The sequence below is a fragment of the Struthio camelus genome, chromosome 3, assembly GCF_040807025.1.
Source record: "Struthio camelus isolate bStrCam1 chromosome 3, bStrCam1.hap1, whole genome shotgun sequence".
Classification (NCBI taxonomy): Eukaryota; Metazoa; Chordata; class Aves; order Struthioniformes; family Struthionidae; genus Struthio; species Struthio camelus.
Window position 1 is genome coordinate 134,143,277 of NC_090944.1, and position 288,358 is coordinate 134,431,634.

At 40.4% G+C, this 288,358-nt stretch overlaps 4 protein-coding genes and 3 long non-coding RNA genes across 31 annotated transcripts in view; 3 read left to right on the forward strand and 4 right to left on the reverse strand.

Annotated features, from left to right (window-relative positions):
• The window catches only part of OTOR (otoraplin), a 5,584-nt gene extending 482 nt beyond the window's left edge, over window positions 1-5,102 (reverse strand). Inside the window, exons 1-3 of the mRNA XM_009673924.2 lie at window positions 4,561-5,102; window positions 3,948-4,087; window positions 3,231-3,341 (exon numbers count right to left, since the gene is read on the reverse strand). Coding sequence (XP_009672219.1) covers window positions 3,231-3,341; window positions 3,948-4,087; window positions 4,561-4,768 — 459 coding nt within the window. The 5' untranslated portion in view covers window positions 4,769-5,102. The remainder of the gene's footprint in view (window positions 1-3,230; window positions 3,342-3,947; window positions 4,088-4,560) is intronic.
• A 2,728-nt stretch (window positions 5,103-7,830) lies between these two features.
• On the reverse strand, window positions 7,831-16,603 carry SNRPB2 (small nuclear ribonucleoprotein polypeptide B2). Its single transcript, XM_068940403.1, has 7 exons — window positions 16,040-16,603; window positions 15,578-15,665; window positions 13,442-13,614; window positions 11,596-11,736; window positions 10,456-10,509; window positions 8,722-8,810; window positions 7,831-8,203 (listed from the first exon to the last, which is right to left on the reverse strand). Exons 2-7 carry the CDS (start codon window positions 15,639-15,641, stop codon window positions 8,044-8,046), a joined length of 681 nt encoding a protein of 226 aa, XP_068796504.1. The 5' UTR covers window positions 15,642-15,665; window positions 16,040-16,603; the 3' UTR covers window positions 7,831-8,043.
• A 31,825-nt stretch (window positions 16,604-48,428) lies between these two features.
• Window positions 48,429-195,410, forward strand: KIF16B (kinesin family member 16B). Of its 12 annotated transcripts, none has more exons than XR_011140542.1 (27): window positions 48,432-48,570; window positions 64,651-64,720; window positions 65,740-65,853; window positions 72,378-72,494; window positions 76,511-76,608; window positions 77,101-77,210; window positions 77,738-77,880; window positions 79,238-79,406; window positions 79,583-79,714; window positions 82,551-82,726; window positions 84,544-84,609; window positions 88,014-88,073; window positions 116,475-116,594; window positions 117,124-117,175; window positions 118,475-118,612; window positions 124,514-124,596; window positions 124,753-124,841; window positions 131,942-131,974; window positions 132,333-132,386; window positions 134,123-135,481; window positions 138,938-139,096; window positions 139,980-140,085; window positions 140,747-140,797; window positions 147,209-147,379; window positions 154,617-154,706; window positions 178,057-178,140; window positions 194,013-195,281. XR_011140542.1 is itself a non-coding variant. In XM_068940409.1 (27 exons), exons 1-27 carry the CDS (start codon window positions 48,524-48,526, stop codon window positions 194,169-194,171), a joined length of 4,002 nt encoding a protein of 1,333 aa, XP_068796510.1. In that variant the 5' UTR covers window positions 48,432-48,523; the 3' UTR covers window positions 194,172-195,410. The 12 variants fall into 12 exon arrangements, 10 of the variants coding, with proteins under 10 accessions (XP_068796511.1, XP_068796506.1, XP_068796510.1 ...); XR_011140541.1 differs by lacking the exon at window positions 194,013-195,281 and adding an exon at window positions 157,863-157,963 and having other exon boundaries at window positions 147,257-147,379; XM_068940409.1 differs by having other exon boundaries at window positions 147,257-147,379; window positions 194,013-195,410.
• A 20,975-nt stretch (window positions 195,411-216,385) lies between these two features.
• LOC138066892 (uncharacterized) lies at window positions 216,386-229,603 on the forward strand. Its single transcript, XR_011140543.1, has 6 exons — window positions 216,386-216,852; window positions 218,228-218,493; window positions 221,738-221,940; window positions 222,409-222,618; window positions 222,750-222,869; window positions 228,431-229,603. It is a non-coding gene; the product is annotated as an uncharacterized lncRNA (long non-coding RNA).
• A 9,347-nt stretch (window positions 229,604-238,950) lies between these two features.
• On the forward strand, window positions 238,951-243,347 carry LOC138066627 (uncharacterized). 2 transcript variants are annotated; one of them, XR_011139913.1, is made up of 4 exons: window positions 238,951-239,235; window positions 239,365-239,413; window positions 240,247-240,389; window positions 242,542-243,347. It is a non-coding gene; the product is annotated as an uncharacterized lncRNA (long non-coding RNA). The 2 variants fall into 2 exon arrangements; XR_011139914.1 differs by having other exon boundaries at window positions 238,954-239,235; window positions 239,365-240,031.
• Window positions 243,348-263,483: 20,136 nt separating this feature from the next.
• LOC104143431 (uncharacterized) lies at window positions 263,484-275,966 on the reverse strand. The gene is made up of 7 exons (XR_693912.2): window positions 275,628-275,966; window positions 272,489-272,777; window positions 271,792-271,890; window positions 268,057-268,188; window positions 266,011-266,245; window positions 265,106-265,301; window positions 263,484-264,763 (listed from the first exon to the last, which is right to left on the reverse strand). It is a non-coding gene; the product is annotated as an uncharacterized lncRNA (long non-coding RNA).
• A 10,485-nt stretch (window positions 275,967-286,451) lies between these two features.
• The window catches only part of MACROD2 (mono-ADP ribosylhydrolase 2), a 1,003,459-nt gene continuing 1,001,552 nt past the window's right edge, over window positions 286,452-288,358 (reverse strand). For all 13 annotated transcript variants that reach the window (XM_068940428.1, XM_068940419.1, XM_068940427.1 and 10 more), the window contains one exon: window positions 286,452-288,358. This exon is cut by the window's right edge and continues 2,165 nt beyond it. The gene's annotated coding sequence lies outside the window, so the exon portion shown is untranslated.

Genomic DNA, 288,358 nt, shown 5'->3' on the forward strand with positions numbered 1-288,358 from the left:
ATGTTTCCAGATTACTGAAGAATTAATGTCCCTTTATCCCCCACCCCAAAGGTACATAAGTAGATGCAAACACTCAATATACTATAACATACTCAAAATATCTGCTACATAAATTTAAAAAACCCAACACTCAGAAAGAGGGCTTTTTTTCTTGTGTTTGACTCCTTCAGCATAGCTGATGTGATTTCTTACCACAAATTTTTAAATTAAAACAGGCAATACCTGGTTTCTCTTTCTCCCTCTCTCCAAAACGATTCCTTCAACTCTCCTTTTGTTTTGTATTCCCAAATCCATATTTTGACTTAGAATCATATGCTAACCCTTATCCTCACTGTTAAACAGTTGCTTATGCACACATGAAAAGGATACCTGAAGCCGACTAAGGTTGTGAGATACACTTCTTACAGATAACTGTGGCTAGAAAACAAATACCAGCATTTTGCTCAAAATCTTCCAGCATAGGATACACTTTCACAGCATATTGCTTTCATCTAACTTTCTGCCATTATTTTATATGCCTATGTAGATCTCATCTTGATTGTACTGCAGGGAGTTACGCTGTAGTACTCAAAGTGTACAACATTTACATTAGAACAGCTACGCATAAGTTAGTGACTGGAAGCAGAAGACAGGGAGCTCTTTCAGAGCAGATGCCTCCCGGTAACAGAAGTACTCTCATCTCAGCCAGCAAACGGCTGATTTTAAGTGACTTAGGAAAGGCAATCTAACACCACTTTAGTTTTATGCTCTTGTAGCACACATGGTCTATTCTATTGAGCAAATTCAGTGTATGATTCAATGGTTGAGAAGTTCCAACACTGGGGAAAAAATATCTCCTAAGATTTATCACTTGAACAGTATCTGACAGGCATCTGACAGGCCCTAGTGTTGCACAAAGGTTGCTGAGAGAGGTTCACAGGCACAAAGATTTACTAGCAGGTCTGTAGCCGATGGCATACATTGACTCCAACAGGGAAAGTTACTTTGGGGGGAAAAAAAAGACAGACAGAGGGCACAGGGCTGGTGTTCCACCCACACTCGGCTCCCCTCCAGTGCAGCAGGTCTTCCTCCCTCCCATAATACTTCCCCCCTCACATACCTACATCAGAGCACACTAAAACTACCTAGTGGTTCTTTCTGCTTATGCTGCTGCTAGCACTGATTGAAGCACACTTGGATCAGGGACTGTCGCTGCACACTAACTGGTTGTTAAGCTTTGGGAATACATACTATCAGGTGCTCTAATGTAAACCACATCTACAGCCAAGGGGTAGGAAAAGGGGTGATTCTTATACCAGTGGCAACTGCTTCCCAAGAGAAGCCACCATAACAGTATTGAGGCTTGCAGGTGGCAAGACCAGGAAAGCAAGGGAAAAGTACTGCCGTAACAGTTTGTTTCAAAGGTTTCAGAGCTCCGAGTGGAAGACAGGCCACAGACCTGCACATGGAAGCACTAAACAGCCTAAGGCATCTAGGGCACTGTGCAACACTAGCTCTTGTATAAAACTGTACCTATCTAAGGAACATTTCTTGAGCAAGCATTACACCCATACAGGCATTGATCAAGATGTGCTGTAGATCATTTTAGATCTGCCCTAAGAAAAGAGTTGGATCCTTAAGATCATGTTTGCAGCACGCAACTGACCACCAGTGCCATTTGGAGAGCAAGAAAAACAAAGTCAAGAATAGATGTGTCTCTTTTTGTTGCTAAGATGTGCATTACTTTTTGTTGCTAAGTTCCTGCATAGTGTGAATGTGGAAGAACAGTGAAATAACTGTGAAACTTTCATATCATTAGTTTTGCATAAGATTTGGATACAGAATTTTTACTTCTCAGTTAGGATTCTGCATTGCAGTCTGGCAAAAGACCATTCTAGACTCAGTCAGCTTGCAGGCTAAGACTTCACTTTAATCTACCTCTACTTCCAGCTCAGCTTGCTATTCAGCAGACTGGCTGTCATATTATTGAGGAAAAAAAAAAAAAGCTTAGAAATATATTTAGTCATTCTTTCATGTACTGTGACTAATGAATGGCTACAATGCTTCTGGGCCAAATTCAGAGTAACCTAGTGTCAGGAGAAGCAATCACTTATTTTAGATTTGCATTTGCTTCTTTAATTTTCTCAAATAAAACCTGTCTGACAAGATAATTCAAAGTGAAATGAAGAATTCTATTTCATCTTATTTCCTCTGTGCTAATGAAACCCACCTAATAATCTGCACCTAGGATTAAAGGCTCAATATACGATTTCAGGAGTGATGCACTAACAATACAGCTAAATAGTCAATAGTAATGAAGGCATTTATTGGAAACCTGCCACTCAAAAATTGGTTTTCAGTATAGAAATAAGCTACCAGTACACATTAGTTTTAAGCCAGACCGTACCAGCCCCTGAGAAAACCCCCTCCTCTTTCTTCTACTCTGAAATGTGTTTCAAGTCTTCAGTAAAATTAAAAATTCCATGTGGTATGTGGTGTATGAGATACTACTGTATGCGATCAGGAAGAACCACCCTTTTAGAAATACAGCCTACTTAAACACCAACTAATTCCCAGAAGTTTTTCAATCCTCCTTTCTGAGATATACTAGTAACTTGTTATGAGAAAGTCAGCATGCTTTTCTCATACGTTTATTATGTACACAAATTTTAATTTGCTAAGTTTTCTCCAATGTTTTAAAGTAGAAATGTTGGTTAAAACAAGAACTACAGAATGCTATGTCTGCTTTCTAACTGAATATTGCAAACATCTTTACATACACTTGCTAAGGACCTGCTTCTTGGAGTGGGAGAATACACTCAGGGGACTAAAAACAGAAGGTCTCTATGACAAAGTCCACATATACACACACAATAGAAAATGTGCTGGCACATTAAAATACACAGCACAGTACCCAAACTTTTTTTTTTTTTTTTAAAAAAAAGCTTCTTGCTATGCATTGCAAATGGTTTGTTAAGACTTGTGCAGCCATGAAGCAATACCATTCAAATCAATAGGAACTCTAATAGGATCAAGCCCTTAATGCAACATTTGGAATGTCTGCACTGCCAGAGCTTATGTTACAATTTTACTGAGGCTATTTGCATGTATAAAGGCCCAAAGACTGGATCCCAAGGCATCTGTGCTACGCTACAATCAACTGCCACAATTATGATTTGTTTTTACAGCAAATTAGCATTACACAGCCAAGTATAATTAGGCAGCCAGCTGGGCTTTTGCAAATTCCTTACCGTTGTAGGAACGGTCTTATTTGCTTCTTGATAGACATGTTGTTCCGAGACTAAACTGCTAGGGAAATAACCAACTGTCCCCATATGGTCTTCATACTGTTCTCCATAAACCTTCAACCAAGGAGATGTATAATTAGATACCTTAGCACAGTTCACATCCGGTTTAAGCTAGTTTGTAATTTAGTCAAAAGCAGTTACTAATAATGTTTCTTACTTTGGTTTTAGACTGCCTATCCAATTTAGACTGCCTATCCAATTAGCTGGCACTTAAACCATTAACACAAGTTCCAATACAGGCATACATTCTTAGGAGCAAATTAGGACCACCTGTAATCAATCTGGAAAGTTTACAAGTACAGCTACATTCATCTTCGCTTCCCTTAAATTCAAAGGGTTTTATGACAAAAGTTTCTGCTCCGTAGTGTCAACATGCAGTTGCAGGAGAGGGAAAACACAAACAAAAACACCCTGTCAAACCCTTCTTTTATGGGTCAGTTCATAATTAGTTTATAGTTACTTGAAGATTTTCATACTTAAAAAAAGTATGTAAAACCCTGAAGACTCCACAATGAATTTCTGAAGTTTAAACATGCACTTTTGAAAAACTAAGTTGCATTTTAAAAGTCCGCAGTAGCACAATGTTAGCCTCCGTTTATTGACAAAAATATATGTTCATCTACTTCTGGTTTGCTCAGATATACAAGAATATCATCTTACACTTCCAGCCCAGAATTCTCCAGATTCTTTTTCTTTCACTAGTTTTGAATAAACATAAATCAATTGCCCTTTTTTAATATTTATGAATCTGCAGTCTGGAGCATTATAATCCTCTTCTGCTCTGGCGAGGGAAATGGTGTCTAGAAAAAAAACCACAAGAATAAGGTAGATGAATTCAAAAGTCAAATATTCATATGCAGAGAGAAATATAAGTATGGGTGCACACACATGCAAAAAACTTTCTACAGACAAAACTAGGCAGTGCTGAAATTAATAAGTCTACAAAAATATCATGCACATATTTGTCCATCTCCAGTAAGCAAAGTAACAGCTTACGAACATGTCATTTCATCATTATGGAAGATGCAGTCCTCCTCACTGCACTTACCTCTCACTGAAGTGAAAAAGGTCCCTTACAAAAAACTGTATTGTATTGTAAGTATATGTGAAATTAAGATTGAATATAAGCTTTCCTGCTCTGCTTTTTAAGCCTACAAACCAACTCAAAAATAACAGAGCTAAATAAGGAACATAGTTTTTCTGATGCTACAGCTACAAACTCCACAGTTGTTTTTCAGAATATTTTGCCCAACATTAAAGCAAAATTACTTACAGACACAGTCATCATCGGCACACAGCTTCTTGCTGGCAAGTTTGTCCATAAAAATTCCAATTACAAGAGGGTACATTAATCCAAGGCACAGAAGTAAAACAACCAAACACAAACGTCTGGTCATTTTTTTCCTGCGTTCTTTGCTACAGCACCTCTCAACTGCACACCAGGTCCAGCAATGCCTATCTTTTATGGAAGAGCCAAACATCTGGACAAATATCCCTGGCCAATGGGAAGAGCTCAGGGCAACATTCCACGGCTTTCAGAGGAGCTGCAGGCAGCAGGGAAACCTCTGCTTCCATTTGCAAAACAGAATCCCTCCCCAAAGCCATTCTGCATTAACATTTCAATAAACCGCTCTGCTATTTAAACATTTTAAGCTTTCCTGTAGTCTTCCATACTCTTAACCTTACCTCCAGGAAAATCTGTTTGAGAACGGAAAATTAAGTCACACCCTGGTAAGCAGGGAAGGAAATTACATCCTTTCAAATCCTTAAGTCCTTTATTCTCACAAATACTTAGAGGCAGCCATAATCTGCCCTGGACTGTAAACCCTCAATGGCAGAGTTCCCTGTTATGGTTTACAGAAAGTCTGTACTAGTACCCTAAACACTGATGCAAATATAAACAAACTAACTAGGAACTGAAACCCAGTGAAAGACTGTATTTCAAATTTAAATTGCTGACTTGCGAACTTCAAGCACTGCATATTTGTGTAGACCGGATTTTAATTCCACAGGGAGATCCGGTCAGAGAGCGAACAATACACAGGTTATGCCAAGAGAGTTCCACTTAAATTTGCATAGCTGAACTCACTTGGGAATTAGCACATTTGAGGCACTGAACAACATTCACTGCTGCAGACTGACTTGTTTAAGTGCCTCTTTGCTCCTTGGAGAGGACATCTTAGAATTCAGCTACCTTCCTGAAATCGTGTCCTAGCATGTGAGGCAAGACTTGTAGGGAGTATTTTAATTATGTTTATTTTTATATATATATATATATATAAAATGTGTATACACACACACACGAACACCACACCCTCAGTTTTTGTGTTGCAACCACTCAAGTCACAGTTGTCAGGCTACAAAAAGCTGGTATGGGTCAGTCTTCCCAAGGTGGCCAAGAATGAGTGCCTGAATTCCCCAAATGGTACTGCAGTGAATCAGTGCTACCTGATTCATTAGAAGACCTGGAGAGGTGCTGGCTGTACCATCTCTCAGTTAACAAGCAGAACAGAGGAGAACATCAATCGTTTTTAAAAGATGCTATGAGATTTGTAAAAATATGAGTACTCTTGCCATTGGCAGCAGTATCCTCATACTACAGTTGACTTAACTACATTCTCCTTTAAACTTCCAGCCTATTACCCGCTTCCTCCAACCTCCTGTATGTAGCACCTAACCTCCTTTGCAGGCAATTCCACATAAAATCGTCTAAGTCAATCAGGGTAAGGAGCACTGCTTTGCAGTGGGGTCTCAAATACACACATGGTAGCAGGGAGCAAGTGCAGCATAATTAATACCTACAGAATTACAACTGTGAAAGTAAAAAAAGAAACAAAGCTCGCAACAACACAAAACATAGTCCCTCATAGGCTAGTCCCCATAGAACATAGTCCCTTTTGTTGCCTGACAGACACACGAAAAGAATTTTCACTCATATTCTAAAGTAAATCACTAAGAAAAAAAAAGGTGTATATATGGAGACACAGCAGTAATCAAGATGACTGAGGAAGGGGCATCATCTTGCCATGTACTCTGGGATAAGAAGATGAAAAACCTTTACAGCTCTATCCTCTGAAAAAAAGCTGGTTTATGTAGCTAGTTTCAGGTATACAGATGTGCTGAAACATAGCACTTGCTCAGAAATTTCATACTGAGTAGACATGCCAGGACTAAGCATACCATGCTATTTGAAAGTGCCATCACACTTTCCTGAAGGTGCAGTGCTTTGTTCCAAAGAACAGTTTTAAGTCAGATCTCAATCATCTCAGAACGCAAAATGGGGGGGGGGAAAAAGGTGCTCTGCAGCTATGGCCAAGCCACACAATACAGGAAGGGCCTGCACCAAGCAAGGTTAATAGGCTTCAGCCCTCAATAGCATCCTCCAAACCCACATTGTCCAAACTTCTCTGGACATTAAAACAACAAACAAAACAAACCACACACACACACCCCTTAACACTTGCAATGCAGCTTTCATACCAATTTGTATAATCTTCTGATCCAGACATTATCTGCTCTAATACTTGCATGAGCTTTTTATGAAGGAAATCATACTAACTCTATCCCGTTACTTCTTTATCTAAAAGGGCAAGTAGAGGCCTCATAGGCAAAAGTGTTCAGATTAAGGAACGGTGCAACAATGAACACACTGTGCCGCTACCTCCTCCTCCCAAACATGATCTTCAAGGGCCTGATTGTAATCCTCCTAGACAACACTGTGCAACTCCCACTGCAAGTTTCACCAAAAAAGTTATAGTTACCTTTCAAGTAAGCTCCATTGCTCTCTTAACCTAAAAGATCTTTGAAAGTCTTCCATCATCTAAACCAAACACTTGCTTTGAAGTTATTTTTGCACTCAAGCATCTAGAAATTACAACCCCCAACACTATAATGTATGATCACTTCACTGTTTTGTGTATTTTTTGTCATACAAGAAAAAAATCAAAACAAACACAGAAGCATCGAAGCATTATGATGTGTGCTTTGAAAAACCTGCCTGAAAACAAACCAAGGCTCAGCTGCAATATCTTCACAGACAGCCAGAAAGCTCTTCCTAAACCATTTATGAGAGTTACCAGTAATACCATAAGGTCAAGACAAGAAGAGTGAAAAATAAAGAAACTTGTATTTGTCTTCTTTGCACTTACTACTCCTACCAGCCACAACTATAAAGACAAAACAGAAGAGCTGAACAATAATGCTGTCAAATTCTAATCAATCTCTACCATTTTTTTTGGGGGGGGGGGGGAGGGGGGTAATTAATCATTATCTGCTTTTCTTCAGAAATGTCTCACTGAAAAGCAGCTATCCCCTTGATAATGAGATTGACTGTTAAGTCCCAGTATTGCATTTAATCTGAATACGCTAGCATTTAGCATTCCTACTCATGTATTTTGCTCTGAAGAGAAAGCCATTTTTTCCACCACTCACTTCTGAAAGAAAAGAAAAAAAAAACAACTTAAAAGTAGTTAAACCAATATACTGAATAAGCCCCATCAGCCTAATAGACCAATAATAAAGACAGAAAAAGAAAAAACATAGCTTGGATATAGCATAAGCTAAATTTATTTTATAAAAATTTGTATTTGAGCACAAATATGTACTATCTCCTAGATCCATGGAAATCCTACAATTGTCCCGGCAATTTTACACAACAGTCTTGACTTTTCTGCAGAAAACAACAAATGTTTTAGCTGATCAGAAGTCACATCATGTTAAATAGCCATCCACACAAGTCCTTTAGAAGAGTGTCCAATTATTTCTTAGCATAAGTGATTTTCATGGCATGAGATGGAGTAATCTTGAATCCTTGTAGAGCATCTCGAGCAGCTCCTGCCTGTCCCTCATTTTCAAACTCCACAAATGCAATGTCATGACGCCCAGGCACTAAACGTACTTCTTTGAATCCAGGAAACCTTTAAAAATACATTGAAGGAATCAGATAACATTCCCTGATTAAGTAATACATCTCTCTTCAGTAGCCATAAGACCTTTTCATAAGCATCTACTACTATTATAGTTACCGCTAATATAAAATGCCTCTGCTAAATCTTTATGTCTAGTCCTGGGAACTACTCCTCAGTTAAGGATCATTAAGTGGCAGTAATTTTATCAGTCTTTGCATATATGGAAGCAACTTAAAACTGTTACTGCTTTCATAAAATCTTTAATATTAAAGAGTCACCCGCTTAAACCTGGCCCAGACTGATAGCCGATAACCTATGCAATCAAAACCAGCTACGAAAAAATCGTATTTGCTTTTTGCACCAAGTAGTCATCAGAACCAACATCTGTAGTCTTGGCAGCAAGACAAAGAACTGAGTATCTTGAGAAGAAACTGTTATCCCTAAAAATCAACTAGTCAGCTGAGAAAAAAAGGCATATACATCACAAAAGGGTTCAAAGGCAAAGTCTTTTTTTATCCAAAACTTACTGATTGAATAACATGGACAGCATCATCTCATTTGTTTCCTCAGGCAAGTTATTAAGGAAGAGGATATAGTTTGGTGGGTTATCAGGCACCTGCAACAAAAGAACAAAGCTCAGAAGATTATACACAGCTATGGCTTCCTTTCTGTCTATCTGCAATATTATTTGAACTAAAATTCACATATTCTTAGTTTTGCTCATCATGTTGCTAGCTGGACTTATGTTTGTGCAAAACCCAGGCCTAGCTCCCTGGCTGTATTATAATCCATCTTCATTTGCAGAAATCTCTATTTCCACATCAATCATGGTAATATGTTGTCTCAAATGACTTATTTCTAAGCTTGACAGCTCAACAGCTGATACTGCAGTACTGCACTGCTCTGAATCCCAGCAGCACCAGTGCGGGGAGTCAGGTGCTTAAGCACTGGCTGTAGGACCATTTTAGATTCCACAGATTCTCCAAGACAGGGCAGCCAATAAAGAACCTACAGAAGACAGGTGCCTTCCCAGAAAGACATTTGGAAGCCAAGATAAATACTGTATTCATCTACAGCGGTACCGAAATAACCTATCTTCGGGCAACTGAAACCATACCACAGATCTGGCTTTGTTACAGTGCTCCTATCAAATCTACTGACTGGAATCCCATTACAATTTAAGCTTTGAAAATGTTTATCTCACAGATTTACCAGCTAGTACTGATTTGTGCCAACCCACCAGACATAAGGCTGCATAGCCAGTTTGCTGACACTGGACTGAAAGGCCAGTACCTTCCTAACTTCTAAAGGAGATGTAAATTAAAAAAAAAACAAACAAAAACAAAAACCAAAAACAGAAAACTGGACACAACTTCAAGCATCATCCTAATACTGAGGCCAAGTAACCTAATGCATCAGCAGAACAACTTCCTTTAACTGATGAAAATATTCCAGGCAGTGCCTTTAGAAAATGATCTTCCAATGGAATAGTTTGAACAAGTACCTAAATAATCAGTGCTGTGCTTTGATGGAAACTGACACACATATACTGTGCTATGTTACATGTGATATTTGGAAAAAAACGCAGATGGGGAACAAGCCATTTTCCCTGTGTTTTATGTACACAATTCTCAATCTCAAGGGTTAAGAAATACAGGCCAAAGATATCCTTTTAAGATATCTGCCCATCTACAAATCCTGGCTCTTTAGGAACTCCCCTTCTAACATAAACCAGTCATTTAGAAAGCCATTGAGCAGCCAAGATGAGGGGAGCGTAGCAAGTTGTGGACACATCTCCATACAATCTTTTAGAAAATAGAACATTTACAAGAAAAAGTGAACCAAGTTCCGCTGAACCTCCAGAAGAAAGCTTTTACACAAATGTTCCAGTACCTTGTTTATTCTTCCTTTCCCTTTTCTACTACTAGAACAAAAGAAATAAGTTAGAGGGACTTTAATAAAGTCTGAGAATCCTTCAGCTGATACTAAGTACAGACCAAATTTAAGAATCAAATAGGATCTGTTGACAGGATAGGGCTTTGTATAGCACAGAAATTACATATTCTAATTTCATGTCAGATAAAACAAATTCCTGTTTCTACTGTAAGCTTATTGTGCTTTACCTGTGAGACAAAGGCTTCAAAAAAAAAAAAAAAAAGCTGTAAAACATATCTTCTAGATTCCACACACAAAGTCATTCATGCAGAATAATTTTAAGAACTTGTGCTTTTGGTAACAAAGGGGTTAAAAAAAAGCATTACCTGCTGATTCTGTGATGAAGTCCCTTGGGCATTGGCCGAGTTTTGTGTTGCTCCCTAGTAAATAAGTATAGAGTAGTTTTACAAAAGTATTCAGTCAGAAATATAAAAACCCACATGAGCCTGTTTTTACACAACTGAAGCAGCAAATGGGAAGTTTAATTGTAGTTGAAGAAACATTTGTGGTTTATGAAATACTTCCTGTTGGGAAACAAAGCCTATGGATTTCGCTGAACTCCAAAGCCCAACAACAAAAGAAAAATACAAAAAACCCAAACCAACCCAACACACACCACCAATAGTATCGGATCTGACTAGCGGTGGAGTCAGCCAATGGAGCAAATCACTATTTCTCACAGTATGAATCTGGGTTCAGGAGATAGGAAGGAAGTAGCTTTTTAAAATGAAGGTCTAAACAGAACACATACAAGAAAAACAGATGTTTCCACTGAGGACTCCAGCTTAGCAGGAATAACTAAACCTACTGCCATTAAAACTCTTAGCAGTCCCTTCTTTCCTACCAGATTTGTATAGCCATTGACCACGAATAAGTCCTGAGAAAACTGAATACTCTGCCTAGAAAACATGACTCTCCCTTAAACTTAGATAACTACTATTTCTACCAAGACTCACATAACATTCAAACTCCTGTGCCTTGGTATGTTCTACTACACTTTAGCACATAAGTTATTAAGCTTTGTTAAATTAGGCCAGGCCAACGCCTAAACGAGATGTAGTTACTTGAAAAGGTGTTGAGCAAAAATAAATGGACTGTCTTGTTACCATTTACCATTCCACAGTGCTTATACATCAAATGGTGCATTTACACAATGAAGCTGGTTGAGCTCTTTAAGATGGCATTAAAGAGAGCAACTTCTCCCAACCTCGCCAAAGAGGTTGGCTTCTACTTCAGTTTATTGTTCCTCCACCAATCTTTATTTTCATCTGAATACAGCAAAAAAAGGACAAGCAATACGTGATCACCTCCTCTATTTCAACTTCTACTAAGCGCTCAAAATCACTAGCTGTCAAAAGACCACAATTCAGGAAACTAAGAAGTACTAAAAGACAACATTTAGTGCTACGTAAGATTAAAAATAGCTTTTGTAGGTTTTATTTTTCTTAACTACAGAAGCAGCTTACCTGTAGAATCTTTTTATTTGCTGCATTTGCTGCCTGCTCCAGAGATTTGGCCTTCTTCTTTTCTTTCCTTTTTTCCTTATCAGCAAATGTACCACGCATTTTAGAGATTATATCAGAGTCCGTTTTTGCATACTGAATACGCTTTTTAAAAAGAAAGAGGTACGTTTTGCAATTCATTGTACTAAACATTTTGCACGAACTTCACTGTGTTCTACTGCAGAATTACGCAAATATCTCCTCTAGGAATTTCTTTATATTAAGAATACTGTTGTGCTAAACTGCAGATACACTTAAAGAATATCTAATCCTCTTAATTAACTCTTAGCACAACTACAGAACTGTAAAAACAGCAGGATGGACCATTCATTAAAAGAAATTACTCATTTTAACTCACATTGAAACCTGAACTCTAATCAGTTAACAGCATCTTTTTATTATGCCTGTCAAGACAGCAGATGAACAAAGCTACATAACTAGGGTTTACCAAATTGGCACTAGCTTCTACTAAGAAGGAAAAAAAAAAAAAACACACACACAAAAACAAAAAACACCCCCACATCAACAAACACACAAATGTAAAGGCTTAACCATTCCTATGGGGGTTAAGATTTTACAGTGATTTCTCAGATCACTATAGAAAACTGAGCTCAGCAAAACCTGACCTTCTTGAATACAAAATTAAGCCAAGTACCTGCCTTAAATCCAAATGGGATTGCATAAACTGTCAACAGCACAACACTGCTTTTCCTGACAAAGGCTGACCAGTGCACCCATCAAGATGTGGATTCAGCAACAAGTACACAAACATATAACATTATATAGACATACACACACATGTACAATGCTATCACTTCTATCATCAGAGACCATCTCTCCAAATACAGAAAAACTTCACAGCAGAGAGAGTTTCCTGTGCGCGTGTTTGTCTAGTGGTAGATGGAGCAAGTATGCTGCAGGCAATATTCAGAGAGGGAAGAGGTACACTGGAAAGCTTATGAAGCCTTAATCTTTTTTATTTCCTTTTGAGTTTTACTGAGCACAAAATTCTTTAAGGGCAAGTGACAGAACAGAGATTGCAGAATTTCTTGTTAGGATTTCTGCTAGAGAATCTGAGGGTGTTAATGAAATAAGTTTGTGGGCTCAGCAACACAAGAACTGCTTGTGTTCTCCTTAACGCTCAAAGTCTTGACCTGAAAGCCAGTAATATATCCATTTATCACTGAAGCTGCATGGGCCATTTGCATGCATCATTATACTGAAATTCAGTCATTTGTGTTTACTAATTCAATGCATGAATGAGTAAGAATTATTTAATTTGAAGAAAATCACCACAATCATCTCTCTTGATTTACAGGGAGTAAACCATTAAGAGATCTTCATCCTTCTGACTGTTGCCTACAAAAGGAAGTACCGTATTTTAAATATTTACTATGAATACCTACAGTAACCTTATAGATTCAAGTGAAAGCACCTAATTTCAAGAACATCACAAAATCTGTGCAACAGAAGACATGATGGGTGAGGAGGAAGTACTTTAGAGCTTGAGGATTTTAATCCAGCAAAGAAAAAACCAATTTTTCTCATTTAGAGAACCTAAGAGCTAAATTCAACTCACTGTGTTCTTAACGAGAGTCTATCCGAACAGTATCCCTCAAGCTTGCATAAACGTATGCATTCATCAAGATAGGGCATCACTAAAACCAGACAATAGTTACAAGCATGTGACAGTTAACTTACAAGGTGCAAAAATACAAAGTATTGATGTGAATTCCAAGTACCAAAACCCTACATCATACCATGGCAAGTTTATTTTCAAGTCTAATAGCCTCCCCACACACACACTTACCATCGGTTTCCCATAAAATGGGAAGCCTTGCAGCTGTCTTAGAGCATTGGTGGATGATCCAAGCTCCTTGAATATAACAAAAGCCTGTCCTCTCATCTTCATGGTCTTTAAAGCCACAATGTCTACTACATGACCAAACTGTGAGAATAATGCATACAAGGACCTCTTCAGCTCTGTTGAGGGTATGGAAAAACACATTTATTATCATAGGTTATATGCAAATGCTCAGTTTTATGAAGTTTGTTGTTCTCTAGGGACAGTACTTTTTGCTACTTTTAGCTGAAGTAGTAATCTGTTACATTAGTTTAGCCAAAGTTGTTGCATGAGCCCAAGTTCATTTGCTCAGTTTTCATAATGCAAAACCAAGTGTTATATGCCAACTTACAAGTATTCAACTAGCAAAAAAGTCGTACCTCCATCCATTTTACCATTCTAAGGGAGTATAAATTATGCAAGGATTAATGTACACATGAAGTATTATGCATTACAGCCATCAAATACTGAGTAGTATACAATGCCATAACACATGGCAGTAAAGTAGTACGACGTAAAGAAAATACTGTAAATTAGTAATTAATCAAAATAAACATAAGGCAAGTTAAAGTTTGAAATCAGACTGTTGCAAACAAAATTTCATTCTTTCAAGCATATTGAAATATTTTTTTCATATTCTAGATTGGAATATGTTTTCACATAATCACACTATCCCTTACAGTTGCTACAGATTTATTTTCATGATAAAAAAAATCATCTGACTCCACATCAAGTTAAACCTTAATCTTATCCAGTTAACATAAATAAATCCCAAATCCTCTGTAGTGCATTCAAACTTAATATTTCTTATGTTATTCAATTCTTTTATTTGAAGTATTTCTGCTGACTTTTGTTTATTGCTGTTAAGACTCATTAGTACCAGCCCACTGTCACTTTTCCCAACTGTTCTTGATCAGCTACAGCTCTGTATAAGATCAGAATCAACAGGAAACCAATCAAGGGAACTTGTGAAGGAAGTTGCCTTACAAAGCAATGAATGCAGAAGAAGCTTCAGATGTGAATAAGGGAAAAATAAAAGTTTTCATATCAAACATTAAGAAAAATAACTTCAAAAGACGTACTAGAAATCTGGTTTGTAAGCCTGATATTATTGGCAACTTGCAATTCTACATTTTAAAAATAACCAGGCACTTATTAGTTCATAGTACATAACATGCTATAAGAGAACCACTAAGTTTAATTTACTGAGTGGAACAATCTTGACAAATCGATAGTGTACTGGCAAAGTTATTCCTACTTTCAGATCACTCTCTGAAATACCCAAAAGAAATGTTTAAGCAAGGCTAGTGTCTGATCCAGCAACCCACTGTTCACAAACAGTATTAAATTATCTTTATCCCTTTTAGATTAAGAATTATGCATAAACATTGAAAAGGAGAGCCAGATGGTCCCACACAGACATTGAGTACACAACCAGATAAGAACAAGTGATCTTATTAGCACATCGTGAGGAGCTAAAAACCCTCAACAAGAAATTATCACTCTCTAAAGAGGACCTCAGTAACCGCATACATACATCAAGTCTCCAGTACAATGAAGGGAAACAAGTTAGCTTATGCCACTTTCAGTGATTTTCTAAGGCATTAAATTGAAAAACAAGCATACAGATATTTCCACTTTCAGTGAATGGGACCACCTGAACATACACAAACATGCCTGTTAGGAGTAACCTATCAGAATATTAGATGACTACTATGATTACACTTATTTAAGGATAAACAAGCTTAATCTGTAAGATTAGCTGTACAACTACAGTATACAAGCAATCAGAAGCTTCCTTAAAAATAAATAAGAACTCCAGCTTGTGGAAAAACTTGCGCATGGTCCAAGGCTGGCTAACTTTACCTACTTCTTCATGAAAAAGATTTGACAGCTGAGAACTTGGTTCATGATCACCACTTGCAGTACATTACTAGACAGCTTAGAGGATCTTTGAGGGTGAGATGCTACCAAAACATAAGCTTTTGAGCTTAGGCTCCAGAGCAGTAAAAACTGCAGGCCAGTATAAGCTTGACCTTTTATATATGAGAATTTTATATGCGACGGCTTTCTACTAAACATAAGAGTCACAGACATTCATACCTTCTTTTTTAATCTTGTCATTTATATTGTTGATGTAAATCGTATGGTTTGGCCGGATATCCATCCTCCAACTCGCTTACACACCTGCCTGCAAACAGAGCACACGCATCGCAACGTTATAACGGATGAAGGCTCGCCCCGGCAAAGGAGGCGCCGCCAGCCCCGCGGACGCCCCACAACCCAGGAGCTGGTTAACTAGCGCGGAAAGCGCAGCGGCAGCGCGCCGGGCCCCACCGCCCGCCCCTCTCCCCGGCCGTTTAACAGCGCTCCCGCACCTACCGCAGCGCCGCGACGCCCCGGCCCGAGCACGTTACCCCCCCCGCCCCCCGCGCGCCAGCGGCCGCGGCCCCACGGCCGGGCCCCCCGGAGCGGCCCAGAACACGACGGGGACCCCAATGCCTCTCCCGGGAGCGGGGCCGGGACCCCGGGGCCAGGCAGGCCGCCGCCGCCGCCCTGGCTCACCTCTCCCCGCCGAGATGGAGGCCGCACCGCGCTGCGCCGGCCGCCTCTTCACGCAGCGCAAGCTGACGAGCCGATCCCGCCGCAATCGATGTGCCGAGCGCCGGCGGGTCGATGTCGCCCCGCCCGCGGCTGACGCGTGCGCAGTGGCAGGTTGGGCGGCGGTTGGGCGCGTTGCCGTCCTGTGTGGCTCCAAGTGCCGCCTCCTTGTTCGCGCCGCCTGCGCTCTGTGTGGAAACAGGCCCTCCTGGCACGAAGTACCTGGGAGTCTAGCTGAGAGAGGGTTTTTTTCCCCCTCTCAGCTCAGAGCTGAGCTCGTTGCTCGGAGCTGTGTTGACCCTGAAGCCGACCTGAGCAGCAGTGCTTTCCATCGCGCTCGAACAAGAGCCTGGCAGCACTGCAAAATTCAGTCGTCAGGCTCCTTGATGAGGACGTGGCCTGTAGGCAGTATTTAAGAAAGAAAGCACCCTACATCCCTGCAAAGCGAAGGGAGGAGAGTAATGCCTGTCGCTCCAGTGGTTCCCGGAGGAGAAAATAGTGTTTGTTTTTCTCATACTATGCTTATCTGGTTCCTCAAACGTTTCCATCGTTGTTGCTGTGCTAGTTTTCCAAAGGCAATGAGATAAAAGGGAAAATGCATCGTAAAACCGTTAGACAAATAGCTTGGTTTAAATAACAAAGATTAGCTGACTGCGTGTGAATCGTTTGTTCTGTGGCTGTTTCCACCTTCTCGGTAGAGATAATAAAAAATGTATGCACAGTGCAATTATTTTTTACATATCATTTAGCAATTATTAAACAAAAGCGTTATTGCCAGTTATCAAACTACATACAATAGAAATTGGTATAAAAGCCGTAATGCATTTTTTCTTGTGAGTCAATGACACCACATTATTAGTTTAGAACTCAAATTTCTTTCTGAAAACCGTCACTCGCAGTTAGTTCTTCGTGTCTTACTGCAGCCCCTCTGTCTTCCTCATTACAACACAATTAAAAGCTTGTGTGAAAATAATCCAAACTCTCTTCCCTGCTCTTTATGTGTGCTGCATCCAAGTCACAGTTAACCTTAGTAAGATAATTTGTATACCTCAGATGGAGAAGAGAGAATATTTTACAGATTTTTTTCTATCTTCTTTTCATATTTGGGGAGGTGGGATGGAAATCTCTAGAACCGGTTCCTATAGTGCAGGTGAAACAGCAGGATAAGGCAAACTGCAAGTCGGCAAAGCACACTCAGCAGCGGCCCTGCTTCCCCCCTCAGCGAGCCCCGAGAAGGTAGCTGGCGCGGGTGACGGCCTGGCTCTGGCTGCTGCGGTTGCGCCCGCACAGCCTGCCCTTGCACAGGGAGCCCCGGCTTGGCCTTGCCTGCAGAGCGACTGCGCAGAGCTGAGGAGCCACGCTGCTCCGGGGCATCCAGCCAGGCACGCACCTAAGAGAGAACCTGCCTGGTGTGAGGTCCACTGAAGCCCACAGAAACACCTCTGTGAACTCCATCTTCTTGCTTTGAATCAGTCCCAGGGTGAAAGAGGGAGTAGTAGGTTTGGCTTCACTGAAATCACAGCGACTCTTAAAACTGATTAAATTAGGGGTTTAGTACATGTATTTCACTATTTGTTTCCCCAATTCTTAGCTCTGATGCGTTCAAGTAGAGTACTGAGCAAACTTAACTATGATTTTTGCTTCTTTTGTCAACATATGAACTCATGGAGAGTAAAGAAAAGCAGAAATTTGAAAACACCTGCAGACAAATATTCATTAACTGACATTTGTTTTCAGTTTGGAGATTGAAAAGGCAATGTATCTAATTTCTTGAAGATACTTTTACAATCCCTGCAGTAACAGTACCTCAGGATAAATAAACAGAGCAGAGATTCTGAGGTTGCAACCTTTGAATTTTTGGAATAATTTTGCAGGCAGAATGCCTTTACTTTTATGAATGATCTTACAGACTTTTTCAGAAGCAATTTTATGTTGTGAAGATTTAACCTGGTCGCATGTGAAAAAGAAGCTCTTGGGGGAAAATATAATCCTTAAGATGGTTCTTGTTTAAACTGATTTGGACAGGTCCACAGTGAAACTTATCCCTTTGTAGTGAGACAGGAATATTAGGAAGGGTTGTCAGTTCAGTCACATTTTAAGAAAAAAAAATGACTTCCACGTTCTGGAGTTTTCCCCAGTAAAAGGAAAATATGTTATCACAGAATCACACAGAATCACAGAATGGTGGAGGTTGGAAGGGACCTCTGGAGATCATCTAGTCCAACCCCCCTGCTCAAGCAAGGTCCTCTAGAGCATATTTCTCAGGATCGTGTCCAGGCGGGTTTTGAATATCTCCAAGGATGGAGACTCCACTACCTCTCTGGGCAACCTGTTCCAATGCTCTGTCACCCTCACAGTCAAGAAGTTTCTCCTCAGGTTCAGATGGAACTTCCTGTGGTTGTTTCTGCCCATTGCCTCTTGTCCTGTTGCTGAGCACCACGGAGAAGAGGCTGGCCTCATCCTTTTGACGCTCCCCCTTCAGAAACTTGTACACATTGATCAGATCACCTCTCAGTCTTCTCTTCTCCAGGCTAAACAGGCCCAGCTCTCTCAGCCTTTCTTCACAGGAGAGATGCTGCAGTCCCCTCATCATCTTGGTAGCCCTCCGCTGGACTCTCTCCAGGAGTGCCATGTCTCTCTTGTACTGGGGAGCCCAGAACTGGACACAGTACTCCAGGTGAGGCCTCCCCAGGGCTGAGCAGAGGGGCAGGATCCCCTCCCTCGACCTGCTGGCAACACTCTTCTTAATGCACCCCAGGATCCCATTGGCCTTCTTGGCCACAAGGCCACACTGCTGGCTCATGCTTAACTTGTTGTTCACCAGCACTCCCAGGTCCTTCTCCAGAGCGCTGCTTTCCAGCAGGTCAACCCCCCAGCCTGTACTGGTGCATGGGGTTCTTCCTGCCTAGGGGCAGGACCTTGCACTTGCCTTTGTTGAACTTCAGGAGGTTCCTCTCCGCCCACCTCTCCAGCCTGTCCAGGTCCCTCTGAATGGCAGCACAGCCTTCTGGTGTGTCAGTGACTCCTCCCAGTTTAGTATCTTCAGCAAACTTGCTGAGGGTGCACTCTGTGCCTTCATCCAGGTCATGGATGAATACATTGAACAAGACTGGACCCAGTATAAGCCCCTGGGGAACACCACTAGCTATAGGCCTCCAACTTGACTCTGCGCCACTGACCACAACCCTCTGAGCTCTGCCATCCAGCCAGTTCTCAATTCACCTCACCATCCACTCATCTAGCCTGTGCTTCCTGAGCTTACCTCATAGCTTACATCTATGAAGATGTGATGGGAGACAGTGTCAAAAGCCTTGCTGAAGTCCAGGTAGACAACATCCACTGCTATCCTCTCATCTACCCGGCCAGTCATCCCATCACAGAAGCAAGATTTCCCTTGGGTGAAGCCATGCTGACTATTCCTGATCACCTTCTTGTCCACGTGCTTAGAGATGGCCTCCAGGATGAGCTGTTCCATCACCTTTCCAGGGACGGAGGTGAGGCTGACAGGCCTGTAGTTCCCTGGGTCCTGTTTCTTGCCCTTTTGGAAGACTGGAGTGACGCTGGCTTTCCTCCAGTCCTCCGGCACCTCTCCTGATTGCCAGGACCTTTCAAAGAGGATGGAGAGTGGCCTAGCAATGATGTCCCTCAGCGCTCGTGGGTGCATCCCATCAGGGCCCATGGATTTATGGATGTCAGGTTTGCCTACGTGATCTCTAACCTGATCCTCCTCGACCAAGGGAGAGTCTTCCTTTCTCCAGACTCTCTCCCTGGTCTCCAAGGTCTGGGATTCCTGAGGGCTGGCCTTAGCAGTGAAGGCTGAAGCAAAGAAGGGTGTTCAGCAACTCTGCCTTCTCTGTATTCTTCGTCATCAGGGCACCCACCACATTCAGTAGTGGGCCCACGTTTCCCATGGTCTTCCTTTTGCTACTGATGGATTTGAAGAAGCCCTTCTTGTTGTCCTTGACATCCCTTGGTAGATTTGATTCCAAATGGGCCTTAGCCTTCCTTGACGCATCCCTGCATACTCTGACATTGTCCCTGTAATCCTCCCGAGTAGCCTGTCTCCTTTTCCACATTCTGTAGACTTCCTTCTTCTGTCTGAGTTTTGTCAGGAGTTCCTTGCTCATCCATGCAGGTCTTCTGCCCACTTTGCTGGATTCCTTACTCAGAGGGATGCACTGATCTTGAGCCTGGAGGAGGTGATACTTGAATATTAACCAGCTTTCCTGGACCCCTCTTCCTCCTAGGGCCCTATCCCATGAGATTCCCCTAAGTAGGTCCCTGGAGAGGCCAAAGTTAGCTCTCCTGAAGTCCAGGGTTGCAGTCCTACTTATTGCCCTGCTTCCTCCTCGTAGGATCCTGAACTCCACCATCTCATGGTCACTGCAGCCAAGGCTGCCCCCAACCTTCACATCTCCAACTAGACCTTCTTTGTTTGTTAGTACAAGGTCTAGCGTTGCACCTGTCCTTGTTGGCGTCTCCACTACCTGGGTCAAGAAATTATCATTGATCCTCTGCAGGAACCTCTTTGACTGTTTGTGCCGAGCTGTGCTGTCTTCCCAACAGATGTTGGGGTGGTTGAAGTCTCCCATGAGAACCAGGGCCTGTGATCGTGAGGCTACTTCCAGTTGTCTGTAGAAGGCCTCATTAACTTCCTCTTCCTGTTCAAGTAGCCTGTAGTAAACCCCCACCAGCGTGTCACCCATGTTAGCCTGCCCTTTAATCCTTACCCATAAGCTCTCAGCCTGTTCTTTATCTACCCCTAGGCAGAGCTCCATACATTCTGGTTGCTCCCTCACATAAAGAGCAACTCCACCACCTCGCCTTCCTGGCCTGTCCTTCCTAAAAAGCACATAGCTGTCCATGACAGCATTCCAGTCATGTGAGCTATCCCACCGTGTCTCTGTAACTGCAACGAGATCATGGCCCTGCGACCACACACACAACTCTAATTCTTCCTGCTTATTCCCCATGCTGCGTGCATTGGTGAACAGGAAACTTGTATTTAGGAAACTTATAAAGAACAGCGTGGATTAAAGTGAGTTGAATGTAAAAGCAAAAAATAAGTTCTTGGTTGAGATGTTATTTACTGGTGGAAGAGAATAGTGTGATTTTCAATTGTTTATAGCATTGCATGGTATGGGAAATGATGTGCTAGTATTATACCATATGCAATGTACACATACCACAAATTGAAAAGAGGATAGACAGCAGTTCCAAGCAAGTTTTAGAGAAGTTTTTCTTTGCTTATTGTCCTAAAAAGTAGTTTTTAAGGGGAAACATAACTTTGAAATCCAAGCTTAAGCAATCTATTAAAACACTATTTGTCAGTAAGTCAGTGATTTCTGCAAAAGTAACACATTATATGTAAACCATATTAATTTAATCGTGCAGTAGGAATATAAAAATGTGTTGTTACTCCTTAAATGATTACTGAAACATCTTACAGACTCAGCATCAGGAAAAATTACTTTATGTACTTTATGTGCTGTTTTATGTGATCCGCAATGTAGTCCGTGTAGCTCATAAATAAGTAACAAAGTTTGAAACAACTTCTTTGTCATTGAATCAACATAGATAAAGGAATTTGATTGTTGGCAAGAAAAAAAACCCGATACATTATGAATGATCTTTAAAATAGTCTTTAGAGTTTCTTTCCCTAAATAGTTTAAAGAAAGCAAAGAAACAAAAATCTCCGTCAACCTGACACACAAAGTAAGGAGGAATTCATGGCTTCAGTAAATTCTTCCACTGCTGCGTGCCATGCTCATACTTGCTTAGAGTCACTTTAAGCACTGCTGATTTATTATTCCAGAATTTGAATGCAAGTAAAGCGGAAAAGCTGCATCTTTCTTACTCTTCAGACAGGATTTCACAACCTGTTCATTAGGAGCGCAATTCATTCCTCAGGCTGGATTTTTTTCTTCCCCCAAGATTTGTTTTGATTACTTTTTTTTCTTTAGCCCAAAACAGAAAGGTACAGTGCTCCTTTATTTAAAGGTTCCTGAAAGCTCTAAGTATTGTAAACTATTTTTTCAAACATTTTTCAATCTTTTTAGCAAGAATGCCTGTAGCAACTTAGTAAGTGATTACAATGCGTCACCTGCATAATGTGCTGTAAACATACTTCCAACTTTAACAGGTGGCTACCTTGTGAGAGATTGTCAAACTATGTTGGACAATCAGAAGCAGAGAGGACAAGGCTCTTGAAACTACGTGTGTAGCCACTACTCTGCCCCTTTCCTGTCCTTTACTCAAGGTCAAGGAAACCCAGCATTTCATTATTATTGTTGTTGTTAGTTATGAAAACTGTAATAAAAATTGGATCTGTTTTTTTTTTTTAAGTCCTCTTCTAAATTAAATTCAATTCTCTGAACTAAAACGGAACAGTAACCAAAAGCTATGTTTAGAGAAAATCTCACTCCTCATTTGCCGGCATCATCTGATCCTCAGAGCTATGACTGAGTCCACATACATGCAATGGTGCTTCATACTTTTTACCATTGTTTTCTTGCTGTGTTAAGATTCTGAAGTTGTTAAAGTAAGGTTACTCTTTTTTACCAGTATAGAAATATTTTCATCGAACCTGGGGAGAGAGAGGGAAGGAAAATCACATGCTGGAAAGAAGCATGCTTGTGAATACTTTGATGGTGATATGGCTGGGTTTGTCTTTAGTGTTTTGGTTCCATCGCTTGATTGATCTGTTCTGCTGTGTGAAGTAGTATGATAATGTAAGACTGTGCTAAACATTGGAAAATTAACAAGGACAACAGACAAAGCAAGTGCCAGGAAATACAGAAATTCCCTAGCAAGTAAAATGTGTATGTCAGTGGTGTCATGAGCACGTGCGTTTTCTGTCGTTTGAAGTCAATATGCATGAAACCTTGCATTGAAAACAGAAAAGATCCCTTGAGGCTGGACAACTTAATGATAGATATTCAACTGGAAGGTGCAAAAAAGAAGGTATTGTGTCCTATAAATCAGTGGTTGCTGAGCAGTTAGACTGACTGCAATCCACTCGTGTAAATTGCCAGAAGGAGCTGAAGAGACAACAGTGATTTACAGATTATTGTTCAAAGGCTCAGGATACGTGATCTCTGTAAACTAACAAAGTAAAGTGGATGGACAGTGTGATGGCAAAAGAAATTTAGTATTGACAAATGCATGGCAAGGCACTTTGAAAAGAATCATTTGAGCCACAAATAGCGGGGTTCTAAATTAACTGTAACCACTCAGGAAGAAGACCTAGATGACCCCTTTCAGAGGACAATAAACGACTAGCGATAGTGAAGAAGGCAAGCAAAAACACAGTATGGAATGAAAAATGTACTGCAGTGTCTTTAATAAGACTGTTACATAATTATTGAAAAGATGCTTGAATGTATTAGTAATTGATTTTTAAAAAGCCATACATACAGTCCTCTGACATTTATTGTTGACAGTTTATACTTATTTTTAATACAAATATAGTGCCTTTTCAGTTAAACTATGTAAATTAGCCAAGGGAGCTTCACCAACCAAGAGATGAGTATACCATAAAAACCAATTATTTATTAATACTGTTTCGGAGGAAAATGATTCTATCATGATTAGTGTAACTGTTTGTCTCTTCTCTTGGTTGAATCACATTTCCCTCTTACCAAATCTATAGCAAAACAGCACAGTGCTTTGCTTCTTTTGACACACTTCGAGTTTATGACAACAGAAAACAGACAGTTGCATTGTTAAAAAAAAAATCTAATTACCATAGTTAAATGAACCAGAATTAAATTGTAGATACTTGACATTTGTAGTTAATTAGTTATATCTAGCATAAGCTGTGAAATAAGTACTTTTCATCTTTGTGTTTTATCAACCATGCTGAAAATCAATAGAACTTAGAGGCAGAAACTCAACAGGGTCACGCAGAGAGCTTGTTCAACAGAACCCATTCGAATTCACTAACAAATTGCTGTTTCCCATCTCCACTTGTTTCTTCAATTTTAGTGCTCAACAGATGACAGCAACTACCACTGCTGTATTAATAGCAAAAAGGTCTCAATTAACATCAGGGCTTCTTGAAGCCAGTAACAGATAAAGAACCCCCCTCCCTCAAAAAAAAAAAAAGCGCCATACAGAGTGGAAGGGTCAGTACCACAGAGAACTTGCAAAACCTTTAGCAAAATCTTTGTCTAATTTCCTCTGTGGTCATACTCTTTTTTTTTCTTTAGGTCAGCCTTTTCTTTTATCAGAGAGCCTTTTCCATCTCAGATCAATGGCTATGAATTAACAGTTATATGGGCCTTGTGTCTTTTATGTTACACCACTAATTAAATCCCTTTAGGCAAAAGATCATCAGAAATTTTAAGTATGCTGAACACTGCCCTAAGCAAATATAAAGAATTCTCTGTACTGCTATGTTTATCATTATGGTAGTTCCCAATCATCTCTAGTAGTTTGGGTGTGTCAACATACTGAAAAAGCTATAACTGAAATGTGGGTAGTACTTTTAATTTCGTATAGGTGATTCAAAATCAGTTATGGGCGCTTGGATTTTCCTTTTATTTTTATTGATTGGTGGCAGTGCTATTTGTCCACACTGTAACTTTTCATTGAGAAGATTAGCACCACACTGGTTTGACTTATTGTTGTGGAAGAACACATGAATTCCTTTCCTTCATTCTCTATCCGTTAGAACTTTTTTGTTTATTTATTTTACTAGAATATTGTGTAGTACATTGTAAGTAATGTGACTTACATTACTTTGGTATTTGAAATTGAATACTTTTGAATTCTAATACATATGAAACATTGCGGCATAATAAAAAAAAAATCAAGACTTATCTGCTTAGTTATATAAAATTACTTGCTTGACTCTCTCCTTTTTTTAAGTGTGCCTCTTCATCATTTGTCATATTTCCGTCACACTCTCTTTTTAAACCTTGCCTCACAACCAGCCATTGTGAACTTCCTCACTCATGTTGACACATACCAGTTTTAGCTGCAACTCTTGCGGCAGTTCCCAGGTATATGCTTTCACAGCCCAGCAGGGACTTCCTAGCTGCAAAGCCAGGACAAGAAGTGGTGTCCTGCTCTGTGTAATACACTGAAGAGGAACACTGGACACGAGAGGGCATGAAGCTCTGCTGGGAGCAACAGACCTAGGACACTGGGAATGGGCTGCAGAGCATGACCTGCTGCAAGACCAAGCCTGGGTGCTCCTTGAAGCCAAGCGTTGTTGGTGAAACAGCTGGAGAGGGCAGTACTGCCTACTAGTAGGGAAACAGAGACTGAGGGCTGGGCTTAGACTGCCAAGAAGCAGAAAGGGCAGGCTGCTCCACAAGGGAAGGCAAGTCAGGAAATGAGCGTGGTAGCAAGGCAGGTAGACTTCACCTGCAAGGGCACAGTCCCACAGTACCTGAACAAGGGGAACTGATCCAGCGACAGTAACCAGGATTAGCCACTGTGCAGTGATCGCCAGGCAAGTCGGGAGTAACAAGGCAGGCCTGAGGTCAAGTTGTGGATCAGGATCAGGGGTTACCTGGCCAAGTATTTGCCACATAGTTCAGGCAAACACTAAAGGACATAGACTGGGCTTAAATGGAGCTCCCAAGCCAAGAGGGAAGCCCACAACAAAGCTGTTCACAGCTCTTTTCACAGCAGTCTGAACCGCAGTCACAGCTGCACCTTATCAGTGCTGGCACTGATAAGCCACTGGGGTGGCTTAAGAAAGAAGCCATGGAAATCTGAGAGCTTCTTTATAGGATCTTATTGGAGGGATGTTCTCAGGGCCCTGACACAGACAAGCTGAAGAACTACTGATAGTGCAGGCAGAAGCTTCTTACAGACGCTGATGCTGTGAGCATTACCTTTATCTCTTAGTTTGAAGCATCTGGGAAATAGAGGTGATGTCTGCAACAACCTGGCTAAACCATCACAAACAGGTAATGAGGAATCTCAGCCTGCTTTAAGCAGCATCCCTGAGCTGGAAGCCAGAGCAGTGGGTAGCAAGGGGGTTCCTCATCAGGTAAAGGGGCCTTAAACAGCTGGTGGCACCACTGAGGTGCTGAAGAACCCCCTCTCCAAAAGGGGAGGGAATAGAGTACGCTCTGGATGGATGGGCAAATCCCTGCTTGAAAGTATAAGAGCCTGACAGTGAAACAGAGGCAGGTTTGCTCAGAAGAAGGCAACATCAGCAGAGAGCTGGTTACACAGATTTTACCCACAGAAGGACATCTGCCCAGCTAGTGGTTTGTCACAAGTGCTTACTGGACCTTGCCGTCAGGATAAAGTGGGGCTCCATGAACAATAAGATGCTATAAAGAAGCTCTCAGATTTCCATAGCTCCTTTCTTAAGCCACCCCAGCCTTGAAATTGCTAAGATACACACCAGCATGAAGCTGTGAAGCCATAAGCTTGTTTATTGCAAGTCTTGCGTTTAATAATTACTGCAGGTTGGGCAAACAGGCATTAGTAAGTCCATCTAATAAGTTCTGAGCGGGCTTGTGTTGAAGCTCTGCCTGTTCCCTGTATGGATACTAACAAAGCTCATGAGTTATTTTGATTGTCTCATTCCTTCAAATATTTACTGTTTTAAATCATTAAGTGCTCTGGCACAGCAGACACTGGGGAGCTGATGGTAAATCACACCATCTCTGGTACTTGAGTTGGCTGTAAATTTACCATATCTGGTAGACTCAAGCTGGCCATAAATTCTTTCAGTGCTCCTAAAGCTTGGCTGGCTGTGGAATAGACTGCTTCTGTTTCGCTGCCTTATGTTTGCAGCCGTGCCAGGATTCAGACAACCTGTCAGTGCCTAATTCTCATTTAGCCTCAGTGTGGTGTAGCCTCCCTCAAGCGCTAGGGTTCTTGTGTACCATCCCCTAAGAAAAATCTACATCAAAAATTGCGTAGGCAAAAAGCCACATCAAAGGCAGTTTCCATCTTCTCTATATCAGAATTCCATTGCAGAGTAGGTCTCTATGTGTTAACTTTCTAAAATGTTTCATTCCAGCTGTGATTTACACCATCCTGCATCCAGTAACGTAAAGATAAATCTCAGCTCCAAGAGATGAGATGAGATCTTACCTCTGAAAAAATAAATTTCCCACCTCCAAACAGTGCAATGAGAACAGATGCTTGGATATATGAGCGTATGAATCTGCTGGCTTAAAATTCAATACATATGTGGATTAAGACAGTCCTTTCCATCGCACTTATGGTTACAGAGTAAGGCTATACAACATTCAGCAGTCAATGCCCTAAATCAAATAAAAATTTCCTGTTTTCAGTCTGGAAGGTGAGTGTTTCAAATACAGCTGGTTATAATTTTTCAAGAAAGAGTAGTAATGACAAAAAAGTCTTTTGTTTAAGAAAATTTTTACCAAGTACACTCAATTTTTAGTAAAGATTCTTCTTCATAAAATGGATAAAACACTTGAATATTTTCAAATACTCAGCAGCTTCACACAAAAAAAATGTGGGGGTGTTGTTCTTTTCTTGCAAGACACTGGAACCATAAAATCTACCCGTACTCACTCTTCTGCCTCCTTAATTCTGTGTGGGGTAAACCATTTAACCGATAAAGCTTCATTACATTGACGTTAGTCGTTTTTCAGATAAATGTGAAAATGTGATCTTATGTTTTCTATCTGAGGGTAAGTCCACATTGCTGCTGAAGGTGTGATCTCCAGCACAGAGAGACGTTTCTGCTCTAACAGTAATTTAGCTAGCTCAAGTAACAGTAGTATCAAGGTGACAAAAGGCACAGAAAGATGACTTCTGCAATGCTGCTGGGGATCCTGGGTACTTGGAGAGCAGCATTTCACTGCTTTTTTTTCATTCTTTCTTTTTTTCCCCCCATGCTCGATTCAAGTATATGTTGAAGCCATCCAAGAATGCAGGGAGAAATACATCCATAAAGCAGACAAAGAAAGTGATAACAGAGTCTTTTTCAGAGCTGAGCCTCACTTGAACAAACTGGCGATCTCCTCCCTCCTTGAATGCAGCTTTCTGCTTTGCTCTGCATCAGCACTGCAGCTGTTTTCCTCTTACCCTTTGCTTCCAACCAGATTTTGGGCTCTTATTGTTTCCTTTTTGCCCACTGCTTGACCTGGCTGACTGCCTAGGGCAGTGTGGGCACGTCCACGCGTGATCTCAGCACGCCTTTTAAGAGGAGAGGGCAGGACTGGCAGGGCAGAGCCCATTTAACTCGGTTTGTCAGTGAGGATGTACCTGTTGGGTAACCCTGTCTTAAAATACAGTGCCTTTTTCTTTACTCTAGGCTTTCTCAAACCTGGATAAACATGTTGGAAATATAATACTTCTCACCTTTTTCACTTTATGTAAAAACTTTCAGCTAAATCAGGTAGAACGGAAATAATATTCTATTTTGCTAATTGCAAATTATTTGGGGGTGAATTTTTACTGGTCTAGCTTTTAACCATCAGCCACTGTGAATATTTAGTTATTTCTAACACTACATTGTAAAACAGCGTGCATGAGTAACAACAAATCTATAATTTATTGTTGAATATGCATTTTCTGTGAAAGCAAGGAAATCTCTATAGTCTATCCTAAGCATTATTATGATTTTCAAATAAAGACCCAAATCCAGTTCTGATCTCATTGTCCTATAATGGGTTAAGGTACTTCATAAAAACTATGTCTAACACAGTCTCCGTCCAAACACCAGACGTTGCTGTACGAACAGCCCTGCGAAGGTCAGCTGGTACCTTCTCAGCTCTGGAGAAACCGCCTGTTATCTTCTGAAAAGGGGGCTTGTGAATGGGAACTGGTATCCCAAACAAGTCCGAGAAAGAGTAAACTGACCAGTTGCATTTGGACTTCATCATGCTGCATCCTTGTCTGCTCTTTACAGCTAAACAGCTAAGGAGGCTTGGACTGTCACGGCCCCTTCAGACCTGAGCAAACTCTGAAGTCCCAATTTCAAGTGATACTCGCAGCAGAGAAATCCATACCCTGGAGCGCGAGCGGCCTAACCTTTAGCCTAAGCAGGTATACCAATGGGGAGAGGGTGAATATTGTGCCTAGGTGCTTGGGGCTCACGTCTCTGCGCCCCGGCTGACTTCCGCCAGCGCGTGGTGGCTGTGAAGGTGCCGCCTCTTGCCCCCGTGTTCCTGGCGTACGGACGACCGCGCGGTGCGCGCGGAGGGTGACCGCGCCACGGCTCGCTGCTCAGAGGTCTTTGCAAAAAAATGGGTTCCTTGTGGGATGCCTGCTTACCAACAAGCGCTGTCCCCGCGCTAACTTTGCTCAGCAGCCACAGCCTTTGAGGAAGTCAGCGAGGGCTGCTGTCACCCTAAGAAATACTGCTTAGCAGCCAGATTATGTGCCATGAACCGTTTCTTCAGAGAATCCATCTTAAACTCATTTTAGGCTAACGCAGTCAGAGCCATATATTATGTAAAGAGGCCACTAACCCTTTATATCTGCTAAGTGTGATTGAAACACATTACTCACACACTTGCTCACTGCCTGGACACTTTTATCCAAGGAAACAATCATGAGGGGGAAAAAATCCCTATGCAGACAGCCGTAGAACAGTTTTAATGATCCCAAAGGTTTCTTTGTCCTATCTTCACGCTAAAGCGAGCTGCCAGAGAGATAAGCACAGATTATTTATTCCAGAGTAGGCTTGGGTTTTTCTCCAAGCTAAACAAATTTTACCTTAGGGCATTAAAGTAGTAACAATATTTGCAGCATCACTACAAACCGACGTGTTGATTCTTTGCCAATGACATGGTTTTCCTTGATAATGAAACCATGCAGTGTATCTTCCCCGTATCCACATGTTATAAAGCCACCAGCCTTTAGGCACGAGCAAGCCGTTGGAGAAAGCAGACACAGTGCATAACAGTATGTTAATTTCTTCAACGAGCCCTGCAACATTAACTAAAGCCTCATTAAGGCTAGGAAGGAAGAGCTATAAGGACTGGGGGACAAATGAGGCGTTCGTTTGCGGGCACAGCACTGCAGATACCCTACATGACTGCAGAACCTGATGCAACCAACATAACAGAAATGAAAGAAGCCTCATGGTGTCAAAATACTGGCAGAAGTTCTCTGTAGCCAGGAATGGGGATTAACTGTCTTTTCCTTTCTCTTACCCATATACTTCAAAAACCGTCAGAAAATCCTAATTCAGGAAAAGAAATGCTAATTCAGGAAAAGTAGTTTTGGTCATTTGGTTGGTTTTTTAATCAGTGCAGGTTTCCTCTAGACCGAAAAAGAGGCTTGCTACTGGGTCCTGTTGCAGATAACTAGTGCCGCTGAGGAAAGCTTGGGGTGCGCAGCAGAGTCCGTAGCACAGCACAGCGGCAGGAATGGGGCATGGATAATCCCCCATCACCATGGAAGGGTCCTGCTCCTTCCTCTTCTTCCCATCGTAACTGCCAAGATTTTGGCTCAGTTCAGAGCCTCCAAAGTAGAAGCTAACTATGGGGAGGAGCGAAAAAGGTCAAATCTTTTCTGTTTGGAAGCACAAACGTGTATTTGAAAACACTTGGGAGAGTCTCTCTCTTTTCCATTTGTTCCTGTTCTTTTCCTTTGCCTGCTTGGACTTCAAGGAGAATTTGCTCTTCAAGGGAGCGATCTTCTCCCGTTGTGCATTTGCCACGGTATAAAATACCAAAGCATCTCCATCTGCTTTTCTGCCTTTAGTTACTTCTGCCTTAGCGTAGTTCTAAGAAGGCTCAACAGTAATACAACTCAAACAGCAGAGAGCGTGACATCTTAATGACTTGGTTCTTTGTCTTTTAGTCTTGATATTAGTGAAACAGTACCCCTGCTTAAAAATGAAATGCTAATTATTTTCCTGCCTAAAAGAAAGATCAGTTATATCCCCAGTATTTGATAGTCACATTACCGCACGTTCACCCTGTATACTGGAAAAAAACCCTAAACATTAAACTACCCAACTGGTAAAGCCAACCCTGATAAAATCAGTCTTATTCTACACCATATGAGCAGAAATGGGATTGTTATATTTTGGCTGAAATAATATGGTAGGATTCCAAAAGTAAATGTCTACAAAGAAAAATAGAAGTGATTTTTAGATAAAATCTCATGAGTAATGCTTTCCTTCAGCAGAAAAAAAGTGATTTGTGTTTGAGTCTGATATTCCAGGAGAAGATAACGCTGATACACTCATTCATTTCTCTGAGACTCTAAGGAAATGTCTGAAAGCTATACGAATAAGCTTTGTTAGCATTCATGAAAGTGCCTTGCTGCTTTGTTGCCAGGAAACCATAATGAAAGCATAGCAATGCCAGCTTGATGGTGTGGATAAGGGGCTGAAGCATTAATCCTGTGTTTTGCAGACATGCGATCGCTATCATTTGCAAACGTGATGCCTGCACAGGCTGGCAGAAATTTTGGAAGGTCATTTCGCTAATAGTTTTGCAGAAGTGTGGAACATTAAAAAACCCCAAGCCAACAACAGAATCACATTAGAGCTCTGAAAAAAGTCCTCCACCTCTTAGAATGCAAAATTAGAAGATATTATACTTGGGTGTAAAGTATTTGTGCTGTTTGCTTTTAGATAAGGAGAGTGTAACTAAAGTGACTTGCCTCTGCAAGGATCAGGGACTATCAAACTACCATTAGTAAATAAGCAGAGAGATGCTCTTTATTTTTACTGTACAAGGCAAAGAAAGAACCTGGTAAATCAAGACAGGTTTTTTCTAGATAGGCTTTCATGTGAGCAGAATTAAGATGACACTTGTGCTAGGCCAGAGGGATGAGAAAGTAGCGTTGTTTAGGATTTTGCCTAAATTTGGGGGCTTTCATTTTTGTTTCTTTTGTGCAATATTCCCTAGCGTTTGCTCAGTGGGAAAGTTATAAGTTTCATGCTTGTGCATTCATAAAATGATAAGGTTTTTTAATCGTTTGTCCCGTACAGAACGCTTTATGTAGTCCTGCCGACTTTCAAAGGATTTGCATCAGTTCCTAATAATGCTAGTGGAATCTTATAAAGTTTTATGATTCTGCTGCTTGTTTTTTTACCACTCATTTAAAATAATTTGTTCAAGTGTATGCAATAGGAATAGATTGAACTATAGCAAAGACTTCAGAAAAAACTGAGAGGAATTTTTACTTCGTAAAGCAACATCTGTTTTTCACTCTCACTCCTCTCCGGATTGTGCCAGAATCCTCCTCTGGGATTCCCAAGGTGTGTCGGGGGGAACCCTGTGAAATAGAGGGAAAAATTTCAGCATCCTTTTCCTCTGCTGAAATCTCATAGAGGAGATTTCTGACCAGTCAGGGAGGCTGATTATAATGAAAGTCTGAGACTGCTTTTAGTCATTCTGTTCTTTAATCTTAAATGCTCTTTAAAATGAAGAGCAATCTTTATGAGTTCAAATGGCTCCTTACTGCGTATACTGTACTCCATACATATACGGCTCAGCTGCAGCAATGTTAAAGATTGCCTCAGTAACAAAGACATATGCCTCAGTAACAACATTATGAGTATCCTTAACATTAACAGTGCCAGGAAAAGCTGTCTCTTCTCTCGACATCTGGACTGCCATTTACATGTCTTTAGCTGCAGTCATTTCTAAAACAGCAAAACCTATATTCTATTCTTAATTATGCAAATAGATAGATAACACTTCTTAAGAAATGTCTGAATTCATAATAACACTTAAACATTTCCATGAAAGACGGTGATGCAGAATTCCAGCAGGCCGCAGTAAACGGGAGCTCGTGGGCAGTGTACAAAGAGGCTCTTTGTACCACCTCTTTCGAAATTAGGTACTGCGATATGGCACTTCTTTTTAGCAGTCTCGGGAAGCTCTTACAAGTGCTGATAGCAATCATCTCCAAAGAAAAACAGTGCACTAACCTCTGGTAAATATATCTCTTGAGAGAAGCAAAAACAATCTTGTGAAAGTTATTACCTGGCTTCTGAAGGAAGGAGCTTTCCTAAATGCGCCTGTCATTTTGACCTTTCCAGCCAGTGGCACATGAAAATGGGGAGGTTAAAGAGGCAGAGCTTGTTCCTCAGATGGGAACTTTGTAAACAGACACAAAACAAACAGAGCAGAACAAAAGAGAAACCCAAAACATTGTATTTGCCTTTTATTAGAGGCCTGATCTAAAGAGATCCTGGTTGAAAGTGAAAAGTGAGATGGTTTCCTGGAAAACCTATGACCCTGTCACAAAGATGTGATGCACGTGTCTTCTGTCTAATGGCAAATGCTTTCTTACCATATCTTGCTATTTCCTTACTTTTAGGAGAATGGCTTTCCTAAGAAGGGCTTTCTGACCTTGCACTGACTTTATGGGGGGTGGAAACTTGAGAGAGGCTCTTGATGGAACAACCAAGCACACTACCATTAGTCAAAGGGACATCTTTTGGGACTCTTGTTAGTTGACAGTTCATTTAGGGCTCCATCACAAATGTAATGGCTGGCAGTTGTAATCTGTATTTAGCTTTTAAGAACTTTCACTGTCCAAGGCTTCCCTGATATCTTCTTTTAGCCTCCTAAGAAGCCTCACCTTAGGTTCAAATTTCCTCCTTGTTTTAATTGGCTCTTTCAGCCATACTAAAACTTGTTGGCAGAAGATCCTACGCCCAGAAAGAATTAATCTACATTAAGTTCAAGAAGGCCATTCGCTGTGGTAAACACAACGGTACAAAGTACCTGCTAGGGAGATGCCCAGTCTCTCTTTTCCTGCATGTTGGTGTCTCTACTTCCAGCACTCCTTTTGAACCAGGCCCTTCAGCTGGCTCTTACTCTTCTTTGTTAACGGTTCTAACTGTGAAAAAATGACAGAAGCAAGTCGCAGTGGAAGCAGAGAAACGGTCCAATCTGGAATGCAGCAGCTTTCTTTTCCTTGGCTATTAGAGTGCACAAACGTACTGACTGCCACTGCTTTTTCAGATAGGATTAGCAATGTGTATGCTGACTATACATTGTTATAGGAAGCTTCATTTCAGCATCTGAACGGTAAATATACGTGAAATTGCACGGACTTAAATTTCAGAACTTTATTGATTCACTAGAATCAATTTCATACATGAGCAGGTTGGTTTTTGTTTAGAGGCAAGACACATTTCTCTATAATATGCCAGATTGGGCTGGTATATGAGATAAAAGGCCTGTATTAAGCCTTTAAGGCCATTAGAGGCCTAAAAGGCCGTTATATAGTTAGCCTTCCGCTCCTTTTTAAACAATCAAAGGATTAGATGGAGGAGACACAGGGAGCTGTTTCTTGGTTTTCTAACATAGCATACATTGAGCATTGGCTGTGGGACAGGTCTGTGGGAGCCGGGAGTTCGGCTGCTAGCATACGTGTTCTTACGTGCTCATTGACTTCTTGGGTTACTACATACAATTCCTTTCACTTCTTTCTTTCCGTTCTCTTTTACCCATCTTCCCTGTTCAGGCTGTAAACTCCTTGCACAGAAGGAGCTATGCTGCAGCAGTACAATGGACTTTCCGTCTTGACTGAGTGGATACTCTAGACGTTTTATATGGCAGTATAAATTGTTATTGCCAGTAATGATATTACTGCATTTATCCCAAGGCAAGGAGCAGAAACATACGTTCTCTATGGCAAAGCTCATCATCGGAAAGTATATGTGCATCAATATCCCATGTAAATCCCTTATATATCCATCATCATTATAGTAGCAATAGTGCTTCTCACATCCAACACAAATGCTATCACAGCTTTTTTAATGCAGCAAGGTGTCGGTGAAAGACTGTATTAGTGCTGTGTTTTTTTATACACACATCTTTCCGTCTCTGAAGGAAGGGTATTGCTTTAAATTATCGTTGTGCTGGTTATACCTTATCAAATATGGGAAAAGATATCAGTTGAAATACTTGGAAAAAAAATTGTTTGTATCTCAGTTTTTCTTCTGTTTTGAATTCTAGTCAAGAGTGGTTTTGATTCACAATTTAATAATGACTTTTTAAAGTAATCATTAAAGCAGATCAGGAATGTATTTTGCACTTTTTTGCTGGATCAGTAATTCAGCAGCTGAAATTCAGCTGGCCGCTCTCCAGCAAAACCATTTTGACCATGGTTTTGAAGTAGATTATTTTAGCTGTAGTTCATGCACTAGAATGCACAAGATCTCAATGTGCTGGCCTTTCACCAGCAATATTATATCTGTTAATGAGATATTGCCAAGCTGAGAAGTAGACACTCGAAATTAAAAGCAGTTTCAGGAGTTCCTCTGTCTCCCTTCTGACACGCCTTTTGTAGCCCTTTTGATTTTTTTTTCAGTGATATTATACTGTTGCTTGCAACAGCTCAGTAGTTCTGTATGAAAATCCTGTTGCAAGAAGGTGGTTTCTTCTATCATCCCACTCTGCAGAGAACGGCTGTTTCATTGCTGCAGCTTGGACACCATAAAGACGGGAGCTGCCTTTCCATGGAGAACTTCTGGGATGAGGGTTCAAAACAGTCCTAGTGACAAAGGACAAAGAGTAGTCGTGTGCACAGAGATGATGTGGATGGAATAAATGTTCGATTAAAAAAAACAGATTTATTGAGATATAAATTTATTGGTGCTATGCATTATACTGCGAAGAGAGAAGAAAGTAGTCTATTAAATTTTGCACTTGAACAAGGAAGCACGTTGGCTTTTTAGAGTAGTAAAATTGACTCCACAGACACTAAAAGAAGTGAAATTACATTTTGTTCCTTAACAACGCTCTTTCAGCTATATGCAGTGTTGTCTGCAGCAGCTTTGCGCTGCTAGAAGCACAATTCTAGCAGCGATGTTGCAGGGGACTCTGCAGCATTTTTGGAAGTGTCTGAGCAGCTGGAGCCCAAGCTGCAGTGACACTCGGGGAGCTCACACTTGCTACTCCAAAAATGCTGCCTTTTCTGGCTCTGTTGGATTTTAACAGGTCCCTGTGTGCTGCAGCCCGGCTCCAGCCCTGTGAAGCAGCCTGCAGCACTCACGTGAACAGGTTTTATTTTGCTGGAACCTGGAAAAATTATTTCCTGCTTTTCTTTTCCTGACTTTTTAATGTATCTTTCCCACAAATGTACAATTTACCTCCATGGCCGTTTTTTTAAAGAGAAATATTGGCCACTAGAGGGAGAATAGGTTATGCGTTTGCTTTGGACAGGTCTATTTTTTGTTCAAGTTAATGACATCCTCTATATACGATTACTGACACATAAAACCTGTTTTTCTTGTTCTGGCTTGTGTGATCCTAATCTCATTTTATCTCATTGAAGAAACACAATGAAGAAAGAATTACAAGCTGTAGTTTTATTAAAATACAGCATTTGGTTTGATTTGAGTGTAAATTACAGCAAACATTGCCTAATGCGTTGCCCTGCACAGATATTACTATTAAATTAAATTAAATAATGTTGCATGTCGAAAGATTACTTAATAATAAATCAGTATTTTCTTATTACTAAGGGTTATTTCTAAAAGGAATTAGGACTACGTAGCAGTGGCAACTTGGGAGAAAAAAATCTTTCTCACCGTGTTTAGTTTCTTGGTAAAGTCTCCCCCAAACACTTTTTTTTTTAATATTCACTCCTCCCCTAAATGTGTTTTTTTCTGGATAAGCTGTTTAATGAGCTTGTTTGAACATCTCCTTTTCCACTAATGGAAAGTATATGAAACCCTTTTTGCATCACTGAATGAAGAAGAAAGTCATCTCAAGCCATCTGCTTGGGGCCATACTTTGGGAGTGTGTTTCACTGGCTTGCCCCCTTGGCACATCCTAAAGGGATGCCCACTCTATGGAGGCTGATCTGCAGCTGAAGCAACACTGACAGCCTCTTTGGAGACCACACCAAACTCTACCTATCCGGCTGTCTTTCAAAAGAGGCCAGCTCCTGCAGTTCTTATTTCTTATTCAGGCAAAACTGGCCTTTGAAGCTAACAGTAGTTCTGCATGATGAAGTTTATTTATCTTGTGAGAAAAAGTTGAGTCAGTCCTATACATCCCCAGGGGAGCAGCAGGAATTGCAAGGATGGATGTAAGCAGTGGGCTTCTTGTGATGTTCCCCTGACGGGCTGAATCCTCCCTTGTCCACCCCACATAGAAACACAGCTTGTGTTCATCGGTCAACTATTCTTCTTGCACCGATGTTTCCCATATGTTCCTTTCTTCAGAAAACGACCACCTGCCTTCCTCAGCCCCAGGTGGCAATCTGTCATCACACACTTTCTTCTCTTTGCTATTTGTACTTTTGCCTTCTCTTTTGCCCCTTCAAAGTCGCTGCATGACACATATGCTATCATGCTGGGCAGTAGACTTGGCATACAAATATTTGTTCCTATCCTTCTTAGAAAGACATCTATGTTTATTTTCATGGGAAAGTATCAGTAAAACGGTTTTCCAGAGTGCCTAAATATTTAATTTCAATTGAATGAAGTCTGTAGATCCTTTGAAAATGTGAATGCCCTCTTTCAAGTACCTCCTAAAATAGTTTTCTTCTGGATATTACCATATTCAGCGGTTCAGACCTACACCGTATCTTTCCCTGTGAGAAAACTGACCCATACTCCAAGCTATTTTTCCTCTGATCCTAATCATAATGTTGAATACAAAAAGATTTAATGTAGAAGTAGTGTATTAGGAAATAAACGTGCACTACAATAACTCAGCATAATCTCTCTATTTCTCTCAAAATTTGGCCTATTCAAATGCTGTTTTTTTCAGAGAACTCTATTCTAAAAATTTGTGTTATACTTCTGTCTTTTTTTCCCTGTAGATATTGATACAATATCTACAGCATTTGGTTTGATTTGATACAATATCTACAGGGAAATTTTGCTGAAGTCAATACAAGATTTCTCAATGATTTCAGTGTTTTGCTTTAGGCTCTGCATCAATTTACATTTTCCAAGGTTCTTATTTTTTTGCGAGCTTGGCTGTCAGAAGAACTTTCATTTCCATTGGAATTATTCCAGTAGCTGCTAAAGATCAGGGAACAAACTCTTTGAGGGTAAAATACATGCAGCTATACTTTTTGGGTCCATGACTTACCTGTGTCCAAACTCCAGCTGCCATTCACTATCAGTTACCCTAAACCCACAATATAGAATTGCTCACCAATTCCCATCCCGAATCTTCCCGGGGAGAGGAAAGGGGACTTTCTGCCATGAGAAGGAATAGAGATAATATTGGAAGTGCTGAATGAAAGTTTACTTTTCTGTATGACATCAACCATGCCTTCTGTGCCTTCCATGAATGCTTCTTAGGCTCTCTAGTTTCTTTCACACAACTAATGGCCTCGATCTGCAGCCTGAGGTAATCCAAGGTTGATTCCTGAAGGACACCTTCCTACCTTAAACCTAGATCTCCATGACAGCAGCCATAGCTGAGTTCTTGGATTTAACATGCCAGACAGATGCCCTTCACTGCTTTTATCTCCTGCTGATAAGGTTGTCAGCCTCATCGTCTCTTTTGCTTCTCTGAATACACACTGAATAAACTGCGCTGCTACTAAACCCTTTGATCCCTCCAGCGCTGTAGCTTTTTTAGGCGCAGTGTTGCTTTGGATGTGAAATGGCAAATGGCAACAGGTAGGTGCTGCATCTCATGTCTCATTAAAAGGTCCTGAAGAAGCCCAGTGCAGCCCAATGTTTCCCCCATCTTTAATGTCATATCTGGAGAAGGCGGCAATGAAAGGTATCCCAGAATGAGGAGTAAGGGGGAATGTGCTGCCTGGGTAATGCTTATCATGTACTGGAAAAGGGGCATCTACTAAAAGCCCTGCCATCCAACCAGGCTATAATCGTTTTGAAAAGCCAGGACTAAATGGAAGTGCTATATGCAAGGGATTTCCTTGGCCTCCTGAACAAATCACTAAATTGGCTTATCAGAGAACTTGGCCCTGATATGCCCTTAACCATTTCTTAGCCATGTCCTGCTTGTTTGTCCTCTGTAAAATGGGGAGTATTTCTGCCGTGTAGAAATGTTTCTTGACTGTTGTTGTTTTTTAATCCACATAAGAAAAGCCTTTAAATATATAGCTATTTTTGATCCCAAGTAGTGACTTTTCCTAATCTCAATGGCATGAGCTGGACACAGTTTATGTGCTAATACATTGTATAAATCCCAGAGTGCCACCAAGAGAACATCTTAAAACACTGAATGGTGATAATTCATTAAATGTTATTAGATCTCTCTGCAACTTGCTTGCTTATCAAGTAATGTCATATTACCTTCTTGACATAACAGATTGCCTCCACATTAATTGAATGATACAACAAAAACACAGCAAACGAGAGAGCTCAGAGGCTGCCACCATATGTGAATTGTAAATAATAAGAAATCAGTAAGGAAAAATTATCAGAACATCTCCCTATTATATTCAATAAAGAAACAACAGATTGCTATATTCTTGGATGGCTGGGAAAAATAATGAATTGAACAACAGACAATCTCATTTCTCTTTCCAGCTGTGCAGAAATTAAATGTCAACTACAAGCACTTATTCTTCATTTCCACTTCTATGTACCATACTTTTTCTTGTCAGGCTCCTTAACTGAAAGTGAAGCAAGAGAAGGAACAAAAACAATGCCATTCCTAAGAAGCCAACAATACATTCAAAATGCTGGAATACATTCTGTGAAACTCATGAGTGCTCTTTATAATGAACAAAGTTTCTGTATAGGACAAACTTTTCTTACTGTGTAAAAACATCTCCCCTTAATATTTTAAAACAGAATTTGTAAATGGCTATTTTTTCATAGTTAGAATTTGAGGTGACAACCGTATTTCAAAGAGAATAGTCTCATATGTACACAAATACTAGCAATACATTTGTTCCTCTGCTATTATATACCTTGTGCGATTATTAATTCCCACATGAAGAGTGTTTAAAATGCTTTGAAACCAAAGGGAGGTGGAAGGTGCAACTAAATGAAAATCAAACCACAAAAGAATTAATTAAGCAATTAGCAGTAGATCAAAGAAGCAAAGAGTCAGATCAGTGGTTTTTTGTTTCAGTTCTGATTTAGCTTCAGCTATGACTGAAGCTGTTCTGGTTCAGTTTTGCACCAAATCTAACGAATCAACAAAACTTCAAAATGATGATGCGCATGCAGTGGTTTGAAACCTTCATACACAAATTATTTGTTCTATTGTATAGTTTAGAAGAGGATTTGATTTTGGTACTTCACACGGCAAGCAGAGGAAGTGATCTCAGCTCTGGGAACTGGACTTCATTCTTGGTTAGGTGAGCAAAACAAAGTTTCACTGTTGTTCCCACAAACCGGCTCATTGCCCCTAGTGCCTAATACATTCATAAATCTCCTGTGGAAGAACACCAACACCTTACGGTCTCTACTGCAGCACTAGCAGTAGCTGCAGAGATCCAACAGGAGTCTTACAAATCCCCTTCTGAAAAGCACTGTTCATCTGCTGTGTGTAGGGAGTTCAGCTGTATACCCTGCATGTGCAGATGCTCCAGGCACAATGAATCACCTCTCCCACGGCTCTCCTTCTCCTCAGTGCTGCACAGCTTTCGTGCAGTTGGCTACAGACCTTTCTCTGTCCTGCCACAGCTGCACCAGAAGGGCTTGTCCAGCTTGTCAGCTCTGGGGCAAGGAGCTGGATAAGCCCCTCGGTCGGCCTCCCCATCCCAGTGTGAAAGCCAGGGACACTGGCTGTGGCACTGCCTCATCCTGCTTGGGTTCTCAGCACAGGGTAGTTAGCACAGGATATGCACCCTGTCTCCACTCCTTCCCCACCAGATGGGGGGACTGCAGGAACCTGCAGGAAAGAGAGAGAAAGTGTCTAAGAACTGCTCTGCACTGCCCAGCAGGCAGCTTGGAGACACATTTGAGTTAAAAGGATGAAGGACAGGAGAAGGAGGGTGGACTGGGTGAAGAGGGGAAATTACATGCCTTCATACCTGCCACTTTTCCTGCCTTGCTGTTCTCGTCAGGTAAACCTGAGTTCCTGTGACTTTGCTCACAGACATTAGTCCACACTTTGCCTAGCTGCTAAACCTTTGCACCCTTCCTCATCACGCAAATGAAGTTCTGTATAGTGGGATGTCAGTAAGGACACCCTTCACCCCAACTATCCATCTCTGTTTATCCTCCAGCAAGGAATTCAAATCATTCCTGCAAATGTGCCCTCTCGCACTGGAAGCAGGCTCAAACAGCAGCTGCTGTATGTTCACCAGTCTCTTGTACAAATATATTCTGATCCAGCCTCCAAACATATGTGACAGGCACATGACTCTCTAGGAAGGGATGCATCTGGAAAGAAGGATAGCATACACCAGCCGTGACATCCAGATGCCAGATGAGCTACTAAAACCCTCTCTACAGATGTTTGCCAAGTGCAGGAGACATTGTTTTCACGGTCTGTTTTTTTTATTATCATTATGTTTTTAACTGTGAAGGTCAACGAGAGGGCTGGACACAAACAACAAAGATGTGAGGGAAATGGACCAGCTGACATTTAGCTTAAGCAATGGGCTGAACAGAGTTTCACAAACTGTGGCAAGCACAGCGCTCAGTCTGATACATAGCTGGACATAGCAACGGAAGCTGCTGCTGCCAGTGGTACTAAATACTGCTATTACTTTTGCAATTGGTGGTGGTGTTCCCTCCATGCCAAGGGTGCCAAGGGTGGTGCTGGCACTGAGAAGCTGCAGGCTACCATCCCAGCCACCCATATTCATTCCTCTTATTGTGGGCAGCACTCTCACAGATGGACTGGCTAGTTGGCCACAGCATTTCCACGTGCAACATTTCATTAAAAAGAAAAAGGCAAATGCAGGAAAGAGCAAGGGGGAAAATACCAAAATGCAGCACCCGTGGTAGCTCATTAAAACAGCACAGCTCCAAAGGAAAATTTCAAGCTGACAGCATGATACTTATTTACTTGGAACTGCATGCTGAGACCTGCTGGAAATTGTGTAATTCTCCTTGTTTAATGTGGATTCATGTAGCACTTGGTTTGATTCTTAATAGAGTGAAATGGTTTATTTTTCAGCCATCGGACAGCCCTGTTTGGACATTCCATCAGGAAGATGCAATTAAGCCTTGACGCTCCCTGAGGTTAGCAGAGGTGCAGTCATCGCATGCAGAAGTTAGCTACAGAAAGCGCGTATGCCTGAATAAAAGTGTCAGCTCAAAGATGGCTGCAGAAGAGTGATAGCAGGCAGGGCACAGCATGCCCACCGCATACCTAATTGCGGGACATATGTATGTGCTGTGTACATGCTGTTCACTTTTGTTTCTGCAAAGAAAGAGAGTTCAAAGCGGAGATGTACAGATGCATGTTCCTTGTGAAGTGGGTATTAATATACACCTGAAACTTAGCTTGAGAACGCTACTCAGAGAAGCAAATGGTGGATATGGATTAAAAAGACTGTGTTTACGTACCGCAGAGGATTGTGAATGGGCAATGCCGTTTACTCTTCATGATTTTGACAGAATGAATAATTGAGCCGGCCTACCAGGAGGACAATGCCAACAGCCTAGATAAAGAAGTTCACAAAACATCTCAGTGGGGAAAGCAGAAATGACATCTAATTCTGCATGGCAAGTTAGATTTTAAAAGCACCACACAGCTTGTAGCTAATAATGCTGAGGAAAAAAACAGGCCAGAGGATAAAGCTGAATTAGTTTTTTTCCCGGAAGAATTCAAAGGAATCAAGAGGAGGATAGCTTTTATGATGAATTGATCTATAGCTGTGACAAGATAATACCTTTTCCAAAATATTGGCCACAGAAGACCCTCTTGTTACTGTCTGGAATCAATCATCTAACAAGGATAGTGGTGCTTTCTAAATCAAATTAGCAAACGCAGACTCAGATTGCTCTGCTGAACTGGGGCTTACAGTGAGCTCATAACTGATAGGAAGTCTCACAAGGCAGGGAAACGCTCATCCTTCGGTCCCCCAACATTTATCAGCCAACTGAAAGGATATCTCAACATACTCAAGTGGAAGACTCTCCATCATGGCCTTCCTCAAGAACATATTTCAAAATGTGATCGAAAAAGAGGATTACAGCGGGTAAGGTCTGATCATTAGCTGAGTAGTTCCTGCCCTTCAAGGCTGTTTGCATATGAACGCAAATAAAGACAGCTGATAATAGGCATGGGGAAGCGTGCATCTGAAGTCTGTGAATGAAAGAACTCGCTTCACTCATTAATATTCAGATTGTCATCTCCTTGGCTTGGGACCTGTTTTACCATCCCAGGAAATGACGGTATGTGCCTGAAGGAGCTTTGGAATGAGCAGATGCATTGCAAGAGGTCAATTAGACAAACCAGGAGTAAGAATGAAGTGCAGGACATGATAGAACAACTTCCTGGTCAGGAGTGAATCAAGTGAAGCACAGTTTTTCTCCTTGTCACCACATTATAGACTCAAGCCCTGCCCCCGCAAGGATCCCATCTGTAAGTCCAAGACTAAGTTCTAAAGCAGGTGGAAATGTCCATCAAATTAACAGTGAAATGTAGGAAACAGATCCTTTATGACAGCACAAGGAGAAACCTTGTGAATACTTCATTAAAAGCTCCTGAATGATATGTTTACACACTCCCTAAGGAAGTATAGAAATATTTGGTAATACGTGTTCTTCGGATTTGGTTTGGATTTTGATTTACAAACATTGCCATATGTCCCTGAACGCAAAATATTTAGTACTTAGAAAATGACAGCTGCATTTTCAGCCATATTTTTAAGGAAAGGAGGTTGATACACTTGGGGTATATGCACGTGTGCCTTTACATTGGCAATATTTTTAAGCTATTTGCCGATTTCTACCAACTGTGACCTATGCATAGAAGTCTCAAAAATATCATATTCTGGCAACTTTTGTAAAAGTCAGGTTGAGAAGAGAGCAACTGAATTAATGCCTCAATGATTTCTTAGAGCATCCACCAAAAGACTTAATTATAGGACACATAATACAGCAAGCTTCCTGCTGGTTTCATCTTGTAACTAACTATTAGTTAGTTACTGAAATTGCAAAAGATTTTACATAGTATGTAGAGTAATTTAATATGTCCAACTGAAATAGTAAGAATTTCAAGAAAAATATTAACCAATTTGTCTGAACAAAGGGAATAGGACCATTAGAAAAGAAAGGTACATAGCTACAGACATGGATCAAAAGAACAAAACTGTGACAATCATGAAGATTTGCTAAAGCTGGGCAGATAGCGTAAATGCTGAATAGCTCTAGCTAGTGCAATATTCAACTGAGTCCTAGCGGACTAGTCTATCCCACACTGTTTACACTGCTTTTCTGGCTATAATTTCGCTGTATCGAACTACAATCTGAGTGAATCAGCGCTTTGGAAAGTGCTGATGTGCGCACTGTAGCTGCCTAACTATTCAATGGCAATTACAGCCCAGGTACAAGGGTTAATGAGTCCTGCTGGACAGAACGAAGCCTGACGTTGCTATCAATAGACTAGCTGTAGCATTGATAGCCTGGCCTAGGGAAAGAAACTTCTGAGATAACAAGGAGGAATAGAGAATTGCAGTAAGATATAAGAGCTCAGGGACATTTTGCGGCTTTATGCTGGGCACACAATAAATGCTGGTTAGATTTCCATCTGGACCTTGGACCTCCATCTCTGCCTTATTACAGAAATCGAAAAATGTCTTCCATTTCATAGGAGGATCTGTAAAGGTCGAAAAGCTTGTTGTACTCCCTTATGGCTGGCCATTAGGATGCCTAAAGCAGTGGTGGCTGGAGACACATAAAGCAGAAGATTGTACCGGATGTATTTCTTCATAGCTTTGCTGGGCAGGTAAAGCAGAAGCACGACTGTCTGAGAACAGTTAGTAGATGCTCTACAGATTAGGCTACGTATTGTTTGCCTTTTCTAGGAACTGGTGCTGAAAATAGTTATATTTTGCTATATTTTTACGGCTACTTTTTGTTCTTTTATCCTATTGTGCATGTATGTACACGTAGATCTTCTTTTTACACACTTCTTAGCTGCTTATTGTTTCTACTTTAATTGTGATGTTCACTGTTGTCTCACTGTACTTTTCCCACATCCTCTTTAAAGCTTTCAACATACATTTTACCATTTTGCATGGTTCCTTCATCAGTGGTCCCACAGTCTCTCCATTTGACTGATGTGTTCTGTGTCAGCTTCCACACTCACCAGTATGACCTTGGTTTTTTTCCTCCCTTCTTCCCTTTTAAGCTACTGCACCAGTGACTTTATGACCTCTTGCCTTGTAGCCACTATTGTTCTAGTTCCTGTTCTTTTTCTTCTTGAGCAAACCAAACACATAATAGTTTATCTTTTGTTATAAATTCACACTTTTGACATAACCTCTCTCTTCAACTATCACCCCTCTTTCCTTCATTTCTATATTGATTTAATGCACTGACAGATTTTTTCTTTGACTTCATTCTCGATCTCTTTCTTCCTTTCTTTATTCTTGTTCTTCTGCTCTGCTGAATCCAATTTTGCCAAGCTTTTCCAGAGTCTAACCATGTCCTGTGGGTCTTGCAGGCTTGCACTCCACTCCCTTTGACCCTCTCTGACAGTTTATCAGATCTTGTTCTAAATCTCTTCTGTCTTGTCTCTCTGCGTTCTGCTGATCCTCCTCCTAGTGCTCTGCCTATACCTCTGGTTTTAAACATGAGGTCCTTTTGTCTCTTACTTTCTCTTCTCAGTCCTCCTCCTTTTCCCAGTTCGTATCATTACCCTGCATGATTCCAGTTGCCACTGATGCTGCTCACTCATTAACTGTCCTTTTTTTTTTTACCTCGCAAAATTAAGTTTCTTATTCAGAACATCCCACTTCCTAGGTTCTGTTTTTTCACTGCCTCTCAAGTCACCTTCCTCACCCATCAGTCTTACCGTGCAGTCTCTACGGCGTGCCTCCGCACCATCCTCCCGCAACACTGCAGGCCTTTGGGAGCCTTCAAAACATAGATTGTTTCTATCTGCTCATGTACCTTATTTTGTTGTTACACATTGCAATAGCAATGTTGTCTACTGTCCTCAGCTGTCCATTTCCCCAGCAGTTATTTTACACTGTCTTTCAGGCTACTTCTTACGCACAGAATGGCTTCTTTGCTGGAGCCACCACCGCATCTGTCACGTATCTTCTAATGGTCCTTTCACTATGAGCTGCACAACAGCTGGTGGGGACTTCTAACGTTTATCTTATTTACTTAGCTTAACTAAAATACATATTTATAATCCTGTTACTGTCATCCTCTTTTTCGCATTCCTTCCAGTTTTTTGATACCATCAGTTGTTATGATGAGTCTTCATTAAAGACAAGCTATCTGGGTCTAAGACCTTCTTCTGTGTTTTGGCAACTTTTTTTTGGCTTGTCAAGCTAATAACATCTTGATGAATTTAATGTAATTGTGTTTGTACAATGTACAAAGTGGAGTCTCAGGCCTCGTAGTTTCTAGGCACTGTCAACTTTAAACAAATCTGAACAAACACATTTATTCAGTATTTATTATATTCTTACTTATTAATCTTGCGTTTTCCTATTTTCTTCTTCACAATCAGTAAATGGGAGTCAGAGATTCTGCCGCTTCTTTGTTCTCCTAATATCAGCTATAGAGAAACCTGGACAAAATCCAGCTGGCTTTTATTCAGTCCTAACAAAACCATGCTCCGGTCAACTGGAAGGCAAATACAGCTGGAAGAGCTGCAGTGTGTTGGCAGTATTATTTCTGGTAAGGAAGGAGCATGGCCTTGTGACAATAGTTTGTAGTCTTGCAGTGGAATATTTATTGCTCCCTGTTTTTTAAGGTGAGAACAGGCCTGCTTTTTGGCAATGTCACTGGAGATTTATTCTGGCGATCTGAAGATGAAAAGAGAACTGAATGGCACAGGTAAGAGTATGCTCTGCCTCGCCGAAATGCTCGATAACACTCCAAGCAAAGTTCTGAGGATACCTAGCACAACGATACACCCTCCAGGATAGAGAAACCGCCGGGTGATTTTTTTCATATTGTGTAAACATACCCATTAAAAGTCGTGGTGTTATCACTGGGTGATTTTGTCTTTCCAGGCTAGTGCATCATGACGCTTTCCAGTTTCCTGATAAGTCTCCCTGAGAGATGCTGCCCATAGGGCCTGCTTCCTGTGCGGGGGAAAACATCCTCCAGGTCTGCCCCTGGTTCGAGCTGCAGCCCCAAACGGGGAGAACTGGTCTCGCTGGCGCAGGTGGCGCGGTAAGCATCTCCGGCGGCAAACAGTGGAAAACGGCCTCACCGATTCATTTGCTCTCGCTCGAGTTTCTCACATAAACACGGCTGGGTCGGACCATCCGTCTGGTGAGGACCCTGGCCGTCTCCAAGCCGGCAGCTAGGTTTTCCCCTTCCTTCAGCAAGGCGTGAGGGATCCTGCCTCAGGCTGCTCCTTCCCTCTTCATGCTTTTTCACGGGCTGCTTGGGAGTCAATAAAGCCAGAGCGGTTTCCCGCGGGAGGTCTGTCACCAGCGGAGGTGGCCGCGGGCTTGGCGAGCCCTCTCCGGCGGGGTTTGCTGAGCGCCTGGGGCGAGCCCTCGCCTTGGTCGCCTGCGGCCCCGTCCCCCTCCTCTCCCAGGGAGGCGGCTGGCCGCCCAGGCGCTTTGCCCCCTACCTGGATCTTGCAGTACCCTCCCAAGCGAAGTAGGCTTCCACTTGCTCTCTTTTCCCCGCTTCTTTTTCTCTAAGCTGTACGTAACCTCGCTCTCTCTTGCTCCGTGCAGATGCTAGAGTCCTTGCTGATTTATTTTGCGCAGCTATGCAGAAAAAAACAAAGCAGTAAATGTTACCGCCAGAGTTATCATGTTATAGACATGAAGAGTATTATTATTTGTTGCCATACCCACTGCTTAACCTTTTCTGCCTCCTACCCGAGCTGGCAATTTTTCCCTTTCTTCTCTGAGACGACAACGTTTGCGGGAGTACTGTGTCAGCTTACATTTCGCCTGCAAGTCATTATATATCCGGTACGGAGAGAACCTCCTTTAAATGTGCGTTATCAGCGCTGCGTTAACCTGCAATTTAAATTAACTAAAACTTGGGCAGCGTTACAAGGTGCAAAAGGGATTATTCTCAGAAATTTAACATTTTCTTCAAAAAATATATATACATATGTGCATTATATGTGTTTCTTGGTGCGCTCGCTGTGCTGATTCAGACTGTAAGCTCAGCGGAGCGTCCTCCCCCTCGGCCAGCGCTCACCTCCCGCCTTCCTCCTCCCTCCTCCTCCTCCTCGCGCCGCACAGGCCGAAGGGCGGCGCCGCGCGCGGCCGGCAGCAGCAACGCCTTCTGCCGCTGTTTGTCCCCGCTGTGCCCCCGTAGCAGCCCCGCGGGGAAGGCCGTTGCGGGGGCTCGCGCGGTCGCCATAGCGACATGGCCTAGGCGGTGGTGGCGGCGGCGGGCGGGGCGCGGGGTCGCGGCGGCGGCGAGGGCCGGGGCGGGGCCAGGCCGAGCCGGGCCGGGCCGGGCCGGCGGCAGGAGCCGGTGCGGGGCGAGCGTCCCGGCAGGGATGAGCCATGGCGTCGGTGAAGGTGGCGGTGCGAGTGAGGCCTATGAACCGCAGGTGAGTGGCGCCCCGCGGCGGGGCCCGGCCGTGCCCTGCGCCCCCTCCCCTGGCCCGGCCTGGCCCGGCCCGGCCCGGCGGCTGTCCGTCTGCTCGCTCCTGCCCCACCGCCTCTGTGAACCCGCACACGTAGCCCCGCCGTCTGCCGGGCTGGAGCGCCAAGGAAGCGCGGCGAGGAGTCCTGTGCTGCTCTGAGCGCGCAGGGCGCAGCCCGCGGAGCCGTGGGTCACCGAGTGCCCGCTCCGTCCGGAAGCCGTGCAAGTTCGAGATGTGTGCGACTCAAAACTGACAAAGCACGTCGCACCTGCACCGGCTGTCACAGCCATTAAAGTGATGGAGTTCGGGCGAAAACTCTGCCTGAGACTTCCAAGGGTTTCTTGGCATGCAGCAGAATGATTCTGCGCTGCAAGAGCTTCTTTGGAAGTGATTGCTGGTGAATCCTTTACCTCTTTGGCAGGCTGAGAAATACCCTCCCCCCAAAAAAGAAAGCTGAGTCTGTCGTGGTCTTAAGTATTGGTTTGTATGATCTTTTTGTAATTAGAAAAAGGTTGCTTTGATGCAGATAAGAAACTACTGAGGGTCAAGGAGCTGTCAACAATATACAATCAAGCCTCTACAGTGTAAAATAAATTTACTTGTTCGTTTCATCTGAAACTGTCCAGCCTACTTACAAGAGGCATGTAGTTGCCTAGTTCAGTTGTAACACCAGCTTTGGTGGAAGAGCCCTTATGGTAAAGGTTCTTAGTAGGCTACATGAGCTTGATGTTAAATAGATGCTTAGATGCTGTCTGGCCCGTTTAGTGTGTTGACGAGAGTTTATCCTCTGCTTCTTGAAATGTGTCTAGGAAATAAATACCACTTTTTTCTGATAGAATAAATGTGTAATATGCACAGTAAAGTAGCTTAAATTACATCGTTAAAAATTAAAGAGCCACATACAGTAAATTCAGCAGACTCTACTGGCAATGCTTGTTTTTGTTTTCTTGGTCTGGAATGAGGTAGCCAATTAAAACACAAAGTTTAAAAGTTTTAAAAGCACAAACAATCAGACTCCTACTATTCTTTTAATTTAGTCTGATTCAAATAATTCTTAAAAAAATTAGTTCATGAAGTTTTGAAAAATCTGTACAGCTCTTTTCAATGGGGGAGGAAAAAAAGCATATAGATTGGAAGACGAAAATATTGCAGATTAGCAGTTTCAAATAGTTTTTCTTAGGCGGTCTGATGAAGCTGAGTGGTTAGAGTTCAGGGCTGGCAAGCAATCTTGTCACTCCCTCCCACCTCCCATCAATTTAATGTATGACTCTTACCAAGTTTTAAAATTATTCTATCTATTGACTTCACTTTCCCTTTAAGAAGCTCTGACAACAAGCAGCGTAGGACTTTAAAGTATTATTAAGACTTGTTATTTTTATTGTTTTGGTAGCAAGTGAGAGTTTCATTTGTGGTCTAGAACTGCAATGTGCTGAGAGACAGAAAAGATGGGGAAGTGAAAAGCATGTGGTAGAATGGAAAAGGGGTGGTGTTTGTGATAGACAGTGGAAACACCAGCTGATAGCGTGCATGGAAGTTTTCAAGTATTGTAGCAAAAGGCTATTACAGACAATGTCTCTGGACCCGGTATCTGGATTGCATGTGAGAGGATAGCTGGAAGGGGGCTGGCTCAGAGTACCTAGACAAATGAAGAAAATGATGTGTAATGCGATAGAAAAGGAAGAGCCTAAGAGCAGGGCAGACAGAGAGGTGAGGTGGTCAAAGTGGTGAGCCAAGAAAGTAATCCTTGACACAGTGTTCAGAGCAGTTGTGAGTGGGCTGTGAAAAATTTTATTCTGGAAATTACAAAGTTTCTAATTAGGAAATAAACTGCGAAGAGCCTTCCAGTTAAAGCTGTTAAAAGCTTGCTATCTGTAGGGTGGTGCTTGATGTTTATAAAATGTGTATCAGACAACTGAATTGAATGACATGGAGTGTTTCTTTTTAGTCTTTGTGTTTAGACACGCGGTTGCTGTTTGGTGTGGCTCTGAGTACCTCAGACCACTTTGGGAAATCAGTAGTGGTGCTGAAAGCTGTTGTTCAGTCAGTGGCGCTTTTCTTCTTTGGCCGGTACTGAACTGATGTGGTATTGTAGGTGCTATAGGTGCTGTCCTTAAGGATGCTGTAAAACAGAGATCCTAAACCTTAGGGGATCCAGTGGCTTTTTCCATTGCAATCGTGAAGGTATTATGAACCGCAAGCCAAGAACAGTAATCACAGCTTATATTAGTTTCCTTTGTGCATGTCTCCTCCTAAGTTATTCTGCCTTTCCCTTTACGGATTGTTGCAGTAAGCACTGCAGTATTTTATAGAAGAGGGGATTTTCTGTCAACTCAAAGGAACTTACAAATTGGGTGTTTATTCTGTAGCACTTATTTCCACAATCTTTAACATGGTGCTATGTGGAGTTAAGTTTAACTTCTTGTGTGTCAGTAAATTGGGTTTGTTTTAAGCCTAATCATACAATGCAGCTTATTTCATGAATCATTTTTAATTAGAGAAGACAGAGGTAATGAATGGTTGTTGGTAAGACTCATGCATTATGGAGCAGTTGCACTATGTGCTGTCATAACACTATTAACTGTGTAATAGGTCATGAACATAGGTGTCTTGGAATGAATCATGTGACAGGGAGGGAGGGAGGTGTTGTTGTAGGGCAGCGTGCTATTCCAGTGCTTAGATGACAAACTTCAATGTATATACATTTTTTTTCCCTGCTGTGATTTGCTTTCAGTAGTCTCTTTCTCTGCCTTGACCTGAAGGGAATTTGTTTGTTTCAAAGCCTTTGACCGTTTTCTAAAAATAGTTAGCATCTCAAATTGTGTCACTTACACCAGAGGTTTTTGAGTGTATTTCTAAATACTGTAATTCAGTCTATGTCTAATGACTTTACAGTTACTTCTTTGAAACCGGTTATAAGTGTGAGTTTAGAAAGTTTAGTTAATTGGTGAATCTCCCATTTACCCTTTGCTTTTCCTAATTCAGTACAGAATTGCAAAGACAGCCTTTCAGTTTGTGCGTACATTTCAGTGTTTCTGTAAAATCGCTACATATCTGTTAGTCAGCAGATTAGGTTTTCTTTCTGGAGTAGAAATCTAGAGGATGTTAAATTTGGCAAGTTAATGGTTTGGCCGTCACTCATTTATTTGTAAGGTTGATTTTCCAAAACAGCTGTTAGGCATGTTCATTTATTGTCTTATAATCTGGATGACTTGACTGGAGAATCCTATATCTGGTCTCACAAAATACGGAGTTTCTTGTCAAGATTCTGTCATTAGTCAGAATAGCTGTTTTCTGGACAAAAAGATGAGATTATAGAGAAGTGCTATAGACTTCAAGGCACTCCTGTGCATCTCGTGGGCAGACTTGTTTGGACTCTGGGTTCCTGGACACTGTCTTCTCAGGTGTTTGGGATCATGTTTAGTCTATGCTAGTTCGAGGTCTTTGTTTTGTGTTATGCACTTTATCTGCACAGTTCAAGTAAATAAATTGCTTTACATGCATCTGTTTAGAGTCTTTTAAGAAACAATGAGGGGATAATCCCTTTTTCCTTCCATTTTACATCAAGTTTTCTTTCCATGGAAGCCAGAAATCAATTAATACTCAGGAAAGTTACCTTTGCACTTTTTTTGTCAGTTAAATAAAACTATCTAGAACGTATTGACTAAGTAAGAGAATGTTTAGATGTTTAATAAAGGAAATATTATCTGAAAGAATCAAGTTGATATTACTAATTCTTATACTCTTCAGTTGCTTACACCTGATAGGTCTAACTGCTTGTTTTTTAATTCATGAAGTAATAGAGGAAAACTTACCTTCTCTGATTTTTAACCTTTTAAAATCTGTTAAAGACTAATTATTGAATTAAACTAGTTGAGTAAACTAAACGAAGATCATATGCTTTCTGTACCTGAGGAAGATGCAGGTGACATCAGAATGTGGTTTACACTGCAGTAAAATCTTGTGCCCTGTGCTTAACCGGTGGTCTCAACAGTTTTAAACGTTTATTTAAATGAGCTGTAAACACTTTCCCACAGCTATGTCCTTATTTTTAATCGAAAGAAGCAGAAATTCTAATTTGATTTTAAATGAGCAATTTTTAACATTGCACTCACACTCCTTGGATTTGCTATCTAAACTAAACTGACTGATAGGGATGGCAGAAATTCATGCCAGCAGCTATAGTGCTCTACATGGTTGTATAATCATTCACAATTACTATCCAAAGATGAACGGCTTTTATGTTTGATACTGGTAAAAAATAGAGAATATGTTTTACTGCTTAGACAAGGCTTTTATGTGACTCTGGGATTTGTTTGGATTAAAGCCATGCCAATACTGATAATTTAATCGTGTAGAATGTATTTGTGGATTATCCATTAGACATAAGGATGTCCTTGTTGATTTTACATTTTTATGTCTCTCAGTGATGCTTATAAGTCGAAGTAACTCCTCTGCTTTCAGGACTGGAGTCTGACAACCCTGGGAAGTTTAAGAGCAACATTATGTTATCTTTAAAAATAACTGCTTCTGCAATTCAAGCCATAGTATCAATAGCAGAGTTGTCTACAGCTCAATTTGATATAGCAGTGCAAGGGACAGATATGGAAAACAAGCTGTTTCATTTACAAGAAACATGTGACTAGAGTGTTTTTTGTACCGGCAGACAGAGACAAACGAGAATACAGTGAGAGGCAACTGAAATCTTAATTTCCACTCTTAATGTTTAGAAGTAGTTTAGTTAGGAGCTTACTGGTAGTATTAAAGTTATTCTTATCTTTGTGTACTTTTTTTGAATTGAGAAGGGAAGCAAAAGAAATATGTGGAGAGCTAACTTTATAGAATTCCTAATGCAGGCAAGAGAGGAATGAATTGGTGTCTCATGATAAATTGCTGTGTCTAAAATATATGGTAGTATGGTTATCTTTCATTTTCATGAAAGATGGAGTGTTTTGACAATATATGTGCGTACTTATTACATTGGTATAAAACAGGTAGAGTGAGAAAAGATGGAATGATTGCAAGCAAGGACACCAAAAGTTAAATATGTTTTTCTCTGAAGCACATGGTGAAATTTTTGATGCATCTATTTCCAAGCATTGATTGTCAGTTGTTGTTCTTAAGAGATATCAAGAGTGATAGGAGAAACATAACTCAAAGCTTGAATGTGGCTAAGCATTGCAATACTGATGTCACTCACTTTCTAAACTACAGTACCATTGAGTAAAGTCATTTATCAGCAAGTTCAGTTAGATATTTCTTATGTTAACTCTTTGAATTTTTGTTTTAAGGATGGTGCTTGTGATTTGATTTATAATCATATACAATTTCTCTCTTATAAAGAGAAGTTGAAAGATCCATAAGGATAGTTGAGGATCTGGTGTGCCAAAGGTAGATGTACCTCTGTCTTGCCTCTTTCCTTATATACAGGTGAGTCCGAGTCCAATAAAAAACTACTTTGATGTGGAGTTGGCAGGATAAACTAACTATTCTGAGTGAGGCTTTTTTTGCCTTGCCCTATTTATGTCCAAAATCTTGAACACATATAATGACCTCCAGCATTTTTTTTTTCCTTTGGGAAAATTTTCACATGGATACACCTTTTCCCTGAAAAGTAAGCCATGCATATAGGTAATGACTTTCATCAGTATGCTACTTCTGCTTTTGGTGTTGGAACAGTTCCTAAAGCTGTAGACTCTGATCTTAGGTTTTGGGTCTATGTAAAGTTGACGCTAAGAGGACATCTGGTCTGAAATTAAAAGTGGTTTTGGTTTCATAAGGTACATGGAGGAATGTTCTATCTTCTGTTTATTACCTCTGACCTCCTCAAGAGAAGCAAACAGTAGTAAGAGTTTTATTTTACAACATGATCACTCTCACCTCCTTACAGGAGGTCCCGTAGTAACAGAAGAACCAGGGGAGTGACTGTCAGCATGACAACATACGCTTCATCTGTCCTTAATAATCACGATCTTTTAACTAACCTGAGTGAAGGTGTGCTTAACGGACTGGTTATGCTTGTTAACACAGTGGTTATTGCCACATTCCCAAGTGAAGTTAAGAGCGCTGGGGCTGCTTAATTAGTTTGTTCTTGGGAGCTAAGCACAGTGAGGCTGCCAGAGGACACGCGCAAATACAAAAATCTAGTACTTTTTTCAACTGTGATGAAAAAGTATAGAATCTGATCAATGTTTTCACTGTAGTTGAAATGAAATGACCATTGTATGGTCATGCTATCTGCTTGTTTGAAGTCTAGAACTCTGAGAGAAACTAAGAAAGAGAGGTAGATAGGAAAAATGATTGGGCCTGCTCTAAAAAAACTGCCTATCCCTGAGTCTGATGGTATCTGACCAGTGCTAGGGATGGTTCTGCCTGTTAAAAGCAGCAAGAACGGACGTTCTTCAGGCACAGGTACCAACAATGACATAAACTCTTGTAATTACATAAAAATTCCCTCAAAAATGATAAAAGTGAAGTCTTAATGATGGTAGCTTGTGACTGTTGTCATTGCAGTTTATAGTTTTGGAATGAATGTGCAAATGAACTAATAGTGTTTGCTAGGAAACACAGGTGGTATGTATTGTGGAGTTTTCCTAAATGTCATCTAAGGAGATTGTATATTTGAGGAAGGGATGCAGTAAGTTGTGTTATAAGGTTGCAAGCAGACCATTTGAAGACTGAGGAAGAAGACTGGAGATTTTGCTGCTCTGTGCAAGGCAAATGGAAGTAGAAACCACATCTTGCTCTCAGCAGACCATTGACTGAAACTTAGAAGGACTGGAGAGGGAAAACATGCAGAAGAGCATGGTAGGCTGAGAGGAAAGTCTAGATTAATGGTGGCAAGAATAAGCAAGAAGTGACAGAAATCTTCTAATCACTATGGTAATATGGGAGACAGTCTTTAAGCTTTAAGGTTTTTTGTTTAAGGATAGTAGTAGATAGAGTTCAGCATTGGTTATGTAGGAATGCAAGAAGAGGTGGCTGTGAATGAGGAGGAAAAAACCCCCAAGTTATTTTTCTCAGCAATATAAAGAGAACTTTGCAAATGTAAAACAGTATAGTCACTCTCTTGAAGAGTTTGAATAACAAGCAGTCTAGCCATACGTTTCCTAAGGGATGATAAAATGGAACATTGAATGGCTGGGTTAATGAATCTGATTTAATGAGAAGGGAGCCTTTGCTAACATGGGAAGTAAATCTCAGAGAAGCCAATACCAAGGATGATAGTTGGCTGAGGACTTGGATGCCGTAGATCAGGATATTCTAGAAAAACCTGTGCTGTAGACTTTTCCATAATAGAAAGTCTCAGCAATTCTGAAGCAAACTGAAACTTAGTGGGTAACAAGCCATAAAGAATGCCAGCACTCTCTGGTTTTCTGTTTCTTCACCTGTGTTAAAATACATGGTCTTCTGAACACCAATGGCTTGTGGCTTACCTCCGTCCTCTTTTCTTTCCCTACCCTTTCCTCTCTTGTTAATATTTGAAGTTTTTGCGTAGAACCCAAGACTTTGAACTTAAGAATGTGGTATGATCAGTGTGGTTCTTACTTGCAAATACTATTCACAGCCAAAGACAGAAGTTACTTTCCATGCTTACCGCAGTGAGCCTCTATATCAATATCTTTTTAAGTTCAATTTTGAGAACCTCCTTATTTGAATTATGTTGGAAAAGATCAACAAAAATGACTGGAATCATTATTCAAAAAAGATTGAGCTAAATGTGTACTTTATATGTTATGACTGCCAGAAAAGATTAGGAGATGCAAATCTAGAAATATTTATAGAGTTTAAATGTTGAAAAGAGGAATTAATTATTTGGTTAAGGCTCTTTCATAATATCTTGGGAGTAATGGGATGAAGCTAATAATGGAACAGCTTAAAATGTATCTAAGGAATTACTGCTTAATGAGATAGTTTAGGCTGTGGAATAGTCTCTCAAGGGGAATGCAAGCCCAGGCAGTTGGGAAGACTTAATTCCTTTGAAGAAAGTTATTATAGAAAATGATCTTGCATGAATGGGAAGGTGAGACTAGACCTAGAGGACTTTTAAGTAGCCTCTGCTTTTGCCATTCTACCTCTGACTTCCTCTGCGGTTGTTTTTTTCACAGGTTTTTAACACAGGACAGCTAATAAGCTGGATACACAATCTTTGAAACTGTATCTTGCCTTTCTCATGTATAAAGCTAGATGTGTCAGAGAGGGAGGGTCCCAAGTGCAGAGTTTTATCTTGATGTCAGTGAGCGGCAAAAGTAGAACTGACTTGACTGCTGTTGAAAGAGCTCTCAGGTGGACATGGTCCTGGGCAGCCTGCTCTAGGTGATCTCCAGAGGTCCTTTCCAACCTCAGCCACTCTGTGACTTGGCGACTCTGTGAGGTGTTTAAGCAAAATGCTGTGTTCCACTTAACTGAAGAGTTAATGGTTGGAACTGACAGTGAAGCTTGCAAAAACCATGAAAGAACAGGAAGCCCACATATATCCTCTGTTTACATATGCTTATTTTTCAGACCTTTTCAGTTCTTAATGCAAATACTTCAAAATTTTTCAAGCATGCAGGATTTGTCACAATTGCTACCCTGTTTCTTCTCTCCATAGCTTTGAAGAACAAAGACCTTCCAGTGCCAGTGTGGCTGGAGTATAATAGCAGTGTGGGCACATATGGGGCAACATGGTTAAACTTGCATCATTTACAAATTCTAAACCCCCAGACTTCACAATCATAAGCATTTTGAACTTAAACTAGTTTTGGAGTGGAATTTCTTAGTTCCTTTATTTCAATATTATCAAACACATTACCAGCTTATCTATATATGTTATATCACTACAAAGATGAATGATAAAATATTTTTAAACTCTGCTTTTTGTTGAGAACTCCCTGAGACCAGCAGAGAAAAGGATAACGGAGCTCTCTATGTTGTAACTTTCCTGATGAAATGTAGGGGGAGAAACATGAGTCTTTCAGTTTCTTAGTCTTTGTTTATTTGAAATTAAAACCAATTTTGAAATAAATGGGATTAGCACTGAGCTGTCTTAACATAACTGAGCTCTTGAACTAGAAGATTCTCAGAAGTTCGGGTATCTGAAAGGCAGGTATTGTTGGTAAGAACTGCTGACTGAGCTGAAGAGCCAAGTCCTTTATTTTGTATTAGCTATAAATACAAAGCCAGACTTATTTGCTGAAAGAGAGTCTTTCAGAGATCCCTAACATAAGAAGGGCATATGTGGCAGTAGACATCTTAATTGCTGATGGGCTAAAGTTCTTACTGTTCAAATCTCAAATGCTTCAACTCCCCCCTCCCCCTCAAAAAAATCTACTGAAGAAAACAAGGACACTGCAGGGCAGTAACTTAATTTCCTTGAATCAGGCTTTGCTTTTCTCAGGAGGTTAAGGAGATACTATATTTATGACTTGAAACAGCAGGAGTAGCAAAATAGTGAATGAGAAGAAACAACGTATTCAAAGCAAAATATCAGGTGGACTGAAAACCAAGGGTTCTAGAGAAACTTCATGATTGCGTAGTTAAGTACAGCAGAACTCCAGAATATCATTCAAGTCAACTTGGTTGCATCTGCGGTTGTGTTTTGCATTGCTTCTGTTAAAAAAGAAAAAAAGAAAGAAAAAAAGACCTTTGCTACACTTTTCTAAAGACTGACACCAGAAACATGTAAGAAGGGGTTCACTTGAGGATTTTTTTACCACTCTGAGAGCTATGCAGGACTGAGAACTGGTAAGAACATCGCTGAGCCTAATCTGTCACTACATCTATGCAGGTAAAATAGAAAAGTTGCAGTCAAGACAGCTTGCTGCTTGAAGCTTATGTGAATTTTTGAGCATGACATATGTGGATACAGTCAAATATATATAAATTTTTTGTAAGTCAGCTGTTGCTACTGATTCAAAAATTTGCTTACGTGGATACCCACTAGACCTAATCTGACTTGTTGGGAGGTGAAATCTACCCATAATGCTGTTAAAAGTCCAACTTCAGAAAGCACGTCAGGTACATGATTTAATGTAACGAATGGTCTGCATGTGTCATCACGAGTGTGCATAGCTCCCTGAGAAAAGCTAGCTATCATTTGACCTAGGACAGCACAAGGACGTCTGTACATTCATTTTCCAGGAGAGTCTTACTACTGTAGATTGAACTACTGCCTTTCGGTATTGTTGGTAAAATTTAATGTTGTGGCCGAAGGCATTTAATCTGGCTTGTCCTTCGTAAAAGAACAGATGCGTATGTACTAATATATAAAATAGGGGACTATTTCTATTTCTTGAGATGTAAAATACTTTCCTTGTTTCTGTTCTCTGAGTTTATTTTTTTTTTTTCAGTTGGGCTGTATAAGAAAAAAAAAAGTTTTTTCTGAGCATAGCAGAGCTCTTTGATATCATTATTTTATAAAGTTTACCAATGCTTTTCATAAACTGGTAACATAAAAGAGAATGTGGGTATCATTTTAAGCCAATAGTCTGCACTGGCAAATTATTGAGATTACGTTGATCACAGAAAACCGTGTGCCCACACAAAATGTGCTGTAAGACAATTTTTTTTTTAACGTATCAAATACATGCAGTTTCTTTCTCTTCCTGAGACACACTCATATCCATAGAAAGTTACTTCTTTTAACATCGGTCTCCAAGAAATTTCTCGGCTGTTTTCTTATCTGGCCTCTTGAGGTGAATCTTACGAGGCTGTGCAGCCTGTCAGTCAGTCAGTCAATTCACGTCCAGTAACTTTTGAACCTGTTGGCTGATGTTATCCAAATTTGACAGCTTAGTGGAGGTCTCAAAGCTATGTCGTTTAGAGAAAACGTGAGGTTGGTAAAAGTGAGTCTGCAGAGCCCTCCCAGCTGAGGGGGACTGCAGCCCTTACCAGCTCTTGGAGAATTCAGCTAGGAATGTACCCTCAAAAATAATCCACAGGACATCTGTTTTTATTCTAGTGATGCAGAGCGTGTCATTGTTCGCTTTTAGTCTGTATCAGTGTAAAGGTGGTTTCAGTGATTTAATTGTGACTTTGTGGATATGTCAGTCAAGAGTGCTGGGTTACTTTGAGCTAAGGATATATTGGACTATTGCCCTGCTACGCAGAGAACTGTATTTTTTCATAGGGAGTAAAATCACCTAGTATAGGTGACTCAACCCAGAGTGGATTCCCAAAATCTCAGGATTAAATCGGATTGCATGGCCTGTTCTGATTTTCATTCTCAGGTGTCCATGTGTTAAGACTATTTGAATTTGTTTATGAAAAAATATCTTTAACCTCAATAGCTGTGAAGATGTTTCATATACAGATGCTCAGGTTTTCCTTTTTGCTGAAACTAGATATGCTTTTTTTCAAATATTCACGTATTTTAAAATGATTTTTTATAAAAAATGATTTAGCAAGCATGTAATAAGTTAAAAATAAACAAAACTCTGGATAACCAAAAAAAAAAAAAAGAAATTATGTGATATTTCAGATTGCACCAATTGTAAGCAGCTTAGAACAATAGTCGGAATAGTTACTTTACTTTTCAGTGGTTGCAGAAAGTAACAAAAACTTCCTTGCAGAGTGGATTTTTGTTTGGCTTTTTAAAGCTTTTAGTTGAATTGAACCTTCCCCTTTTAAGAGTTACTCAAAGAGAGAAAAGTGCTCTTGGTCTGTGTAATTCAGTCAGGCATTAGGGCACAATGTACAATGTGCAGTTAGGGCATGACCAAGCTACAAGAAGAAGCTAAATTCTTTGTGACACACTTTGAGTTTGTTTTTTTAGTTAAATCTACCTTGAATTCTCCTGGGTATTAAGCAAGCACCATGCATTCACATTTTGATCCCAGAAATACACTTGGGTAGTGAGCAAGTAGAGTGGTAAAATTGGAAGTTCATAACACTGTACCTTAAAGATAAATACAAGAAGAAACAGACCTTTTTTTGGAAAGGAAAAGCCATTGAGTATGGTTGAGTTGCTTTAACTAAGTGCTATTCTGTTTCTGAATATCTGAAAAACAAAATCACACACCTGCTTTTGAGTAAAATCCTTTTCTCGTAGGTGTTCCATTAGATGTCTACAGTTAAGCGTGTTTCCAAGAGTATATTTTACAGACCCTCTTTTCATTTTGACATAGAGAGGCCCAGTAGGCAGTTTAGGTATTACCTGTGTGCTTAGCCACTGCAGCCCTGGAAGCCTGCTGAAGTAGGCTTTTGGACACCATATTCAGCAAAACTGTTGATTGCCCTTTTTATTTCTTTCCTTTTCATTTTTTTCTCCCACCTTCTGAAACACATCTTGTTCTTTCTGCTTTCTTCCCAGAAGTCATCCATCTGACACCACAACTGAGTACCATAGAGTGAATTTAATGGAAAACGTAATATAATTCCCCATGGGATAAGCTCTATTAAGTGCTCTAGCGTCAGAATAATACAAACAGTTTTATAGAAAGCCCTTCTCTATTTAAATAACGTATCCTGCCATTGAAGGACCTTAAAGATGAACTTGGAAATAAGACAATTTTTTTTTTCTTCTTTATGATAGTGATTTTCTAAAACTTCCCTTGCTCATACATTTGAACTAACAGTACTTTTCCATGTCCCACTCCCTTCTCTCTGTAGGAGGACCTTTAGAAAGTCTAGTGGAGCATTGGGTAAGTGACATAATGAAAGGGAGTAACTGGAAGTTACAAAGCAGGAAGAGCCTTTCTGCTTCGAAACCTGCAGATACTGTTAACATTTGACTGCCAGTAGTATGATTTGGACTAGATGCCCACGGAGTTGCAAAAACTGTTCTGGTCTTTGACCTGCAAATAGGCAGGGAACATAAGGGAAGGAGAAGACAAGGAAAGAAACCTGATTTAGATATATCTATATTGCAGTTTTTTCCATGAAGCTACTCTGGTTTGATGCGGCTTCTGAATCATCTTCAGTTTTAGGCCGCTCTTAATAGCCTGCGTATCCCTTGTAGTAAAGAGGAACTATTAAGTCGTTGCCCAAGCAAACTTTTTCTTGTGGTATCCCATTATAAGACACACATACTAGTTCTTTTAAGCATATCTTGTTACTGATGCTTATATTGTTCATATTAAAATGAAGTGCCGGTATTATTTGAAGTAGCTTTTCTGATTTTCCCTCATTCCTCTTAACTTCTAGATGACTAGCTGGATTTAGGAGTAGTAGAGGGTTAATACTAACACTCATTTGAGGTATTTCCTGATGTCTGTGCCAAGGAGCATGCTTGCTTGATAGTTTGGTGAGGAGCCAAGGGATCATGGGTTATGAGTTTCATTTCCTTGTGATCACAGAACTCTGCATGGTATATGAAATAGCAGTGAGGAAAGCCTGAAGGCTGGACTTGAGCACTAGTTTGTGAGCAGATTGGGCTTCAGAGGAAACGAGTGTTCTTAACTCAGCAAAGCGTTAATTGTGAACTGGTTTTGGCAGCCTGTCCCTTTACATTGCTTTGTAATGAAGTGAATGGAATTTGTGGGGGCGGGATGTCTTTGGTTGGTGGCTGGCACTTGTATCTAAACTGAGGTATGGCTCATGTCTTACATCGGTGCAGCTGGCTAGAATAGGATTCTTCTAGCCCTGAATGTTCTCAGAAAGGTGTCCAGAAATTGAAATCCAGCTGTTTACAGTTTGAACCTTTAATTAAGATGTAACTTTTAAAACTTTTTAAAAGGAACTCAGCCTTCTGCTGAACAGCATAAAAAGATTGTTTTGAAGCGATTATTGCTGTGCAAGCAATTGTTTTCTAAGGGATCCTGTCAAACTATTCATGTGTACAATAAATTGTACTCAATTTTTTCATATTAGAGTTAAACTTAGTATTTGATTTTAATATTTTCTCTTGTTAATTTTTTTCACTTACCTCAGGTTGGCCTGTTGATTCTGAGCATTCAGAATGTATTCCTTTTCCAGGTTGTCTTCTCCCTATCCTTCCCCTACAAAAATGCAGAATTCTGTTTATTTCCCTCTTTTCAGCTTGTGCCTTACAAGGCCTTTTTTTTGGAATTTGGAATCCTTATTTTATAATCTAAAAATATTTAGTAATGTTATTGTTAGTATGAGCACAAAAATTTACTGTCAGCTTCTTAAAAAATAGTGTGGGTCATCTCTGGGTATTACACTTTAAACATTTTGTATCCATTTTCTATTATTACCATAGTTTTAATTTTTGCAGTATAGAGAGCTGGCTAGGTTCAGGAATGAATGCACAAATACAGTTTTATTTTTCCCCCATGTACTTCTCAAGCCTGAAGAAATCCAGATAGAAAAGCGAAGATCCTGGCCCAAACTTCATCCCAACCTGGAATTCTTCCAAACTTTGTAGTGGAAACAGGTTACAAGTTATTTAAAATAAACTTTCATAATAAGACAGACTATATTTCATTGGGCAGGCTAGATCATGCCTTCCTTGAGCAAATAGTTGCTAATAGGTAGAGACTGCTGAGAAAGTAGGGTGAGTGGTAGCTAGGCACATGCTGCATTACCACTATGTCAAAATCTATTTCCTACTAAAAAGTACCATTGGAAACATCTGCTTCCTTTCCCTGTTTATCACCCATTACTATCTTCTAGTATTTCAGTCTCTAAGAGTAGACCTGGTTAAAGATGCTGAGGGTGATGTGAAAATGACAAAAAGGCATTTCTAGAGGCATGCCACTAATGTTTTTTCAATGGAAGATCTAAATTCAGATGTATAATTAATGCTGTAATTATTACAATTACGTATTTTATTAGCTTAGAAAATAACTTAATGTGTTGATATTTAAATAAGCACTTTTATTTGCTTAATCCTTATTCATTAATTCAGATTTTAAGATGGGTCTTGATTTTCTTTAGAATATCTACCTGACGACTGAGTGTAAATAGAGGGTAACTTTTCAGATTCAGCTGAGGAACGCAGAAGAAGAATTAAGTGGTTCATTGCGGTGCTTGGAAGAAAATGTCACACTAAAAAGCCTGAAACCAAGCCTTCTGTTAATGAGAAGTTTCTCTTTTTCGTTTTTTAAGTTGGCATAAGCAAATATCCAGTAATTGCTGAGATACTGTGCAATATAATAAAACAACACTTTTTTTTTCTTTAAAGCCCTCTACTTTCCTTTGTACCAGTCAAATGTACTAGTTTATCAGGTGACCTAGCAGATTTTTCTTAGTTTTGGAAGAAGAGTATCTGCTCGCGTTTGGTGATTGAGGTTTTGGTTCTTTTTTTTTTTTTTCATTTGCGTGTTTTTAATAACAAAGGAGATGATATGCTCAAGCTTGTCGTTCAAGAGCAGCCTGTTTAAACTAAATGTAGTTATAAAATACGTATTGCACTTCTGAGCAAACTTTTTTTAATGATATTTTGGAAACAGTCAGAAACAACTGTTATAACGTAGATGAGTGTGCATGAAAATACTTTCCAGCAACACTGTAATGGACTGCTGCAGAAATGGACTTTTTCTCCTGGAATTGTTGAATTTTGGGGAGCAGCAATGCTGTGTAACACTCCCTCAGTAGTTAGAACCTCTGTCTCCCACACTCCCATTCATTACAGCTTAAAAATATATTATGTACCCCACTTCTAAGAGAGTTTAAAATATTGGAGCTTTGAGTATTTATTATTTAGTCCCTTTTACCTAGACATTTGGGTAAATTGGGACTGCTGCTACCAGGATGGAGGTAAGAGGCTGGGATTTGTTTTATAATGCTATGTTTCAAAATTCTTTAGAGCCACGTAATTGACTTCTCTGGGCTTTGGATCAGACTACTTCAAATTAAGGACAAAACACTTAATTGACTTGCAGAGTCAGATTTCCAAAGTAGGTTTCTCCAAGCTGCTCCTTTGTTACTAGATGAAGGGATTTGCATTTGGAGGCAAGCCCGAGTACTTCAGGTATCTCTAATGACAATAAATAAGCATTGAAATAAAAGTGAAAAATGAAATAAATTATAAAATGAAAATGAAATAGAAATGGATTCACCTGATGAATTGACTGCGGCAAGCAATTTATTGAATAGCGATATGATTGTGAATAATTGTGATATGTTTTGTTCAACATACTCAAGTCTTATTTTTACTTTCAGGGAGAAAGACCTGAATGCAAAGTTTATTATTTCAATGGAAAAAAATAAAACAACGATCACAAACTTAAAGGTGAGTAAGCACAATTTAAAAAAGGAAATTCTAACCAAATAGCTGCCACAACATGACTGGACAAAACAGTGGTGCTCACTACAGTATACTGGGGGGGAACAGCCCTTAGTTTCTGAAATACTTAAACATTATTGAAGTAATTCTTTGGGAAAACAGGTTAAACTGTTACTAGTTGTACCACAGTTTTCTGAAAACCATTCTACAGATGGTATCGCATAGGTTTTTTTAAAGTATATGTTATTCTGGTCGTTACTTAGATGGAAGGTGAAAACGAACAATAGAAGAGAGGTATATGCCCAATAGCTATTAAACCTTCAGTTCGTCCGTAAAAGCAGTCTCCTGGCATTCCCATGAAAATGAACTAAACCCAAAGTACCCACCGCTTGCTATACTATTTGATGATATAATTTAACATTTCTCTCACCAAGAGAACTCATGCTCAACAAGTAGATACTTGCAAGATAGTTGCCAATGGGAAATATATAAAAAGGAATATCAGTACATAGTTGGTCTAGACTGATTCAGATAGCAGTGTATATCGCTAAGGCATATTGCTTACTGTCCTGTCTTGAGCATGATGGTAACCTTAAGCAGCAGGCCCATTTTAATTAACACTTGGCACTGAAATGGTATTCACAGTGCAGAGGTCTCTCTGGCTCGTATTGATTATACGTGCAGGATAATCCCTTATTATAAGCTGAATTTCATACGCAGGACTGACTTAACTAAACATAAGTATTGTGACAAAAATGCACTGTTGTGTTAGGATAAGTAAGCTAAAATTCAAAGAAAAAGTCATGCTGTGCTCTCCTTAGTGTGACTATGCCTTAATTCTGAAGGGTGTCTCTACTGCTAATTTTTTCACTCTTTTTGGAGCAGTAGGCTAACCTATCATTGCAGTTTTCTTACTGTGTGTAGTCTTATGTTAATTTTTTTTTTTGAATATTCTAAAATGTTTTTAAGTACCTCATTAGCATATATTGTACTAGCCCTTTTTTCTTTTTTTTTCCTTTTTATAGATACCAGAGGGTGGAACTGGAGACACAGGAAGAGAAAGAACAAAGACATTTACCTATGATTTTTCATATTTCTCAGCAGATAGTAAAAGTCCCAGCTTTGTGTGCCAAGAAACGGTAGGATTTCTAAATGTTAATAATTGATCTTTTCTGCCCCTTTTCTTTGGCCTGAAAGCATTCTTTGAAACATCTTTCCATTTGAAGTACAGTGTAATTTAGAAATTCCCTAGGTACCTGAGAGTTTGAATTTTGTTTTGATTTTCTTTTTTTAACTTACCTAACACTGTTAAGTGCTGATTTTTCTCACACAGCAGACTAAATGCCCTTTTTCTGGTTCTCTTGTCTGACTCGTCTTGTCTCGTGAGGTCAAGTTAGAAAATTTCTCTGAGCTATTTTGTGGGAGGAGGAACTAGATTTGGTTTTGAAAAGATTTTTTAAAAAATCACTTTTGAGAAACAAGTATACATCCTTAATTCATGTAGATGGGAACATTCTTCTTATGTAGTTGAAGTCTTTTTAGGAGTGAAAGGCTTAGACATTAATGAACCTGCTCAAAGGAGGTTCTTCTCTCGAGTACTCTTTCTTGGCTTAAGAAGGATAAAACTGCCATTCTTCCTACACACTCAGTAGAAAACATGATGATGTGAACTCTTTAAGTTCTAGGTTGGTAACCCCTTATACAAGCTTAAGGATGTGAGGAGAGTATCTTTCTTTTTCAAAAAAAATATTTTTTTCTGACCACAGCCTACATGCACATTATTTCTGATGCACCAATGTCTCTGCATAGCTATAAATCTAACTTTGAAATATAGGCTTTGTTTAGATGAAGAGATAGGCCCTCCCTGACCTTGCAGTTCGTATGAACGTTGGACCCTTTTGCTTTTTTCACACTCTGAAATGAAGTTATCTAATAAAATTCAAGTGTTTAACTATTCTTATCTTCTCTTTTGGCTTTGTGGACCTTAGGATACTATAATTAAGTATGCACTTCTTTCCTCTTAAAATAATGCAAGGGTTTGCTGAATATACCGTAAGCCAATTGGCTGCATACCTTTTTGGTACGTACCTCTTCTATACTGTAGTCCCAGAATTCGGGGATATTGGTTTGTCTAATCCTGAAAAGCCTGGGAATTAAAACTAATAAGAATAAAAAATAAGAATAAAAACTCAGTCTTCACTGCTAAGGCCAGTCCTGAGGAATTCCAGACCTTGGAGATGAGAGGAAGGCTGGAGAAAGGAAGACTCTCCCTTGGTCGAGGAGGATCAGCTTAGAGATCACGTAGGCAAACCTGACATCCACAAGTCCATGGGCCCTGATGGGATGCACCCACGAGTGCTGAGGGAGCTGGCGGATGTTATCGCTAGGCCACTCTCCATCCTCTTTGAAAGGTCCTGGAGATCAGGAGAGGTGCCTGAGGACTGGAAGAAAGCCAGCGTCACTCCAGTCTTCCAAAAGGGCAAGAAACAGGACCCAGGGAACTACAGGCCTGTCAGCCTCACCTCCGTCCCTGGAAAGGTGATGGAACAGCTCCTCCTGGAGGTCCTCATTAAGCATGTGGAGGACAAGAAGGTGATCAGGAGTAGTCAGCATGGATTCACCAAAGGGAAATCATGCTTGACCAATCTGATAGCCTTCTATGACAGAATGACTGGCTGGGTAGATGAGGGCAGAGCAGTGGATATTGTCTACCTGGACTTCAGCAAGGCTTTTGACACTGTCTCCCATCACATCCTCCTAGGTAAGCTCAGGAAGTGTGGGCTAGACGAGTGGACGGTGAGGTGAATTGAGAACTGGCTGGCTGGCCGAGCTCAGAGGGTTGTGGTGAATGGCGCAGAGTCAAGTTGGAGGCCTGTGGCTAGTGGTGTCCCCCAGGGGCTTATACTGGGTCCAGTCTTGTTCAATATATTCATCCATGACCTGGAGGAAGGGACAGAGTGCACCCTCAGCAAGTTTGCTGATGATCCTAAACTGGGGGGAGAGGCTAACACACCAGAAGACTGTGCTGCCATTCAGAGGGACCTGGACAGGCTGGAGAGGTGGGCGGAGAGGAACCTCATGAAGTTCAACAAAGGCAAGTGCAAGGTCCTGCACCTAGGCAGGAAGAACCCCATGCACCAGAACAGGCTGGGGGCTGACCTGCTGGAAAGCGGCTCTGCAGAAAGGGACCTGGTACTGCTGGCAGACAACAAGTTAAGCACGAGCCAGAAATGTGCCCTTGTGGCCAGGAGGGCCAATGGGATCCTGGGCTGCATTAGGCAGAGTGTTGCCAGCAGGTCGAGGGAGGGGATCCTGCCCCTCTACTCAGCCCTGGTGAGGCCTCACCTGGAGTACTGTGTCCAGTTCTGGGCTCCCCAGTACAAGAGAGACATGGCACTCCTGGAGAGGGTCCAGCACAGGGCTACCAAGATGATGAGGGGACTGGAGCATCTCTCCTGTGAAGAAAGGCTGAGAGAGCTGGGCCTGTTTAGCCTGGAGAAGAGAAGATTGAGAGGTGATCTGATCAATGTGTACAAGTTTCTGAAGGGGGAGTGTCAAGAGGATGAGGCCAGCCTCTTCTCCGTGGTGCCCAGCAACAGGACAAGAGGCAATGGGCACAAACTGAACCACAGGAAGTTCCATCTGAACCTGAGGAGAAACTTCTTGACTGTGAGGGTGACAGAGTACTGGAACAGGTTGCCCAGAGAGGTAGTGGAGTCTCCTTCGCTGGAGATTTTCAAAACCCGTCTGGATGTGATCCTGGGCAATATGCTCTAGAGGACCCTGCTTGAGCAGGGGGGTTGGACTAGATGATCTCCAGAGGTCCCTTCCAACCTAAACGATTCTGTGATTCTGTGAAAAAATAATTTTATGCCAGTTTTAAGTATTTATAAAAATGACTAGATTTGCCAATATAAATAATGATGTAATTGTTTGACAGGGAGTTCACACTTGAAATTTCTGCCATCAGTGCCAGCAGTAGACTCTCTTTTTCTGAAAACAATTTTCTTTATTTCTTAGAGTTAATAACAAGCATTTAATCCATACCTTTGGTCATATGTATTTTTAAACTTTATAGATTATTATTTCTTTATGAGTTTTTTCAGAAAGCATAGTTTTTGCTATATTCTCGGAAATATCCAGAGTTATACATGTGTTTGGGCGTTGATGTAGAAATATCCATATTACTTTAGCACTATGTGAAATTCAAGAAAAAGCGTGTTTGAACCCAATGATTGGAGCCCTAGTTCTTAGTGAACATTTTAAATCAAGTATTTCAGATCATATACCTTCATTAGATCTTTAGCAAATGCTTGAAGTTGAGCATATGTGTAGAGTTTTTTTTTTTTTTTAATTAAAGCAGCTTTGATAATGTATTTTTCTGCTCTGTTTCCGAGTAAAGCTTAAGATTTTTCATTGTGGTTCTGCAGACACCACAAATACCTACCTTAAGTTTGCATTGGGGTTGGTGAATTTCTCATAGAAGTTCATTGGGGTCTCCTTTTCAAATTACCTAGTTTCATGAGGATTCATACAGTTCTCAGTGACAGCTGGTTACCGTAGTGCTCACTTCTTCATCCAGATAAAGATGAGTACATGTGAATAAAGTATTATTAATGGTGTATGAATGCATGTTTGGAAAGGTCTGCAAAACTTACTATGGAATTAGTTACAGAAATTCTTCTTAAGCACTGAGTGGGGCTGATTATTAGTTTTATGGATATTTCATATTTTGAATTGCTTAGGCAGGTTGTTGATTCCCAACAGACCTGTGGAGGTTTTCTTGTTATTGGTGGTTTGTCTTTCCTTACTTGATTTGAGACACTTGTGGAAAGTAACTTAATACAAGAACTCATTAAAAAAGTACCAGGGAACAATTTCCATTGTGTTCTCTCTCTCTCTTTTCTTTTTTTTTTCTTTTTTTCCCCCAACATGTTAGACTGTTGCTGTTACCATGCAGTTTTGTTCTAGAATATGAATATGCTGTGAAATAGTGAAGTTAACTCTTGTTAAAAATAGCATTTGCAAAGGAAATTAGAATCAATGTAAATGGATCTCAAAATTGTATCCTGTGGTAATGTCCAGTTTCTATACCACTGTACTGTAAATGATAAAAATAGTTTCTCCCTTAATGGTGCTATTTTACCTCTGTTTCAGAGCTGATCTGGTTGAGACAAGATCAGTGTAGCTTGTCCACTGGCTTGAAGGAAAGAAGTGCCCGTATAAGGATAGTTGTAGCAGCCTTTAAGAAGCCTTTAGACTTTTTCTTTGGACCCTGAGCTTTATGGTTCGCAGTAGTGGTATGCTAACATCCTAGACACGACTTAGATGTCTGTATCCAATATTCTGCTATTACAGCATGCCCCACAATCCCAAACTGCTTCCTTGGTCCTGACTGGCAAAAATCACTGCTTCTCTTGTTCAGCCATAAAAATACTTTTGTCCTTATATCAAATATTGTGTTGAATGTCGTATGTATAGCACATTGCAAAACGGAAGGCATTTTAAAACAAAGGAAGTGCAAATTCTAAGCAAATGCTGCAGAAACTATTGTTTTGCTTGTGTTATTCATTTCATGTTTAATTGAAAGACTTTGTAGTTAAGCTCTTATCAAATTGCTGCAGAATTTCCAGTTTACTGCACAAGTGACAGAAGAAGGGTGCCTTTCACGTTCTTCTTGCTATGGAATAAAGCTATTCCTGAATGCTGGTAATGCAGACGTCTAGTATGCTTTGTTTATGATTGTTATATTTTCCCATTTAAAGGTAGAAAAATGATAAATGAAAGTCTGTCTAATATTACATGTCCCAGGTACTGAAAACTTTTTCAGGATGGTAGAACCAGAAAAGAAAGCTTGTTCTTTTAATGATACAGCAAGAAAGATGAAACTAATGCTAGTTTTCTGGAAAAGTATGGATGAAAATTGTGATGTATGTGTTCATAAAGCCCAATCTGAGCTAAACCCATAGAAAGGTTTTCCAAAAAATGAGAAGTTTCAATTTGTGCTGTGAGTGAAAGAAGTAGAGGTGGAAATGTTTAGGGAATAATGTTTTTACGTCTTTGTGACTGTGTAGGAAGACAGCTATGACAGCCTGTGTAGCCTAGAGAAATTATAGCTGGGGCCTGGATAAGACTGCAGGACGTAAATGCAGATGGGAATTTCAGGAAAGCTGCAGTCAAAATAGTAGTGCATAAAGACTTGATCCAGACAGGGAGATAAGTTAGACACTAAAAAAGTGAAAGAAGGAAAAAGTAAAACTGCAGGTACTCCTAAAGAAGGATTCAACTGAGATTACTTTCGAATGACAGGAGAAAGGAAAATCATGCTGCTTTGGCTGATCTTTATAGTCTTTGAGAAGTATGGTCAGGTACACTATTTTAACTTCCTTGCTCAAGGGAAGGTTGTTATTAAGTATTCTGAATGTATCCTTGCACTTGAGCATTAATGTTTAAAAAAATTGCCTACCACTCTTCCAAGGGAGGAGTAGCGTGACTATATTGTGTGTCTGCCCGTCTCTGTTAATTTGTTGTACACCTTGGGTAATGCAAACCACATATGCTGAGGCGTGGTGGCCAGATTATGTGAAGTAGCTATGAGATTGTTGGAAAGCATGTCTGGATTGGGAGACCCATATTGGTATTCTCACTGAGACAGAAGCTGTCTCAAGTGTTAGGTCTTGCCCGACAGGCTGGGGGATGGGTACGGGAGGAAGTGAGGGGTGATGGTGAGGAAGGGTTAGAAATCTGGGAGGGAAACTGGTAGTGAGAGCTGAACTTAGGTGAGAGCAGACCCACGTATTATGTGATGTTCCCAAAAGCAGGCAGAAAAATAGGAGCCCAAAAAAAGTACAAATGTTTTAGAGGACGGGTATATTGGGAACTTCTCTCGTGAGAGCATTATGCTATATTCTTTATAAAATTACAAGTAGTATAGAGGAATGGTGCTATAAGAGAAAAAAACTGTCATACTTATTCAGCTACACAGATTCTCCAAGAAGATGGGCTATTTCCAGTTTCAGGGGTAAATGTTCAGGGTAAGAGAGAAAGGGCTAGCTGAAATAAGAGGGTCGCCTGCTATTCAGAAAACACTTTTACATACATTTGGCAAAGATCAACCTAAAAAGTCCTATTACATAAAAACCAGTTAGGGAGGAAAAAAGGGCCAATTTCTTCTTGCACTTGATTAAGCAGGGGGGGGAAAAAAAAAGAAATATTAAATATGAAATGTACTGAAAGGATCAAGAAAACTTTTCCTTTTGAAAAGCAGGCATATATTTGCAGAACATTTAAAATTGTGAAAGATTCAAAAAGTAAGTAGATAGTATGGAAAAGTAGTAAATGAAGTGTCTGAGATTAGCTGAGAACTGGAGCTGTTGAAGGAATTGGGCTTTTTTGTGCTTCTAAATGTCAAGTAGATCTGTGAAAGAAGAGAAAGTAGAAAATATATTGTGACACTGCTATAAACTAAATATAGTAGTAAAAGTTCATATTTTTTGAAGTGTTTAATTTCTATCCTGAAATAAATATCACTGATTGATGCTGATGGCTTATACTGTGGTAGTTTAACATTATTATTGTTTAAAGTTTGCCATGCTGGACTGAAGATAATTTCCTCCCCCCCCCCCCCATCCTGTGGTCTTCAAAAAACTTTCTTTGTTTTTAGGTTTTCAAAAATCTTGGTACAGATGTTCTTAAATCTGCTTTTGAAGGTTATAATGCTTGTGTTTTTGCATATGGGCAGACTGGATCTGGAAAGTCCTACACTATGATGGGAAATGCGGTATGTCATATTTTGCAAATGTACATTTTTGTTCTGTAACAAGGCTTTGAGATTATGCTACTGTGAGAATGTGCTCTTATGGAATTATTATTACCTATCTCTCTGTATGCCATTGATTGCCCTTTCATCATAACTTATAGTTGTAATCAGAGATTCTAGAAGCTCCCTGTTTCTTCTGTAGCAAGATATTTACATTTGGAAGAAGTCTCTTTAAGGGATGCCCTGTTCTGTTGATCAAAAAGCTATCATTTTTGCTGTGTATCAGAACCACAAAATTCAAATGTCATTACTGCTTTTCCATGCCCGGGGTGAGGCAAGGAAGAAGATACTGATTTTGAGGGACTAAATGAACAGTCCCTTCTGAAAACATCTTTTTTTTTTTGGCCTCTTTTGAAGGCTTACAAAATTAAAATGGGTCCTTGACCCTTGCTTAGAAAAGGCTTTCAAGTGCAGAGTAGAAACTGGGAGTGAGAGTAGCTAAATTTAAGTTTCAACACACTATTATGGAATGATGCACTGATTTTGATTTGAAGGATTAAGTCCTGCTGAGCACTGCAGTGAAGAACCTGGAAGAGGGAGGTGTGATAGGAGGGGAACTTCACAGGTTGTGAGGCCAGAAAGGAGCACTTGTGTGTAATTACCTCCATGATTGCCCGAGGAGGGAAAGAACTCCCTGAACTGCTGAGGGTGGAGCAGTTTAAAAGAGCTGACTGATCACGTATGTCTATTTGCAAGGTAGCTTCTACAGATTTTATTCTCTTTTAGTCCTTGGGGAAAAATACAGCATGCCCTCTGCCAGCAGCAACGAAAAGGGGAAAGTTACCACTTCATTAGATAGATATCTCTTTGGAAACTGTAGTAAGATTGGCCACTGTGTACCTTTTTGAGTTTAGGAGAGTAATTTAGCTGTAAAACTTTTTCCCTCGGTTATCACAGAATAAGTAGGTTTATATTTAACTTTAGTGTGGTAAGCAGAATAGATTTTTGTAACCTGAAATAGAAATCCACATCTAGGTCATAAGACTTTTTCTGAAATTTATATGTGACGTATTTGTGAGACTTCCTCACTATATATAATGACTAATCATTAAGAGAATTTGCAAATGAGTAGGTGGTGAAGTTTGTTTGACACTGTTCAATAATAAAGGTCTGATCTTCTTGCCATGATACAGAAATACTTTAATTTGACTTGGTATGTAGGGTGTGTAAAATATACTCAGCTACTAAGTTAAATGATGGCGCTGTCAGAAAGACTACGGTGCCATAAGAAAACTTGAATTGGAAATACATTGTCTTTTTTTCCTCCTTCTCCTTAAGGAGCATAAATTCTGCTCTCCTTTTGCTTTAAATATCTGATGTTCTTGGCTCTGGAAGATTTTTGCTATAATACTGTGTGCAGCAACCATTTCAAGGAATATGTGGAACAAGTAGAATGAGTCTTGAGCAGAGATACTGAGATGGTCGGAGATCTATAAAAAACATAATTTATCAGGAATGTCTGAGTCAACTACCCTAAGAAAGGAAGACTGAGGAGGAACAAGAGAGTCTTAAGAGCCTTCCAAGATGTGCAACACTGCTGCAGAAAAAAAGGGAGTAATTTGTCCAAGGGAAATGAACAAGAAGCACTAGCTCTTAAAATGCAGTAAAGAGGTTTCTGGTTAGATATCAAGAAAAGAAAACAGGCTTTTAATAAGAAAATTAAGCTCTGGAATATACTACTTGTTCTGTTCCTATGGACTTTCATGACTGGAAACCCATGAAAAAGACCTGGGAAATGCCATAGACCTGGTTGAAACTGCCATGGAACTGTAGGTGGTGAAAAGGGAGAAATGTTCAAATTTAATTTCTGGTTATAGTTAATAAGATGTGCATTTTACTGATAAATTATACTGAGAACTATACGTTCTTCCTTTCTCATCACTCTATTACTGTAGTTGAAGTTACTCAATCATAGCTAATATTCCTTATTTTGAGACTTTCTTTGCAGTTGCTAAATTATGTCAAACACTAATCATTTGCCTAACACTTTATGTAATGGGTGTCTTTCATGTTTTTTCCTTGAGCTTTAATTAAAACTGTTCAGGTGTTTCCAAGCATGAAATTAAAGAAGAGTCTTACTTTTTTCTGTGCCTATGTTAAAAAAAAAAAAAAATCCAACACTGAAACCTGAAAGTTTAGTGGGCTTTTCTGTAGATGTAAGTTCCTCAAAAACTGTGTTGAGGTCCAAGACAGTATTTCGTTTTTTTTTTGTTTAACCTAACATGGTTAAACCTGAGCAAAGGAAGGAGGATGAGGAGCTGTGAGGTGGCAGCTGGAAGAAGATTGCTAGTGGCCAGAATGCTGTGGAAGGAGAGGAATGAGGAAAATCAGACGAGTGCAGGAACAGACTGGAGTGAGTGTGGGCAAAAAGGGTCAGATTTTTTTGAGGGAATCCCAGCAGAAAAAAGTCTTTGCCTGTGCAGCACTCTTCCTGCCAGAACCTGGCATGCAGGAGTCCACTGCCTTTGTGTTTTCTGGCTGTCAAATATCTGTAGGGTCCCCCCAAGCACCTCGTGTGGGTGAATGGTCTGCATGGGCTATGTTCAGGTTGGATGTTCAGCCTGGTTTGTCCTAATTTGCCTCCTGCTTAATTGCAGGAACCCTAACTCCAAGCTAGAATATCCCTTGCCTTCAGCAGTGCATAGAATTAGAATTAGTCCATCGCATCAAATCTGTTACGCTTTTTTGAACTAGAGGCAAATTGTAGCTGACAGACTGTTTTGTAAGCTACTTCTAATTTCGCAGCTCTGATCCCAAAGCTCATCTGTATGTATATCTCCTTTCCCTGTGTTCCTGGAAGCCACGTTCACTTGATCATCTCTGAAGGAGTGTTAGCTGCTGCCTTACCGAAGCGGTGGGGAGGAGGTGTACTCAGCAGGCAGTTAGTTGTCTATCTAATCAGATTTGGCACGCCGCAGAAATGTGCCAACAGAGAGCAAGTAGCTGCTTGTCAGCTAAGACCAGAGCCGATGGGGTTCTCCTCCTCCCCTCTGCTCCTAGGAGCAAACCCTTGCTTCAGCTGAGAAGGGCAGCTTACTGCTCGGCTGGAAGGGGGTCTCCTGGGAGCCGAGGGAGGAGGAGAGCTCCACACTGAGTCTCTGAGAGACAGCAACCAACATTGCTGAGATTCTCAGTGAGACCCGTGTCTGGCAACAGTGGTGGACCAGCGGCCTCGGTGGGACAAGGCTCAATGCTCAAGAGCAGGCTTAACCTAGAGGATGAAATCCTTCTGCTATTGGCTCTTATGTTAGCTGGAGTGGCACGGACCCTTTAGTGGATAGTTCCAGCCCTTCCAGTAAACCACACAGGTGTCCATAGGAATCTGTGTGAAGGAGTATGTTTTTCCAGTTTACTTCTTTTACATAAAAACTCTCTAATTGCAGAGTCAAGCATTCCAAAATTAAATGTCAGATTTAATTTGGCTGCATTGTGAGATAAACGTGATATAGTTTTACTGTCTGTATTGCATGCTAATTTATCCAGAGGACCTGCTGCATCTTTTGAGGGAGAGAATGGGCTGTGACCTAGGGATTAGGGACTTGAGTGAGGATGGCTTATGGATGAATGTATATGGCTCTTGCTCCATTCATTGCAGGTATTGCAAAGTCCATAGTGAAATGAGATAGATGGTGCGATGAGAAAAGAAGTATTGGGATAAGGCAGTTCCTGTGTTGCTCTGGAGACCAAGTTTCTGTCTTAAGCAGTTGGGGTTACTTGGACCAAGTGAGAGAGGTGAAATACAGCCCAATAGCAAAGAATTGCAGCTAGTATATAAATTCCAACACATACCACGACTAAAGTGGCAAGGTGACTGCAATGAAATAGTGCAAGAGAGTGTTTGTAGGTTTTCAGGTTTGTTTCCCACTGTTTCTGGGTCTTGGAACTTTCAAATAATATTCAAAATTACTATTTACCAAAACCTATTGCATGTATGCATGCATATATAGCCTTGCAAGTAAGAATTGCTGTTGTTGCAGGGTGATGCTGGTTTAATACCTCGAATTTGTGAAGGATTATTCAGCAAAATAAGTGAAAAAACAAAGCGCAATGAAGCATCCTTTCGAACAGAGGTCAGGTAGGTCTTGGCATGTTATATCGTTTGCTGATTATCAAACCTATTTCAATTAAAACCACCCTGTTTCACTTGCTAATTCTGAGAAAGGTATTTGTTTTTCAGATAACTTTCCATGCTTGGCCTCAGTCCTCTAATTGATTTTTTTTTTGCCGGATGTAGTCGAAATGTGCAATACTTCTCACTTCTTCAGTACACTTCTGTGTGTTTTGTTTTATGTTAATGGTAGTGACAATGCTTTTGCCATTAGAAAGCATCTTTCTTATTTTTACCCTTTATTTAAGACTGACATTAGAAGCTCTAATCTTGCTGATGTCTGCTTCCCTTCTACTTGCTTCTTACTTTTTTGGCCTTGCTGAAGACATTACTGTCTTAGGTCAACTTTGGACGCATTTGCTTCTGCAGGCATCTTGCTTCCAAACGCAATCACAGCATAACTTTGCTTTTTGAAAAAATCTTGTATCAGTCAGCATTTTTCTAATCTTTGTCTTTCAGTTATCTGGAAATTTATAACGAACGCGTGAGAGATCTTCTCAGGCGGAAGTCATCAAAAACTAATAATTTACGAATACGAGAACATCCAAAAGAGGGGCCCTATGTTGAGGGTAAGGCACTTGCAGTGTTTTGGACTGGAAGTTTTCTTACCTTTATATATTTAGAAGTGTTTAATTGTATAGTGCTTTTTTATCTTTTAAAATGTAAGTGGTGATGAATACGTTGTTTTTCTTTGGTAAGGCTTTTTTTATGGGCTTTTTTGCAGTTAGTTTTAAGTATTGGTTGAATATAACTTATAAATCTTTAATGTTTGAGTTGGAAAGAACCTATTAGTATCTAATAGTCTTAATCCATCCTCTGCCAGGGATGATTATTTTCTCTTGAGAGATTACGCATATGGTATTGCATTATATACTTCAGTTAAAATGTTTTTTTTTTTTTCTTAACTTACTGTAAACTTACAAGTTTGCAGTTCATGCAAAGCTTCATTCCTTTTCTGTAAAGTGATAAAGAAGCATGGCAATAAACACCGTAATGGCAGCAATACTTGGCAGTAAAGAGGGTAATTTGAATCTTTTTTTTAAAGAAAATCAAGTACACCTATGAGCATACTGTAACACTTCTTGATTTTCTTTAGATTTGTCTAAACATTTAGTGCAAAATTATACTGATGTAGAGGAACTTATGGATGCAGGAAATATAAATCGAACTACAGCTGCAACCGGAATGAATGATGTCAGCAGCAGGTCTCATGCCATTTTCACAATCAACTTCACTCAGGTAAAAAAAGAAAAAACCTATTGTAATACATATTTGCATTCGATAACTCATGTAATAACTAAAACATACAGTTGTCAAATCAGCAAGTATCAATAGTGACTTTATGTGGCTGTCTTGTGATAGGGAAAGTTAAGTGTGAAACACTCTGAAAGTTGGAACTATGTTTGTCGTTGATTAAAATCTTTATAATTTACAGTGTAATAAGATTACTTAGAATGGCAATTAATTGACATAGAATTTGGGAGGATGATTGTTGGAAGTTGAGGCTAACCAGTACTGACTGAGCAGTTAAAGCATGTTTTATGGCATTGCTGTAGACGTTGTTACAACACGAGACGGTGAGGAAAGTATGTTTTATGTGACTTGGACAAGAGCACAGCACAGGCTACCTTTCGCGCCATGGTGTTATCCAAGGTTTGCAAGAAACCCTGTCTTCATGGCCCAGAAGTAGAAAGTAGAAATATTTTCTATTTTTTTTCTTTCTGACTCTTCCTCTTTTATCATTGGAATCCTCTTCATATTCCTTGATTCTCTGATGGAATATTGGAGAGATTTAATGCATTATTTCAGAGCGCAGGAATTTTTTGGTTATGTGTAGTGAGCTTTTTTTCCTAATGCCTCCAGCTGTTTGCAATTGTTTGGGTTCCTTTTAGACAGTCCAAAGATAACTTGCTAGAAGAAGAAAAGGTAGCATAGGGATGGTTTGCTCTTCTCACAGAACTTTGCATCTCTCCCCCAAAAACTAAACACATACAAAATGCCATGCACTAATCACAGTGAATTACTTGGTGTAAAGCTATTGGATGAGAATGAGAGGCAAGCAGCTCTACTGTTGTGCTGTAAAAGTAGGAGGAAGTTAGAAACAGTTATAGTTTGAGTCATTGTACAAAGATAGAAAGGGGGAGGAAGTCACAGTTAAAACCATAGAATAAAATTGCAATTGCTACTTGATTGAAGTTAGAGGGGAGAAATTGAGTGTAGCTGTGTGTATATCTTTAGCAGTGTGCTGTATATTAGTTGAAAGCTTAATAATATGAATGCAGCAATAAGCTGCATATGTAGCAATAAGCATGGTGCATCATGTAAATATCGGTTCACAGTTGTTAATGCAAGTACATAAGTTGCTTGAAAGTTGCAAGAAATTACAGTTTTAAAAAGTAACTACTTGAGTAGGAGTTATGCAGCAGTTTGTGATCAAATGCTTTTCTGTGGCACCTCACATCTACCTATCTTCTAAACCTCTGCTGTTGGAAGCAAGTTAAATTCAATCGTGATATGGAAAAGACAATTAAATGGGATTCAGTAAGATTTTAGAATTTGGTAGCTTAATGCATTTTTCTTTTTATTTTTGCCATAGGCTAAATTTGATTCTGAAATGCCTTGTGAGACTGTTAGCAAGATTCATTTGGTAGATCTTGCTGGAAGTGAGAGAGCAGATGCCACCGGTGCCACAGGGGTTAGATTGAAGGAAGGGGGGAATATTAACAAGTCGCTAGTTACTCTGGGTAATGTCATTTCTGCCTTAGGTAAGTGTCTTGGTTTTTGTACATTACTGTTTCGTGTGTGTGTGTGTGTTGTTTTTTTTAATCATTGTGTACATTTGTGTTCATTTACAGTTTGCATTGCAACAAATAGTGGCCTAGCATGTAGTGTTTTTGAAAATGAATGAAAATGCATAACTGATATTTTCTTCCTCCTCCAGCTGATTTATCTCAGGACGCAACAAATCCTCTTGCAAAGAAGAAGCAAGTATTTGTGCCTTACAGAGACTCTGTGTTGACTTGGCTGTTAAAAGATAGCCTAGGAGGAAATTCAAAAACTATAATGATTGCCAGTAAGTGTTTTTAAATTACTTTTTGCATCCTGAACAGTTCATGCTTAATAGGATTAGCTGTAAATGTTTAGAATCCAGATGCTTCCTTAGGGCAGAGCATTGTTTACAGCTTTCAGCGATTTATTTCTTTCTGAGCTTTCTAGTAATCCTCTTCCTTTACCTGTGCTCTAGATAACATCTCGTACAAACATTGTCCTTTAAAAATGAACAGAACCAGACAGCAGTGAAATTACACCTCTTCTCGCTGTGTGTTTAGCACTGATGTAGTTTGTTCAGTAATGTCATGATCAACTGCGTTTGTCCCCAGAATGCAAGAGTTTCATTTTCATATGCAGATCATCTGTTTGTCTGCATGTATCACTGCTGGGTGTCTGACTGGTCACAAACGTAACAAGGCATCCAGATTGTGTATGCACAGTCATTAGGCATTTGCTTGCATAAGTAAGGGTCACCCAATTGTATATGCCTAATTGCTTGCATCTGCTCTGACATCTAACTCGCTGCTGTGTCCATCTTTCTGACACATGCACAGTGTAATGATTAGGTAATCTGACCACTTAAGGATAAGCAGGAGCTATTACTTTGTAGTCCATTTGCATTCCAGACAGCTCAGTTACTGGCCATAAACACTCAGATCTGGGACCTAGAGGAAGTCTTGTACTTCTTTGCTTTTACAGGTTAAAAAAAAAAAAAAAACAGCTTTGTGCATTGATGTGTGAATCACTTTGCTTTTCCAAAACTGTTGTCTTTGTAGCGTTAGTAGCAGAAACAACCTGGTCTTTTTTGATGTGCAGTGGATAAGATTATGTCATGTTCATGTAGCCTACTTTTTGGATACGGACAGCACTTTAACTTTGTGTCTGAGTTGAATTATTTATGATCAGTCTTCTTACAGACTTTTCTTACAGCTTGCTTTTGAGCCGTCCAAAAGCTCAGTAAAGGTCACTTGGATTAAAAGCCTACCTATGGCATAAATATTGCAGATTTTTCCACAAATTGGAATGGGGATTCCATTTGCCAAAAAAGAAAAAAAAAAAAAAAGCCATGAGGCCCTTTCAGAGAAGGGAGGATTTTGGATGTCTGAGGTGTAAGGTGTGAGGAGCAACTCTGAGGTTTTTTCCTCAGTTTTCTGTTCAACTGAAATGCAACCCAAGGCATGGAATCTTCTCTTGGAAATGGATGCGCGAGTAGAGCTGAGGGAATAAAATACGGTGGATCAAATTCTGGCTCTTTAATGAGAGTTATTTTGCTGTAGTCAAATCCTCCAGACAGCATTTTCTTTGTTCCATGATTTTGGGGATATGTCTGGAATCTCTGCCACTTTCTTTCCTCAGTCTGATCATAGTAGTATCGAAAGAGGATCAGGGACTGGATTCTGCTTTGCTCTTCTGACTGCTTAAGTAACACTGCACTGACATCTGTCGTCTTGATGCTTTCTTTCAGTTACACAGTTGAGTAACTTGATGTTTTGTGGCGTGGGGGGAGAAGGGAAAGAGTTTTAGAAACATGGTGAGCTTTACAGTGCACAGCTACTTTTTCAGCTACTTCCTTTTCTGCTAACAGTGCTTCTGCTAGGCAGAGCCCTGGATGGTTGATCTTTCCTCCAACCTTAACTCAGTGATAACGAGGCTGAATTGCCTCACAGAGTCTGATAAATGGTCCAGATGTGTTTGGCCTGCCTTTTCTGTAGCTAAACATTTTTAAAAAAGGAGGAAGATCACATAAAAATCTAGGAAGTGCTCTTATAAAAATACATTCAATTCTGATTCATCGTGTTTATATAAAATATTGTATCCTCTTTCTAGAAAGAGGATAATGGAGTAGTGCAGCAATTAAAATATGGAGGGGAGTGGTATTAGATAAGGGAAATACAGTCTGTTGCCAGGTGCATCTTCCCTCAATCTGGAAGTCTCTTCCACAAAAAGGGCATTTGTTGCTGTTGAGTGAATGAAGAAAGACAGATTTCTGAAGTGTTTCTATTACCTGGCTCTTCTGGTCTCTTTTTCAGTTTGGTTAATTAGGCTTCTGGTCTTGCATCATTTCAGAACTGGATCTCTTCTGTGCTTTTGGGGCTTTGCTGATCTATTTATCTTTTTAATTTGGAACATTTTGTATGTTATTAGGAAAACTATGTGAAGTATAAGGTTAGCACTTTCATTAAAACATCACTGTTTTTCATGATGAAGTTACCTGCAAAAATAGTATTGTTTTCTGTTATTGCATCAGGTAGGTGAACAAAGTATTTCAAGTAGCTTAGTCAGTAGTGGTTCTGCCTGCTGCCAGATTACCTACGACTCAGCAAAATGACTATAGATTTGTAGGTGAGTGACAGAAACTCTTGTCTTGTTTTGGTTTTCATGTCTGCTTTTTGCTTAAGTGTTGCTTAATTTTCCTTCAAAACTGAAGATTGAATGTATTGTGTTTTTACCTAAAATGACTTTTCTATCTGATAATTGCATTGATACTTACGAAGTACTCATAGTTTTTCCCACTGTTCTTTTAAAAATTTGCAAAAAAAAAAAAAAGAAATGTTTATGCTTACTAGAGAGATGTAAATGTTAAATAGATTGACACCAAGATTTCTTTACAACTCTTGATTAATAGATCTGATTATTCTAATACACGGTGGCGTAACTTTGTTTACTTAAACAAGGTTATAGAGACGTAGAAGCAGTGGAGCAAGGTGAAGAATTGGACCAAATCATCGCCGTAGCGCTTAATCATATTTCTGTCTTTTAATCCACTTTAAGTTTATCTGACTTTTAAGATATAAACTAGCTTTACTAAGTGAGACATGCGGTGCTGGATAAACTGTTTCTGATTTCAATCTCCTTAGCTATATCACCTGCTGATGTCAATTACGGAGAAACTTTAAGTACACTTCGCTATGCAAATAGAGCCAAAAACATCATCAACAAGCCTACTATTAATGAGGATCCTAACGTCAAACTGATCCGTGAGCTGAGAGCTGAAATAGCCCGATTAAAAGCCTTGCTTGCTCAAGGGAATCAGGTTAGTTTTGCTTGAAATTTATGTATAATTTTCCTTGAGTTATAACATCTATTTCTAGAATGTAATGAGATAATTATCTTTCATTATATTGATTTGAGTAAACAAGCTGTATCAGGCTATGAATGAATATTATTTTCCTGATTGAATCAGCTTTCATATGGCCAGTAGATTACCTATTTTAACGTAACGGGGGAAAAATTACCCACCCAAAGCTTTTTAGCTTTGTCTTAATATAGTCAGACCTTGATTGCAGTATGCTGTGGAATAGGTACTCACCACACTGTCAGGAGACTGAGTAGTAACCTATTTGCTGTATCTAGCCTGAAGAACTGAAGAGATCCTCCGGTTGATATCTTAAAGTAGCAGAACTTTTAAAGTACTTGAGATGTGCAAATACAAAACTGTAGGAATAGGGACAGGTTTGAATGTCATGTTTTATTTGAGTTTGGCTGCAGAGTATGTTAGAAGACGGGTAACATGCTAAGCATATATGTAAAAGTACTTTCAGTGCTGGTGTAAGAACACGTGTATACTTTGTACTGGATCAGACTGGAAACACTCATAGATTAATCTCTCGGCTGAGGGAAGGTGAAGAAGCACCAAGGGGGGGCACTGACTTCGTTAACTGTCATTTCTGATGCTCAAGTAAATATCTGATGATACCCTTGTAAAATATAGATTTATTTCTAGAAATATCTAATTTTATTTTAGATAGGCTGTGCAATGTAAAATGTCAGCTCAGCATAGATAGTGTTATAGACTACTAGTACTTTAGCTAGATTTCGTGCCGTGAAACATTTGGTGAAAAAGGGGATGGGACCACAGTATGAAGCAGTAATAGGCCTGCAGATGATTGAAGCAGAGAGTTCTGCTGTCTTGCAGACAATTAGAGTAGTTCGACCCCATAAAGAGTTTTCTATTACACTCCTGTGTTTTTTTCATATTCTTTGAGAAGGGAAAACTTATTTTTCTACCCTGGGTTGTTGTTTTTGAAATATGGTTTGATTTAGAGTTGACAAAGTAGATAGATCTTCAAAAGGTTCTAAGTTATAATGTTTTGACCCAGTTCCAAACTGCAAAACAGCAGATATCACAATATAAATTTGATTTGGTTGTAGGATGTGATGGATGGCTGTGTAGGAGACAACAGAGGACTAGCTTAAGTTAATTGAATTTGTGATGATTGGTTAAACAGCAGGTGGTGTTAGATATACACAATAGAATATAAATCCCTGTGTAATTTCTTCTGTGGGCTCCCTTTATATTTCCAGAATTTCATATTGCAAATGCTTCCACAGATCACTGAAAATATTATTTACCAAAATATAGTATAGAAAGTTATATAACAATGAGTATTGCTTAAGTGTATTTTTCTGTTATAGAGTACTTTTCCTCTTCTACAGCCAGTTATTTTATTTTTTAAAGATAAACCGTATACATATATATTTTTATAGCAAAATAGTTAACTATACAAGACATATCTGGTACATACTCATTTTTCATGTTTAACAGAAATATAAAGATAACTGTATCAGAAAATTACTGTTACAAATTTTTCTGGTTTCAGTGTGTGTCGATGTATGTACATGAGGAATGAAAATACCCCCCAAACTGCTGATTTGTATTCAAAATACCTGCTTTGACAAGATTTTGATTACTATGAGTGTTTACTGTGATTCAAGGTTATATGTCATATATTGAAGTTTAAAATATTTTTTAGTAAATTATCAAAAAATGTTGAACAGTTACATTTCTATCGTTTGATTCCAACAGGATTTATTTTTATGGCATACTAATGTTGACTTTTACAATTTTAGATTGCGCTCCTGGATTCTCCAACAGCTTTAAGTATGGAAGAAAAGCTTCAGCAGAATGAAGCAAGGGTGAGTTAGCATTTGATATATCAAATCAGTAAGCAAATGGGATCTGGATGCAAAAGTGATGGTCATTTTCAGATTTTTTATATATATGTGTATATATATATATATATATTTTTTTTTTTCCCCCTATCTATCAAATGGCATTTTCTTAATTTTTAAGTAGATGTAAACTTGTATTTTTGTTATCCTACTAATGCGAGATAACAGATTATAAACAAACTATATATCTTTGATATTTATATAACACTATTGTTTAAGTAATCAAAATATTTGTTCCCGGGCCAGCTTGCCTTATTAAAAAAGTATGTTAAATATAATAGGAAGAAAAACCCACTAAATTATAGTACTAAATTATGGTAATCAGAGTGATGAAGATCTCAATACATAGAAAATGTAGTAAATTATTTTTAGGGGAATGGTTAATAACTCATGTTTTCAAGCAATCAATAACTTATGATATATATTTTCAGAAAGTGTCAGTCCTCAAATCTGTTACGGACATGTGCCAGTATGTTTGATGCCCAATTAGTCATCTTTTTTTTTTTTGATTCGAGTTCTGGGTGGGTATATTTCATGGTGTGTCTCATGGCAGGTGCTTTAATTATCCAGCCCAAGGGATCTGCCGGAGCACTTGAAGCCTCTTTCTGTGCCTACGCATGTCAGTTATCTTCCAGTGGAAGTCAGGAGGGCTGGGAGTGGGAAGGCAGCGCGCACCTTGGCTGGGGCGCCTTCCCGCTGTGGAAGCTGCGAAGAGTTCCCAGGCAGTTCAGATGTACTCATAGAATCCAAAAGAATATAGGTGTAATGGTACTTTCATTTCCGTAACTTACAGTCTGTCATTCTTCTTAGTTCTTTAATTTGTTATTAGTATTAGTTACTTATATTTTAATAGTACAAATGTAAACTCCATGCTTTATTAATGTTATCTCTCTTGTTTATTAGATATTAGTATGTAATAATTTAACCTGTTTTTAAAGCTACTGCAAAGCATTTTTTAAAAATATTACTCAGGTTTTGGGAAAAGAGGGAGGAAAGAATTTGAAATTCTTCAGATGTGTGGTACTGAATTTATTTACTGTATTTAGTTCTGAATATTGCCAACAGTGCTCCAATCAAATATGGATAGAAATGTCTTTACTAATGTAAATTAAAAGGCTTTTACCGGTACTGCTCAGCCCTCTGTGATTACAAGATCAGTGCATTACATTTTCAGAAATGTGTTTGACTTACATAACTGATTGATAGAGTATCTGTTTGTACTTTTTAGGATTCTGGTAGTTAATGCCAATTTTAAAGACAAGTTGAAACGCTATTCTATGAAATGATACTTCAAAAATAAACTTCATTAAAAAAAATGAACAAAACGTATGCATTAGTATGAGCCATAGCTGCAAAGTAGTCTACAGGCTTCTCTCTAAGCAAAGTTTCTGCTAGGAACACATTTTATAACTTTATAGCATATGCAGGAACTCCTTATTGTGTTGCATGCAATACTTGAAGAGCAGCCTGCATAACGACCCTTCAGCTGTAAGTTATATCTTCATATTAGCCTTCTATAGTTTGTTAATTTATCTAGCTGAATCAGAGTCAAATGACAGTATGGTTAGTATGTGTAATACACTTTTTTTTGTGTACCAATATAAAGCTTTTATCTAAGAATAGTTGAATAATATAAACTGCTGAATATATGCTAATTAGAGTATGTTATCGAAGCTCTGACAGTAATCACTGCTTGTCCTGCTCAGAAGCCTTGGCCTCTTTGTGTGGGAAGTATATTGAGCGTATATTATTATCTTTTGTCAATCTCATTAATAGGTTATGTGATTACTATTTAAGATAATTACTACAGCCATAATTACTGAAAATTCTTAATAGATATTGCAGTGGTTAGAACTTTTTTATAATTAAATGAAGGCAGTAATTAATTTGTTTATACACATCTAAGGACTTTATCACCATATTTAAATTATCTGACAAATATATGATACCTTTCTTTAATTAAATGATTTGTCCTATTAAAAGAACAATTTTAAATGATTTCTGTAGGATAAAAATTGTTCTGGTATGGTGAATAGAATTATAATAGACATTCTTAATTTCTTTTAACCTTTTTTATTTTTTTTAACAGTGTGATTGGCAGCGCTAGGCCTGATGTGACACGTTAAAAAAATCTATTTATCTTTCTCTCTTGCAATCCTGAGGTATAGGTAGAAATGAGAGAAGTTCCTGTAGTTCTCATAGGTTAATTTGCAGCTGATCTGCAAAGACAGCTAGGTAGTAAGCTGAAGGTTGCAAACGTGGAGATATTTGGAGGAATAGTGCTGAAAGACACCACCACCCCACCCCCCCCCGGCAGCTTTGTATATAAAATCTTCAAAGGATGTAACTGTTGTGTTATTAAGCGTTTTACTGATGGCATGAGTTAAAATAAGACAATTGTTTATGCTTTTAAAAGTCCATATATTTAATTCCTGCATAGTGATTTCAAAAATAAGAGTATATTGTTTACGTGATATGACCTCAAGTAAGCCAGAGCTTTGAGATGGATTTACCTGGAACGCGTTCTGTAGAGCGCTTTCTAAACAGTCTGGAAGGCTTTGAAAGGAAAAGAGTCTTTATTAGAATATAAGCACTGATAAATAACTTAGGAAATAGACAACTTGATGAATGGGGAAGGCAGAACAAAACTTAAGTGTTTATACCCAGCTCTCCCTGTCCGCAGCACCTTTGCAGGCAGGTAACTTCTCAGTGTTGATTTTGGCCAACTCTGTGATTGCTGAGTTGCAGCAAATTTCGCTGTGGTTCTCTCCTGACGCCTGGCTGTCCGCATCTTCGGCTGCGGGCCGTGTTCTGCGCTCTCGGGAGGTTTTTCTCCCTGAATGTGCCTAGCTGCTCTGTAGGAAAAGAACAGTCTTTGCATTACAGCTAAAGGATTTAATCGCATCAGTCTGTGACAGTAGACTTCATGGGACTGACTAAACGCTTCGTGAAATTACTCTGTTTCTTTCAAAATACCTGCCATTATTTTATGGCAGGAGCTATCTCTGTCCTTTGTTTCATTTTACAGCATAAATAAGAATTTTCTAGTTTTCCTTTTTGAGAGAGAGAAGTTGTGAGCATGATCAATTAACTGGTTGTTTTCAGGCATATATATTCGAGGAGAAAGCATAAATCCTACTGGGGAGGAAACTGGGCTATATTTTGTTGAGGAAAACTAATAATCTCTAATTTTTTTCTGAAGCTTGGAGACTATTCTAGAGTTGTTGCAGGAGGAATAGTGCTCTTAATGTTTGTTTAAATGTTAAACTTTGTAAAGAATTGAGCAAATGCTTTCTACTTTACTCGGAATTCAATATCAAGGACTTTGGAGGGGCTGCGATTTTTCAGATATTTGTTTTCTTTTATAGGTGCAAGAACTGACCAAAGAGTGGACAAACAAATGGAATGAAACCCAAAATATTCTAAAAGTAAGGCATAGATAAATACTTATTTTTATTATTTTTTTTCCACCCTCGTAACCTTAGTCTTTCTTTGGCTTTTTTGCTTGCACAGAATTTTCGCAGTCTTGTGTTGGTGTATTAAAAGTAGTTAGTTTTTGGGGAGCTTTTTAGAGTGAATACTTATGTAATGTGATATTTTGGAATAAAATGTAAAATAACATTAATAAAGATTGAACAACTCTTTATTTACCTCACCGTAGTGGACCTCATACTGCCAAAAGGATGGGGTCTCACAAATATTTTGAATCCTGACTCTTCTTACTCAGTTACAAATGAAGATAAGCTGGCATAGAGGCACGTGGCTCCCTCTTCCTTTGGCGTTTGTGTTGTGATTATTCACAAGTCTTTCTGATACCTTTTCTGTTATGTTTGGTATCTCAGTGAATACCGTGCGTAGTAGATGCAGATTTTTGCATTGGCTATCAGATTTATGTTTCAGTCAGAAATGCCTTGTAAACTTGGAAAACAACTTTCAGTGGGATTTCTGCTGTTGAATCTCCCTGAGTATGTCCATCAGCCAAAGAAATGCATCTTAGCTAAATGTGCCCTGGAGTCCTAAGCATAGGGATCTTTCCAGTTGATTCACATAAGCTGGCTTGCATGTGCTCCTTGTTAGCTGAATGACTCCAGGTTACTTCTGGAGCAGCAAAATCCATACAACGCTCTCTTGTGCCTTGTAGATTTAGTACAGCCCCAAGAAGGTAACTTACTGATTTCCATACTGTGTTTTTTGCATGGTATAGACTGAGAATTTTTTGTTGTCTGTGCCTATCTTTGTCTCTCTGTTGTCTGATTACACTGGTGAAATTTTGTTTTGGCATTTGACCCCTGATGAGAATGATATTCTGAGGTAATACTTTAAAGGCTAATTATAATTCCATACCTGCACATGTATATATGCGCGCACATACACACACACACACACAGATATGCAAGCATCTTTCCCACAATTTCATTGCCACAACATGGACTAATGTTTTTTTCCAAGTGTTTTAACTATTTTGTTAAGCTTCATTTTCAAAATTTTTATTTTAGCCTTCACTCCTTGCTATACACACAGAGCATACAATTGTTTAGAGTGCAATTCAAGCGAACAGTAAGCAGTATTTGTTTTCTCCTTATCACTGATCTGAAATCTCTTTTTGTAGTTTATTTTTTCTGTGTATGGCTTTTTGTTTCCTTCTTTTTTTTTTTTTTTAAGTTCATTTCTGTCTTTTACCAGACTTATCTAAATAAGTCAAATGGCTCCATGTTTAAAAATAAAGCACAAATAATTTAGAGCACAGAGCAGGATTGGTAACTGCCTGGCAGATGGCATGACAGAATGGACTGTTTAATGTCTGTCCAGATACTGAACTGGGAATTACCATTTGCATATTCCTCAGAGATGTTTTAAGTTCAATTTTACATTATTCCTGTGGGTTTTTTTGCTATTATTTTGAAGTATCTGCACATACATAGTTCTTCATTTATCCTCTTTTTTTTTTTTTTTTTAAACTAAATTCTAGATTGGGAGAGTCATTGTTACGTGGAGAATTTGTGAATTTTAGGCAGTTATGAAGCGAGCATGATGTAGCCTATGGAAAGTCTTCATAGATTAATGTTGGAAGTGCACTGATTCTTCCACAGAAATTCCAGAATTGTAGGAGGAATTAATTGAACAATTCCTATAAACAGGAGAAAGCTGCCTTTGTTATATAGCTGAATATACAAAACTTAAACACAGAAGCCAAAATATTCTAGTACCAGACTGTCATTAGTTTAATTCTTACAGCTTCTGTATTCTGCACTTTTATGAGCTGATATTTCAGCATATAACTATAGCTTATATTTTATTTCTGGGTTAAAGGCAATTGATAAAACTTTCTTGGCCCTGAAAAAATGGAAATTTGCAAAAGATTTATTGTTTACTGCTGTATTTTTACACCATTTTACTGAAGCTATGCATATTTTTATTCACTTCTTGTTTAACGATTCCTGAAATCACTGCTATCATATGAGTGGGAAAGGGCTTTTTGGAAGTTTGCCGGACTGAGTAGCTCAAAACCAGATTATAAACTATAGAAAGCAGTGGTGCCTAGTATAATTTGGGTTATGTTTATTAAAAGAGTGTCTAAGGTGCTCACAATCAGATGAGACTTTTTTGTTGTGAGTCAGTGAAAACTTTTAAATATTTAACACTTTCTTCCTGCAAAGCATTAAAAGATTGTAATGCTGAATTCAGTATTTTCTAATCCATTTGCAAGTGTTCAAATACTATTTATTGAGTAAATAAAAATACATTGTTGATTAGTAATTGTGATGGGATCTGATGATAATGACGTATCATTGTTTGGGATTTTCAAAGAGAATTCTCACAGTTGTTTCACTTCATTATATTTTACATTGCACATTATATATATGTATACTGTATGTGAATGCTTATTTTACAAATGAAATGCAAACTCGCATGTGTGTAGCAGGTCAGAGTTAATATTGCAGTAGACATCTGAAGTTTTTATAGGTTTCTGAAGTTAGAAGCTTGACTTTTCCTTCAAACCAATTTTAAATTCATTTTCTGTACTTAAATAAATGCTAAACGGGGTCAGCTTTACCCCTAAACCTGCTAACCTCTGTTTTGTTTTTGTGAAGAATACAGAGTCAGTTAGGTTCTTGAGACACCTCATCAGCATTAGGATCTTCTGAAAATCTGCTGCTACTGCAAACCTTTGGAGAAATTAAGAGCTGAGAGAGTAGTACCACTGATTTCCAAATTTCAGCGTGTGTGTTGTATCTGGCACTTTTCCTGAAACCAAATATACCAGGCAGTGAGTGGCATACTTAGTAAGCCCCTGGAGTTGGTGGGGGGGAGGTTCACGTTGCAAACCTTTCAGTCCAGAAGCCACTTTGGAGCACCAGGAACGAAGATATTTTGTCCCTTAGGGATCTGATGCAGAATCAGATGGAATTCAGAAAAAGCCTAATCATAAAAAAGCTTAAGGAAGGCAGAACAGGTTCAGTTCATGACTTCACTCTCTTATGTGTCTCTATCTCTACAGTATTTCATGAAAAGGCATCTTGAGAGGGTGGTGATAGGATTTTAGAGAGCCTTGCCAGCAGGGAGGGAAAGACAGAACAGAATCTGGGCAGTGATATCTAGATGATGAAGGTCCACCAGGCCTGCCAGTGTCTCTACCCCAGAAAAGAAAGGGGGTTAATCATCCATTTGCTCATAACTGCCTTCCTATAATGGCTGGCCTTATTAAGAAGGGTATTTGATGTCTGAGAGAACGGTCCTTCTGGAGTTTCTTTCCTTCCTCCACCTTTTGATGGAGTATCCCAAGGCCTGAGTTTGCAGTCCTGACGTAGTTCTTCAGAAGGCTTTTCCTCCCCACAGCAGCCAACACTAGTAGGCTTGGAGAATTAAATCACACTTTCCCCCTCAGTCCCTAACACCTTTCCCCCCAAATCTTTTAGGCAGTTGATTTTGAAAATTCTTGTAGCCAGATAGATACTTATTCACAAATGCCTACCAGATGAAAGTGCATTACATTCCCGCTCTATTGCACATATTTGTGTGTTTTCACACTAGATTCAAAATATCAGAGTTCACATGTTTTTGAGTTGTTTTCACAGTATGATGAGAAAACCTCTTAACGTTTAACTGCAAAACAGTTGAAAGAATTGTGCGTGAGCCTTGAAGAACACAAGAAGCAAGATTCTTTGAGCGTGGTAGTGTCTTTTATTAGATCAACAGATATTGCTGGAAAAAGTCACCTAGCCTTTATGAATACAGTGCTTTCATCAGGCCTAGCAAAGAAATGATGCATTCAAACCTCCTTACTTTTTTGTGAGGAAGATGTTCTCTAAACTTTTTTGCTCTTCTTGAACATTTTGAACGTTTAAATTATACCAGCAACAACAAAATGCTACCTTGAAAGTAATACATAGAGAAGGGAAAATTCTATTCAGATAGGAAATATTGAAGAAGATTTTTAATGTATAAAGACAAATTTTTGATAGAAAGCATTTGGCAGCAAAACCTTTGGTTATTTCAGTCAGTCCGATGCAATGTGTACACCTGACCTAGATACATCCTAGTATTCTTCCTTATTTCTGCCTTTAGCTTTAAGGTACTTATTCCACTTTGATATTTTGTCTCTATCTAGCTCATCTTTACTTATGGTTTCCATCACAGTGTGCATCTTCAGGTTGAATGTGGTGAATTATTTATAAACATTGTGAGTTTTGGATTTGGATTTGTCTGTATGGCTTAGTGCCACTTTCAGCTCCAAACATCTTTTATAGTCCTTCACATATACCACTGCCTGATTGGACATATGTTGGGCTGGTGATGGTAGTGTTGAAAATGTGTTTGTTCTCTGCTGCATTTGGAAAAAGCCCTTTTGGGTTTCTGTGGAGTCTAAATTACTGTTAACTCACTTCTAAAGCCAAAATCCTCCCGTTCTTAATAATGCAAAGATTAGGACACTGCATACGTTGGGATTTTAAATTTGTGCTGTCTCATAAGAAGTATCTTTTGCTGTGTAGCCTGGCAGCTGCTTGGAATTGTTATCTGTCCAGTGTGGCAAGCATTGTTTCTAATGCTGATGTATCTCATGCTTGTTCTCATCCTTGACCTCCTTGCTCTAATATGGCATGACAATCTGACTTTACTAATCTAGTAAAAGAGTCTATCCTCTGGCCCTCCCTGTAATTGAAGGGAGGATATTTTGATGCTTAATAAACAAATATGTAGAAAGATGCTTAGTGTTATATAAAATACTGCTTTGAAATCCAAAGTGGTAACGTTCGATTTTAAAGCCCATCTGGTTTGGGTCATTTCCTCATATGTCACTAGCTCTGTCAAAAGAATTGCACTTCACAAAACAGCACCACTTTACGTTCTTTCTTCTGTCTTCAGATGTGTTGCAACCTCAGCACTTATTTGACTCCAAGGTTTTGCCTTCATCTCACTCTCATTGAATTTCTCTCTCGTTTTTTTTTCTTCCTGTTAATATTCTTTTGCACATCCCCGAAAAGAAGAAAAACTATTTGCTCTTTCCTTAGTTTAGTCCTTTTTATATTGTCCTGTTAAAGATCGGTCCTGAGGTCTGTAATTTCTTCAGATGGTTTCTAAGATGTTAGGGTAACCTATCCATCTTTCGATTTTTCTCTTTCTTTGAGACTTTAATTGATACAAAACTTCTTTTGATGTGACTGCTATATTTGACTGCATTTGTTGTCATTCTTCTAGAGATCTTTTCCTTTTACTGGCGTCTTATTTTTGTCCTCTTTTGTGAGTGTTCCAATTTCTTTCCTTAACCTTTAGCAGCTTTTATATTCATCTTTTTTAAATCTGTTCTCCTTTATAAAATTCTCTGAGATGCTGTTTTTTTCCTCCAGCTTTCTTTTAGGTTTCTTTTCTCTCCTTTACTGTTTGTGTAGAAATTGGTTTAATACTTTTAGCTTTTTTCCTTTCCTGATGTATGTCATTCTTGCCTACTGTTCAGATACTTAGATGCTCATTTCTCTTGATTTTAAGTAGATTTAGAGTTATCTTTCATTTCGTTATTCTGCTGTTTGATTCTAATCGTGTATTTAGTGTTGTATGGGAGAGCTCAGCTGTTGTCAAAGGATGCGGAGAGGTCTGTCTTCACAGAGCCCATTAAAGGACAGGGTCCCATCTTGATTTTTTTCGTGTAATTTGTACAATCAGTCATTTAACTAGCAGCTGCTTCTTCTGACTTTGCCTTGTTGAATTTAATGACACAGCCTCACTTTCATCAATAACACTAATTCTGCTGCACTACTTTACCACATGTTGTGCAAATACGTTGTTAAACACAATGTTTACATAACCTTTATTTTTCTTGTGCCCTTCGGTGGACTGTTGGTTAATAGTACATTTGTATATCTTTGAGATAGTTATTCCTTTTTGAGGAAGAAAACTGTTACTTATATGTTTATCTTCAAGAATTAGCATCTACCAGTTTTTAAATACTTGTGTCTCTTTTTTCAGGCAGATGAAATATTAGACAAGGTCTTAACTTGCTGTGATGAGTAAATACAGACTAATACCAAGCACTCGCTTATTTTGGCAGGCATATTGGTCTAAACACAGGACCATTTCCTTTTTTATAGGTAAATCTTGGCCATACCTGGCAAAGGCACTAAGAGACCAAAACTCAAAAGTCATCGTGTTGCTTTTAGGAGGTGCTGATTAGGGTGTCAGAAATTAAGTTTTGGTTTTAATCGTCTCCTTTCTTTGCTAGCTTGTATACCATAATGAATTCTGTCGAGAGCGGTTTCGTATGTTCTATATGAATTCTGCATGAATCTACTTTTGTTTTCACTTCTATAATTTTTAAACCACAGCTGATGTTATAAAAAAGAGATGCAGCAAGCAGGAATAAAATACAAATTGAAGGTCCTGCCCCTGTTTTTCTCTTAATATGCTCAGTCCTCAAGTGAAAAGTACCCTCAGTTAATTCTTTAACGCATCAAATTCTTTTATCCACTAAGTCCACTTACTGATGACTGTAGAGTAGAGAATTTGTGGAAGCTTTTGGAGTCTTGAAGAACAAACTGTAGAGTTTTTTTAAAGTATGTCTCACATCACTAGTTGGTGATGAACGTTCATTAGTTGTGATGCAGGCTTTTTGTCAGAAAACCAATGGTTATGACACTTCCCCGTCCAATGTCTTTAACAACCAAAACATCCTGTTGTTCTCCCCTCCGCCACCCTGTTCCATAGTAAGATTGCTAAAACATTAGGAACCAACTGCATAATGTGGTTGCCCTAGATCACTAATGAATAAGCTTGCTTAATATATAGATATAGAACTATCTGACAAACAAAAATAACAGCTTAATATTAGTAATCACTCATGTCACTTTCATCGTTTTACCGTGGCAATGTCCGTCATCAAAGGTTTTTTATGAAAGGCATAGTCTGTGCTTTAATCCTGCCCTTAAAAAGCACATGCGACTTTCTGTGAAATCCCATTAGAAGTAAATGTGGGCACATGTCTTTGGAACATAGGTCCTGAAATGTTATAGATTGAATTGAAAAATAGGGAGTTACGGGAATGATGTGCATTTATATGCAAAATTATGTATGCATGATAGTGTATATAAACTGTTCATTTTCAGCTTTGGCATATGTGTTTATTTGTATGTTTGGCAGGAATAACACTTGTTTCTAAGGATTTTTCACATATCAGTAAGTGAATCATTTTTGTAAAATTGTTGCTGGTTAGTCATGGTGTTGCATTTTGGTTAGAATATTTGCTTTTGGCTTGTGTTTAAAGCTTAACTATGCCTTTAATGAGAGACTTAAATCTGTACTTTCATCTGAACACTATTTGCTAATTTGTAACTTCTTCCAAATATCTGTAATAGACAGTACTTTGCACGCTACCAATTTTTGTTTCATTTCTACAATCTTCTGCTTGAATTTTTAAGAAGATTTTTAAAAATCACTGCAAATTAAAATAAGATTCATACCTATGAAGCTAGCAGGAAGAATTTAAGGCAGATATTATTCCTGAATTTGTTTTCTTTGGAAAAATGGGTAGAATAAATAGAATACCAGCGCTGTTCCTAAGCTTGTTAGCTTTCTCAGGACAACCCTCCAAAACAAATAGTACTGTAAGTACATTTATCAAACTGAATTTGTGTGGAAAGGTATGAGTACACATTTGCATTAAAAGGTTGCTTATTAACAATATTATAGGTAATCGGATTCTCTTCAACTGACTTGTTAACGTTGTGAAGAAGACAAACTAGTAAGAAAGATTTAAAAGTGCTGGTGTTAATTTTTCGTGCCTATGTTTCTCAGTCAGAAATCACAGAATAAATTATAATAGCTTCTCGTTTGTCTAGAAGCTTGTTTAAATGTGTTTTTGGTTTCTTGCACTAGATGTCACTGCAGATACAAAAATTAGCTTCTTGTATGCATGTAATTCAGATATTTTAAGGTAAAATGATTTGCAGCATTTTGACTTTCATTGCTGTGCAGAGATACTAAAATAAGAATACGAGAATGCCAAAACATTGGTTTAGGGGCAAGTCCTGAAGAATCCAAGTAACTATTTTGACAGAAATGCTTCTGAACAACAATTCACAGGTGGGATGCAGTGTGAACTGGTTATATACATTCAAGATTATTGCAATTATTTGTCAGTACCTTTTTCAGCTATCTCTCTTTTTCACATTACTGTAGTATCTAGAATGTTTTACAAAGTGCTTTAGCTAAAGCCTTTAAAGCATATTTATTTTCTTAACTTTGTTGTAGCAGTGAAGTTTTAAGGATATGAAAGAAGCACGGTTTTGGGGAGAGGCAGTATCTTTTATTTGACCGGCTAATACAGTTGAAATAGCAAACAGGCTTTTGGGCATACAAGCCTTTCATCAGACCACTTCATCTATTTTCTTTCTCTTTTAGCAGATCTTGCAGTTGGAAAAGCCAGCGGCAGTGGCATGCAGCTTCCATTTTAATTATTTCTTTTAACATTTTTCTTTTCATCAGTCATTTCTGTGGGTTTATAATTGAATTTTGGTTAATTAAAATTTAGTCAGTTTATTGTTTGCTCAGTCTTTTTTGACAAAGTTGTCTGATAATGCAGAAGTGTTTCTTATTCTATCTCCTTACACAGTATTCATCCACAACTCCTGCCTGCTAACTGATGACCTTTAATACCTAGTTTAGCGCTCAATTTTATTAGCATTCATTTTTTTTTTTTTACATCTGGACCATAGCATCATTTATTTATTTATTTATTTGTTTGTTTCTAATGTATAGCAGTTGCTGGCAGTAGTAGAGTTATAAAAGCATCTACTGTGGTCATCAGATTTAAAGTTGGGATAAACCATGGTTATTAAATACCATCTAGAGGTTCCTCCCAAGCCACTGCAGAGGGAGTTTTTGTTCTTTGCGGATTGTTTGTGCAAAAGGAGGGAGATGAAAACATAGCACACGCACATACGCGCGCGCGTGCGCTCTCCCTCTCTCTCTCTCTCTCTCTCTCTCTCTCTCTCTATTTTTTTTCTTTACATTTCTCACCTAATTGTTTGGTAAGGTGTGTAAAGCGAATGTGTTAAGATCTCAGGATCTTTATGTGATTGGTTAGCATACAGATTTTTGGACAGAGATCATCCGAACGTTATTTGTTTTACCTTAAGAAAACATTCTTTTCTGAAACTCTATTACTGATCAGATGCCACTATTCAAGTGATTATTTCTTTAACTGATCTTCTCCTTGTTTCAATCTGATAAGTACGCCTAGGTCTGTGCAGACTGAGAAGAAAGAAATAACACAGTAGATAGAATTTTCTGTAAAAACAAACAAACAAAAACTTTTTAAGGGCTTATATAATTGTGTTGAGGAACACACACTTTTTCCTTCAGGAGAGCAGTTCTCATCCACTTCACTCACCAATGAATTTGTTTTTGAGTGGTTTGCCCACTCTCAGCATTGTCTTGCTGTTGCAAGAGGAAGAAAAAATCGTAAACTGGGAACTGGTGCTACTGATCTACTGTAGCTCTTTCCCTAATAGAAATACTATTGAAAGTGTCCTAGCCACCTGGGGAACCCTGAGTGCAGCAGTCAAAAGTAGATTTCAAAAGAAATAGCTGTCTGATTCCAAGTCTGTCTCTGCCACCTGCGTTCACCTCATTAAGAAACCTCCTTTCTCTCTTGTAGCCTCTTCGGCTGCTTGCTATGTCTCTGCGGTGGTCTGACCACTTTTAACTTTCAGTTTCTACTAGAAAGTTGCAATCGAGAGGTGTCTAATGCTACTGATTTGTTTTTTAGTTTGGTTTTAAACAGGTTTTCCAACTTCAAACCACCTGGACCGTCAGAGAAGCGCAGTCGGGGGCTGCAGCTTCTGAGCTCACCCGCCATGAGTTAAGGCAGGATTGAATAGCGTAGTTGATCCAGGCTGTGCGTTCCACAAGAGGCCCTCTGGTTTCCAGCGGTGACCGTTCGCCCGAGTATTTCCCTGCCATCCTCCCCCTTCTACCTGGGGGCCTGCATTTGTAGATTATCTAGGCTGTGCTTAGCTTTAATCCATCCCTGGGGCTTGTAGGTCGTTTCCTCAAATGTGAGGGAATCAGAGAGAGTTGCTTTTGAAATTTTTTCTACAGCTCAGATGCCACTTTTTCAACAATTCCTCCTCCTAGGCGCTTATTCTGCTTTTCCATTCATTTTCTTGTGGCAGAGAGGGAAGCTAAATTGAAAGCAGAGTAAGCTTTAGCCTGTAGAAAAAAAGAGGGAAGAAAAAGAAATAAACCTTCAAAACTGTTTCTTCTGCAGGATCTGAAGAGAAGTAGTGAGAAGGAGCAAAGCCAGAGTATAAAGTTTCCCCATGGTTGTGGGAGGGTAGAGAAACATTCTCATGTCAACATTTCAGAAGAGAAATGTAAATGTCTCCAAGCCTTTCATGAAATAACTATTTCCAATAGCTGTTTGGAAATATGTTTTTAATATGAAATACTAGAACCATTTTATTTTGCTGGTGTTAAACCAGTGTATTTAGAAGTGTACTTAGCAGTTCGTTACTGCAGGACTCCAATAGCTTTGAATACACAGTACTGTAGTGCACCTGTCATGTCCTAATATTGGCAACTGAGCGTAGCCTTGATTCCTACAACCATGCTGCGGTAGAAATGCAGTTGGGGATGATGTGTTTTTTCTTTGTTCTTCACAGCTACGGAGATGGTATTTTTAATGCAATCCACTCAGAGAGGTCTCGAACACAGATAGCAGCACAAATCTGCTGCTATTACAATCAGACCATATTCCTGAAAGGAGATGGCAGCTTAAATTTATGACTGCCATATCTCTCTTCAGTTTCACTTACTCCGTACCTCAGTAGCTGGGATGTGAGGAGAGCTCTAGCAACCAGGCCTATGCATCTTCTTCAGCAGAAAATTTTGCTGTTGTGCTACTAGTCCTGAAGTCTCTTTTTTTTTTTTTTTTTTTTCCTCCTTGGTACACTATTGCAAACCAGTATGCATAGCCCCACTCTTCTGTTCAGTTTCTCTCAGTAGTGATTGCTACTTTGGGACCTTGGCGAAGGGACTAATAAACTAATTTACAGGAGTAGAGATGAATTTCTAGGTGCATAAACAAAACAGAAATCCAGACAAATGAAATACTTTTTTAACTCCCCCATCCCCCAAGAAACACAAAAAATAAAATAGCTTTTAAAATTAATAAATGCATTAGCTATGAGACTAGTCTTTTTTCCTCTACGATTCCATGACTCATTCATCATCCAGCTTTAGCAACAAATGAGGTAGGAGTCCTGTAGATAATAGTCTAGTTCACTGTGTTCTCTTGATTCATTCCCAGAGTACTGTCTGTGGAATGAATTATTCACAGGTCCTGTAGAAAATATGATCATGTAATTAAAGACTGTATCATAATGCATATGGGAGAAGGGGATGAATTGAGATTGCCTATTTCTCTCTGTTCCAGCCAGGTCATTTCCCTGTTTAAGATACCTACATGGAGAGTATTGGGAGCACAGTTTGCTGTCTCTTAGTTGGAAAGTGTAGTACCTCCTTCTAAGAAGGATCACCAGCAGTGAGAAGAGTCCCGTTTTCTGCCCTGAATGTCAGTACTAAAATATTTAGATTTATTTTGCTTGGAGACTAATGTATGCTCAGTTTAGTCACAGACAGAAAGCTCTGTAGAGGTGAAGCCTGTCCACTTGAGACATAGTTTTACCTGCAGAACTCTCTGTGCCTCATTTCTTGGTACAGAAGAATTGTTTTCCCTTAAACACAAGCTGGTGAGGGCACAGACTAGCCTGCAGCAGTTGTCCCAGCACAGAAAATGGCAGCTTTGATGGTTTAAGTTTTGTAAGTCACTGAAAAACAAGATTTTACAGACTAGTGTCCAGGAAGCTTAAGCAACCAGACAGGCACCTATGCTTATAATTATCCAAATCCTGCAGTTGTATTCAGGGAACTTTTTCTCTGAAGTCCATAGTAGCTCTGTCTGTACAAGGTCTAAAGTGTCAAGCAGCAGGCATTCCAGCTTGTTAGATTTGTCCTTGTAATTCTGGGAACAAAGGCCAAGTTTCCTGAAAAGTGATTTTGAATCTGCTAAGGCTTCTAACATAAATATTTGCAGCATGTTAAGTATAGTGGTACTTTTGGGTGTCACTAAAATAATGGGGTTTCTGTGTATTAAAAAACAGCTGCATTTCAATGGCAAGTGGTTGGCAATGAGTTTTGAGAGAGAAAAATGAAAAATAGAAAAGGTAAGCTGACCTTATGAGACTAATACTGTGGCTGTAATTCCCTTATTCTTTAAAAGACTAGCGTCATTAATTTCCCATCATTTTAGCTTCGCTATGCTAGTAGTTGCGCATTTGAGCAGCTCTGCGTTCTGCATCTGCCTTTTTAATTGACATTCATTTCAGAGAGCTATTGATGCCTGTGTGGGCTGCTGTCACAGCACCTGCATTTTCACAGTAAGCCGCTCACAACAAAACTACGCTTTTCTGATCTTGGTTGTTGCAGACTCTTTAATGAGTTTTGTTGATTGATGAGGGTAGTGTGGCCTAGAGCTCTGGAAGACAGCGAAAAATCTGATTAGGAAGTTTCTTCTCAGTTGTGGTTTTCTTTGTGGCTTTGAGAAGTAGATGTCTGTTCCTCTCAGAAGACTGAAGTGTCTTAATTGTACTGTAACTTTTTAATGGTACTGAAACTGAGTCTGGTAGCCAGAAGGACAGTGCTGTTTCTTTGTCCTGTTGACCAGAAGGAGACAAAGTGGTAGCAGTTTTGTGCCTTATTTAACATATGCATGCATGAGATGATCAGTATTGTCTTTCATAATGAATGATGGTATAAATAGTTATTTTCTTACTTTTAAAGAGAGAACATATTCCTTAATTTTCAAAAGCATTTGTTAAAAATCCCAGTACAGTGCGAAACTTCATTTGGTTTGTCCACAGGTTATAGAGTGTTTGCCTTATCAGTAATGATGTGTTCCATATTTCCTTCTCTCTTCCCCTTGTCCTCCAAATAGCACCTACTTCTATACAAAAAAAATACAAAATTTATGTCGTTATTCCAGAAACTATATCTGTGTCATGCTGAACATAGTGTAACATAGGACAGAAATTTGATAGCATATGCAGAGTTTCATAGAATATGGAAAAAGCTTATTTAACAAACACCAACTAACTAGACAACCAGCTTCACTGATTCAATACAGAACAAATCAGTTTTCCCTGGTTAGTGTGTAGCCTGTCACATTAATGGGAATCTCAAATATTTCAAAGTTGTTTTCTTGGAACAGATTTTTCTTTTTACTCTGGAATTGTCTTGTCTGTCACAATTAGACACAAATGAATTTCTTTCAGCTGCTGTTTTGTCTTGGCTGATCTCTTTGTGGTAACTATCTTGTAGGGAAGACAGCCTGGAAAGCAAAAAGGGTGTCCATGTAACCAGTTCCCATGTAAAACTCAAGAAGTTATATACTAAGCTCTTCTCCCGTCTTTTTTTTTTTTTTTTTTAAAAAGAATTGTTATCAGGAAGTCCAAACCAATTTTCACAATCTTTTTCTCTTTCCTATCCTTTATTCATGCATACAATCACATTGACAGCAAAATGTGAGAAACTGTTTACCGTTGAAGTTCCTTGTTCCTTTTTTGGTTCTTTGAGTATAGTTATGTCTTGACAAATCTTCTTACATTCTGAACCATCATGTTAACATTAGGAAAATTATTGATGTTTCCTAATATTTACTGATGCTCATTTCCAGTATTTCCTATTGACAGGATGATAATGCATGTGCAAATTGTCTAGAAAAGTGTTGATGAAATCTCTTCCAAGAGGAAATGCAGTATTCCAAAAAAAAAAAAAAAAAGAGTGGGTCTGCTCCTTTGCTTTGGCATGCAATCCGAATGGTTTAAACCATCAATACAAATGCAAAAAGCATTATGAATGTATCTTTTTGTTGTTTCTGAATCACTTTTCTGCTATTATTGCAGTATTTTTTTCCACTTGATCTAGAATCAGGGGGGATTGCTTTATTACGTACAATGTTTTTTTTTTTTCTGGTACCTTTATATTTTCCCCTCAAAGGATGGTACTGAAATACATAGTATAGCAAATGTGCAGCCCAGACAGTCTAATCTAACTGAATATCCTTCTCTTTCCACTCCCAGTCTTCCTAGAAGAAAATCAAAAATCTTGTGAGCAATGATTGGCTGATGCAGTAGAGTTTTCAGATTATGCTTTCTTTAAGTACTGAAACATCAGTTAGTGCTTCAGAGCATTTTAGATGCCTAATTTTAAAATGCAGGAGTTTAGGCAGAGTCCTATGGGATAGTTAGATCTTTTCCTATTATTATTTATTTATTTTTTACAGCCAAACTTCTTTTGATGTGCAGTGTGTGTCTCATTGTTTTGTAGGAACTATTTTGGCATGAGATTTGCAATTTCAGGCAGCTACAGACCTGATAACAGTTCATCCATAAATGGCACAGTTTATACATCTGGAGTTTTTACCCTTACAGATCCAGATGGCATAATTAAGACTTGCAAGTCCACAGTAGATCTGCCTTCAAAATGTTAACTTCTTCTGTAGAGCTTTCTGTTAAATGTTTACATTTAGTTTCTTGAAAAATCTGTTTTACTGCATCTGGATAAACTGTTGCTGAAGGATTTGTTCTGAATTTGTTTTGTTCAATTCTTACATTTTCTGTATGGCACATTTTTGTTTAAAAAGTATCTTTCTGCATGAGCAAATCTTGAAATTTGCGATTATCAAAGGTTGGAGATTTATTTTGTTTTATAGCTCTTTTTCATTTCCCCTTAAGTTCTCACTTTCTGGTTATATTCACACAGTGTAAAGGCATAAAGCTAGAGATGGGTTACATTTCATAACTTCATACAGAACAGCATTTCAACTTCTTATATTTTCTAGGTAGTCAGTCCTTAGTTACATGAAGAAGCAATTTGGGTTGTTACAAGGAGTGAAATTAACTCATTAGCCTTCCCCCTTTTGAAGCTCATTATCATCCTCCTCCTTGCTAGACTTACTCAGTATGTTATCTTCTGTTCACTAGTCTTTTTGCTGTTGCCTAGTAGATTGCTCTGCAAATTTAGGGCTGATACGCCTTAAAGGGTGAAAAACGTAGACCGGCAAGGACTGAGATGCATCTCGTGGCTGTAGTGGCTGCTCAGGGTGATACTGCTCCCTCTGTTAGCGGTTGCTGGTATTACCTAGGATAGCTGGATCATGTAGGAGGATATGGGACTTTCCATGGCTGAGTTCAGGCTACTGTATCAGACCTTCATTTCAATGGCACGATCAACAGAAGGGTCTGTCAAGATGATGGTGAGAGGTGTTGACGTGATTCATGAAAATTCCTTCTTTTAAATTTGGAGAAATTGCAATGATTGGTCTCTACTGTTTTCCAGTGAAATCTGGCCATGTTCAAAGTCCCATGTCCTGGTCATTATAGGAAGCTCGATTGCGCTAAGGAAGCCAAATGAGCTGTCCTAAGCTTTTTTCATTATTTATTTATTTATTTATTTATTTATTTATTTAAAGTGGGTTATGTTGTGCATGAAGGAATGACATTTCCTTAGTGGGATTTTTTTTTTCTAGGGGGATGCAGTTGTCATCTGGGCTTCTGCAGCTTCTATGGTGACAGCTTTTTAATGGGAAATCGGAGAAAGCCAGAGTTTGGAATACTGATAAGGCAACATATGTCAAGTTCATTTATTTACTGATTGCATTCTGCAAGGACACTCTGAAATTTGTGAGGAAAAAATAAAATTGTCTCTTGGGGAGAGAGTCTAATATATAACAAGCAATTAACTGTTTTTAAGGTGAGAAAGGAAGAAAAGAATATGATTTCAGTTTTCTGATGTTCATTTGAGTCATTTATTGGCTCCTATAGGAAAGCCACATCCATTTGTCTTTTTGGTTAAACATACTAACTTACTTAATGTTTCAAGGAAAGGTGTAGTGTTTTTTCTTTTCCCTTCCCCTCCCTCGTTGGAAATAACAACTGATAATGTAGTAAATATAAAATCATGCTTTTGAGTAGATGAACTTTATGTATTTAAACCCCCAGTTAATTAACAGTTGTTCGTCCCCATCTCTCTGCCCTCTTCCCCCCCACCCCCAAAAGACTTTTTAGTTGACAAAGGATTTTTTCTAAGAGATAGTATAAGAGATAATATCTATAAGCAGCAAATAAGATTGAAGTAGCTGTAGGATGCCAACATAATTGCTAGATACTGGAGATTTTTAGTCTTTGCAGCCCTGCATTTAATGCTATGTATGTGAGAAAGATGATGACCATGAGTAGGGAAAACGTTTAGTGAAAACCAGAATGTTGTATGGGAATTCAGCTTATCTTGGGTTCAGGAAGGCTATGGAACTTGTGAGTAATACAGCAGGTAGCTGGAAGATTTCTTAGCTGCATCATATATTTTTGTCATTACAACATTTTTAAAGGTGTCAACCAACGGCCAAGTTTGCTCAGTTTGAGGAGAGGGATTGCTTATCTTATCTTTGTAACTAGAAAGATTTTCATTGACTAAGAAGTATATGAATATATTTCAAAACTCAATATTTTCCCTATGAGAAGAGCCTAGACTCTCTGACCCAGTGAGGTACGTATCAAATTTTCTGTATAACTGAGATCACTGTGATATGTACTGCATACCACAGAAAGCAGAAGAAAGTGGACATAAATTCCTGGAGTGTCACTCAGATAGGAATTGAGTCATTGTCATAGAGTCCCAGTGCTGCAAAATAGCCAGCTGGATTGCCTCTTTCCTTCTACAACTGCCCCTCCAAATGTTTATTGCTATAGATGGCTTTTGGTAAAGCCCAGGGAAATTATATCTTACCTTTATTTAGGATGCTGAGATAGTCTCTTCATAAAGAATTTTAATTTGGCTGTTACACTTTAAGGTTGCCAGTCTTTTGAGACCTAAATTGATGAGCTGAATTTACTTAGGCAGTAAGTCACTTAATTGAAATATGCCTGGGGAGGTATTCAGTTATATTTATTTATAGGTTTAAATTTTTGTAGTTTTGTATACGTATAAGGAGGTCTAGGTAGTCAGTCTAAAAGTTCTCTCTGCATGTAAAATAACATATTTAAATGTTTAATGCTATAGATGGCTTTTAGTAAAGCAATAGTGAAGTTTGTCCTGTACTTAAACAGTTGTTGGAGGTCATAATCTTTTATTTACCAGTGATCTTTCTGACTTAATCCCACCTGTCAGCTGCCTCTCATTAGAAAGGATATTGTACCTGTTAAATTCAGACTGACTTCAACATAACACAGTCTTGGTTGGCAACTTTTGTGGGGTTTTTTTTTAAGATTTTTTCTTTTTTTTTTTTTTTTACGTGCTGCTCACTGCTTATGCTAATGAAGCATTTTAATGAATATTTCAACCCTCTAGTCCAGTTTTTTATTGAAATAATTAAAATTAGACCGGTCATATGGTCTTATTTAACTTCTGAAAATGTAAAACTCTTAGCATCTTGGCTGCCTCAAAGACTTAGGATTTAAATGGAAGATTTACCTTCCATTTGTTGTGATTGGTGGTATTTACTTGCCAGTCATTATAAGTCATTTTAAGTGCTACATTGTACTCCCTATCAATCCATTAATCTTTTATATTGCCTTTATTTACATAACGGGGTGAACTACCTCCCACTAGATCTATAATTTTGAGGTGCAGTAACATCTGCCAGAAATCACTGTGAATTCAGGTGAGAGGCAGGGCTGCCATGATATGCAGCAGTTGTGCACTAATGTCTTGAAATCTCAATACGGTTATAAAAATAACATAAAGCTTTGTCAGTGAAGAAGCAAAACCGGCTTTATTTATTACGGTATGTAAATACAATTAATGTCATACCTCTTCTGGCTAACATGACTTTGTTTTTTTTTTTTTTTTTTAACTTTGTATTCACTGATAAAAATAGGCTCATGGAGATTTTTGAGAATGCAAAAGAAAAAAGGTGACAGTCATCCAGCTTAGGGTTCAGATAAATGAGCAAAGTGTGAAGGCCTGTGATTGCTTCTTAAAGTTTGGGTAGATTTCTTCGCCTTTTCTCCCTAAGGGTATGGCACGTTTACATCTTTGAAGGAAACATTTTTCTTCTGTTAGTAGAAGACAGAGCTACAGTAGTTGATTTCCATTGGCTAAAAGAACACAAAATTTTAAATATACTTGAATCTGACAAAGACTACAGACTGTCAAGAATGCTAATATGTATTGTAGTCCAAATATTAGAGATTACAGTAGATTTTTTTTTTTTCTCCTCTCTGGTTATTTCCATTCAGTTTTAGTTGACCTTATCAAAAATGCGATGGGAACACTATACTTCAGTCAATATTTGGAATGTCTATCTTGTCTATGAAATCTGATTTAAGTAGTTTTTTTCCATTGGACATGTTATTTCTGTCAGTCTTGATGTTAGGACCTAATTAGTAGATTATAGATTTCACATTATAGGTTGATTTTATTTGTTTATTTTTTAAGGACCATTTCCTTTGATATAAATAATGCATGTTTTGGAGAGTATATTTTAGGTATGATAACTCTTGTCATCTTGCCCTTTATTCCTCTTTTATGTATGTTTAGCCTCTTGATTGATTTGACCTACTCTATTTTATGAATGCTTTCATCTTATTTGGCTTGTATACGTGTTGGTCATTATCATTTCTAATTAAAATGGAGATCCTTTCATTACGGTACAGTTCACAAGCGTTTGGGATCCTCTCATGTTTTTCCTTTAAAGCAGTTAAGCAACTATAATGGGCTATGGCAAACTAGAATGACTTGTTCGTTTTTATTTCATTGTTACAACTGTGAAATAAAACTATGATTTCATTAATTGAAGTTAATGAGCACTTCCTGTCTCTTCTCCTGGCTTTTAATAAATGTACTGTAAATGCTGTATCGCAGAACCGCAAAATGGTTGAGGTTGGAAGGGACCTCGGGAGATCATCTAGTCCAACCCCCCTGCTCAAGCAAGGTCACCTAGAGCACATTGCCCGGGATTGTGTCCAGGCAGGTTTTGAATATCTCCAGCGAAGGAGACTTCACAACCTCTCTGGGCAACCTGTTCTAGTGCTCAGTCACCCTCACAGGAAAGAAGTTTTTCCTCATATTCAGACGGACCTGCCTGTGTTTCAGTTTGTGCCCGTTGCCTCTTGTCCTGTCACTGGGCACCATGGAGAAAAGTCAGGCCCCATCCTCCCTGTAATTTAAGGAGCGGTTCAACTGGCAGTATACTGTACCGTTGATATATTATTAGCGATAGAACTTGAGTTTGTGTTAAAGACTATTTGTTTGACTGGAGTTCAAATTAAGCGAAGATATGTGTAGTTGATAAGAAAAGCTTAGTTTTCCCAACTGAAGTGACCAGATCAAAAAGAGAAGTATCAATAATCATAGTCATTTCATGACATACAACCAATTACAAATGACATTTCTGTCAGCTTAAAGCAGCAATTATTTTATAGTTTGGGTATACAGAATCAAAATTATTTTTAAAGGGCACTTGTAATATTTTTGTAGCATTCTCAGATGTTTGACTTGAGATCAAAGGGATATACATATATATTTTTTTGCTATTTCTGACCTTTTAATAGTCCTTTAATTTGCATTAAAAACTTTACATAAGTGACTACTTTTATTTGCTGTCACTGACCTAGTAAAAGCGAGCAAATTATTTCTAGGGGAAGAAAGTAAGACGATAATACCTTCATCAACCACCAGAAAAGTCATAATAAGCTCTGTTCTCAACATGAAATGAAAGAAAAAAAGATCTGTTAAAATACTGCCTAGTGGAACTAAACATTTAAAGATAAATGCAAGTGTTAGATTCAAATCTGCTACTCTGATCTCCATTCATTATGCTGAAGTAAATTGTGGAGGGACTGAAAACCTTGACTTAATACTACTTCCTAAATGGGTTATATGTACTGGATTACCATTGAGATTTTAATTGTAAGGAATGCTTTCTTTGTGAAGACTTCTTTAAAATGGCATGTTTATTTTATACATATATATGTATATAAAAATTGGAACAATCATAACTGCCTTTTTCCTGTAAATCTGTTCTTTTTTCTAATAATTGTGTTCTATTTAGCAAATATTTATAAACTTATCTAGTTTGTGATCGTTTCTAGAGCTCCTTATTATTGCTTGGTCTATGTAATACCTGCTGCATTTTGTCTGCTCTGGCTCTGTCTGTCAGTAAGCAGTACTAGAATCGGGTGGCTGCAGGACTTGTTCTCATGCTTAATTTTCAGCTCTTTAGTTGTCAGTGAAGCGTCTGACGCTGAGACACATAGGAAATTATTTCTTTATTCAGATAGGATGGAGATTAGTTGAAGAACTTATTAAAAAAAATCAAAAAACAAAAAAGCATACACTAGAGATGTACTGGAAGGGAAAGTGTTGCGAGGGGAGACAAGTTGGTAGTAATGGAATTGGGGGGGGGGGGGATTAGAGCTCTGTTAGGCGTGATCTTGTTTTAAATTTTCCTTTGGTGTATTAACAGGTAAAGTTTGCTGATAACAAAGTCAGGAGGCGTCATTTGTAGAGAAGAGCATCTCGCAGGATTAGAATAATAGAAAGGAATTGACAGTAAATAGTTTGAAGTGCAAAAGCAGAGGGACTAAGAAGTACTTAAAACCTCATGGAGCCTTCAAGGTGGAGGAGACTGCAGTGTACTTAGTGGGTCATGAGATAATATGCCCATATGAAAGATAAATACTCTCTCGGAAGAACTGGAGGGATGTTTGGAGGGATGTTTCCTGCAGTGAATGGAAAACATGGATGCATGATGCCGGCCAAACTGCATATACTTTTAAAACGTTGCGTATAAATCATCCAGGTCAAGGAAGCTGAGTCCAGATGGCAGAGATGTGGAGAGGGCGGATGTTAATTATCAGGGCATGGCCAGCCTGGTCATTTGAAAGGAGACACTTAAGAGTCTGGCCTGGTAAAGCCATGACTGAGAGAGTGATTATGATTGTTATCAGTAACTATATCAATGAATAAGTGCCAGAGAAGGGAAATAATTATTTCAGCTGAATGTCAGTAGTGATGTTCTAACAGTCAGTACTAACTGACTGTTAGTAAGTTCAGACCAGATATCTGAAAACAATTTCAATTATATAAGGGATAAGAGCCTGAGGATCATCTATAATATGATTTATTATGGTGTTTGGGAATTGCACTTCGTAACATAGGAGGTCACTTCATTCCTTCTCAGACAGGAGGAACATGGCTGTCATTTTAAACAGCAGCAAAACTCCTTAAATTTTGCTTAAACTATAGAATTAGTCAAACAAGTTTTCTTGTCTTTTTATAGGTTTTACTGGTACTTTACTAAATGTTTAGTATGCTCACCTCTTAACATTGTGAGTGAAACTTTCATAGTGAGCCATGTACTTACTCTTTAAAAATGTAATAATTAGCACGCACTGCAGTTGAAAATCAGAGGCGTTGCCTGTCTGTTTCTATAGAACTTTTCTTTCAGAACATTTAAATCCAAAATCATTCAAATATTTTCTATAATAGAAACAGAAGTCTATTTGCAGTGTATACCTCTAAAATCCTGCTATTTTCAGTCCATTAAAAACCTCTCCAAACTTTCATACTATATGAGCCAAATAATGTGAATAAACTTCAAGCGGAGATTTCAATTGGAAGGTATGTATTTAGAGGGGAAAGGAAGGTGGAACTGGGCTATCATCTACATGCTGATAATGATTGCGCTGCATAGATGAATTTACAGGATCAATCTGTAGACTCTGTCTTGGTAACAGGTTGTTTTTTAGTAAGCATTTGACCGAAGACCCCAGAAAATACGGTAGGAATGCTTCTGTTTCAGTGAGCTTCACGTTAGACTTGAGGTTGTAGCAATTATGCGAGTCATGCAAAATAGCATGCACATTGAAATCTAAAACCAAAGTTATGGAGGGGTATTCTTGAAGTACAGTTACTGTTTACGAATACTATATATGAAATTTAATGTGTTTGCAAACAGGGTTTTCAAAGCTTATATAATAAAAGGATTGCATGCTGGAGGATTTTGTCCTAAACAGGTAAAATAGTCCCCCTTTTAATTAAATGGGGGACAACAATGATGAAAAATATGTTTTTATTTGCATTGAAAGCTCTCATCTTTTCACGAGAATATTTGATTACCATGGATAAAGACATAGATGTACCACTATATGGAGGATGATACAGAAAAATAGAACCATCAGATATATCCTAGTGACAATGCAGGAAAATTGTACAACTAAAGATAATTTAGAATACTGTGGAACATGCAGATGCATACTATAATAAGATAATATGTTGTTGATCTGAGTTCCTGATTATTTGATAATTTAGTTAGGGTGTCAAAGCAATATATTAATATGGAAGATTGCAGAATAATTTAGCTTGTGTACTTCAATTGTTTGATGAAAGCTCTAGTAATTTATTCAGCGAAACAATTCCAGCGTTTTAGTCTATAAAACCTCACTGATCTATAATTTAGATTGTTTGGCTTTATGACTGGATGACATCCTGCAGCTAAACGTAGAAAGGATTTACAAATTAGCAAAGTCGAAGTGAAAAATTGTTTGTGCTAGTAAATTAGAGTTTAACTTCTTTAGTCAAGGGGATAGTGTGTAGATCTACACAGGGTTTTTCTATCTAATGCAAATTAAATGGTGTGAGTTTTTTCTATTAACGAATAAGACATACAGAGCAGGTTTTTTATTAAAATAGCAGCTATGAATATAGATAAAACTAGTAGCATTACTGTAAGTGTTTACGCAAAAATTCAGAAAGTTGCATATTATTAAAGGGAGTATCTGAATGAAAACACAGTATCTATGGAGCTATTGAACTAAACTTTGGAAGAAACTAGTAACAGAAAGAAAGCAGTAGGTGAAGAGAATAAAAATAACCCCCAAAAGAATTTTTCTCGTTTCCTGCAAATGTCAGGAATTGCGCACAGTTCCCCAATTTTGAAGCTGGGAGGTGGTCAGGGAAGGAGCCATTTCTCTTCAAGTCAGAAGCGCTGTTTCTGTTGTTTTCCACTTTTCTGCAGAGGTCTCCAGCAAGGTAACTCTCCAAAAGCTGAAAAAGACTCTGCGTGCAGTTCTTGGAGCTCTGGGACTACACCCTTGTACCTTAAAGTCCACCAAAGATTCCCTCCCTTCCTTTGCCCACAGTTTATCCAGTTCATTTTTTGAACAAGGGTGTTGCATGAAGATCATCATCTTCTGTTTTTGATTTGCTGCTAAAGAATTTTCTTTTATGCTCCCTAGCTCTCTGGTCCTGTGAGAAGCAGTAAGTGAGCGTTCCCCTTTGGGGAGTTCTCCCACTCGTGGTTTTATACATGTTTCCTGTCCTGCAATTACCTCTCATTTTCTCTTTCCTTACCTGAAGAGTATCAGCCTGTTTAGGCATTCCCTGAAAGCCAGCCATATCTTTCTAGAGCTTAGTTGCTTTTCTCTGTAACTGCTCTCATTTTTCTGGTAAAGAGTGGCTGCAGTTTATCCAGGTGTTTCTTCTGTATTTCCTGGTCAAACTAATTTTCCTTTGCATTTTTTTTTTTCCCCAGTTGCCTCCTCCTCTTCCTTCTAAATTTATTCCCTCCGCCCCCACCACCCACCCACAAGCACACAGACACATCACAGTCAAAAGAGGCAAGAGCCTTCTCAAGAAAGAGAAGTACTTTGCCAGGTGATAAACCTAAGGCTCTTCTGAAAGGGTTAGCTGTGGAGGTGGAAGCAGTCTAGCCCTCTGAGAGCACCCGTAGGCACATGGGCTTTGCATGGGGTGGGCATACTTTTTTTTTTTTTTTTTAATTGTAATTCAATGGTAGCAGCCCTCAGCTTCCTGAATTTGTTAGAAACCTCTACTATGGAACAGGAATTTCTTGCACCTCATCTTTCACCATTCTGGGATGGGGTTGAATAAATTTCTGATTTCAGTGAGTTAAGCCTGGGGTTTTTCTTCCACCTCGATTGTGGAATGAAAAGCTGAGGCTGTTTCATTTATATTTCTTACTGTCTCTTTTGGCATAATCTCTGTAATTCTACCTGTCTGCTGGGTTTTGAAGTAAACGTTCTGGCTGCTGAGCAAAACTTTGAGCAATATGAAGCATTACTCCCAGCGATAAATATGAGTGATTTAAAGGAAATGCAAACTATGCTGAATATAATTGAGTATTTCCTCTGTAACTGGGGAAAAAACAATTAAGAATTAAGAACTTCCTTTGTGTACAGTTTGTATATATATTTTATAGAGAACTTTGTGCTGGGTCACTGAGGATCTACAGACGTTTTTGCGGGCCCACGATATAATGCCATATTTGCAATGAAATCAAATGCACTTAAAATACTTATTAGCAGAAGAATTGGCTCTGGTTATGGAGTATAGTTAAATATTAATGCAAGATTTCTGCCATCACATATTTTTACCCATAATTTCTTTAATTTGGTATTATAATTTAAATATAGACAGCTGGACAATTTACTTGGCCAGCCTCATGTTCTATTTTTACTGAAAGTATCCTCACAGTGTTTGCTCAGGACTGTGTGCCAGCAGTTAACTGTTCAATATTTAAATAGAAGAATTGAGTTTTTGCAGTGGAAAGCATAATGGAAATTGAAGTGCTCCAAGAGATTCTGTTCATTAATAGAGCAGTATAATAGTTACATATACTTATTTATGTGTTCTGGACCAATAGCAGTAGAAAACAGCAGAGATTTTGCTTATGTTTCACTGTATTGGTAGATTGGTCAGTGGATACAGAAATGTCTTCTGGGCTCTTTTTTAATTTAATGTCATCTGCTGTTGGTTAAAAAAGTAAACTTTTTGTGATTCAATTTTCAAAACTTTATTTTATATATATATATAAATATACATAAACACATGCACACATATAAGCATACTTTTATATGTAGGTACACCTATATATATACACATACATATATTTATATACATGTATATTAAAGAAACCCTATGTGTCATAGCTTTTCTTTGTCGTGGACAGTTGTAGATGGTTAAACTTGATTAGTTCGGAGGCCTGAATAGGTGCTTTACACATTTTGTTTCTAAACTACCACAACATATCTTACCTGCTGGCTTGGAAATGCTTCCATTTCAGGTTATTATAGCAAATTTAATACAGCTGTGGAGAAGGGATAAGGTTTCATAATAGCTTCTGTATCTGTCACAGAGTTGCTCATGAATATATCAGGATATTTCTGACTCCTGAGTCAGAGCTGAATTTCAAAAGAGCATCATTTAAATAAACAAAATAATCCCCTTATTTTAGCTTTGACTCAAGAAAGTGATTTCTTATGTACTGAGTCAGAATTCTGCTCTGATTGAACTTCTACTCTTCAAATGAGCCCATTTGATCTAGCAGCTCCAAAAGAAAAAAAACTCATGTGGTGACCTTTCTGAGTAGCCATTTAAATTCCCTGGAGTGCTCCTGTCTGCATAATACTTCACTTGCTTTATTTTCCACAGTTTATGAATGCATCTTAAATGCAGAGGGAGTTCCTGTACACTTTTTGGATCAAGGATAATTCAAGATAAGATGGATGCAATTCGTTCAGGTTTCCTAAATAGCACCTAGAGTTTTCCTAAGTTTTCAGAGTTAGTATTTTTTGTTAGGGACTACGACCTTTTCTGCTCCTGTCATTTGACTTATGGATTCACTGCTTTTTGCAATTGTGTTGTACAGGTGAGAGTGAATCAAACTGTGGATCAAGCCTAATCATTTCATCGCCTCATAATAGCTTACATATCTTCAGTTGATTTCAGAAGAGGTTCCTCCTCCTTCAGAAGTGTCCTTGCTATGACAGCAAGGGTGAAAGAGGGACAATTTAGCTATATCTTTCTGGACTTTTTCTTCTCTCTCATTTTGGGAGAAGAGAGTATTAAAGATCTTTTGGTGACAGGGTTTCTGAAATTTGGATTTGGGCAGAAGTGCACAGGAGTTTGGAGTCTTCACGAGAGAAGCTTTTGAATATGGAATAATGTTTCAATTCAAGTGATTAAATTTGAAGAGTTGCTCCAGATACCTGAATCAGATTCAGGGTTTTTAGTAAATTATATCTGAAGATGAAAACTAATTTACAGCAAGTATTAAATGAAAAAAATTGTAGTTAATATCAGCTATCATCTGTTGCGTTTATTGTATTTATAATGCTTCCATCAAAAGGATACATTCTGTGTATGAATGTTAGTCATTTACAAAATAAGGATTTAGAAACCCAATTAGTGTTCTTTAATTTTAGATCTGAACAAATAAGCACCACATCAGTTTTAAATAAAAATTGCTCATATTTTTTTCCAAATAGACAGAATATAGTAAAAATAAATGTCTTTAATACTAAAGACCCTAAAATGAAGAAGCGTTTTTTCTTTATTCTTAATTATTTGTGATAGATTTTTCTCACCCAGTGATAATTTCCTTACCTCCTGGCCTGGGAAGTCTTTTTTTCCCTCAGTTATGGATTCTGGTGAATGCTTTGTTATGCTGGAAAAAATGTTCAGCTCTTAATATTTTATCAGTTCCACTGGGCCAAAGGTGCCAGCAATTGTGTAAACGGCCACTGGTCCTCAGTATTTTAAGTCTTCAGCCTTGTCATGTAGGAGCATTATAAATTATGTATAACGGTAGATGCCACTCAATAAATATTTAATATGTGATAGATATTTTTGTCTGCAATTACTTTTTCACTTGAACAATGATTTAAGCTGATTTTTTTCGTTTTATGGGGTGACACTTTTATAATATCAAGGAGTAGCTGAATGCGGTTTGAATGTGGGAGAGCTGCAGGGCAGCATTAATCACAGCTTTTTTCGTTCTTTCTGAATGCTGGAGAACTTTTAATTCATCCATTAGCAGAGTAGGATTTCCTGTTTTGTTTTGGAGTATCTTTTGTATGTTGAACCGTCATACCATTTTGCCCACTTGCATGTGTAGTTACAAAGATCTTTTTTTTTTTTTTTTTTTACCAATATCAACATTGACAACATTTTATATTGTACAGGGGAATGAGACTGAGGGTGACTGAACACTGGCACAGGTTGCCCAGAGAGGTTGTAGAGCCACCTTCTCTGGAGATATTCAAAACCCGCCTGGACACAATCCTGTGCAATGTACTCTAGGTGACCCTGCTTGAGCAGTGGGGTTGGACTAGATGATCTCCCGAGGTCCCTTCTAGCCTCAACCATTCTGTGATAGTTACTACATCTATCTTCTTCATTCAGATTTGTCTATGCTTAGGTAAATGTGTATTACAGTCTATCCAGGTTTTCTCGCAAGTGCTGTCTTGGTTGGCTCTGAAGGATGCATATCAATGACATAGAAAAGCAGTAGTCATACTGTTGTCAGAAAATTTATTTTCTGTGTTTGCTAACACGAAGAGAAAAAAGTGTGTGCCTCATAACATGCAGCGGTGATAGTTGTTTATAGTGCCTCCCTTGCTGAGTTGTCGGTGTTCCTTGGCTCATAATGGCTTAGCTGGGTAGATAGAAAAATTGGCTCATTTCGAAGGTATTCAGTGTCTGACGTCATTATCTTCCCATGCCTAAAAGCCAATAGGATTTGATGTCAACTTGAAAAAAGAACTTTAGAAATACTAAAACTCATTTCAAAGCTATATTTAATCTGTTATTTATTGCACACATTATCTAATTAATATTACATAAAAGAATTACTAAAAATGATTTTTTCACTCAAGGTTAAATTTGTCCACTTATACTCCAGCTGAATGATACTTTATGCTATGAGTAATTGTTGCAGAATGCAGCCCCAAAAATTTCGAAGAATTGAAATTATATGCTGCAAATACTTTATACTTTTTTTTCTCCTACTGTTGTCAGTGCTTCCATTATATTGGAGGATGCTTTAACTATTTAGGCTTACTGGGTTTCCAGATGTCCACATTTTTTTTGAGGAAGGTTCAGTTTATTTAAAGGCTCACCAAAGAGCATTCAGTTTTACATTCCCTAGCTGTACTGAATTTTGTTTAGCTTTAAGTTCTACTTAAACTTCATGCGAGGTGGTACATAGCTTGTTTCCTTCATTTCTTTATTATTCTCTTGTTTGATCTTCCTTATCTGGTGTAATTCAACTGTTTGGCTTCTTTCAAATAACACCTTCACAGACTTCCTGAACATCAAGCTTGGAATACTCATTGGAAATATAAAAATCACATTTAAAACATTAAAAATTCTGCTTATATTTTTTTTGCGATATTGCCTAGATTAAGTTATATTAAACGTGGTTTAGGAAGAGAATGAAGAGCAGTGTTTCTTGCCTAACTTACTTTTGTCCATTACAGGAACAAACCTTGGCTCTTAGGAAAGAAGGGATAGGTGTTGTGTTAGATTCTGAACTGCCTCATCTAATTGGCATTGATGATGATCTTCTTAGTACTGGTATCATCTTGTATCACTTGAAGGTAAATAAATGTCTGTATTTCCACTACCTTTAAGTGCCTTGTGATTTTTGAGTAGACAAATTATAGTATTTATTTGCTATCTAAATGTAGTAAGTGTTTGTTACATTATTCCACTCAGGTTAGATAAACTGTTAAGAGATTGTAAAGGATTCAAATTATACTATGTCAGTTTATTGCTTAGGTTTATCCTGCAGGTCTACTGTTCAACCAGTGAAAGATGTATGACATTCCTACCCATGTATATTGGTTTCTCCTCCTTCTTGTTGTAAAGCTTAAATTGAAATCCAGATCTAGATTAATTGCCACAAAGGTGGTTCTATGCAAGACAGTTAAAACTTGAATTTTCTAACAACACCGTACAATAAGCGCTGCTCTATGAAAGCATTCTAAAAATCTTATCTGATTCTTTCATATATGTACAAACATGTGCTTGGTCGAGGATGCTGTGAGAAAGTGGAAGGATAAATTATATCTTCACAGGGGAGGGAAGGAGGTCAGCTGAAAATAACATATATTTTGTCTTAATTAGGAGGGCCAAACGTATGTTGGCAGAGAAGATGCTATGACAGAACAGGATATTGGTAAGGAAGCTGGTTTTTTTTCACATTCCTTCTTCTTTCAGTTGTTTTTCGTTCATCCAATGTTTTAACATATGAATGAATGTCATCATTTTTTTTCCCCATTTCAATTAGTTGCCCATATGTTCTTGCATATTTTTATCTTTCAAAATCTTATAAGAGATCTGAGTTATGTAAGATTTGTCTCAAAAAGCATAACTTCTAAAATAGCTTCTGGCCTTAAATTATGTTGTTATTTGTACATACTGAGGTTTATTGTTAATTTCTTTCTCATAGACTTTAAATATGGTTCTGTAGAAATACTGTCCCTCTTTGTGCAGCACCTGTCATAATTGATGCATAATCGTTCTCTTAACCTTTGTGTAATGACAGTATTGCTATATTGTTATAGCTAAAGCAATCTTTGCACTTTAGATTCACATTGATGACAATTCTGCAAGTTGATGGAAAGTGGGTAGGCTTTTCGTACTGATTTTCTTATTCACTTGATAGCAATGCAAATGAGTGCCAATAGCGGACTGCCTTGTCACAAATGTTGCTTGAAGGGAGTTTCAATAAATAAGCCAAACTCTTTGGTTCTCAAATGAGAAATTGAGAGCCAAATAACTTATTTCTGTGTTTTCTTTGGGCAAAAGATGCCTAGATTTAAATTTCTAAATAAATTACATGAAACTAGAACACCTATGTGCTGCTTTGTAGTAATAGACAGCATGATATGTAAAACTTTCCTCTTTGTTTCTGTAGATACAATCATGCAAGGGTTTGCAAAAGAAGAGAAGGAAAGTAACAGAAATGATTGGTAGAAGGCCTGAATGTAATAAACCATAAGAACCTTATTTTAGCCATTTTTAATAATCTGTGATCAGATATTATATCCTGTCTCATCAGATTTAAGTAAAATTGCTTTAAGGTCAATATTTTTTCATTATTACTCAGTGAAACTGATAAAAAAAAAAAAAACAGTTTCTACAAGTGCGTAAACTTACTTTCCAGTTTTCTATCAAATGTAAATAAACATATATTAATCTGGTGCCAAAACATGGGAGAAAAGAAGATTACACAAAAAAACCAAAACACTTCTCTTTCCATTGAAATAAAGCAATAAACAGGGCAAACCTTCAAGGCATACAGTTGCTGAAAGGTAGGAATTGATGAGGGAAGGAACAAAGCATCATTCAGAATAAAGAGAAAAGACATTTTCAAATAGGTAGTGCCATATGTCCATGATAAATTAATATCGAATTGCTAATCTTACTAGTTGTTAAGAGACTAATCATGCTATTTTATTTCTGTGTGTTTTAGTTCTTCATGGCCTTGATTTGGAGAGTGAGCATTGCATCTTTGAAAATCTCAATGGTACTGTGAATCTAATACCACTGAATGGAGCTCAGTGTTCTGTGAATGGTATTCAGATTACAGAAGCCACACAACTAAACCAAGGTATTGACCAGAATAATGCAATTTTTATACAGTGTCCTTTTTTTTTTCTTTCTGGCAACAGCACTGAAAACGCTGTCTGATTATAAGGGGCTTATTGTTAAATTCATTTTAACTTTGATTCCTTTTCTTCTCCTCTGCAATTAGGAGAGCTTTGGAGGTTTTATTCAGTCAGAGAACTGCTATGTGGTGAAAAGAGAGTCCTTTACTAACTTTAGCTATGTCACCATCTTGAGTATGAGTTAGTAATTAATTTCATTCAAAATTTATACATAAAGTAAACTCTACAACAGATTGCCCAGATTGCTGCGATATTAAAAAAAAAAAACAACAAAAAGCAATCTGTATACAAAGAAAAGGGTGTCAGAGGCTTTTTTTTTTTTTTTCCAGAGTTTCAGGCCAGCTGATCCTGCTTAACGCTCTCTTGCCAAGTCTTCTTGTATAGCAGCAGATTCAGCTGGAGTATCTGTTAACTGCAGGCGCAGGCGTAGTAAAATGACACAAAGGAGGAGGCTAGCCCTAATGGAGAAAGGTTAGAGAATTATTAATTTCAGTGTAGAAGCTTTGAAATCTGGAAATGAAGAAGCAGCTGGGACAGCTGGAGACAAAGGTGTGCAATAATGGCCTGGAAAGGACTGGCTAACAACTAAGGTGATGAATGCTACAGCAGGGTTCTCAGCTTTTCTTCCAGGAGCACCCGGAATACTTTTCCTTTTAGCATTGGGGCTGTGACACAGCTCTGCTACTGAAAAACATATCACTTTGCATCCCTGGGAAGAAACACTCAGAGCAAACTTACCTGAACAAATGAAGAGTTCAGTAGAAAGGACAGTGTTGAATGAGGTAATCTTGCATCTTTTCTAAACTCAAACAAGTGCTTCCAAATTTTGCTTTCAGAAAGTAAGGAATTTTGGTGTGGAAAGGAGATGTTGACGCTGTGAAGTGTCTTATTTCTTCATGCAAAATAAGAGAGCAATGCAGTTGTTGTTTCTGTTACAGATAGTCAATTTTCATCAAATTAGTCTTTCATTTCCACTGACGTTTTCTTTAGCACCCAAGCTTACAGGTGTTTTTTTTTGTTTTGGGTTTTTTTGTGTGTGTGTGTTTTTTTTTTTTTTTAAGGTTGGCTGCTTATCACAGCGCTCATTTTTATTTGCCTCAGGCATGTTTCTGTGTACATGGTAGCAACAGGCAGGTCTACATGTTTTGGCCTGAGGCAAGTGAAGGGAAAGCTCAGGCTGTAAATGGGTTTATTCATAGATGAGGGAAGAAAGGGTAATGGAAGAGGATTGTTTCTTGCCTCCAAGGAATGGTAAGCGTAACATGAGTTATCTAGAACTTTCTGCCATCATTTGGAAAAGTAAGTCATGCTTTCTAGTAACAGACATTTTTGAAAGTGTTTACATCATGTTTTTACTGATTCTTGGCAAGCAAATACATTTTTAAAATCCGGTATTTACCTAAAGTCACCCAAGACTGGGTTTTCATTCACTGTGGATCCCCTTGCTTGGCACCGTTTCATGCTTTGGGAGCTAAAAGACATGCCTTTACTATCCAGAGCAGGTTGCCTTTGGTCATCTGGAATGGCTCAGGGAAGGTGAAATGTTTCAAGTACTTTCTGCAACATCTCCAGGTTCATAGAAGCAGCCCTTCTCTACAGAGTGCACGCCCTGCAGGTTAACCCAACCTGAGCCTAAGTGACCCCTTTGGCTAATGTCGTTAAAAGTTGTGCCAGTGCCCATGTATAATGGAAAATGAAGGAATGGTGTGGTCAGCACATCCATTTTTACACTTTGCCCTTCTAGGAGGAAAGAAAAAACATCTTGAAGATAGGAAGAATCTTCCTAGCATATATTGTACTGGCACACCCAACCATAATTCTGAAACTAGGATCCTCTCTCTTCCCACCATCTTCCTATATGCACCTACTTTTCCACAGTCCATCCCCATCCTTCTGCATACCTAAATGTATGGTCCTGTATGGGTGCAAACTGGGCCTGGAATTACATGTTCCTCGCCCTCATGCATCTTTACTGTCCAACCTCTTTTTCCGTACTTCACAAACACTGTCGCACAGGCAGCCTGAGCATGGTCCCATCATTTCAGCTGGGTTCTCAGCACCACCTGAGCTGTTTCCAGAAGCCGTGAAGCAGTTAGAACAGACCTGTCCGCTGGAGCAAGTTAGCATACGCCAGCTGATCAGAGGTAACAGAGGTTTTTAACTCATGACCTCGGTAAAGAGCTGGCCCGCTGGCAGTTTATCACTGATACTCTGGCGTATAATAGCTTGCTTTTGTGACAAGTGGCAGTTGACTTGCTGACAGTGACCTGGCCTGGACTTGTGCCACATGCGAGATAACACTAAAGAACAGGTAGTATGGAGAAAGTGACAGATTTTTCAGCAGCAAATCTAAGGTTGGCATATTTTTTTAGAAAAACTTTCTGGGTAGGGGGAAAGTCCAACCCTCTTTGCCTTATATTTGGGTAATCCAATTGATAAATGGTTAGCATTAGAAGCACTGGCATTGATGGCAAGGAGAGCAAGAGTTGCAGTTGCAATGACTCTTCTTTGCTTTAGCCTGCTGTGTTACAGAGGGAGTAAAGATTTTATGGGCCTCAGAAGAAAGTAAGATGTTATTTCCCTCTTCCAAGCCTAGTGTGTAACGCATAGTGACTTGTTTTTGTCCTGTGAAGAGTGGAAACTAGCTTTTCTTTAGATAGAAAGAAATAAGAAAAAAAAAATTGCACCTCAAAAGATAGGGCAAAGGTTGCTTTTGAGTTACTAAATTGTGGAAGAACAGCTGCCTAAGCTGCCCCATAGATTTTCTAACCTGACTGAGCCTGAAAGACGACATCAGATGGGAATAACTTGATGAAATAACCTGTTTAACAACTTGTGCACAATAGGTGTATCCTAGCTGTGGTAGCATTTAGTCTCACAGCAGGAAATGCCAGAATCTTTAAATATCTGCTTCAGATATCTCTGATTAACTGCTGTTATATTTAAATGTTTCCGTTTATTATTAATAACTATTCATTGGAAACTGTGTTAAGTTTTTAGACCGTTATAGAATGTAGATTAAAAAAAGAGACATAGTAATTAATTAATACTTCCTTCTTCAGATTACTTCCAGCATTTGTAAACTCTGGTTAATGTGCCTTTTTTGTGTAAATGAAACTTTCTACAGTATTTTTTTATTCTTAAGAACATCTGCTAGGATTTCTAGAGATAATTGAATTAATATTCACACACTGGAGTTTGTCCTTTGCCTTAAATTTATCCTCTACTTAAGCTGAGTTTTCCATTTTTAGGCCAAACTGTCAACCCTTCCATAGCTGATATCTCCCACTTTTATTTTTTTGTTTTTTTCCCTCTATATTCATTAGTTAAAAATAACTTTTAAAATATTAGGGATATTAATTATAGATACGTTTGTTTGTATAATTCCAAAATACTGATCCATGTAGTTGAGTGATTCTTGATGATATTTGAACATATATTCTCCTTATTTATTTCATATGCTTTCTGATCACTTATGTGTAGGTGGAAACTAGCTAAATTACCGGATAAGAGTTCCTCGAATGATGCAGACTTTTTTTATTGCTTGTTTTTTTGTGTCTTTTTAGTAGTATCAATGTATTTGATAAAACTTTTTCTTTTTTTTTTTCCTGCCGTTTTGCCTTCAAGGAGAGTGAGAATTATTCCTTAGAGTAAATAAATGGGAAGCAAAACCCATAGAAAATTCAGTTATGTTTCCTTGACAGCATTTACTCTACAATTTGCACACATGCATTCAGATGGGAAATTGCGTTGTGCAATAACATAATAATGGACATCTAAAATAGTGCTTAGGAAATATTATTACAGAACAGTTTTGATACAGACTTTTTTTCCTAAATAGATAAGCAGCACCATCACAGCCTAAGTTCTGTCAAATGTGAATTAAGATAGTGCGGTTTTGCCTGAATTGTAGAATACTATAAAAATTAAATACCCTATAGAGACAAAAAGTAGCATCATGCGGTAATATCTGTAACATGCTTAGATACAAAAGAGGAATTTAATGGGGGAGGAGCTGTAATTCCTGTTCCAATCTGTCCACTGGCCATATTAGTGTACTAAATACTTCTGTAAGAGTGCTTCATGTTGTCGACAGGCCGCGTATCTGTTCTCCTTCCACGTGTTCAGACCTATGCCAAATCTCCTGCCATGAGCATGATCATGGGATTTGGAGGTGCACTAAGAGAGAAACAGAGCAGTTGTTCATTTGATCAGTCAGTCATTTTCAAATGTTCATGATCTTGTTAAACAGTCATGATCATGACTGTTTGCTTTTTACATTTGTAAAGTTAAGAACAGTTATCTACAGTTTTACTCATTCTGAATTTAAAATTCACTTAAGCTGTTTCCATTTAATGATGTGGTCAAAAATGTGTGCAACTAATTATTTTAATCTTCGTTCCAAGCTGAAGAGATTTCACTGAAATCCTCGCTGCTTCCTCTGCTAAAATAATCAAAAACCTGCTCCAGGCAAACAGCAAGATACATATGGAGCAGATACATATTTGGGGAAAACTGTGAGCATATGAAGCAGTTGTAGAATAGAAGGAGTTTTAGTGCTTTCACTATAGCAGTCATGACCAGCAGGGACCCTTTTTAATATGCTTAGACAAAAAGTGTGCCCAGTGCACTTTGTGAGGGAAAGGCTAACCTGCAGCATCACATAAATTACGACGATGGGATCAGAATGTCTTTGCAATACAAACCTACATACAAATTTATGAAAGGTATTTCTGTTTAAGATTAGACTGGGATAAAATGTTAGTATGATCCAAAATTGAGGTGTGATGTAGACAGTAAGGAGTGACACCGTGACTACAGTGATTTTTGCCATTGACTTTGCTAAGACTGAGTGATCTTACTTGGGTTGATATTCTTGATTAAGCTAATTTTCAGAGGAGCATTCTTAGCTAGTGACAGTATTTCATTCTCAGATGGTAACAATTTGTTTGCAGTGAGCAGTGTAAATGCAGTTCTTTCAGACTATAATTGTAATAGCAGCTTCTTTTTTTAAAAAATGCATCCCACTGACAGATAAATGATTGATTCTGCGGTGGTTAACTTAGAAGACTTCCATTTCATGACAGCAGAGAGACATCACTGACAATATATTTTTTCGTAGGGAAGTATTAATCCTGATGCCAGTTTCTTCAAAATATGATAGCAAATGCCCGAAAACACGTTATTTGTGACCTGTACTTGATTAAACACAATAGTGGATGTTTATAGAGCAATATAAATTTAATTTTTCTCCTTGAAAATAAGTATTAGGAATAAAAGTCTAAATAATCTTGATTTGAATAGTGGTAGATTTCAGTGTTGTTCTGTGTAAAGATAAGAAAGGTAAGTGGGAGTACAAATTATGGAGAAATGGAGATTTCAATTTACGTGGATTCAAACCTGTTTTGGATCACTAGTAGATGAGTGAAAGTTAGTTTGTCCTTAGCCTTAGTTATGGGCGTTCCCGTTGCATTTGGCACTTGCTGGTTTCTAGCCTCCAAAGTAGCAGTGTTGAAAGAGTGTATAGGAAAAGTTTGGGGCAGCTGCTTCTGCTGCTTCCTCTCCTTCCTCATCTAAACTATATCAACATGAGTGATCTTTGTGTGCATGATTGTGTGTCCTTTTTTTAGGTAGGAGCATGAAGGAATGAACGTATATATACAGCAGTTAACATAGCTGTGATCATACATCTTTATACACTTTAACTCTTTATTACTTTAAGTTCTAAATTTAAGTTCTTTATAAAAGTCTTTGCTTACGTTTTGGTTGATTGAAAAAATATATGGCATTTTCAGGTGCAGCATGTTGTCAGTAAATGGTGTGGTTTTCTTTCCTCTCATCAGGTGCTGTTATATTACTTGGAAGAACCAATATGTTTCGCTTTAACCACCCCAAAGAAGCTGCCAAGCTAAGGGAAAAAAGAAAGGTGAGCTTAAATGAGTGTTTGGGGGAATTTAAGTTTTATTTAATTTTTTTCCACAATTTTCCCCCTGATATAGGCACATCTTGATTATTGTTGTACCTTTTTTTTGTAGGCACGGTAGTGTTTGTCTAATACTTTCATTTTATGGTCTGTTGTTAGAGTGGACTGCTGTCTTCCTTCAGCTTGTCTATGACAGATCTTTCAAAATCTTGTGAGAACCTGTCAGCAGTTATGCTTTATAATCCAGGGTAAGTATATTCTGAAATGCAGTTGTATAAATTTTCGTGTTTCAAATAGTAATAGAATGAATTCTAACAGTAATAGAATGAATATTTCTAATAGTAATAGAAAATGTTTTGTTCTCAAGTTAATTCTAGTGCATGCTAAATAATAGGCTTCTGAATGATGTAAAAACTTTTCAGAAATTTTATTGGAACTAATATTTCAAGTCTGTACTAGAAAATGGGATAAAAGGACTTTGAGGAGATTTCCATCATGCTGAAAACTTGCTCTTACAAGGGATCCGCTACTCAAATGGAAGAAGTAAGAAGAGTAACTGCACCAGCAGACAGCCACACTGACAGATCTGACACTAATAAAGTTATAGTGCTTGGAGTTCAGGAGGCAAGGTTTGGCATTAAAACCAAGACAGTTCAGCACAATTATGATACTGCAAATTTTACATTTATTCTTTCTTGAGAATTACAAGATAAATATTTTTTCATAAGTAAAATGCATTGTAAACTGAAAATTAAGTAAGATTTCTAAAGTTCATTTAATACCAATACAAGCATAAAAAGGCTGGAAATTAGTGTCTTAGGTTCTCATTTATATATCCCACTTAGTAGGTGGCTAGGGTAGAACATGGGGAACGGTTTTATTATACAGTTAAAATGAAATAGACTGCTTCTTGTAGAGAAGCTGTTTTTAATGTTTTTACCAGTGTTCTTAAAGTGATTTAGAGGAAATTGATGGTGTTGTGTCCTGATTTTTTTTTTCCAATGGCTAGTGCCTGTGTTTTGAATTGAGAATGAGATGAAACTCCTTAACCACCTATGTGCTTTTGAAAAATTGGTCATAAATTGAATAGCAGACTTGGACGGTGCAGCTTTATTCCTAAGTTTTACAGCAGAATTGCTCTTTGTACATTAGAACGTAGGAAGATTGGACAGGTAATGACAACTTCAAGTTAAATAATATATTAAATATTGTGGGTATGTGTAATAGCATGGCTTCAAATGTGATTGTTGCTCTCTTGCTGCTAAGTTACTTAAAAAGAGCTCAAGACACGGAGGTAGCTGCTCATAATTTACATCTTTTTTCAGACAGAGATGAAAGAGAAGATCAGAACATAGACTTCCCCCCCCCCCCGCCTTCCTCTTTCAGCCTTTTCAAATAGGTTGATCTTCCATTGGCAGTTGCTGTTGAGGGCTAGGGAAAGTTCCTGGCACTTCAGTTACCTGTGTTATGAATCTGCTGCCTTGGGCTCTTCCTAGACTAATAATGTTACTCTGTTTGAATACTGTTACGAATAACTGCATTACACTGCACAATGCCAACCTTAACTTTGCGGTCACCATAGACTAGGACATATTGTTTCAACATTGCTTTAGTTGTAATCTTTCAGATTTACAGTAAAATATAACAGCATGGCAAGGTCCAGCTTAAGAATGATTTCCTTGCCCAAGGAGTTCAGATAATGTCAAACCATTTCTGATTGAGAGGATTTTTTTTCTGTGAGCCATGTAAAAATGTGTCTGAAGTTACTTGATTGCCCCTGGGATGGAATAGACTGCACCAAATTCTTATTTTTCAATGCATTTTGTGGGAGATGGCTTCTTTTTTCTTTGTCCGATATTTAAACACCTCCCCTTGCATTCCTGGAAATCATACAGTATGACTAGTATCTTTAAATTATAAATATACTCAGCAATTTTCAGAAACACTGCAATTTTTCCTATTTAGTACGTCTTGTAACTTTTATTTCCCTCTTTCAGTGTGATTATGAGGGAGCTACTGTTGTTGAAACTGAGGATGAGATTAGGTGAAATACTCCTTGTATTCCTAAACACTTTCATGCCTGTATTTTATTAGACAGTAAGCTCTGAGCAGAGGGGTAATTATTGCTAGTCTCCTGCTCATCTGCGTTCAGTTGATCCTTATGAACTGACTTACAAGAATGGGTGTTTTGTCTTGCTTAATTTGTAAACACAAACCAGGATTATGCTTAAGGCTCCCATTACAGGAGGAGTGCAAGTCTACATGCCTGTCACTTGTTTGTGAGCGATAAAACCTGTTGGAGGTTGTTCCATTGTCACTGTTATGCACCCATATTTTTCTCTAAGTGAGGAAGCTCACAGTTGTGTATTCGTAATTTAAGCTCCTACCCCTCTCTTCAGACCCTTCAAAAAATAATCTTTTCAAATATGACTGCTTTTACTGTTTTAATGACTGCTGCAAAGAGAATGTAGGCTCTGAAGTTTGCTTTGCTGTTTAACTGAACCATGATCTTAGAAAACACTGGAAGAAAACATGTTCCATTATTAATGTATCTTTATGGACAGCAGCTTGACCACAGCAGCTTTTTAGCTTAGGCTGCGGTTCCATAGCAATGTTTAATTTGTCTAAGTAGACTCTGACACTGTTTTCTTTCCATTTTCTCCTTTGGGACAGCACTGGGGTTTTTCTGATTATGTGGTGATCTTGTCCAGAGAGGTAATTCTATTTAAAAAAAAAAAAAAAGCTTTGGGTAAAGTAGACCCTAAGTGTTTAGGGCATAGTAATAATAACGATAACGAGGCCACATCCGTAAGGACTTAGACAGCTTGCAGAGCACCTGAGTTCTGGACTTGCAGCTGGGCACGCTGCTGAACAAGTGCAGTGCTACAGTCGTTATTTTTCTGAATGGTGTCTGTGTTCAGCCTGAGGAAAGCGTATTCAGTAAATCTAATCTCTGGACATCAAAGGCAAGGTAATTGTAGCAAAGTCATTAGGTGAAGAGGAGCGTGTTGCTTTCTAGGAAAGCAGATGGAAAAACGTTCCTTCACTAAATTTGGCTTGGATTTTATTATTATTTTAGCATCAGGAGTAACCTAGGGCTTGGACTACTTCCTTTGTTATAAAGAGTCATAATAAACTGTACTATTCCCTCATTCCTGGGTTGACCAATAGAGCTTTCATCAGTTCTCATAGTGTAACGGTATACTGGTCACCAGCAATGTAGATCTAGATGCAGCAGCAGACCCAGTGTTTTTTTGTGGGATTTCTGTAGGTCACCAGCATTCTGCCTATTGCTAATTTACTACTTTACTACTAATTTACCACTTTGAAACCTTCTTTTCTTCCAATTTCAATATTAATAACCTGGCAGCTAAATTTGCAATTTCTGTAGATTGTAGTAAGCAGTTTATACGATCTATCATCTTTAGCAGTAAGTGGCAGAAGAGCCTGTAGGTTACTGCTTTCAGTTGTTGTGATAGCGGATAAATGACACCTGTCCCTATTGTGACGTTTGCAGCGAAATTTAGGAGGAGTTTGACTCCTAGCTTATGCTGAGAACTTTCCCTAACGTGTCTCATCTTAAATTGTAGAAAATTCGTTCTTGATTTGTTATTTATGGTAAAGGGATAACTTAATTTGTGCTCAGTAGCTCAAGAGTTCTGTTAGCTAAATTTTTAGACTTCTTTTTTTCAGTCTGAACATTTGTTAGTGGTGGTAACTGAGGCAGATAACATCATGCACAGAACAAGATCTCTTTGCGTTATCTTAGGTGCTGTACCTGGTAATGATTGCTAAATGCTGGTTGATTAGTGGAAATTGTACCTTTTGCATTTCTTTCTATACAGTTTTTCTCTAACAGTGAAAATTTTGTTTTCTCTAAAGAAGACAGCTCACACATTTTGCCTACTGTATTTTTCCTGTGTGAAGAATCATAGTATCGTCCTTACAGTTGTGTTTTCAGATGGGTGATCTTTGTGTGTGACTTCTGTTGTGTTTCTGAGTTTGACTGTTGATTTTCCATATGTGAAGATAACTGCACAAAGTTTTGGTTTAACATGCAAAATTCTTTGTACTTCTAGTTCCCAGTCTTTGTCTTTAATCTGGTATCATGCAACACTACTCCTGCAAATAAGCTTCAGATAAAATGGTGTTTTGCTCATAGATTATTTTGAAGATTTAATTAGTGGATCTTTTATGAGTAATGTTACTCTGTAACTCTAAAAGCACTCGTGAGACCCCTTAGTATTCTCACGGATTTAGCTTTTTTAAAATTTATTATTATTAAATATACAAATTGGGCTACTGAACTAGCGTTGTAGCATCTCTGTATTCTTCCCAGTACTCGCTGTTTCCTAATACATGTAGTGACAGTTCACACTTTTGTGCTGTGTAAATCAAGCTGCTGTAGTGCTGTACTAGTAAAAGTGACTTCCTTTTCTCTGCAGCTTGTCTACACTGTTCTTATCGCTAGATATGCCACATTTCCCAGGAAAATGGAGACCATATAATTCTACACTGATCAGATTAAGTTCTTTTGTGAGAGTTCTACAAAAGAAGAAAGTGTGGATTCTAGTTCTTAATAACTGCATTGGTTTTAATTTCAAGCTAATATTTTTTTGTATTCACAGCAGTGCTTACGTTTATTAAGGGGGCAGAGGTTATGTGAGAAAGATTTTTATTAAGGATAGAGTAAAAGAAAATATGTCAGTCTTGAATCTGTGCTTTGTAAAACTGGCAGTGATTTGTTATACCCACTAACGTTTTTGATAATATTGAGATACTCTGAGTAGTTTCTTAGAGAGGCAAGGTTTCTGAAAATATTGACTGCCCATTCTACATCCCCCAGATCCTCTTCTGTCCTGAAATAACTTAAGAACCGATAACCAGCTGGAAGCAAATATTGCAGAGGGCTAGTGGTCTCAAAAGTAGAGAGTTCCTAAATGTGTTGTGAAAGCAAACAGCCAGCTAAAAAAGGCGGATGTTGCTATTACCCCTACAGCAATAAAGGCTGCAGTGTGAATGCTCTTCATAGAGAATCCCCCTGGGGTAGGGAGCGCTATGACTATCCCCATGGTAGGAGAGCCTTCAGTGGAGCTCAGACCTTCTTAGGCATCAGAAAATCTACACAGCAATAAGACACTAAGCTGCATTAGCCCTTCAGTTCATAGGACAACTATGTTTTATTTTTCTAAAGCACATTGAATACACATTTTTAAAGCAGCTTTGTGTAGCATTTGGAAGCTATTGGTTGAGGGAGGGGGAAGTTGACGGTATTCCACATTTTGCTTTGGGAACTAGCCATATTCCCTTCAGAAAGAACTATTTCCACGTTGTTCGTTCCTGTCTTTTCTGAACAACCACCAGCTTCATTTCAGCGTGAGGTCAATCTGATTGCCACGACAGCGCTGTTCGAGGTGGCAGAGAGACGCTTCCTGAAAGAGTCACAAAATTTTCATCACTAATCTATTTTTACATCACAGTCATTGCTGTGATGGCTTGTTTTCTTTGCATCAGATCTCAATCAAAAGTCGGTGACCATTTTTATGCCTGTATAAAATAATTTGCCAAGATACATGTTTTACAGGGCAGTAATAGTGCAAAGTGGTTTTGCTCTGGGTTTTGCACATTGTTACCATTTTTGACAAGTTTTACTTCGTTATGGCTTAACCAAATATGAGAATTCTTATAAATCGCCTTTGCCAACTCTGTAAGCAAAGAAGGTCATCTACGTCTGACAGTGCTCAAAGGGCACCTGCATTTTGATAATGCAAAGCTATATCCCCCAGGATCTGTGTTATTTTGGACTGAAATAATGACAAGTATGGTGAAGTTTGTCAGCTAAGCCCTAGCTAAGAAGTGAGAATTAACAGCTGTGGATTCTGGAAACAGACTGTAGCCAAAGCAAGGGCTTTTGAGATAGAGCATGAAAAAAAGCTTGGTTACCACTGAATTAAGCTTTTGCTTTGTGAAAGTCCCTGAAGATCCATTTTTATTCTATATCTTGGATAACTTTGTGGATTTTACATAGGTGATACAGAAATTGTGATTGAATGAAAAATATTAAATGATTATCATCCTTCCCTGAGCTGTAACATTGAGAGAGTGCCCGGAAGTGCACTTCCTCGACTTTTCACTTAATGCAAATGTGAAAGGACTGTGAGTCACATATTTATATGATTGCCTTAGATTGTGTATAAAAGACCCCCCACACACACACACACATTTGTTAATATCTCAGGCAATGCAGAAGGCACTTTTTGAAATGAGCTTGTGAGAAATGGGGAAATATGTAAATTGTTAAACTTGTGTTTCTTCATTATTGAAGGGGTTCGAAATGTGCTTCTTGAGCATTTATTGAATGGAAGTTCATTTAACTTGCTTTATAAACTTTACACTAGTATATTTTTTGCTTATTTTCTGAGTATTTCCTTTCCATCATGGGTAGGTACATGTGTGATTTTAGAAAGAAATATTAAATGTACCTGTTTTTAAAAAGCTGTCTACACAATTACAGTCATGACAGCGTAAATCTAGCTTATGAAGTAGTTTTAAATTAAACTGCAGTTCCTCAAATAACCAAAGTTAACTTATGGTGTGGTCTTGCTCTTTTTTTTTTTTTTTTTTTAAACCATTTATAAGCTATCTCACTCACTAGCCTATGAAATCTTTAGTTTTAGTGAGTCTGAAATAACTGGATATTTCTGTATTTGGTTGAATATTTCAGTCCGTATATATAAGTTCTCTGTGCTTTAAAAACTGATGACTAATGTTTTGAAAAACTTTCTTACAAAAAGCATAGATGTTGCGAAGGAAATTGAAAGCAAAGAAAGAGTTCTATGCAACAGTACTATTAACTAATATTAAAAATAACAGAAAATACTCTCCCTTAATTGTTCAGAACTTTGTCAGACTGATTACATTAAAGCCTCAAAGTATTTTAGATGAATGGTCTTTGTTGCATTCCATGCTTGGAAATTTCAGTTTGCGTGAATTTGAAGTGTGTCAACCCCACCGATTACATCATCGTAATTATTTTTTCTTAGGAGGAAAAGCAAGAACAACTGCATCCATGCTCTTTCCCTTCTCGGAACTGGCCAAGTTAATAAATGAAAAGATTATGAGTATTGACTATCATAGACATTTGAAAAGCTTTTTTAGAAAAAAATAGCTGTTTAAATTTGACCTTGAGCTGTAATGCAGTTGACTATTCTCTGAATCTAACCGATTTAGCCTCTATTTAAGCAAAATGTTATCAACTTGAAAATATTCTTTGCTGCTAATGTGTTGTTTTTTTGTATCAATTCTCTTCTTAATTGATCACTCTGTTTCCCTCTGCCTCCCATGGCAGTCTTTTCCCTGTGAAAGGACCGATCTGTCTAAGGTAGAGAAATTCAATTTCTATGTATTGATTGCCATGTCTGCATGTAGTTAACTTGCAGAGGCTGTGCTAATCATTAATCTGTCTTGTTTATCTTTTTAAATATTTTTTTCCCCCAAATTCATTTACTTTTCTGTTCCTACACAAGTGTCAGGCAGCATGGTATCTAATTTGTAACCCTAATAAAGGAAATATTTTCAGTTATTGTAGACATTAGTTTTTAGAAAACCTTTTGATTTCTGTCATTATTATAGTCTTTTAAACTGACACCATGGATTATGTAGCATCCTCCTTTTTTGATGTGAAATTTTTGTCAAGAAATAATACTGTTTAATTGATTTTTTTTTCCTTTTTTCTCTAGACTAGAATTTGAGAGACAACAACGGGAGGAGCTTGAAAAGTTGGAAAGTAAAAGGTAACTTTATTCTCCGTGGTCTTTAGATATGTTTTTTCATATGTATGTGTGTGTATGTATATGTCTCATATATAATTTCATATATATTTCATATATATATGAAAAAGTATAAAAATATATTAAATTGAAAAAATATATAGTACACTGTGGACTCATTTAAACCATTGTTTTTGAATCACAGCATTAATCAGCAAGCAGAGAATCCTGATGTAAATAAATTTAACCTGTTTTTTCTGTGAAGGCTTCCAAGACTTTAATTATTTTCTTGAAGAGCTGTTGATTCTCTTTGATTAGTAACCAGATAGACATGCTGAAATGTAGCTAAAATGTGATCTTTAGCAAAAGAAGTACCAAACTTAAAGTTATCAGGTAGGTGTACTATATACATGTAACTTATGGTTCTCATTCTTAATTTTCATTATATTACTTTAAAAGATGTCAAATGAGATCCTTGGTCTTCTCCCCCCCCCCCCCCCCCACTTGAATTGCCTTTGGATGTAGTCTTGATGGAAAATAGAAAACTTAACACTTCAAACTTGGCTTTTTTAAATAAATGAAACTATTGTGGTAGTATGGACACACCAATAGTATTCATCAGAACATTATTATAGAAATTAGTTTGAAAGACAAAACAAAGTATTGTTGTCAGCTGATGAACTGAATTGATTGTTCTAGCTCATCATATCTACAAAGATTTTAGAAGCAGTAGATCTCAGCATCTTACACATCACAGCCTTGCTTTGATAAGCTGAAAGAGTCTTTCTGCCATCTCTGCGTTAGACTGCTTTCTCAGTTGTGAAACATCTGTGTATATAATTGGATTGAGTTATGTAAACTCGAGAAGAATAACTCTGAAGCATTAGAAGCTGTTTTTCAGAAAAAGATACGATAAAGACGCTGATGTTTTTCCTTTTTGTTATATTGATATGACTTGAATTCATGTTACTATGAAGTTGCTTTGCTTCTGCTTTAGTTTATCAGACTTCACCTTCTCCAAAACTAACTGAGTGCACATTGTCTTCATGTGTGTTCGGGCAATTGTATTATGGGGACGATTTTGACATACCTTTGAGTCTCAAGTCTTTCCTCATTTGGAATTCATTGGAGCCTTTAAAATTAGTATGATAGAGGACATAATACTTTGTCTTAAAGTATTTTCTTCTCAAATGAATCTGTTCCTAAACTTATTATCCTGTTTATCAATAACTTAGATGGGTTAGAGAGAACCTATTAAATTAAGACATTATTTTAATTCAAATTTGCTGGAGGAAAATTTCTACTCAAGTCCTTTTATTGAAGTCTGTGTATTTAAAAAAAAAAAAAAAGTTTGTGTGTGGATATACACATCTATATTTGTATTTGCTCTTCAGTGTGTGCACTGTGTTCTATCAATATTTTTACTGAATTTGACAGAGCTTATACAATCTAATTTTGTTCTACCAATATAAATGCCATTAATGTATTTTCCTATAATTTCATATATCCACAACTTCTAGTGCTGATATAAACTGTATTAATCTCTTTACCATTTGTCTCCAGCACTGAGCCAGTTCCAAGTAATATAACATCTTAACCTGTGGCAAAACAAAATTATCAAAAGAAAAAAATCACTTTAAACCGTTCAGAGTGCTATGTACTGCAAAATCCTTATCCAGACCTTGTTAACTTTGTAGGGAAATGCTGTCTCTTAGAGAAAAGAAAAGTTTGAAGTCTCCTATGTAAATATTTTGTTGCAGGAAACAAATAGAAGAAATGGAAGAAAAGCAAAAGTCTGACAAGGCAGAACTTGTAAGAATGCAACAAGAAGTAGAGTCACAGCGCAAAGAAACAGAAATAGTGCAGCTGCAAATTCGAAAACAGGAAGAGAGTCTGAAACGGCGAAGTGTACACATTGAGAGCAGGTTAAAGGATTTGCTGGCTGAAAAAGAAAAATTTGAAGAAGAGAGGTTACGAGAGCAACAGGAGATAGAGCTTCAAAAAAAAAAGCAGCAGGAAGAAATTTTTGCTCGGGTCAAAGAAGAGTTGCAGCGACTACAAGAACTTAATCATAATGAAAAAGCAGAGAAAATGCAGATTTTCCGAGAACTAGAAAAACTTAAAAAAGAAAAAGATGAGCAATATATCAAGCTGGAATCAGAAAAAAAGAGACTTGAAGAACAAGAGAGGGAGCAAGTGATGTTGGTGGCTCATCTAGAAGAACAGCTTCGAGACAAACAGGTCATGATAGAGCTACTGAAGAGAGGAGATGTTCAGAGAGTTGAAGATGAGAAAAAAGATCTTGAAGATATTAGAGAATCTCTTTTGAAAGTCAAGGAAGCCCGATCTGAAGGTGATGAAAACTGTGAAGAGTTAGAAACAGCACAGCATAATTTCATGGAGTTCAAAAGAAAGCAGCTAGAACAGTTGAATATTTTAGAGAAAGATTTAGTTCAACAAATGGATCACCTAGAAAAGGAAGTAGCACGTGAGAAAGGAGCTCTGGACCACTTGAAATGTGCACATGAAGAACATATAGATATTGTCAAGAAAGAGGATGAAAACTTTGTGGATGCTGTACTCAAGGCTGAAGAATTTGACAAGGTAAAGCCAGCAGAATATAGGCTCCAGTCTAAAGCACGCCAGCTGGAATACCTGAGGAATAATCATTTGCCAGCTCTGCTGGAAGAGAAGCAAAGAGCTTCTGAAGTCCTTGATAGAGGCTTGTTAGGTTTAGATAATACTCTCTATCAGATTGAGAAAGAAATAGAAGAAAAAGAAGAGCAGCTTGCCCAGTATAGAGCTAGCACAAACCAGTTGCAGCAGCTTCAAGAAACGTTTGAATTCACAGCCAACGTAGCTCGCCAGGAAGAAAAGGTTCGGAAGAAGGAAAAGGAAATCCTTGAATCAAGGGAAAAACAGCAGAGAGAGGCACTGGAACAAGCTGTTGCTAAGTTAGAAAGGAGGCACTCTGCTTTGCAACGTCGTTCCACGATAGACTTTGAAATTGAGGAGCAGAAACAGAAGCTTGCCACCTTGAACAACAGCTGCAGTGAACAGGCAGGTCTGCAGGCTAGTCTAGAAGCTGAGCAAAAAGCCCTGGAACAAGACAGGGAACGGTAAGTGTTACGGTAGCATTGAATTACTGCAACCTGTGCGCAAAGAGTAAATTTTCTTATACTTCAGAATTTCAGAGAGCAAATTGTTCTGTTTTCCAGTGTCGAGTTTTCTGTTGAGCTTAAATTAATTTATCGGGAATTGAGACCGTGTATTGCTTTTTAAAGGATTCTTGTTCTCTAATTTATTTCTGTTCTGTTCAGATACTTATAGCAGCATAGTATTTCCATTAATCACTGCAGTATTTGAATTTTGTATTGCCTGTTCACAAAGCTCAGGAAACCTTATGCTCTGTCTTTTTGCAGCTATTTACACTTATAAAATTAATGTATAATATTTTGTTTCTTTATATGGTTGTTCAAGATTTATATCTTGATAATTGCAATAGACTGCCAGCTGTCTCTCCTCTGATGATGTGCTACATACTTATAGTATTCAAAGTAAACAGATGTAATATTTAATGTTTGCTTATTGGTTTCAGAGCTAAAAAAATATAGACTAGCCATATATCCATGTAAAATTTGATGTTAGCTTTGAGCTTATTTGATAAATATAGAGATGCTTCAACCCAGCTCTGTGTGATGACAAAACCTTTTATGTACAGAAGCAATCTCATCAACTATACATATGATGAACTATAGATTTGCATTCAGGGTAAGTTTGGGAGGGCCAGAGAAAGGTAATTCAGAAAAGGATGAGTATTCCTATGCTGGAGAAGAGGAAGAAATTTTTTTTTTGCTTTGTTTTTGGCCTGCACAACAATCCATTGGAATTTGTGCATTGAATTTAGGTGGTATGGGAAAAGGGCAAAATTGCCATTTTTTAAAATGTAATTTTCAGTGTTGTCCAATTTGATAATGCTAGAATGTTAAAACATTTCATTATTGGCAAAGTAATGACTTTTTCTTAGGATAGCATTTGTGATTTGTTTTTTAATATTCCAGTGAAGATTCACTGGAATTCTTCTTTCATACACATTTCAAACAGCTTCTTGATTAGAAAAATCACTCTAAATAGACCAAAAATAAACTTACCTATAAACAAATTGATGAGTTCTTTTGTATCCTTTTTCTTTTGAATTATTATCAGAAGATAATAGTTTCTTTTTATACCCCATGCAGAGGTTACTGTTTCACTTTACAAAGCTACATTGTGTGGATTTTAGTTAAACATTTTCAGTACAGATTTACTATTTTGTTGTGGATATTGCCTTCGTTTGTCATAATTATCTTGAAAAGCATATGACTGGTTTTGTACGTAGAGCATCTAACTTGAATAAAGTCAGCTATAAACAAAAGGGATGTTCCCCCAAAATGGACAGCTCTTAGCACTGAAGAGACTGCTGAATTGTGTGATGGTAAGTGGAAAAATACTGTAGTCAGCTCAAAGGCTGAGATTTGAGAAAGATACTGAAGAAGTGAAAAGACGTTTTTCTTTTCCTTATTTGAAGTCTTCTTGCACAGACTTTAAAACAATTTGTAGTCTTTGAGTGAATGGCCCGGGGGCCTGTATAATTCAGGTCAAAATATCATTTATGCACTGACAGGGATAGTTGAGTGTGAACACTTTGTCAGGAGAAAGGCTGAAGATATCTAATAGTATGTTAAATGTTTTGGGCTGGTTGAATCATTCGTGTGCATGAGTGTTTGCATTTACAGTTTGCAGTAAATTGGAGCCTGTGACTTCAATGTCTTGGGCACTGTAGTGAGTAAATGAATTGTATATGTTTATTATTATTTATCTAGATAACTGTGTGTGATGACACATTCTGGAAAGAGGGGTTCAAATCAGTGTGAACAATCTGAAGATTTTTAAATGCAGCGTTCATTTGAAATGCTGTATAAGCATAAATCCATCATATCTGGATAAACTTGTTTTTTTCCAATTTAAATAACTTTTAAATAAGTAAGGTAGCTTAAATTCTCGCACCTCCAGGGGGGACCCCCAAAACAGTAACTGGAAGTTACTAGATTTAGTGCATACACATTTTGTCTTCATTGGTACGAGATTCATGACAGCAGAGTGAACATAAAGCAAATTTAGAGTCATCTTTCAGATGGAGGGCCATGTAACTCAAAAGTAAGAAGGCGTAGGTTAGTGCACCGGTGAATACGTCACACAGCTAGTTAAGTTTATAGCTATAGTAAGGGATATCTTTTGATAGCAGGAGGTGTACAAATCAAGAGGTAACCTATGTTCCTTTAATGTAATTCTGATCTTTGCAGCTATATTGATTTTCCATAGATGCAAACACTCTTTCATTTCCATCAGCCATCTCCCGTCCACTTTCCCTCAGGATGCAGGACTGTTTTGCTGCTAATCAAAAGCCGCAGATGGCTTCTAGCTGTGCTGCAGAAAGTACTCTCTCTCTCTAAAAAGGAAGGAACGATTCAGCCTGCTTTAGTTCAGCCTAAGCCTCTGCATTTGTCCTCTCTCTTTCCATTTTTTTGTTTTAACCTCCAAGATGAAATAAAGTAGTCAAAATGTCAAAATAAAGAAGTCATACTTCTGAGGCTATATGGCTGAAAAATTTAGATACATGCACTTGTTATATGTGTGGAATGCTAATTTTTATAGTTTCCCCTTCTTTTGTAGGAGGTTCTTTTTTTTATTCTTTATTTTTCAAGTAATGCCTAAAGAAACAATTACCTTTAGAGACAAAAATTTTAACAGAAACAGGGAAGGCTATTACTGTGTTTCTAATCTAATCTCAGCTACAATGCAAGTGAAAAGTATGCTCTGCAGATTACTTTGTTATTATGTAGTTTAATTTAACTAAGTGATAAATATTTCAAGAAGTGCTTCTTATTTTATGCTAGAGGTCTCAGGCATTTTCAGCCAAAAGTACTGTATCAAATTTTATATATTTTATTATGTGCATGAATCTGGCTGATGTGAAATTTATTTGCAAGAGACAGTGAGGAGGTTTCTACTTTGGAAGATGATTTATTAGGTATAAAAATAAATACTAAATTTTATTTTGTAAGTAAATTTTCAAAAAAAAAAAACAGAAACAAGGAATAGCTGGAAATTAATCAGATTTATGTTTTGTACCCAATTTAAAGATTTTCTTATTTATCACTAGAAGCCAAATAACTGAGATCATCAATAGAGTCCTGTAGTAAGGAAAGTTTATTCAAGTGATCTTGGTAGATAAGCAGCTTAAGTCTTAGGAATTAATATTTAGTGTGCTAAGTTAGATGCCAGTTGCACTGGAAGTTATTGAAAATATTTTATTTAGCTTAACCTTGCTGTTGTAAACTGTGTTTCAGCTGTCTTTATTTTCCTGTCTAAATATGCTTAAAGAAACAATAGGTATCTTTATATCGTCGTAAATATTAATAGCTAAGATCTCGCATGCAAGTATCCCAGTGTAAGTACGGCACTTCCCGCGTGAACTCTGGGAATCAGTGGTGTTTTAAAACAGACGTGAATTACATTTCAGGATCTCTTTACAGCCTGGACCAAGAAATTCAGCAGCTGAAGCAAAAAATATATGAGGGCGATGGTGCACAGAAAGGAAATCATGGCATATTAGAGGAGAGACTTTCCCATGCCAATTCCCCTACGAGCCCAACAAAACCACAGCCATCCTCTGTTCCACTAGTTGATGATAGGTAGGTAGCCTGGATGTTTGCAATATTTTGTCACAACTTCAAACAATAGCTTTGGAAAAGAAATAATTTGGAAGATCATTCTGTCAGATTAGACTGTAATTAAATGGCATATTTGTACTTAAGAGTAGTCTAGACATAAAATTAATTTGCTGTGCTTTACTTCAAATAACCAACAAGCTAATCTGTGGTTCCTGTGCAGTTTGGTTTAGAATAAAGGTTTGCACAGCTGTAGACTTAAGTGCATTTACATTGTTTTTATATTTAGAGTTACTTCATACGGTATTGCTTTATGCTTGCTGAAAGCAAAAAAAGTAAATGAAATTGTGTTATGCATTTTTAACAGAGCAGCAGCCTGGCATCACTTAAAAAAATATTATTTTTTTTCTGTCAGTTCATTTTACACTTATGCATACGGTAATTAGTATCAACTCTTGGAACGTTCTTTTTGCTTGAAGATAAAGATTTTGTTAGTCTAAGTTGTCCATATTACAAAACTGATAAAAGCAAACTATTAAGTAACAAACAAACTAAATCCCAGCTTTCTGTTTCCTCCTCATCTCTCTAACCCTCAATGCCCCTTCTGTGTGGATATGTACACATAGCAGTGGCTTAACCTGTGGCCCATTAAGTTATCTAATTGTGTTAATAAATTGTTAACCTTGGTCTGTTAAATGAACATTTGCTGAAAAGTCCCTTTTCTTTGCAGAGGGATAAAATTGGTGTAACATTAAGCTTGCCAGTTAAGAATTGGGCAATATTTAGGGTTCATAACTGTTTCAAAGAGCCCTTTAACATACCTTGTTTTTTGTTTTTTTTATTTAAGAATATATATATTTATATATATATATATATTTTTTTTTTTTACCTTGCATATATCTCAAAGGATAAATGCCTTTATTGAACAAGAAGTGCAGAGACGGCTTCAAAATATTCATCGCAAATCTGAGGATAGCCATGCTAGCCTGTCCTGGTCTACAGAAAGTTTAAAGGTGAGCAGAGCTGGGTAGAAAATACTGAATTTCAAGGCACCTTGTGCAACCAGTGATCTAATTTCATTGTTCAATAATGTTGATTTTTTTTGTGTTTATTTATTTTTAATTTATCAAAAAACAAAACAGTAAATTGGGGATGTCAGTTTTAGGTTTTGCTATTCTTTTTTTCTAGTGACAGTATTATGTTATATTAAAAGTCTAATAGTCTTTGTGATGAAGATTGTGTAAATGGCAGTGAGAAGTTTTCAGATAGAGTCAAAATCTTCATTTTATGCTTTTATAGTACACTGAATGAAATTCAGTCTTTGTGATGAAGATTGTGTAAATGGCAGTGAGAAGTTTTCAGATAGAGTCAAAATCTTCATTTTATGCTTTTATAGTACACTGAATGAAATTCCATCTAGAAGAATGGTGACTGTTTGCAAGAACACTAGTTGCACACAAATGCTTTTTTAAAAACTAATAACCTGATTAATCAGAAGATTAGTTTAATTCAATTTCAAGATAGTTTTTGCATAAATATAAACAAGAAATTGGTCATTTTTGGCCATTAAATAGACCATTAAATCTCTTCCTATAAATACTTCTAAAGCAACTTGTACAAGGAAGGCAATTTATTTAAATATTTTATTGTTACCTACACCTTTTTTGTTCTTAGGATAACGAGAGGCTTAATAATGGCACTGCTCAACGCAAGCTAAAGTATGAGGTAGGTCATAATTTGTCAGAATGAAATGGTTGTCTTAAATTATGGCTTGCCTGGTAATTAAATTTCTTAACGTTTAGCTACCTAATTAGAATTTCAAATTCATAGAAAGATTAATGGCTAATAGAGAGAGCAACTTATTTTGCCGGCTTCGAATTTTTGCAGTATTTTTTGCAGGTTGGGCACAGCTTTCTCCTTATTTGAAATGTGTGTTATTAAGGTGGAGGTTTCTTCCTTGTTTTGTCGTAATTCTTAATGTGGCACAGTATCCCTTTCCTGTTTTTAGAGGAAAAAAGCTTTTAAAGAGGAGCAACTAGGTTGTTGAATTCAGAATACCGTTTCATGTTTGTAACTCACAATGAACTCACTGCTGGAAGGGTGTTTGAAACGTTAGCAGTAACACCAGGGAAATTTTCTGAATATGTCGTGAAGATTTAATGTATAGACAATATTATAGGTATTTTTCAACTGAGCCTTAGACCCCTCCCACAGTGTTTGGTTGCCTAACTTTTACTTGAAACATATGGTTAATTAAATCTTCAATTTGGAGAGTAGCTCCTAAATATCTTTTCAGACCTGAGCCTTTTTTTTTATTATTATTTTTTTTGAATTTTACACTATCTTCGACTTAATAGTGTAGGACTACATTTTGTTTCCTTATTGTTTTAGGAATTTAATATTGCAATTTTCTGGAGGGAAACATGAAAATAAAGAGCATATGAATTTCTACGTTAGCCTTTTTCATGTATTTTTTCAGTAAAACAAATATAAACCAAGTGAAATGGATACTGTACAAAAGAAAAGCTGGGAAGATCAACCATTCCTGAATCAGACTCAATCAGTTTTCTTGGCTATGATCTCTTAAATTTTGATTTACTTTGAATGATTATACAAACCTAATAAAATTAAACCTACATTTAAGAAATGTTCAAATCAGAAAAATTTTTTTAAAGGTGTTTCTATTTTTTCTTTCTTTTGGAATTTTTAACAGAAAAGTCAACAGTGGCAGCCACATTATGACTTTCCATTTTTATCTAAAGATGGCAAATGTGCTTCTGAGTTGTATGGAGAAAACACAGGAATAACAGACCTTAAAAGACAGAAGGCATATGCAGAGATGTGGAATGTATTTTCTAGTCCTGGAAGGATCTCCTCCCCTTTTACATCAGAAGGTGCATTTGAGAATGAAGGGAATAATTTGGAACAGGAGAGCTTTGCTTGTCTTTATGACACTGAGAGTAACTTTATTCAATCTAAGAATATAAATACTTTAAAGAGGAAGAATGTTCCGTATCAGAATGTTTTATCTACTTCCTTACAAAGTCATGACTTAAATAATGCGGTTTATTCACACGATAAGGTTGAAAATTTCAATCATTTTGATGATAAAAGAGGTGTTTCTCAGGATTATGACAGCTCGAGAAGTGAACCTGATTGTTTCCACTTGCATCACATGTCTCCTTTAGGATCTTTAACTTGTGCTAATGAGCAGGCTAGTTTTAACAGCATATCTTGCCTTGTCTTTTCTCAGTCTAACATAGATTCTGAAATAGCCTGTAAAGAAAACAGTCCATTTAAGACAGTGCATCAGACAATCCAAGGCCAGTCTAGTAATTCTCAGCCTCCAACTGAAAAAGCCCCTGATTTGATGTCTTCTAAGTCAATAACTTCGTGTTTTGATGGGAGGCCAGAACAAAGCTATGGTTTGGGTTGTCTTTTCAGTAAGCTCTCCTGCTTTTACAAAGATACCAGTAATCATCTGCTCAACAGGACCGTGGTTTCTAAACAAATTAAGGAGCTGGGAATTTTGTGTGACAAAAGTGAGAGATGTGCGCAAGTGGTATCATTAATAAAAAAACTCCCGTTTGTAAGAAATTTGCAAGTAGGCATATTTTTCAATTCAGGAATGAATCAAGACTTATCTCACTCTACTAACGACACTAAAGCTCAAAGTGATAATGTCATTCAGCTAGAATCCCCAGTGCAAGAGGATATCACAGCGTGCGTAGGCACAGAAATCTCAAATGCATGTGCAAGAAAACTTACTGAAGGATTTGCATGCTGTTGTAAAAATGAAAAATTGGAAAATAGTCCTGTGTTAAGACAGAAATTTGTGCATTTTTCTGATATCCTTTTGAAGCTTCAGGTCTGTTCTCTGGAAAAAGTGCTGGAATATTTGACCTGTGCCTTACCTCAAATTTGTATTGGTATGGAGGAGTTAAAAGGTGTATATTGGCTTGCTGTTGGCAATTGCAGAAGACCTGATCCAGAACCTGCCTGCTTGCTTTTGTTCAGTTCTGTTTTGTATGCCGTTGTTTTGTCAGTCAAACAGGACATTTGTCCAGATTCCTTGGAGATATTTCATAAGGTTCCGATCATCACAATAGAAGAGATTCAAGTTGGTTTTGGTGGACAAAATATTAGACTTCTGTGTTCTGCTGAAGATAGTTTACTCACAATATTTACCTATAACAAACATTTCACTCAGAGAATTTGCCATGACATAAGTGTTCTGATTTCTGCAACAGATGATGCTGTTTATTTAAATCACCAGCTCTTGAGGGGTGATTTGATGCAGATTTCGCTTGACTGGGCATCAGAAGTAAATGACTTAATTTTTTCAAATGGAGTACGATTGTCCTGTAAATTCAGAACTATGTTAGCTGATCTGGTCTACTTGCTCCATGAAAATATGGGAAGCAATAAGCCTTCATTAGGTGACATTCAGGTACTGCTGTATACTACAGTGAAAAAAGACTGTTTTAAGCAGACTGTATATAGATCTCTAGTTCTTACAACTACTCACATAGGTCTCTTGAGGGAAAATGTCTTCTACTCTGCACCTAACTTTTCGAATACTTTACTCCAGCGATCACAATTTGACAAGCTTCAGTTGTACAGTTTGAATGATCTCCGATGTGTAGTTTTGCCAGAGAAAGAGAATTTCACAAAAATTGAGCTTGTTTTTTCTAGAAGAAGCAAGATTGGATCTGATTCAGGAACTGATTTCTCTAAATACAGTGAAAAAGAAATAAATACTCAACTGACAGTCATCCCGTCTTTTCTTCAAAACAGTTTGCCTCTCCCTTCAGAAATCTGGAAATTAACATTCAGCTCAAGTGAAGAAGCCATTTGGCTAATTATGCATCTGACTAGGTGTTGAAATCCAAATACATGTAGGTACATTCAAAATAAGAGGTAATGAATACTGATAAAATACTTTTTTTGTCAATAGGCACAACAGTCCTTTGAGTTTTTAAGGGAGTACCTTAGGGTGTGTATACACGTTACCAACAATCATTATTATTTGATTGTTTCTACTGGTGGCTTTCTAATATAATTGTAGAAACATTTTCTTGGAAAGATGAGGAAATTAAATGTTTCTATTTTATGTGGTAGGTGGATCAAAGCTATAATTACAGCTGTGTCTTCAGATTTCTATTTTGGCTGTTGTTTCTGGCTCCCTCCATTTCCAATCCATCTTAATTAATGTCGTCTGCGTTCCTTCTTGATTGCCTTTTCCTTAATCTTTCTAACTGTCTTTGTTTTTCATGATTCTCCTCTATTTCATGTCCTTGATTGCAAATGTTGTGAAACATTGAAATATTTTTTGTGTGTTTGAATTGCAAAGTGTTTAAGCCTATGGTGCATTTATTCTCTGCTGTTAGGCTGTTTGTAGCTTTCATACCTTACAATTTTGGGAAGAATAACATGGACAAGCAATTCTCTTACGCTTCGGAGTTTTGTGTTCTCTTGGATTAAAGTTTGTCGCAAATGTAAAAGGAGTGATGTCTACTATTTGAAGTCGTGCTAACTGAGGTACCAGGGACTGATGGATTTGCTCTATCTCTTTCCTCTCGGGTTTGCTGGCTTTGCCTAGAGCCGGGAGAGTGTAGGCTAGTGTGAGCCATGGAAGCAGCAAAGCAGATCAGCAAAAATGCAGAGAGCATCCAAGACTTTTTGCTTCTGTTCTTACAGGGAAACAATGCATAGCTTATTTGAGTCATTCTTTATTTTGACCAAATAGTTAACCTGCGCTCCCCTGCAATAGAGTAAGTCTATATAGTCCCTTGATGTGAGTGCTTGAGGAAAATGTGATGTGAAAATGAAGGAGGTTAACTGATGCAGAACTGCATTTTGATCTTTGGTCATGCTACTAAAACTGTGGTAGGACAAAAAATTCAAGGTTTGTCATTTGTGTACATGTTTCTCACATTGTTAAATGGATAATTAGCAACTCCGGATAATGCCTAAAGGATGGAATAAATTTGACCCACAAGATGTGTCAGATACCCGACCTGAATTTCCCCTTTTTCTGCTTACTTACTAACGTGGTTGATGATGCTGTGAGATTGCATCTCGTAAAGTCTGCTTAACATTACCTTCCAAGAATTAGTGGAACTATTGAAAATTTAAGATTTCCAGTTGTCAAGGCTCGCCTGAAGCTTAGTAAAAGATTATTCTTCACCTGTTACTCCTGTCAAATGTTCAAAAAGAATGCATAAGTTATTTCCTCTCATCTTCTGTTTCCTCCCTTCTAGCAGGAGCTGAATACCTTTAAATGCCATTGCTTGAATGTGCCATCTGCCTTATTTGAGGAAGATGGCCCTTGGCAGAAAAACGGTGGTATCTAATCTGAAATTCTAAATTCTATAAGCATATTGCCAGTAGACATGCAATCTTCTTTCAAGCGAAGTTAGACTTGGTCTGTCTACTAATGTAAAAACATTTCCCATTTGTTCTTACCGTATGTTAAGGCATGATAATGTAATTCACTTGGGGTTTTAAAAGAAGGAACTGCTGTGGATGTGGAAGTTGTGGCTGGAAGGAGGAAAGGTGGTTTGGATAGAGAGTTATGGTTATCTTGCATAACAAAACCTTATCCTCCCCTAAGTAATTCCAAAGAAAAGAGCAAAATGTATCATTTGATTTTGAGGTACATATATATTTTCTTTTAATGAACGAGTGCATGCAAATATCTTGCAGAACATGAGAGTTAGACAGGGTTGTTACTCTCCTGAGTTGGGGTTTAAGATAGTGTCATTTCAGTTAGAAAGTGGTTCCCGTGTTGACATCCTGAAGGCATTTCTTCTGAGTCTTGCTGAGTGTTAAATGTCAGTATTAAGTGTCAGGACTGTCTTAACCAAGGCTGCTAAATGACAACGATTACTGCAACTAATTCTTTTTCAGGTTATACCCACAAGTTAAATATGTCTGAAATGTCTGTGCACATTGTGTTCTGAACATCATGTTTTTTTCTGTTTAAGTTTATTTTCATATCTAACTTGATGGATATTCTGCACTTTTGTGAAAAAAAATTACCTCCATTATAATATCTTTTATTCCACTGCAAATTAAACATAATGTGACAATGTATATTTATGGCACTCAAAGCATTATTTAGTCTATTAGGACATGTTTTTCACATGCGTTTTGCTTGAGATTTTTTCCTCTTTAACTATTAATTGTTTGTAATAGCTTCCTGGAAATGGCTGACAATAAATTACATGTTGACAGAGGTGATTTTAACAGTGACTTTATAACTTTATTGTTGTTTTAAAACAGATGACATAAATATTATTGTCAAGGCAATGAGCTCCTCTTTCTCCCAAGAAACAAATTACTTTAACACTCCTGAAAGCTAAGTTATGGTTGAAAAGCCAGTAACTTGGGCAGACGTGAAAGAAGGGCAAAATGGAGAGTAGAGGAGAAAGTATTTGTTGTGTAACCAAAGCTGGCCAAAAATGTTTTGCTATTCGAACACAAACGTTTTTTATTTTCATTTTCAGTTAGAGAAAAAAAAGGAACATTTGTGGAAAGCACTTTCTTAATAAAGCCAGTTAATTGAAACTAAAATTCACTTTCTTTGACTGCATTTTCTTTTTGAGTAATCTTAATGGTAACATTAAGGAAAATGGCCTTGGCATTTGTAATTGACTGATGAAGAAGTAACAGCCTTCCCTTCTAGAGAGCTTTCTGGTATATCCTCGTCCAGCTGTCTGCAACAGGCAGCATGCAGAGAGGCATTTATGAATAAGTTCCAAGTCTTCTTGAGGTCAGAAAGAGCTCAAGAAAAGTTACATCATGTGTACCTTATTTAATTCTAAAATGCCTTTGGATTTAAAAAACTGAAAGCTTTCTGAATTGCCTAGATCCCCTCCAGCTTTGCGTGATATTGTAAACAGATTTGCTACATAAAAATAAACACATACAGGAATTTATATAGCTGTAAAGGCTTGATTCATATGTATTTTTTTTTTTTTTCAAAGACAGTTAATACAAAGTCTACTGCTTTCCTCTGTTTTTGATATCTAAACTGGAATTTCTTCCTCCTCCATGTTTTCTTTCCCAGCTCTTGTGGCTGAGGACATTTTCTTAATTTTAGTGAAGGATTTTTTTTTTTTCCTTATGTAGTGATTTTTGGTTCTCCTTTATTCCCCCTATTTGGTATGCATTTGAAAGCGGATGGTCTGTCGTTCTCTGGGAGCAAGTCCAGATGACCTAAAGGACCCAATTAAAATTAGTATTCCACGCTATGTCCTGTGTGGACAGGGAAAGGATGAACACTATGAGTTTGAAATAAAGGTAAGGTACTTCTCAGTTACTTCTCCTTAATGTATGGGTTCTCTGTATGCATGTTGCTTGCATTTATACAACAGTAGCATCATAATAATAATAAAAATAGAAAAATGCTTTTTGTTTAAAAAAAAAAAAAACTAATTTGCTCTGTCTGGCTGTTAGTGTTCACTATGACAACATCAAAATCAGCAAAGATGGAGATAGCAACCAGAAACACACCTGATAATCTGCAGATTCCAGAAATGATGTTACTAAGCCTAATGAGATGCAATTTTGTGTTCTACTGAGAGTAATTTACCCACAGGAGATGCAGGTGACTGTCACATCCAAACGTTTGGGCTGCACTTGTTCACTTTTTTGGTTCTATGTCTTTTCCTTTGGGTAAGAGGCCTCTGTACTGTTAAATAAGAGAGGCTGTGAGAAGGCATACACAATACAGGACACTATAAAGACAAGCATTTGCAACATGATCGGTTGTACACAGGAAGTTCACGGTCAGACTTTGGCTGAGCAGCTCCAGATTCAATGTCAAATAATTCGACTGAAAGTGGCAGAGATCAGGATGAATGAATACCAGTTACGGGAAAACACTCTATTCAGATGGAAGTCTCAAGTATAGAAAATGATTTAACCTGGCATATTTACCTGTAATAATGGAAGTATAATTAAAACATTTTGCACGTATCCACCACTTCCTTCAGAGGCTGAATGCTTTTTCTTGCTCTCTTTTTTATTCTGATTCCTCCCGTTCTCCACTACCAAAGTCTCGCTTCTCCAAACAGTTACCTGCTTCCCCTTCATTCTAGTGTCTCCCTCTGTTAATGTTCTCTGCTTAAATGCTGGGAAAATGCATATTCATTATTTTTCCTCTGGTACTAAGCCAGTGTCTTCTCAAAGCAAGATGTGAGATCTAATTGGATATGTGCTCTCAGTACGTGTGGACACGTAGCATAACTGATCTACATGGCATGAGAGACAGAATTGGCAGCTGTCTTCACTGAATGTGCTGCCAGATGCCAGCACTAGCCAGTGTAAGTGGGAGGAATGACCTGCTGTCACATTGTGTAGGACCATTTTTGAGCTGTGCTCACATTCCTTTTTTGCACAGTTCTTTATTAAGATGATCAGCCTTAGTTCACTTTGTACTAATAACTTTTCAGTTTGAAACTTACTGCGTGATTTGTGGACAGAATACTTCATTTTGCCTTTTGAACTTTGGATTTGCTGGGGCCAGCGTAAGCCCAGAGGCCTGTCACCATCAGCCGTCAGAGAGATGCCTAGAGAAGAGCAAGCACACTTAAAACGTCCCCAAGGTCTAGCCTCCAGCTGTTTTCAGCACAGGGGATTTACTAAACTGGGAAATGGTTTACTAGTTAGTGAAGGGAGATAGAATAAAAAGATATTCTGTCTTTTTAGTAAACATGAGTGAATTTCTTTTCCAAGTACTCTCCATTCTTCCCCAAAACCCATAGAAACATCTACAAACTCCTGAGGTGAAGGGGCAGTTAAGAGTATGTGAAGGAAGACTTAAACCTACCTGGGAGGAAATGCGCTAGAAAAAAAATGTTGGGAAGGAATAGTATTCTTAACCAGGAAAGAACGGGGGAATACGTCAAGGAAAGATACAAATGCATACCAAACTGGGCTGCAGAACTTCTGTTGCTTGTATTTCTTCTTTATGAGGAGCAAAACTTCTCTCATGGCACGGAAGGAGCTTATGCTCTGCACTGACTAATGCAAGGTATATGGACACTGACTAATGCAAGGTATATGGAATGGTCATTCTTTTCTGCTGTACTTTTTGATACTATCTCTTTTCTCTCTCTCCTGTGCCTTTCTTAGCTACCTCTGAAAGAAACTGCTGCTTAAATAACTGCTTTAGCAAAGTTCAGAGCAGAGAAATGGATGACAGGGTCAGGGAATGGGATATCACTTTAATAATTATATTCCATTGCTATCAACTTGCTTACAGCAGTAAATGTAATTGTTACTGCAGGTCCTGTGGACGCTTAGTTTGTCAGTCTTTGCGATATTTTTTATAATCATTCCCTTACACAAAGCAATTGACTTTTTATGCTTTTCCCATGGCTTCTAGATCTCTGTATGTCACACTGTGCTGCTTTTGCTGTGGTCAGGATTTGGCTCCAAGCTACGATCCACAGACCTTCAATAAACTTCGATTTTAAAGTTTTCCTCTGCAGGGCTCCCATCTCGACTCCTAGCTGTAATGCCTTCATCTGTTGCTACCTGTATTCTGCAGGAAATCAGAGTAGGTGGTATAGTGATTTTTCATTAAAAGCTAGGAAAGTAGTAAGAGCAGGCCAGGAGGAAAGGATGTGTACCTATTTTTTTCATCTCTTCCTGATGGATCAGGCAGTGGTGTCAATTGTTGAAAGAATTCCTTATTTCAGGCTTACTTTTGTTAGCTCAAATTTATTTTCAGATCATCTATCAGAATATGTGTCAGTCTTGGGAAGGGCTGAGGTGTTGCTAATATCATTTCCATGCCCATTCCCACATGAGCTCTCCTCACCAAGTTTCCGCTTGGGAAAATAGGGAGCTGACCTATTCACATGTAACAGCTCTTTGAAATCTGCCAAAGAGATAAGAGATGATTGAATTGACCTTTGAATCCTAGGTATCTGAATTAGAAGCATTTTTATCAGCAGATACTTTGATCATTGTATTAGTAGCTACACCCCAGCATATTGCTCTATAGAAGAACAAATATATATATATATATATAAATTTCTTTTCATGACATCAAACAGTAAGAATTATTTTCTTATATGCCAAAAGAGAGAGAACGAGTTCCACGCTTCTTGGCAGCACTGTGGCCTGTTCATAAATCTTGCAACCCTAACATACCACCCAAAAATGTTTTCTTTTAGTGCAGGCTTAGCATCTTGTCCATCTAGACATATGTAACCTTTGGGAATGGGCCAGCATGATGGTCTCTCCACTCAAGGTTATCCGCTGTACTTCAGGATGTTGAGTGAGTTCCGTTAGAAGTTGTTGGAGAGGCTTGAAATTAGAAATAAAAAAGTATTTTATTTAAGAGTTAAGTTAGCACCACCTTCTTTTGCAGCAAGAGCTGTCAAGGCCAGCTGTTGGTGCTAGTCGGCTACTAAATATTCAGTATTAATAGATACATTTCCAAATAAACTTCCGTTTGGGAGACAGTTTTATATGCAGTCTTTGAAGACATGATGAAGCAGTAGTAACTTAATCAAATCTTAATATATTTATGTTAGAGCTGAATTAAAATGCCAGAAAATTTTTCTCGTCTATTTGCCTCTTCCTTTCATGTTGTTGTGATGCACAGAATATTCCAAGACAAGACCATTTTAGAAACAGCACATGGGAAGAATTTTACATCTATAAGATGGTTGGCATCTGTTACAGACAGTAGTTGTTTTCCCGTTATCTGATTTGTTCACAATTCTGTTACATTCCTTTAAGAAGACAGCATTGATTGGAAGTCCATGGAGTGACTGGAGGTTGTTGCTGCCTGGTGGGAAAGTGAGCCAGTTCGAGGAGGAAGATCAAAGAGGGTGGAGGGCAGGAGAAGCGGTGAGGCAGTAGGGGAGTGGGAGCCTCCAGCTCACATAGAGAGATCGAGGGTCTGCTGAGAGCAGTCAGGAGCAGCCTGCCCGTGAGCGATAGAAGCAGCTAGAATCAAGGACAACCCTGCAGGGGCTTCTGTGACAAGAAGGAGAGTTGTGTGTAAGTCTTTTCATTTTTGTTCAGTTTTCCCTTTTTCTCATTTTAAGAAGTTATTTCTCTTGCTAACAAAACTGACTTTTTTTGAGGGACTTCAGTTATCTTTGATGAGTTCTCTATAGGAAAACATCTAGGCAGATTCACCCTGAAGTGCTGGTTGACCCAGGGTCGCGTCACAGTTCCATTCCACAGCTCAAAATGTTGATGTCTTTGGTTGAAGTTTTTCCTCGTTTCAGCAAGCTATGGGCAGAACTGGAGCAAAGCAGTAGTAGTGCTCATTAATACATAGTTCTTAAAGCAAACGTTGCATGCACCATATGTACTTAAATTAAAAAACAAAAAGAAAAGGCCCAGCCTTCCCTCGATTCTATCACGTTAATGCCCTCGAAGATTAACCAAGGAAAGGTTCCAAGAAATAGATCTGCATAAATCTTTTAATAACTTGCAGTGTTTTGCTTCACAGATATTGTGTTCATAGATAGTGGGAGGTGGAGTTGCAGTGAATTTCGTTTTGGGAAGTACAAATTTTGACTTATTTTAGACAGTAACTGCTGTACAGTTTAACCAGTCTAGATAGTAAGGTGGACATTTTTATTTCTTTCTGTTGGCTTCAGAATAAAGTGGAATATTTCTTTTTATTCTTTTTCACTATGGTTTCAGTTGTATTTGTATGGGGAGGGGGGCACATTGACAAATTCTGAGAATTGCCTTCCACTGGAATCAACAGAAAATCTTGGCCAGATTATTTTCTGTCAGTCATCATGCAGAAGAAAAATAAAGAAAAGACAAGACTGTAGTATTTCCTTCCAAATTTCTATTTTTTATGTGGGAAATATTGTACTTTAATGGGGGGGGGGGGAAATAAAAACACAATTTTGAGGCACTAGGATCGTGTAACCCCCCTAGATGAGAATTTTTTGAAAATCTACTTTGCAGATTTACTCAACCGTATATTTTTTTCATTGAGAAAATACTTTTTAACTACTGCAGTAGCAAATAACAAGTAGAAAACAAAAGGCCATTCAAATTTACTTTTCTTGGTACTGTTCAAAAGAGGATCTGCCTTTGTTCTGGTCCCATGCTTACAGAGGCTATAATCTTATAATCTCTCACACAGTCTTTATTAAATAGGGGAAAGAATCATAGATCAAACCGGTTGTTATATCAGCTATAGGAGTAAAAGGCCAACAGCATAGATACGTGGCTTTCCTGTTTTCCTTCCTGTGCATCCCAAACTATTGCTGATAAGGTAGTTAAACCAGCTTTTCAGTAGTCATTTATTAGACTTCATGGGAGAAAGCTACTGAGTAATTGGATGTTGGAATTGGCCACAGGCAGTTTGGTTTGGGTAAACTCAGCACTACCCCGTCGCCTAGACAGCTGTCAGATGTATAGTCAACAACTTCATTGGCAGGCTCATATATATGCTCTTCCCCAGGCTATATAGCTGTAAGAATCCTGGATGCTTTGTGCTAGATTGCTTCCCTAAAGGCATACTTCTGTGAAAACCTTAGGAAAAAAGACAAGGTCACTTTTGAATAAAGATCGTGTATGAATGAACTTTATCAGAGCAAATTTTCACAGTTCAGTTAGAAATGCTAAAATATAGAATTAAGACAAAAACAGAGCATAAATAATGACTGATGTTTTTATTTTATGATTATCCATTGCAGTCTAATGTTTGGTTAAATATTTAAATCACAAAGCCATTTGCTGAAGTAATTATTCAGAACAAAATCGTTAATTGGTTAATCAAGGTCAATGTATGTATTCCTGAATTACTACTCGTTTGTAGTTACATGTAAGTATGCATCTTAAATCCACTCACCTCATCTGTAAAGTTTGAGATATTGTTAACAATTATTGAAGGAGGGCAGCAGCGTGAATTTCTTGTAAGGAAACACAGTCCATCATGCAGATGTCTTAGTAGCAGTGAAGCATATTGGTGACACGAAAAAAGAATATTATAGCACTACCATTCAGAGATGAAGCAGTAATCAATTTGCATTGTGCAGATATGTTTGAAAAACCTGGTTTTACTATTTGTGAAAAGCAAAGTTATGTTGTGAGAGGGCCAGTTTTGTTTACTTTTGCTTTTATTTAAAAACCAACAACAAAAATACGCAAACCTGGTTCCTTACATCACATAATGCATAGTAATTTCTGCTTTCCAAACACTTGCGACAGTTGCAGTGTTCTGGGTTCGCCAAGGAAAGCAGAGGGGCAGGGGAACGGTGTACCAGGGGTTGTTGGAAACATGAGCTAGCACTTGTCAAATATTGTGCTTACATGCTGTTTTTATTGTTCTACTTTCTTTTTCTCTTACTGTGTTTTCCTGCTCCATTGCCATTTTTTGTCTCCTTGTAACTTTATTAGATGCTCAGTACTGTGAGAACTGCTTTTTTATTTTAGGACTCACTGTAGGATTAGAAGCCAAGCCTGTATGTCTATGAAATGCATTTTAAGAAAATGCTTATTTTTGATCTTTGTGCATAAAATCATTGCTAGGCAATGTAGTATTAGTTATTAGGCCCTTTAGATTAAAAAAAAACAATAAACTTTCAGGTGTAGGCAGTGCCGCACTTTTCTGCCACTATACCATTTCATCTAAAAAAGGAAAAAAAAAGTCTGCCTCTCCCTACAGCATTGCTTCTTGATATCCTTAGATCATCAGAGCTGCAGAAAGACTTCTATGTAAAATCAAAGGCTCTAGTCATATCGCTTTTATGACCCGCTTAGGAATTTCTTTCATTTCACCTGATTTCAGGCAGTGAAAAATTTTCTTTTCCTGAAACTGCTTTAGTTGATTTCCCAGTTCCAGTGAGGATTTGGGGTATAACTGATGGTGAACTTGGCTTGCCCTCGCCCTCCACTCCTGTTGCTAAGCATTTTATTCACAGGAGTACTTCTGCTGATTTTAATGAAACTTCCTATATACATGGGATATTCATCAACATATTCATGCTGCAGGCCCAGAGTGTTTTAAAGGAACATCTTTTCCTGAAAGCCAGCAAATACAATTTTTTACCCTACAAATTGGGACCACATTCTACATGGTAATTCACTCTGTCTGTGTTTCTGAGAAATATGTATGTATTATTTATGTGTATGTGTACGTATATATATCTATTCCTATAAATGTATGCATTCTAACATATAGAAGCACTAAATTTGTGCTAGATATTATTCATTGGTGGAACACCCACTGGCTGGAATGCTGTGAGCTCCGTAAGTGCATCAAGGAATGATTTGGGATATTTTAATGTGTTTACAGACTTGGCCGACCACTGCGGAATGTGAAATAAATGTGTTCAGTCTTCGCTTTGCAATCAGTGCTCCCTATTAAATAAAGTTCTGCCACTGTAATGAAATAAAATATTAGTAAACAAAAAAGCTTATGGAATTTAAGGGAACTGAGATTTGCCCATTTTAATCGGGCAACCGTACATACTGCATGCTTTTAATGTTGTACACTGTGTGTTTTTACTTCTGTTTTTTCTTTTTATACTGTTTAATATAGATAACAGTTCTGGATGAGACATGGACAGTGTTCAGGCGATACAGTCGTTTTCGGGAAATGCATAAAACTTTAAAATTAAAGTACCCAGAGGTAAGTTTTGGTAAAACTCCTTTTGGAGGAAAGGGAGCGAATAGAATCTTGAAAATAGAGTGTTTTTGAAAGATGCATACTCAAAAACATGATTCCTCTCAGGTCTGTGCTCTTAGTTTGACATCAGCAAGCCTTTCAATAGTTTGAAGCTCCAAGGCTGCTGCTAGATTGAGAATGGATTGTTGCATGCTGTTGCTGCAGTGAGACTGTGACTAACTGTGCAGTCTCTAACCATTAATTCCCTTTACTAATGACTGGTGCTGTTCCCTGGAGGTTTCTGTGTTGTTCATTGCGAAATACTTGCAGTCATCTCCTGTCATCCTGACAGCACCTCATTTAAAAGGAGTCCGTTGTTCCAGAGATACCTTTTTGTAATAGTGGCTTCCAGGTTGCTGCAAAATGGAAAATTGATCTTTCTGACCCCCTCTGAGACTTTGAGCGTTCAGGAAACGAGAAGCTGTTCTTGACAGAATCTCAGCTCATTGCAGTGAGCATTTCAGAGTCATAAAATAGTTGGGGTTGGCAGACACTTCTGGAGATCGTCTGGTCCAACCACCCTGCTCAAGCAGGGTTACCTAGGGCAGGTTGCCCAGGATCTTGTCCAGTTGGGTTTTGATCGTTTCCAAGGATTTCCTCATATGGGAAACGCTCCAGCCCTGTAATCATCTTTGTGGCCCTTTGCTGGACTTGCTCCAGTAGCTCCATGTCTCTCTTATACTGGGGAGCCCTGCACTGGACCCAGCAGTCCAGACGTGGCCTCGTCAGTGCTGAGTCAAGGGGAGGAATCGTCTCTCCTGACCTGCTGGCAATACTCTTCCTAAAGCAGCCCAGGATACCATTGGCCACCTTTGCCATGAGGGCCCGTTGCTGGCTCATGGTCGACTTGTCCACCAGGACCCCCAAGACCTTCTCTGCAGAGCTGCTTTGCAACTGCTCAGCCCCCAGCCTCCACAGTTATCCGTCCCCAGGGCAGGACTTTGCATTCCACTGTTTTGAACTTCAGGAGGTTCCTGTTGGCGCAGTTCTCCAGCTTGTCAAGGTCCCTCTGAATGGCAAGCACAGCCCACTGGTATCTCACTCCCTCTTCCAGTTCTGTGTCATCAGCAAATTTGTAAAATTATAGTTCTTGCCTTCCACATCTAGTTTTTAATTATTAATATTTTGCTTTCTTTCTCCTCATTCCCTTTGACAGTAGAAGAAATAAAACATTCAAGCACTTGAAGTGATCCTGCTTTGAGAGTTATCACAAGAAACCTAGGCTATATATTCATGGGCACTATATTAAAAAACATTGTTATATTTGAGAGAGAGAAAATGACTTAATGTGCAAAGGCTTTCTTGGTCTTCACTAACATTTTTTAAGCTAAAAACTAATTGAGCAAGCAAAGACTTTGAGGTTTAAAAAGTACAATAGACTAGATTTTACGTTTTGTGGAGATTCCATTACTGTCCCAAAACAGCATGAAAACCAGAAATTGAAATGCATGCATTAAAAAAATATATTAGAAAATATATTCTAAATATATAATGATATATTATGATATATGATATATATTCTAAATATATAATGATATATTTAGAAAATATGAGTATTATGATCTTTTTCTGAAATGATTCTGAAAATTTTTAGAAGGTCGAGTGATTTTTGAATAGAAAACTGTTCTATTTCCACAGATGCTTTAAAAAATTATTTGTGAGTATCAGTATCATACTTTTTGATTTCAATGAATTGCCAGATGCTTCCTAGTCAAAGGTGATACTTTTGTAATTAATAGCTCTTAATTTTTTCCCCATGAATTTTTATCTGTATTTTTCCTTTCTCCACACAACTTATTTTATAGATTTCTTACATTCCCTTCATTTTGTATCAAGAAACCTTCCCTTCACTCATATCTTTCTTCAACTTATTGTTTATCAGACTTTTCCCTGTTGAAAAGTCTAATTAATTGTTCCTCACACAGAAGTTGTTTCATCTCTTCAGTTACTCTAGCAGCACTTCTATTATTTCCTTTAGAGAGGATGTCTAGAGAAAATTGTTTGCAGTTTATTGCTCTATAAAAAGAGCGAGAGAGAACCCCTTTCCTTTTCTCGGAGTGAAGTTTTGCTATGTACCGTGTTTCCAGCTCTCCTTGTTTTCCATTTTGTGGGAACAGGGCCATGCTTGCTGCAAAAGCAAGGGGCTGCCAAAGCCCCACGTTGACAATTGCACCCTCTATGAGGTTCTTACCAATTTTGAGCAAGAGGTATAGGGTCCCCAGTGTTATATTACTTCTGCCCTTCTCCTGAGAACAATTAAAGGTATATAATTATCTTTCCTCCTGTGAAGAATATGCGTTCAAAATAAAAAGCAATTTTCATTCTTTTTTTAACTTCTTCCTTCTGTCTGCAGTCATGCTTGCAAGGTCAATATACTGTCTTTTTAATGTGCTTTGATTCTTATCAACATATCTCTCTTCCGAGATACTTGGGTCTTAGGTAAACTTATGGAGATTGACATCTAGTATATTAATGGAATTACTAATTTAACTACATGGATAGCAATTTCTAATTCCTACATAGGAACCACATTATAGAATGTTTTATTAAAGTATTTGTTCCCTTCTCAACAATTTTTGTACAAGTCAGGGCAAATACCCAGTCTTACAAGTTGCCAATATACTGTTTCCTAAACTGTGATACTCATTGGAGAAGCATATTAATGTAATGTAATATACTTGAAGGAAATGTTTAATCACTTTCCTTTCTGAAACAATCAATCTCTAGCTTTATCATTTTCTCCTTCCAGACTTTATCTAGCCCCCACTTTACAATAACCTTAGATAAATTCTCAAGCAGGTTGAAGTATGCATGTCTTTGCTATGTACAAAGCACAGTGAAGTTTAGGAGAAATGAGATAAGCAATTGATCATGGCCTCTCCTGTTTTTGTGGTAGTTTTCATCCTGTGACTCAGGTACCTCTTTTGGAATCCTTGTTGCTTGCAGCACTGATGTGGTCTTCTGTATTTGGTATAGCATGGGGTGTTGTGTCCCCTCCTGCTTTAAAGCTTACGGCACTCCAGGTCAACGGTGAGTTTGTGGGCAGAAGAAATCTAGCTAACATGCACTTGGTTTTTGCTTGTCAGCATTTCCACAAACTAGTGTGTCCTTGTTTATCAGAGGGGAAGAGCACATCATGATGGATGAAACGCATAACATGACGCACTGAAGGAAAGATTTGGTGTTTTTTTTCTTTGAAGGAATTTCACTATCAGTGTTAGGTATGTGAGTGATCTATGGCTTCCCATATTTTTACCTTTTACTTAAAATACCCTTAATTAATGGTAATTTTAGATTAGTTTTGCAAAGTGGGAAGAGGTTTGGTTTGTTTGACAAATGGAAAATCAGCTATCTGCTTCTGATCTGTCATTGACCTAATTTAGGATTTACTGTGACACTAAAATACATTTTAATACAAATTTGGCAATGTTGCTTCCTTAGTTACTATATATTATTCCAAAGAAATTTATTCCTTGAAAGTAATGTTATCAAAACCCATCAGAGTTTGAATTTTATTTTACATAGCTCACCTTCCAACTCTAAATTAATATTTATAATGAACAGAGAAAATATTGTCTACATATTTAATGTATGAGTGTCTTGCTTTTAGAAGTGAACTTTACAGCTCATTAGTTGCTCAGCTCTGAGTTACAACCTCAGTATTTTAATAATTTGCTGATACTGCATTTTGTGTTTCTGCCACTGAATTCCCAAAGGGAATGTACTGGAAAACTGATTTATGGGGAAGATATTTAAAAAAAAAAAAAAAAAAAAGGGTGGGGGTGGGAGAAAAAGGTTATCTTTTCAGAGGCAGGAACTCTAACATTGACCAGTCTTGGAATATGCTGTATATTTTATATAGCTGCACATTTCGTTTTATGTAAATAAATGGAAGTTGATAATTCGGTATCTAATTGAAATGTTTCACACGCAAATTTCAAAAGACTGAAGCTGCAGCAGGGTGAGATTGTGCCAGAAGCAGTTAAGTATTTGCATTTTAACAGGGCCTATTTTATTAGATCTGAATGATTGTCATTTGCACAGTTTCTTTCTTATGCTGCTAGTTTGTTAATGACTCTCTTATTATTTTGGGAATTTTAATTAAGACCATACTTGGTTCTTAGCTGCAGTAGACTCTGTAATGAATATAGTTTTTGTTTTTTGTCATTAGTCAGAAACAGGAACGAATAGGCTCTTTAATTGAGAAATGTGAACTGTCAGTGCAAGATTCTCCTTTTCTGCCTTATTCATCTTTTCTTGTCAGATCATGGATTTGAAATTTTACTGGGGTAATATTTCTGCAGAAAATCTTCCCTTCCTGGTCCCTATCTTGCTTTGAAGGAAAACTTTTTTTCTCTCATCTCTGTTAGTGCAGCAAGTTGAGCAATGTAGTGTTGTGATGGCCAGCGCGCTCCTCTTACTAATACTTTCTAGCTTTTTCCGTCTTTCAAAGGACAGTGGAGGAACAGTTTTCTATTTATTTTTCCGTACCCAAATCCAAGTTCTATGAAGTCTGTCATGTATGTGGGAGTCCTTAGTTCCCACTTGCGTTCAGGTATATAGGCATGATCTGGCCTGGTTTTGTGGGACTTTCACTGTAGGCTTGGCTTATGGAGTTCCTTGTCAGTCGTCTTAGTCGTCTTGAGACCTTTTTCCATGTGCGTAAAAGTCGCTAAATAGCATTAAGGGAAAATGCTGTCGGGTAGTATAGAGGCAATTTTATTCCTAATAGTGATTCTGGTCTTAAAATATTAAATCCTTGCGGAGCTCACCATAGAGAAGTTAAAATGTGTATTTGCATTTATGGATTCATTCACGAAGATAATGGCGTATGTGTGGAGGCAAGATTTCTGTAGGAGCGCTAAAGCTATTGACTTTTAGCTTGTTCAACAGAATGTAATAATTTATGTAGTTGTGTATGGTGTATGTAGATATGTATATAAATATATATTTGTATCTTTCCCTATCTATAGCACAAGAAAGGACCATATGTAATCTTAAAAGAATTTTGGGTCATAATTAAGCCAGCTTTCCATTCTCCTCGTTTGTTTTTCATTGTCTTACCTGAGCAGATAGATGTATAATATCCATATCTGTGGCAGCAGGAAGTCTATGTAAACAAACTTCGAAGCTTAAGTTATCGTATGATCTGCCTCTATACTTATATGCTATTCCCACCAGGGAAACAAGTTTGTGAGCTGTATTACAGTAACGCATCTAATATCATGAATTATGGAAATTAAGATTAGAGACTGCTGCTGTTGGAATTTTGTTTGTATGATAGGGTCTTTCAGGTATATTAAGTATTGGACAGTAAAGACTGTGTTTTATAAATGTTAGGAAAAAGTACTGTCTGTCTGGTGTCTTTTTTTTAGTATGTGAATGACAGTCAAGTATTCATTGGTACATTGTCTTTTTATTCCTGAAGTCAGTATGCTCTGCTTATCAGGAATCTCTTTGTATAACAGAGTATCTTTCTGATTGAGTGAACTCAAGGTCATTGTCGACTCGAAGTGTTGATAGGCTGTTCTCTTGTTTTGCATATGTGTAAGAATTACATGAAACTCAAAAAGCAGAAAATAAATGTTTCAGAAATAATATATGAATGTTTCTACATTTATATAGAATATATATTATTTTTACCAACTTTTTTTAATATTTTGAACTATTTCAGATTTTTGAAAATCCAAAGTGTTTGTTCCACCTTTTTTCTAAAAATGTTTTGTATCTCAGAGAAGAGATACAAAAAAGTTTTGTATCTTTGTGAAGCCAGTTCCTGTTTCATCCAGCCATGCTGCCCATGACTACCCAACTTGACGTAGACATTTGCTATTAAAGTGTAACAGACATGGGTTTTATAACCCTTTCCAAATTTCTTTTTAGATTCTTCTCTAATTCCCCTTACTATTCAGAAGTAATTCTGCCCCAAATAATGAATGAAGATGCATGTTGTTCATTCTAACCACTGCTGACTGATCTTGCTGTCCTTGTCTTTCTCCTCCTTATCCCTCTTTTGGGTGGCTGCGAGGGAAGAGTCTCCATTTTCTTTCTGTTCAATGGCTCATGCGTCTGTTGTTCTTGATAAATAGTAAGTGGAACAACATAATTTCAACATGCAATGCTGACACAGTTACGATTAGGAACAAGTTTGAGATGAGCCATTAATTTTCAGGAGAGCACCCTTGGATTCTGAAAGAGGTTGTCTCTGAGATCCATGATTGATAAATGCAACTTTTTATAATTTTCAAGATATGATTAGTTTGATAGGGTTTTTTTGGTTTTGTATTTTTGATAGTCACAAGGAGGACAATTTATAGTAATGACATGGTCATAGAACAACTTATATGTGAAGTTTATTGTTTCATTTGTATGGCTAATGACTGGTTACTTGCTCTGATTAAAGGTAATTGGTCAATTTCTATGTGAGTACTTTTGTAATATTTTGTAATAACTTGTCAGAGATGCAGCGTTCTCCCTCCTAATAAAAATTACAAACAGATAAATTAAACTAGGCATTTACCTATAAATCAGCGCTTGTGGGTAGAGCTTGCAGGGCAGGATTTCATCTGGCATCTTAACTTTTTGCCTGCTTTGACTTTCTGATTTGTAACTTTGCAGCTCTAGTGTTTCATTAAACCTAAAATGTGTGTTAATCTCCTGGGACTGTTTCAAAAGGAATAAAGGATGAGGAGGTACTTGCAGGGGCTACCAAGCTACTTACCATATAACTAGTGAGCTTTTGCTACTTTACCCACAGAACTCGAAAGCCCTTTGCATCAGAGCTCATCTATCTGAAGCTGCTGGTTCGGCCACTGGATTTTGTCATGTACTGGCATCAGTAACTGTATATTTATATATATAACTGTATATATCTAAAACCTATAAGTTTTAGATAGTGTATGTACATTGAATGCAAAGTTCTGGACATCTGGATGTTTGCAGGGGAGTGTAAGCACTACATCTGTAAATAAATGTAACTGAAAACTTCTAAGATATTTAAAATTAGTTTGTTCTGAACTCTTCAACACTTGTGCCAAAACCTTGATCCTCCTGTGACTGAAACCCCGGTCGTATGACAGCTTCGATTACTGTTGAGATTTATTTTTAGAAATTGTTGTTACCAAAGAACAATTTAAAAGAAAGGGTAACACATATTGGAGAGAGCAGTATGTAGTGTATACTAATGAAGACAATATTGCGAACCTTACTACAAACGTTATCTCGTTATTTTACACAGTCTTGTTTGGTCTCTAAATGGATTCTTAATTCAGGTTCTTTCATCCTCTGCCAATTCCATGTCATTTAGGGAGTGTAATATATAACAGTATTTTAAGATTTACGTCTGCACTTGAAAATTTGACCCAGTGAAGAAATAAACTTATTGACATATTTTGGCTGACCTGGAAAGATGTCTCTGGATATTAATTAGCAAACTTTGATTTTTTTTTTAATAAAATATATTAAAAGCATAACAAATCTAACATGAAAACCTTAGGGCAAACACCAGCACTATAAATAGTCTAAAAGCTGTTTTTTAGCAAACTGCATATCTCATCACAGATTAAAATAGCATCTGTTTGCAATATTAACTACTGTGCTTGTAAATAGCAAATGCAATAATATGTATTAAAATAATATCCCTGGCAGAATTACGGAAGTATAGAAAAGCATATCGGAAATAGTTTTTGAAATACAATCATAAAATAATGGCAGACCTTAGTTTTCACTTTCTGGTTGGGAACTTTGCTGGCCTTAACAATGTATCTTTCCATAAATATTGAATGAAAAATAAAACAATAATTTTTAGAATCTGTATCTGTCTGTAGACCTTATAATGTTCTTATGAAAGCATGCGATTATAGCCTTCACCTTTATTCAGTGCAAATTACAATAATTATGGTATAGATACTTTTACATTTATATTCTTGTGATCTGTAACAACCAGGAAACACAGAATTATGTTGTTATTTTGTCGCATACACTTTTCCAGCTCACATTTCCAGTTATATTCTATTCAGAGAATTCTTAAAGCCTGTATTTTTATATACATATTACTTCCACATCAGCTTTAGTTTGCCGCTAGCTGCAGAAGTAATTCAGCAGGTAGATCGCCAAATGCACCATTTGGCCCTTTTCTGCAGCATGAGACTTTCTGCTACTGAGGTTAAAAGAACTTTTAGCACTTTGCCTAGTACATCAATCTAGGGATGTATATGAATAGGAGAATTTATACGCATAAATAAAGTGCAAAAATCACAGCTGCTAACCACATCATACAGTTCAGTGCAAGTTCGATGACGGGGAAGTATATTTATTATGTGTGGCCTCTCTGGATTCATAGTCAGTAACCAGGACTTGAGAACGTGAGACATAGCGAAAACATTGACATATTTGCTTCCAGCCTAATACACAGTTCCCAGTCAATTTCTAGTGGGAAAATGAATTCAGCATCTGAATCTCCTGCCACAAAACTGAATTTGAGTATGGAAGAGCTTTGTGAAAGCCCTGCTTTGGTATTAAGTTGTGATTATTACTGTTCTGTATGCTACATTTGTGAAGCAAAGTTTTATTGGATTGGTACAGGCAATTCTGCAGTAATAGAGTTTCTCTCTCTCCCTCCTCCTTTCCTTTTTCTCCCCGCTTACCTCCTGTCTTGTGGTTGATGATGAGGCCGATTTTGCTAATGAAACCTGTAAGCTTCCAAATGGTTTTGTAGGAAAGTAGCATTAGCTTTATAGACCTTACTTCTGATAAATTAGGCAAGAGATGAGATTAACTTCCAGGCAGAAATCTAATGCCAGGTTTCACTGATTGTACTATGAAAAAGTCCTATATATTAGTAAAGTAGAAACTGAAGAAAGAAGCGTTTTGGGAGGGCAAATCCTTCATCTCATAATTCATGAAGCATTTGACAGCATAATTGCTTTGATTATTTGATAATCTGATTTTCCATGCTCTGCTCAATTATGTAATGATTTTGCATGATATCAAAATATTCCTGTTGTTTTATCAGTCAAATACTTTCATAAGGGTAATAGCTATCTGTGAGAGATGAATTTCTCAAAAAAAAAAAAAAATTCCTAGACAATTTTACTTGAGTTTTAGTTGCTCATTGAGATTCAACCATTTCTTAGCTGCTCCTGAATATCTGTAGGCACTGAGAATAATTTAGGCTGCAGCGCTGTATCCGTGTATTCTTCCTGCTTAGTGAAAGGCAGAGGGGAGGACTGGACTAGTTTTTGTTGGTGATGTTTTATTTTTATTTATTTATTTTTTTTAATACATTACCTTACTTTTGAAGATTTTAAGACTTCTGCGCAGTTAATTCTCTGTTGTTATTGACAGTCTATCTAACAATCCTCGAATGGTTCTGTGAAGAACTTGGTCTCGTTATGTTGCTCAGATTGGTAGATTAAGTATGCTTTTCAAACTGAGTCCTTTCAGCTAATTCAGGATATTATGGCTGAACTGTAACTCTAGCTCATGTGGCAATATTCAGATTAATTTTGAAACTACAGTGTAACTATTAGCAAAAACTGTCTAGTTCCAAGTGTACTGCCTGGTACATTTTTTCCGTACCCATAGAGATGATATTGACAAACTTTCAGACATGAAATCGTTGTGATAAATTTCATTCACTGCCTAGTATGGAGTATTATGCCAAGCTTTGTCTGGGCATCATGTGGGAACTGCAGAGCAGCATATCATAGGACTGTACTCTCGTTGTACATTTGGAGCTGTTGGGAGAATGAGTAAGGAGATGCAGGTTGCAGATTTTGCAGCATACTAAGAATATTTAGCCCTTTATTTAGACCTTCCTCTATTAAGCCAATGAGTGATTTAGTATCTAGGTGTGATTGCGGTATAGATGGCAGTAAACTGTTGGAGGCTCCATTCTGAGAAGTCTGAAATAAGGTCACTGTGAGAAAAGTTATTGAAAAACACTTTTCTGCCCCTATATTTGACAACTGATGTTATACATTGGAATATAAATTGGTGGTTTATAGTTTATTTGGCTGCTCTTGAAGACTCGAAGATGGTGTGTATATTATGTTGAAGCATGGATCGTGTCATTCTTGGGCATGGGACTGAAAGGTTGAATTTAAGTATGGTTTCTTATCTCCCTAGGCCCTATGTCTATTGATTATAGAGAGATCAATGTCTTCACAGAGCATTTCAAAGCATTTAAATCGGTCTCCTGTGCTGAACTTCCCACTGGAGGACCCTACACATCTTTCAGGAAGCAACGTGATCAGGGCTACTTCACAAGGAGACAAGTCAGGAGGCAAGGCTGAATGTAGCACAGAGAGTAGCGGTGACCTCACTGACCAAGGCGCAGTCCATGAGTATCTGAGCAGGGTCTGGTTGGTGATAGTAACAGGTTCTGTTAACAGTCAGGGATCACCTGGCAAGGTGAAATAACAAGTCAGCAAGTCAGAACAGAAAGAGTTCTGGAGACAGGACTGCCTACAGCATAGGTCTAAGGTCCTGGAAGCTGGAATTGGAGACAGGGCAACCTACAACATAGATCTGGAGTCCATCTAGAAAGTCCAATCAGAAAGCCGGGATGGCAGGGAACAAGGCTGGGTGCAGCTATGTCTACAGCATAGCTTAGGCAACACTAGAAGCCTTAGCCTGAGACTGAATGAAGCTCCTGGACCAGCTGGTAGAGGATGCGTGGGTGGAGGTCCCTGGGGAGGCTGGTAAGGGCAAGTAAGACTTGTTAGTGCACTTGGAGCCCTTGCAGTAGGTCCCTTCTTTGTAGAGCGAGACTAGCCCCTTGGTCAGTCTTGATGAATTCTGCTTTGTCTCCCTAAGAGTAAGCTACTCTACTGGGCTGTGTTTTTTAGTGTATCTTCCAGTCCTCTAGAGAAATTGCCAGAGTTCCACCAAACTCAATGAATGGTAGCTTATTTGCAGGCAGACACGTTGTGTTGGTATTCTATATCATGTTGCGCTTTTGTATGAAGATGCACATAAAACCTTAAGGTACCGGTTTAATGTGTAAATACAGTTTAGAGAGCTGTTTTCTTGTTAAAGACACTTTCTTGTGTCACTTACTGTTGCTGCAGTTGCAAGATAGGTTAGAGTTTGTGGAATAAATCTACAAGTGGACCATTCTGTATGGAGAGTTCCTATTTTCGTAGAGCTTGGGCTCAATTTTGGACTACCAGAGCACAGAGTTGTTAGTCTGGGATTTGTTAGTGACGCCAATATTTGCCCTGAGTGCTTCAGGTGTGTGCATGAATACAAGGTTATTCATGTATGTGATATTAGTAGTGTTATGGACAAATACTTATTCTGCTTTTATTCTACTCTCCTATTAGTTTTAATGGTTTGGGACTATAGATGGAGGCAAAAAGAACAGAAATTGCCTTCATCTTCGATTATATACTTGAGTTATTTTTATTAGCTGTTGAAAGTGTAGAAATAGAGTGATATAGGGTAATACAGAGTTGATGTAGTTGTTTGATGCGTCCAATGATAGGAAAGAGGCAGTGGCTCTCAAGCGAAATATTGAATTGCAGGTATGGACTTGAAAATACCAAGGAGGTGAAGTGTGCTGTCCAGTTAGAGTAGGGCATATCTCAGAACCATAGCCAGAAGTAGTATTGCAGAGGGCAGGTGGTCTGGCGCTCTTTGAAAAACAAAAACCATTGTGGGGATGTCCAGATGGGAAGGCCAGAAAAGCACCACCTTTCAATAGGTGCAACGCTTGGGGAGCCAATATTAAAATAAAGGAGGCTGTGAAGTAAGAATTATGTGTTTAAAGCAGAGGAATGGGAGCAGGATCTCAAATCAGACCCAGCCACTGATGAGGCGTTTACAGTTCAGGGTTGAATCCATTGCCAGTGGAAATGAATTCACCTTTCTCTGTCGGAGGCACTTAATTAATCATTGATTATTGTGAAATGGTTATAACACTGTGAATGATGACAAGAATTGAAGTTACAGTTCTGTCTGGTCCGTTTCTTCTAAAGTGAAGCTATTATTTTCTATCATACTTAGTTCTAGTTACTATGGGGTATTAATGATACTTGCATAATTATGTTGTACAGTGCAGTCAGCAATGCAGAGCTGAGGCTGTTTGAGTGTATACTCTGTATTTTCTATGAAATACTTAAAATTTCTGTCACACTTCATCTTAACACAGCATATCCTAGGCTTGTTATGTCTTTTTTTGATTTAAAAGAAAAAGCAATGTTGTAATAACATGTTAAATCCTTAAATAACTAGCTGTGCACTCAATTTTAACTCTAATTTTATTTATTTACTTAAATCTGGGAATAAATAACAATACCTTTACTTGTAAGGTAGGTCAAATTGTTGACTAGTACCAGAACTGTTAAAATAATTACAAACTACTGTATTATGTATTACAGGTTTTTGTTTACATATTTAGAGTAGCATCATTTCCATTCTGATTGTACCTGAAGGGTCATATGTGCCATAACTGTAAGGACCCAGTAAAAAAAAACCTGTGATCTCGTACCTTGGCCCTATTTTTCTGGATTACTAAAACTTGTATGCGTGGAGTAGCATCATTCGTACATAGACTCAGTGATGTAGCACTTGTTTGGTAGAGAAATATTATAGCCTTCTAGGAATCAACTGATGGACAGGAATTGGGAAATTGCTGACATTTAGCCTCAGACCCAAGAAGATGCAATAGTAAAACACATCCCTGTTTTTCTTCCTCCAAACTGTGGGGTTAGCTTCAAAACCATGGCATTTTAATCAAGTATTTATTTGGGTTTTTGTATATAAAGAATGTACACAGGTCTTACTTTTCAAGCATTTCTCCTCAAGTGTTTGATCAAAAGTTTATCATAAAACAAATATGCAATCTCACATGTTATAAAACAAGTATACGTTCTCCCATATCTCCTTGTCTCGAGGATCTCAAGGGTAGGACTAAATAGAGTAATGCACATGAAACTAACAGTAACACTGATCTTTCTGATCTCCGTAGTTGCTTTTTCTGTCCTGTAGATTCAAAATCCTATGCCAGAAAAACTCCTGAAAACGTATCTGTTATGTTTATTATATTTAGATGAGGTTAGCTTTCATTTTAAGCTTTACTGTTGACAACATTGATAGTAAAGGGAAAATCTCAAAAGTGTGTGGAGCTTATAGCTAGTTTTTAATCCTATGTTAAATTGGATAGCTTTACAGTGTCTGTAAGACTAGACATAAGTGAAAATTTAGTCTATGTGACTATAAAACGCTATTATTGTTGGAAGGGAGGAGTCAATAGTTTCTTTTAAACTTCCAGTTTATGTACTTGGAATGTTGTTTCTGTTTTTATCATTTTAAACCATGCAGAAGACTAGCTAACTTCTCTTTATAATCAGTCCAGTTTGTTGTAAGAGTTGCTGCTTTACGTCTGTAACAAATCAAACTTGGAATCATACTACTTACTTGTTTGCAGGTGTATTTCTCAGTGACAGCTGTTCTTTAAGACCCTAAGATCTGTCATTAATTCTGAGTAGTCAGAAAGGCATCCGTCTAGTCTGCAGTAGAAGTTATTGCTGCGCTTTGATGAGTTTTCGTTATTAGCATTTCTTAAAGGCAAGGGTGTCTGAAATTTACAGCATCAGCTGGTCACACGAGACAGGGATATTTCTAAATGCTGCCAGATGTCACCAAGATGAGCTTCTGTGCAACACGCAAATGGTTTCTGGAAGATCTGTTAAAACTGCTACAGTGAATTCTCCTCTCCGAACCTATTTCTGTTGCAGAAGTCCAAAGGCATTGCATCTTTGCGGTGTAGCGCTCAAGTGACATGATAACTCATGCGATTTCAGCAGGAATGTGATGTGCAACAGGCAAGGCTTATACACCGCCCCTGTGGAGATGTTGGCTGGTGTGCCTGCTCTCCTGTGTTGTACTGTTGCAGGAATGCTTCCTTAATCTTACTAGAAATCCCAATGGGAAGATAACGAATCAAGTCCCAGATCATTCTTGAAAGGAGAATATAGAATAGAGGAAAGGTTCTCTTTTTTTTTTTTTTTGTAATTCTTTTTGAGAAGTGGCATTTATGCCACATGTTCATGAAGGTTGACCAATGTGTTGAGCTTTGACGACATGATCAGTTGTTGCTATTTCTTTAAAGCAGTGAACAAACTTCATGACCTGAAGCTGCCCTAAAGCATTTAACATATAGTTTGCAAATCATGGGCTAAAAAGGTAGAGAGTATGTTTTAAATTTGTCCATGCAATCTGTAGGTCAGGCTGTATCCTTGTATGAAGAGTATCGTCTGCTGCGCAGTAGGGGTGTTTTCCCCCCCCAAAATTTCTGCCCTCAGACAAGGGATAGACAAACAAGGGGATAAAATCAAGGTTTCAAGGACATTAAGGATATTTTTCAAATATATATAAGATATTTATATTTTTTAAATTTGTTTTTGCCTGGTTTACGTATGAGATAATAATGTCCTTTACCCTATGGCATTTGCTGTTTCTGCATTATCTTACTCTGCCTTTCTACGGCCTGCATGGAGAACTTAATGGATTTTCTTTGCCTGTTGGTAAGGGGGACAAAAATTGGCCTTGGTTGATAATTCTGAAATATCCATTTAGTGGTTTATATTTATAAAGATGCTGTGTTTATATTAGTCTCCAGTTTTCTTAAGAGAGATTAAAAACCCTGTGAAAACTGCGTAATTTTATAGAACCGCGAAAGGTTTGCGTGAATTTTGATATGTCGTGTCAGTCATTTTTATAGGTGCTCTGTATTTAAACACTGTTATACTACTTATAATGAACAAAACGCTGAAGTAATTTGTCAAAAATTATATTCTCCATCACTTATGACTGTATCTTGATATGTTATTATTCTAACTAGTCTAAAAGTGGCTTTTAGGAAAAGAAAAATATCCCTGTAGTGCCAGGTAACTTCTTTAGTTGCAGCTAATTTGGTTTTCTCAATGACAGGAGGCAGGCTAAATGGAGCTAAAATAATGCGATAAACAGTGGCCTCCACATCTCGCCATACCTCCAGGAAAGCATATTGAATCTAGGTCAACCTGCACGTTTAAAGCAGAAACTTGGATGTGAGAATTCTTGGACCTTTTTGATAGTTACTGGTCATCATTAGATAAATAGGTGAGCGTGATTCAAAGACAGTGAGCCATAGCTAGCAAAATCCAAGAGAGCAGCTTCTGGTGTCCGTTCCCACTTGGCACTTTTGCATCATCGTATAATGGAAAGAAGGTTTTGGGGAGGTTCACAGGAAGGTGAATGTTCTTATCTCTCTTCAGTAGCAGAAGAAGTTGAAGTGTTCTTTGAGGAAACAAAGAACTGCCTTTCTTGGGGATGGTAATGAGAAAGGGTGCCAGGAAGATCTTAAAAGTTCAAAAAGAGAGTGGAAATTGAGAAGGTTACCCAAAATTAGAGACACCAGAGCTGTGAGAACTTGTGCATCCTGAGAAAATGCTCACAAGAGAAGATTATCAGAAGGGTTAGTCAAAGAATCCAGTTTTGAGGGGATTTACAACAGAACTACTTATGCTTATTTGAAATGGTACATGTATGGGAGGGCATATAAGCACACTGGGCTTCCAAGCATGTCCTAGGGCCAGCATTGCCAGGGAATTATACAGAAGAATATATACCTATATATATATGGATACTCTCTAGAGTGTCATCCATATATAAATAGATATATCTCTTTATATATGGATGACACTCTAGAGAGATAAGATAGGAAAAAGGCAAGGGATTTTACCCATTTTTAATACAGAGGGAAAGTCATCTGCAGAATTGCCTGCCAGCTACAAATTAACCCTAGGAGGGCCTCTAAATACCCTTTGGCCTCAGTGGGGTATAGTCTGGAGGGGAGACAGTAGAAATGACTCAGCGCTGATCCCACACTGAAGACCAGACAAAAAGGAAGTGATGGAAGCGATATGCCAACCATGACTTGGTCCTGCCAGCCAGAAATGTAAAGGTTAAACAGGTTCTGAGGGCAGATAAATCTTTGGTACAGAGAAAAAAGATGGAGAATAGGAAGGAGAGAGTATCCCTTAGGCACTTGGGGATAAGGGATACCTTCCTCTTTGAGAGCAGGCCATGCTATAAAAGGGCAGGAAAGCTGATTGTGGCATAAATCTTTTTCAGGAAAGAACAAAAAAAATAAAACTTCTGCAGGGACTTGCCTGCAGGAGCTCTGTGGGTAGGAAAGTTGCGTACCACCTTTTTTTAATTTGTTTCCTGGTCGCTTGGAGCTATCTTTGTATTAAAAGGTTAGCTATCCTTGGTTATTTGTCCTAAAAACTCTGGTTTCTGTTTAAAGCAGTTCAGTTTCCTTTGAGGAGTTCATTACGTCAGAAGGTCTAGTGGGTCCACCTCAGAGCTTTGGCTGATCCATAGTTCCTCAGATAGCCTGCCTCTGAGAATATCAAATCTTTCTCCCCTTCTGTCAGATAGTGGAGGGAATGGTATATAAACACCCACTATGATATGATAAAGGGACAGTAGAGAAATAAAAAGAATTCGATAAATCATAAGGGAAAAAAACCATACCAATAAAATAAGGACAAGCTGGGAAGCTGGAATGGGAAGGAGAACATGTTGGAAGAGATGGAAAAAAGTTAAGAGAATATTAGAAATGGAAGAGGGAAAATAGGTGACAACCTGAACATCCAGAATATAATCTACTGGATATTCCCCCTCCTCAATTAGTTTACACTGGAAAATCTTATCTTTAATAGTCCAGTCTTCTGAAGGTGTCACATACCTACAGCATATGCATCTGTGAAGCTCTGTAGAGTGTTCAGGATGGAGGTGTTAGAGGAGTACTTTTTTTTTTTTTTTTAAGGATAATAAATTTAGAGCTTTACTTGCTCATATTTGAGAAAACATGATTTCAACTTTAATTTGCTTGCATAGCCTGAAAATGTGACTTAGGTGGTTTTTAGGGTTTTTTTGTTGCTGGTCTTTTTTTAAGTGGATAATACATGTCCAAGTGATTTACCTTTGACCTCTATTTGTTTGTTTGTTTTTTTCCTCCAGAATTTATGAAGTAGACTTTTATCTGTTCATTAAATGTTAACTTTGTCCCTTTGCTTAGGGTTCTCTTATGAAACTATAGAGAATAGTTTGTTTATTTTCAGACAAAATGCTAGTAAAAATACAGAAGATAGGCTTCTTTTTTTTTAACCTAGTTATCAAATCCCTAAATATTTAATGCAAGTTCCTAGTTAAAAATACAGCTTTTGTACAATTTCTTTAGAGTCTGGAGGTCTTAGTACATCTTGAGAAGTTGAGGCTTAAGCTACTTTGTTTAAACTTCAAAAACGAAAACTAGGACATTTTTTTCTTTCATTACTCACTGCAAAATCAAGTCAGGTGCAGCCACACCAGCTGCAAAACCATGCCACATTCTTCTCTTTGATTTTTCTCATCTTTGACATAGAAATCTGGTACAAAGGATCAAAAGTCAGACACGCCCTTTGAAAAATGAGAAAATTCAGAGTTGTGAAAGTAACATGAGAGTTAAAGACGACTGACTTCTTAATTTCATAGTTAGTATTTCCTTAATTTTCTTTTTTCCTCCTTTTTCCCCAATTAAATATATCAAAACATTGAAGTACAAAGAGAATTTTGGATAAAAGATTAAAGACGACTTGGCCTCCATCAATGTCTTCCCTGTTTTTCTTCTTGAAAAAAATCTTTTACCATATTGTAGGCACTAAAACATAGATTTTACCCACTAGAAATAATGAGATGTTTCAAATCCTGTAGATTTTTGCTTGATGTAGGAAAATGGCACTTTTTTTGTGTTTAGGCAGCATAACACTTTGAACAATTTCATGCTTAGAAGTGACAAGCCTACGAAACTGTATTATGTAGTATTTTACTTTGGTCCACTGTATATTAAAATATCATCTGCAAAGTACTTTGCAAAACTTTTTATTAACTCGTTATGTTCCACTGTGCTGTAAATCCCCTGAACTGAACTAAATCCCACAGGACCCTAGCAAACTTCCATTAGTGTCAGTGAAGAGTCTCCAACTGGATATAACAGAAATTAGAGGACACCCTTAAAACGCTGATGGAGTCGTACTCCAAAGTCCCTGAAATGAGAGTGCACTGTGTTTGAGGCAGAGTCTTACTGAGGTGTCAGAGCCTTCCTTTGTACTGCATCAGTTTCCAAAAGACCAGTCTCCAGATTTGCATTTTTTCCTGGGGCTCAGTAGTTGGAAGGCTATGAAGACGTATAGTTTCACTTTAAAGGAGCATGTTTCCAAAAAAATGTTGTTAGGTATGCATTTTTGCCAGAAGTAGGTGAATCTTAAGGTCAATGAGTTATATAGAAGATAAAGTAGGTAACTGAAGAAAAGGTCATTTACTATTCTGCCATCTACTTTTACCAGCATTAAATACCTGCTGATAACCTAGTTAGAACCAGTCTGTGGGCTGAAATGTGAAAGAAGCATAGGAATCCATTAAGCTTTTTGCAGCTTACTAGAATAATACTTGCTAGGTATGAAGCACCTTCCGTATAAGAACCTAGTACTGTCTAAACTTGACCATTTTAATCTCACAAATAGTATTGCATGGTAGGTAAGTATCACTTCTTACTGATATTTGTGCTGAGACACAAATACATGCCTGCAAGCAATACCAGACCAGAAATAAAATATATCCCTCATTCATTATAACGGTATTATGAGTAAATTGCAAGTGACTGTTTGCCTCTAAGTAAGACTACTACTGCCTGTAGCAACAATTGCTAGATTGGAAAAACATCATTAACTGTAAAAAGTTTAATGCCTAAAAATCATCAGGAGCACTGATGTGGAGTCTTGAGGTGTCTCATACTATTCTAAAATTATCTTCTGTGAACTTTGGGGCTAAGAGTAGTGCCAGTCTTGCCCATGGTGTGTGTATGTGTGGACATGCACACTAGCATGTAAATAATGCAATTTATATTACAGTGATGGTATAATTAAGCGTAGTAGGGAAATGCTTCTGCAGCCAAAATAAAAATTAGGAATCTTGCACACCACATACAGAAGCTTCTCAGGAAATCATTCTAACTTGCTCTTCCTGTCAAGCAAGGGAATATGCCTCTTAATTTCCCCTGACAGAAAGCACATCACCTCATCAGCAGCCTCAGAAAATGACAAAACAGCCAAACTGAAAAAGAGCGACTGCCAAAAGCTTCCACTGCCGCTTCAGTACGGGAGATTGGGAGAGGAGGGGTGTGCTTGAGAAATTTCAGAAAAGTAGAAAACTTACCCTGCTAGCTAGAGCTTCCCACTGTCACACTTTGTCTTCCCGCAAAACCTTGACTGATCGGGCAGTCAAGGTGTGACCCTTTATGAATTCATTGGGGCCAGAGGGTACCTGATCATTTAATTCTGAAAGAATAATTTGTACTCTTGAATCTGGGTAGCGTGTAGTTCTTTTGCAGTGTTTGAGCTGAGGCAGACATCTCTGTAAAATCTACACCAACATGTATTTAAGTGATGGAGGCAGTTCAGTCACATACTCTGCTGTGTGTTTTAACCTGCAGAAGCAGTGATCTCATTTGAAGTTACTGTGCACTTTCTTAAAAGCATTGTACTTGCTGCTAATAAATTTTGATGGATTTATTGAAATGTTTGCTCCTGCGATTTGGCATAAATGCCAAAAATTACAAACAAAACCAAAAAACCCCATTAAGTTGTGATGAATTGTCAGGTTTCTGAATTGAGCACAATTTGCTTTACATTCAGAGCCCTGTATGTTAAATGACCCATCAGGATAGAAGATCTTTATAGAAAATTATGGCTACATTTATTGTTGGATCAATATATACATATTACTAAGCTGCTTGTTTTTTTTTTTTTTCCTGTTTATAAACCAAAATTATGATAAGATGAGGGGATTTTTTTTATGGTCACTGCATATTTCTAGAATTCTTGCACCAAGTATTTTTCCCACCCTAAAGGCAAAGAGTAATTTTTTAAAGTCAGAATGACAGAGATTGATAGTGTATATACAAGTAGACTACCTCTGGTAAATATATTAATGTTGTAACTTCTTACATAAATATATTATAATGGATCCAGTTGCTATTACACTGAAATTACACAGTCACATAGAGGACTGCATAATTCACATTTCTGTAAAATGTTTCCAGTTCTCATGTTGCAAAGATAATTTTCAGACTGCGAACTGGGTGCAAACTGATGCTGTGATGTCTGCTTAAGTGGTCAGACGACTTGAAACTTGAGCCTGCAGAGTTTTGAATGTCTCCTTTTCATTTTGGTGGGGATTAGACTCTGCAGTCTGACAGTGTGTCTGCAGTAATGGCAGGCAAGGAAAATTAAGATTGCCGTGCCTTCCAGACAGTGTGTTTGCTTTTGTGTCTTGTTGAATGTTTTGGCATGCAGTGGAGTAGAACGTACAGGAATACCTCGGGGCTTCCAAGAGTTGCTGAAGTGATGATGAAATCTGATTCTTTCACCACTCTCTCCAGTGGATCATATGACTGAAGGCTTTTCTATCACATAGTTGGGTGGTCATCTATTCTAAGAGGAATAGCCTCCATTTTGATTGCGTGATGGACATCTGCCAATCATTTGGCTAACAGAGGAGCCAGAGGACCCCAGAGAAAGATGGTAGCAAGGAGTAGGCCACAGTGCATGGATTATTCTAATAGGCCTTGGCTGTGCGCCCTCTATGTCTGGGCCCCGTAGAAATGCTGATTGCAGAGAATGGTCAGTGCTTTGTAATGCATGCTCTGCAGGATGCAGAATCCTTCTGTATACATGTCTGTTTGTATAGGTATACTCTGTACACATATGTGTATAAGAAGTGTGCATGTATGTAGCAAATACAGATTGGAACATTGGTATCTTGATAGGAATGTAGGTTTTTTGTTAAATAACGATTCTCCAAGTTCGGAGTGTTCAGATCCAGGTCCTGACTGGAAATGAGATTATGATTTTTGTTGAGGTACCTGATGTTACTTCAGACATTTCAGAGCCAAGTTATGGGTGGAGGCCTCTCTCTGTTAGGTGTTAAATTTATGCCTGGTGTAACGGACTTTGCTGACTTGGCTTCAAAGATGTGTACGTTGCAGTGATTTGGCAGTTAAGGAATGATGAAACTAGGTGACTAGCTACTTAGGGTAGAATGAGTTTAGCAAGACTTACTAGCTCTAGGAAGAAGAAGAAAAAAAAAAAGTTACCCTCCTCCTAAGACATGTTCAGAAAGGTAAGACAATTTAAACGCTGTTGTCCATCTCAAAATTTTGCAGAAGCAGTCCCAATAATCCTGTTAAAATCAAATTGAATTTAGGTAAAGAAATCGTTCTGAGTTTTAGCTGTAATACTCTTTTGACTCTACAGAGTAAGCCTGACAAAGTTGTTGCAGTAGCTTTTTTATTTGTGCAAGTTGACTTTTAATAGCAGACACTATTTTAAAATTCTGTAATGCAAGTATTTATTAGTAAGTAAATATGAGAACAATTTCCCTAGAGCCAGGAGGTTATTGTGGTGGTAGCTGTTTTACCTTGTTTGTTCCTAGCAGTTATATGATTCAGTACTATTTAATAAAATATAATTTCTGCAGGGGTGGGATTTTGAACTCCTTGAAAATATTAGCCTCTATATTGCTGCATAGGTTAAGAAGAAAGGAGTAAGTAATGCAGTGAAAATAAGTCCCAAGGACATAATTATAGGGTACTCTGGCTGTGTGTTCTTTGTCCTGTCAATATGAAGAAGCAAGCAGAGTTGGAGAAACTTCAGGAATATAATTGGGGTATGCTGGTGAGACCGAGGCCAAACAGGCATCTCTTCCGCCTCCTCTGGTGCCCCATATCACTTTATATCACTCTTTTGAAGAAGTATAGACATGGCTTTAAAATTATCCAGGTCAGAGTTGAACCAGAGAATAAAGCTGAAGTACTTCCAGAATTTCTCTATATTTTAAGCATGCCTACCTTCAGTGTTAATAATGAAGCTCCTCATTTAATTCAGTTTACTTCTGCTTATTGTAACCAGTCATAAATTCTCCCCAATTCTGTATATGCTAGTATACTAAAAAATGATGTATCTTCATGATCTTAGTATCCTCAAATAGCAGGGGAATTCATACAAGAGGCCTTTTTAACTGGGGTTTCTGCCTGCGAAACAGCTCCAGCACTACAGATGTGAGGTTGCATATTTGTGTCTCATACAATGAGAGCTAGAATGAAATAATTTAGAGCTTCCTTCAAGTGCAAACACAAGCTATGTGGAGAGGACTTGCTTTCTTGTGCCGCATTCCCGAGAGCAATGGTTTAGCAGACCAGATTGCCCCGTCACTGATACTTGTTACTGACCCTTGAGTCTTGGGTGTGTTTTCCCAACTATAGCTGACTGGAATTTATTCAGACATTTTGTTTGCTGATCCACAAGAAAGGAATACAGTTCCCTTACTTTGCCCCTTACTGTTTTTGCCTGATGCAGTTCCAACAGGATGAAAAAGAAATGAAAAGACAATTCTGAACGCCTCCATGGAGATGGGGCAGATCTAAGTAGACATTTTTAGGAGTTCTGCTGGTGTCGTGTTTCCATTTTCAATGTGATAAATAGGATTTACTTGTTCATGTGGATTGTCTTTAGAAATTAGAATTATCAGCTTCCAGTATGCACACAAATTTGAATGTGATTGAGTTACAGTTGATTTACCTCTCAGGTAATACTTTCCATGATCTTAGCTGCCATAATAGTGTACATGCATACTCTTAGCCTGGGTATATTGTGAAGGAAGATGGGTCAGTTTAAGGTACAATGAAAGCCCCTCAGATTCTGCTAAGGTGTCAGCCGGAGTCCGGCATCATTATCTTGCAAAGCATGATTTCAGTGACAGTTCTTGGATCCAGTGATGTTATATTTATAAGATAACATAAGAAAAGAGCAAACAAATTAAATGACAGTACAGTTGAAGACCAAAGTTTTTAAGAGATTGAATGTGATCTTTTAAAATATTCAAAATTCCTGAAGAGATCCTTTCTTACTTCTTAGCAGGTGTTAGAGCATTAGGTTCAGTTTACAACTTTGTAATTTTTATGTCGGTAAATGGTGACAATCTAATTCCTAAATTTACTTTCTATTGCTCCTTTATGACAAAATGCGTTGTTATCCTAGCAGTACTACAGACCAGATTGTAGTAATGTCAGTAGAAATGTATAATGTGATCATTGCTAATAGCACATACTGTAGCTCATGAATATTTGGCGTTTTCTTCTTCCCAGTCACCTCGTAGTTGAAAGAGAATTTTCTCATTTTAGCTTGTCATTTATGATGCTGATTCATTCTTTTGTGTCTTCTAGCTTGCTACTTTAGAATTCCCTCCGAAGAAGCTCTTTGGAAACAAGGATGAACGAGTGATTGCGGAACGACGGAGTCACTTAGAGGTAATGGTAACTTTTTTAAAAAGTTCTGAAGTGTGTTTAGATAAGAGTTCTGCGTGCTTGACCAATAGAAACCATTCTCATGTGGTTAAAGTTAAATAGCCTGCTTGTAAGTATGAAGTTACTTGCTGCTTCATTTAACACAGGAGATGGCAGCAGTAGATTGCAAAGTAATGAAACATGCTTTTTTTTAAAAAAAAATACTGGTCTAGGAAAAAAAGCAGCTCTTTAGAGATGTTCATAGGCAGTACATTTATTTAAGGGGAGAGGTTGTGGATGAGGTAAGTGTTCACTGTAGACAGATGGTCTCTGTGCAAGACAAGATTAAAAAAACTTGATACTTTAAATGCAATGTTATCCGAAGATTTACTATTTTATCATAGTTACTATATCCAAATATCTCATGACAGAAGGAAAGTGATATTCAGGCATTTTTGAGCTTTATTTTGTAACCTAGCTTTCTAAATGTATTTTTTCTTCTTTGAATTAGTTTTAGAAATTAGTTTTACTATGGATAAGGTAGCTGAGATTTCTGGGGTTTGAGTTTTTTCTTTGTTCGGTAGCACTAGGTTGATGGTACAGTTTTGACTCCTATCACACTTAAGGACTTTGTATTTCGATGTTAATGCACTTATTCTTGCGGCCTGCGGCAGGAGGTTGGGTTTTGGGAAAGAAGGAGAGGCAGAAAGAGAGAGAGAGAGAGAGAGAGAGAGAGACTAACACATACACGCTGAAACTATATTATAGCCACATAAGGGTTACCTGATCATGCAAGCCAATAACAATTATACTCTTTGAAGAGCTGGAGTAGAATTAAGTAGAACTTTAGAGAAATGAATATAGAAGTAGATTGCTTCCAACCGTAATCACTTTTGTTTGCATTTTTGAATTCTTTCTATGTACTTCACCTTTTCCGTGACCCACAAACAAAACATATCCTCCCACTGACTTTTGATGTGGAGCTGTCTTACTTGTAGCGCAGAATGTAATCTGCTTTCTGTTTCATGTTTCCCATAGAGGGGGACTGAATATTTTCTCTTGGTAAAGGTATAATTGCATTTCATTCTAGTACTCAGTTTGCATGTTTTTGTTCCAATAAGGAATTTAACCCTTTAATCCTTCTGACCCTTCATTGGTTTTATTAATAGATTTTATTGTAGTGTTTAAAATGTTAGAACTGCTGTGTATGGTGATGCTTTGTTCATGGTTGTATAGTATTTATAGCTTTGTATATGAGCATTTTTTGCTTATAGATTTGATTAGTTTTATCTATTATAGCTAAATTACGTCATTAAAACTTTATTATCTATATATTTTGCAGCCATAATAATAATATGGCTACTGTTTACATACATGTATTTCACTATATGTCAATAATACTGACAAAGCACTCAAGTTTAGGAAAGTGAAGATACCTAGCGGTCAAGGGGAAGTCAGCTGAAGAGGTCAAGGACCTAAGCAAATGTTCCTAACCTGTAACGATGTAACAAAGTTGTCATTAAAAAAAAAAAAAACTTTATCGGGACCGTTAATTACAGTTTTATCCTTTCACTGTGTATTTTGTGGCTGTCTTCTCTGGGTATGTACTGTAGGCCAACACAGCTGGAGTACTTCAGCTAACATAACTGCAGCCTCCTTGACAGTGGGAGAAACCACCTAAGTAGTAATGGTTTCCAAAGTCATGCAATGCTGTTTGAGTATTCAAAGCATCTTGAATTACACTGTGAAACTATTTGTCAGATAGGGAACGTGTGAAAGTGGAACGTTGGAACAGGCAACCACTTCTACTTAAAAGGCTGGCTGTAATGTTCTCCTAGTTTTTAGTCTGGGATGAACCTTGAGCGTATTTCAGTGGGCTAACCTGAAAGCAGTAAACAAATGGACGGCCTCTGCAGGGAACAGAGTTTCTTGGCCTTTTAAATATAGCTTATTTCTCATGTGGGAATTCAATGGGGTGAAAGTTTTGGAAATTAGACCTTGATAATTAGCAGAAACATGGGTTGGGTTGCTCATAACAAGCTGTTGGCTTCTCCTTATCTGTATTCGGTTGACTTTACTGCCTGATCCTATGCCTTGATTTGCTGAATCAAGAGACAAGGCTTCAGTGAAAAAGAAATCTAGTGAGGCTATTGCATGCCATAAAACCTGGCAATCCCTTTTAAGCCTCAGAGGTTATATGTTGTTATAGTAATAGTATAGTATGAAAGCTTATTTGATTCTTTCACATGGTTAGTCGAGAGCTAATATAGCATGTTAGCAAAGGCAAAGCTCACCTTCCAGCAAAACAAAAATGTATATTCTTATTGAAAGTCTTAGCTGACTTTAATGGCTAAAAATAGATGAAAAACTGACAAATGTCAGTCTAATGACAATGTTCTGGACGAATATTCAATATTATGTGATCATTAGTAGAGCTACAGTAAGTGTTTCCCTTTGGTGGATGGCAAAGAAATTACTCTCCTCATTCATTTTTTACATTAGATATTTATAAATCTTGAATAGATTGTGACTTTGTGTTGTTTTTCCTGACTTCTTTTAACTGGAGTGGGATACTAAGGCTTTGACTAGGGCAGTGCATTCCACAGGTCATCGCTGAGCACCAGCAGTTTCTTTTTTAATTAATTTACACTTTTCTTTTTGAAGTATACATGTAACACTAACCTAAAATTCATATAAGGGATAAGAAAACTTAAGCTCTTATTTCAGTCAAACAGCCTGAAAAAAATGTTTTCAGGAATTAGCGAAGGACCTACGAGGCCATTTCAGTAACCTGCTGCTAATTCCAGAAAATAAATTAGTCAGGCTGTTTAACTGTAACTCACCAAAACTAAATTGCAATTTTCAGTCTGATCTGAAAAAATGAAGCATTTAGACTGGGAGTTACTGTAGGAGCTAAACTTTCTACTTTTCAACTACACAACTAACTAGCTGTATAACTCCAATAGTCAGACAGCTAATGCTATTGCATAAATCTAAACACTTATTTTAATTGACTCACTTTGGCTGTAGTCAGGGAAATTTTCCTTGTGCCTAATTATAAAAAGATCTGTCAAATCATCCTTTGCAAAAAGCAGGGCAGCCTAGGAAGAGTTTGATTTTTTTTTTTCTTTCTTTTTTTTTTTTTTTTCCTTTTCCCCACATCTCACCTCTCAGATTCCAGCCACAACAGGAGCCGAAGTGCTGAAAACAGCATGAGGATTTTGGTGGCACTGTTCAGTGCGACTAGAAATGGAGGAGAGGGGTGGTTGTTTCTGTGTTTGTTTATTTGTTTTTAAGATCATCATGTAAAACATCCTCATTTCAGCTTGAGTTAAGAAGTGGGAGTATTGTTTCAAGATAATAGGGATGAAACTGCTTTGAATAAAAGGCTCTAGCAAGCCCCAAATTATGAAAATTGAGTTTTTTAAATCAAAATAAATGCAAAGTTAATCTAAAACATTAAGTTCCTGTGTGTGTGTGTGTGTGTGTGTGTGTGTGTGTGTGTCCTAGCTGGTATAAAGGCTAAATCACCAAAAGCTGCACGATGCATTATTGGTAGGAAAACACATTGTGTGTGCTTTTCTGTGTGTTTGTGAGAGGAATCTGAAGAGAGGTCTTTGGATCTCTAGCATGAAATATATTTGTACCATGAATACTTTTGCTTGGCATTTGTTTGTGTAATACAAAGTCTTTCGAGCAATATCTTACATTTTCCTTAGAGGTTTGTAAGATAACATGCAAGTGTGCCCAAAGGATTTGCCTATACATCTTAAGAGAAAGCACATAAATTGTACTTAAAATTACCTGTTCTAAATGCTCTGTTGCAGTCTATTAATTTGGTATTTCATCAGGGACCTGTTGCAGGGCAAAACTCTAAATTAATTGTTCTGCAGTCTAAAGACTGTAATTTCACTTCAGAGCCAACCTTGCTTGATTAAATCCGCCTTAAATGAAACAGCCAAGAATTCTTTTGATTAAAGTTAATGAATAGATGTTAGTCTGCCTCTATCCTTTCTTGCAGTCAGAAACTAGTAAATAAGGATATAGAACCCAGTTTCCATGGATGAAATCAGATGTATATATCCTTTTTTGGTCTTTTAAACAAAAAATATGTAAAGGGAACAAAATGTCACAAGGGAATGTATTCAGTGAATGTATGTTTCCATTTTAACCGCAAAATATCTTCTATTACTTGGTGAGTTGCTAGATCTGTGGATGACAGTAGTAAAAAGAAGTTTTCCTGAAATCCCAGCTTCTTTGGATACTGCATTTCTTCATATATCATTCCCCTGATGCCCCCCACCCTTCTCTGCAGCACATGCTTTGTGGTAGTAGTGAAGATCGTTATTTATCCCCGTTTTCCCATTGTCCATCCAGGAAAACTGGGCATAAGTAATAACTGTCTAAGCTGACATAGGAAATGGAGTCAAGTAGAACCGATGTTTCCTGAGTCCCCAGTCAGACCACTTGCAGCTGTGGACCCACGGTATTTTCTTTTCTAGTCCTGCTGTCACCGGTGTGCTCAGAAAGAACAATTTTTATGCCAAAAAATCCCCAAAGGAAACAAAACAAAGGAACCCAAATCTCAGCCCGTCTCCTTCTGGCTGTGGCCTCTTCCCCATTCCTCATTTCCAGCGCCCCATTTCCTCGGGTCTGTTTGTGGACAGCAAAGGGAAACAGGCAAAATAGCTGAGTGGGGGCCCAGCAACAGACAGCGCTATGCTCGGGAGGAGTCACGCGCCTTTCCTTTCCCCAGAGCTAGGGGAATGAAAGAGTGCCAAATCTCTAATAGGACAGTAAAGCAACCCCCCTTCAAGTACTGAGGGAGCACATATATCTTTCTGGCAGCGTCTCTGCTCATTTTTTTTGTACTCTGAACCTCTTTAAAAGATGGACATGCTCAATTTATTTAAAATTAATAATACAATTGTCCTTAACCTCCTAACTTCCTGATGTCTGCTGATGAGTTTTTCAGTGATAGGTGCTAATGCAAGAGGCAGAAATAAATCTTGTATGAACTGCATAATTAAATTATTCTGTCAAGTTCTGCAGAATTGGCTTCTGAAAGCACCATAGACACTAAACTGACTGTATTGCTGTTACCCGTAATCAAAATCAAGCTGCCAAAATACGTTTCTTTAACACAGAAGTTAAGTGCTTTGTTTTGCTTTGTTTTTATTTGTATTCTGATTTTTGTGCCTTTTAGGGTGATAATTTCTAGAATTTTTTTGTATACGGCTATGAAGTCAGCCACTGCAACTTCCCTCTTTAAAACTGAGGTTCTGCTGTTTTTGCATAACTCCAAGAATCTGGTTCTGAATCTGGTAATGAAAACATGAAATAAGGAGCTAGCACCTTTCAGTGAACTTGAATTTACTATTGATATTTAAATGGTAGTATTAGTTTTAGAATTAACACCCCAGTGGCAACCAGCACAACAGATTTCTGAGAGAACATCTCAAAATATTTGTCCACAAAAGTGGGCAAACTGAATATGTTCAAGCCCGATTAATTTCTTGAGGATTACCTTGAAGTCACGAGAGCAGAAATATTTTAATGAAATTTTAGATTATTCATTATCTGAATATTCAGCATGGACTACATACGTTCATCCCGTTGGCCTTTGCTTTGCAGCCCATCCCTTAATCCATTTAATTGAGACAATCTGCTTCATGCTAGTTACAGGTGAATTGATGTTTCTATTACAAAAAAACGGTCAAGTGGGGTCAGTAAGAGTTGCTATTTGTGGCTGATTTTTCCTGTCACCGAAGCCAGTCACAAAGACCTTTCAAAGCTACTGATTATATGTCAGTGCAAAGTGGTTATTAAAAAGAAATTATTAGACTCCGGTGTCAGCTTACAACAACAGCCCTAATACCAAAGCTTTTTAAGAGCTTTAAAGCCAGCTGCTCAGCAGCCTGGTTCTTACAGATTGAGTGTATGCCTCTGACAGTGTAGTTGTAAATACTGCTCTTAGAAGCATCTCAATGAGATGGACCTCAGAAAACATTCAGAGTACATTTGCTAATCATTGAAACATAAAAGGAAGCTTTTTCTTTTGTTATGGATATGAGTGCATATCAGATATGGCTGCTATTGCAAAAGCAAATGCTGCAAATGTCCAATGCTGCTGCAGTGTCCAATAATCGTGAGGAAGGTTGTTTCATACCCCAAGTCTGAACTACAAAATTGCAACGCCTTAGAGTGATGGTTTTAATTTCCCAGATGAGGAATGGGGACGTAATGGGAGCACAGGAGGAAAGGGCATAGACAAAGAGAAGAGAATTTTGGCGGGTGGGGGGGAGTTGTGAATATTAAGTATGTGAAATCCACTTCAAGGAGAATTGTCTGGGTTAGGTATAGTTAGTTTGCCTTTCACAACCTATAGTTACTGTTTAAAAATAATTAAAACAAAAATAAGAGCTACTTAGTAACAACGCTCAAGTCTTGAGTTGAGTACAGACAATATAACCTTTGCCGTTAGCTATTTTGAGAGCAATTTCACATGCCAGGTTCATGGCCTTCAGTGCATCACTAGGACTGTCCTGGCATTCCTTCTTGGATGTGTAAGCCCTCAAAGAGTCATAGTGGCTCTTACCAGTAAAAGGATTTTATCCTTTTTTGGGTGGTGCTGCCTTGTGTGCAAGGCCTTGTTGGCTTCAAGAAGTGAGTATGTAAAATTAATTTTACTTACTGATTACATACACTAGATACAAATAAGTAAAAATTAGGATTTTGCATGCATCAGTAGTTGATCCCCTACCAATAAAACGTTACTTCGATTAAATACCATGGAATCTTAGCCAGGCCCACAGCAAATACAAGATGCTGTTCTTATAATAGCAATAGGAGAAAAAGGTGATAGTTTAAAAGAAGTAAAAGCCTGGGATTATTTCTAGAAGAGTTCACTTCAAGCTCTATTCCAACAGGCTACTAGGTGTGAAAGGAAGGATAAGTGTAAGCAGCCCCTTGATCTGATTTGCTCAAACTTGGTGGCTCACTCAACATCAAGGTCTAAAACCCCGGTTTGCAGAGTTTGCTTGAGGTATCTTTCATGTAGTATGTTTGCCCCTTTGCAATAATGTGGAAGTTTTTCTTTTGATGTGTAACCTCAGGTCTCTACCTCAAAAACTGAATCTTCCGTGCTAATTTTTAATGGAGACAAAAAAATCAAGAGTTACACAGGATGTGCAGTTTATGGGCTTTTTATCTTGTCTTTTTAGAGATGTTAGAATATCAGAAAAATAAGAAGGTATGTTTATCCTGGTTTAATAATTTCAGAGTATGTGACAGCATATAGTTTGAACTCATAGTTTAGCTCCACATCATAATATGTTTTGCTGTCAGTTCAGAATAAATTTCTCAGCATCCTCCTACAAATCAAGTCTTGTAGTTGTGCACTGTTATGGGTCTCTGATAATGGCTCTCTACATTCAGATGTGAGTAGATGAATAAAGAGTGCTCCACCAAGGACACTGGGTTGAACTCAGTGCTATCCCTTTTTCAAAACAGGCATATCAGTCATCTTCCAGCATTTGATTTCACCAAAGGAAGTTGAGGGTGATGCATGTCGAGTGCTTTGGTAGCTGCCTGCCAAGGCCACTGCAGCGGATGACATGCTGTCGCTGCAGGACCAGGGATGCATGGTAAATTCAATTTTTTTGTTGTTCTTTCTGAACAGGTTTTAGGAGAACTTGTTTTGACTTGTGCTCTGGAGAAAAGATTGATTTCTTTCACTAGTCAGGTCTGTTTTGACCTTTTTTAATATGGCCATTTACTTCCAAAAGAAGACTCACACTGATAGAGTAGCTGTAAATCATAGTTCTTGCTGGTTTTCTTTTCCCCCCATCAGGCTACAATTCAGCTTTCATTGGAGCTACTTAAAGCCAATGAATATAAGCTTTTAACATGCAGACATTATAAGAAATATTAAGTCCTGTGGATTTTAAATGAATTTCAGGCAGAATAAGATTGTAATTTGGGATGTAGACTGACTTCAGAAGTTAATTCAATTGATGCAGCATAATAGTAATTCAACATAATGTGCTCATGCCATTAGACTTGCACAGAAAAATGCTCTAAATAGCTGTAATGAATAGTTTGAATTTTGAAAAACGAGGAGAACAATTTCACCTTGAATCATAACTGGCCTCTCTCAGAATGCTTGTATGCTACAAGAATTGAAAGAGGTGTACAAATTCAAGTATTTTTCAGTACAGCTTCGAGTAAAATTAAATTTTAGTGGGACTTAAGCACTTTTGAAGATGTAGTGGTAATACTGTGACCTCTGTAGCTATTGAGGAAAACCGTAACCCTGATTCAAGGAATTTGCAATACAGCATGCATAAAAAGGTAGGGAGAATTTCCCAAACAGCCTGAAAATGTAAGTCCTGTTTTTCTAATGGAATTTAGCTTCTTAAAGAGCTTGCTTTTTACCAGCCTAGTTTCTAAGTCACATAAGTACATCTAAACACATCCAGAGGAGCGTATGTGTGTATAGCATTCCTGCCTCTCTCTCAGTTTTGGGTTAAGTCTATCACCGATACAGATTGCTACAGCATTAGTAACACTGCAGTGACTTACAGCAACCAAGAATACAAGCCTCCATAGTTCAGTTTTGCAGCGGCAGTTTAAGTGAAGGCTGAATTCTCTGCTATGAAAGAAAAATCATATTTTTGTGGATTTAGCGCTTTTGGCCGTGTTAATATTTGGGAGCAGTACGGGTAAATCTATTCAGTAACAAAAGAGCTAAACTATGTGTTTGGAAGGAGCCTTCAGTCTAATCCTTTTCTATTCAGTTCTTTAACAAACAGGTTGGCTCTAACAAGTTAAGAGTTCACATTGGGAAGATAGCATCTTAAACAAAATTAGCTTAATTTGCCATACTCTTATTATTTCTGCTAAGGGGGAACCATAAATAGTGGTTTCTTAGGAAACATGGCTAGCCTACTGCACAGGCAGCTGAACCTTGCTGCCTGTTCTGCAGCAAATACTCTCTTCCCCAGGAAGGTCTTTTTGTCTGCTTCGTCCCTAGCAATTCTTGTTCCTGCACTTGAGGGTTTTCTTTCACCTATGAATAATAGCACGTTAGTGCCCTCAAAGTCTGACAGTGAGGAATTTACATCCTGTTGCAGCTAAAGTTTAGCCTTGGCGTACTCCTGGAAACCTGGTTGTGTGTGTTGCGTGTGGCTATATGTAGAATTTGTTTTGGGGGGTGTACATGCGATGGAGTTGTATGTGTAGTTATAAGACATGCAAATATAGGATAAGGTGATGCTGATTGTGAAGTTCTTGATTTTAGTGACTACTAGGAATTATCTGTAAACAGTCTTGCCTCTGATGAGGTCTAATCAAAGAGAACAGGAAGGGTTTGATTAAAAAGAATCATTCCTTTATTCTTTGCTTGTAGAATGTGAAGCCAGTTAATCCAGCCCTGAACCTAATTAACATCTGCCAATATGAAGCAGATAACCCTCCTTTTAAAAATATGACTAATACAGTTGTGCCTTGTCATTTGCAAGCATGTGCGAGTCTTTCCTTGTTCTCCTTAAAAATCCTTGTACCTCCACAGACTATGTGAAACCAGAACAAGGTCTCTGATACATACGGGATAGATACATTCCTGCGGCCTTTATTACCTCTGAATCTTTAAGGAAGCTTTACACAACTTTGACACTGCCTATCTAATACTATATTTTTTTTATAAGGAGAATTTAGCCCTCCTGGTCTCTCTGCAAAAGATGTTGGCCAAGATGATCATGTCATAACCTTAGAAACTTTCTCCTTAGATATTTCACAGAAATAAGATCCTTTTGGCACAAGGTAGTCTCCCAGGCACTAAGTCTTTTTCTCATCTTTATGAAATTACAGCTGCACATAATGACCTAAGGGTGTGTGCAGGAGATAAATGTGTACAGATACAGAGGTGACATTAGCTACCTCCTGAGGGGCCTGAAATATAACTCAAGATATTGAATATCTCATTCTGTCATGCTCACATATTTTACTCGGAACTACTTTATGATATCTAGCAATGTATGTCAAGGTGTTGGGGAAAAGAATTGGAACCTCATACTTTCTTTAAAAAAAGAGAAAAAAAAAATAAGATCAAAATGTTCATGAGCCGGGTATATATGGTGAGTGGAGAGTTAATCTGAATCTAATTCTTGAATGGTTAGAGGTGAGGATATTAGTCATAGACTGTGTATGGTCCCCCACATTTTTGGGTTGTTTGTTCTCCAAAGCAACGCCACCCCATTTTTTTATATACTTGCTTTCTGCGAGGTCTTTCCCTGCTTGCTCATATTTAACAAATCCAGAAATGGATCAGAAATGACTTTTAAGATATCTGTCAGAGCATTATGCCAGCAATTATTCGTACCTAGCTTGCCAGTGAGCTTCATTGGGTTTTGAAGGCAATGAAGTAGTTTTAGTGGAAGACCCAAGGTGGAAGCTTAACTGGGATGTACTGCATTGTGACCTGGGGGCCCGAGCCATCCTTCTAGACTGCAGAGGCAGCCCGCAGAGACTCGCTGGTTGAACAAAAGTCAAGCTGCATGGCTTGAATACCCCTCACTGGATAATGTTAAGATATTTGGCATGAGAACACCTGATCCCTTGGAACTCAGTTTGTACTGAAACGTCCTATGTTCTGGCTCATAGCTTGGCCTTTCTCCGACTCCTGACCCAGATAATCCTTTCCTGCGTGGTGGTTACGATGTGGCGTGTGTCCTGAATGATGCAGAGCTAGCTTATCTTGCAGTCCTTTGGCTGAACACTTCTGAAGGATTACTTTGTTCCACTCTCTCTGTGTGATATCACTGGTTAGACCCACAGCATACCTCCCTTTAAGGGGAGTTAATTCCCTTTGAATTTTGCCAATATGAAAAAAAAAAAAAAGGGCCATGGAAGAAGCAGAACTGGTGAGAGGTTTGCATCCTATTTTTGCTGAGAAAGCAGGAGACCTTTTCTCTTCAGATTTGGTCTGTAGGATTACCCCAGACTGGGCTCTTTGCCAACCTGAAGTCTCTGTGAGACACTACCTCCTGTCAGTGTGTCATTTAAGCTAGGCTTTTTGCCTCAGCAGAGGCTGTTAGTGATGATAGCTAGCATTTATCTAGTGTTTCATATCTGAAAACCACCCTGGAAGTCTCTTCCCCCCCTCCCCTCCCACCCACCAAAACACCATATAGTGGACTAGATGTCCCAGATGTTCATTTTTGTTTGCATATGCCTGATAATTTATTTCTAGGAGGCAAAGGCAGGAAATACACTGTGATCTCTGAAGTTATAGTGGACTCCCTTTGCATGCTTTGTCTTCTAAGCAGATCCTTGTTTTTGTGATCACAGAGTGGAAGCTAAACGTATTCCTGTCTGTCTGCTTATTTTGGGCTAGATTCTTCCTCAGGAATATATCTTACTTTGCCAATATTCCCTTTGAAATCCGTGGGACTGCTTGCAGCATAATGCGTTTTTTCAGAGTCAGGGAATATGTTTCAGTCTGGCTGTGTGTGTGTGTGTGTGTAATCAAATACCTATCCTATAGAAAACAGCTGTTGATACCTGCATGTGCTTTGCTCTATGAATAATTCAAATTGAGATTTGATTTAAAGCTTGCAGCATTTAACACTAGTCAACAGAATAATTATGTGATTGGTGCTGAGGGAAACCAGCATATATATTAAAGGAAGAGAGGAGCCGGTGCTAAAAGTTAGATGAGCAAGTTAATTATTCCTGCCTCTGCCACTGATGACGTTCTGTGACCTTGTGGCGAAGCTTTTAACTGTCAAACTGATGTGCAGGTGTGAAAAGAAAGAGGAGGAGGGGAAGGGGCTATTGTTTCAAAAATACCCAAAGCCTTGCAGGGCTTATCTCGTTAAAGCTTGTGGTGCTTTCAGCTCCTTCAGATATTAGTACACAATCTTTATTCTGCCAATTGCGTACTGTTATATTTAAAGAATTTAAAATACTGACTTTTTTGAGGAAGTTGCTAGAAACAATAGCAGGGGAGAAAGCTCTAAAAGTTTCTTCACTTTCTGAAAGTACCAGAGGTGATGAGTTTTTAAGCAAACCAAAGTTTAATGAAAAATCCAATTCTTACTAAGCTCTGCTATTGGTCTCTAAGGCTGTCACTGTTTGTAATAGATTATGAGAACAATGTCATTGAACTGGATTCCCCTGTAATATGTCACAAATGAAAGGATGATAAAAAACCTTTCACATTCCAGAAAGCTTTCTGATTGTAATAACTTTAATAACTTTAAATTAAGTTATGGATTTATGTTAAAATGTATGAAATTATGAGGTCCCTACATCACGAAGCAGTGCAAAAATCATTAGAATGACTTTGCTGTGCTGATGGATTACACATGAGATGAACATTGGCCTGCTGCTAAAGGAGTGAACCCTATTAAAATAATAATTTTTAATAACTTTTTAGATGGCTACCATTCTGCCATTCACATAATAAAAATGGAGGGAAAGCTACTCCACTGAGTAAGTGAAGAAAATGCTTTGAGCCTCAGCAGCTTTCTCTGTTCTTATTTTGCTTCCAAGCGCTTGGAATGCAAGGTACAGCTGTCATAAATTTATAAGTAAAAGGCCATGAAGGTTATGATGCATGCCAAGAGGGCACAAACATTGCCTTTCCTGTTTTGGACATAGTTTTCAGAGATGTTAATCTGGTTTTCCATCTTCAAAAATTGTCTACGTGCCAGGACTATTCCATCCCAAAGACTGGTGGTCCTGAAAGTATGTTTACACTGAGTAATTAACTCTTTGAGTTTCAAAGTTACTAGTTATACATTCCTGTTACAGTGTCAGGGTCATATGCCCTCACATGAGACATCTACAAATTTATAATTAGGCTTTTTTCCAGCAAACCAACGATATAATAGGTTGAACACTAGTAATAAAATGGAATTCGTAAGTGCATTTGGAGAACATTGATTACTAGACTAAATAATTCAGAGCAAATGAATATGATTTTGAAAGGCTAACAAAGGAAAACAGGTAATAGAGACATATCTTTGGGAATATTTGTAACAGTCATCTACTTTTTTCTTTCAAAGTTAATCATTCAAACTTAGCAAAAGTAGGTTTGCTATAATACAATGCTTTGCATACCTGGGGCAAGGGTTTAGATGCTACTGATAAAGTGCAAGTAGGAAGTTGCAGTGCTAATTTTATATGAAATTTGGACATGTTTCCGTGATGGCGTCCTGAGCTAGCTGCTAAATTTCTTTTTTTAAAGGGAGCACACCAAAAGATACGAGAATGCTTCCCACCTGAAGCATTAAGCATTTAACTGAGCACAAATAACAAAATAATTCTGTAGATAGAGAAAAATCATATCTGCTGCTTGAGATGAATTTAAAATAAAAGCTTTGAATCAACTCTCCCCTGCCCACTGAGTCCTGGCATAGAAGATCCTTTCATCTAGCCTTTCTCCCAGTCTAGCAGCTTCCAATGGCTTCTTGGGTTACAACAAAGTCTGTGCCAAATCCCTTCTGGATCTCTAAGACAGTTTTCTGTTTGTGATCTCTGGCACTTGGTGTTGATGTTCTCCTACCGCTCTCCCTGCTTGTGAATGTGAATCCCATTCTATGTGTATCCTATCCTGATCATCCATCAAATTCAGGATGCTTCTTTCCACAGAGCTTATCCAGGCGCGGGACAGTCTGTCTTTCCTCCCACCAGATTTTCCCACTTGGCCCACACTGCAGCAGACCAGACGAAGCAACCTTTCTCCTTGCTGCCCAGCCCCAGCTCTTTAACAGAGGCATATGCAGTACGCTGTGAACAAACAGTTCTGCTGTCAATCAGTTTCCCTCACTATGGGACTTAACTCCTGGCCAGCATATTTGGGCAGGGGAGCCATAATTTCATTGAAGCAGCAGCTTCGTTATGTGAAGGGCACGCCGGCCCTGTGTTATGCTAAAGCATCAGCATTGCAAAGAAGGGCAAATGCAGATATGTGATTTAAAGCAGAGCTAATTTCCTCACAATGGTTGATGAAGAGCGCATAATGGTAAGCCATATGGCTAGAAACCTTCATACAAAATAAATTTCGTCAAAAAGTGATAAGGTCTGATTGTTGCCATTTGCCCAAATATCTTTTTCATATTCAGAGAATCTGTAGTGTTCACTGAGCAGCTCCTGCTCAGATCTGGGAAAATAAGTATGCCTGCTGTTTCTAGTGCTTCCGTGTCAGATAAGTATATGCTTATAGCAGAGGGATTTTTTGTGCTGCCATTAGGACTATCATGCCAAACCAATGAATAATGGCTCTACAGGAAAAGCTTGACAGTCAATTATCTGGCCATACATACCAAGGTGAATGCAGTTGGTCTTATAATGTCTCTGGCGAGAAATTTTGGTGCCTTTGAGCCTTCAGTTGCCATAAAGTGAAATTACTGCAGTAACTTTTCAGTACGGTGCTAAAACTCTAACAGTATGCTATGTTTTGCATTTGATTTTCTACCGTATTCATCCTTCAGGCATTACTGGGTTGGGACTTTTTTAGAGGACCCTGCATTGTGAACTAATTATGACAAATGTTGACATGACATCTGTTGCTTGCTTTAAATTACCTCTTAGCCTGTTGGAATTCATCTTGAAGGCATTTTTGTAATGAAATTTTTTCATGAACATTAATACAACCTGTGGGAGATCTGAATAAAAAAGAAAATCCACCAATCCTGCCAAGAGAATAGCTTATGTGCCAGCTGCCTTTTTTTGTTGTTGTTATCTTGCTTTCTGTGATATTAATACAGCTGGTTTCCGAGGCACTTAAATATATAACAGGTTGTTATAGTATGGAGAATTTCTCCTTGAGAAAAGTCATTCAAAGGACGTGCTTCCTGAAAGAGCCGCTTTCATGAGTTGCTGCGTTCAACTGAACCTCATGTTCTTCATAGGATATTGTACTGTTCTATCTTGTAGATATATTTGCCCCAGAATGCAAGATTAGTGTGTCATTTCTGGAGTTATCTTTCTTCTGTCTATTCTGTGGCAGAGCAAAGGACTTTATCTCTGCATTCTAGATGAGATTTCCCTTGCAGCTATTTGGGTGACATCTGGTAATTTTTTGAGTACCTGCCTTATCAATGTTTCATCTACCATGTTTCATTCAAAAGTTGTAAACATGGCTAATTAAATCATGCTAAATGCTTGCAATAATTCAACCCATACGTGAAGGAAATCCTATCAGTTTTTCGAAAACTAACTTTGAGTTAATATACGTCTGTCACAATTTCTCTTGATACAAATGGATGCAAGTTGTGCAGCGGTTGGTAAATGTTACCTTTTGGGAGCTGGAATGCTTGGTCTGTGACAGACATTTTTTTGAAGAGTTTAAAGGGCAATTCAGTGAGAAGATGCTCTGAAGTTCTGAGGTAGCAGTGAATTCCTGCAATGTTTGTGCAGATGGCCTTGATCAAAACAAATCCTTTTCAAGGTAATGGTTGTAGAGCCCTGATGAGGAAAAGATTTCTGAAGCCTGTTTGTGTCTGTAGTTAGTGAAATTCCTGCAGAATTTCTGCAGGAAATTCCTGCCAATTGAGGTTTGCGCTTGTATAGTGTTTGATAATGCTGGATGGTAGTATTAGTAGGTCATGATTAGCAGAAAGCCTTCCATGAGTATAGAATAAAACAGTTACTAAGCTTGGCAGGGGAAGAAAGTGGGAAATGTTTCCTTTCTGTTTTGCCTTTATGATCTTAATGCAGACATTTCAGGAGATATGTTTTATAGATGGGTTTAAATTCTGCTGCTTTTTTTAAGCACTTTTCACAGTCCATGGAGATTTTGTTATACTGTTGTTCATTTAATTCTTCAAAGTGGTCGTAACTCAATATGATCAAGAAAACCTTATGACATTTTGCATTTCTTTCCACAGAAATACCTCAGGAGCTTTTTCTCTGCAATGCTGAAATCTCCATCGTCTCCACTGCACATTGATAAAGTGGGACTGACTCTATCAAAACACACCATTTGTGAATTCTCTCCCTTCTTCAAGAAAGGTGTTTTTGACTATAGCAGTCACGGCACCAGCTAACTTTTGTGCCAGGCCCCTTATGCCAAAGTGGTGCCTTCCCGCTGTGATGTGAGAGAAATGGAGTGGGGAAAAAAAGGTATCTTCTCCCATGCCTGCCAAGTGTCCTCAGAACTTCTCCAGTTGAAGATGTATGCGCCCTGACGCTAGCCTTTGTTCTCTACCAGTTCTCGTATTAGTGCCTGCGTTTTACTGGCAGGGGATGTACAGACTCTTTTTTTTTTGATTTGCGCTGTCAATAATGTACAAAAATCCTGACTCTTATGCTGTGTTTGCAGCCACTCATTAATGGGAGTACTTCCTTTACATTCGCTCAGACAATTCGTTGAGATCGTGCAAGACCATCGCCTGTTTACTGTGGCTACGTGGTCATAATGAGAGAGGTTTTTGAGCAGCCAGGTTCCTTTCAGTTTCTATCCAAGCTGTTCCTTGAAGAACATATCCTGGTTTCGTTTCCTTATAACGTTCTGTGGCCTTTAAGGTAATGCTTATACTCCATTGTTGTTTGTTTTTTCCCTGGAGATACATTTTATCTATTTGACTGTATAGTTTTCCTCAGAATTAAAGCACCTCGGTGACTTGAATGTTTACAAAATGTGTGCAACAGAAAGAATATAATTTAAACCCTATAAAAGTCTTCCACACTTGATTATGTTGAAGCAGAATGAATCACTTGCCGTTAATTAAACAGTAAAGGAAGCAATAGTTATTGAAGAATGCGGTCAGCATCTTTTCACATTTTCTAATTACCTAGAAGGTAACTGGATACTGTGCACTGTACAGAGCTCAGAGCTATGCATAAGCCTAATGCAAAGTACTTTTTTTTTTTTTTTTGAAAAATGGCTTCTTCAGAACAGCGTAACACTGTAATATCTGAGTTTTATTTGCATAATTTAAAATTTACGGGATTTTGCTAATAGTACTTTAAAATTACTCAGGACTCATTCATAATTGCACATGTATATACAGATAGAACTCATTTTGTATTGCTGTGGATCCAAAAAAATATACACTGTGACTGCAATTGGGTACCTGTACATGTTTATGTATAATTGGTTGTATAAAAATCAGAAGCAAACAACTTTCAGGCATTAAAATGCATAATGAAGTGTGCTTTTGTGTGCCATTTGTTAGGAGTATTAAGCATTGTTTATGAGTTGCCATCTCTTAGCTCTGGTAGGTCTTAATAATCAAACTATTTCATGTTGTGGAAAATGATTATTAAAACCCAACCTGACAACAGTGGTAGTACTTTTATTTCACGACCTAAATTATAGGGGTGATAGTGTTTTTACATTTAATGTGATGAATAAAGACATTTGGGTTCAATTAGTAGGTCTAGCCAGCTACACTAAGCATTTCTAATAAAAAACAAATTGCAATGATTTTCTGTTAATTTTGGGGAGTATTTTGATGATTTTGATGCATTTCAGTGAAAATGAATATTAAGGTAAAATTTCTAAAACACTAAAATTCTATTATCCGCAATGATACCAGGGCAGACTTGAATGACTTTAGATATGTCTGACTGTCTGAACACCTTTTAAATATCTTCCTTAATACTTTAAATTGGGAACCAGGTTTTCAAGCTAAAAATCACAACCAAACCTCTTGATTCTTAAACTCATTTTGCTCCCTGGATTCCCAGCTTCCCTCATCTGCTTCTGCACTGGCACGCTAACTTCACCTACCCTTCTTCACCCACAGGGACCTGACTTCAACGTCCTTACTCTGCCCCGAACTTGTATTGCACCTCTCAGTTCTCTCCCCCATGCCTTTACTTGCAGCCCATCGTTGCCATCTCCGTCCTGCCATTTGGCTTTGCTCATGCAGAACCCATCAAGTGAACTGTCGAGCCACACGGAAAACACATGCCTACAAGAAGGGTTCAGCATGCAGGACTCCCAAAGTCACATGCTTCATGTCACTTTGGATTTAGAGAACTTATTTAAAAAAAAAACAACTGGACAGGGGTTAAATGAATTTAAAACAAGACTAGTACTCTCAGTTCTTCTCCACAGTATGAATTAATTCAGAGAGGACCAGATGCTCTAGTGATATAAATCTGCCAATAAGGTGGCTAATTGATGTTGGCTAGTTTATCTGGCCTGCAGCATTATTGCAAATAACAAAGTAAAAGCTGATTAATCACTCCATTTAAAATGTCATCAAGTTAAAAGCTATAGAAATGCAGGTGTAAGCATGCAATTAGGACCACAACCCCAGGCTACCAGCTTTTCTCACCTTCTTATCATGTATCCTTCAATGGAATCCAGAGTTTAATCAATGATAAGAAGCTAAGGCTAGACTAAGAGGCATTATTTTATAATACTATCAGTAAGAATGAGATGGCTCTTTATAACCTGCAGTCTTTAAACCCAGACTGTGTGTCTTCATAAGAGGTTATCGGTACGGGCAGAGATGCGTGTTGATATTATTAGCCATCTGCAAGAGATCCCGACTACATTCCTATAACAATTTCTGCTGCCTCTGAAATTCTCCATCAATTTTATTTTCAAAATATTATCAGCTTCAAAAACATTAAGAAGGAGTCATCTCAAAGGCTGGCACAGTTTTTTTCAAAGTGTCTCTATAATTAATCTTCTGGGCTTCACATCAGCGAAGTCCTTAAGTAAATGCTTAACTTCTGTACCAGGACTGTGTATGTATTTTAAGCTAAGTGTGTGTTTAATTGCTTTACTGAACTGGGGCCATAGCTTTTACTTTTGTTACTGACGTTGCGCCTCCATTTGATTCATCAAACCATTTGGCTCGTATCCTTGCTGACCCTATAGCGGTTTGTCATCAGCAGGGATGCACAGAAAAGGCCAGAAGGCACACTGGAGACGGGGCTGGGCAATTTTTATGCCTGACAACTCAGTCAGGATACTAAAACCCTGGGCAATGCCTCTTGTTGGGCTTGACCCCCGTTGCTTTAACAGGAAGTGCTTTTCCTCCAAATGTGCTGCTCCTGGTTTGTCAGCTTGGGCAGGTTTGGAAGGACCTCTGCCCGTGCTCAGGTGCCGCTAGGGAGTAATGGGAGCGTTGTGTACCTGTTTGGGGGTCTAACTGGCAGTCTGCAAACCAGCCTCAGCCTCCAGGCCTGCTTATTGCGTCTCAGAGAAAATGGGTAATAACTGTTAGGCAGCACATGAAGTCCTACAGCTGAGCGTACATCCGGTGAGCATGCATCTAGTGAGCATGCAGCTATGAAAGATTTGGAAGTAGCAGGAAAGAGATGTCATGACCGCTACCAAAGCACAGCAGCTTAATACCGCCTGTCGATCCCCTTGCTCCACAAACGGCTCTGTCCTTGGACCCTGCAGGGTATGTCCTAAGGTTGATATTGAGCTACCACTGAAACTCTTCTCAGTTACCCTAAAATTATGAGGGGAAAAAAATGTATAGAGCTTGGCTGGTCACTTCAAGTTTTTGCAATTGTTGCAGATAAAACAAGGAACTGAAATGTGCAAAATGGAAAGCCATGTCTGTAGAACACTGAACGTGTTACTACAGAAATTCGTACACAGTTTTCCCAGTTTAATCAGTGCGCCTTTAAAAACTATGCTGAACTTGCCATTTACTGTCCACCCGTACTTTGTCTTGTATATGAGAATACGAAACACGTTGTATTAGACTATGATAAAGCTTGCAGTTTTGCATGCTGTCAGCTTTCTTCTTTATCTGTCACTGAAACCCCAGAATTGTAGGAGATAAATTATTTTAACTCACCAAGATTCTTATTTTTCAAGTAGTCCAGCCCTGGGTTTTTTTTCTCTCTATTTCATTAGACCTGAAAATATATTAATTTTTGATAAGCTGAGAAGCAAAAATTTGTTGGCCTCCAACCACATCATGAGAAATAGAATATGGCCTTTCACAGAAGAGTCTTTCTTCCTGAGCAATTAAGATCTGTGTAGTTGCAGTGGGCCCTAAGATCCAGCTGAATGCTTGAAGCCCTAGTGTATTCTGTTGGCAGAACTAAAAGTGAATTTTTGATATACCAGTTTCCACCACTTTTTTAAAAAAATGTTTGTTGTGTTATTGTTTTTTATGAGATTATTTTAATTGGTTACAGAACAGAATGCAATTGTAGATACACTTTTTTCAAAAGTGGCAGTTTTCTTCTTTAAAAGATGATAATAAAGTCCATCAGAAAAATAAACAGAAAAAAAAACAGGTAGGAAAAGTGAGCTGTTGCCTGAAAATGCTTTTTTGTGGGAAATATGTAAACTTCCATGATACCATCCTCTATATTGTGCGTACATGAGTAAAAGAGCTTGTCCAATTGGACAAAAATATCAGATCACAGAAGTTATAAATTCTCTTGTCTTATAGAGGTTGATTTTTTTTTCCTAAGCTTTAAAAGGAAAAAAAAATGCCTTCTGAAGGGATCTCATTAATGTTTGATAAAATGGAGGAAAGCTTTTTGGAGCAGTGGATTTTGTCTCCAGTGCATAAAAAGTCTTAGCAGCAAAAAATTGCTACGGGCAGTCTAGGAAGCCCTATTTATTTCCATTTTCTTCTTTATAATTTTTCTTTATAAATACCCACATTTTTCTCCGATGTCATGCTGACAGCCAAGGAAGTGTCAACTCTGTCTTGCATAGCTTGTGTGTTCAGATAGAGTTTAAGCAGTATTTTGTCGCGGTTATTTTTATGAAATTGGTGTTTCTTGAGTTTTTAAAGCTCTGCAAACTTTTTCAAAGTCCTTTGCAGTTTCTTTTGATAGCTTCTTCTATCTTTACATAACAGTTTTGCTCGAACAGCTTGTTCTCATGCTTCGTAAATTTTAGAATATTTCCCTTCTATTTTCTTGTTTTACAAGGCTTAGAAGAATGTGCTGGGAAGATTTGAAGATTAAACAAAAAAAAATTGAAAAAAGGTAGTTATATCATCTTCTGATGAGGTAACTTTTGATCTGGAAAAGTGGAACACAAGTTCTTTGATCTTTTTACATATTTTGAATTTCTGAGTCTTCAAAGGTCTCCCATGCTACAGCTTTTGGGGGTACTATTGTATTATTTCCTGATCTTTCCTATATTCTTTTCCACTGTAATTAACATTTGACATCAGCCTTTCTTCAAAAAACGTGTTTTAGAACAAGAGCCTTCTATCTACTGATGTTTCATTCAGGAGATAGGATGGGAGGAGTTTTAAGTCAGGGGATCTTTGTTGGACTCTTGCTTTTGTCAGTGTCATTGCATAAGGCTGGGGTAACATGTATTTTCTCCATGTCAACTCATTTTAATGTTGCCTTGAGAAATGGATTGCCTCCATAGTTATCTGTGTTTCTGTTTCCTTAAGATATGGATTGGAGATCCCCGATTGTGACCAGTTTTTGGTCATATTCTGCCAAAATCAATGGTTTTGCTTTTTTGCGTTGTAAATTACATCAGAAATCAGCATCTCAAAAATGAGGAAAAAGAAGATTATGTGTGACTCAAGAAATACCAGTGTGTTTTGAGAACTTCTGCATCACAGTTCTCTTTTATTCCCCTACCTGGACGGCCAGGAGATGTGTGGGTTGGAAATATTTCCCTCTCATGCTGCAAATAGAACATACTAATAATGAGAGCTTCAAGAACTGTTCTGTGGAAACTGAAACCATATGAATGTCAAATCACTTGTTCTGTTGAGTTAATTTATGTCCATAGCCATCTCTAATTCTCATCATTTTAGTATCTGAGTTACAGCATTAGAGTGCTAGACAATATGGGTGTAATAAAGCACTCTGAAAGCAAAAGGTTAGCATAACACTGTGTGAACAATTAGGTATATATCTAATTATCCTATATTCGAATCCATCTAGTTACTTTCCATGCTCTAGTTAAGGAGTATTCATTAGTGGAGCGTGGACAAAAGAAATTGCCTCTTCTAGGAAGTAAGCGCTTCCAGGAAGTGCCATGGATGCCCTCTGTTCTCACGGTCGCTAAAAGGTTGCCCGGCAGCGTGTAAAATCAGGCTCTCAGACAAGCTTCCAAACTGCCTGAGCGTCATATTGATTCTGGCACCTGCAACCATAAGCCGGTGCTCAGGTTTATGTGCTCAGATGAAGCTGCATCTTAACATCTTAATTATACTCCAGACTTTGACTTTGTCTGTTGTGTGAGTGGCATGGAGTGGTGTTATAGGAAAAGCAATGGAGAATTTAGGTATACAAAGAACATTGCAAGAGAACTTTAAAAATCAGTGTGCTTGTTAAACATACATACATTATGAATTTTTCATCTGTTGTAACAATAACGTTTGCGTAGTGTTATCTCCTGTACTAGATGGAACTAGAAGTGCTCAAATGTAGTAAGCCCACCAGCAAGTAAGATCCTCCTTTAGCACAACAAATTTCATATGCAGAAGGATTTCACTTCGCCCCTCTGTTGTAACAATAGGGCAAGGTTTTGGTGATGAAGTGAAGGGCTTCAGTGAGAAACGCTGAGGGCTTCCCAATCGTAACTTGGACTCTGTTAGAGTATACTGGTAACGTGCACTTCGCTCTATGTGAAGTAAATCAAGGGTGGCATGTGAAAGTCGTACTGAGTATTTTGGCCTTTGCATTCATGACGACATTTTTACAGGACAAGTTTTGCAACTTCAGTAACACCTGTCTGGCATCCTTCACCTTGCAGGACAAAAGGCATGTAATAATTTTCACTATTCCATTACAAAGGCTGTTGTAGTACCTTTCAAGCAAGGACTTGACAAGGCTTTTAAACCTGAGAATGTCTAGGTGATATCCGGGAAATTCAGCAGGGACAGGACTTTCTTGTGTTGAGTGATTTCTTATACAGAGAGAATCTGAGCTGCTGGTTTCCCTTTCCTGTGTCATATTCCTAATGAAACTCAGCACTCCTTGATTGCTTTCTAAGACTTCCACACAAGGACTTTCTCTGTTATTTCTCTGTGTTCCCAATTATGTTCTGTTTCTCTGGTTCTTTTGCTGAATTCCCTATTAACATAAATCATGTTTCAGTTGCAGTTGTTTTGAAGGTTAAATGCATGCATTCTGTTGATCCCTTTTCACTCCCTAGGTGTAATTTGCTTACTGTCCCCTTATATATTGCCAGAGATGTGCAAAAAAGCTGAAATATCTGTTTTCATATTTTCTGTCTGTTCCTCCAGCATTATTATGTTCAAAACTGCATTGTTTTCACCTTCCACATAGAAAGGCACCTTCAAGGACAATTTTACACCCTGGTTGGTCTCCAGGTTACCTAAATTTTTCATTTCCTTATTATTAAACCTGCGCTTGTAACTGAAACTGAACTCTCATCCCATTTCAAATTAACCCCTTGGTGCAAAATGTCAAGGATTTTCCAACTCTATCAAATGGAAGTTACAGAAGCTGGGAACCTATTGACACCAAGGGGTTAACCCATTAGCCACTATTTAATGTCCTCAGCTTTACTCTGCAGAAACACAGCTATCGCTGTGACCTCCTAACACCACCACAAAGGTGTCCAAGAACTTGCTCTAAAAAGTGTTATTAGGTCTTTTACTCTGGGACAGACTTGGGGGAAAACCAAACAGCTTGACAGCTGTAAAGGAAAACAAGTAATGACCTGGAAGTGGAAATCAGCAGTAATTAAAAAAAGAGGCATCCCATATTAACGGGCCTCAAGGCAAAAACAACTCTTAATTACAAGCGATGTGGAAAAAACTTTCCTTGGAACGCGTTTATCCTGACTTAGGCCCTCCACAGTTTCTTGTGCCTTTCCTAAACGGGCCTCCTGGGGTATTGCTGGAGTTGCGATCAGACTTCTCTACTGGAAAACTTGTTGTGACCATGGCAACATGCACAGGGTTTTCTGAGAGGAGACTTGGGAAACCCAGGGCACTCGGGAGAAAAGGGAGAGACCCGGGATACTAATGGGAAGAAGGCAATAAACAAGGCCCGGCCCCGCTCCCTGCGGGTGAGGTGGAAGGACAAAGGGTGAGCCGGCATCTGCAGGGGCTTTTCCTCCAGGTTTCTGATCTCTGGTCTCGCTCCCTGCGCAAAGGGGCGTTGCGATGGGTGCGTGTCGTACCCTCGGCAGCTGTGAGCTCAGCTCGCGTGAACAGGCCAGGCAGCAACAAACCGGCTGGCCGCGGTTGGAGCCACGGCCTCAGCTGTACGGTGAGGACGAGGGTGCCCAAGGGCCAGCTCACACACCCCCGGGTCCTTGCCGCTCTCGGGGGGATCTGGCGACCTCCCCTCACTGCTCAGGTAGGGACCAGGGACACAGCACGATTTTCTAGGGGCACAAAAGATGGGTTAGCTTAAAAAGCTAAACGCGAAGGAGATGCAGCAGGGAGCTGGGCAGGGGAGGAAGGCGAGACTACGGATGGGGCGGTGAATTCTGAATTGCAAAGGCTCGTGCATCTTTGGGCTTTTGCATTTTTTTGGAGGAGCAGGCTCAAAAAAGCTTTAAGTTCATTGTTTTCTTCCTTAGTGGAATACTGATTACAAGTAGTTCTAAGACCCTAAAGGCTGGAGACTGGCACTCTCACTTTGTTATTCAAAATATGCTGTTTTCCTCTGATCATCACCTGATTTTTATTCTACAGAAACGTCTTGTCAAGATGCTGCAGCAATTCTTCAGATGAATCTGATAGACCATCTCTTTTGCCCAGTCTTTAGAAGGGATTTGCTCAAGGAAAGCCCGTTCCCAGTACCACCAACTCTGTGAATGTACTGACTTAAGATATTAGTCATTAAATTCTACTACACAAATTACCATTTATATCATTATAAATCTGTCTCTACCGAGCGACCATTTTTATGGTGATGATGCTAGTATTTACATAAAAATGGCAGTACACAAGGTAAATTATGTATTCCAACCTGCAATTTTTGCCAAGGATTTACACATGCCAGAATAAATTATTTCATTCTTCTTAAGAAACAGTAATCATAAGTAATGTGCAGAAACATTCATACTGTGGTCTCACATGAAAGCTACGTTTTTTTGCTTCCCTAACCTGCTGTAATTACAGTATACATCAATTCCACCGTAGGTACATACTCCAGGTTTGTTCCCCCTTCCGTATACAGTATTAATGATTATCCCTGCCTAGAATACCGCATTCCAAATGAAAAAATTAAAAATTTAGAAGTAGATTGTTTCCCTGACAACAGCAACATTTAATTCCCCTCTGTGTCATTTGTAAATAAATACATACAGTTGCAGATACTAGTGAGATAATGTGCCTGAGGCTAATTGTGCCATTACAAATATTTTGAGTCTGAGTTTGATAATGCAGGTCACAGTACTTAAATATGTATGAACTGAACTAATTTAACCTTCTTGCTGCTTACCAGGATCTTGATAAAACCATTCTTAACAGGGCCATGTGGAAATAAAGAGGCAGCTGAATTATCCTGGATTGGATTGTGGCAGTTAGCTTTTTTTTCTTTTTTTTTTTTTTTTTTTGGACTTCCAGTGGTTTCCTAAAATCACTAATGAGTCGTTCGTTGTGACGGGCATGGGCCCAGACTGCCGCTGAAACCTCTAGGCGAGGCATATCTGTGTAAACTGGCACGGCAAGCTCTGATCCTCGTAAGCAGCGTAAGGCGAGAGGGTTGAGAGGAACGTTGTAGGGTGCAGAGCAGTTCCTGCCAACTTCCTCCAGTGTGACTGATGCCTTCTAACGGGGGCTGGAGGTGGACTGTATTTGTAAGAAGACCCAGACGTTTTGGCGCATACCGTACGTTAAGAGAAACGCTCTTAAGGGAGTTTTGCCTCAGTAAGCACTGTGGTTGCCTCTTCAGTTTCGTATGTAAGTAGTGAGCAGCACCGGGCCCAGGACAGCAAGAAGCATGCGTGTGAGCGGGTTCTGTTCAGAATCACGCGAGCGACCGCCACGCACTTGTGTCTTCAGTTCCTGGTTTTGCAGAGCAGCCCCACAGTCATCGTCTGGCTTCCCAGTCCTGCTCCGCTCCGGACGTGAAGCCGGCCTGGATGCAGTTAGAGGCAGGGCCATTGCGCGTTATCAGACAGAGGCCGGGTATACTTTTGGCAGTGCAAGTTAATGAGTCATTAAGATAGGGAAAAAATGCTAAACTGTTTTGTCTAATCCCCATGTCTCGCCTTGTATTTATATGATAAATGACTTACGTTTACACGTTGCACGTTTCCGAGTTACTCTGCCTCCCCTGAGCTCTGCTCTGGGTTCTGCCCTCCCGAGTGCCTGAGCTGAGCTCTTACGGCAAAGGCTCTTCCAGCCCCCGCTGGGAGCATTGCTCCTATGCTCAGGACTGCTGATTTAGCTAGTAAAGTGCTTCAGCTGGGCCCAGTGGTGCTGCATCTCTCAAAGTAGACTGCAGCTGGAAGCAAGGAAAGCTGATTCTTCTTTTCTAATCTCTGGTTCAGAGCCTTGCTGGGAATGGGAGTATTTCCTGCAGAGATCTGGCTCGGTGCACTCTTTCTGGCTGGTGGCAAATGAATTCTTGTAGCATCACTGCAGCGAAGAGTTTGGCTATGAATAGAATGAAATAGATAAGAGCAAGTTTTCTTAGATGTCTTATCTTCACTCGTCATGTTATTCTATAGCTATTTAAGCAGATGCTGAACCAAATAAAAATTCAGTGATGTGCATTTAGCACTAACCCTGACTCCAGCCTTAGGAGACAGCAGTTCTCCAAGAAGATGACTCATTCTCTCTCTCTCTCTACTGATGCCAGATTGAAACATAACATACCAAAATTTAGTCACCTCCTTTTTGGTGTGGTGTAGTGTAGTGTTAGCTCATTCTACCTAAGTCAAATGAAGGCTGCAGCTACTGCAGCTCCCATTCATTTGCTTGGACCCTTCTGTAGCTGGAGCAGTGTTTTGTCCTCATTGCATGAGCAAAAATCCTCAGCAGGTCAGTTGAGACTGGCTCAGTTCCTCAGCCAGCACATGCAGTTCTGGCTCAGTCGAAGTAGTGGAGCTGGGATGTTTCAGACAGTCTGAGGCACTAGCTGTGTGCTGTGGGAAATACAATTCTGAAAGTGGCGTATTTTAGGGCGTGCAGTTTCAGAGGAATGGAGCATTGTTCCTGCAGGGTCCTTAGCTGTGAATTGTGCTGCCATAAGGCGCCTAATAATGCTCAGGTCAACATGCCATTGATGCACAATGACAGAAAGGAGGAAAAGCAGACATAAAAGGAGAAGAAGCAATGAGAGAGAACAGAATTGAAAACCAGACCATTGTGCTTCCAGTCACGCTAAAAGGATTATTTGGTTGTGAAGAATGAGTTCAGCAATTCCATGTCTAGGTGGAAGAACCGTGTGCTGTCCCATTACAGCCAACTCTGCTTAAAACTTGCTAGATTGAACGTGTTGAAATAACGTTACACATAGTCAGCCTTGGTCTGGACTAGTAATTAATGTGAGCGCATTTAATTTGAGTGCAGAAGAAGCCTTTTGTCAGCAACAGGTGCTCTTTTCTAGGATAGGTAAAGGTGAGCAAACAGTTGAAAGAAAATAGTTAGCAATGTTCCACTATGATTGCAAAGTTTCTCTTCACACCTTGTTACTTCCATAGATGGACAGCTAAATACAGAGAAAAACAAAACAAGAAAAAGCCCTTCATGAGCTTCTAAAGCCTTTTGTGCTGGTTGAAATGAAAACTTTCCTTTGCACACGTCAGTATTTCTTAAATGAGATGCTTTGATGGTCTCTGAGGGATTTCGCTCGTCTCACAATAAATGTGGAAATTAAAGGAAGCATGCAATTTTTAAGACAATCATATTGTTTGACTAAAGATTGGCTACAAGTGCTTTTGCTCAGATTTATAACATTTAGGGGAGTTTATGTTCATTACTACTTTTTCTCTGTGAGAAATATGGCTCCATCTGGATACCGTGCCGGACGTGGTGTTAGAGCGCTTTCCATGGCCCAGCCAGCCAGCACTGGCTGTGACTGTCTGGGGAGCTCTGCAGAAATGTCAATTAGCAATAAAAGTTCTACAAACAAGCATTATACCATCTCCTTATACCTCCCCTGCTGCTGCTCACAGTCGTGCAGTAATGTCCAGAGATAAGAAATGATGTTGTAGGCTTCTGCTGTTGTTTCTTTTCCATTATTGTAAGTTCAATATTGAAGCTATGGTGTTATATTTTTTTTAGATACCATGTCACATGTAGCTTTGAATGTTAAATTGAAAATAGATGGTCTAGCAATTGGTATGCTTTCTAAAAGGTTACTTTTGAAATTGGAGTGCCTATAGTTTTACATCTAATTCCACCCGAACTAAATAACTTTGCTTTCAGTTCCTGTTGGTGCATTTCTCAGAGCTGGCATTCCTGCAGGTGAGAGGGGAATTGCTTGGCTCCTGGGAATCATCCACACAGCTGAGAGGGGCTCAGGAGGTGGTGTTTTCTATTTCATTCCACAGTTTTGATTACTCTACTGCAATCCATTTGATTTTAAAATTGAAGAGTCTATATGTCTGAGCAGTGTCTGTCTTTTCTCCAGTGTAGTAAGGGCAATTATTGTTGCAGGATGCCATATAGATGCTTTCCTGCGTGGCATCCCTTCCCTCATTGCTCTGTTCTCTAAGGGTAATCGGCTGTAGGTTTGCCCTGTCTGTGTGGGGTGGCAGGAGTAGCCCGAAGGGCTTCTCAGCACTATCGTGATGCAGTCACGGAGGCACCTGTGTGCAATGTTCCACCTGGGAAAAGGAGGCAACAGCAATCAATTCATTGATAACAGCCTTGCAAGGGAGGTAAGAATTAACAGAGCAATTAAATTAGGGACTTTAGAGGGTGGCTGCTTGTTGCTGTATAGGGATCCTCTTGTTCTCTAGGTGCTGGGTGCCTCAGCAGTTTGTTTAAAACAGCTTCCCCTCACAGGCTCCAGCTCTTCTTGCGAGGAAGACTAGGTGCAGGGAGGTAAGCCTCCTCTATCTTATGTTCTTGCCTTTGTTAAGGAGAAAATGCTGCTGCAGATTGTTCTGCTTGAATGGCGCTGTCTGGTTAAGGGAAGCATGGGGCTAGAAAGGATAAGCGATGACTGGTATCAGAGGAGGAGGTTCAGCTCTTTGCTGCAGTATCAGTTTCCCATATGAAATAAATCACTTCCATATGCTGTGACCTCTATGTGGAATACTGCAGCTGGTGAGGGCAGTCTGGAAAAGCATGTCTTGGTGTTGAGGTACAGGAAAATGGCTTCTTTCAAACCTTTCTTCCATTAGGCAAGTTTCTTAGGTACCTGTTGTTGTGCTACTTCCCAGGTATCACCTGCAAGGCTGACTTGAGTCTGTAGCTGCTTTTTTTCTTTGCCCAGACCTGGTAGCTAGGATTATGTATGCCGAAGTATCTGATGCATCTGATCCATATGGTATTGAGTTCCTCAGGGAGCACGGCATTTTGGTTGCAAGTTGACGCCTGCTCTTTCACACACTGTCAGCAGTAGGGTGCTATGCAAATCTGGTAAATAGTACTCCTTTATGTAGAGATGCTTCCTCTGTTTTAAAAAAGTCTTGCAACGATTCCAGAGATGAAGGGTGTTTTGGGCACGTCTGTGCATTCTACTTTTGTCCTAATTCATTTGTTCTTTTACTCGTTTGTTATCCAGTTGGAAGTAACTTCAAAGTGGTGTTTCTCAGAAAGACGCGTTCACCCTTATCACTCAAATATGCCCGAAGCCAGCTTCCTGTGGGACTTAAGAGTATAGATATATATATAAAATGTATAGTATTTCAAAGTTGCTTTATGACTGAAGCAGGATCACTAGTGGTAGAATTTGTCCGCATCTAAAGGTGTTTGGGGGTCATATTTTTCCTAAGCCTGGGTGCAGCATGAAGAGCTCAGCTGCAGAAGACCTCCAGGTGCTCCAGTGCTCCCCCATGAAATAATAATAATGGATGTTTTCATTAATAAAAGTGCAGAGCATAGCTTACGCCCTCCTAATCCTGGAGTAATTAAATGACTGGAGAAGTGAGTGATTCATACCGACAATCATAATGCCTAAAGGGCTCCTTTTTGTGTGTTTTTGAGCATATCTCTAAGAATGTATTTTGTTTGTTACATCTTATAAATGATTTATTATACCCTTGTTAAAAAGTTGCTTTCATTCTACCGAGGAGGGGGAAAAAGAAATCTACATATTTAGTTGTCATAGTGTACCACACAAACCTAAGATCAACTAGCCAACTTTCAAAGAGAATGGTGTAAGAATCTTTAAGATGATTTTTTTTCAATTTTTTTCAATCAGAAACAGCCCAGGAGAGGAAGTCTCTATCTACAACTGATGATGTAGCCTTATAGTGTTTCTGGTGTTGTAAACTCTGACTGTATGTCTCATAGTACGTGGGGGTTTACAGAATACCCCAGCTTCTGGAGTTCTTCAATTCTATGGGAATATCAGCTTTCATTACAAAAGCATTTTCTTTTCTTTAGTCCTCATGACTGCAGAAAAATAGTCACAAATGTGGCCCTGCAGGCCCAAAAACCCAGCAAAAAGAAATCAAATTGACTTAACATTTATCTCATGATTAATATTGAGGCTGACTTGCCAATTTATACTAGTTGAAAGGGCTGCTTAAATAACCTGTAGTGTTCATATACTACCATTTAGATGCAGATTGAAAGGCCCTTTTAGATGTGAATTTTTGTCCCTTGTGATATACTTGTGATAGATTGTTGCTGTGAATTTCTACTAATTCCATCTCATTTTTCAATGGTGATTTTTCTTAATTCTGTCAGGCTTCTCTATGAATGACTGGTTTACATATGTGTTGCTCTCTCTGGGATCTATAGAAGCCTGCAAAATCCAGTGATTTCACCACAGAATTATCTGGCTAGGGAATTCACCTGCCCGTAAGTTAATCTGGAGAAGGGCATGTGTACAGAAAAGAATTGACAACGGAGAGGTGATATTAAGAAAACCTAGCAAGGAAATCCCCCGGGAAGCTGTGTTTCTGTAGAAAAACAGAGTGGCTCCACATATTCCCTAGCTGAATTAGCTCACAGGTCTTAAAGAACAGACCTGGCTGTTGAGCAAAACGGAGCCCCACCGTTCTTTTGCTAACTTTTCTTGAAACGATCTTTTCTTGAGTAATTACAAGCTGCTTAGAAGTAAATGTATATAGGGCTAAAATGATATTTGCAACAGAATTTTCGGGCCGTTCTGGCAGTAGATGGCACAAGGTCACATAGGAAGCAGGAGTGTCTTTGCGTTGGCCAAAGAGCCGCCTTTGTGCATGGAGGTGGAGAGCAGGCTCCGCAATCAAAGAGCTCTCAGAGGGCCAGTGACTGCAAACCCCGTCGTTGCTGATGAATGCCTCGCCATTTCTGTAGCTGATTTGTTGGTATGAATTGCCAGTGTCTTCTCTGAGCCTCGGAGTATTTCAGCTGAAAGTACTTAGAACTAACCTCTTGTCTTTACTGGACTGGACTAAATCAAATCACACAAAACCCCCTTTTTCTGTCTAAAAAAATCTCAAGAGGCGCATTTGCGTATTAATAAATGCCCTTTGCTCAAGGTTGGTGCTGTAACCTTGAGTTAGCTGGCCCAGGAAGGGTTGGAAGTGAGCGCACCCAGCTGTTCAGCTAATCCCACAGCAGCCAGGCTCTCTAGTGTTTCTTTATAGGTCCCCTTTCCCCACACACTCAGAAATAATGAGATAATTTATAGGCCAGACAAGCTCACAGCAGCAGTAAAAACAGGAGGAGCACGCCCCAGAAATCTCACTGCTATATGGTAAATGTAGCTCCAATTGCTTGTAGGATGGCATTGATGTCTCTAGCTCCACTGTAAATATTTCTCCTAATAAAACTTAGGATGCAATTTCCCTCCTGCGTAGCCATAAGCTGACAGTGGTTCAGCTGCACAGCTTGCGCAGAGCTCTCCTGCCAAAATCTGTTCCTCTTTTGCTTTCAAGCATTGCATTGCCACCAGCCAACACGCTCTCCTTGTGCACCCCTAACACATTAAGTGTTTCAGTAATCCCCAAATGCGTAAGCCTGCTCTTCACAATATCAGACTACATCATCCCACTTCAATTTTTCCGAAGCCCGCGAGGTTTTCTAGTTCTTTCCATTTTACGCTGTGATCCTGCTCCATGTTGATAAAGCCTCTGATTTGCAGTTCATGTCCGGAGTACTTTGTTACTTCTCTGCCAGTATTATCTCCATTGAGTAAAATCTGTTGCCACTACCTGTCCCTCAAGGGTACCAAACGTAGATTGGGGCAGGGGGGTTGAGGTGGGGAGAAGGGAAACGCTGTGGAGCTGCTGGAGGATTTATGCAGCAATACTCAGAGCGTGTGTCTGAGGGGTAGTGAGGTATGTTTGTCAGTTTTTAGATCTATGCATAGGATCAACTCACTTCAAAGCACATGAAAAAAAAAGATTCGGGGGAAGCTGATTTGTTGCAAGCTAAGCAAATCGGGCTGAATTTATGAGAGAACACATTCAAAAAACAAACACGATTTGTGTATGTGTGACTACATTACTCACGCATGCAGCCCTCGGTTTATATGTGTGCCTGCGTGCATGCTCAACAATGTAAATGCAAGACCATTAGTAACCGTGCCCACAAAAGGGAGTTATGCGCAAAGATTTTGCAAGACTGCGAGGCAGTTCCCTTTGCAACCTAATGTGAGTCCTGGCTTTAATCAGCTGTGCTCACTTCCGGCACCCACCTGGCAAACAGAATCCAGAATGTGCTTGTGTGAGGTTTTGATATTTAATTCATGTGTGAGCATAGCTAAAGCAGATTCAGTCTGCAAAATCAACTCAGGACAGCACTCAGATTACTGCCTCTCTGCTCTTCTTTAAACCTCCTCCTGGATGAAAGACAAGATGGAGATGGTGGGAGCCAGACAACCCTCATTTTATCTGCTAAGATTAAGCAGTGATTTGACCACACATCAGAGGTGAACACCATCACTAACTGGATCAGATTAGAGAAGACTGCATAGAGAACAGTGCAGCTGCAGAAAAGATGGGAGCGGGATAGTTTTGAAGGCTGGAGTTATCCTCCCAGAAAATATATGGAATCAGATGAAAGGATGAGATCAGTGAGCAGATGAAGCGCAGAAGTTGATAAAATCCTTAGACTTTGGAAGGTTTACCTGAACCTATTCAAATGCAGCGAATTTTCCTCAGTGGGACCACATGAATGAAAATGTGATTGACAGATCAGCCAGGCCTTTCACCTCAAAGCAAAATTAGAAGAACAGGAAAAATAATTCACGTTGGTGGTTGAAAAGCTCATGCAAAATACTCCAAGGCAAGAAAAGGAAAATGGATCTCTTCATACCGGTGGTGTGAGCAACAAATCAATGATATTAACTCCTAGGGTGGCAAGAGGCTTTGCAGTCCTGCTAGAAGTGAACTACCATAGCTGGTATGTCACTAACAGCGTTGTAAGCTGGGAGACGTATGTAAAAAGGTGAATGCATTCCATTAATATTTCTTAACGGTTTCTGCAGAAAACTGGCATATGTTTATTGAGATGCTCTGAATCTATTTTCTCTGCAAACAGAAGATGGGATTTTTCATGGCTGTGCTATCACCATTGCTAACCTCCAGGGACGTAACCATGTCCTTGATCCACACGATACAACTGTAAATCACTGTAGGAGCACTTACGCTGCCAAGATCTGAAAGCAATGAGACATTTATATTTTGCTCTATCCTATTGTATCAGCTAGATTTGCTCTGGAGTTTTTTTTTTTTTTTAATTTCTTAGATCACTTCATTATTGCAGTATGTACATTTAACTCAAAAATAATGCTCTGGAATTAGTGTCAAGAGAATTAACTGCACTTTCAAGAGAAGAACATTAACACACAGCAAGAAATCTAACATGGGAATTGATAAAAATTGGAAGTTGGAAAGCAAAGAAGGGGAGGCTTAATTAGCTTGTGAGGTTTTTAAAAAATTTGTACAAAATTAAAGATATTCTTTAAGAGTTTATCATTGGCTATGAAGTCTTTCAGGAGCTTAAGAGTTTGACCCAATTTTTATCATTACTTTATCGTTACTCCTGCAGTGTTGAACATAGGTAAGCCTGGAAGCTGAAGACAAAAGTTTCCAAGGCATTGACCCAATTTCAAAAATACCAGAATCTCTTCCTTTTTTTTTTTTTGCAAAAATATGCAGGGCTTTAAAGCCAAATTCTTGATTTAGGACAGATGTTGATATACTTCTGACTATGCTTCTGAAGTTGGGCTATGCTCCACTGCATACCTGAGCCTGCTTGGTATGAAAAAGGATCTGACACTTAAAATCAGAAAGATGAGTCTAAAGGGCTGCTTTCCCCAAATTCAACAGACATTAAAGGAAATTTAACTGGAGGCTGCAGATGAAAGGACAAATTTGTTTAGTCGCTCTCTCCTGGGAAATTACTTGAGTCTTCCAGGAACACTAAACCTCTAGGCAGGAGCTTGCTGTGTCTCTGGACGTTCAGCAAATCAGCTTTTCATAATTTTATGTTGTGCCTAAGATGATAAATATCAGAAAATAGTGTTCATGAGAACATGCCGCTTTCCTGGAGCACATGGGTAACAGAGCTTTTGACCCGGGCATTAAACATCAGCCAGTGGGGTGAAGAACAGGGAAATCCTTCAAGCCTCATGAAGCCCTTGAAACCAATAGCATTTTCTTTCTTATTTTGTGTACTTGCAAAAAGAAAAAAAAAATTTAACCAACTGTACAGCAGTTAGGTTCAGTCAGATAATAGTTCTGAAATTCAGACAGAGGCCATGAATTCTTGCTTGCAATAAGTCTTGAAGTCCTATTTCCATACTAGGCTTGGGTCTCCCAATGTAGCACAGACCAGCCTGAGGAACAGCTTGACCTTCAGCAATTGCTGGTGGCTCAGTACAGCAGCCATGGGTCCATCTTGGTCTATACTCTGCAGAGTTAGCTTGTTCTAGGTCAGGCTCTGATAAAGCAAAGCGTTAGATATTGAAAGCCTTTTTTCTTTGCTCACTTTCAAAACCGGGTGCACACATTTCTAATTTAAGGCTCTGGTGATGCAGTCCTGTGCAGAAACCGCTTAAGGGTGTTTCCCTTTTTAACTGGGGATCCTACAGCCTTTCAATACAGAGTGAAGAGACCACAGTGATCCCAAAGCCCATGGCACCAGCCCAGCAATTACCAGTGATGTCCAGCTACTATTTGATCGTAGCAAAATGTTTTCTCAGTTACTGTCATGCTTATGTTGCTCTGTTTTCTATCCTAAGTGAATTGTTCATAGTTAGGTTAATTAAGTGCCTGGGCACAGCGAGCTCCTTAGTTAATTCCCTGCATGCTGAGGAATATTTATCACTGGATAGCATGTGTTGAAATTTTCCAAGTATTCTTTTACAGCAGAGATTTTACATACTCTTCCTCTTTTTCTGATTCTCCAGGCGTCTTTCTTAAAATTGCACTTCTAGCTATGGAAGGCTAGTTTCTTTGGTATTGCTGATACTTCTGTAAGGTTATCACTTTTCTCTCACTTTAACTAGTGCTTTCACATTTTGCTTTGCTCCTCTCTCTTTCCTGAATCTCATTTAGTAACATCCACTTTTTTTCCTCTGAACTTTCTCATTCCTCTCCTTCGTGCATGGAAACAATAGCTAACCTCACTGCCTCTTTGTTTCTTCTTAAGAGTAACCACACTATGCGTGGGTTAGGGTTTTTTGTTTCCAGTTGTAAAAACACTGCAAGCAGAGACCAGAGTGATGTCAGCCTCACATTTACACAAAGAGGGAAAACCCCAGCCAACGTGGCAATTAGAGAGTCAGCGAGCTGATTGATTAATGCCCAATACAAGAGCTGCACAGAAATGTTTGCACTGGCTGTTTACCATTAATTATTCATCCTGCCCAAGCAAACCTTATCTTTGGCCTAACATCCCAAGATATAAGGAAGCTACAGAATCTCCTGTGGGCAGAGGAGATGGGGAAAGGTCAAGAACGAGCTAGCACCTCATGTTTTACTGTCTCCCGCTGCTGCAGAAGATCTCGACAGGGTCAAATTGCCATTTTGCTTCTGCACTCTCAAGACATTCTATTCCAGGGAAAGATTTATTAGCTGAGTAAACATTTTACATGCACCTCCTCTGGCAGCAGTAATCACAAGTGGACTTGGCTGAAATTTTTTTTTTTCTCCTCACTGTTAAGAGAAGGCACTAGGCCAGAGCGTCCCTGTAAGCATACAGAAGTTTGAGTGTCACACAGAAGAAAGTTAGTAGCCACGTTGGAGGGGCCGGGAGAAGAAAGCAGAAGTGGCAGACTAGTCATCTAATTAATAATAAAGAAATAGTTTGGGTCTAATCCTTAAGAAAGAGATGTTTAATATGTGTGTTGTCGTTTTGCTCCACGCATTTTGTTTCCTTCCTTCTCCTCATAGAAGAGGTCACTGTCCATCTGCTGACCTCTCTGCTCTCAGCTCCAGCAGAACTGCTTTAATATATGACTGCAGCTGACTGTGTAATATATAAATAAGATACACATAATCACTGCTTCCCCTTGCCCTCAGCTACTCCCTTATGTAACTCCCATCTGTCCCCAGCATGCCTGCTGTGCACATCTGTTTCCAGCCAGTCACTTCTCTGCACACATTCTGCCAATTCACCTGAAAGCTGCAGATTGCAGATCAAGTGGTTAAGTGAAACAGCTGTGCATCCAACTAATAAAGGCTATATGAGTATGAAGTGGGATCCAGCAGAGAGCCCGCAAAAGAGGAACACTTTTGGGGGACAGTGAAGAAAATTAAACTGCATCTCCCTTCAGATTAACAGGAGCTCTTAGCTCTTTGGAAATCTCCTGTGATCTCTGGTACAGATTCCTCCTGGGTGTGCCCCAGGCTGATGCTATCTCACAACTTTTCGGGTATTATATTATTTTAACAATCAGGATTAGTACCTGTGACCTTATCTCTGCTCCTGCTTAGTAAGAGTTATAAATAAAGTTTAAAATAGGCCAACCCTGCAAATGGATTAGATGGAACCATCATTGACTAACTTTCCCAGGGGAGATTTGTGAAGCTCATCACACCTAAATTAAATTATATCTTGAGCACCTTTCCTTTGAGCTTTGTCATTTTCTTCCGAGAGGCTATATAAATTGCTTTTTTGCTTTATTTGATGTGGCAAGAAGCCAGGACTGAAATCTGTCAGTCTCCAAATCTTCAGCAGTGGTGATAGGTCAAAGCAATCTAACATGAAGGTTATAATTACATGTGGGTTAGAACGGTTGAAGAAAATAATATGTTTGCCTGAATCAACACCTAAGTACATCCTAACACAGAAACTCGGTGTTCTCAAGACTGTCTTTGATTCACTGAGGCACAAGAAGTCCTGCAAACTTTGTTGATTATCTTAATCCTTGATATCTCTTGAGTGACGTGGAAGGTAAATTAAGCTTATGGTGTAAAGCGCTCTAAAGAGCATTTAAAATTTGATACTAATGTTGTTAATAAAATAGTTGAGATAAGCCACAGTGATACTGGCTGAGAGTGAACTGTGTAGTCAAACCATGCAAGGGAAGAATTTGGATTCATTTAGGGAAAAAACGCACATCAACAACATAATTTGGCTTGCACTAGCCCAGATATGCAGAAAAGGTGCTGGCTGGTGGTTTCTGTTATGGCCAGAGCTCCTACACCCCAAGCCGGCGCGTCAGACCAATCGCTCCCACGCTGCAGGTCATTAGCCAGGGCCTGCCTGGTGGTGGGGAGCATTGGGTTGAGCCTCCTCAGAGGGAGCACGGGCCCTGCCATGGCCCATCGGCGGCCCGCTGAGATGTAAGATGCGCTTTGGCAAAGCACAGCTGTGTGAGCGTGGCTCGTTTCTACAGGGCTAACAGTGGTTACCCTGGGAGCAAGCTTATAGGCTTTTACTCTTCTCTGGGAGGAAGGGTGTTTGTTAAGAGGCAGACAGTGAGCAGCTCAAGGATTGAAGAGGAAAAGCATTACCAAGAAAGACACAAAACCCTAACGAAGGGGCAGGGGGCGAAGCAGTGAGTTGGAAGATGGCAACTTGGAAACATCAAGGGTCAATACCTTTGAGGGAGCACTGGACACTGAGCCTTCCCCCTTGACTGGCAATTGCCCTGACATCAAAGACTCATCATGCATCTTACTGGGAGTGTTGAGTGTATTAGTGCTTAGCTTGGTAGCCCCTACCCACCTAAATCTGTGACATGAGTATCCCAGCATAGCCTACGGAAAACACTTAACATGCAATTAAAGGTCACTCGCTGGGGTGGGTGAACAGTTATTCTAATTGTAGTAGTATAAGCTGGAGAGTATTTGCCTCTGGAAATCAAACAATTGTCTTTTTAATGCAAAAAGACTTTGATGAATTGGTTAGGATATAAAAAGAAACTGAAATTTCTTTCGAAATATATATATATATTTATACATATGTGCTCACATATATATCTGTATATATGACTCCAGGATGAATTTGACACGCAAAGGAGATTGGGGTCTTAACTTCTGAGCTGAAAGAGTTTAGAGTAATGTAAGTGCAAATCATTTCTGATATCTGAGTATTTTTACTAATAATACTTAGCAGTTGTAGCATGGCTTATGTCTTTTAATGCACTAAAAATACTACTACTCTCCATAGCAGCTGTGAAGTATGTAGGCATTATTGCCCTATTGTTTTTTAATAATAATGGACTTCTCTTGGCTTTTTTATAGTTCTCTTTGTTGGCAAGAAATGAACAAGATTTATTAAACAATGACCAGATTCCAGGGCCATTAAAAACACTGAAAAGGTGAGTACTGACTGGCTGAGCTTTGGATCAGACCGCAACATTTTCTTGGAGACAATCTCTGCGGTAATTCAGTGCCATTTATGTTATATTCCTTTCTAGTCGATGGTTCTTTTTGGCTTTGATTCAGTAAAGTAGCCATTCGGGTCCAGAGCTCAGGGGAAATCTGGCTGCTGCGGATGCGCGAACGCAGGGCACTGGGCCGGGCTGCCCGAGCCTCCGGCCCCGGCAGCCACACATGCCGTCACGTGCAGCGTAAGGACTGGAGATCGGCTACAGCCGCTCTTCCCCCTCTTTATCCCAGCTCCTGGCCGAGGCTTTGCTTCCCACAGTGGGAGAGGGTTGCTGAAGCCGGGAAGCTGCACCAGCGGCGTGCTTCTACCCTTCGCACTCGTCCCGCTTGCAGCCCCGGTCCCATAGCTGTATGTGCTATATATCCTGGCTGCTTTGCAATACCTTACAAGCATTAGCAGAGCATCAGTCTATGCAAGTCGTCTCTTAGGATGGTAGCAGCATGGATGCCCTATTCATTTGAAGGCGATGGCATTAAAAGACTGGCTGCCTGCCGCTGAGCTTCATAATTTGCGTGAGGTTGATGGGCAACTCTGGCCAGTTTTGAAGCATCGCTTTAAATTTTGAGGCTTGCATTCCTTTCAGGTTGCTCCTGAACCTCCCTTGGCAATTTTTTTCCAAGGCTGGCTGCTGACTGGAAGGAGTGGGAGGAGATTTTCTTCTGGTCTCTCTTAATTTTTAATTAATTGATGAAGTTGTTTTTTTCCCCTGGCTTGGGTTCTTTCTGACTTTAGCGCCTCTGTCTCATTAATTGCAGCCAGTTAGCACAGCGGAGATGCCGCCAAGTGTCAGCTGGTATGTGCTTTCTGGCTCCTTTGTAGGCATAATAAGAGAGCGTTCACTGAATATCACGTCGTTTGGACAGACTCCTCCTTGTTATTTCCTCTGCCGGCGCAGGAACAGTTCCCGGCCCTATGCACTTCGCCTTCCGCAGGGGGGAAAGGTGGGGGGCGGGAGGCGCGCTCTTGGTGCTGAAGAAAAATGTGGCTTCAGGTACGGGGCTGGGAGGGCGCCCTTGTAGCCTGATGGCAGCGCGTTCCCGTGGCCGTCCGGCGCCCGCTCCCCGCGGCCCTGCCCCGGCGGCAGCCGGGATGTTTCGGGGCGCTCGCTGCTCGGCACTGGCCGCCGTGACGGGAGCTGGGCACGGCCCTGGGGTGTCGAGGGGCAGAAGGAGCTCGCCCTCGCCGGAGGAACGAGAAACCCTGGCTGCAACCTGACGGCCGCTTCTCCTTTTGCGTTCGTCGAATTAGTCGGTGGCTGTTGGCTGTTTTTTTTATCCCCCCCCCCCCCTTTTTCCTTTTCCTAGTTCGGAAGCGGCGCCGTCTGTAAGGGCCGAAGTTAGGGTTCAGCCCCGCTGAGCCCCGCTCGCCCGCTACCTTCTCTCCGTGAGCAAAGGGAGCAGATGGAAAACTCTGCGAAGGGCACAGAGCTCTGTGCGCCCTGCTGTCCGTGAGGAGGCGCTTGGGTGTTCTCGCCTGCGGCTCGCATCGCACTGACCTGGATTGGGCCGGGGCCTTCAGGAAGAGAAGACGCCACATTGCTAGGCCCCCTGCACGCCGGTAGTTTGTCTTGGTGCGTTCTCGGCGTTACTGATGGGAGAGGGAGATGAATGCTTAATTAATGGAATTAAACATCTTTTAAAAAAGGTTAAGGTGTCTTTGAACTCCTACAAAAAAACCATCTTCTCCTTTGCCTCCCCCAACCGGGAAGGCTCACCAGGAAACCCAAGGTTGGGTTCGTGTTCAAACCCTGCTTTTGCGCGCCGACTCTGCGGCCGGCTTCACTCCCTGAGTTGCCCGTTGTCCTACACCACTTAGTCAGCCGGAGCGGTGCAGATAATCTTACAGCACCCAAGCGCTTTTCGGCGGGGTGGGGGGATGCAGGAGCGCTCGGTCTTCGCTGAGCAGGCGCAGCAACGCGGCGGGGCTGACGCCGCTGCCGGGAGCGCCTGCAGTCTGCAATACTGCGGGGAATAACCCCAGAACTGGTTTCAAGCGCAGCGCCGAGACGCCTGACCTTTTCCAGGGCTGCAAGATCGGGCTGCGGGGTGGCGAGCTCCCGGCGTGCAGCTCTCTGCCTGCCTAGCGGCCCGTGCGGCGCCTCCGGCCTGTGAGCCAGACCCTGGCGGGGGGGCACGCCGGCGCGTCTGCCCCTCGCGCACCTCGAAGAGCACGCGGCTGTTAGCCATTTCCACTTGCAGCGAAGCAGCGCCTCTGCTCTCTCTTTAAGAGACCTCTTCGGGGCGCGCTAGGGGCTCGGGGGGGGGTATCTCATTCCCTCCTGGCGGGACGTCCTGTGAGCCCAGCAGCGAGGAGCCGCGCGCGCTTCTGCCCCTCGACTCCCTTCTCCTCCTGCGAGCCCTCTCTCGGGCCAGCAGCCGTTGCCTGCGCTGGACACGGCCAGCCGGGAGAGACTTTGCAGGAGAAAGCTCAGACACTCATAAATGTGCGGGAGTTTTATTTGGAACCGTGTTTTTTTGCTCGCCCACTGAAAAAAAAAAAACAAAAAACCAATTAAACCCAATCAGTGCAGCTCCCCCGAAACGGAACAAAGCAGCGCTGCTGGGCTGCAGAGCGCGAGCAGTAACGGGCACCTCGTTTGTTGTGTGCAGCCCTGAGAAAAGCCTTTTAGCCTGATTCTGTGCTCATTAACACCTTTACAAAATGAGAGTTATAGCCACAAACTTAGCTAGACGGGGGACGCCGGAATTAATCCCTTTTGTGCCTAACGTTTAAGTTAACGCAGCATCCTGGGCAATACTTGGTCGCACCAAGAGAGCTGCAAGCAGGCTTGTCTCCTGCAAGCAGCAGAGCTGCGCTCATTTACAGCGACCGGTCCTCCTCTCAGACACCGGTCGGGAAGGCAGCATCCTTTGGGACAGGCGATTATCTCAGGATCGTTGCAGCCGTATGTGGTTTTTTTTTTTTTTTTTGCCATTAGTAAATAACACTGTTTAGTAAGTAAAGCGGTTTCTGATTCACATCCGTCAGCATGAGAGCACAGAAGAGAGCGAAAGTCCTATTTTCTTCTTTAACGGAAGTTGCTAACAAGGTGTCCCTGTTGCGTGAGGACTGCTCTCGCCCTGCAAGTCTCTCGGGGCTGAGAGAGCGATACTTTAATCTCGTCTTCCCTGCCCCCTCGACGGTTGGGCGGTGACTGCCTTTCCCATGGAATAATTATGCGGAACAATTTAAATGAGCCGCAAAATGAAAGGGCCGAGGAGCAAATACAATACGCAGGCTTCTGTGTTGATAGGGTTGCCTTAATACTAGTAAATTGCTGGTTCTGGTTTTAAAGCAGGGCCTATTCAAGGCAGAATACTTGACCCCTTTATCCCTACCCACAGGCTTAAGTAGTCTGAAATTAAAGGTGTTTGAATTATATCCAGCTGGTCCTTTTTAGCAAGCTCTGTGAACCTGCCGTGAATTCGTTTCAGTGCCTCATGCTGACCCCTGCAGAAGACTAATCCTGAGTCACTTGCCTGCTAAGCAAAGCCAAATCAATGGGGCAGAGTTATCAGACGGCCAAAGCCATAGCGGTGCCCTTCCTCTCCCTCCCTGCTTGGCGTGATCTGTGGGCAATACAATGATGATTAATTAAAACACCCTAACCCTTTCAATTAAAGATTCCAAAGCACTTGCTAAGCATTAATTAAGTGCAGTAATACTATATGAGAAAGATAACATATTTTCATCCCCAATTTCCAGACAAGAAAAACTCAATGAAAAACCTGATTTAAAAGCCAGTGATAAAATCCTAGTTCCTTTCAAATCAATGGCAAAATGCCCACTGCTTTCGGTAGGACAAGGTTTTTCTTCAAGGGCCTCCTGTCCCCAGTAACACTGACAAAGAAACTTACAGTTCAAAATGTGAAATAGAAGGAATTTTTTTGTATTGTCCTCAGACTTGCTTCAATGTTTTGAATAATTTTCCAATAACTTGTGACAAGGCACATGCAATTACTGTGCCAGTTTAATTTAGAGTAGGTATTTACCAATCAGATTATATCTGACATAGTTCTTGAAGGGATGGAAGTTATCTTAAAAAAAATCATTATGTGCATCAGTAATATTCCAAAAATCAATGTTGTTTAGCAAGCCACACTGACCTTCGTAGATATTGAGATTTTTTTAATTACATCTCAGAAACAAGATTCAAACCTTTCATTATACCTTTAGAATTTCCTTAAAATAAATAAATAAACAGCACCAAAGAATCTCTTATTGATTCAAAAATATCTTGAGTCTCACAATAATGGTCTTTAAATTCAAACAAATAAAAATGAAAAAAACTTCTTCTATTATTTTCTGCAGCAGGGGGAAGTTAAGCTTTGACATATATTTTGCAAATGCTTTATTAATGTTACCTTTACTAGCTTTTTTTTGTTTCTGCTTTCAATGCGCCAACAGTAAAATCTACCTTTAAGTTTCTGAGGCCTCTGCAGAGATGGTTAAATGTGACTATTCTGGCACCTGGAACTATTCAGCGAGTAACGCTGCTGTGTTAGCGCTGGCGCTGACATCTGTTGCTCATGAATCACTGCTCGTAGTTAGAATGCATAACTGAGGATTTGTTTAAATAAAAAAAGCTATTAGCATTGGGATAAGCAAACATAAAAAGGTTTCATTACCACTAGGAAGAAGGATAGTTCACGTTCTGAAACTTGCTTTAAGCTCCTGCAAAAGCCTGTGCTGGGTTCCCCGAGTCCCCGAGACATAAGCAAGTTCACGAGCCTTTGGAGGAGGCAGGCCAGGGAAAATAATAAATGTATCCATGGAAATTTGGTCAGCTTGTGGGTTTCCTTTTTGTTTTTCAGGACCAAACTGGCCGGCTCAGATGACTATCTCAGTGTAACAGGGCAGCCGAGCAAAGTCCATCCCCAGCCTCCCTCCACCTCTCTTCCAGCCCCGTTGACAGGACCTCTCTGCTCATGCGCTGGGTGCTGTGTTCGGTGGCACTGCGAAAAGAAAAGAGACGCTCCGGCAGAAGGACTATGTCATGCGTACGTCATGGATGAAGGCAAGTGGGTAGACACCGAGGGCAAGTGGTTAAGGTCACAGTAGGAAGATGATGGTGATGGTTACTAAGCAGTAAAGCCAAAGAGAATTTTTTTTTCCCCACTGAATACTGCATCTATGGAAAAAACCAGAGGAGTTTTTATGGAAGAAACAGAGGGAGACATTGAAAATATTCACAAATTCAGTGTGCACTTGGCAAGCAGTTGGGGATGAAGAAAAGTGGGAATTTTTCACTAAAAAATTTACTTTTTGTTTCAAAATGGCTTTTTTCCATTTAAATATTGACTTTAAATGAGGGCTTTGATATTGGCTTTAAAACAGTGTGAGCAGGTTAAATACAAATAATTTTATGGCAGCAAAAAATTATTTATCTGGTGAGGGTCTTCTTTTCTTCTCACTTTCTCTCCCCTTCTTCTCTGCAGTTTCCTCAGTTTGTCCCGAACTGATTTTGATCCCTCCATGCTTTTAGGTTAGCAGAAGACCAACCGAGCAGTGCCTGGAAATGATGTGCCATAGGTAAGGAGGGCAGGATGGGCAGAGACTGCAGTAGGTGAGAGCACAGAAAAGCAGGGAAGGCAGGGAAGCCCATCACTGAAGAAAGCGAGTGAAAAGGGTTTGCTTTTTTTCCCTTTTCATCAACACGAATGTTGACCAGCAAGTGGAGGAAGAGCAATACGAGGTAGGAGGAATGGAGCTGCTGCTCCAGGGGTGCAGGTTAATTAGAGAATTAAAGGGCAGTGAGGTGTCGTAAGAGTGGAGCTTCATCAATACATAAGTTTTAATGCTTCTCTCTTTCTCCTACAATGCCAGACGTTTCCCAGGGTTGCAGTCGCTTGACTGGGAAGTTTGTGTGCCGGTGGAGATCTAGGGTATGGCGAAGAGCAGGGACAGACAAAATGGGGTCCCAGCACTCCTCCTCGCATGCGTACGGTAAATACACCTCTAGACAGAAATCCCAAGCTGTTGATTCAGTTTTATTTAATTGCTTTTGTGACTGGAGGATTTCATGTCAGCCTACTCCCTGATGTGCCAGCCAGCCTACGACAGGGCCTGGTAGATCCTTTCCTGGCTGAAAAATGGCCGTATGTGTCCAGCCATCGTGACAGGACCCAAGGCTTTGGATAGAGAGAGATGTATCTCGCCCTGCAGCCAGGCCTTTGCCACACTGGGCTGGGTTAGGGTTTGCTGTTTTTCTCCCAAGCCTAATCAAGCTCTAAGCTGGAGTGGAGATGTCACATCTCCTTAAATCTTCGGCCCGCAGCCGCTGGCTGGGCTGTCACCTCACCACTCATAACCGGGAGCTTGACTCTTCGCTGACACCCCTGGTACTTGTGCGGGGCTCTCGCCATGCCCGTCTGCTAACATGGCACAGTGCCTGCTCGCTCAGCAGAGTGCCAATTTAATTAGGGGCCTAAACGCCATCCCAGCACAGGCTTAGACTGGCAGGCAGAATATGCTACAAGTAATATCCCTTTTGTAATCAGACATGGCCTTCATGACCCAGCACCTTTCCACCTAGTTGCACCCACTCACAAGTAGAGAAAACGTGATCCCGGTGCACCACTCATGCCTGCTGGAAGAAGCTTCCTGCAAACACCAGGAGTCTTTGTGACACTACCTATGACGTCAGAACGTGAGGCACCCAACATGATATCTTAATTAAACTTGTAAGGTCGATTTCTGCCAAATTTAGGATATGCCATTAGCCTCATTTGTACCCACAAGTACCTGTTTTGCATTATGTAAGTAAGTTGGTGATTTACACATATACAGGGCCAGTTACTTGCCTAAATTTAAAAGCCAAAGTTGTATATGCCCTTACAGTACATACCCTGTCTCGAAGAAATTGTCCTAGCCTGTATTTTGACAGCTTGTTCGTTATTAATATAAATATCATCTTTTGTATCTGATCAAAACATTTTACTTCAAGACTAATGTTTTCATTTTGACTGTAAAAGTACAGGATTTTTTCCTGTATTTCAGGAGAGAGAATGTTATGGAAAGCATGTCTGCTTCTTCCAGAAAGCTTATGAATTTTATCAAAAAAAAAAAAAAGACAAAAGAATAGCCACATGCAATGTTTGAAATAAGTCGTTCTGGGACACAGGTGCTGGTTTTCATATCTTCACACTCACTTACTCCTCCGTGAAACAAGATTACTATCTGGACTAAAATTGTTCATGGTGGAATACTTAGGGATAGCTCTGGGGACACAGCAGAAGGAGAAATCATGTCATAGTCACAGAATCACAAAACCGCTGAGGTTGAAAGAACCTCTGGAGATCATCTAGTCCAACCTCCCCGGTCAAAGCAGGGTCAATCAGAGGTTGCCCAGGGCTGTGTCCGGTTGGATTTTGAATATATCCAAAGTTGGAGATGCCAAACCTCTCTAGGCAACCTGTGCCAGTGTTTGATCACCCTCACAGTAAAATCTCTTTTATATGCTTAAGCAGAATTTCCTGTATTTCCTTTTGTGCCCATTGCCTCTCATCCTGTCACTGGACAGCACTGAGAAGAGTCCGGCTCTGTCTTCTTTACACTCTCCCGTAAGGTATTTATACACGTTGATCAGCTCCCCGCTCAGTCTTCTCTTCTCCAGGCTGAACAGTCCCAGCTCTTGCAGCCTCTCCTCCTCTGAGAGATGCTTCAGTCCCTTCATCATCTTAGTAGCCCTTCGCCAAACTCACTCCAGGAGCTCCATGTCTTTCTCATACTGGGGATCCCAGCACTGGACACAGTACTCCAGGTGAGGCCGCATGAGGGCTGAGTAGACGGGGAGGATCACCTCCCCTGGTGTGCTGGCGATGCTCTTCCTAATGCAGCCTAGAATACCAATGGCTGCCTTTGCCATGAGGGCACATTACTGGCTCATGGTCGGCTTGTTGTCCACGAGGACTCCCAGGTCCTTCTCTGCAGAGTTGCTCTCCAGATGGTCAGCACCCAGCCTGTACTCATGCATGGGGTTATTCCTTGCAAGGTATAAGACCAGGACTTTGCACTTGCCTTTGTTGAACTTCAGGAGGTTCCTCTCTGCCCACCTCTCTAGCCTGTCAAGATCCCTCTGAATGGCAGCAAAGCCCTCGTGGATCAGAGAGATCAGATCCTCCTCCCAGTTTTGTATCATCAGCAAACTTGCTGAGGGTGCACTCTGCCCCTTAATCCCAGTAATTAATGAAGATACGAAACATTATTGGCTCCAGTATTGGCCCCTGGGGCACACCACTAGTGACTGGACTCCAGCTGGACTTTTTGCTGCTGATCACAGCCCTATAAGCCCTACAGTTCAGCCAGTTTTCAGTCCACCTCACTAGCCACTTGTCTAGCCTGTACTTCAAGTTTAGTCTCCTGCTAGGCTAGCTAGAGATGCCACCTGCTGAGGAAAAAGGCAGCATAAGACACAGGAACAGAAGCTCCTGAGAGACTTCACAACTGCATTTCCAAACAGAAATGGTAGCTTTCTAACAAAAGACTCAACAAACAAACAGACACCAGAATCTACTTTTTCAGTGGGGGAAGGCACCACATGTCCATAGATGTCTTTATTATTCGTATTAACACTTCTGGCTTGAATTATTCTTATATATATCGTAATATTAATATTATAGAGAGAGATAAACCTGTTATACAGCTGGATGTTTTGATCCTTATAAATGCCTGTGATTATTCTTTGACTCTCTAGCATGTCCAGCCTCAGTCCATCTGGCTTCTCAGCAACGTCAAAGCTACTCCAGCTTTGGTCTGGTTTTCTGTGAGCATTTTTCCTTTCTTTCAGTTGAAACAGTGTCATAAAAAATGTATTGTGCATGCCAGGGTATTGTCCTCTGCTGCTGTTACAGATGGTGAAGACACCCTCCTGATTCTAGGTGGTGGGGGGAACACTCTTCCTTCCTTTTAGATAAAATATCTTCCTCCTCTGAGACAAAAAGAGGGAAGCGGGAAACATTTCACTTTCTACTACAATCAGGCAAATGCAGGCAGCAGATTAAAGAACCTGAAGACTGATTTTCAGGATCTATTGTCCGGGCATGCTGGTGCACATCTTTTAGTATAATGCCAGAGGAAGGCATTATCACAAAATGTGCACAGCATTCCTGTTTCAAACATACATTTGAAGTCAGTTGACCGGGTGAGCACACAGCTGAATTCAATGAGACTCTTACTGTTCATAACTGTTTTCTAGAGCTGTGTAAGTTCATTTCTTCACCTTTTAAGCTTTACCTACCACTTTTGTGTCTAGATGTACTGGAAAACAACTTTAAAACACTTTTTCACACACTACTAAGGTGAATGGCTTGGTTGTAAGAGTTAGCTTGGAGCAGGAAACCAGGGTTTTACTCACGAGCTCTAATAGCCCGCAGCCTGCTGTGCCATGGAGTGGAGGGCAAGCAGCCGGGCAACACAGCGCCGCCTCTGCTAGGTATCCCAGCCCCCATAGGATAGCAGAAGAGTAACACCAGCGTAACACAGTGGCAGATAAGACACCTAAGAACCAAGAATGTAAGTCCTTATGAGAAACAACTTATCTTGGGAGAATGAGGCTTTGAGATCCTTAACCAGAAAACACTGTAGACATTAATTTTTATGTTATGAACTTAACTTGGACCCTCAGGGCCGTGCCACCCTGAGGACCTCCCCAGAAGAAAGTGAGGACATGTCGTGTTTTCTTCTTTGTGCCAGTCACAAAAGCACATCGCTCAGATAGATAAGGCTCTGGTACTGCACAGAAGCTTTTCCTTTTGGATACCTTGAATGATGTTCAGTTTCATATCTCCTTTGCACTTCAGCTGTGCATTTACTGCTTAAAGAACTGGTTCATATTTTAGGGGGAGAAATTACCTCCCCGCCCCGCTGCCCTCAATCCTTTCCACACTATTTTGAAATCTTTCAAGGTCTGTTAAGCATTAAAATACTGAACTTTAGCTGGTTTCAGATAGATTAAAAACAATTTATCTACTTGTATAGGAATCTTTGCACTCCTGAGATTTTTGTATGGCATGGCTGGATGTGAATTTGTATTTCTTAGTGAATATATTTCCTTTTTTTTTTCCTAGCTACATTCACTTTTTTCCACATCTGAAATATTTTTGAAGTTACTTTGCTCTTCTTGAATCACTTCTGGTTTGACACACCAGGAGACTGAGATTTCCTCTCTCTGAAATGAGCAGGAAGAACATATGCAGCCACAGTATAAACCTTTCTGTCCTGTAAGATAATATGTTTCATGCCTCAGTGAGAGGCAGCATCCCTGGCTGGTGGGATTTTTCAATTCCTCCGAGCTGGCTTAACCCTATCCCATCAGAGCCAATGGCTGGTCTAACTCTGCTCTTATAGAAGGGGAAAAAAGTGGAGTTACAAGAGCAGAGTGCTCTGCATCCAAGCTAGCTAATGCCTCATGATTTAGATGCCTTATGGATTAGATACCTCATGCACTGAACACTGGTTGACTCATGTGGCAGAGTTTGCCTTGCAGGAGTTAACCATGGGGCTGTAGGATTCAGCCCTAGTTGTTAAGACCAAGACCACCACAAATCTGGCTCATCTTGCTCATCTTGAGTGAAGGGTAACTTTCCCAGGACTACTTACGAGAGCAAAGCTGGCACTACCTGTCCATTACGTGCACGTTTAAAGAGAATGGAGAAGACCTGTGTACATTATGCATGAATAATACATTAGTGTGATCACTTTCAGCTTTAGAAAAGATGAAATAAAAGCTACTGGAGGGTGAAAAGTTGCTTTTTAATCCTAGAAATGCTTTCAATTGTTTTCCAAGTGCCATATTCACTTTCATATCTGCTCTCTCCTTTGGCTTCAAAGAATCCAAACTGTCGACAAGAGGGGGAAAAAAATGTTCCTTAGCTGAGATCACAGACTGTAAAATTCAGCCCACAGTGAGGTGCTGAAGCTAAGTTTCACACCTCTGAGACCCAGGGTTCGAACTGGAAAGCGTGACACAGCCATCGCTCTGTGGGCACAGCGAGCTTTGTTATGAAGCAGAAATGCTTTCAGGTAAATTGATGTTTCTTCCTCCTGCTGGGCTTGGGGACCAGGATCAATTAGACCTGCATGGTGGCTTGCAGCTCTGTAAGCAGCTTGGTAACTGGGGGCAGGGAAACATACGGGAAATACCAAAATACCTGCCATAGGACCCCACAGTCACCAGGCCCAAGCAAAGGCTTTTGCTAAAGACCTTCTCATGAAGCAACAGCAGGAAAATGAGAGGCGTCGGCTTCCACCTTTAACTCCCAGCCCATGAGCGGTTCAGCAGCTGCCATATCACAAGGGCCATGTGCTGAAGGCCCTGTTGGACTACGGCTGCTCCAGCCTGGCTGCGTGACATGGCAGAGCCCTGGTTAGGTTAAAGGCCACTTTTTGGCAAATGTGTTTTCTAGTAATCATTTCCACGGAGGCTCTCACTCTGTCTCAAAGTGCTGGCCCAAACCAGGTGTGCCAAGAGGGCTCAACTGGACGCTTCTTTTTGCTTTTCCAAGCAGGTAAGCTGGGGGCGGACAAGCACCGTTCAGCAGTTCCTGCACAGTGAGGCCAGTGCTCTTTGCTTCTCACCTGCAATGACGCCACCGGCCAAGCCGCCGTGCTCAGCTGCCGCTTTGCTTTCCTGCGCCCATATTGCCTGGCTGCCACCGTAGCCCAGGGTGAAAGCTCTGGCCAAATAATAATCTGTGGCTGCCTCTGCCAAGCAAACTCTGTTCTGCAACTCTGAACAGACGCCAGCACCTCCAGGACACCTGCCTCGTTCTTCTTTCAGTGCTTTGATTCCTTGTGCTTGCGCTGCCTATTGGGCTGCTCAAGTTATACCAAAACACTGCCAGTGCCGACAGTCTGGACTTGCATGTAATTCAGAAACAGGTTTGTACGTCCATCTGCTGACCCATTTTTTTTCTCCATCCTCATAATTAGCTAGACGGGCCTAGTTTCACTGCATGTTTAACACAAAATGTTTTTCAGTCAAGTCTATTATTTTCCAGAAAGAGAGCATGTGTGTGAGCTGACATGTAGATGTAAAGGTGTGCAGCAGGGAAAGTTAATGTCTCTGCACAGATGGCGAGAAACACCCTACCATTCAGCCATGCAGAAGATATACTTGATTACGGTTGAAAGCAGTTTCTTTTTATGATTACTGGTGTCCCTGCTGTAAAAGCGCACAGAGACACAGACTGGAAAGACTCTCCTGAGAAAGGTGGTGTGTTAATCCCTTGTGTGTCTCGTGCACGTGTGCACACACACACACACGCACACACACACGCACAGATGTGCAAAGAGAGGAGGTTGGCCTGGCGAGATCAGAGGTGACTCAGCAGCTATTGTCATCTAATAGAAGATTTGGCTCTTAGAAGTCGCCGTGGAGGTGGGGAATTGTCATAATAATAAAACCCATCCTAGATCCACGATGTCAAAGTACTCGGCAGTGATTTGTGACTCAGACGGTAAGCTCTCTGCAGCTGGGATGATACTTTGTTTTGTATTAAGGAAAGTATCACATAATAGAGTCCTGCTCCTCAGGACTTAGAAATATGGAGACAATACAAATGCAACTAATAATGAGTAATTAGCAATCCCTGTGAGAAAAGCTGTTGCTGTTTTACAGTCCCATAATGAGGAAAGGAAGTGTTAAATGAGTTATTCCAAGCATGAGTGTGAAAAATTTTAAGGAGAGAAACCTAAAATCTTGGCCAAGGGTTCACTTTGCAAGCAGAAATCAGACCTGGTGCACAAAGAGTGGCATGGTTTGCCGCCCTCTCTGCCAGCTGTCCGTTACCTGCCATGGGCCTGTCTCACACTCCTGAGCAGCCTCTGCTGAGCGCACAGCACCCATGCTCATCTTTGACCGAAGGATGTTGAATCAGCTGCAGGTCTAATATATCATGCTTTTCTCCTCATTTAGCATTTTACCTGTGGTTTCTGGACATATTGCAATGGCCTCATCAGGTCCATCTGATGGTTTTCTCACCTGCCCTGCAGTGTAGGCCAGCCCCGAATTGCATCCCAACTCATCATGTGCAGAAATCAGCAGGTGAAGCATGGGGCAACTTGTTTTCCTTGGCCTGGTGTCAGAAAAAAATGCATGCAGATACTGGCTGCATTTCAGTGCCCGCTCACGAGCACGCTGCAATATTCCTCCCCCAGCAGGCGCAAGCGACCAGCTGAGCAGCTTCTGCCCTGGAGTGGCAGGTAGCGAAGCCTCGGGACGGACGGAGCAGGGCTCGGGGGTGTTGGCACTGGCGCCCAGCTCTGCTCCCCCAAAGAGGACAGCAGGGGAAGAGCCAAAGCTTCCTCGGGCGCTGGCCAGGGCTGCGGGATGAATTTGCCGACAGGAAAGCCTGAAAGCATTTCTCAGCTTCATTAAATGAACCCATTCAGCTTTCTCTGTGTATGGGCCTGGAAATCTGCCAACGAGAGATGCCAAATGCTTGGCAAATCACCATTAATCCGCGGCAGAAATAGATGTAGTGATAAGTTCAGATATGTCCCCCTCACGGAACTCATTACTCAGTTGTTTTACTCTCATGACAGCTAGTTTCTTTGCATTTACGAATTTTTCTACATGTAAATGCAGAGTTTTATAATAAGCTGTTGCAAAGAAGCTGGGTGGTACCTAATCAAGTCCTTACAGAAAGCTTATCTGTTAGCATCCCCCATATTTCAAATGTACAAACGGGGTTTGCACTAGGGAAGAGTTTCTGGCTATCTTGCAAAAGGCCCAGTCCTCAGTAATATAGATTTTTAGCAGCTACTATTTTATGAAGGATTTGGAAGGTAAATGTGTGGGAAGCTCATGACTAATAAAACAAGTATGGAGTATGCACATTCCTAGCATAATAACAAAATGTAAAAATCCAACCAAAAGTCTGGCTTCCTGTGTTTGAGCACTGTCAATAGGAGACACCTAAAGCAGCATACAGATGAGGGGAAGTAGACTTCTCTGGAGCAATCTCCCAGCCTCCTACTACATGTAGCTCAGGAAGCTTCATGGCATTTTGTAAAAAGCTGTATTTTTTGTAATTAAAATTATATGTAATTTGTATTTGAAACTGTAAACACTAAAACTAGTATTTTGTTAAAAAATGTTTTCTGGGCTTTTTTTTTTTTTTCTTCCATGAATTTGCCAAATAAAAGAGGAAAGTTCTGTGGACATACTCACAATATTCTTAATGAGATAGTAAAGTCTCATAAGATAATATTCTTAATGAGACTGTACCTATGTAAGCTAACAACCAGTTTTTTTCCCCAAGATTTAGTCCTGCCAATATTCGAGCTTGCACAGTAGCTTTTGATCACATAGGCAATTTAATAATTTTGTTTTTTCAAGCAGACCATAAAGTTTATTAAATGTGGAAGGAATGCACCCTTTCTCAGCGCTAGGACATGCCTTTGTCTGTAAACATTCAGCACCGTTCTCCAGTAGGCATCTATGCATTTCCATCCTTGTCAAACATCTGCCTCCTCAACACTTCTCTCTTTGACACAGTACGTCACAAACAGCTCTGCCTCCAGCCTAGTTTGTCCTACCTCTCTCTCTTGCTTCTCTTCAGTCACTGTAGCAACCTGTTCTGATCCTCCTTTTGCTCCCACGTATGTAACTCCATCCCACCAACACAACTCCACCGATTGCTAGAGATACTGGTGATGCTCCTTGCTGTATATCACCGTACAATAAGACCATGGACTTAAAGTGTATTGAACACTTCTTCTAAAGACTAATATGTTTACTGGCCTAGTGGTTTACCCATGCCTATCAAATCAGCTGTGGTGTTTGATTGTTTCTTTCTGGCTTTAGCATCCTCCTTCCTTTCTTGCTACTGTCCCAAGGGCCGCAGCCACTGGCCCTATGACGGCAGGTCAAGGAAGGCATCTGCAAGTGCCAGCCTTTGTGGTCAATTTTATTAGTCGAGGGCCGACTGCAGAGAAAGCTGAGTCTCTCTTGCTTGGTTTGACGTACCTCCCGCTCCTGAAGAACTTGGCTGTCGTGGGACAGCTTTGCTGTGAAGGAGAGAGGCTGGACTGGTGCATGAGAAGAGGGGAACCATGCAGAAGGAGGGGAGCCATGCACATGAGAGCAGGAGGGCACACGAATGTCTCTTCCCCTGCGTGGTACCCTGGTTACTACCGCAGACGGAACTGGGTCGCGCAAAGCACTTTCCTGCCTTCAAAAATACGAAAACGCTTGATAAAATCATGCTCCTTTCACCGGAGAGCTATTCTGCACTAACTCCTCAAATCCATCACATGGAAACATCTCAGCTCAACCGCTCCTTTGGTGTGTCTCTGAGGCCTCTCTGCCCATTGCCCATAAAACCTCTCCCTGAATGGCCTATCCAGCGCTGAAGCACAATTTGGCACGGTGTTTCGATAGACACAGGCCTTCCCAGATTTCTGGCTCAGACGAGGGAGTGAAGACGCACGGACATCGAATCGGTGACTCAAACTCAGGGCCTCAGTTCAGGAAACGCAACTGTTCCCAATGAGCCACCATGGCACCCCCTCCCCAGAAAGCCCATTTGTTTTAATATAGAACCAAAATGGTTCAGAAAAGTTAACATTTTTCTGAGAAAGCATACTGCTTTCTGGAGAAATTAGATCTTGCATAGAGACATGAGGAGCCACATAAAAATTGCCAACAGCTCTAGCATTTTTAAGAAGCTCACAGTATTTTTTTTCCCTCTCAAAAAGGAGTCCTTGCTGATGTTAGAGGGGAGACCATAATTTGATTATCTTCTAGTATTTTTCCTATCTTTCATTTCACACCTTTAAAGACTTAGGGGAATGTGGGTGAAGATGTTTGTTTGTTTGCTGTTATGTTTTGTTCTAGTGATTTAATTTAAGCAATAGTGCAACTCAAAATTAGTGTGAAAATGTCAGTGGTAGAGACGGTCCTGAAGGAAAAAAAAAAAAATCCTGTTCATGTTGCTAACTTTACTAGGGAATTTCCTTTTGTGTTCTGAGCCAATCTTCTTTATATTATGGCTCTGCTGCTAAACATTTAAGATCCTAGACCGAAAAGAACCAATTAAAAATCTTGGCAATTGCTGTGTGCCATTAAACTTCATTTTTGCTATAACATAGTTTGCTAATTTGCTATGATGTGTTTGATTTAGTAGTTCATTTAGCCACTGCCAGAGGCATTAGAGGAAAAGGTAAATTTTCAGCTTGTTGACTTGTTTAATAATTTGATTTAGTCCTTCCTCTTTGACAAGTTTACACCAATGGCATTAAGAGCTATAACACTGACTCAGTCAATACTTGCGTTTCCCATGCGCTAAGAAACGCTTCAGGCTATAACGGGGTCAGGCTTGTTTGTGACCGAGGCTTTCTGTTCAAACAAATGCTGCAGCAATATAACCACTTCCTCCAATTTTTTAGATGAATTCAGTGCTATCATTGTAAGCCACTGCGCAGAAACAGTTGTACGCGTTATGTTCCTATCAGTTACTTTATTTTCGTTATTAGGCTTTTGTATATACGCACTGCCTTAGAGTGAGTTGAAGAGGTGAGGCTTTAAAAGATAGTGTTCCTCAAGGATTACCTTTGGGAGTATGCACTTACTGTAAACAAGGCTTGGGGAGAAAAGGACCTTTCCTTAGAGAGGTTAAGTTAGGTGAATACAGCTGGAAATTGTCTCTTTACTTGAAAATAAAAACAAATTTGTTTCTAATCTTTTGGAATTTCCTTATGGCGAATATTAGAGTGATTGAATTAGGCAAGGAAAAAAATTCAGCACTCAAATATTTATGAATTTTAAATTTGCAGCTAGAAGTATTCGTGGTAAACATCTTTATTTCCAAAGAAGCGGTCACAAATTATTGCATATGTGCATTTATAACTGCTTTACAAAAGCCTAATGGTTTGTAGCTATTTTAAACCATGGTTAATCAGCAGTTACAAGTAAACTAGCCAAACAATAACCCAGACTAGGGAAAAAAGCAGCAAACCACTCTGGATTGGAGGGTAGTTTCACAAATCAGTGTGGGACGCAGGTGTGTCTTATATAACTATAAAGAAACCACTAGCATCATTTTATTATCTGCCCTGAGTGTTGTTACTGTATTATATTAATATTTAATGTCCTGTTTAGCCTATCATGTAGCTATGTATTCTATTATTTAGCTGTAATTAAACCATGAACAGTAGAAAAATGCAGAACGACAAATGCAGTGGGTTTGGTGTGGGGGAATACTAGGAGCAGGATCCAATTGAGGCCTCTAACTTGTGATTAGAAGAACTTTTTGGAGAAACACCTTGGTGTTTTGAAGCTGTGTAGAGGCAAGCTGTGCGCTTGCCTTACTCTAATGACGAAGGGATGTCCCTTTGATCAGTTGTATTTCTCCCTGTTGGCTACATAGGAAATTAAGGCACTGCTTCTGTACGCCAAAAGAGATTTTTCTCTACTGATGTGGTACTTCTCTACTGACGTGGGTCATCACTGGCCCTTCCACTGGCTGCTACAGCTGGCTAAAAACTATGAAATCAACTTTCAAGAACCAACGAATCATACTGTCTTGAAAGTTCAGCCTCGTTGGCCAGGTGCTCTGGGACGAGCCAGCCCAGGTCTGCGGCAGACACACCAGGGTTTGTCTGCTCTCTCTGCGAGCGATGCTTGCAGTTAGAGAAGATGCAGCACATTTCTTCAAGTAAAGCGTCGGGCATACGTTGGGCACTACAGAATTAGAAAGGCAGTACAGAGAAGCATAATAGCAATTAAAGTAGCGCTTACAATACTTTTGACATGAATATTTTGTTCTGTTTCTGGAGATTTCTCCTGTGACATCTGTTTGATATGGGCACTGAAGTGTCCTGGAATATCAGTCTCCACGGCTAGAAAAATCTACTGAAGAGACAAACCCTCGCTCTGGCTTTGTTACTTCCATTCACATTTTGGCATTCAGCTGCATCTTTAGAATTGCTGCCGTGTTTCAAACATACCCTCATTTACTTACTAATTCAGGTGTTCTCTTCCTGATAAGCCTTCTCTTTTGCCTGTCAACATTTGCAAGGTTTTACAGAGACACCTCTAGGCATATGTGAGAAGGTACTCCTTTCACTAGCAAAGTGGGATCTCGAGAGCCACAGAGTTGCAGGCAGAAACTCACATGACAGCACCCCAAGCACAGCAGACGCCCCAGGAGCATTTACTGAGCACCATATAACAGTTTTACCTTCCCTAGAAAGCATGATTTGCAACAGGCTTGTTATCACAAGCCCAACCTGCCATTGCACGCAACCTGCCACGCAAGGCATTATGATAAAGCATTATTTACGCAATGTTTTCCCAGTTTCTCGATTCAAGCTATGTTGTGGTGTTTCCAAATAGTGCACGTATAATATATTATTAATACCAGTTATTGACTTGGCACATGAGGGCCTCAGGTTTCCCATTGGTAAGATTTAAGGCATTCTGCCATAGCCCACTGCAAAGCTTTGGGATATGGAGTTCTTACCAGAGCTGTTCTCTAGGCTCTCCAAGAGAATTACAAAGTTATTATTGCACTGATGACTCCTGGGCCACATTTTCAATTTTTTGCTTTAGAGCAATAAAGCCTGGAAAAACATTTTCTTTAACACTTCATCGAGTCTCCCTGACATTTTCTTTAGTACAATGTAATTATTACAGCTGCATGTGTTCATTTGATATTCATTCTTTCACATAGCTCTTGTACACCTAGATGTTCATCTGCATGCAGTTACTACGATCTTGAGATGATTGGGCACGTTCCTGGGAACAAAAGCTTTGCGCATCCAATTGTTCCCAGACCTTTTTCAAAAAAGGAAGCCTGAAAGCACTTTTCGATACACTTCAAAGCAGAACGCGGCCTCTATTTCCAACCTGTGAGGGAAGACATGAGGTTCTTTAAATCTTTATGACTAAACTGGGAGCAAGCAAACAATTAGCAAGAAGCTTGAGCATGCATGAACACGGTGCTGAAGCAGGCTGGGCTCAGGCAGCGTGCAATACATTGTCTGACTGTGACAAGTGCTCTAGAGAAATGAAAGACAGACCGATCCTGACAAAGTAACAGACAAAGCAACTGGTTTCCCCCTTTTGAACTCCCACTCAAAGGCCATATATTTTACTGTGTTTCCCAGACGATCAGAAAATGAGAAGTCACAAGTGAAAAAGCGAAAGACACGCTGCTGCAATGAAAGCACTCAAAATGCTCACCTCCACTCTTAGTGCTACTATTGCTTCCAGCAGATTGGCTATACCTGAAATAAGGGCTAAACCACTCAGCACAGTAATATCGCCAGAGCTAAAGCAAACTTTTACAAAGTGCAAGTTCTACGTGCCACCAAATGAAAATCCGAAGCAGCCAAACCACATGAAACAAGAGCTGAAGGTATTCTTCCTCTGCTGAGTCTGCCCCGTAACTGTCCTTGCTTTAATATCAAGTGACAGAAACCAGGAACACAGATTGTCAGTGTAAGACTGGTGCTGGATGGGATGTTTCCAGCAGGCTGCTTTCTGCAGGTGTTCACATAGTCCGCTGGCTTATTTAAAATTGAGAAAAGCTTTGGAAAAAATAAATGGCTCCTCTTCAAAGCACCTGATCTGGCCTCTCGCCAGCAAGCATTTAAAGAGCAGCCTCCATGTTGAGATGGCCTTGCTACAGATGTTGCTATCACTGAGCATCTCACTTATATGAAAACCAGTCTGGAAAACATCCCTGATTTTGCATCTGTTCTTCTAACTCACCCCAGAGATGGTAGGCTGAAGCAGGAGAAAGCGTGGCAGAGAAGCATCTTCAGACACTTTGAAAACTGTGGGCACCTTGCCCCCAAAAGCCTGGCTGTTGCCAATAGCAATTGCAAAAACAGGAGAGCCCACCTCTCATGCAACCCCTTCCTGACACTCTGCAAAACCTCAGAGCTGGAAGCTGGTTCCGATCACCCTGTGGAGGTCGTGGACAGAAGAAGAAGTGGGTATGCACCTCTCCGCACAGCCGTCCACCTCCGTTTGCCCCACCTTCCTGTGCATGCTTGGGCTTCCCTTTGCAATGCTTTGAAAGGTGACAGGTTTCAGGTAGGAGGCAGAGAGAAAGTTCATGGAAAACTTTCAAGGTAGCAAATCCACCAGGCCCAGCTTCCCTGGTGCTCTCTCCAGCAGTGCCAGCCGACTGTCTCCGTGCTTCGCAGCCTTTTATTGCAAGTCTGTGACATTTGCCGTTTCTATAAAAGCCATAACTTCTGCACTTGGATGCCTGTATAATGATGTGAGGACTGACTAGAGCCCTGAGTTGGCTTATGGTGTGGAGATATTGCACTAAAGCCACGTCAGGCAGCTCAACATGGCGAGTTTGAATGCAGCACAGCCCAGGGCTGCGTCCAAGCCAACAGACATTTCTGGCAGTGGACGTAGCATCAGCCAGGATCTATCGGTACCCACCAGGGTAAACAGACACCCGTCCTTCCTTCCAGGTTTCTATCCTTCATGTTTGCAGAGAAAAGCTTGAAAGTGTCACCCAAGTAAAACCTAAAGGTTAGAAATCAAGAGGCAACCCTAGTCCCGGTTACTTTTTTTTCTTCTACTCTTTTATAGCTAGTATTATGATGGTTTAAAAGTCTGAATCTTGCTTTTTTTCGTGTGTTTGGGATTGGCAACACTCTGCTGAACATACTGGAAAAGCAACCCACACAGAACTGGTCGGATTTTTCTTTCACAGAAAATATTCATCATAAAAACACCGGGGAACTTGTTTTCAAATAAATTTTCAGTGGAAATGTTGCATTTTTATCCAAATTCAAGGCACAATTTTTTCTCATCTGTAAAGATTTTTCATAAGCAGAGAGCACTCTCCTGAAAAATTAGATAAACTGATACCATAGTCTATATCATAGTTAGTCTAGCATATTTTGCCCCCCCCCCCAATCAGCTTATCTCCTATAGACCTTGAGGAAATATAGGAACTTCTCTGAGGAATCTAGAAACTTCCTCTCCAGTTATTTTTCAAAATGGTCTATGTGTTATTTGAACTTTTCTCCTAAATCCGCTGCCCTTGGCACCTTTTTTTAAAAAGCTCAGTGCTGGAGAAGAGTCACGAGGAACAGGCTAAAAGACACAGTGATAATGACAAATGTCTCTGACTCCAGAAAAAAAGGGAACAAGGTGAGAATACCCAGGAGAAGAAAGAGCAACATCCGCTGCCTCAAACATTGCTATGAAGAGTTGCTGTCACTTTGTTTCTTGGGACGCCACCACGCACCATCTTTCCTGGTGTTCCCTCGGAGGCAGGGTGGACCATCCCTCTACTCCCATCTACACTGGGCAATGCCATAGCCAACTTCTCTACATTCAGGATTAAGTCTTGTTTGTAATCTCCTTAATGGGATGCTGCCGTTGCTATGACAATTCTTCCTTGGCTGATCAATAAGGGAAGAGTAACAATTAATTCAGGGAAAATGAAAATATGAAATATTTATGGCTGGCTTTTTGTTTTGTTATTACTCCTGGCTTTCTTGTTTCTTATAAGCAGCAAAGATAACGGTCTCTTTGCAAAAGGACAGGCTGGATTTCTGTTTCAGAATTGCCTTATGTAATTAATTCGTAATAGTAAAACCACAAAACTACCCAGTCCCCACCACCCCCAAAACCAAAGAGGATCAGCTGAAGCCAGACTTATATGATGCTTTTCATTATGTAACCATAAACTGCTCTTACCAAAAGGATTTATTGATCCCCCAATAACGAAGGACCAAGACTAAGCTTCCACAAACGCAGCACCCAATCCATATGGACTGATAGAAGTAATTGATTCCTTTCAGTGCGGAGGTGCTAACGCAGGAAAAGATTGGGTTATCTGAGCGGAGCAGCCTGGATGTTTAGATTGCAATTCAATAAATGCTTTGTGCGGCACCAGCACTCAGAGCGGTCTGTTTCATATTTTCAGTCTTATCTGTCAACAGCTGTGCATAATCCGCCCCCGAGGGGATCGATACGAGCCAAAGGTATTGCGTTACAGGGCGGCGACTCCCCAGCGACGGGAGCGCGCGCTCAGCCTTCTCCGCCAGCATTGATGTCAGCGGGCAAGCTAAAAGCTGGTCACCAGCCCTCCCTCAAAAATTGATTGTCTAGAAGTTCCCACGGAGGGGGCAACGCGTGGCGCGTGGGGCCGCAAGGCAGGCGAGCCGAGGCGCCGTGGCGTTCCCGTCACCTCGGCCACCGAGGGAGGACATCTCGCCCGCCTCCACGGGGTCTCCACCGGTCTCGGGCCAAGCAGAGGAGCCGGTGCTGACCCTCGGCGTCTCTTGCTGTGAGCGGCGGTGTTCCCCTGAAAAGGCAAAGCACTCGGTAACGCGCTCAGTTCACTGCAAAGTTCTGGTTATCACGTGCTAAAGCGTGATCACGCCTGAACGTGTGCATGTATTTCACACCATGAGTTTTCATTTGCGGGTTTTTTTTTTCCCCCTCCCTTTACAGATTCGGAGGAAGCAGCTTCCAGAAGAAACCCCGTTTTACAGCAGTGACGGTAAAACAAAATGAAACGTCAGTGAAAGCAGTGCCTAGCTTTTTCTGACCGGGGTCCCCAAATGGCGCAGCGCGAGAACACCCCTCTCCCGAGAGCAGTCACAGGGCAGCAGAAGAGCTGGTGCCAAGCAATTGCCACAACATTTTCCAGCGAAGCCCAGGGACAAAAAAACCAAACCAAAGCGATCTGGAAGGAGAGCTGAACTGACGCAGAGAGCTAGCCGGGCTGTCTGAGACGCGAGTTTCTAACAAGTGGTTTCTGCAAGCGCCAAATTACAAGTGCAATATCCAAGACTGAGTGATTCTGGCGCCTCGCTCCCAGGCAGGAGCAAGAAAACAATGCGAAATTTGGCTAAAAGCCAGCGGCTGGTTAATCAGCGCCAACGCCAGCGCCTCGCCAAGCAGAGACGCAGTGGTTGCTGGCAGGCCTTGCCGCATCGGCGCGCCGCCCGCTCGCTCTCGCAGCCTGTATCTGCAATCCCTTCTGGCAACGGGCTGTCTGGCCGGTCGGCTCCCGTCCCGTGGGATTGCTTGCTCTGAACACATCCTCCATCAGCTCTTCCTGCAGATTCGGAGCCAGGCCTTAGGTAACGGTGGGGACCCTGGCTGGGGACCGTAGGTGAGTTTCCAGTAATCGCCCCCTGGCACTGCACATTGTTATCCAGCCTTTTGTGATATTGTTCTGCAAGCCGGCTAGTTTAATTAAAGCTGCTCCGCATGGGTTTCCCACTGCACGTATTGAGCACCATGCTTAGTCTTTCAGAGAGCAAATGCTGCTTACTATTAATTTCTGTAGGTTAATCTTCTGTGCGTTTGCCTGCTCTCTTTCCTCAGAGGACTGCATTTTTCTGCAAGCCATACCATCCCGCCAGGCATGCCGTATCCCTCTGAGAGAAGACCTAGTACCCTCAAACACTGATCTTTTCTTCAGTGCCCGAGGACTGCTGTAGAGGTGTGTGCTGGTGGTATCTTGCCAGGTAAGAAGCCACAACCAAGTTTTCCTGCTGAGGCAAGTGATTTTAATGTGAAAATCCCTTTCTAAAAGTCATGAGGTGGCCAAACAGCCAATGTTTGAATTTGGGTGCCCAGCAGTTAATAAAAAAACCCAAATACATAAACAAAAAGCCTTGCCCTGGTTACCTACATCTATTTACAGATTTGATAGACCCCCAAGCAAATGCCTACCCTGAGGTCAGAGCCAGCCCAGTTTGCCCCTCTATACCTCTGGCTTCTGAAGTTTCTCTCATTTCCATATTTATATTTTAAGTATATTTAAGTATATTTTAAGTATATTTATATTTTAAGTATCACTGAAGGAGAGAGCTGTCTTCTTCTGTCATCAAAATGCTGGAAAGAGCCTTTAGCCTCTCAAAACCTAATAAATGATATCCTGGTATCATTTTGCTCCCTGTGCTTCCTCAATAGCACATTAAACAGATGCCATATCATGCACAAGAGAGTAGCACACAGATAAGCAACAACTGTCCGGAATTCAACAAAACCGAGCAAGAAGAGGAAAGAAATGTATCAAGAAGCTCCAAAGCCCATCAAGACTTTGATTCGTGCCACACACTGTGAGCAGCCTCAGGAGCAAAGCTGGTCTGAAAATACATCGCATGAGGGCTTCACACTCAGCACTGCTTCTTTGCTCCAAGTACAATGCAGGGGCTTCATTTTAATCTTGGAAGCAAGCTGGACCATGGCTTATCTGATGCCTGAGCAATTCTGCCTGCACCATCAACATCTAGACCAAAATCTAGGGTGAGAGGGATGTCACAGCTTGTTAAAGTGCGGAAAGGTGTCTCCAGTAGCAGTGCTGCCAGGTGAGCGCCTATTCTGGGGAAATCAGGATACACAGATCACACTCAAAACATGATACAGAACTCATCACCCGTTGCCTCCGGCCGGTCCTTACCCAAAGGATCTCAAAGCAACAACTCTAACAAAAGGAGGTGATTGATGAAAGAATAAAATGTATAATCAGGTTGCACCCTTGGCTTAAAAGTACATAGAGGTGTTGATTAGGGATTCATAGCTTGATTCAAGATGCAATGATTGTGATCTGACTGAGAATTTGGGTATGAGACATATTTCCGGCCAAGAGAAGTTTTTTTTTTTTCCCCTATGGCAATCATTCTGCTACTACCTATGTGAAGCTATGGATTTGACATAGTGAAGCCATAATATAGTAGATCTAATCTACCCTGTAGGTGCATTTCAATTAACGCTTATCATTTCCGGGACATCTGTTCAAGAATTCAAGCTCATCTCAAGAAAGCCAGAGGTAGGAGTGGCAAAGGTACTGAACTACCAGCAGCAGGACTATTTTCCTGATGAGATATTAAATCAAGCTCTTTCAAACTGCTTCAAGTGAAACCGGCCATAGCAATATCCCAGAAGGTCAGGCAAAATAATTTATTGCCTGGGTCACTTATTCAGCAGGGAAAGACAGCCCTGCCAGATGATGAACTTCTGGCTCCCAGCTGAAAGCTAGCACTGTGGTCTGTAAAACACCTGGCAATACGCTAGGCTGTTGCTTCTGCTGGTGCAAGTCAGAGTAGTGAATAAAGTGACTCTATCCAATAGCTGATGATCTGGCCCCATGCAGGGACTGAAGATGTCCTTGGCTCTTCATTTCTTGCACATGTTGGTCCCTAAAGAGCTCTTGACTCTTCTGGCTAGCATGGCAAAGTTCAAGTGAGGCGACTCAATCTTAAAAGTGATCTAAACCGAGTGGATAAAAAGACTTAAAGCAGGCTGTATCCCTACTTACACGCTTTTAAGGACTTCTGTGTAGGCCAAAGGCTTTCAGTAAGTGAGCAAGGGTTTTCTAGAAGCTGTCACCTCCTTCAGCACTAGCATTTCACTCTTCTGTCCACATATTTCAAATTCCTAAACAGTCCAGTATATGCCTTCTCCTGAGGCTGTGATATATGGCGTCACACGGCTGAGAGGCCGTTACTGTTTCCTGTAAGACCTTTACTGGTTCTATTGCCATTTAAAGAAAGGCTTATGGTTGCGCCTACCAGCCTCAGTGACGTTCTGCCCGATGCACAGCCATGTGCTAGCTAGAGCCGTTTGTCTGCACACTTTGCTTACTCCTAATTTTTTTTTTTTGTCCTAATTTAGATTGATGGTCCAGGTAACGAGCTTCCTCAGAAAGCGCTGAAGAACTCTGGGAGCAATGTCAGAGCAAGGGAGAGAACAAAAAAAAGGTACATACTACAGGCTATCTTCAATCAAGAAGTGGCAGAGCTATGCCTCTTTATAATGAAGAAAATGTTAACAAAAATACTTGTAAATGTTGCTGGAAAGAGAGGTTCAAAAATTAATTAGCTATTTTAATTGCACAATGAGGAACAGGGAGCAGTATTTTGCAGAGGTTGAAGAGCTGTTTCAGGATCTGCTTGCTGGGTTTGTGACATTCTGTTTCTGACAACAGAAAACCAAGTGTTCTAATTCCCCCTTAAATGAGGGAGAAATTTACTGTTTTTGCCACAGTTGCTGGACCACCAGCACTTTTACATATCCTGAGGTGAACGAAAGGGTGGCTCAGGTTTGTTAATGCATCAATGGCAAAGCATAACGTGGCCATACGGCAGCCTATTTGTGCTATTTAATGCTTTGAAGGCTCACACGCTGAATGAAACAAGCCAAAATAATAATGCTACATCTTTCAATTCATTCTCATCAGTTTTGATGAAGATAAAATGGCTCACTTTGTGAATCCGCTTGGGCTTAACAAATTAAACATGCTACTGAAAGGGTACATGTGAACAGAGTATTTGTCCTTATAATGCTCATTTGGATGGATAAAGTTAACTAACCTTATTCTGGATAGTTTTCTTTTGTTCTTGCTGCCTAAAGAAGGCCTCACAACTAAACTGCAAGCTCTGATCTCATTCTCTGCTCATTAAACTCTTCTTTCAATTATCATTTTACAGCCCTCCCAATGATTCAGCATCATTTTGCGCTGAAAAAATATTTTGCTGTCCTGCAGTGGGAGGGAACGGGCGGCGGGGTGCGGGGGCAGAAGGGGAGGCAGCACAAGGAAATCCCTCTTGCTTTCGGCAGCAGCCCCGTCCCCCACCAGACGTCCAGTCCCAGCTACGGGCAGCTCTCCAAGTCACCCGTGGAGCTGCGTTTCGTTGTCCTGCTTCTATCGATCCACTACCCTGCTCGCAGCCAGAGCGCACCAGGCACCTGGAAGGGAGACAATAATACTCTCACATTGCTGGGGAGATTGCTTTCAATCTGCAAGTTACTCATATTTGTCACGAACGGGAAAGCTTACGGATTATGAGAGCTTTGCCTGTTGAAACTCAGGGGCAAGGCAAACAATATCTATTACATTAAACACTTTCTTTCTGTAAGCCATAGAAAAGAATAAGATAATAAACACTAGAAATGCAGTCAATTAACATCCTGACAAGATTTATTTTCAGCAATAAACAGCCTCCTGAAAATAACCAGAGAAGGGTTGCAGATGCAGGGCACACTTGCCCGGAGCTATGACCTTGGATAAAATACAAAGCAGAAGTGGAGAAGCTAACAGAAAAAAAGACTTCTCTGTGCTAGGGATTAGCATTGATAACCGCAGTCCATACAGTTACGCAGGCTGTACGCCAGCTGTACCAACAGCAGCTTCAGGACAGGCGCCTAACAAAGCTGTAGCTTGGACCAGTTACAGTTGACTCCTGCCTGCAGCTTGCTTAACATTGCAGTAATGCAGCCCACTGCTTCCTTCCCTGCTCCTTGGCCCCTCTCTTCATTAGTGTGGAATAAACAGCCATAGGGAGTCAAAGGTGATAACTTGACTTTGACACTACGCAACGCCATGCAGCTAAACAAGACCCACGATCCGGATTTGGCCTTGAGATGCCTCTGGAGCTTTTCGTGAAGACACAACAGTGTACACGAGTACCAAAAAGGCAGTACAAGAGCACCAAGGCCAGAAACCGCTGCTTTCCTCTCTGCTGTTGTCTTTTCCTTGCAGCTTCATTGCTGAGGAAAGATAAGCACAGTATGTGGTATTATCAGTCACTCTAAACCTTGATCAACTTGTAGCAGCATCTGGCCATTGAAAATATTCCAAGCTCAGTTTCAGTCACGGACTCACAGCAGTTGTTGCAGACAGCGCTGTCTTGGCTGACTGTGCTGGGCTGCTCCTCGCTCCTTGCAGGAGGCAAAGAGGAAGAAGTGGAGACAGCAAAGCGCCCGCGGGGCGGGGGGCAGGCGACAGCAGGAGCACAGGCATCCTGTTCCAGGTGGGTCTGTGATTTAGCAGAGGTAGGTGGCACCGCTTGTGCCTTTCTCCCTGGGGGTCAGGATGACTCCTGGAGGACACCGTGCCCGAGGCCGATGGCCCTGGGTAATGTGTCCCCAGGGTGCTGGCAGCATGCAGGGTGACCCAATCTCATGGCGTGTGCATGGGAGCCAACCTGCAGACACAGGTCCGTGCAAAGTGCCGGGGGCCCCCTGCGCCCCCCCGCAGAGCAGCTGCACGACATGGGCAGGGGCAGCCCAACACACCTTGGGGCCAGCTTCACTTACAGCAGCAGCTTCTCCCCCACCAGCCGCTTCATGCTCCCTCCCTGCCCTGCTGGCACCAAATGGATGGACGGAGAAGATGGGAATGGGTTCAGTGGAGCTCATATAAGCCAGCCTCAGGTCTTGCGCGGAGGTGGCAGGGGCTGCCTTCACGCACCATCCATCGCGGGCGCCGGCCCCACCAGGGCGGGCAGCCAGTGCAGTGCCATCCAGGGTTGGACCCTGCAACCCCACAGGTTGACCTACCTTAAGGTTTTCTAAAAGGAAATCCTCCTCCTACAGGGCAACGACAGATCTGTGTGGCCACAACACTCAAGGTAATGCTATTAAAGGCAATAGCTCCTGAAGAAGAAACTAGGCCGGAAGTTAAAGTACTCACTAGCTTAGCAGTTACTAAGCTCTGTGGTTTTCTTCTGGAAAGGGGCAAAGATCTTGAGGCCGTTATTTAAGAAACCCTGTCTGCAACTTCTTTAAAGAAGCAACGTTTGAGAAGAGATGATGGTGATTATTTCTGAAGTACTGTAATAATGATTTCCTACCAGTCATCCGCTTGTAAGGAAGAACAAAATTTTTGTCCTTTTTTTGGTTGCTAGTCTTTTTAATGATAAAATACTTGTTTTTTTGTCCTGTCCTTTCCACTGAAAAGTCTTCATCAGCAAGACTTCCTCATTAACCTGATAAGACAGCTGTCCCTTTCCTGAACCATTTAAAATGTCCCCCCAGGTTCTGAGGCTGTTTCAATCTCCAGGTCATGCCATGGTGTTTCGCCTTGTAGACAACACCATCCAATTTAAGAATAATAAAATAAAAATAATGAATTAAAAAAAAAAAAAGAAAAAAGCCCCAAGCATCCATGCCTTGTGGGGTTAATCACAGCCCGTATCAACCTGACCAGTCTCGTGGCTTCCTTCTCATTTCCCTTTACCAAGCAACATCTCTGAAAGTGCATCAGAAAATACAGCAGAGTTGTTAGCTTTCCGTGCTCCGTCTATCTTTGATTTGCTTAACCATCTTTGACCTTCTGATCCACAGTGGCTGTGTACAAATAGACTTTGCCTAGCAATTGATTACCGAAAGAAGTCAGCTTGCTCAGCCCCCTTAGACATTTCCGAAACGGGATGGAGGCAGTCTTATTGCCCTCCACGGTGCGATAATACATTAAAAATCCTCTTTCGCCATCTCATTTATTATCTGAAATTACATTGCACCGAAACATTAGAAGATCCAGTATCCACTGAGATGATAGGCTAATTTTAATGATTAACTGAGGAACTGTTAAATTTTACTTCAGTGCTCCACTGTCATTATGGAATTAGTATTAACAGCCATGTACCGCGAGAACCATAATGAGGCTGGCTGTAATTGACAGTGCCAGGGAGCTGAAGCTCAAGAAATATAAACATATCAGTTAAAAACAAAACAAAGCCAAAGAAAAAAAACCTAGGAAAAAGCCCCCCCAGAGGCTTACTTTGTTGCCAAATTGTGCTTCGTTTCCTGGAATGTGAAGTCCAATAACTTTGTTTTCTCCCGCTCTCCTCCTCCCCCTCTCACTCTCTAGTTGCTTTTAATTAAACCTGGATGAAATTAGCAGCCAGAAAATCAACACTTGTAAAAATGGCTCATTATAAAACGATGGTGGGATAGCTTCCTGAAAACAGCAGTTTCTTGCACACGGACCGTAAAGTCTTCAATGTCTCCATGTCTGCTTTGGAAAACAGGTAAATAGAAGAAATATGTCAATATACTACATGCAAAGCTTAGATTTCTCCTGCTCCTCTACCCCACTCCGTGCATTGATATCTTTAAAATTTGCTGTCAGTCAGCCTATTTTACTCCCATTCTGAAGCATTCATTCCCTCCAGTCGCTGCTTGTGCTCTACTTTTTGTTAAAGATCAGCCCAAATTTTCTGCTGGCAGAAATTGCCACGGCCCTGTTGACTTAGGCAAGCCAATTTTGGCTTTGCTTTGGTGGCACTTGGGCCGCAAACGAAACGGTGGCTGCCTTTGGTCCGTGTCAGCGCCATGCTCTGTGCCATCTTTCCTTGGTCCTTGACTTAAGATCTACTTCCTTCCCACTCCCCCTCTTTTGAATACCTTCCTGACTGTATCTTTTGCTTCAAAGCATCTCAGTTCTCTAGTGAATATCCTGGCACTCTTTGAAGATCTAAGCTCTCACTTCATCACTTGCTTTGGCTGTTTTCACTTTTCTGTCATGAGCATCTGATCCACCCACTGGAGCTTCCTATTCTCTGACAGCCATTTATGCCTCATTATCTCCTTGACGGTTTCATTTTTCACTCTGTCGTCTCTACTTGATCTTCCCAATCTTTTTCAAATATTTGTTTTCAAAGTTATTTCAACTTTTTTTGTTTGTTTTCATGTGTGTGCTAATGCCTTATATCCTTATACCATCTTGAGAGTGATGCTCACCTTCCCGGTCCTTCGTCTGTTTATGGATAATCTACCTCCTATTATTTTAATTCCCTGAGAACCTACGGGCAGTCAAATACATCTGACAGCACAGCAAGTGACCCTCTAGACAGATTAATCAGGTAGGAATGATGTTTCCGTGGTAAGACCTCATCCTCTTCTACTGAGAGGAAAATGTCTTAATAGCAGAGGATATAAAATGGAGGCTCTTCTAGCACAAAGAAAGATCGCAAGGCTTCTTTCTTTTCTCTCCGATTCCTTTCCCCCCAAAGGATGCCCAAATGCTGTCCTTGTTACCATCGGTTTGTAACAACCATGATGTACAGGGCTGTGCAGTTTCTGAGCAGAATTTCATTTTATCTCTAGACCTGCATGTTTTTTGTTATCTTAAACACAGGACTTATTTATCACTGACCTTGAACAGCAGCTCTTACACCATAAAATGCCTGCTGTCCTTTCCTGCAACCTCACTTGAATTTCAGTTTTCCCTTTGCCGACAGTACAGTGCAGACACCTGCACTGTATGCCATGGAAACAATTTTCTTTAACCACCTTTCCTTCTGCAAGGTGCAGCCTGTGCACTACTACGTTACTTTCCGGAGATCCTCTGTAATGCACTCCCTTTTCTAATTGCACACTCCAACACTCATGCTAGCTACATCTGATGCCATTTTAAGCTATAGTTTTTCAGCTGAAAACATGGGGAGTTAGGCACTTAAAGTTTTTTTTTCAAGTACTCTTCTGAGTCTCCTCTTTATGGAAGAGAAACCAAATCTCTTCAGGGTGGGTGCATGTCCACCTTGCATCCAGAAAAGCCTACCATTTCCTCAGATGTCCCTCATCTTGAAAGGCTTGGTTGTAGGCTATGCAACCGGTCATACTTTAAAGCTGATTTCTAGAGTTGTTCTTCAGTGTCCCCATTTCCAAAGAAGAAAATGCTTTCCAAAGGAGGAAAAGCTTTCCCAGCTGAGGGCTGGGAAGTTGTCACCAATCCACAGGTCCAAATGATGTACCCTAAACCGAGCGCATGAAAAATTAGAGGCCACTTCTGAATGTGTCAGCCACACTGTATGAATCCTTCGAAGAAGCCTCTGTTTCCAGGAGGTACAAAGCCAGCAAAGCAGAAAAAGTGGTTTATATTGAAAGTACAGCACTAAAAAAGAAAATAATACCAAAATAGTTAATTTTGTGGCTGTTTATTTAACCTAAAACTTTCAGACTATGTCACATCCCACCTAAAAAGTTTAAGTAAAAAAAAAAAAAAAGAGTATAAAGAGTATAAATGTTTTTGCTGCACGCGTAGAATCTATGATACCCTATTTTCTTAACATTATATCAAAAAGCAGTGGCTTAACCTACTGGGGATTAGTTTGGACCCAAGGTGCAGGTACTGGTTTATCTTTGGTCAGCACAAGATTTCATACCTTCTTTCTGTTTGCACTCATGTTAGCGTGGAGGTCACAAGTAAGCCCCATTTCACTAAGCATAGCAGTGGAAAAAATAATACGAGCTAGTGCTGCCCTCCTGAAGGTCCTACAGGCCAAACAGACAGGAGAGCTTCACAGGAGGAGAAAGGCAGGGTTATACTCCCCTCTCTGCAGATAGGCAAAATGAACCTCAGAGCATTTACAAGGTGACATTTTAACCTCTGGGATGGGCAATGACAAAGCTCCCATGGACTGCCGTGGTAGTGGGATTTTTTTCCAAAGTGGTCTGCCCAGCTGCATTTATTCTGTTCAGGATAAGCCTAAATGTCTTTTTTGGTTTTTTAATTGTTATCCCTCTTTCCTTTGCTGTTACAGAGCTTCTGAATCAAAAGAAAGGAAGAATTATGCAAGGCAACAAAGTTAAATAGATATGTAGTTTAGCTGTTGGGTAAGAATGGATTATTATACTTTTTTTAGATGAGATTGACCTATGCATTTTCAGGGACAAAATGATAACAATTTTTCAAGTCAAATAAATTTGGGACTTAAAATATTTAATTGCCTATGGTATTATAAAGCACAAGGCCCACAGGGACAGAAAAGGTTTTTATGCTTCATAAATATACTCCCTCCCTCTTGCTTTACCTGAGAACTACTTCCTCGCTTAAAAAAATTTTAAAAAATTAATATATTTTTGCCCTTTTTTAGAGATTCATTTCCTATCAAACACAGCCTGGTACGCCCTGTTCCTATGGTTCCTTTTAGAACCAGGATATTGCTATGTTAATGCTTTAAACACTGAAATTCAACAGAAGCTGAGGATCCAAATCCCTTAAAAAACTTTAAAACTAATTTGAAAACCCAGCTTTAGGTCACAGCCATTTATTGATTTTTTTTCTATATATCTTCTGTCTCGTGTTCCTTGCCATTAGAAGAATTTTTCTGGAGCAGTAATATCTTTCTGCCATAATTTAAGCAGGCCTTTACATTTCTGCGAGTATTACAAACTTTAAAAGCAATCTTGTGCTAATCATTTATCTCAATAATCTGCTCACTTTCTGGGGTATTGATCTGGTAGCCCTGTAGGTCCTTTTGTATGTGGATGGTTGTGTAGCATTTTTGTTCTCTCTTAAAATTGTGTTGGTATGTTTGCATAAATGTTACACTGTTAAAATTGACTTAATAGAACTACAAGAGCTTTGAAATAAAAAAAGAGAAGAAAATACAGTCCTAGTCCCCCAGGCCTTGAGCGTCCCCGTTGAGAATGTTAAGCAACTCCGTTTGCCCAATTCTTCCAAATAACATTAAGCTCAGAGCTTGAGGTAGCAAAGTGTTGCTGCTGTGATTTTTTTTCATCTCTGCTCTATCCCAAAGGAGACCGCTTTTTTGTCTTTTTTTTTTTTTTTTCAGTAAGTATAGTGACAGGTATTGTATACAGGACTCCTGAGTAGCGCTGCTCACTACCTTTCACAGTAACAGTATTGTTTCCTTTGATTTGTGCTCTTTTCTACCTAACAATTCAGCCTAAGCTCCCTTTGCTTTTGGCTGCTTACGCTTGCTTTGCTGGGAAAAATTAATCATTCCCCTTCTGAGCCGCTGCACTGGCGCTCTTTAGTCTTGGAAGGGTTTCTCTTGCAAAACTTGGGTGTCACCAAGCTGTCCACGCGCTGCACAGCCTTTGACCCCTCAGTTTGGCCTTGTAAATCTATTTGGCTACCCACACAGACATTTAATATGCAAAACCCTCATGACAAGCACTTAACAGCTATGCAAAAGGACTGGATTTTAACTTTGGGAGATTTCCCTTTGGTTGTGGCCTACCGCCCACCACCCAGCGTGGAATGACTGCAACAGTGAATAAAACCTGGAGATTTACTTTTTATGTCATCTTTTCTTCATGCCATCAACAGCGCCCTCAGACAGCACTTGAAGGACATGATTGTGAGCATGGCAGGTGGCACGTATCTCCCTTCCCTGACAGCAGAGGGGACGTGGGGTGGATTTTACCAGCTGGTATCTGGTGCTCATCACGTTGGGGTGCACAAACCGTGGGAGAGTCGGGGGGCCGTGGCAGAGGCAGGCACAGCAGGGCTTGCTTCCTTGGAGGAGCTAAGAGCTCTGGCCAAGCCCACACCAGTGTGTCTGCTTGTCCAGGGACAGCACAGACGCTGGTGGGTTTGAGGTCTGCAGTGAGCTGGGAGCATAGTTGCACCCTGCATGCTCAGAGGGCTGCTAGAGCAACAAACACAACACTTCAGGTGTGGTTCCTCTCGTTATAAATTGATTTTTTCTTGAGAAAGTCAATGGACGAGTGCTCATTTGTATTTGCCTTAAGCACCCACTCTTCTGGATCTTCCCATGTGTTTCAAGTGCTCAGCTAATATTTGCTAGAGTAACCTAGGGAAGGACAAATTATAACTACTGAGATACCAGTGATGCCATCTCAGCCTTCAGTTTCCCAGAGCTCTCAAACTGTTCATTTTTAAGAGCATCTCTAGGCTCTCTTCCTCTCCCTTTCATTTTTTTGATGTCATTTGCCAGGCGCCTATTCCTGTCCTTGGGGACTTTCTCCCTCCAACTTTCTGATTTGATTTCATTTCCCATTGCTCCCTATCGGGAGCACCGTGCAATGTCCCACAGTAGTTTCACATGTGCAGTTTTTTAGACTAAAGGTAGACAAGCACATTTCAAGAAAAAATTAGCTGCTGATATTATTTACTTCTTTGAAACTCCCATATTTTCTAAAAAAAAATCAGAATTCTCTTTATGAACCTATGGTATATTTTGAACTGGTATATTTTGGTAAAATATTTTCACAAAAATCTTTTCCTTCCAGAAAACTGGCACGCTATTCCAAGAACTGCACCCTTTTTTCTTTTGAAGAAAATTAATAGCTATTAGGTACCACCAAATGTTGTTCTAGCCCACTAAAGTATTACTTAGCCAGTTAAAAGGACAGGGGAAAGTTGTGGAGGGGAAAAAAATAGTTTGATCTGAGATTTTACTAAGTTTCCAGAGACCTTTTATCCATGTAGAATCATGGCATGGTTCATGACTGCACAGTTCAAAGATTTCACTTCTTCGTTTTACTGACAAGACACCTCATGCAGAAATAGGTCTGTGAGAACTGTCTCAGCGCTGATGAACAGTGACAGCCTGGACAAGCAACAGCATTAAGACCACAATTACCATTTTATGGATCATCTTGTCTGCTCACAGAGCTCTCCAAAATCAATTCAAATGGGGCCCAGCCCTCCTGAACGCTTCCTGTGTGATTTACCAGGTCGGTTATGCCGTAATCAATAATATCAACTAGAATGAAGAAAAGTCTAGACCATTATGATCTAGAGCTCAATATTCACATAACAGAAAACAGAATGAACCAGATGCCTAGCTAGATACTGTGAGCTGCAAAAAAACCTGTGGAGGAAAGGAAGGGTATCTTAAGAATGATGACTGCATCCTTAAATGTTGCTCTGTAGGCAGATTGTGTGGGCTGGAAAGGAGTACAGTGGGAATAAAAAGATATATCTGTGTGAATGAAATAAGAGTATATCTGTGTGAATGAAATAAGAGATTGACTGTTTTTCGTGTAGCAATTAAGAAAAAAGAAAGAAAGAAAAAGAAAGAAAGAAAGAAAGAAAGAAAGAAAAAAAGAAAGAAGCAGTCCAGAAATATAAAACATCATAGTGGAGTGGAAATGATTAAATGGTCTGCAACAGGGAAATAAAGAAGCATAAATATTTGATAAGGACTACTGAAGTAGGCAATGGAACAAAGACAGAGGGATAAATAAAGATAAAAGAAGATCTGAGCTCTTTAAGGACATGAGAAACATGAACCTAGGCCGTGTATCTTTGGGGCTTTTAGAGAACAAGCAGGGGAAGTTAGTGACAAATGAGGATGATAATGTACTGAGCTAGAATTAATTATTTTATGTAAAATTAAAAGGAAACGATGAAACCCATCCCCAAGACAAGGATAAAATCTTCAGAGAGACATGAGAAAACCTGCTGGTTTTCTTATAGGAGACAGTATTACAGCTGAAGCTATTGAACACTGCAAGGAAACAGGCCTCAGTGAAATTCTTCTGCTGGCTTGATCCAAAGACCACCCTGTTTTGGGAACATGCTTGCTAAATTGCTGCTGACCTGCAGGCAGTGACGGCAGCACGTCACCAAGGGATCCGGCTGTCTGGGTAACGCTGAGGTTAGGAGGACGACACAGCGCCACTGGCCTACGTAGCAAAGTCTGTGCCATTAGATGTACCAGTGCGACAGCCCAGAGCCTCAAGGAAATCAGCAGCTGCCCAGACAGTCCTGGGAAATGGCTAACAGAGCACTTCTTGTACCTCGCAGAAGCCTCCAGAAATCCAGGGACCTCCTAGAGGAAGGCTGGCCTCGCTGAAGGCAAGGATTGCTTTGCCTTCGGTGTCAACAAAGCTGGGCTTTCCCTTCCAGACTTTGGGTGGCATATGCCTGAGGCAGGTACTTTCTTGAAGGAATTTTTTATCCTCACAGATATCTTGCCTTAATAATAAAATCTGGAGGAAAGCATCATGACTATAACTTTAGTTATAGGCCTATATTGATTTGCATCCTAGTTGTCTTCAAAGGACCTGTATCAGTTTGGACCAGCTGAAAGGTCTGCATTGTCTGGCGTCCTTTGTGCAGAAAACAGGGTTTACTAACTAGGCAGCAATAGATACAAGAGTCAATTAAATTAATTGCTCTAAACTGGATCACCAGGTAATTACGAGGACACTTGGACAGCTTTCTGTAGAACCAGAGAAGATATTCTTTAGTCTCAGGACTGAAGCCTTTGTAATGTAGCATACAGTGATGTCTGTGGGGTTCAAAGGAACCTGCCTACTCAAAACTACCTTTTTCAGAAGGATCTGCAAGACTTTCACTGACATTATCACTCAGTTAGGCATTTTTGCTTGCGTGGCAGGTTATTATAACTTGTCCAAAAATCAGTCAGTTAATGAAAGGATCAGCAATAATATGGGAATATTCTTTTCTAAAATCATGAAAACCAGAGCCTGCTTCATAATAGTTTAAATAAGACCCTTATTTCTCCCTTACTGTTTCATATTCGTATTCTAAGGTTGGGTTTTCCAGCAGGAAGTTCATAAAATCTTTGCTGTTGGTCTCATTTCAGCACACGAATAGCTTCTCCGTTTCCCAGATTAGACATCTAGAACGGTTTTCAAAGAACTCACAGCTTTTCTGGAACAAATTCACATTTTTCAAAAAGCACTTTCAGGGACCTTATCCAGATCCACTGAAGTCAACGCTTTCAAGTCAGGCCTGTAAAGTCTTGCAGGATAGCTCCCAGTGCACAATAAACTTGTATGCATACATGATACATGCACGAGCTTCCTTCCAAACTAAGCACTTTCAGCCAGTTTCTGTTTCTATTTCCTGTAGGTCTCTTAAATGCATGTTGCTTGGCTCTTGCACTTAGTTAGCTTCAAGAGCCTCTTGTCTCTTCACTCCCCACTTCTCCATCCATCATCTTTGCTCCCTCAAGAAGCTCGCTAATTCAACCAGAAGGGCTCTTTAAAGAGGAGTCTCTTTGGGGAGGTGCCATTTCACCATTTGGCCTTGATGCTTCCTCATTCTGTTACAGCCTCGCGAGCCAAGTATTAAAGGACTAGTTTTGGCTGAAAATACAAGGTTTAAAAGTTAAAGAAAATTGAGAACGCATCCAATTTGCACCAGAGGGAGCCTCTGTAATTCATTTTGTCGGAAAACAGCATCCAATCAGTGGTACACATATGGTCTAAGTGTTTGAAAAGTTCACAGCCTGGCAGCCAGAGCCACTCTGCTTTCGTCCAAGTTAGCAACAAAGCAAACAGCCCATCTGTGAGCAAAATCCTTGGGCTTGGGATTTGTTCTCCCTTGCCCTTTCTTTTTTCTTTGTTTTCTTTTTTTCCCTTTCATTGTCATTTTTTAAAGAAGTGGTAGTATTTCAGGAAGATGATGCAGACAGCATAATCAAATTTATAGCATTTGCACTATCTGCTTCTCATTAATATTGATTTTTGCATATTTCAACTCTGACAGCAACATGGCTCTTAAAAAAATCCTCTCTTCAGTTCCCAGCTTCTCATGCATGGGAGATACATGCCTTATTCTAAGTAAAACATTTACTGCTCCTCTACATAGTTAATTACTGTTTATCTCAGAGTTACTTTATTGTGTGGCACTGCTAAACAATTGCTTGAAGTTTATCACCAAATTCTGGAATTGAGAAAAATAATTTCTTGAGACGGGATTGTATTTACTAAGTTAAATCATCACATATCACTCATTTTTGTAGACTTCAATTCTTGTATAACACTGGGGTATTATAACATAATGGTGTAATTAATAATAATAAGATTGCAGATTCATGGGAATTGAACTCGAGAGAAGTTCTGAATGCTAAATGATTTCCTAATGCCAGAAGTTGTGGTTTCTGCTATTACCAATCCCAAAGGTTCAGACTAAGGAGTTACCCCTCCTCCCCCTCAACCAGACAACTGGCCTAAAAATGCAGATGTGAGAGGATGTGAACTTTTATTTTTTTGCCAATGGAACAGTTTGAAATATGAGCGACACTTCTATTTCTCCACAAACACGGGTGATGAAAGCTCTCCTTAAAGACAAAAGCTACCATCCCTGTATAACCCTACGGTCCCAGGAACTGGCGAGCCCTCGCTCACTCCCAGCAGCAGGGAGCTGCATCGACAGGAGAAAGGGATTTATTTCCCACATGTTTCCACATGTTTGCTTCCCATATTTTCCACATTTACCTCCTCTACCTCAAGTCCAAGAAATTCTGCATCTGCCTTCCTATTTAGACTTAAACGGGAAGGGAAGGGCTACGTGCGTCCCTCCTCTTACCGTCTGCTTCATGACTTTCAAGGAAGTTAGAGAGTTTGGGATGAAGGAGGGAAAATCTGCCACCTTGCTTCATTCGAAACACCAGGCTTATCGGTGTATTTTTAACTCCTGCCAGGGCAGATTCACATGTGTCTGGAGAATTCCTATGAGTATGAGATCATGGCTCTCCAACAAATAAAACTCAATGAATTGAAATGGAAACTCACTTTTATCAACTGTTCAAGAATCTTCTTTGTTTTCATGAACAATTACCGAGGTAAAATACCTTATGAACCTACCAGAAAGCCCACGCTCCTGCCCCTCCAGGCTGCCACCCCCATCTCTCTTTGCAGCCTGCTCACAGGACGAGACGAAAGCCACCAGAAGGCACCTGAGGTCCCCAAGGGCTCTGTCAATGCCAGGCAAAGCCCAGGGCTCCAGCTCGTTTGCTGTAGGCAAACAAAATAATGGCAAGGTCACCACAGCTAGGGCAGCCGATTCTCCCTTCTACGCCCCTCCTGGCCAGGACCCCTCAGCCCTGCCTTGCTGGCAGTCCTCACCCTCCAGCTGGTTTCTTCTTTCTGACCAGCATCCTCCTAAACCCGTGGTAGCTGTGGAGGAAGCGGGTTTGCAGGCTGACGGTTGGAAAGGGCATCCTGAGTGCCTTCGTGGCTCTGCCCAAAGTCTGGAGTCGTGCTCAGCACCCGGCATTGGCTGCCTTGTCCTATCCAGCTATTTGTCCTTCTAAGCCTGCTGGAATGCTGCATTGCCACTGCATCCCCCCCCCCCCCTTCCCCTCACAGAGAGGAGAACTTGCAGTATTTTTGCTTTTAAGGGATTAACAGAGACCAAAAGTACAAAACAGATTAAAAAAAAAAGTTCCCATTTGAGAGCTGATCTGCTGTTTACAGTGCAGCTTTGCTTCTAATATTAAACAATATATTCAAGTGCTATTCATGCATCCACACCCAGTACAGTAATCATACTCAACTCTTGAATTAGCTCACTGCATTTCATCAGGCTGCTTTTGCATTTTTACTTTGCAAAACCCCAAAAATAAGGAAGGGGAGGGAGGAAGAAGGGAAGAGAGATCGGGAAACTTTGGGAGGAACATACAGCAACTGAAGACAGGAACAACAGTATTGATACCTTTTCAGTTGCTGGGTATTCACAGGATTTTTGGAGCATGCTGTAGAATTATCAATACTTCTCAGGAAACATTGTCCATGTTTTCTGCCTCACTAGCAGCCAGGTATTTAAAATGGACTGACTGATTGGTTTCAGAGCGTGCTGTAATCAATATAGCACATTTGAGTGAGTATTGCAGCTTTCCACTTAATTAGAAGTGACTCGATTGTTTAGAATTTTGCATCAGTAAAATGATCATGTCAACACTGTAATTTCCTAAGAATGGAAATATCGCCTCATTTTCTGGTCTTTGTTTTGTTTTATGCATATGCATCCTTATTTCTGTATTTGCTCATGCTATTTGCTTTAGAGAACATTCTTTGGTGTTTTTGTAGGCTAAGACTGAACACGATTGTCCTTGAGTGCAACTTGAATAAAAGCTTAATTTGCAGCTGAAAACCTTATTTTTCCTCTTTCTCACAGGGACATAAAATGCGAACAAAGTAATTGCAAGTTACGTTAAAACTGTCCTCTGGGGCTCAAGCACCGGTGGTCAGTTTGAGAGGCCGTGACTTGGCCTTCAGTGACGTCCTGGAGAGCTTCTGCTGAACCTCTGCCACAGACACTGGTGGCCACCATCCTCAGCATTACAGAGAAAACATATATAAAGCCTATGGGTGAGCTAACTCTTACTTAGGGCTTCATTTGCACTGTGGCATTCTGATATCACTATAAAATGCAAAGTGGCAACCTACAAGAGATCAGAAACTGGCCAATGAATTTGAGGGGAGAGCTGGGCAAATACCCCACACCAGGCAGAGTCAGCTCCCAGCAGAGCCCGGAGCCAGCGTGGAGACGACACGCAACCGCACGGGCTCTGTCTTGTGTGGCGCTCCGGTGGGGTATCATCTCTGCAATCAGTTGCCAATGATATAAATAGCAGCTTCATTGCTCATCGATTTGGGCTGTTTGTGGTGAAAGGGACTGTCTGTCAGGGAGGCGGGGGACACGAGATTAGTGCCCTGAGTGACACGGGCCCTCTCTAGGCAGAGAGGTGAGCAAAGAGGGTTACACAGCCTCGACAATTAGCTGGCTTTCCAACATATACGCTGCAGGTGCCTTAAGGGAATTTGTGTCCACTAAGGCAATCAGCTGTCGCTGTAGAAAGATGTGCGAATAAATTAATCAGATAGTATGAAGTATAGTGGTACAAAGTAGGAGCAAATAACTCTGATGTCGGAAATATTTCTAGAGTTAGGGACAGATGCAAACTTAGGTACCCCAAGCAGAATTTTAACAAATTTGAGGTGTCTACAGAAAAAAATGCCGGTGGGGGGAACCCCCCCCCGCCCCGTCACACTCAGAAGTCGGAACCGAGGCATATAAAGATGCAAAACTCACACAGAACCTTCCCATTTAGATGTGAAAGTTGCCTAAAACCCCGCGCTCTGAGGAATTTGCTTAATTACAAGTGCCTAGGACCAGGGCAGTCTATGACCTGCCTAAGCTCCACCATGATTCAGAGTCAGGACAAAGCAGAGCCTAAGCACCCCAGGCACCCTCTGACCATGCCAGCTACACACTAGCAATATTGGGTCCTTCCTAAGCGCTCCCAGAGACGTTTGCTTTTAAAGCTGTGGCTGTCAGAGAAGGGGGTAGACCTACTACTCCTCTATTGCTAATGTAGAAACTGAGTGACCAGCACACATACCCAGGGAGTGTGAGATCCAGCTCCTAGGCTTCACCGAGGCACTGCACAGCCCCAGTGGCACCTTCAGTTTGCCCTCTCAGATAATCGGGTTATAATCTACACCATGGGAGTGAAGGTAAAGGGAGAGTGCTCCCCACCTTGTGAAGCTTAAACAGCAGAGCCAGGCAGTGCAGAGGGAACGTAGGTGCCTGAACTGAGCTTTGGCTGCCATTCAAAGATCAAGGAGTCTCATAATTTAGGCTAGAGGCATGCATGTCACTGTGCAGATGAGCCTGTAGGTCCTATCAGGCAGGAAATCAGAGCCAAACAGCAAAAATAACCTTTCACAATTACTAGCATGGTCATGGAGTGACCAATGATTGTACGTCCCAGGTGCTGAGATAAATAGGGCTTTGGCCTGCTCTAGTTCAGAGTGCATTTTCAGACACATCGCCTGCAAGACAGCAACAAATAAATGGACCCATAGAGGCATACAAAGACAAATGAGCCCCAAAACCCTTGGCTTTGTCCACTCTTCTGCTCCTTAGTAATACTACAGACTAGGTTAATCTGCATCAAATGCATCCAACAGCATCCAAGCATGCACAGAGAGCCAATTGCATATGCCTTCAGCAGATCTCATCTCAGTTTTTTCCTGTCGTAAGGCCATTCAGGTGTGACGCCTGGCAATAAGCTGCCAATCTGCTGCCTGGAAAATAAGTTCCAGTCAGGACATTTGCTTGTTGTCCAGTGAGGTCTACCTCATACATATGTGTACATATATATGTGTGTGTGTTTGTGTGTGTGTTTGTGTGTGTGTGTGTGTGTGTGTGTGTGTAGATAGATAGATGATATATATATATCTCCACATGCATAAGTCTTTATGGGTCTTGGATGTGCTTAGAGATCTGTGTAGGATTGAGACACCTCCTGCATCCCCTTCATAATCCAGTGTTACCTCACAAAACTATGAAATTTGTTCATTCAGCAGCAGACCACTGTGCTTCACACAGGAAAAAATAAATATAGCTTTACTCCCTACCACCAGCCGGGGTTATCCAGCCCTTGCCCACCTGTGAGCACTTGCAAAGTCTCCTTTGACATTGCTAAATGTCTCGGCAGCATGTGACGCCTTGGGGGTGCTTGTAGAGCGCAGCAGGTGAGTGGCACCCCCTTCTTCTCAGTGCTTCTTCCAGGAGACCACTGCAGAGGTGGAAGCCAAAAGCAGGGGGAAAAAAAAAAGTAAGGGCAAATAATCCATGCTTACTTTGTAAAAAGACATTTTTGGGGGGACATTCAGCAGCATATGGCCTGATCAGCCAACAGAAACACCGAACTAAGCAGTCTGATCTGCCAGCTGACTTCCTTTGCCTTCGGTTTCACAGCTTAAACTTCCAATATTCCCAAAATTATAGCCAGGTGTTAGAGAAGAAAGAAATGGAAGTGGAAAAGGAAATGGAAATGGAAAAGGAAATGGAAATGGAAAAGGAAATGGGAAGGGCAAGGGCAAGGGCAAGGGGAAAAGAAAGATCAGATTTTACCAGTCTTGGTCTGTTTTTAATTGCTGACATTTCAAAATTTGAAACACTTTAATTACCTCTCAGCAGCACGTTTGAAATTTCAAGTGGCTCCTGTTGGTATTTAAATATGGATTTTAGTGGTGGCGAGGCTCTAATTAGAGGCTGTCTGGTTTTGATGGTGTTGTCCTGAGAAGCATTTTATTTTCGATAACAGAACTCTCTCTGAGCTAAGCAAAGAGAAATAGTTGGTATCAGAAAGGGGCTGCCATCATTTCCTGAGAAGAAAGAGATGAAATTAGGTCTTCCCTCATCTCGGAAAGGTATTAGTGTACCCTCAGGTTTTCAGGACAGAGTCTGAAAGCGATGAACAATGGAAATGGACAACAATGAGAAGATGGCAACATCCAAATATTTCTTTCATCCTAATAGCTTTAAAATCCTATGAAGCTGTGAAAGCTTTTTTCTGACTGGTTTGGACTTCAAACTAAGTTTTTCTAATAGTTAATTTCATATGATTGTCCTCTTTTCTATCCCTTTTTCTCCTTTTTCTCTCTTCCCCTCTGTAACCTCATTCCTCTGCCTATTTTATCTGCCAACATGTTATGTTTCCCCTACCACTATACTGCCCGCAATGAAATCAGATGGAAAGATGGTCTTTTTCAAAGGTGAGGATTGCCATCATCACTCACAGGTAGGACCAGACTTCTCCAGCCATTATTCCTGAGGCCATCATCAGCAGGTTTCATAGGTCCCAGGACATAGCTACTGCCAAGGCTATAGGAAATCATACAAAGTCAAGTGAAATAAAAATTCACATAATCCTCCCCATCTATCTTTAGGTCTACTTCCCATCCCCAAACTCATTGTGGTCACCCTGACCCTGTCACTTCCTGACAAAGACCTAAACTGCCAGTGACAAGAGCAATGAATAAAAACACTAAGAAACACCCCTTTATAGTGTGCCAAGTGAGCCTGTGCTTTACTTTCACCTAATAGTCTTTCTGAACCTGGCATTTTTTGTAAGAATTAAATCATCTAAATTCCCTAGCAGTTTTATTTGCATATATTGATTCACTGAGAGTCGGGAAGTTTAAATTGGAAGGATTGATTGGTGCAGTGTTAGCTGTAATCAATATGGCACCTTTAAATGAATACAGTCATCTTACACTTAATTAGAGATGACTTGGTTATTTCACAGAGCATTTCATGTCAGGACAGGTATCAAATGTAGCTGTTCAATTTGCTGCAAGAGGAAGCATAACTAGAGGAGGATTCTGATTTGATCCATAAATGTATAAAAGTAGACTGAGAAGAGTAAAAATATGGAAGTGGCCCAACACTGCTTGAATTACCATAAGCTTTTTTAACGAAAGGAAATCAAACAGTTGACAGAACGGGAAGAAAATGCCTTTTTCTCCAATGCCCACAATCTAAAATAGCGTGTGGGGCAAGATGCACTTCTCTGCTCCCTCTGGAAGAGACACGACTCCCTGGTTCCCTTGGGAAAGGGACTCCAAGACCCTCCACGCTGCGTCGCTTTGCCATCTAAGGGACACCACGCTAGCATCTCCACAGCTAGCTCTGTGTTTTGGAGGGGGAAAAAAATGCACCATAAAGTAAAGAAGTTCCAAGTTACTTGAGGCTGCAGTTCAATATCCTGCCCTGGATTTGGTACCCGATGAGCAGCTGGTGAATATATCAGCACAAGCCGGACAGTGGAAGGTACATGCACAAGCGACTCCCTGGGCCACTTCCCTCCAGACAGTCCAAAGGCCCTTTGAACTGTAGAGGCTCCTGCGTTTTCTGGAGAAAAGGCAGTGAGGTGTTTGCTAGATCTCTTGACTCAAAGGTAAAGTAGCCAACGCCATTCAAGCATGCACAGGGCCACTTGTGTGACAGAACCTGTGTGCTTCCAGGACCCCCCCCCCCCCCTTTTAAAAAGTGTCAAATATGTCCAAGCTGCCCAAAATAATGATCATCCTTGCAGGACAGAGTGGTGAAGAAGTAGGTAAGAGGCTGGCAGTAGCAACAAGTCTAGCCTAGCTGGGTCTTTTATTTTTTTTTTTTATCAGACAGGGAGTGGATTTTATTGGCTGAAACTTGCTTGCAAATGAGCTTGAACTATAATTAAATTATCTTGAGCTATCCTTAAATTCAACTCAAATTCACCAAATGGCAGAACAACTTCAGGAGAAGTTTCCTAAGGAAGAGGCAGTGCAGGGAGCAGTTTTCTGGTCTAGGTTCACAGAAAATGAAGTTGGTAGTTTAGCTGTCAGTCAGCCGCAGGTAAGCGTTCAGCAAAAGTATGAATGTCTCAGACATTTTTTTTCCCCTTACTTGAAGGGACCTGAACACAAAGCACTCTCAGAATAATACCCTAAAGAGTTGTCTGTATGGATATGGGTTCTTCCCTCAGTCTCATCTGCTGATGCTGTTCCACATTTAAAAAAAAATAAAATACTTCAGGGTGCCCTGAGGTTGAGAGACAGCAAGAATGAAAAACAGTTACCTTCTGTGGCGGTAACTAGAGCACGTACCAGTGAGGTGGAACTCCACAAGTCTGCTTCAGGAGGCAGTGAATATTCGAGTATCCTATATAAAGTGGAACAGCCTCACCAGGAGGAACGGATGCAGTTCAGCCCAGAATACCCTGTTGGTCGTACACAGTTAAGGCACTTAGCTAGGAGAGGAGGGTGATATCGAGAAGGGTATCAGACCACAGCCTCCATGTTCTGGTCAGCTTGTGCTCTAATCACTGAGCTGCGGAGCAACAGAGAGCAACGGATCTTCGTGCCATTTGTGATCACAAACGGCTGCAAAATAAGATGCTGGTTTTTAAATCAAACAAAAAACTGACCTGATCCAAAACAAAATTACTTATTTTCAGTGAAAAAAAAATTAAAAAAAAAAGATGACCAGTTTGTTTATTACCACTCACTCTATCTGACAGCTTTTGCAGACGTTCCAATTACCTTTTTTCTTCTTCTGCGTTCTAAGCATAGTAATGAATGTGTGAGCTGCATACCAAGAAATGAGTATGGTTGGACCCCACAAGAGGAACCCCAAGGATCCTGAAGTGCAGAGGTCCCTGGAGCAGAGGAGTATTGGGTTAAGAAAGCTCCAAATATAACATGGTGACATGCCAAGAGCAGCTTGGGTGCTTTTTTCCACCCCTCCCTGAAAGTGTGAGGAATCAAATTACCCAGCAGTTCCTTCCCCAGCCTGGTTGTGAGACACCACAACTCCCAGCATCCCCAGGGACTGCCCAGGAGCCCCGGCCTGGCATCTCCCGTGTGGGGCATCTGCCCAAGGTTACATCAGGAAATGCCAGCACTGAGACTAGCACCCTGCGCTCCTGACGTTCAATTCCACTTGACTTCACTTAATTCATGTGCCATTTAGTATTGAATATTTAGTGACAGATTCCACAGTTGCACACGGGCAAAACACAGCTGAGTGCTCATCAGGCATCTTTATTAAAATTTTATTATGTAAATTAATTGCATACATAAGCACTGGCATAGCACGTTAGAGTGCAAGCTTTGCAGATTCTTGAAATGCATGTAACTTTCTGGAATTTTGCAGTTTGAAAATGTTTGCTTTCCCTTCCAGAAACGCCAAAGAATACAAACAGGTTTTTCTTACCCCAGGGCAAGGATATAAATCATTCAGCACAGAAAAAGGCCACCCAACATAACGAAGGAAGGAAGCAGTGCGCCAACCTGTACCACACACAGTTCCATGGCACACCTCAGGAGCACAGCAATGTTAACTAAAAAACATGTTATCAACTCACCAGTGTGCTTTCTGAAGCACAGTCCATAATTTCAGGGCAAATAATAGCTACAGGTTTCCACAAATCCCTCTTAATTATTTCCAAATGAATGTTCTCTGTAGCTTAACCAAGGAGGTATTTATTAATATCAAAATGTCTCTTTTCTTCCCCTCCGTTTGTTCATGCCATTGGTCATCAGCTATCATCACCCCCACGGCGACCTCTGAGCCTGTTTCTTTGCTCAAGTCAGGCTGGCAGCTGTTCTTTCTCCTGGAGCACCTATCATGGGAAAAGACTTGATCTCAACATCTGTCAGCTTCAAAACCCCTCAGAAACAAACTCCAGAACACTCAGTCGTAATCCCACACCAGGTAGAAACAGAGTCCAACCGTGTTATGGCATCTCCAGCCTAATGTAGCTTTGCCGGTAGTTTAACTCCCCAGATGCGAGGTTCATGTGATAGAGACGCCTGAGTTTAGTAACTCCGACGCTTCTCTACCTTCCTCACGCTCCACATCAGGAAAAAAAAAAAAAGTTGCGGTAGAAGCATTACTCATCAGTTCATAGCGTTAACGAAGATTACATCTGCTAAGCCAACGTGCTGCAGCAGGCCCTGAGGACTCTGACACGCTCAGCCTCCCCTCTCCAAAACCACCGCCCGCTGCCGCCCGCTGCCCAGGGAAGCGATTCCTTTCAAAAGCCACTCTTTCAGAAGACCTCCTTCCCCTTCCCATTACGCTTCCTGGCCCACCAGATCCCACTCGCGCGGCTCGGACAGACGCCCTGGTGCCTTTAGCTGGGGCAATGCAGCACCGGAGGGAGCAGTGGCCACCGATAGGGCCGCAGAAGAGGAGGCAGCCGGTGGGGCTGCGTGTCCCGAGCAGAGGCGAGGCAGGCGCCAAGCAGACCCCGGCGACGCCGCACAGGGGTTGAGGTAGGAAACGAGGGGCCCCGGTGCTCTGCGGAAACAGGTATTTGCGAAATTAATGGGCAAATTAAAACAATTAAGCTACACTTCCTGCCAGTTGCTTTCAGTAACGAATTTTTATGCTAATGAAATGAGGCACGTGATTTCCCCCCTCTGCACTGGAGGAAAAGCAGGGGGACGGCGTGGAGTGAGGAGCAGACCCTGTGCACCACGCACCGCTTCACCGCCTGGCTCTGCGCTCCCTGGCCAGCGTTCGGCTGTCGGGTTTTTCTGAATAACTGTTTTGCTGCGGTGCCACCTCCCTCCCTCAGCGCGCCCTGGCCCTTAGCTGCAACCCCAGCGCCTGCGAAATGCACGGCCTTCTCCTCCTCACCCGGGAGGGCTGCACGGGCTGGAAGTGCCACCGGCTTCAAAGGCTGCACGGGCTGGAAGTGCCGCCGGCTTCAAAGCTGCACCGCCGGGTTCAAGGCACAGAGCCGCTGGCCTCTTCCAAGACCAAGAAAGGAGAAGTGATTAAATATCTCGCGGCATGAAAGACTTCCATCACTAGGTTTTTTTTCCTGCAATTCCTAAAACGAGAAAGAAATGAGACCTGCACCCCCCTGCCCTGATTAGCGGTCCTAAAGCCAAGCAAATGGAAACAGCCTCAACAGTTCCCAGCATCATCGCCACCAGGAAATCCTCAGCCAGAAAGTAAACATTGAAAGATGTACGTAAAATCATGAGATTAAAAAAAGAGATCCATTGAAAGAGTGTCAAAAGCTGGGGCAATAAATAAAACAGCAAATATTGCAATACTCCTGAGAGTTGGCATGGTAACATATATACAGGCACGTATATTCTGTAGCTCTGCTTCTCATCCGGCTTGCACTCCCCTCGGGAGTCACAGAAGCAATCAGGAGCATCAGAAAGCACAGAAAATTTTATTACCATGTAAAATAAAGAAAATTTTGCTGCAGCACCACTCCTCACACATCCTTACCCTTCAAGATCATGTATTCCCTGTCAAACATATGAAATACTCTCTCACACACACTGCACATGAATTTCTTAATTTATAGAGGCTGTCAGCTTTCATAATTGATACAATTTTAACCCTAATAGGGAATGCAAGAGAGACTCTCTTATGGTGATTCTCATGAATAAGGAGTCATCAGCCTGCCCTAGTATCAGCAATTTTAGCCTAACTTCCTAGTTAATAAACCCAATTCCTCAAAGTGTTCTTCCATCCCATCAAGTAAGTCCTCCCCCTCAGTAAGGAAAATTGATTCAAATAACCAGTTTGACAGTTCCTCATTTCCTCTGCTGTCTTGGGCTCTTGTCACATACTGTCCTGAGGAGGAATGAGGAGAGAAGGTTTCATTTCATGTTGAACCTGGCGTGAACCAGGGGACCCAAAGGAAAGGTGGGCAGACCCCCGTAGGAGTATGGGAGGCACAGCGCATCCACCCCAAAATGTCATCGCTGGTCCTTGGAGGCGACTTCTGAATGGAGACCGAGTGCAGTGAGTAGCCTGTGCCAAGTTAAAAACACAAAACAACAAGAACAAAACACATAAGAAAGAAAACACCTTAAATAGGGGGAAACCACTGTTTCAGTATTTCTGAAACAAAGCGTTTCAGATCCCTGTGTAAGAGGTACAAGAGCTAAAGGTGCTGCTTTCCAGCCCCGGGCAGGGACAAGGGGACAGGCTTCTCCCCCCTTATCAGGGTGGACTTTGAGGTAGCAGCAATTTAGTTTCAAATCCCAGCGCTGCTCGTTTCAAAGCAGGGCCTCAACACCCTCGTCTCCCGGCAGTATGAGTTTCTGGGGCAGTTCTTTCCCACTCTCTCCCGCTGAAGCTGTTCCATTCTTCATAAATATCTATATATTTTTTAATTATAAGAGTATATTTAAATGCATTCAATGTGAGACTGAAGGCAGGGACGGGAGGTGCAGTCAGTAAGCGTAACAGGGACATAAACTCTCCCCCCGCTTTCAGGCTTCGCAGGTCTTTGAGACGAGAAGACCCTCCCATGCCTCCCTGCAGCTGAGTACATAGATGACATCTGCAGCCTGTTTTCCAGAATACGAATATTTTTAATTTGTTAGTGCTGAGAGGCACATCAGATATTACACTTTTGCCTTCGGGATATATGCGGACAGGAAGAAGGAAAGTCACAGAGAAAAAAGTTGGCAATAAAATCTATAATCACTATTTCTGACTTGTTATCAACAGTTGCCGCATTTCTTAATCTGGCATTTTAACTCAAAGACCTAACAAAAAAAAGGGAATCACCTGAAATGATGGCGTATCAGGCTCTTGGGACTCTTTTTAGAGGGCTGAGGATACTCGTTATCATGCCTCAGAAGAGGCCAGCAGCCTCCACTGATGCCCATATTTTCGAGAATGGGTGCAGAGACCAGGAAGTCCCGGGTGGGTCCTTGACAAAGGGGCTGCCACCTCCGGCCCTCACAGCCTGCTGGTACTCACAGCGCTTGCAACGGCCTCAGCGCCTGCCTCTTGCAGTGGAGAAACCCAAATGAATGGATTTTCTCCATTTTTCCAATGCTTTTTCCAAGCATTGCCGTCAAAAAGTCCACTGTGTATTACTGCTACTGTACACGACAGCTGCTTATCAAAAATTGTAATGAAATTGGAATTAAATTCTTAAGGAGCTGAATTCCACCCGCCCCTCGCTCCCCTGCCTCCAGCCCACACAAAGGGAAGCGGAGGAGCCCAGTGCTCCTGCCCACAGGAGGATACCAAAACCAGGCCATTTCTTTCACCTCTTTACAGAGCACTCCCTCCCTCCAAACAACTTATAATCAAAAACTTGAAAAACTCTTATCCTCCCCAACCCTTCCTCCTCTTAGCTTAAATAAAAAAATCTCAGAAAATGTCTTCCCTTTTAACAGACACAAGAAACTCATTTTAAGGAGTGGTCCTCTGTTCCCAGGAGGAATTGCAGAGCGCTCACTTCCCCAGCCACAGCACCGAGGCTGAAGTCTTGCGGGAAGACAAACGTACGGTCTTTGGAGCCTGCTGCCGAGAGAAGCTCCTTTGCAAAGCAGGTGTCGTGGTTACTTTCCAGACTAATTGCAGAAGGCACATGGCAGGTCAGTGAACGCCCACTGACTGCTTTTGCCTGCAGTCAGGCTGGACACGGTTTTCTCGCATGCTAGCAAAATCTGTTTATCTGCTGGCTTAAACACTTGGTGAATGATGTCTCCAGAGCTGGAACTGTACTGGACATGCACTGTCTATATTATGATCTATCTTCCTCTGAGAGTGTCTCTAAATTGGATGCCTGAGTCTGAAAGCCTGTTGCATTGATGCCGTACCTGACTCAGGGACAAGAGCTACGAGCTCTCCTGTAACGAACAAATACGTTATACTTCTTGCATGCAGCAGGGAAGGTGCATCTGCGTGCTGAACCCGAGGTGGATAGTCTTCCTTGCTTTCCCAGGACTTCTCTGGAAAAAAAAAAATCACAGAGCATTTAAAAAAATCCTTTCAGGGTGACCTCCTGGCTTGTAGAGGGCACGGCTTCAGATCAGATACGTGCATGGCAAACCTGGGATTTTAGTATGGTCTGCCCATGCACTGCAGCGTTTTAGCACTTGAGCAAGCCCCCGCCGCTTACGTTGCCCCAAATCCACCTCCTCTTCCTGCCTGAGTCAGCCCTGGCACAGAAAAGTCAATGCACTGTGCTGTGGTCGGCAGCAATCATTTGTAATTAAACTGAAGACATGCCCTCTGTAGACCTGTGCATAAAGCCATGCTGCTCAGCAGGTGAGACTACGAGGGGAAAAAGGTCCAAAATGGAAACCGAGCTGCTTAGACATTTATAGCTCATGACATTCCACCAGATTTGTTTTCCTTTACTGCCCGTAAGAAATAACGCACAGAAAATGACACATGCTTTGCGAAGAGAGGAGGCAGGTGCTGCTGATGTGACCAAGGATGCAGCAAAGAAACAACACATAAAACTGTGCAAATTGTTTCTGCAGGACTAAAGGAGCAGACACAGAGGAGTGGTTGCCTTAGCCCTAACAGGAGCGTCTCTGGAGGCATACACAAGCCTCAGCATTTTCTATAGGAACACAGGCTTGGTCCTGCGTTTGCCTAACTCTAACCACTAACCTTTCAATTCTACTGTCTCCTTCCCATACCCCATTGGGACTTATAAGCAAATATTCAGTGACCTGGGACTAGCAAAATGACAACTAGAGAAAAAGGCAGTGCTGGAGAGCTTAGTTACTAGCAAAATAATCAAGCCCAGTAGCTGAGGGTGAAGTGGATACTTGAGAAAGTCACACTGAAAAAGGAAAGACTGGAAATAACAGGGGAATGGATGCACCCAACATAGTGCTTAGGTCTAAGAGGGCTCAAACAGAGGGGAAGTACCTACCTTTATAGCTACCTCCCCCTGCCCCAGGTGGCCCAGCTTTCATGGCTAGAAGCATTTCTTACCTCTTTCAGCAGAAAAGAGGCTTTGTGAGTATTTACCATGTCCTTCACAGGTGCTTCACAGCTACTTCTCTGCTTATGGTTGTTGCCAGCAGCATTGCCCATTTTGACTTATCAAAAGCAACAAACAACTGGAGAAAGCAGGACTGGCCTCCAGAAGAGCTGTGTAGCTCCCAGGAGCCCAATCATGCCCTGAGCAGAGGGCTAAGCAAATATTTTCTTTGAGAATAAGCTATTATTTAAAAATATCCTTCTAGTCATTCTGAAAACTGGTGACGAATTCTAGCTGAATATAGGGACTCTTTCTAGTTCAAGCTCCTGCTCCTGCAAACCAACTGATAGAGCAATAAGCGGGGCTCAGGTTCATAGTTTGTCTCCTCGCAGCAGCTGAGGCCAGTTGGGACCCGTGTGTGACATCTGGGGGACCTGGCATGGGATCCCTCTTCCACCAGGGATCTGAACAAAATCAACTCTTTGCACAGGTCTACTAATTAATCACTGAAACTTCAATAATAGTATTTTAGCACTCGCTGCATACCGACTCTAACACTAATTATTTGCTTAAATCTCATTGTCTTTTAGTCAAACAATATATTTTTCCTGACAAATAAAGCAACATTCAGCCTTAGCACTAAGGTACAAGATATTAATGCTAATGGGCCTGTTTGTTAGTGAAAGCTGATTAACCGGGGTGCCACAGAAGCCCAACTAAGAGAGAACTTAACGCTCATAAATCCTGCCGTTTTGGCCTTCTGTTGTGTGAACCTTTCTACCTTTGTTAATCAGATGATTATATCAAAGTCTTAATTATTTCACTCTCATCCCAAGCAGAGTGTCTAACGTGGACTTTACTATCAAGTAGGTATTTGGGAGGGGGAGCTGACTGTGCAAGCTCACAGCACCGTGCAGAGTGAAAACATCCAGAAATCAAAGGCTTCCAAAAAGGCCCTACAGTGGCATTACCGCAGGTGGCGGTGTCATCCGCTGCTGTGGCACTGTACAATGGCTCCTCCAGATGTGCTCGGGACGCATTTCATCTCTTGCTATCAGTTACATTTTGTTAGATTTTTTTTTTAATTCATGCTTTGGAAAAAAGAATTGGTGGGGGGGGTGGGGGGTGGAAGGGGGCAGACATTTGCACTACAGAAACCACATTGGCAATTTCTTCTTGCTTTTGTTCTGCTTCAGACTCGTTTTCAGCAAGGCAAAGCAGAGGGCCAAACCAGAAAGGGCGAAGAAATATGTAAGACCACCGAGCTTCTTCATGAAGTATGCATCCACGTCGCTAAACAAGTTCAAACGCATAACCAAGCCTTCTCCCATTTCCCGTCATCTTTCGAAAGCCATCCAACAGCTGTCTCCAGCCTACGCTGTATCATCTCCACACTTACTCCTGTTCCTCACAAACGCTGCTCTGACCTAGGCTGTGACATCTCAACAGCATTCACTCAACGCAAGCGTCTTCCTCGGTTGCTTTGAACAGGGTGCACGGGCTGGTGCGTGCCCGGCCCCCGTCAGCCCCTGGGGCCGTCCTGGCCGGCACAGGGCAGCGGGAGGTGTTTTTGGCAGGGCTCTGCGCCTCGCTGACCACCTGCCCAGGACAAGCTGGGTGGTGACAGCGCTGAAGGGCCGTGCCAGCGTTTCACTCCTCCGCCTTCGCCCGCCCCAAAGCGGGTCCTTGCTGGCTGCATCTTTAGGCTCTCCCTTCGGAGCGGGGTGGGGAAGAAAAAGTGTCACCCTCGCCCAAACCCACGGACCAAGGTCGGCCAGCAGCGAGCGGCGCCGCGAGGGCGAGTCTGGGAGCTTCAGTAAGTGGCAGATGGACTTTCGCCAGAGGTTAGAGTCAAGAGGATTTTTCAATATGCCTTTTTTTTTAATCTCCTCTTAAACAGACCCACTCAAGGAAAGCTGTAATTATTTTAAGCTCTTTTTTCCCCTCCCCCTTCCCATTCTGCAACTGCACTTGCCTTTATAAGTCCTCAGAGGCAATTTCATGGAAGAAAATATGCCTTTTTTTGTTTTTTTAATTCTGATGCATTTCTAGCAACACACTTTATTGGGAACAGGGTTTTTTTTTTTTGCATTTTTTTATTTTTATTTTTTTATTAGGGATTGAATCAACCTTTCCTTTTCCAGATGCCACTGTGGAGCATTAAGGATATATAAGATCTGGCACATAATTTACAGCAGCCTGCCCCGAAAAGCAGCCCCAAGCCCCAGCTCCCTCTCTGCCCGCAGCCCCCCCCCGCGGCGGCTGCTGGGCCACGAGCTGCAGCCGGCGCGGTGGCCTTGCAACCGGGGATGACCACAGAGGTCCCTGCACTTCCAGCTCCTTTTCGAGCAGTGCCAGGTAGCAAGTGCTGCAAAGGGCCAGGAAAAAAAAATCCATGTCACCAGGTGCTGGTCACTGCAGAGCCCCAGCTGTGCTGGCTCCATGCAGGGAGAAGGGCCAGGAATGGGTGACACTAAATTGCCGAGGGGGAAAAACAGGGGGCTTTCCTGTGCGCAGAACAATTCAGCAAACTTCACTCGTTGCTAGTTTTCAAAGGGCCAAACACCATGCAGTTACCTCAGGGGGAAAACTTCATCCGAGTTCACTGAATTACCTGTGCTGGCGTCTATCCGAGTTGAGAACAGGGCCTCATGTTTCTTTATGGGAGAGCAGGAAAACTGTTGAGCTCGCGGACTTCTTCCCCTCTGAAGGCCTGAGAAAGAGCAAGCATCAGATCTAGATCGGTGGAAAAAGCAGCAAAAGTTTTGGGATGCAGTTGCTAGATATTCTGTAATAACCATTATGCTCTGTTTTCAGACGCTCCGTCCCCCATTTCCTCCATCTTTTCTCATATTCTGCAACTTTTCACTTAACACGCTGCGTCACTGCATTCCTTCGAATTCCCCCATTCCTGTCAGCTGCACGTCCAGAGACAGCACATGCTTTTGGCACCAGGAGCTCGAGTTATGATCTACAGTGAGAAAGATCCTAAATTCGTCTCTCCTCATAAATAAGGCCATTTCACACCATCTCTCCACTGCACACCCACTCGCATGAGAGCGAGTCCCTCAGTTCAGGGTCCCTGGTGGGAATGAGTGAGCACATGTGCTGGAGCACTTGCATAATTGCTGTGCTAAGGACAAACCTCCCATTCCTGCAGCTACAAGTATTATATTCTAGAGACATGACTTTAAAAACTTATTTCCGGATTTGCACTTAAACCTATGCCAGAGAACACTTCCCTTGCGTTTGTTTTCTTCATTTTATTTCTCCCTTGTGCAACCCACACCATTCAGTCCAAGCCTACTTACTGCTGGTTCCCTTTTATTGAAAATTAGGAGGAGGATTTTAAGACTCCTTGAACTTAATCGACTTAAAGAGGCAAGAAGAGTGATATGATCCCATCGATAGTTTCTTGTTACACACACTCTGAAGCAACCTCTGTCTTCCTTCCACCTCTGGATGCCTCATGTCCTTACGGGTGCAGCAGTGCTTGCTGAGGAAGCTGCCATCTCTGGAGCCTGATGAACGTGCTCGCAGCTCTTGCTGCCGGAGGGGTTTGCTGTGAATTTGCCTGCTGCTATTGAGCAGAAGACCTTTCTTGGAGGAAAAAAAAAAAAAAACATTTTGGTATGCCTCCAAGTGATCCTGGTGAACTTGTGCAGGCCTTCGGAGGCCGTGTGGGTGTGTGCAGTTCCCCCAGCAAATCAACACCAGGCAGGCCAGGGGGTGAGGCTGAAGGGCCTGGTGTCAGGCCACCAGTAAACATTTCACTGCTGGCAGCTTGAAAAGGCCATGGGTTTAGACGCAGCTTAATCACAAGAGACCAAAGTTGCTCTTTTTGTGCTAGTGTAGCTTTCTGTTAGCAATAAGACTCAGAAAGAGGGGTTCAACCTGGGATGGCGTCTCCGTGTGCCTGCACTGCTGCTGCTACGGAAATTGTCACTGGAATGGGAGCCAGCTCCAGGCAAGCAGCGACTGGCTGCCTCTTAGTGACTTGGAGGGTATGAGTGTTCAGATTTTCCTGCTTTTGATTAAGTATAGAAAGCGCCTATGTGTGTGTGTGTGTGAGTCTTTGCCGCTCTGCGTTTATAGATACTTGCTAGATTTCTCAGCGAAGATTTTTGAGTAACCTCATCTTAGAAATGCTTGATTTCTCTGGGCATGCCTTCCGAATCCCTCTTCTCCCAAAGATGGGGGAAGAGAGGGAATGGCAAGAGTTGTCGTGTGCATGGTTTGACAGTGACAAAACCATGGTCACAGACCACCTACGCTGTGTATTTATTAAAGAGCCTGGGGGTCAGGCATGGAGGTTCACTTCTTACTAGCGAAACAGTTGGCTGTCCTTGGCCGGAACAAGGAGGAGCAGATGCAGGGGAGGAGGAGTGGCTCGGCGAAGTAGCCGTGGGAAAGCCGAGGCTGTCCGCCCCGCGGTTCCCGCGAGCCCATCCGGGCTGGAGGCGCTCGTGGGAGCCCTGCGTGACCGCCTCTCCGCCGGCTAACCTTCGCCAGCACGGTTCACGGCCATAAGCACGGCCGAGAGCAACCTTCGCTTTTCGGCGGTCCAAACCCCAGGTCGAGTTCAAGGCCGCCGGCCCTGCTGCTCCATCCAGCTGTTCAGGTGTGAGCAATTTTCACACGGCGCTGATGGTGTTCTCGCAGACGTGCCTGCCAAACGTTTACTGAAGGGAAGTCGGTTTTCATAGTGTGACCTTCATAGTGTGAATATGATAGAGCCAACACGCAAGCGCTCCCCCCCTCCCCTCCCGAAATGCTTTATTGCTTGCCCAGAAGCGGCTAAACCGCACGCAGGCAGGCAGCTCCCAGGCGCCCTGCGACGGCCTCGAAGCCTCTCCAAAGCAAACCGGTAAATCCAGCCAGAAATTGTTGCCATATTTAAAATATTTAAATATTTAAAATATTTAATCAACTCTGCCCTCAGCGTTATGTATGGCATTACCAAAGTGCAGCTTATCGCCGTCGTAAACCTGATGCTTCAATTAAAGCTGCCTGCTGGGGTGGGAGCTGCTCGCAGAGGCCACCGCTCGGGGAGCAGAGCGGGGCCAGGCGGTGCGGCGAGGAGCCGCCGTCGCGCTACCCCTGCGCTAGCGGCATATAAAGCCTGAGGAAGGGCATACGTCCTCTACCATAGGGCTCAAGAACAACCACGAGCCAAGCCTTTCTCGCGTTTCCCTGTTTTCCTCTCCCTTGCTAATTATTTATACAAAAAAATATATATATTTTTTAATCCATTCCTGGGCACTAACTCTCTTATAGCCAAGGGCATATGGAAGAGGAGCTCTCACCTCTTGACAGACAGCAACTTTTTTCTTGTTTTCTTGCACAGCACAGCTGATATGTGCTGGGTCCAAAGGTTCACATCTATTCAGTAATTTTCAGCCACTGGATTAGAGGTTTTTTTTCTTTTCTTTTACTTCTTCCTTCTGTGTCTCCTATCATGCTTGCTGCATATGAAATGCCTCAGTACAATAAAGAAAAAAGGCTTCTTTTTTTTTTTTTGCTCCCTGCCCTCTTCATAACAGTAGTGACTTTGGTCCAAAGTGTGGCCATCCAATTAAATGGAAAGCAAGCAAAGTCAAACCCGAGCACAGAAAGTGCTTCCTCATGCAAAGCACACTTAGCCTGTGGCACTTACTGCGCCACAGGAGCAGTGAGGCCAAGAACTAAGCAGGATTTACAAGATTTTTTTTTTTGGAACAACGTATTTATATGGAGAAGAGGGCCCTACAGAGATACAATCATAACTATTTAAGAAAAAAAAAAACCAAATAAGAAAACAAAATCAAACAAGCCAAAAGTTTGGGAGGGCTAAACCATCTCCTGACCCACCTAGGGCATTTCTGCAGAGCGGGATTCAGCCGCACACGTGCTCTCCGCCTCTGCAGCCCGACGCTGAGCTGGTGCGACCTGCGCTTTGGGAACGGGGCCATGAAGCCCTGCGTCTTTTCCCTTTCTTACAGCCTTGCACGAATACGTTCCTCCTTCAGGGCTGTCATGGCTGGCTCTTGCTCAGGCCTAATCTGGCCATAACACGGGTATCACCGCTACTGTGATAGTCTTTGTTTATGGCTTTTCAGGACACAGAGGGGCTCCTGATGCCTTTTATGTTTCCTATGTATATTGTGCCCTTGAAATAGGCTGCATTACAGCGGGGCATAAAAGGCAGTAGCAGATAAATCAAAATACAGGGCTGAGTCTCATTTGGGTGTAAGGTGCTGTAGTTTCATCAAGAGTGACAGATTTATGCCAGAGCAGCCTGTGGACAACAAGTACAGCAATACGTTAACTAAGTGTTTGCAAAAGAGAATTTTCTGTTTTCACACTAGCTTTAAAAAAAGAAAAAAAAAACTCAAGCCCACAAGCTCAGGTTAAAGATAAGGAAGAGCAGATTGGGGGTGCTCTGTGTAGCTGCGGTAGTCCAGTACTTACAGAGATTCTGGGGTCAGGAGCTCCTCACTCATCACTCAAATGGGCCTTCAGGGACTCAAGGCTTGACCGTCCACTTCTGCGCTGCAGCTCCTCTTGAAGCCACAGTCTTGGCTGGCTTCAGCGCCGCCACCTAGGCACCACCTCGCTGAGCATTTATCCCTGACACTACAGGTTTGGCTCTGCGGTAAAATTTAGCAAAAGGATGCAAGAGAGGAGGCTGTGGCAGGAGTCTGCTGTGCCCACCACTGATGAGTGGAAATGAACAGATATCACAAGAGCTTTTGCTGGGAGAAGCTGAGGGCCTCTACTTGTGTGCAACATTAATGTGATTTTTAGAGTGAAGAAGCACTTTTGAAAGTCCAAAGGGCCAGAACTCAAGTAGGCGGGCGGTCTGCCATGCAAGGTTGGGTGGGAGGAGATATACAGCAAAACACCAGTCAGAGAAAGACACAGATCCCCCCCCCCTCCCCCCCAAATAAAAATCTCATTTTTAGTTTGTTGTTCCAGCCGTGCTCTGCAGCAGCTCTGCAGGACGGAGCCCGCAGGGTGGGGTACAGGCCTCCCTCCTTCTGGGCAAGCTGACTGCAGCCTTGCACAGCGCAACCAAAGTGCAGCGAGGGAGTTTAAGTTAAAGGAATCCCTGGGAATAATCTCTGGTCCGGAGGCAAGACTAGATTACCAGAGATGACCATTGGGTTTTTTAAAATCAGTCTCTAAGCCTGCCTTTCCAAAAGGCCCTTTCAAGGGGTTCAGCAATGCAAGTCAGAACTCTGGTAAAAGTAATTTCACTTACAGTGTTGCCGTTGTTTGAGGTAAGAGGTTAGCCCTTGGCGGGGAGGGTCTCCCAGGCTGTTCCTGCTCGCAGAAGGAATCGCTGGTGAGCTGGGTACTTTCTTTGTAACAGATGAAGCAACCTTACATCTCAGTCCTATTTTCTCCAACCACTGTAAGACTAAAACAGCAGGAGGCATTTTCATTGCTCACAGCTCCAAATCCCTTTTCAGCTAATAGCTAGTCAAAAGCACTCTGCTTTTTCTTGGGGTCATGCTGCTAGCGCTTCCCTATTATCTCCAAGGCTTGCTTGCTATCTTCTCTGTCTGCTTCTGTCCTGTTCCTACCGACTCCTTTCTTTCCCAGGCGTGCATCCATTTGCATCTGTCTCCCAGCAAAATCCTTCCACCCGTATACATCAGCCTCCTGGCGGGCCTTTGGCCTCTGGTCCGTGTTTTGGGCAAAGGCTCCTGTCTCGCAGCTCTCCGCTCCATAATGGGATTAATTACTTGCTCACTTCGTTGGTTTGCTCTGAATCCAGGGCAGCTACGATGCCCACCACGTTCTACAGTTTTCTCTGTCCCTCAGTCTAACTACATATTAACTGGGAAAAGTGTGATCCAGGCCCTCCATTCCCAGTAGAAAAAGAAGCAAACATACCAGCATTGCCGGCCAAGGCCCTCTGTATCACAGGTTTTGTTGTACGGGGTAAAAGAGGATAGGAGCCATTAAAACAAAACAAAACAAAACACAATTCTACTTTTATCTTCCCCATTTGGCAGAAGATTTGACTGAAAACAAAAACAACCTCCAAACAAACGTGTCTCATTGTCAAGATTTTTAAAATTTTGTTTGCTGCATTTAGATGATGGTACAAATCAACTTAACAACACGGAGGCAGACACTGATCTCATTTCCAGAGAGGTAAATCAAAAAAATGTCTAGCAGCTTTAGTCAGCTCAAACAGCCAGTGTTCAAGACCTCGGTGCAAATACTGTCAAGCAGAGATTAGCATTCATCTTGCCACTCCTTCTTCAGCCAGTTAAAGGGAGAGAATTTAGGAAAGGCCGTAAACATTTCTTGCTTGATGTCTTCTTCCCTGACTACCTCAACGCTAACACTAATTTCAGTACTGTATGCACTAAGATAAATATCTTGTGTAGACTGGTGCTACAAGTGAAAAAGGAGAAGTCCCGCGGCCGCGGGAGATATCGTCGCGGTGATAGCAGGGCAGCCCCTGAAATGGCCTGACCAGTGCCGGGCAGCCCGAGGTGGACATGGACTGCATCGCACTCGGGGGCAGGCAGGGCTCTGCGAGGGCTGCAGTTGAAGGACGGGGTGACAGCGGGGAACGGCTGTTTGAGATAACAGGATGAGCGTTGTGCTGGTCCTGCGCGGTCTTGCAAGGCCAGGGGAGGAGGGGTTTGCCACCACAGCGACCCCCTTTCCTGCACGGCCAAGCGCCGAGAGCTGTGCGGACGGTCTGTGGGCTGATGCACAGCCGATCAGCGCCCTGCAGGGAACGTGCTTTTGGGTTGGCCAGCAGCAGGCTTCCTTGAAACTTGCCTTGCAGGACTGCTGTCGCAACGTACAACTTCTTTGCCCGTCTGGACCGTGCTGTGCTGTGATCCGTCAAGTCCTTTTAGCGTCTAGTCAGCTCCTGAGCAAAACTCCCCTTGTGGCAGGTTGCTGCCGGTGGCAGGGTTAAGCCCAGCGTGCATGTTGCGCGCTGCCAGCAGTTCTCCTGAAGCAAGGGTTAGCGTCAAGGGCAACCCTGGATTGCGCTTGAGGGCAAAGCAGCTGAGTCGCTTGTCACAAGCGTGGTTTCATGTGTGTACCTGCAGCGCTGGGAGTACCCGAGGGGGAAAGGTCTGTGGGAAAATAGCTGTCCCTCGGGTTTGTTAGAGGGAAACACGCATGTGCATGCACGCACGCACGCACGCACGCACACACACACACACACGCGCACACACAGTGTGCAACGCCATAAATGTCTGGGGTATCCTGGATACTAATTGCAAAGACTTTATCATCGAGGCCAGCCAACGACACTGTCTCATAGCACATGTGCGCCTGCCTGGAGAGGCAGGAGGTGGTGTAAGACCAGATGATGTGGTTTGGCATCCTGTAAATCCCTCTCTTTGATCACAGGGAGCCTGGTGATTGAGCTGTTTTGGCAAAAGTCCTTCGCCTAAGCTTCTCCGCTCCTGGCTGAGCGGCCTGTCAGGCTTCTCCCAGGAGCTTCTTGCACTCATCAGCCCCTGCACAGTGTTTAGGACCGGGATGTCTTCTCCTGGCCTTCCTAAGCTTGCAGCGCAGTGCGTCAGGATTTCGCGTGGGGTAAACGCTTGCCAGCGCGAAACGCAGCGCCCTGTAGCAGGCGCGTCAGCCCAGCCCACGCCAGCGAGCGGCACGGAGCTGCTCTCCGTTGCCGTCCATGTTGTCTGTCCTGCTTCCAGCCGGGGACAGGTATCAATTTCAGACATGGATTTTCATCGCTGATCTGTGCAACTGCTTTGCGAACAGATTTTGAGGAGGCAGCTGAGCATTCCTGCATGCGAAGAACCCAGTGTCCTCGTTTTTTGTTTTTTCCCCCACAGACACTGAAATTGCTGTACAATCTAGAGCCCTTTGGTGGATTAGTGTGAATCGTGGCATAGCTGTAGGATCCGTCTCTGCCTGTCGCTACCGGTTAACTACTCCACGCAGCGCTGTCTGGCTTCCCAGTCTGTCCTGCCTGCCGTCAGACACAGGGAGTGCTGCTGCAGATGCGTCGCGAAGCATGGGTGCCCTCTGCAAGCGGTGAGCAGTCTGAACCTGCAGCCCTCCAGCCTAGGCGCAAGAGGCAAATCAAATCACTGTTCTGGCAAATTGTTGGGTTTCTTGTGTATCCTGCATAATCCACAAAGAAAAGTTATCCATTTTTGGCAGCTGACTGCTCCTCCAACTTCGGAAACTTTCTGTGCCAAATGGAAAGCAATGGCCCGTCCTACCCCGCCTGACCCCCGGCTCCCCAGCCTGGCGTGCAAAGCACGGAGCGAGGGCTGGCGGCTCTGCCGACTGCTTGGGCCCAAAGGTAGCCAACAGCTCTGCCTGCAGGGGCGCACACCATGCCAGGGGCTGAGGCTCTGCTGCCACGTCGATTTGGCGTACAGCTGCGCTGGTGCCCACAGGGCAGGTCCTCCCGCAACCCTCAGCCCCGCTCTGCAGGCACTGCTCCTGTCCTGGGGCTTGGACGGCAGCTCTGCCTTGAATTCAAACACCCCAAGTCCATATTCAAACTTCCTAGCTTGCAAGCTAAGCCAGGCGGTGGGAGACGCTCAAGCGTGAGTTGCTTCCCCTCCCATGCTATTTCTGTAGGAAATGGAAGGGAAGTGCTCCTGATGGTCTGCTGTGCTGTGAAGACAAAGCATTTCTAAACAACAAGCCTGTAGGGGAAAGGGGGGGCTAACATTTCTGGAAATCCTGGATTTAGCTGGGGACAAAAAAGATGTTTTGCTCTAGGGCACCGCTGTCAGCCAAGGCATGCAGGAACCCGGCCCACACAGACGGAAGCTACTCCAGATTGTTCTTTTTGGAGCCCAAAAGCAGATTAAGCTGTAGACATAGGCAAAGAATAACGTTTAATTGCAGGTGCTAACACTTTTACCCAGGGGAGAAAAAACTAATTTGCTGACCAGCTATTTTCACAGCCAGAAACTCTGCATAAAACTGAAAGGAGGGACTGGAAATCCTCTGGTAGGTGATTATGTAGGAAATCTTACTTATCCTAGAAAAGATCTCGTGAGACAGCATCTCCTTCCCGTGAGGGAAGCTCGTCTCTACTGCAGTTTGCGGCAATGCTGGAGAATCAAGGAACATGAGGCTGCTTTTGCCGTAACAATATGTCCCACAGCTGACATAATTATCAGATCATACCAGTCACTCTGCAAAACTATATAATTAATTGCTGCAAATTCTTAGTAACTCTTTAAGCCTCAGTTATGAAGTAATCCTAAAACCCTAACTTTATAAAAACATTTACTGCTAAAACATTGTTTTGATCTTCAAGCAGCTTCTGCCCTGCAGTAAAATTTATGCAAGAAAATGTCTGAGATTTCAAAATAAACTCAACGTGAGTTTCCAGACAACCGCACTGAATGCTGCAGCAGCAGCAGCCCAAAAGAGCTGGGCTCAAACCTTCCCGTTGCAAAATCCCCCAGAGCAACTCAGCTCTTCACACAGTGACCCGAAAACCCAGCACAACAGTTGTGACTCCTACCACAAGATGGCTCCTGCTAAGGCTTTAATCTCAGTCTGAAGTAATTTTATCCTGCCAAAATGTGCACTATTACATAACAATGCCACGTGGTCTGGCTCATGAGGCACACACATAGGCAGTAAAATATCTTCTTTTTTTCCCCCTTTCTGTTGTAAGCTTCGCTCTAGTCTAATTTCTGGTCTGTGGTCAGCAGTACTTCACCTCCCAAGCACAAAGGACCGTGGGCAGCCAGCAGAGAAGGCAACTCTTCTGCCTCCTCCCCAAGGCTGGGAGATGACTTGGGGCTGGAGGAGCTTACGCCCCCATCACCCTCCCAAGGTTATTTCAAGAAAGAACTTCTTTTAGAAAGCCTAGTCCTTAATCGCCAACCTGCTCCACACCGTCATGTCCACGGCTTTAAATGCTGCGTCCCAGGAAGAATACTGATTATTCGCACAGGACCTGGGCCAAGCACTGCACAGCGGGGCCTCCCAGCCCCTCACAGACGCTGCAGTCAGAGGAAATAGTGACTATGAATAAATCTCAATAAATACATATTTTCAATTGCCGAGTGCAGAGTAGTCTCTTCACCCAGAGGAGCTTTGCTAGGGGAGAGAAAAGGCTCTGCCGGGCCACGTGCCGTTCCCACAGAGCGAGAGCGCTGCAGCCCTGGGCCAGGGCGATGCCGGCGGAGAGCCGCCTCGCTGGCCGGGCTCCCGCAAGCATCAGCTTATGGAAGGGCAGGGCTAGCCCTCAACCCCACATCCTGCGGCTGTTTATTCAGGACAGGAGGCTGCCCCCCTGCAAATGGGCTCCCTGTTCAGCGGGAAAGGGGTGTTTTGCGATCGGGGGGTATCTTCATGTCTTTTAAAAAAGAGGGAGAGGGGAGGAACGCGAAACCTCACGCTTCTTGCATTCAGAAATGCTTTTTTTTTTTTTTTTTTTAAGCTCCAGGCATATATCAAGCAGGAGCAACTTTTCCAACAGAAACCTATCAGGGTTCTCATGACTCTCACGCTGCTGTAGCAGCGCTCATCACCTGGCAATGCCGTGCACTGCAATTTCGAAGCAAGATCGCTCCGCAGTGCTAAACACAGCTACGCTCCCTGGGACTTGCTCTCAGCCATTCCCATCCCACCACAGCTATTTTGCTGCCAAACAAAGATTTCTTTTTTTTTTTTTTTGCATGATTAGAGAGGCTGATTTATGTGTGGTCAAATCCCTCTTCAGCCTCTCATCTTGTTTTATTCTCTTAATTTAAAGGGTAGTTCCTTAGAGAAGATTAATTTCTCTCACTAGCATCGGAGTTTCTTCTGAACAGCGAAGAAACCTCCTTGTTTTATTTTTTTTATTTTTTTTTTTAAAACGGGTTGTAAGCGGTACAGATTGATTTTCTTGGCAGGTTTAGTGATCACGTGATTGTTCAGAGCACGAAAAATACTACAAGGAAAAAAAAAACCCTCTCAGGACAAAGGCACAGCTTAAAAACCTTTGATGTCGAAAAGCAAAGACAGATGGGAAAGAAGAAAATGGAAAAGGAAAAGCAATGCGGGGCTGTTTTTGTGATGAAAAGACCATGGTGCACCAGCACTTGGATTACAGCCCACGGAGAAGCAAGCAATAAGGAAAAAGAAGGCGGCCAACATAGGTATCGGCAAGGCGGCTAATGAGGGAGGCGCCGGGTCGTCGTCGCCACCTGTGTTTCCCAAGAGAGGTGGCAGCTGCGCGGGCAGGTTTCCCCGAGCGTTTGCGAGGAGCTCGCCCCTAGTCGGGGAGCGGGCAGAGGCGACACGGCGGCCGCAGCCCTCCGGCCGGGCTCTGGGGGCCACTGGGCTGCCCACGGCGTTGGGCCGTTGCCGTTTCGGCCCGAACCGGCCCATGCCGGATGGCAACGTGGCCTCGGGCTGAACGGGGCTGCTCTTCAGTCCGCACTCGGCGGCGTTTTGCTCCTGTTCTCTGCAGAGCGCCCGCAATAACAAGGGGACGGCTGCGAAGCCGACCAAAAACGCGGTATTTACGGTGAAAAGCTGGAGGTGCTGGTCGCGTGCCACGACACAGTTGGTTGGGCAGGGTGCCAGGATGGCCGAGGTAACACCACAGGGCTGTCCAGGTGGAGCGGCGCCCAGGTGCCCTCACAGAGGAAAACCAGGCGGCTCGCTGTGTCTTGTGAAGCCAGCCGAGGCACGTGCCGCTAGGACAGCCAGGAGGAGGGTACCTCAGGAGCTGCTGAGAGCGCCATGGCGAGGCAGGAGAGGCGCAGCTGAACCACCGGCCCCAGGAAGACTCGGGAGCGAGCCGCCTGCGTTTCACCTGGCCGTGCAGGAGGGTGAAGAGCCTCGCTAGACCCGCGGGGGCGGCTGCTGCAAGCACGGCAGGTCCGGCGCCCGGGCCGCACCTCCGGCTGGGAACTGCTGCCCAACTGCTGCTCTCCTCCCCGCTGCTCCCTTTAGGGGCCTCTCCTACAAGAGGGACTCTCCTCTTTTTCTCACCCTCTGTCTCAAAGCCGGGGCTTTCGGATAATCCTCGCGTCTCTCACACAAAAAGGTCCCCGTGTCAGTAACTCGTCCTCCGCACATCGTAAGAGAACTGCTAAAAGACGCTCCCTCAAGGCACTGATTTTCAGTAGCTTCTGATTGCTGTGGGAACGCGTCACCATTCACCTCCAGCGAATATGAGTCAGCCACAGGCGCTGCACTACATGTAGCAGGAGAGACGCGTTTTGAGCATTCTCTATTTAAAATCTGAAACGATCATCATCAGAATTTTTTGGCTGGGGGAAATCAGTAATCTCCTTCTCTTCAGCACCTGGCCTCTCCAATTTCCTTTTCCTCTGCAAAAATAAAAATAAAACCCCTCTGGTGCTGAGCTGATGTGACTCAAAAGGCTTGAGGAAGGAATTTTAATTTCAGGATGCCCTTTGGAATGCTTATCGCTTCACGGGTCTTCTCTGTTCGTTTCTACGGTCTTCCCATTTGATAATTTTGTGCTCAGTCGTTCTCTGAAAATTACTTTGCTTTTATTCCAAAACATATTTCCTGGATTTCTTGGGGGGGAGGGAAGGGAATGAAAAAAATGTCAAATTTAGGCTTCCATTTCCAACGCAGAAGGACACTTGTAGTGAGCAGGTGCTCAGAAGCGTGTGTGAAATGAGTAGGTGTTCAAAGCACATACTACAGACTCAACTGGCTCTTTTGAACCTGCGAAGCAGAGCGGCAGTGGTGGCACTGTTTCCCAAGCCCACGCTGAACGATATTAATAAAAGCTTGCCCTGTTCCTGCCTTCATTGCCGTAGTTTGTGACAAACAGTGAGATTGTTCTTGCTGAACTTGGCCCCCTTGTCACTTTTCCTGAGCACTTATGTTGACTAAACACCCTTTCTAAGGAGAAGAAAGGGGGCCTTTGCTCAAATCTCATCTGCTAAAAACCATAACCGCTGTACACAGTCTTTCAAATGAAAGCAAAAACTACCATCGGATCATAGTCCCATCTTTTCTGTGCTATTTCTAGATGAGATCTGTTAGAAACATATCAGGATGGACTGTAAAAAATAATAGCTTGAGAGTCCTTAGGCTGACTTAATACTGTTTCACCTGCAATCTGCCAAAGCTTCGTGATCATCCTGAGTCTTACCTGGGCTCCTCTAGCACCACTTTCTCCAAAGCTTTCGTCACCAGTGCAGCCTGTTGAACTCGTTACGGCACGAAGTACCTCCAGCTCGGTGATTTCTCATCGTACTGGCATACGAAGGCAACCGGGGAGCTACAGACCTCCTGCACGTGAGGATGGCTGCATTTGGAGCCGACTGCAGGCAACGGGAACACTGTAGGACATAAATATACACAGCAATGGATGAAAATGCTAAACATCGCCAACTTCTAGCAAGCACTTAAGGTTACACTCTTCTATCGAGTAAGGAGTGGCACTTCATATTTCTAAATATGAAGCAAATTCCATGTAACTCTCATGAAATTAAAAGTGTTCCCCCCCCCCCCAAATGATACCCACTGCCACCAGATGGAGTATCCTTCCCAAGGTACAGCCTGAATCTGGGCTTTGTACCTGCTCAACTGTGTTTTAATGAGGACTTTTTTTTTTCTTTTCTAGAGGAATTCATTATGATTAATGTTTTATCAGTGAATTCCAAAGGAATTAATGGTGATTTGCCACTTAGTTTAAGGGGTTGCTGATAATTCTAATGGAACGAGAAATTAGGGTATTTAAACGTCTCCTGACACTTTTATTTAAGAGAAAAAAATATACAAGACTAATTAAAATCCCAAAGCACAATTTTCACCTTAAAAAATGGATAAAAGTTATAAAGGCCTTTTCAGAAGCATGCACCTGTGCAAAGAGTTCTACTACATGGGGGAAAAAACTGGCACTGATTAAAGAGTGCACAGAGTCCTCTGAGGGATCGGTGGGTTTTGCACAGCTTGGTGTGCCTTCACATGGAAATTATGCAAGACAACCCGATTCTTCTGGAAGCTGATCAGTATGCTCAGGTGTAACAGCAGAAGGGGTTGCTAGGCTTTCATATTTGCAGACTTAGAGTGAAATTCCTTCTTTCTCTCTTGAATATCAGTGGAGCAAAACACCATCATCAGAATTTCATTGCCCATGCACGAATCTACCCCTTTTCCAAACACGGTCTGGAGGGAGGTGGCAGTCTGGCAAGAGACTCCACGCATATGACAAAGTAGGCTTTATCACTCATCTTATCCTAGCAGACTCACCTGCTGCATGCCTAGTCCACATCTAAACATGCAGTAGCACCAACATCCAAGCAGCTTCAAACGTACGTCCTCCTTCGTCTTCCAAAGCAATGGAGGTTTTCTCTCAGCTTGTGCTACACAAAAAGGATGGGATGGGCAATGTTTGCTCCTGTATGATAGATAAATTTAACTTTTTTTCATTTAAAAAAATGTATGACTGCCACAGAGCAAAATAATCCATTGTTTTGGGTTACCATGCGAACCCTGGTTACAAAATGACGAAAACAGGCACTTCCAGCTAGACTGCAAAGTTCCTGAGTGAAGGAAAGTAAAACCGTGATAGCTTTATGAACTGAAACCAGTGAGATGTTGTTTTACAGATATTACCGATGCTTCTCGCTCTTAGGTTAGCTCACTGCTACTAAAGTAATACACGACAGTTCAGCCTCATACCCAGAAAAGATGTAGGCATTCCCCACGGCCAAGTATTTTCTGTGCCTGTCCTCCTCCATTCAGTTCTCAAATGATTTTAGACAAGGAGAAGTCATATTTCAGACAACTTAAACTGATCCAATTTTCAGAAAGCTTTGCACACGCAAAGCCAGGCCTCTAAAAAAGAAAAAAAAAATCAGTTATTGATGATTAACTCCTTGGTCTTGTATAACAAGAGTAAAACAGGACCTGTACACTTACACTTGGGTAGTGGGAAGATAAAATGCCACCTTTCTGATTTTTGCAACATCTGTATGTCTGTACTGAAATCAGCACAGAAAATGCAGAGTCCTGGGGAATTAGGACTCGTGTAACTGCCAGGATTTTTATAACATCGCCAGTTTAGTTATGTGATAAGCCAATCATCAACCTTTTCCCCTTCCAACTGAAAAGTTTTCATTCTTATCTGTCCCTGGTGCCTTCCAAAATCCCTCAGAGGTATCCATTTCGCACAAGACTTAACTACCCTGTGAGCGATATAGTTAAATAAGGAATTGGCAGTGCGCATTTGCAATTGCATTTCCAGCCTTAAATGTCCATTATTAATGACCAAAACAACTGTTGTATAATCAGCAAAGCTAGGGGGAAAAATACACAAGCAACGTTGCCTTGTCCTCAGAACTATTTTTATTAATATTTTGCTTTAACAAACATTGTAGTATGAAGGCATCATTTCTTTAAGTTTTCCAATATATGGCACAGACAAAAGGAAAAATAACAGACCCAGAGGCAACTTCAGCATGTAAATGACAGAATAACAGAAGAGGCATGTGTTAACCTATATAGCTATTATATCATCTATTAGAAGACGTTTTGCAAGCAACAGTCTACATTTATTTGCATTTAAGTAAAAACATATTTTTGTCTGATCAAGAAAATTACTTTTTTTTTAACTTTCCTTTATATCACAAATGTCAGGATAAGGCAAATCCTTAATGAATCATATGGTAAAAACCCCTATTCCCCAAGAAAATAGATCCAACATACTCTGCTAAGTTTGTCAGTTTTAAAAGCAAAGCAGGCATGCACCGCATATAGAGAAATGTCTTTTTTTTTTTTAATTAAGTGCATAAAGCAGAACAGTGTTAATTCACAAAGAGGCTTTTTCAGTGCTTTATAGAAAGATTTACAATTAGCTGCAGTGAATATGTGACCCAGTACTACAGACAATGTCTCAGACATCTCCTTTGGAAGTCTGTATGAAAGGAAACACGTCCATCATCAGAGCAGTCACTAGCTGGAGGATTATTGTGCCTAATTGTAGGGATGAGCACTTTCAAAAATAGGAGCTACACCATTAAAAGCAGAGTTTGATATTTTGTATGCAAACATCGGGTACTGAAGGGCTTCTGTTCTCTTCATGCCACCTACTGGGAACAAATTTTAGTTTTAAACCAAAATCCACAAGACTGGAGTTACTCCAGGTTTGATTCTTATTCTTCTACAGAGCCTACTTTCTGCATTTCTCTAGCTCCAGCAAAATCGATGGAGACTGCAATAAGGGGCCCTGGCTCAGCCGTAACTAAAAAACTCAGCCGGAGAACTCATACTGCCTAAACAGACCCAGTTTATGATTAGTTAAAAAAAAAAAAAAAAAACACCTGAAGAAAGAAAGAAAGATACAGGCATATCTGAAAACTGTACTGTAAGGATTTAATCATCAACTCATATGTTTTCTTACTTTACACTTCCTGCCTTGGCTTCACCCTCTGCTGCTGCATCCTCAGGCAAACGTTTCACAGTTCCAAAGGCTCGCTGCTGTTCAAGGAGCACGGTTAAGTGAAAATGGCAATGAAATTACTGTCAGGGGTTATAAGGAGAGTGTCTAATGTGAAGCAATTTTGTAGTTAATTTTTTTTTCCAATCAGTCTTCACAAGGCGTTAAAGGATTCTTTATCCCTCTCTGTACCCCACCGCACGGCCATAGTCAGTCTCCCAAGAGGCTCGCTCTTTGTCTCCCTCACCAAAACTGAGGCTTGCAACTGTCTGAGGGACACAGGATACGTGGCGAGCAGCAGCCTACAGCTCACTTAACATTGCACATGGCAGCAACATCATCAGAATTAGATGCAGAGGACTGGATACTCAGTTGGATAAATTATCATAGCTCTCCTGAGGTCAACTAACACCAGCTGAGGACATGGCTGTCCAGGTTTCCCTAGATGTTTTGAACAGCTCAAAGCAACTCATTTTCCAGATTCACTCCCTGCCCCATGGAGGCGGTTCCCTCACCTTCCTAGATAAAGGGAGCCCTTCGATCCTTGTCTTTTCCCAGGGAACACACAGAAGGAGAATTGATATGGGAGACACCTAATGCATTTATTCCCCTTCCACCTGAGACATTTTACCACTCCTCCCCTTTCTGTTATGACAGATTGATTAAACCAGAACCATCGGATACAGAAAACACAGAACAACATACGAGGTGTGCATCACGCAGATTTACAGTCCGACTGCAAAACTGGAATTGGCTGGAAACAAGGTGAAGGAACAGCAGGAAAAAAACTCACAGAGCA

What these genes read in the sequence shown, in the direction of transcription:
- SNRPB2 (XM_068940403.1), bottom strand. Translation starts at nt 15,641, where the DNA reads ATGGATATCCGGCCAAACCATACGATTTACATCAACAATATAAATGAC. An exon ending in CTTCATCACAGAATCAGCAG is followed by an intron (nt 8,811 to 10,455) that starts GTAATGCTTTTT and finishes CTTTTGTTGCAG; the next exon opens with GTGCCTGATAACCCACCAAA. An exon ending in CTGTCCATGTTATTCAATCA is followed by an intron (nt 8,204 to 8,721) that starts GTAAGTTTTGGA and finishes GTATTTTTAAAG; the next exon opens with GTTTCCTGGATTCAAAGAAG.
- KIF16B (XM_068940404.1), top strand. Translation starts at nt 48,524, where the DNA reads ATGGCGTCGGTGAAGGTGGCGGTGCGAGTGAGGCCTATGAACCGCAG. An exon ending in TCACAATCAACTTCACTCAG is followed by an intron (nt 77,881 to 79,237) that starts GTAAAAAAAGAA and finishes TTTTTGCCATAG; the next exon opens with GCTAAATTTGATTCTGAAAT. An exon ending in AAAGGACCGATCTGTCTAAG is followed by an intron (nt 131,975 to 132,332) that starts GTAGAGAAATTC and finishes TTTTTTCTCTAG; the next exon opens with ACTAGAATTTGAGAGACAAC.